General features: G+C 37.1%; 2 protein-coding genes across 7 annotated transcripts; one reads left to right on the plus strand and one right to left on the minus strand.

Moving 5' to 3' along the window:
- Positions 1 to 70,057: 70,057 nt before the first annotated feature.
- Positions 70,058 to 116,478, minus strand: KIF18A (kinesin family member 18A). Of its 3 annotated transcripts, none has more exons than XM_072865092.1 (17): positions 116,357 to 116,478; positions 115,059 to 115,454; positions 114,221 to 114,378; positions 112,989 to 113,093; positions 111,823 to 111,933; positions 106,092 to 106,289; positions 103,542 to 103,718; positions 102,549 to 102,623; positions 102,169 to 102,278; positions 96,966 to 97,128; positions 92,715 to 92,879; positions 91,430 to 91,551; positions 89,820 to 90,058; positions 76,068 to 76,551; positions 75,434 to 75,538; positions 72,727 to 72,836; positions 70,058 to 70,966 (listed from the first exon to the last, which is right to left on the minus strand). In XM_072865092.1, the coding sequence occupies exons 2-17, from the start codon at positions 115,384 to 115,386 to the stop codon at positions 70,818 to 70,820; spliced, it is 2,799 nt and encodes a 932-aa protein (XP_072721193.1). In that variant the 5' UTR covers positions 115,387 to 115,454; positions 116,357 to 116,478; the 3' UTR covers positions 70,058 to 70,817. The 3 variants fall into 3 exon arrangements, with proteins under 3 accessions (XP_072721193.1, XP_072721194.1, XP_072721195.1); XM_072865093.1 differs by lacking the exon at positions 116,357 to 116,478 and adding an exon at positions 115,745 to 116,140; XM_072865094.1 differs by lacking the exon at positions 116,357 to 116,478 and adding an exon at positions 116,018 to 116,090.
- METTL15 (methyltransferase 15, mitochondrial 12S rRNA N4-cytidine) lies at positions 116,178 to 215,709 on the plus strand. Of its 4 annotated transcripts, none has more exons than XM_072865095.1 (6): positions 116,178 to 116,480; positions 118,565 to 118,844; positions 157,232 to 157,368; positions 203,629 to 203,820; positions 205,899 to 206,077; positions 213,811 to 215,709. In XM_072865095.1, exons 2-6 carry the CDS (start codon positions 118,581 to 118,583, stop codon positions 214,254 to 214,256), a joined length of 1,218 nt encoding a protein of 405 aa, XP_072721196.1. In that variant the 5' UTR covers positions 116,178 to 116,480; positions 118,565 to 118,580; the 3' UTR covers positions 214,257 to 215,709. The 4 variants fall into 4 exon arrangements, with proteins under 4 accessions (XP_072721196.1, XP_072721199.1, XP_072721198.1 ...); XM_072865098.1 differs by lacking the exon at positions 116,178 to 116,480 and adding an exon at positions 116,492 to 116,588 and having other exon boundaries at positions 213,811 to 215,708; XM_072865097.1 differs by lacking the exon at positions 116,178 to 116,480 and adding an exon at positions 116,500 to 116,544.
- Positions 215,710 to 288,358: the final 72,649 nt, after the last annotated feature.

Consider the following 288,358-nt stretch of genomic DNA (forward strand, 5'->3'; position numbering starts at 1 on the left):
GATGAGACACCACCTTAGCACGGGTGGGAAGAAGGGCAGCATGGACCTCTGCCTGAGAACTCGCTATTCATCATAGATTAAGTCATCCCTGCTTATCAGTCACAGCCCTTTGGGTCTTAGTTGTCATTTAAACTAACATCCTTTTACACAGCCCCAGCCATATCCAGAGGTCTTCAGGTAGCTGTAAATAGAAATTATGGCTATTGTAAAACCCCTTTACTTTGCAAAAGAGATGAAATGAGGTTTACTGTGAATAAACATTCAGGTGAGAACTTTTCAAAAGGCACAGTCTTTGGGATTTTTTACAACAGATGTAATTTAAAAGTAGTGGGGTTTTTGGTTTTTGTTTTTTTTTTTTTTTAAATCACATTGTTTTCTTCTGTGCGTAAGTGGCATGCAAAACATGAGTAGGTCAGTGAATAATGGTAGATTTGGTGGTATTTGCTTCTTTGGACTGGTGCCTAAGTAGTTTAAATCATGTATACACATGCTGGCATCACTGGATATGAGATTACAGAAATGGAGAATTACATATGCCTTTTTAGTAATTAAAATTTCTATTGTACTTGGTGTCTTTATTAGGAGTCCCTGAGCCTTCTTAATTCCCAGTGTTAGAATCCCTGTTGCCTATTTTTAATATTCTTGCAATGTAAATACATTTTTCACATCGCTTTAAGGACCTTGTGCGAATAATACCCAAATAAACACAAAACAGTGAATCATATAATTTCTGGATACTTCACATGCAAGTAGTATGAATTCAGGTCATGGAGCACAGTGAATTTATGAGGATGCTATACTGCCTTGTAAGACCAATTAAACAAAAAAGTAAAGTAGATTGCTTTAGCTGTTTTGCAAAACAACTTTGAGTTTGAATATTTCATTTGCATTTTGTTTACCAGGAGCTTCCAGCGAGTTTCAGTCAGACGCGTGTTCTCACGAGCTAGTCCCTCCCATTTGCATTTTAGCACTGCCATATTGCCACGGCTCTGAAAAGCAGAAGGAAGAGGCCATTCATTTAAAAAGGGGAAAAATCAGTATTGCCAAAGAGATGGCAACGGACTGACCCTGTCACCTGGTCCGCTGCAATGCGGAACCTGCTAGCAGCGACTATCGCAACCTCTGAAGGCTGGATAAGGCCATAAGTGAAATGAGTAGTTGAAGAGGTGAATGATGTAAATACCAATGTATTTGGTATATGGTTCTTACACCCTCTTACCTTGCTAAACTGTCTATGCACCAAACTGTCCATGCAATCCGAGAGCAAGGCTGCAGTGTGGTTTTGCTCCTAATTCTCCTGTGACTGCAAGATACCCTAGGTAAGAGCCCCGATGTTCGTGGCTCAGAGGTAACTACGCTGGATGCTATATTTAACAATAATTCCGGATTTCAAACTGATATAACAAGAAAACCTCATAATGTTACTGAAAGTAGGATATTTGAATAGGCAAGAAAGGAGGAGGAACAAAAACTTTGTATATACATATCCAGCTATACTTAACATCGAGTCCAAATTAGATATCATTGTTAATTAACACAAGTGGAAGAGTTTTACTGATTTTTAGTGTTTAACATCCATTCCCCTCACATTTTGCTTGGCAGGTGTCTGAAATGCCTATCAGAATAACATCTGTCTTTTGCCCTGGACCCCTCATACACGTTACTGTGTTTTCACCAAAAAAAGACCAGTAGTTGCCGTAATAAATCAACCTGGCACTACCTCTGGGAAAGGTCAGTCCTAGTTATTAATCATTGAGCTGTTTATATTTTACAGTCCAAAACTGAGAAGTGTCATGTGAGGTGAGGTGGGGCCTGAAACCTTTTGCCCTGTGGTTTTAGGAGCAGATGCTCTGCTAGGTCTTTGCCTGCAATTTCCTACAAGATGGGGCAGGCTCAACACTTCTTCTCAGCTTCAACATATTACAAACATTTTGTCACAATGAATAGGACATATCTGCCAACAAAGATGTAACAATTTCATACTTTGTTCTTTCAGAAAGGCTCCATTCTCTATGTTCAACAATAACTCCTGAGGTCTGACATATTCCTGTGAAAGAAAAGAGTCTTCCCTGGTTTATAGATTTCTCAAAATATGCTGGATATCTGCCTCAACAAAGTACAAAACTTCAGTTACCTGAAGAACAGGTCAGAAAACTGGATGAAAACAAAGACATCGAGATTTGCTGAAGAAATGATCCTGTGATATTTTCTTGTTTTGATCAAAACCAAAGTATTTTGATGAACGGTATTTTAAATCACATGGAGATTTTAGTTAGTAACTGATTTTTTTTCCCCCGACATGCAAAACTTTTTTCTATCCCCAAACAGTTGCATTCCTTTTGGCATTGGCTTACTTTGCCAAAGAGCTAGAAGTGATACCAAACAGTGTGAGTGCACGTTGAACACATTTTTCCGGGTGCCTACAGGCACAGCATCATCTTGCAAAGAGTTTTGCTGGGGAGGTTTCAACACTGTATGTTTCTGCAACATTTTCAATGACAGCATCTGGATATGGACCACATGGCCACCTACCACACCCTCCTGAGAAAGGCTGGGTGACATTTCTGGTTAAAACTTCTATCAGTGAAAACTGCAGAGCTGTGTTGCCAAAATGCTCACAGATGACTCTCACTTTTGCCAGATTTTTCATCCAAGTTCAAAAGAAACCACTCCAGGGTCAGAGAATTTTATTTGTAGAGGCTTTAAAAAGCTCAAAGTCAAAAGGAAAAGTTTCTTGTTGACAGAAATATTTTGTCCAGTATGAAACATATGAACTTTGCAGGCCTTCAATTTTTAATCTTTTTTTGGGGGGAGCCAGCAACTCCAGAATCAACCTCCTCAAGGTAAAACTTGTCTTTTCCAAGAGGACGTGCGAGGCAGAGAAGATGTAAAGCAAGTGTTCCCAGATTGTCTAAGTGACCTAAAAGCAATATTATTTTTCTTTACTTCAGGCAAAAATACACACCAAAACACCTGCATATGTGCCTTTGCATACCATGCAAATACTTTGGGGTCAGGCGAGGGCTCTGAAGATGGACACCAAAACGTTTTCCCTAAGCACCTCTTCTCTTTGGCACAGTCTTGCTGAACCTGGAGTCCTCTTGGGCAATCTATTCTCTGATTAAATTTAGGAGATATATTGTCATGTCCCTCCAGTGTTCAAGTACAGGGGGAAAAATTAGCTTCTTATTCCGGAGATTTTCAGAAGACTGCCAAGCCTTAGTCACTCCTTGCTCATTAACGTTACAGTTCAGCATGGGAATAACAGCACAGGGGAGAAGTCCCCTCCAGCCCACGCGGCGTCTGCAGCCTGGTGCCCGTGTTCATTCCCACCTCCCAAGGTTAAGCTGCCCCAGGGTGGAGTCCCCACTTGTCACGCAGCGTCAGCAGCAGCACCAGGAAAGGCAGAGCCAGTAACAGTGCTGACACAGAGCAATCATAAAAGAAAAGAAAAGAAAAGAAAAGAAAAGAAAAGAAAAGAAAAGAAAAGAAAAGAAAAGAAAAGAAAAGAAGCCACGCTGTCCCAGGTCATTAGATGACTAGGCCATTAAGATGAAAGGAAATAAGCCTAATTTCTTACACAAATTGCTTCGCCACCTGCTTACGGAGTTCAGCAGTGGATTCCCACATTGTAACAAAGCGGGAAGTGTCAGAACTCAAAGGAGCACCTCCCAAACCATGGTGAAGGAGAAAGACATCCTGCTCTCCACTGCAGTTGCAAAGCAACAGCACATTTGCCTGCCTCCATCTCCTTTTCTCTCTTCACCTTCTGTATTTATTCCCTGGCAAATGTTGTGGAAGTGAGGCTGTGCATTAAGCAAATACACTTCTCCTTGGATGCTGTGTACACCTGACTTCCACTTCTTCGAATTTTACACCTAAGTAGTTCCATTATTTTCAGATTTTTATCCCTTACCAATCGCCATGACATCTGATAAGATAATCCATTGGGCAAACCTGATCAAAGCACAGGTTCTTCCCTTCCCCCCACACAGGGGCACGAGCACATATAACTGCGTTCCAGCTAATTTAACAACATAAAAGCGAAACATTTTACATGTAGGATCCGGAACCATCACTTTCTAATGTCAAAGGTCACATGAAATACCTCTTATGTTGTCTCAGCCTATTTCCTGGCATAGAGCTGTAATCTCCGAGAACACATAAATGTTTCAGTATTAGTACTAAGAAGCCACATGAGGGAGCATTTGGAGAATTGAAATGCTTTCCTTGTATCAGTGTAAATAAGGGAGGGAATCAAACTTGATCCCTCTGGGATATATAGAATTCAGACAAATCTAGATGTTATTATCCATTTCTCTGCTCATACAGGGATGCGGAATTTGTGATTCCCACTGAAGACAGAGTTTCTAAAAGAAAGCCCATTAGTGGTCTGAACCAGACAATTTCTTACTCTTGCCAAGGTACGCTGCGACTGGTATACCTGAAAGGGAGTGCAGATAAGTGGGTTTACATTTCAGCTAAATGAAAATATAAGATACTCTGTACAGGTTATTCCAGGCTGAGCATGGCAGCAGTGCCAGCCTTCCCAGATTATCAGCAGCCTCGGATGACAGTGGCAGGGAGTGCTAAGGTCCCAGTTCCTGCAATTTTCTGACTAGGCAAATAGGTCAGCCTACATGCTTCTAAATAACTTTTACATCTTATGCTTTTATATCTCAGGGTTTACCAAAGAAAATAAACCCCACAGGTACATAAAGTGAAACCAATCTCAATATTTTTATAAGCTGACTGACAATTTTTTGAATGTTTGAGGTTGGCAATACTGAAGCTAACCAAAATGGGAAATAAAAATATGTCAGCATGAACCGTAATGGGAAATGGGTATACATTTCTGCTCTGTACTGTTATCTCAGCAAAAAATCAGCTGCAGCTTGGGCTATCCTCATTGACAGAGTCATCTCAGTCAAAGAACAACATCAAATGACTGTACTGAAAACATTTTTGCTAGTAGTGCTAAACAGGTGTTGAATGAATAAAAAATTTACCTCCAAAAGTCAACACCCATAGTAATTGCTGTCAATCAGAGAAACTCATATTAAAGGTCATTTTGAAATCAGTAGAAAAGCACTTCACCAAGATCCCATTTTTTCCTCGTTATTTACACCTAGAATTGACTAAAGAGCAAGTAATTAATGAAGCACATGAAAATCAAGTTGCAGCTATGATGTTATGAGCACACATTGCTGCATACGCTTGACTAAGAAATTTGCAACCAATTTTAATGGGCAGAAGTTCCAGCAGCTCCTTCTTTCCTTCTGCCTAACCCACGTCACCAACTTCAGCCATGGCAGAAAGGTGGAAGGGAAAGAGAGAAAAGAAAGATAAACCCAAACTTTTAAACCGAGTACATTTGTTCGAGCTCGATGGAGGAGATCCAGGATGCTCCTCGCTGCAGTATTCGTGGAGGGAGCAATGGATGCCTGCTGAGCCACACCAGGTCCAGGGTGCCCAGTGGCCACCTCCAAGCTGCAGCTGCCTGCGGGGTGGCCCTGCAAATCACAGCATGCAATTTATCTGCATTTGAAATAATCCCTGTTTTCCTAAGGATTAAACTTAACCCAGATCACTCCAGTGAGCCGGTTTATGGCTCAGTCCCCTGCGCAGTCGTGTCACCGCAGCCGAGGGGGGGGCAAACTCTGGCACAGGAGCGCGTGTCCGAGGGCAGGACCTCCGCAAGCCTCCTCTGCCACCGAAACCAGCAACCTGGACAGACATGGCCTGATGGCGAAGGAGAGGTTGGCACTAGTCATCTCTAATTTTTCCCATTTTCACTGCTTGCTGGTTTTCTTTGCATGAAATCATCTGACCGTTTTTATTAAACCAAAGAAGGTCTGAAAGTCTGGTGTTTGCTGTTATCCTCATCTCCAGAGAACAATTCTTTGCAGCTCCAGTAAATAGGACTTAAAAGGTAAATGGTATTATAGTGTTAATTTCAAAGTGAATTATTCAAAAAGTGCTCCATATGTCAGCAAGCATCATTTTGTGGAACTATATTAATGTCTTCCTTAAATACAGTTCTCCCTTTCTAAAAGCTGTTTTATAGATCCAGGAAATATGTCTGGTATGAAGAAGTGCTTATTGTAAAGGATGTTTTAGCAGTTGTGTTCAATTAATGAGGAAGGCAGGATGTAGCCCTATATAAGAAATAGCATAATAGCAATAATTCCTTGGGGCTTGGGAATCTTCACACTTTCAGGTACTGCACAGTTATCCATTCATTCAAGATACCAGGTCAGTTTTGTTTCATATTCTGTATTTTACATCAAAAAAAGGTAATATCTCCTTGTGACAGGACTCTCTGTAAAGAATTGAGAAACTAAAAATAAAAAGAAACTCTTGCTTTTCAGCAGAGGTGCCTGAAAGTAAATAACTTGGAAAGGACCCCAAAGCTTCCAGGATCAGCTGAAACGAATAGAAAACTCCCAATGGTGACAGCAATGGCCATTTGCTAAGGAAAGGACCAGATCGCCAAATTCTGTTTTATCCCACTGACTCAACCACCAACTCCCTTTCTGCCATTTCTCAAATTCAAAGGATGGCAAGAAGATATGAGCAGCAGAAGACCTCCCTAGATTGCTCCATATTGACATGTTATTGGACACTGCTCAGCAAGCAAACGCTAGCCTTGATTCAAGAGAAAACGTGTGTGCTTTGCAACTGTACAGCAATAGGGAAGCGCTTAGGAATCCGAGTGGTAAACCTGGTTTTCTGGATTTCTCCCGTTCAGTTGAAAGGACCGAAACTCCCTGTCTTTTATGTTCCACGTCCATTTCATGAACTCTGTGGCACTGAGGATTAAAGACAAATAAATGCAAATATTAAGAGGATTTAAAATGTCTGCGAGGTGGCTGTGCCTCTGTCATCTTTCGTAAATAACGGCTGCATCTATGTTTATTTGTGTTACCAAATTGCTTAGAAGTTCAGCCAGGCTTGGGATCCTACAGCGAGGGCCAGCACAGATAGAGACACAGAGGTGACAGCAGGCAAGGATTGTTCTCATCCCTATTGTACAAGGGATAATTGCAGCGTGGGGAGATTACACCCAACCGAGCACCAGTTGTGGTTGGTACCAGTGAAAATACTAGTGCAAGGGACATGAGAGAAAGCTGGATCTGTCACCTCTGCATCTAAGCAGCATCATAGCTAGAACTGTAAAAATCAATGGCTCCCCCTCAAAAAACAGCCTGCCTGGTTTAACTTATGGTTACACTCTCTGAGCCTCTTCAGTGCGCTTCCTTGCGTCCACGAAAGAAAAGCGCTGTTTACTGGTAGCTGGGATGTCAGTGCTTTAACTCAGGCTTGCTTGGGAGGCTGGATCTAAGGTCCAGAGCTTGGTCTTGGCTCTCCATCTCTTACTATGCAGGTGAAAAGTCTAGCCAGACTTTATTTATATTTTATATATATTTATACCAAATACTCTGTGGATTATTGCATCGGATTACAGAACGAGTGCTATTATTCCAGTCTGTTTCTGGTAGTCACTTTCAAATTTTCCTCTCCTGAAGTGGTGCGCTGATCTACACTGTTCATACGTAAAATATAGAGCAGAGAACATTTGTGGTGACACATTTCGAATCAATTAGAAGCCCTGTAATATTTGGCTGTCTTGCAAACTGCACACTCCTGCAAGTCCCTGTAACCGCAAACTCCTGCAAATCGCACTAGCTGTTAGTGATGGAAAACAAAAGAATAAGATCTCTTCTATTCAGTGATTTTCAAACTTTTTTGTAATGAGTGTGACTTCTTATGCATTCGAACTGATCACAGTGTTGACTTTTCACGTTGACAGTTAATATAAATAAGATATTAGTGCAATATTGAATTATTGGTGATGACTTTTGACTTTAATTCCTCAGATTTATTAAAAAATTTAATCCCAGTCAAAAATTATGGTAAAAGCAATAAATCTTAAACTGTTCTTCTCTGTGAAAAACATCCATTAGCATATTCAACTACCTTACAAAAATCACCTGGATGGTAAGCGGCCAGAAAGAAACAAAAATTTAGGATATTTTCTTATGAACAAAAATTTAGGATATTTTCTTATCCTTGCTTTCAATCCTCTCTTATGGAGAGGATGAGAGCTCAAAATCCAAAACTCATCTAATTCTACCTGTAGCAAGTCAAACTGGCTCAGGCAAGGATTTGTACCACACATTTGCCACTAGCTTATGATAGTGTTACGGTCTCTTGGCCATATTTTAACTGCCATACTGTCAAAGCCTACATCAAAGTTGTTGTTGTTGTTGTTGTTGTTGTTGTTGTTGTTGTTATTATTATTATTATTATTATTATTACATAGCAACCCACAACCTTTCATCAGGTTCAGACACTGCTGTGGGAAGTACAGGAAGCATGAAAGGTGACCACAACTCTCTCATTCTGAACCTAGACTAGGAGAAGCACCAGGAGGAGGAGAACTTGTTAGGGGTGCATGTATTGCCAGCAGCTGGAAGGGACAACTGGAGGAGAGCCCTCCCCAGCCCTCCTGCCCGCGCTGACAGGCGCTGCCGAGAACTTTGCCACTGCTCACACACACTGCTGAGCGCAAGCAAACACTGTTTTTTTTTTCTTTTTTTCTTTTTTTTCCCCTGGGATTTACAAGTTGGCCAAGTTTCAGCAGATTTTCATGAGGATGGCTAAAAGCACATCGCCAACATCAGGCTGACAGACCTGCTTACTTCACCCAAATAACACTTAGCCAATTTTTGAATTCCTGTGCTCAAGCACAAAGACACTATAAATGAAACAAGTTTTCCTAGAACAAAAATAAAGTACTAAAACAATATATTTCCTGCTAGCTTTATTCCGCAGGTTACCCTGTGTTTCTTTCACACACATATACAAATCAGCTTGATGCAGTCTTCAGCAGGGAAAATGTCATTCCTTGTAACAAAACTCTGCCAAAGTTAAAAACCAGATAAAGATAGTCTTTACTGGGCCATGCCAGGCAGCTTTCATGGTGGTGCTCCAAGCTGAGCCAAAAATATTTGTACATTTAAACAGTTTAAGAGAGACAACTAGCAGGAGAAATGTATCAGAGACAAGTCTGGAGGTGAGAATTGAACAAGAAAGGATTGCAAAGAGCTTTGGCTCTGAAAAGTAAGGTGTGGGGTGAATGATGTTTGGTATAATCATACCTTTCTTTTCTTTTTTTTTAATCCACATATGCTTCTTCTTATGAGTTAACTTCTCTGGAATGAACACAGTTTAAAGAGTTACTCTCAGAGTCTTTTGCGATACAGGTATTTGTAAGCGGCTACCATGCCCGTGCTGCCCACCTCGTCTAACTGAAAATAGGTGGCTGCTTTGTATGCAAACTATTTCTGTAGCTAACCAAGATATGTTGAAGTGCCGTACACAGTAATTTCAGCTACTTTGTACAAAGACAGTCACAAAATTAAGGTCTGGTGGATTATTAGATAAGAAAAATACAATTTCAGAAGTCCAGTCCATGTGCTATGAATGCTTGGTTCAGGAGCAGCAGAAACCTGTGGGCTTCGATGACAGATTCAGCATCAGTACACGCACCACGGCAAAGCACAATGGCAAGAAACTTGCTCATAAAAACAAATTTCACTGAAACCCCAAACTAGGACATTTTCCTGCAGTTGAACCACAAAGGCACATCTTTCCCCCAGCTGTGCAGACCGAACGTGAGGAGAGGTTTGCTCTCATCGCAAGCTCACTCTTAAAGCCAGCAGTGATGCGCTTCCCACGCAGTCACCAGAGCGGCACCTACGTTCAGTGGTAAACGAGGCCATTTGGGGATGCTAAGAGAAGATGGCAGGGTGCAATTTGCACCCATACACTAAGGCGCTAACTCATACCCCAGAAGAGAGGGCCCGACCATACTGCCAGTCAGAGGTGGCCTCTGGCTCTTGCTGTCCCCCCAGCCGTGCCCCGGCACATCTGGGGAGGGCACCAGAAGGGATGCTAGAAGATGGGTTTACGAGCGCTAGAGCTCATCCCTGTGCCCATCTCCGTCTGGTTTGCTGGCGTAGCGGTGGTCCACACCCCACGATGACCTGCAGAAGGTTGCGTGTGGCACAGCGTGCTGGAGAACCAGCTGGTGTGGGGAGGGACTCAGCCACAGGCTTTCACAAGTGCATCCATTTCACTCGGGAGCAGGCAATTAGTCACTCTCTGTGCAACCCAACTGCATGGGCTGGCTTTGAAATTCGGGAGAGAGACTATTTGATTTTCTTCTCTCTTTATGCCTCCTTTCATGGGAGGATTAGAAAGTCTATGAGGAGAGATTTACCCAATCCTTTTCCTCAGCTTCCTTGGCCCCTCCTGCAATCAGAGATGTTTGGAGTCTGCTTTATATCTGCTGAGCGCCGTCCTTGAGGGTGTTTGCTCCCACACATGCTTTTATTCTCCTAGCTCTCCACCTATACCCCGTGGCTAGAAGCGACTGGCACAGCAGCCAAGCTGGGCTTTTTGGCAGCTCTTCCCTGAGCAGCTCTTGGCTGGTGGGCTACAGCCGCAGCCTGGCCCCGCTGCGCTGCCCGTCAAGGGTCCGCCCCAATAACCTCACTCCCCACTAAAGGCTTCAATTCCCATGAAACTTTTTCTATAAGGAAAATAGGTTTTTCGCAGGATTACTTGCAGTCTCTCCACCAAAATGGTAATACATGAGCTTAGCATCAGCCCCTGCACCATCACTAAATGAAAGCTGTACTGGCCTTGTTAATCTGTGTCAGAGGCTATATCAACTACTCCCACAACAAACTCTTTTGAATTACAGGAGAAAATGCATAGAAGCAAAGCAGAGAGAAGGAAAACATGTGCTGCAGTCTTTAGTTTCCATGATCTCTCTCTCCCTCCCTAGCGAAATAAATGAGTTGCTGTGTGGTCTGTTTGGCAGATGGGTCAGCAGAGGCACTTTCTGCCGTGGACGTTCTGCATAAAACGGGGCATGAGTTTACATTTACTGCATGTGAATCTACATTTTTAAGTGGATTCACAAACTAGTGCACTTACAGCACTAAAACTAGCAGCAGTAAGTAAACTTCTGTCAGAGCAGACTGAATACCAGTGTCAAAGCCATCACTGCGGTTGTTATATTTTCAGTTGCCAATAGCCAGCAGATTGAGAGTTTTGTAGATCCTGCAAATGTCACCCATGTACAAAGCCAAGACCAGGTCTTTTGCGATTTTCAAAGTATCACAGAGAGCTTGCTCACTGGATGGCGTGTATAACTGGAATTTGTCTAGTAGCTGCTTAAAGGATGTAACAAAGCAACCGAAGAGTACAATGGCAGCAGATCGAAAAAGTGCCAGCGGATGACATCGTTCTCCACTTTATTGCAAATATATAAGCCTGGATGGGCCGACTAGGATTAAAATCTAAAAACCCATACACCACTTTTTCACAGATAGTGTAGATGGAGCTTATTTTGTTTGCCTGTGCTCTGTTTATCTGTCAACATGTATGCTCTGGAAGGGCACATTTCTCTCATTTCATTTTTTCCTCTAGCTTTTCAGCTTCTAATTCATGGAAAGTTGGTAAGAAATTTGTGACACCTTTTTTTGTTAGTCACCTCTTCTTCTCTTCCAACCAAGATAGCCCAGTGCTGCACCAATTGCCTTTCTAAATGCATTATAAAGTATCCAGAGCTGTTGCTATGTCAGTTCTAGATGAATTTGTTTCTGTGTGAAAGTCCATCATTTTCCTCCTTCATCCCTAAATCACTTCTACCTCGTTTGTCTCCTTTCACATTTGGTGACAAGGAATAAAAATGGCACTTTCAAAAAAAGGGAATGACTAATTTCTAAAATAGAATCATATATTTATACTTTTCCCCCACATGATTTATATCCCCCGTTTTTCTCATCCCTTTTGGTTGCTATTCAATACTGAACAGAATTTCACTGAACTGAGACTACTTTGATATGTGAATTGATACTACACTGACACACAAGGCTTCCTTTGGAGTAGTGGCAACTCATTAATTAAGAAACACCTCCTGTGTACAGTGATGTGCATTTACCAACACCTTCCCAATGCCATTTTCTGCCTGTTCTTTTGTCTTGTGGAGGTACTGCATTTCCACTCCACCTTCTCTAGCCTGCTAGGGAGCCATGGGTCTGACATGAGCGCAGAGTTCCCACAGAGCCTTACGAGCAAGCTGATTACCTCTGTTTTTCTAAAATCCTATAAGGAAATGCTCCAGGAAGAACATGTGATGGTGGCCACCTGGGAAGGGGCACCTGAGTTAACGCAGAGGAAACCTAAGCACCAAACACCAACTCCTGGCACCTACAGGTAACTACAGGCCTGGATCTGAGATCAGTGCAGTAAATTTGAACGCAACTGAGCAAAAGAGGAGGTTCAGGAGTCTTGCTAACACCAGAAACCAAAGCTTATTGGGCACTCACACTGGAATTTGTTGTTTCTGTGCAAAGTCTGGCTTGGCCACGTGAGCCAAAGGCCCTTGCATGATATGGAAATAAAGCTTTTCCATGGAAACAAAGTTCTCCTTGTGAGTGTAGCTAGCTGGAAGGGTCAATGGGGAATGTAGTCTGGGAGTTGAAGACACCATGGACTTGCCCTCCCAGGAAAGCTGTGCCTGTGCTGGCTCACTGGTTTGCTCAGGAAGGCTGGACACACCCAGGGGCCCCCCAGATCTCCCCATCAATCAATCACTTCAAGGGTCATTCCACCGCTGATGCTTTGCCATGTTTAGATTTAGAGCAGCTTCTATTTTCTGGCCACTAACCTCTTTAAACTTAATAGCACTTTACCTCTCATTTCATGCTTTCTCTACTTCCTTAAAACTGTATTCATTTGTGAATACAAAAAATCAAGAGATTAAAGAGGTACATCTTTCCTTTGGAGAGAGGCTGGTTTTCCTCTTTCGGTTCATGTCCACTGCCAAACGTTTTGGACATCCACTTATAATGATTGTTTTTACAGGTTTTCCTAGAAGTAATGAACACTAACTTGTAATTCATCAGGGTCATCATTCATTTTAGAGGATGCTGAAAAACACCACTTTAATTTCCATTATAAATGTACCTACTATAGGCACTGTATCTAATACATATTGGCTACTTACATGGGAATGTTTTAAAGCTTTATACCTAAGCTGCTCTAGAGTCAAAATCCAATCCCTCAGCTTTTTCATCATCTAGCTTTGGTGTCCTTTTATCCCTCAGCTGATCTATTTCTTGCAAAATATATTAAAGCAGCACCTCAGTCCCAGACCGTGCCATCTTTGTTGCCTGAGGAAAATTGGTGCATCCCAGTAGCCTCCCCAGAGAAGACTGACAGAAGTACATCTGTGAGCTCCTCAGCAGTATTCCTTAATTATCTCTCACCTTTATTTTCTGGTAACCCACTTGTCACACTATAACATTTATTTTTCTCCTCCAGGATGCTTTAAGAGTTTCTTGTTTGTTTTCACACTTTGGCCTCCTACTTTCCACATTTGCCCTTATCAGTCAGAGTTTGGACACTTTTTTTTGACTCCACAGTCTGGCTGAAGTACCTTTGTGATTTAACCACTGCGAAGCTTTTCTTCCTTTCTTTTTTATGTGCCCAAATACATTTGAGGGTCATTTAGTGGGTAGACCTTTGTGTTGGCCACTCTGCTTTACTCTTCCACCTTCTCAGATTATTTTTCATCTTGCCCATTCTTTGTGACTCTATTTCTGACATCTTCAACTTATTCCTAGACTGGAATTCCTGGTTGACACCCCAAAATAGAAAATTTCACCTGTTTTTACCTGCCCCAATACTCTGTTTCTTCTCACACTGATTCTTCCCTTTCTGTTTTGCAAAGATACTCAACATCCAACATATACCAGATAGTTCAAACCCTTCCACATCTGCTGTCTTAGAGATTCAAGTTTCACATCTACAGATAAAAATCTTTAAAGGGAGATTAACCCCAAATAACAAACTCTGAGGAACTGACCAGTCCCAGTCTTTGCTCCCTCCCCCCTCCATAGTAATGAAATCTTTAAAGTGATGCTAACCTTACACATTAGGAGTCAGAAATGAGATAAAGATAACATTGTGTGTGGCTTGGTTGAGTGGATTTCTGAACAAAGAGTAGACATATGGGGTATATTACACAAAAATCAAAATCACTCAGGTTTTCCCATTCATCTTCAAAAAACACAAGTAAATACTAAGCTCATCCAGGGTTCCCTCAAGGTGAAGTAAAACTTTCTCTGCTTCTGAACATAAAGAGCTAATCAAGATTGATATGATTTCCAAAGAATTAGGGAGTTCTGAAAATATGTTCCAGGCATAATGGATATCCATTTCTATTCAATGTACATCATAAACAAAAGAAATCAATGTCTTGAGTTACATATAGACAGAAGTGCTGTTGGTTTCCTAAATGTTTTTACCACACAGGATTTATAGAAAGTGTTCATATTAGACCCGGTAAGAGAGGCCCCAGAATTTAAGATGTATTGCTAGGTGAAAGAGAGTCCAAAATCGGAAAGTTTGTTTTGTCATCAGGCCAACCAAAAAACAGTGGAATCGTTTTAATGCTTTGGTGGTTTTCCCTGACATAATTTGATCCATAGGAACTTTCACAGAGTAAATTGCATGGGAAGAAGAGTAAATGGTTGTGCTAATTAAGAGAGACAGGGACATGAATTATGTTGGCTGTTGTGTATATCACTGTGCCGTGCACAACACCTAAAGCACCTACAGTTACCAATAGGTGGCAGAATATTAAAAAAGAAAAAAAAAATTGAACTCACCTTTTAGCAGAGATTCAAACGTAAGCATCTTTGCCAAGTCTTTCCCACATCTGCATGGAATTAGATACAAAGAGAAAAATATTTGTGAAGGTGACGGATTACTTGCTAGGATTTCCCATATTTTTTAATAATTTCAGCTATTTCCCTAGAGCGTGTGAAAGCCCACAGTGCAAATTATTTGATCCTTGTCACTGTTTATATAATAAGCCATAAATGCCTCTGACCTATTGGAGGATTTAGTTCACTCTGGACTCTGAGGATCCTGTTCTTTTACTGTGTGCTCCCAAATACCACCCTTTCATACTTCCAGAGATGAATAAAGCCTGTAAACTGTGAGCTGTTAACTAAAGAGAATTACTCCAAAATAGGGTGATCTGATGACCGGCTGAGTTCTTGAAGAAATAGATTCCTAATGTTTCTGAAGAAGGAAAACCTACAGAATTTTAAAACTAGCAAGCTTTGAGCTGTATACCTAAAATAATACATTGGAAGCACTAACAAAAAAAGGAAGTTTCAGTCACGGTAGCCTACTATGAACTTTAAAATGCTGATTATACCATCGATTAGTACAACTTGCCAGGGGATACCTGTTTTAGCATAACAGTGTACTGGCTCTAGAGACTTCTACCTTAGGTTAGCCAAGAGATCAAGAAATTCTTTTTAAAAGGAAGAATCTGTGGTTAATCAAACTTAGATCCATCAGTATTTATGATTTATTTGTTTCAGAAAAAGTAATTACAATCACCACATTCTTCATTTCATTAGCGGTATGTCAAAGAAACCTACTGAAGCTCATATGTGGCTATTAGATTTGCGCAAAAGAAACAGAGCCAGATGTGCTGGTGAGACAGGTCTGGTTGCAGGTAAAATTGCTAATGCAACATTTTTAGCAGAAAAATGCATTTATAAATAAGTTCTTTGCACATCTCCTATCTGTTTCCATCCCAGTCAAATGGATAAATTTTAAAAGACAAAAAGACTGGGCTAATAAACATTCAAATTATCAGTAAGATTAGCATCACCTAGAAAAGTAAATGAAAAAATTTACACCCACAAATGTAGGCTACATTTTTTTTTAAGAAAACAAGACTAATCTGAAATTTCCAGTACCTTCTATTTCTGGGCAGAAATGGACTATGTATCTGCCTCAGCGAATGGAAATCAGAGTACAGATCCATAAACTAACACTGGAATGAGAATTGGTCTGGACAAAGTACTTAATACCCTATGCACTTAGTCTCCAGGATATGAACGAGACTTTATATGCACTTGGAGCTAATTTGGGGAACTTCTACACTAAGTCATGTTGGGCCAAATAGATGTTCCCAGGAGAGCCCAGACTCAAGTATTTCAAACATTTGTAATATGCATATCCAGTAACGTCTATGGAAAACTTACCATTGAAACAGTTCAGAATCCACTGTCTTCATTACAGACCCCCTGTAACATAACAGGTTGAGGAATAGCTTTGTGTTGCATCATTGTACTAAATTCTTATAATCCTTATGGATTAGCTGCGAACGGAAAAATATGACTCACCCAGCCAGCTGAGAGGAAGTAAAAGAAAAACTGCAATGTTACAGAATTTCAAATATTATTTCTTTTCATTCTCAAAATGGTGAAAGACCCTCATGGCTTTGCTAGGTGCTTCCTTTCCTGAGGAGCTGGCTATTTCTACTTCCTACCTCATTGCTTAGAAGCTGACATAGGAGACGTGATGAGTGGTAAATGAACAACCATTTTCAACCCTGCTCCTGAAGTTGTTGGGGCTCTTTGCTGGTGGGTTTTTTGGTTGGTTTGTTTGTTTTATCTTAAAAATTATTTAACATAAAGAGAGTTTTCTTGCCAGGACTGTTTTTCTAAACTCTTGCTTCTCTATTACTCACATGAAAAAGAAAATAAATAGGATAATCTATAATATCACCACGTCTATGATGAAATCATGCCAGAAGATTTTTCCTTGCCTGGCTTCATGTTCATTCAAAGTCCCAAAGCCAAGTAAATGTCAGGCAGTTAGGACTAAATAACCCCTTAGGAGCAGAGGGGATGAAAGATATGCAAACACTATCCAAAAGCCTCTAGTAAGCATGGAAAGAAGGAAGTTAAGGAGGCAAGCACTTTCCAGCTCCAAATATCTTCTCATAAGCCCAAGCACGGAGAGGCTTAGCGATTTTGAAGCAGAGCATAGTCACCCCCTGCCCAACACACAGGCACGTACACCCAGCCAGCGGCCACCCCTTCTCCTTCCCTTTCCCAACAAAGCCATGGGATGCCACAGGGATGACCTGAGCCCACGGCAGCGTGTTGGGGCTCAGACTTGCATTTATGAGGCTTGGGTATGCTGAGCCAAAAACTGGTGGTGACCCTCTGTCGGTACCCAGTATCCGGGTCCTCTTTCTCCTCTGAGCTGGTTCTGTCTGCTATGAACACCAAACAAGCTTTTACAAACAATGTGGGGCGGGGGATAAACATCTTGGGAACGGTTGGAAGTGTCAACACAGACAACACTCACAAAAATGCAGGGTAGATGATGCTCTGTTAATCAGATTCTGACATTCTTATTTCTTAAAATTTCTCTTAAGGTCAGCAGGTTAAGGTAGTATTCATTTGTGAATGAATATATCAAAATTTTACCCTAGGACCTATAGTTTTCCCACCTCTACAGTTTCCCAAGCCATTCAGAATTATTTGGCTACATTTAATTTCTTTGGATATGCTCAACTGTTTAATCAAATTTACCAGATTGGGGCATTAGGCATTTATTCTTCATTATTGTCTGGTTAGAGCGGTCTGGAGGATGCTCTCGACTGGGGGGAAACAGCAGCTGCAATCTGCTGCTCTAGTAATAGTAATATTCCCAGGGAGACACCGAGGGAAAGTGCAGATGGAAAACACAGTTCTGACAGGAATGAGAGATGAAGGATGCCACAAGTCAGCCACTAATGGCTCTCCACACGCTTACAATATTACATTTCAAGAACCAAATACTATCTTTTTGAGATGTTGTTTTGACTGACAAATCTTTAAACATAACTAAATTGGATAGAAACAACGCAGTGTAGGTTTTTAGCCGCACTAATAGGCAGTTTGATTTTAGTGCGTTATCATTTTAGAGAATAAGGTTAAAGCTGCCACAGGTGACAAGGAGAGGCTGGAAAGAGCTAATAGGTGTGCTTGATAAAACAACAGCGTACCTTGAGGAAGGACATTAATATACTGCTAGTAACTTTTTTTTCCAAGTGTCTAAAGTTCTCCCCTCAGCTCCTGATGTTCTCATCTAATTTCCAAGTCATGCTCCTGAGGCCTTAACATCCTTTTGCAAATGCCAATGTCAGATCTTCTGTCTGCAGAGGACAAAGGCACTGGAACTCCTTTTACCTACACACATATAGTTTCCTATTTCTACTTGGGAATTTGAAGGTAATGCAATACATTTGGGTGGTACCATTGAAGTATGGACTTTACTTATTGTAGAAAATGTTAATTTATGGTACCTATAGCACCAAATATCCAAGTATACGTGCAGCTTATAGTACCAAAGAGAGGTTTTGCATTTTCTCAAAGGCGAATCCCAAGGCAAAACAAGGTATGAAGGCAAGAGCTCTCAAAACAGGATTTTTTACAGTATTCATTATAATCACCATTATTATGTGGGTTTGGCGTATGGAGCCTCTTGTCTGTACAAGATAGTTCCAAGATTCTTATCCCCTCACAAATTACTGTGCCAAGAGAAGTTTCTCCCTCACATGTAGCTGCTACGTAGGATAAGACACTTGTGGCACGTAGCTAGTTACTGCAGAAAAGCAACAACGATGTGTACCCTCCTCTCTATCTAATCACAACATTAAGCATCCAAGTCTGCTCAGAGAATACTTTTCCCTATATTAGTTAAAAGCAATGAATGGTAAAAAGCATTTTATTTCTTTACAAGGCATAGGGAGCTCTCAGAGTCAGCCTCTGCGTCTATTTCTGCAAGCTTACACAACAATGTCCCAGCTAGATAATAAAAATAAACATTTTAGGGATAAATTTCTGCAGGTAAATTAATTGCCCTATAAACCAAAGAAAGGATACCCAAATGTTACCTCACTTTATAACTGACAAACAAGAAGAAGCTCTCTGCAATGCCTCCTTCCTTTTTGGCTACTCGAATTCCCAATGATGATTTTACTATGTTGCAGTGTGGGGCTCTTTTCTTGTCATCCTCCATTTCCGTCTGACTTACTGCTATTTAAATCTTAGGGGGGCAAAAAATGTAGAATGATCTAGAATTGAACACACGGGACTTTTGCCCTTGAATATAGCCTGTCTGGATTGGACAAAGAAATAGCTATAGGCTTTTTGGTTTGGTTTATTCTTTCGGTTGGGTTTTGGTTTTTATACTTACACATTGTTCTTCTTATTTCCACAATTTGCTTTCAAGTTCGGCAGTTTGATTTAAAGAGCAAAGCTGAGGAGAGGGGGCTCTTTCTCGCTGGGCTGTGCTGGTGTGGTAGTCACCCAAAGAATCAGAGAATCATTTAGGTTGGAAAAGACCTTCAAGATCATTGAGCCCAACTGTAAACCCAACACTGCCAAGTCCACCAGTAAACCATGTCCCTAAGCACCACATCTACACGTTTTTTAAATACTTCCAGGGTATTTAACTATTCCCTTTGGTGGTCACGCACCAACTGTGTTTGGGTTTCTTTTCCATTGACAGGTTAGAAGGTTGAGAGGTAAGACTAAGACATTTCATCCCTGCCTTTGGCCAGGTTGTTATGTTTTCTAAAGATTGTTTATTTTACCTGCCACTTCTAGGAAAGATGAATAGCAACACATCTACAGGAGCAATAAGCAAACCCAAACAAAGACCATAGCAGCGTTTTCAGGAAAAAACAATTTGGAATGTTTCAGTCCATTTTTTTTGATCAGCTAAATTGATAACATCCAAACCAAAATAATTTATGCTTAGCTCTTGTAAGTTCCTTGAGCAATCAAGAAAATTAGTCATGTTGTATGTTGAACTGTCAATTTAATCTGCAAGCAGGCTAAAAACAATGAACAGGAAAGTCATTAAATAATATTTTTTCATACTGTATAAATCTCCTTTCCACACAATCACAACCCCTATACAAACTTGTTTAGCAGGTATCATTTATTATTTATATTATATTACCAGCTCATTGGCTCACTTCAACCAAGCCCAACCTTCACTGTGCAGGGCACTGCACAAATATATATAAATGACATTTCCTGGAGCTACATGTGGCAGAGACCATCAGTCAAAGTGTACACATGGATGTGGAATTACAGCCCCACTGAAAGCACAGGGGCTTGTCATTGATTTCAATAGAGGTGGAATTTCACTCACATAAATTAAGCCACAAAAAATTAGTTGACTTGTTTCCTTGAGGTCAGATAGGAAGAGTCTTTCAAAGTGCAGTGTGGAGCATTTAATTTTCATTGCTTAAGTGGAATTCAATGAACCGTGGATCAGACTAAGCATTTAGTTTTATATATTCCCATTTCTTGTTCAAAGCCTGAGATTATCCATGTAGGATAATTTTCCACTCAGAAATACAGGACTGTCTTATAGCACCTAGGAAATTGAAAACATTTTGTGTGTTCACCTTTATTCCACACATATAAACAAATACAGACAAAATGTAGTTCATAAATGGAACAAATTATTTTTGATGATGAATATATTTATTATGTATGTGATGGTTGCTAATGAATATATTCATGTCGCCCCTTTGGGATAGCTTTGAAATTCCGACCATTTGTTAATTGCATGAAATATAAGTGTGTCACATGTTATACGCTGCATAGCAGTCCAATAAACCACAGTCTAATACTACATGAGACTAATAAATCATTTTTTAACATTCAGAATATAATTTGTCTCTTTTTGCTAATGTGCCTGTTTTCCAGCCCTGTAGCTTTATTTCAGTATCTCTCAATTGGAGAAAACTAGATTAAGGCAGGCCTTACAGTATTGTAGGCTTACCTTCTGCTCTGCTGGGCTGCAGCACCTAGAAGACGTGCTGTGGGGGATGTCCGTACACCCCACATATTGATTATATGAAGTTAATAAAATTATTAACGCCTGTGACAGAAAAATACAGGCTTTACAAAAAAAACCCCAAAACTGTATCTGAAAATGTTGCTTAAGCTTTCTGTTGTGGTTTAATGGTGTGAAAAGGTGAGATTCATTTTTGATTGTTTTGTTTTGTGCTGGCATTGGTTCAAAAGAAAAGTTGTTTTTCTCCTCTAGTTGCCTTTACAAAGCAAAGCCAAAATGAACAAACAAATGAAAAATAAACAAAAAGCCACTTAGACCTTCTAGTCATCTACTTTTGCAGGGAGATTGTCTTTTAAATCAGGCCTCACTGGGTGACTATAAAAATACAGCAAGCGCTCAGCACATAGCTCTCCGCACCGCCCAGAGATGCCCAGAGAAGCTCAGCCCCTATCCTCGGTGGTACGGAGGCTCGCAGGGGCTAAAGAGCTGAGGTTCGGATCTCTTCCAGGGGATGTTCCTAGACAATTAGGCCTGTGGCAGAAGGATCTTAGCATGTCACTCCGAGTCACGAAATACAGAAAGCGTACACGTAAGAGTTTGCAGCCACGCCGCTGGTTGAGTACATGTTGCATCCAGTGCTGAGATGAATAAGCCTGACAGAAGGGATATTGCCAAGGTCCCATTTCTAGAGATCACAAAAGTTCAGTCTGGGATTCACCTGTGATTGTCATAGGGGGGAAAAGTGTTACGCTATGAATATTTCATTATGAAAGTGAGAAAACGCTTTCCCCTCGAGCAGATTTTGTTAGTTAGCACTTTTCATCTCTAGCCTTCGCAGCAAAATCCCAGGCTGAATTTCATGCTCCCTGAAATATGTTGAAGGAATTCCCCTCTGCTCACCACAAAGGCACTTTCTGTGGTATAGCATGGAAGGAAGGACGGGAAAAGAAAAATCAAAGATAATTAGAAGGAGAAAAATGAATAAAATATCACTAAGAAAATTCCTGCTGTGGTGCATCAGGGAAATCAAGGAGAAAATCGGTACCTCAAAGACCTCTTTTTCAGCCTAGATTTTTCCTTATGCAGCAAATATATATCCAGTAACCCATGGACTAGAAGTAAATGACTTTTAATATAAAATGTAAATATAAAAATAATATTTATTTATCCCAAGATTCATACCTGCAGACTTCAAAACACTTTCTTACATTTTCTTTCTCTGTTCCCCTTTCACAAATGCAATATGTAATATTAAAAATGTTCATGTACCATTGCCAGCAGATTGACCGAAGAGAATATTTGGCCGGTTGTACACATGCCTGCCTATTTTAACACACAACTACCTGATCTGTATGAACATTATGAGTGCATATATATCCCAGAACATTTTACACAGTGCAGTTTGCAGAATTTTAAAGGGAGTTTCTTGAATAGACCAGACTTAAATTTTCTACACAGTTTACTCCTTAAGACAGTCTTGGATCCAGCAGATTTGCTCTAACCACTAAAGGGTACAACAATTTGCTCATTTTAGATATCTAAACCGTGAATTGCTCATATCAAACTTTGTTCCACTAGAGAGAGGCTTTTTCAATAATCATAAGCCAATAACTTTTTGAGGTTTCATTTAGCTTCTTATATGTAGACCTCAGAAAAGCTTTGTAAAGTTTGAAACATAAAGGTACTGTATCAGATGTGGAGGTGTCCTGGTTTCAGCTGAGACAGAGTTAATTTTCTTTGTAGTAGCTAGTATGGGGCTATGTTTGTTGTTACGGGGATTGATTCAGGGAACAATCCTGAAAGGATCTTCTAATTAAAAGAAACTGAAGGATCTTTTATCTAGAAGAAATATGCGCTCTGAGTTAAATCTTACAGTGCATAGGTAATGTAATCGTCTATTGTTTTGTAATTTATAGCTCAGTGTCTGCCATTTGGATTTTTTTTTAATTTAAATCCCCTTTTAACTCTTAACGTTAAACATTAACAATCAATAAGGTCAAACTGAGCAGAGAAGGTGCATTGGAAAAAACAAAAATGAGGACAGCTATTACCATGAAAGAAATTTCAAGGAAAAAAACCATCCCTAAAGAAGGTGTGGCCTCCTCTGGAAACATCCTTATTTAGCTTTCTGTATGCATCATGGAGAAATGGGAACTCAGAGCTCTTCCTCTTCTAATTTGCAGGTGATTATAAGGCTACGGGGAGCTGTCAATTGTTGGAACATCCCTAGTATAATTACATTAACCTCATCTGGTGAAATCTGAGTGTAAATTACTTCTTCACTTAATAAGAAGATTTAATTGAAGTTGTTCTCAGTCACTGTGTGACAGATTTCTTAGGGAAGGTTTAATATGATATATATTTTTAATGGTGCTTGGGTTAAAAAAAAAAATCTATTGAAAAGGAATTTTACATCTCAGTGATTTTTAAGAATGAACTTCAAAGAAAGCAGGAAAAATTGGCAGTGAAGACAAAATTCTTGTCCTCACTGCCGGCTATAAATGGCTGGGATCTTTAGCCATGGTAAATGAGAACAGGCGCATGGATTTATGCGTTAAGGTATCAGCCAGCCAATTAGCTGTAGAAATAACATCCTTCCCCTCAGGATGGAGTCATCTCTTCCCAGTTATAGCAGCTCAAATGTCAAATATGTAGTAAATGTTGTGAATGAGAAAGAATCAACACCTCTTTGCCTTATTTTAAATGAAAACAGTTAGTATTTCTTTTAGAGTATTACGTTATTTGATCACCCAGTGCAATTTCCTGCCTCCTCCATTCAACACTGACAGAGGTGGCGACAGGGGAGGGGGCCAAAGTACTTTTCAAAATGGTTAGAGAACACTATAATGACTGGCTACTAATTTTTTTCCTCCCGTCACTGAATTTTTATGTGCTTTTATATAATACTTTATTGCTGAATACATTTAGTGGTATTTATTTCCTTTAATAAACCTTGAGGTGATGAAAGACAAGAGAGACAACTATAGCAGAAGTTTCTCTAGCTCAACACTTTTAGCCTGACCGAATAGATGTCACCTTTTTGATTTATTTATTTTTGAGCTGAACAACACTGTTCATAACTTTTGTGCAGATTACTTTTCTCAAAAAACTTTATTTTTGCTAGAAGATACTTAAATGTTCTTCAGATAACATTTTCTGTCCTTGTTTTGTGAAATTTTGCAAAAAAGGAAGACTTCCAAGAAGAAGTAATATCTCTTATTAAACTGACTGATAAACAGGTACGTTGTTGGTCATAAAAACCTCTCGGCATCTCAGGGAATGCTTATGTATCTAATTTTTTATTCCCCCCCTAATCCATATCAGTTGGTCTAATAAAACATGTGAGCATACCTTGCAATCTTGTCTCCCTTATACCTTTGGAACATCAAAGCTAAAGCATTACCACTATTTTAAAAAATACAATAATTTAAAAATGCTTTAACAATGCCAAAATGCTTCCTTGCTGTAAAAAGAAACATGCTGAATGGGGAAAAAAATGTTCTGGTGAAAAGATTGGTGATGTTATCATGAAAATCTTACTGAAAAAATGAAAGCTGGTTTAATTTCAAACCCTCTAAAGTAAAAACAGCTTTTTGAAAAAACAACACAAGGATAATAAGCTATAACTGGAATCTCATGCTAGACACTTTTCAGCTAGAAATAAGATGCAAATGTTTAACAGTAAGAGTAATTAACCATTGGAGTAAGTGACATTAAGATGAAGACAGGATGTTTCCTAAGAGGTATCTTTTAGCTTAGCCATATTTATGGAACTGGAAGCAGGAATTAATTCAGGGAAGTGCATCCATTAGATGCCATGGATGAGTCAGCAACATCTCGGAGACGGCAGCATCAATCTTCCCATGAAACTATCATGTAGCACTTTGTCTATTACAAGCAGATCATTGACCACAGGCATTAATATCTACCTTGCTCTGTATTGTAAAATGTCCTGAAACTAAGCTGATAATGACCTAAGAAATTCAGCTGAGGTCTGAATCACGACACCTTCGCCATCATTTTTCCTAGCTAGGAACACTTATAAAAACAGGTTCTTGTCAGGCTTGTTAGCATCAGATGATGGCTATATTAACAAATCTCTCTTATTTAAAGGTAGTTGGCTGCTTCTCCTCCCAGAATGAGGCATGAGTAATGCCATCGCAAAAAACAAACAAGCAAGCAAAAACAAACAAAAAAGGGGAAACAGAGAAAAAACAGTCCTCACCACCCTGTGTTACGCTGTCACGTAGCCCAAATGTTTGTGCCAGTACTGTTTAATATGAAATTTTTGGGGATCATTATTGTTGGTTTGATTTACCCTTCATGTACCAGAGCGGAGGCAGAGTTATGTCTCAAGTGCAGCAACAAGAAAAGGAGTTTTCCAGGTGGTCGGTTGTGGTACGTGCCATTATTCTCCTCCTGAGCTCTCCCTATAAAATCAACCTGTCAGGTCTTTGTGGCCAACCTGAAGTACTGTGAATCTTTATTGACCCACAGTAGCAGCTAACAGATTTTGAAAAGCAACAAATACATACGGTATTGCAGATGCAACTGATAGGAGTTGAACTCAGCAAGCTGCCACCTTCAATAACAGGCACCCATCTCTATTATTCATCCTTGCTGTCACTCCTGGAGGTTTCCTATGACATACTGCACTGGCACGTTGACTGTAAAGAAATCACAAACATCTTCAAGCAGGGACGTTCAGCAAATGACATAATAAATTAGTCTGCTAGTCTCAGTCTACCCAGACTCCTTTAAAATAATACTTTAGCCAGAGTAAGATCTTCCTATCTCAGTCACAGAAACCTGGATCCGTGGATGAGCTTAAAGAAATCATTATTTTGTAAATCAGGACTAAGATGTTTTGTTAAAATGTAGTTTGTTTAAGCTACTAGTTAACAAAATCTTGCAAAGCAAGCCATTTTATTAATGGCTTTAAATTTTTTTTCCCAACATAAACTTCTACATATCTGTGCAGAAACACAGGATGAAACAAATGCCAGTCAAAACAAACAGTATAAAACAGATTATGCCCCCTTTTCCACACACCTTTGTTCAAGACCAGTGACTCCCCTCTAAAATTAGAGGTTAACATGCTGACAAAAACATGACGCAGGCTGGTATTCTCAACCCTGAATCTGAGAGTTCAGCGGAGTCAGGAGCTGCCCATTCATTTACTGTGAGTGGAAGTCATCCTGCAGTACATGCCATTGCTTTTACTGGCCATTGGCATGGAAGTCTGCAAAGCAAGGCTCCATTTTTTGGACCCAAATGAGAAGCGGTGAAACTATCAGTCTAATAAGTGTATTTTTTTTTTTTTTAATTTTTTATTTTTTAACACTATAAAAGGCATTGAGGTACAAAAAGTCTGAGGCAATACCTTCAAATTCCTTCTGTTCACTGCAGAGGAATTATTTTGATAAAGGAAGTGTACACTCCGTATACCCAGGTACATCAGCAGTGTTGTTAATTTGGGAATAAAATGACTTTCAGACTTCAGTAGCAATATTAATGCTTCCTTTCCTTTCTTGTAATCAGACAACTGAGTTCCAACTGCAGCAATATGTGCAACTAAATAAGATTATGTTTGTCATTTCTGATGTTATTGATGAGTGTCTGAGTTCCCTTTAGTATGATACTTATAACTTTTATTCGCATTATTTCATTACCTGTAATGGAGGATAATCAGAAACAGGAACAAATAGTAGATTTTAATTCTTTTTTTTTTTTTTTAAATAGACTTTATCATGACAGTCGCTTTATTCTAACATCATCTTTTGACATGAGATTATTGTGCTGAACATTACTGAGAAGTGCCTTGTGAAGGAGCAATTACCCGGACTAAATGGATTTCTAAGCAGATTCAAAGAGAAAGATAACAACAAGCAGCGAAATGTACATTAGCAAAATAAAGCTAAATCAAATAAGGATTAGAAGAAGCTGAATGATCCTCAAATAACACAGTATTCTAACTGCTTAATTAAAAAATGGTTCTCATGCCCAAGAGATTGCGTTGCACTATAGCTCAGCCATAGGAAGCACGAGGTTGGCTAATGGAGCCCCTCTATGCCCAGTTCCTCTAGGTGCTACTGTAACCCAAATAATCAAAGGAGCGGGCTGTCGTAACAGCAAGAGAAATTGAGTTACGCCCCATGTGCTATCACCCTAGGGATGTATCTGGAGAGAAGCGGGCACCCTCGTCTCACCGCAGCCCTTGGAGGGGTCTGTCTGGGCGCAGACGGGGCTTCACGCTGCCCCGATCGCAGCAAGGTTGGTTGATTGCAGCATCTGCGGGGAGCACCGGGGACCAAACCTTGGTGCACTCCAGCAAGGAAGGTCTGTGCTGGGATATAGACCTACTGAGTTTGATGCATAGGTTTTTTCTCCGGATGAAATGAAATGCCTGACATTATCAACTTCAACGTATTGTGCAAGTTTCAAAGCTTTGAAACTTGATTGCATGGATTGTAGTATTTAATGAGTATTTATTAACATGTCATACAGCTGAAGAAAGGGCTGGAAAGTTTCTTCCAGGTGGTCTAGGACCAGCCTTTTCACTGCACAAGCCATTTCACTTGTTTCCATAGAAATTTTTCTTATTACTGATGGAGAAAACCTTACTTTTGATACTATCCCATTTATCAGTATACGTATTAACAAAATATTCATTTCTTTAAAGAGGTAAAGGAAAAGAAATGCGTGGTATATAATAGGAGCTTCTAAATCCTTTTTATGCATTTTCATCAGACTAGCCCAAGGTGCATAATCCATTTATAATGATGATAAATTCAATGCCAAATCCTGCTTCTCTGCATCATCTGAGAAGCCCCACTGTCTGAAATGAGACGAACTTGGGCACTACACATACCAGCTTAGCTTGATGAGGGAATGATGCTTTTGCAGGTTAGTGGCTGAAATGCAGAGAGGATAAAATACTGATATTAAAGCTCATTAAAGGAGTCCTGTCCCTCTCTGCTTCCCTCATGCCCACCCTTCCCCAAGACAGAAAGGGAGAGATGTAGCCTCTGCTGTTTCGCAAAAGGGAGGGTTGGGTGGCTCGCCTGAGAAAGATTTACGTAGAAAGTGGGTCTTATAGCATAGTAATACTTTACAGAGCAAAGGAAGCAGAGTTTGGGACAACAGCCTGCTCTTACTCAGTTTTATAATTTCTTTGTTTGTGAGACTTCCGGCCGTCTAGCACATAAGGGGTTTAGTTGTGTTAGCCTTATACCCAGAGCAGCTAAGCCTCCTGAAACAAAACGTCTGGGTGACGAGTAGCCAGTTGTGAATTTAAGCTCCAAGACCAGGTAATGAATAGTGCTATAACTTCTCTGATCTTGTTTTGACTCACCAGCTACTGTAGAAGAGGAAGGCTACTGGCTCCCTAGCCAACTCTGTCATGAGCTTTTTTTAGGAGATTTTCTTGAAAGACTGCTGGATTTCACTGATGTTACAAGAAACTGGCAGACCACATAACGGCTGTGTGACCTTGGCCCAGGTTTAGCAAAGAAGAAAATGTCAAGAGGCCCAGCATAGCCACCGACCTCCCTGCAAGTTTGAAACCTAATTTGTTATTGGAATCGATGGGAATGAAAGTCATGCTGTATCCTGAAGGAGAGGTGAGAAATTCCCAAACCAAAGAAACTCAAGAGGTTTATGCAGCTGACTTAAACCAGGCTAGGCTTTTACACTTGCTGTTAATTTAAACAAAACAGCTGTTCTATGGTCATAATCAGGAAACATTAGGACACATTCGTAAAATTAGGCTTTGGAATACACTGCAAAACCTCAGACGCAAACACTCAAAACACTAATTATTCAATCACTATGAAATAATGTTCACTTCCAACAGAGAACATTTTGTTTGACATGCCAGCTCAAGGCTTCTGTGTACTTGGCTACGTCAATCCTTGTGAAATTACATACATTGGAGGTTTGAATAACATACAACAGATTAGCTAGGAATTGGAAAGCATTGTTTGAAAATGAATTTCTGACTACAAAAGGCTGAGCTGCGTTGGCAGGCATCCTTGAATTTGACAACTGATGCACAGAGGGCAGAAGCAAAACACTGTGGTTTTTTTTCCCAGGGGAAATTCTCTAAGGGAGTTCTCTAAGAAAGTGTTACAAAAAGTACAATAACGACAAAGAAGTAACTGCATCTCATTACCAGTGTGAAAGCCAGAAAAGAATTAATTAGAGTCTGCTCTCATTGTTTATGTTACAGTGGCTTATAGACTCCCTTATCAATGAACATCCACGATGGGCATGGCACTACACAGACACGCTTTGCGTGGCTGCGGGAAGGAAAGGAGGAAGAGAGTTTGCTCAGGACCTCCTGAGCAGCACTCCGCATCTTGCAAGATTGGCCCAAGTTATTTACCTGAAAGTGCCATACTTAAAATAGCGTGATGCTCTTTGCATATCTAAGCACTAATACCAAAATCAGGTTCTAAAATACTTTCATTTGTCTCATCAAAATGAACTTTGCATATTGAAATCTTGTTTCTACAGCTGTCATGCGTGCTAAAAGGGGGTGGGTGAGAGAGAAGGAGGAAAGGATGATGGGGAAAAGGGATTGATCTTTGTTTACTATTTTCCAGAGTTATTACAAACTTCTTCCTCTGCAAACCTTATTCCTTCACTTAACACTCCCATATTATCAGTCTAAACGACCATTCCCCTGAGACAGGAGGATGACTCATTTCCTTCTGCAACATATTTTAAGGGTTATCTTTGAAACCTACAGAACCTTTTAATGTCCAAAATTCCATGAAAGAGCACTGATCTACTGAAAGATATTTTCCTCCCTTATTGATCTTCTCAGGTTTTAGTGGGATCATAGGATGAATATGAGTTTAAACTCTATTTTAAATTTAGCAAATTGTTGAGTCTACAAAGACCGCATTCTAAATTTTTAGCTACTCAAACTCCATAACTAAACCTTTCTTTTTTTCCATCCAGTTCCAGGGGACCTTCCTAAATTAACCCCTACCTATTGCTTGACATCTCTCCATTCAACTTCTCTGGTGAAGTGTTACCTCCTAATCAAATGGCACTCACATGCATGGGCAGTAAATCATCTTCACACCGCACTCCACTACAAAATCTATTCAACCACTGTATAAGAATTCTTAAACAGATTAATTCAATGCACTGCTTCCAATAAGCCATATGAAAAGGTTTTGAAGCAGAAACCTTATCTGAAGACCAGAGGATGGAAGAAATTAATATTTTAACATTAATAATAAGGCATTGCTAGATATTTGCTATCTTGAAATATTTTACATATGTATGTACATTAGAAGAACTGGTAATCTACGCTCTTTAGTAAGCTTCGGTACCCAAGGAAAAATAGTTGCCTAGGATAATTCATTGCCCTATGCCTAACCCATACACAAAGAGTAAGTTCAGTAATAATGCCAAGGGGTGATAATTAAAATAAAAAAGAAAATATCTTGACTTGGACATCTTAGTCCTACTTAAGTATTGTTGCAGTTGCTAAACCTAAGATGACAATTCTCAAAAGTCTCACTGTATCCTGTCAATCCTTGCCCATTAAGCTTTTGTCCTTTCAACTCATTTGTGACCCACAGCTCCACTTCTGCCTTTCCCCAGACCCTCTTCTGTCTGGAGCTGAGCAGCACCAGCTGAGGAGGAGATGGGTGTGGGACCTGCCATCCTTTCCTACAAATCCCGATGCCCAGAGCAATCATTGGATGGAGCGGGATGTGTGTAGGAGATTTCAACCTATGAATTCCACCGTCTAGCCACCACGCAGTAGCCTACAGCCTCCTCCATCCTCCAGCCATTTCACTGAAGCTTTCTCTTAAATAATGAAGTTTACCTGGGAAATGAGGGGTGCAGGAACAGCATGGAGCAAAAACCTACATGGTGTTACTCCAGCCACATCAGAGGGAGGAGTTCATGGCTTTCTTTCCAAACATGGCTTTTGTCAGCCAAGGGTTGTCTACTGTGAAATGGAGGGCGGCTGCTGGGACCCTCATGTAGACCCTGGGCTCCCTGTGCCCAGGCATGCATCCACAGTTCTGAATTCTACATGTCATTTTCTCGATGCTCAGATTCTCAAGGACACCAAAATAGATCTGATGCTGGCATTTTTCATAATGCAAATCATCAGCCACAGTATTTCTTTTCAAGTATCCAGTCGCTGTCATTCCTTTTGGAAGTGGTGACTAACAGGCAGTAGCCATCAACATGAATTAACTTGATATTAAAGCAGCTCTCAAGTGGGGCTCCAGAAGTGTTCGTTACAGATACAGCAGTATTAAGACATTAAGGCAAGTCATCCATTGTTTTAAAGCAATGTGACATCCTATTCAGTCTGCTTATTACATCACCTTGTGTTGTTTCAACATATAACTCTAAATGAAATGTAAAAACAAGGAAGAAATGTTATTTTTTACACTAATTTCTCTGTGCTTCAGAATTTATCTTGGAGACCTTTCTTACATAATGAGATATTGATTCACTGCATCAAGATCACTTATGCAGTCAGACAGAAAACTTGGGACAAGATCCTTTTCTCTGAATAGATACCATTCCAGCAATTTGGACTGTAGGTATTGCATCTCCCAGGTTCTCCGTATGTTCTCATATTACACTCTGGTATATTTTAGAGTTATACTGGGATGGGTTTTATTACCTTTTTGGGTGAAGTATCATTTATTTAAGTCTTTCTAAAATGTAAATAGAACTGTTTCAGAGACATTTACATTCACATGGTATATCACAACCAAAGAATAAGGTTTTATGATGCTATGATATTTTATATCATGTAACAAACAGGGTTATGTTGTCAAGAGCACAGCATCTACAGTTAGGGTTAAATTCTCAAAATAATTCAGTTCTCCCTTTGGGTGCATAGAGTACTCTTTCTTTTTTAACCTCCCTCCTTTTTCAGACAGGTTTTAAAATCCTGGCCCTTGGTACTGGGCTTTGGGTATATATTTGGGATACTGACTACTCAAGAGCATAATGCCCAGGAACAAATACTTTTGGACCTGAGTACTGTGAAAAAGATAAAGTTGGGGCAACAGCAGAGTTGAATAAATCTGTGTTTAGCTAATTATTTGTAAGTAGGAAATAATACACATTTTAAGACTGAGGTTGAAGATGTAAAAATGGGGCAAGAGATGAAGTCTGAGACCTACAAACACAGGGGGTTTTATGACAGAGAAAATACAAAATTATAGCTGTTTGGAGAGTGGAGAAACCCAAGAGATAAGACGGAATGAGTTAAGATATGCAGAGATCAACTTTTTTTTCTAGAAAAAATGAAATTTCAAAATCAGTTATGTGTGTAAATGGCATCATTTATTTCACATGAAGTGACCAAAGGATTTTAATGAGAGTAGTCAGGAAAACTGCTTTGGAAAGATACAGCCTGCCTATTTGCATTAAAAGGTCGAAAACTTTTTGCATATCTGATAAATCAGCCTCATGGTCAAATGCAGCTTTGAGGGGGTTCCTTTTTTCCCTTTATATTTTATATTACTATAGGTTACATTTCAATGTTCAATGGATCTCTTTTCAACTCCTTTTTGTCTTGACAAATGGCCATTTGAAATCAGAGGAGCTGGAAAGAGATTGGCATCCCTTCACAGGCAGGTCCAATCTTCTAGAAATACAAAAGTTTAGAATTCAGAATAAAATACAAAATATCAGTGTTTCCCATAGGATAAGTTTCAAAGATCTTTTTAAGATAATTTAGAAATATTTCATATAGATGTCCAAACTAAAATATTAGAGATACCCATTTGTTTAATACACAAATATGTGATATTAAAATTAACATTTTAAATCATGCTTATCATAATGGAATTAATAAACAGGATTACCTTAAAGTTTGTATAAATGTAAAAAAAATTTTTTTTACACTAATTCTATGACATAATTATGAAAAATAAGTATGTTTTTTTCTCAGTGAAAAGGAAGCACTGTTAGTCAGAAGATCTGGCTCCAGCCCTGGATACGTCCTGTGATTAATTGTCCTGGATGCATTCTCTGTGTATCAAGGTTCTTTTTCTCTAAAAGGGGAATATTTACCCAACTCTGAAGAGTCTAGGTTTTGGGCAGCAGTTCAGATTCTTACTGTGTGGTAGCTGAGACAATACCTGTAGACGTTCACTGAGCATTGTTTGGGGTGCCTGGGGATAAATCTAAATTAATGCATTTTTTTAAACAGTGTGAGACAATTGTTGTTAAAATAGTTGTCTCATTCAGATTTACTCTTTAGGCCTTTTAGTATACATTAGGCGAAGGGGGTCGGGGGGAAAGAGTTTCAGTTCCCTGCAAACAGAGATGTTAATTTAATTTCCTGAACATGCCTTGCAAACACATCTATTTTACATTCAGGTCACAGTTCAGAGCACACCTTTCTGAAAGCTTTTCTTTAATAGCTTTTCATCTGGCTCAGGCCATCACTGCCTAACAGCCACCCCTGGACCTCCGCCCCCGCAGACGTACCCCAGGGTGAGCCGCCCCCTCCCCGTGGGGGGTGCAAGCATGCAGGTGGCTCCAAACCAAACCCCAGCCAGAAGTGCATTTGGCCGGAGAGAGCTATTTTGCTGGGTTTGCTTTCACACAGCTCCCTGATCCAACAGGAAGCCATTCCACCTCTTGTCCCAACACATTTTGGAAGGTGGCGCGGAGCAGGAGCGAGCACCTTTGCGTGCTGAAATACACAATACTGCCCCAAAATGCATAGCCATAGCAAATGCCATCCTTGAAACATATTCAACCACTAGAACTTATAAAGCAAAGCAGATGTAAATGCCAAAGTAAAACCTCACCCGGAGGGCTACACAGCCCGGGGCGGGTGGCGTGCAAGGAGAAGGCCCCCGTGGAAGAGCAAAAGGGCAATCAAAACTCCTTCTGAGATTTTCCTGGAGCAAAAAAGCAGTGCTGCATCTGCACGGTGTCCTGTCAGCTTTATGGGAGCACTGCATGCAGCGGGCGCTTTTCACACCTCCACACTAGTATTGCAGCCATGGGATTAGTATCACAGGGCATAGGAACATACGCATTTTATCACATCTTAAATGCTGTGGCATAAACTGATGACTTCTGGAGTAGTGTATTTCTCCTCATGTCCAATGTTGGCTGACTGGCAGTAAAGAATATAAGATCTGATATTAGCTATTATTTGAAGACAGGATTTTTGTTTTGTGGGTGTTGAATTAAGTTTCAACTGGAAATTAGAGCTTTTTGTAACTATGAGAGAGTTTGATTTAAAGTACAGGATACGTATAAAGGTCATAAGAGAAAAATGAGGCAACTGTAGATTATGTATTATTTATGGATATGGAGAGGAATAAATATTCATAATTCAAGGAAAACAGATAACATGTGGCTAAGTTATTGAGTGTTGTCTACTAAAAAAAAGAAAAAGTCCTTTTAAATGAAGAGAGATTATTCCTTCCCGTATGTGTAAAGACAAGTTAGAAAAGTGTGATTTGTTTGACTGTGACTCATCCCTTCAACATTTGACGGATATGAATCAGATGACCTTCCCCTGGGAGCATATGCTGAAAACAAACTGAAGTTTCTGATTGTTTAGAAGTCTTCAAAGATAGTTCTTGCAGTCAACAGGATCATCTTCATTCAGTGCTCATTTTTTGTAGCTTTTTCCTTTCCCTATCAACCGCAGTCAAAAAGTATTATTCCCCGATAATGACTTATCCCTCCAGTCTGGAGTGAGCAAGGTACTTAACAGATAATGTACTGGACCAGTGGATGGGAAACCAAGGAAGGAGGAGGACTCCAGCTGGGCGTGTTGATGGTTGACTTGACACCACTGTGCCATAAGAACAACATCTGGGGGTACCAAGTCTGTGCGAGAACACTTGAGCAAACCAGTAAATTGCCCTGTGAAAAGGTCTGATCTTCAATTCATGGACAAGTCACTTACTGAGAAGGTCTCCCTGGAAACCTTTTTTTCATTTTTATGAAATGTTCTCCATCCACCTAATGGATGATGCCAAAGTTGATTTGTAATCACGCCAGTTCCTCTGAGGCATTAACTGACCTTGGGACGAGGTCAAAAAGTCAGAGCAAGGAAGTTGCCAGTAATGAAAGAAATGTTCTTTTATTCCCACAGTTGCTGTTTTGTCTTTTACACTTTCTGAAAGTCAGCCTACCCTAGTCGATAAATCTGATTGCAAGTCAGCCACAGAAAATTTGGGACTCAGCTTGGGATCTCCCACAGCAGTGAAGAACGCAGCTGTGGGCCTGAAGAAGTCCATGAGAAGAACAATTTCTGTTTAATAGGTAGCCACTCCCAAGCACTTCCATATGGTTGCTCATGTCCATGTGGCTCTAGATATGTGTCTTGCACAGGAGGAACTAAATCCCAACTGTCCTAAGAACTGCAAAAGTCTTTCCAGCTCCATCAATCACATTTTATATCCTCTTGGTCATAAAAGAGAAAGTGTTCTTCTGCCTTAGTTATCTCAATTTAAAAATGAAGATCTTCAGAAACTGAAGGAGAACCTAAGTAGATTTTATGACTATGAAGGGGTCCAAATCAGTAAAGTGCTGACATTCTTCTCAGGATGATGGGGGTAAACTGGAAAACAGTAACACTGAAACAAACTGAAGAGAAACATGGAGAGCTAATAAAATGGGAGTTTACAATGGATTCATGGCTAGGGGAATGGAGAAATCGTGCTTGTACTCACCACTGCCAAGGCATGCCGCAGGGGACCACGGGCTCCATGCAGCATTTGGGCACACCACAGTTTCCGTGAAGGCTTGCTCAGCCTGTGCTCGCTGACGAGGATGCTGCACAATCTGATCTGGGCCACAGTTTGGCAAAATTACAGGTGCCAAATAAGAGTCTCTAAGTGTCTGAAAGGAGAAATACAGTGCAGGGAGAAGAATTAAGATATATACAGCCCTAGCAGTAATAGGATGCAAAGAAGAGAGGACTATTGTGGCTAATTTCACAGGGAAAAATACCTGACAGTGAGATGTCCTGGACTGTATCCTCATCTCTGAAGGATACAGAAGCACCTCTCTTACTTGAGATATTTTAAATTGAATGGAACAAAATACCAGCAAAGATGCTCTGGGAAATAGCCTTCTTTGAGCAGGAAGATGTACAAATGCTAGAGTTCTTCACTAAGATTGATGAAAACAAGAGACATACATAAGATTTAACAATGAAGGGTAAAAATGCTGGTTAATGAATTATTCTAGCAAAATTACCAGGGATTTTCCACAGCTTTTCAGAAATGAGAACACACACCATTAGTTATTCATCTCTGACAATTCTTGCTAGTACAAATCCCAGAGCATCACTTTGTTAGCCCCATCTCCCCTCCTTTTTGACGGATTACAGCAGTGCCTCAGCATGTTGCTAGAAGCTGATGAGGTCTCGCAGGAAGCCCAGAAACGGAGTACCATAAAAGATGGGGAAACATATAAATAATTGACAGCCAAAATAATATGAAGAGACTCCTTAAATTAAGATTCAGGAAATTCAAAAGCAACAATTTAAAACATAAAGATAATATATTAAATGACTGGTTTCCTTTGCCTTTCAGATCCTTGTGTCCACTTTCTACATTGTTTGCATTTATCTCCTTCCCACTGCATGGCTGAACCACAAAGCAAGACTAAAATTTTTCATAATAACAAAACATCTTTTAAAAACCTCCTAGGAGGAGCCCTTGATTTTATAGATAGCAAGATCTTCCTTGTTAAAGAGAGAACGGATGTTTACATTGGAAGATTACATTTGTCTTAATGCAAAACTAACCCAAACATTAAACATTTTTCTGCAGATACAGTGTATTTGGTTAGCATAACTGCATCTGTAACTCCATCTTCCAAATAATATGCTAACATTCTGCAACTGCACAAGAGAGATTTCCTGACATATGTTACATGGGGTAGGGCAATAGTATAAACAATTAGGTTTCTGAACCTGAAGAAACTATACAAGATATATTCAGCTTCTTCCATCTCTGCCATTTCTAACACATTAATTATTGTGGAGGCAGTACCACTTATGGAAGAGATGCCTCCCCTCCCTGACTGGGTACAGAATATTATCAAGGGCTCCTGTTACCCCATTTGTACTGGCACACACTTGCCAGAAAAAGGTTTACCTAGATGGATTGTTAAAGAAAGAAACCCAGCAGTAATGGACTTTAGCATAAAATTGACACACTGCAACAGATTCCCACTAGGAGAGTAATTACCTAATCATTCCATAATCAAAAAGGAACTTGTCACTTCAGATGAGCTTTGAAGTGTGCATTATTGATATCAGTGTTATTTTAGACTATATACTAGCAAACACAGGGCAGTCTTGGGTTTGATATTGTCAAATTGTTACCAAACCATAGCAGCTGGCAGTGTTTTGACCTAATAGAAGGTGGCACTCTTCCAGACAATGCCCAGGCAGGGGTCAGTATAGAACAGGGACTTCTACTGGTAGCTGTTAGCGCAACTGCAGCTCGGGAGCCCATTCTCCCCATTTTACCAACAGGTGACTGCTCAGTGATGCTCAACACAAAGGGATAAAACAGACATCTACATCTACGCGTACAGCTTTCTTTTACTGCCTACATGCTCAAAAGAAAACAATAGGCTTTTACGGCAACAGGCTCAAACTCTCTCTCGTGGAGAAAAGCGTAACTGTTATTGACCCATGAGGATAAGAGAGGAGAACAAGCTCCATGTTTGGTCATCTTGCTCCTGCAATTCCTCCTCTCTTGCTCACCTACACTTAGCCCAGCTCCTTCTTCCTGTAAGCACCCAGTAAGGCTTGTATTTGTATAAGAGCTCCTGGATCTAACCAACAAATTGGGTTACAAACCCACACGCTTGCTCCCAGTACCAACAACGAGGCACAGTCTTCATAAGAAACCCTTCCCAGACACATCAGCACAGATTGCCGGACTTCATCCTCTTGCAAAGTCCCATATAGGTGGCCTGGGAGTACGGAGAAATATCAGTCTCCCATTTATTGGCAAGGACGGGTAGCCTAGTCAGACCATTCAGAAGGACTGTGCTGAAGCATCTTCCAGAAAAAAAAGTGTAGTGAGAATTATTGGTCCCGTTTCTCCTTGGTGACAGACATATTATTTCTCGCCGAGGCAGAATTTGCCCCACTCCCAGTGTTAGCAGGGCACTGAAGTTCACTTCTAGTTCTGAAGTATCAGAGTTTAGCCCATTGCATACCTCTGTGTCACCTCTTAAGTAGCTCGCTCTCTGCCAGCCACCTGAAGCAGGGTGAGGGGATCAAGTTTATTTCTGCTTTATGAATAAGAAACTGATCAATCTCTCATCTTAATGGTTGTAAAACTTGGCATCTCTGCTGCAGAGCAGTGCTGGACAATCACAACAGCTTTATTGCTTACGTGCTGAATGAGGTTCAGCACACAGGCATTCCCTGCTGGTGTTAGGGTGAAATGTTCAAGAGAGTTAGTTATTAGTTCAAGAGATAAATTACCATTGTTTGCTCATGAGAACTGTCTGAACAACTAAACCAATCTCTCTTCCATAGGCTTTAGCTTACACATAGTCAATTTTCTTATTTGATTTTGAATTATAGGAGCACAAATAATTAAATATGAGCATGGCCGATGAAAACTGAAGCAAACTCAGTGAAAGAGAGAGAAAACCTACATTGTTCCTATTCAGTCCTGTTGGAAAGTGAGAAAATCCCTGCAACTCTGCTACCCCTTCGTTTGCTAACCAAGCCAAGTAAAATGGTCTGTACAGGGTCTTTCTCAAGGCAAAAGGTAGGTTTGCTGCAGAGTGGAAGGTTGCGTTCACACAGCTTCTGACAGATAGCACTATTAAGGCAGTGCAGCAGAAGGACCTGTACGATTACCGGCACTCTGGAGTGTCAAACACCGTGAGCATAATGGTGAAGTTGTTCAACAGTGCAATTTAAAAGTTATACCAATAGGCTGCAATTTCAGCCCACTTCATGAGAGGTTAGGGAGCACACGCTGAAGCCCGAGCCAGATGCGGACACAGTATCGAAGAATGGTAATGGAAATGGAATGGAATGGAATGGTAATGGAATGGAAATGGTACTGGATTAAGATTGTATTAAATTTGTTTAGAAGGAGGTTAGAGCAAGAGATGTGAAATGTATAAAAGTGGTTAATGTTTAATAAAGTAAACCTGTAACCTTTGAAGGCATGAAACAATCACAAGCAGCTTCCAGAGGTCAAGAAGTTAGTTTACAGAGCTCAAGCCTGTCTACGCTGTCTAACAAAGGTGAACTCTTAATTGGAGTTCGTTAAGTTGAGTAAATATCCTGGCAAAGACAAGACAGTCCATAGTTTCCCTGTGACTCATCGGGCTGAAGTGAAGTTTCCTATGCTGTGGGGCTTTGACTCGACCTGGTAAATCACACAAAAATTACTTCATGCTTCATTGTCAGTACATTGTCTACCTGAAGTTAAAAACCACAGCTTTTCTCAAAGTGAAGGCAATGCTCCACGTGGAAGACAAGGGAGCAGCTTCTGCAGGGATCTGTATGACTATTAATCATTCTCAGTTTTAAATTCTGGAGATTGAACCGGATATTCTTAACCAGGTGCAAGTGCCCACACAAGTACATGAGTTTTGCATAAGACTAGCTCTGCAAAAACCTAGGCTTTATTTTTGGTTTTGTTGTCAATTCAGTATGAGATCGTCAAGTCATTTACAGCTTGATTTTTCATTAGAGATTAAGGTGCCCGAACTTCTTGTAAAGCCATTTCTTCAGATGTGTGGTAGCAAAAATGCTATCTATTGGGAAACAGCCTGCATTTAGTAAGTACAGGGACAGAAGATATTCCTACTACCATCTGTAGCCATCTAGCACAGCCATGAAGATGCCAAACATTCTTTTGGGAATTTGTATCTACAATAAGTAGTATAAAGTAATGGTGAAATGCTTGGCTAGAAAGCACTGATATTGGTATGCTGAGCTGTGTAAAACTAAACACCGTGGCATTGCAACAAGGTACGTTATCAACAGAAATGCAACTAACAGGGCTATATAAACAAATATGTGCAATGTGATACAATGCTAGTCTCAAGTATTCAGAAATCTCTAATCAGACAGCAAAAGAAATGACAGAAGTCACTTAAAAATTCAAGAGTTTTATCAAGTAATAAATGCCCAGTTCCATCTAATTCACTTCTAATTTGCTGCACATTTTACTAATGTTTTTCAACTCTTACTGAAACCCTGAGTGCCAGAACTTTTTTTTTTTTTAAATCATAACTGATATCTCATGGAGTTCCCCGACACTGGCACCTCATTTGAAACTTTATCCAAAAGTATTCTGAGATGTGCCATAAAACTGACTCTTGTCAACCCAACTGGCATATGTTAACACTGTGGAGTCATGCTTTTCCAGCCTGAGACTGGAAAACAAAAAACCTAACTTGGGGAAGGAAAAAAAAAAAAGAAAAAAGAAAAAAAAAGATTAATGGTTCCCCCCTGACAAGGGAAAGACAGCCTTATTCTAACTTCTGATCTCCACATTATGTTCTAATCTCTCTAATTTCTTTTTGTATAAGACCCCTGAAATTGGAGCTTTATTCGCACAGCCAGAGCTTTTATCCAAACCCTTACCATCTTAAATATTGCAACATCCTACCCTGACAAATGCAGCCTTGTCCCACTGATCTCTACCCTGAGTGCTCTACCAAGAGAATTCTTCTCACCCGCCTGCCCATGTCACTTTACCTTTGCATTGGTTGTGCTGGTTACTCCTCTTCCCTCCAGCCATTGCATCAAACCTACACTACTCACTTCTACTTCTAAGGACCCTCTGTTTGCTTATCAGCTTTCATTCACTGAAGATGGATCTGCTGCCGTTTACCACTAGGTATATTCTTTTTCATGATGCCTACAAAAACAGAAGGTAGGCTACTGATGTGCTTAACCCCTGTCTGCTATGCTGGCCAGTACTGTCTTGTTCCTTGGTATATGTATCATGCCGTCCCACCTTGCAAGCATTTTGGGGCAGGGGCTTTCTCTCTGTTGTCTGTTTATACTGGTTTTGGGTCCCGTTCCATGTTTAAAGCTCCTAGGCACTACGATCATAGAAAATATATGTAATAACAATAAATAATTTAAGGGAGTCCACCATGAAGTAACTGGAGACTTCCAGAATACCAGCTGATGCAGTAATGTGATAATAGGTAACGCTCTGTCATTCACTGGAGGCTGGCGCAGAACGCAACTTTGATCCCATCACTCTAACCCAGGGGGAGTATAAGCAGCTTTATGCAGTAATGTTTGTAAATCTTTTAAAATCCTTGTAGAGGGTTCTGTAAGAGCACAAAATGCTTGGTGCTTATTAAGAACAGGTAGCAGTTGGAAATTATTAGTTTTATGCCTTTTCTTTTATGTCTAGAAATACCCACCCATTCAGAATGCCAGACCAGGATACATTGGGCTGCCTTCTCCCTCAGAAATGCATGCACCTGAAACATAGCCAAACTCTGCACAGCTGTAGCTTCTGTCCAGCACATACTAATTTGCCAAAATGAATAAACATAGCACTTTAAAATTTATAATGGTGCCTACAAATCCATAATGAGGTTTTGACACTAAATTATTTTCTAAAAGTATATTTAGTGCTTATCCTCTAATGCTTAAAGTATGCCTGTTGTGTCTGATACTTTTCCTCACAGGATTTTTCATAAACAATATTAAGAACAAAAAATAAAAAAGAAAAAAAAATATCTGTCACATTGGTAGAGAAGTGCATGTTTTTGTGACTAGAACAAAGCTAACAGGCACCAAAGCTTTAAATGTTTTAATTGCAGCAAAATTCTTTGGTCTTAAATTTACCTATGCTTCTAGGGGATGAAAATAAACTTATATTGCTTTAACACTTTACCCTTTTTTGATACTCTGATGCTTATAAAATTGATCCCATTACTTCAAGTGTTCATTTGAAAAAAAGAAGAAAAAACACAGAAAAATCACACCACAAAGCTACAAAAAGCAGAGGCTGAAGTTACAAAGTTCTTAAGATTCTGAGCACTCAAGCTCATCTTTAGCTTCTTAGCTTACATTTCCGTTTCAAACATTCACCATATTTTTGAGATATTTGAACTCTGGGATTACAGTCTGAGTTAAGATTCTGCTGGGTCTAGGCTGAGAACGATTTCCCTTTGAAACACATTTACCTCGGAGTGCAATTTCTCCTAGGATGGGACTTTTTGTTGAGCTGCTTTCTCCAGCCTTGCCAAATTGGAACTCGAGCAATGCTGTGATGATGATATTGAGATGATGCTTTACTTAAATCCAGTTAGGGTAAATTAAACTTGAAAGGAGAGCGCCGTAGGATGCTGAGCCAAGTAATTTGCTCAAGGTAGTGAGCAGCTAAATGAAGCACCTGTTGAAAACGGGTGCATGCTAATCTTTGATTGGTCTTCATGGATGTGCCGTCACGTCCTCCACACGCTCAGGTAAAGCAGCATGCTGTGTTGGGGGTAAGGTAAGAACACTCCAGCCTTTACTCATTTCGTGGAGCGGAATTGTCACTGCACATACTTGTCTGTATTAAACCACTTCCTCCTACTCATTAGTGCCCATGTCAGCGCGGTTTTGGGAATCTCTTTGTGGGTATAAGATGGAAGTGCTTGGAGCCGGTACCTGCTGTGCAAGGTGACAGAAACCTGAAGTACGTGGGCTTGTGGAAATCCCGGCCGCTTGAGATGGAGAGGATGCAGACATCGCAAGCGCGCTGAGCGGGGACACCCTGCAAACGAGTTACGGAGTGTGCCAGCACCTGCCTATTATGCAGCAGACAAAACACAATCCTGACTAGTGGCTTCAAGCTCCATCAGGCACATGTTAGGCAGAAAGCCAGAGTAAGACCACAGATCCTGAGAAACAGAGTCAATCATGTTTCAGACAAAGGCAGCCAATATGTAGCCACGCTCCCCTACAGCTGAGGAACAAAAATTAATCCCATGCCAGGAAATAAGCTACAGAAGTTTCTCACTAAGAAAACATGAAACTTATAAAGCATAGAATACCAGACACATAGCAGTGCATATCCACAACTCCTGTGTCTACAACTGTCATTAACTGCAAGTGTTTCTTAAATTGAATGCTCTATGCAAAACACAGCCTTAAGTAACTTATCAGAAATGGAAATAAAGACCAGCAATCATTTTAGTTCCTCATGTCTTTATTTACATTCGTCTCTTTCCCTATGTGCAGACATATGTGCACACATGCAGATACTCAGCCCCTACACCTATATGCAATTAAGTTCCCGCTCCCATCTGGTCTATAGCACCACACCTCTAAATGGCAAGATTAGGCTATTTTAATCAAATCACATCTTTTATCTCAATTTCCAGAGAGAATTTATTAGCACCGTTGAAGGCATTTGACAACTGTTTCTTTTCTCCTTTGTCATATACTCTTTCCTCCCAATAGCCTTAGTTCTGCTTGCACAGAGATCTTTTCCTCCACACACCCAAGACTTACAGAGACACTCCGTACTTTCCTAGAGTAAGTGTCAGTGCAGCCATGTTCCCTCATTTCCCATATCATGTGTTTAGGGATTCGTCAGAGGATGAAATACTTTGCAAACAAGTTATTCAGTACCTCGGGGCCCTGGGCACATGTCAAATCATGGCCCGGACCATCCAGACAGCCTGTTATGGCACTTTTGACAGCACAAATCTACTTTGAAACACATTTGCGTATGCACAATTTGCCCTAGATGATCACCTAATAATTGAGCAGTACAAGGAACCTTTTGTCTCGTACTGCTTCTTTCATGTTATATTACCTAACTTATTAAATTATTAGTTTACCAGATTGGGTTTCTCTCACTTTCATTATTTACAAAGGTTCAACCTACACGGAAAAACAACCCCATAAGGTTTGTTCGAGGAATCCAAGGCCTGAACCTGAAAGAGGGCATTAGTAGCACCTAATTTGAGGCCCACCTCATCTTAGTGGCCCTTCAGACTCATCCACAAAGGAAGTACTCTAGGAGATAGCCAGAGAGATGCTAGCAGAAAATACATAATATTTCATTACTCCTTTGATGTTCTGTAATTAAGTAAACCATGGCAAATGGTCCAACAGCAGCAGAACTGCAGCCCATTACGCTCTAGGCAGGACTTTTGCGGTAGCACAGGAAGGGGTAATGTATAGCTACGTTACTACAGCGGTATGCTGTCACAGTATCAGTCCGGCAAGGATAGCAGCAGGTGCAGTATAAACACATACCTCCTGTCCGACAGATTTATTGTCTCAGGACATGGTGCAAAGAAAAAGGATCACGGGAGCATTTGAAGCACTCCTGTCGCCGGGCTGCGCTGTGCCTGAGAGCAGCAAAAAGCATTTGCTGTTTTGAAACAGTACACCAAGAAGTAGGCATGCCTGCCATTGTACGTATCACCAGAGCCTCTTCCAATAATGGGGATCTTGGCTCACTTTCCCCATGCTGGGTGAGGGTGACATCTGAAAGCTGGTAAGCAAAGCTATCGCACAACCAAACAGGCAGCTTCCACCCACTGCCAGGGTCAACACAGCCTGGAAACACTTGTGTCCTGGTGACTCCAGGCTCCGATTACAGACACGTCTGAGCTCAGAAACAGGAGGCGGGGGGGGAGGGAAGGGGATTTTCAGAGTGTGAAGCAGACGGACAGGTTATAGGTCACCTGAAAGTATTTCATGAACTAAATGTCTCATATAAACAAGAGTCTAATGTTGAGAAATATTTCTGTCCTCTGCTTTTGTAAAGAATTGCTCTACCATCAGACTCCTACACAGTGATGCTCTGCTATTATGGATCTGTGCTGAAAGCAAAATCTTTACCATAAACTCAGGTATGTCACCATGATAACAAGACAAACACATTGTTAAAGCACATCCTTGCACAGGAGTTATTTAGCGTCAATGGCTGAAATTCCCTGATATTTCTCTCGTCTGTGCGTGGGCTCTGCCAGTCTGCAGGGGCAGGACCACATCCATGCTTCCAAGCTGCACAGAAGCCCGCGCTTCCCCCCGCCCCACACACACCGAATCAAGGCTACCCCAGTGCTGTTCTTCATGGTTTTCCTTCATGAGAATAAGGATAACTTGGACAGAGGCACTTGCTCTTCATCAAAATTGGGAACAGAGCCCTTCCCTTAGGCCACCAGGAAGACCATTTTCCTGAGGCCAACCAAGCATGCAGTAGGTACCGTCAGACACTGGTCTGACACTGGCAGAGAACCAGTCTGTCGGCACTGCAAAACTGGTCTTCACAGGCTAGGATGTCTACGCTGGGGAAGTGTAATCACCTAGTGTTTATCCGAGAGATTCAGTGCACAAACCCTGCACATTAACATTGTTTAATTATTTTGCCCATCACCTTCTAAAGATTCAATCTTGGCTCTAGTATCTTATTAAATGCTGCTGGTTAGCACACCTTCACCTTGTCTGCATTAAAATAGAAAGTAAATTTGCTGTTGAATACTAATCCTCAAAGAAATGAGATAGTGCCTCTTTAGCCACCTTCAGAGTATCAGATGCTGAGGTGTTGTAACTAGCAACCAATACCTGTCATTTGATGAGAGTGAAACTAAATCCACTAACCTGAATCTGATCAATTATTTTTCACTATGAATTAACAAAAAGCAAATTTTAAAAGGCCCGAACAGCAGCTAGACATCAACAATTGCTCTCAGAATAATGGCTTTGTAAAATAGATATATGTGCAAAGTAAGGCAAAAGCTTGGATAATTTCTGAGAGATATAAACTCCCATAGATATATATACACACTCTTCATTAGTTCTAGCAAGCTTGTACAAACAGTCCCTATCTTCAAGGAGCATGCTTTCATTATCCATGCCAGAGAGCTACAGAAGAGTGAGAAAGATAACTTAGTGTTAGAAACAAGGTTTTGTGTTTTGAACATGAAATATTCTAGTTGTATTTTGGATGTTGCCAGATCCACTTTGAGATTTTAGCCAAGGCATCTGATACTTCAGCTTCTCTAGTGCATTAGTTTTCCCATCTTTAAAAGATAAATAATACATCCCTACCTTATACATTGTTCTTGCTCATTCTTTGGGGTCCAAAGCAGGTTCAAACTGAGACACAAAAATATTTTCAATGAAAGTGAAAAAAACCTCAAAACCTACAGACACACAATTTTTCCCTTCAAAAAACCTCCCAACCCTAAAAAAACAAAGTGAGATGGGGGTTTCTGTGCAGAATAAAACCCACTAAATCTTACTTTATCTCGGACGTCCTAAAGCTGTCCCCAGAAGTCTCTGGCTATTAGGTCCTTGGTGGAAATCATTTGCCTTTCTCTTGTCAGAAAGCCATGAAGATGTGAACAGCCCTACAAGCCAGAAGTCCTGTTCACAGATGAAGTGTTAGCAAATTCACTTGCAATCACCGTAAAGCAGGTGGATTTTATTTGAGGTGTAAGTTCAGATTCATAGCTATGCAGATGTCTGCCAACTCAGCAATCAAGTTTTTTCTTTGCTCTCTTCCTTCTCTGGATAACAGCAGAATTGGTCAGCAATAAATATCCTGGCAGGGGAGGAAGGGGCAAGTCTGGCGGCCACTGAGTCACTGAAGAATGTTAGATGAAGACCAGAAAGTCTTTTTGCATATGCCGTATCACTGCCATCGTTTAGTCATGATAATAAGTCACCTAACAATACCAAGTAGTGACTTGTGGAAGGATCAGATTTCTACCTTAAGACATAATTATACTGAAAGGCCACTGAAATTGTTAATGCCTACTCAAATAATTATGGCCAGATATTCAGGTGAAAATAGTGATCTGGTGCCTCTTTCATGTAACATTAAAAATCTGAACTTGTTACGAAGTTTGAATAGTTAAACATGGCAGACATCACCCAGAGAAGCAAAGACCACCTGCACTTCTCCTGAAGCAATGAGCAATGGGTGTCCTTAGGACTTATGAAAAGTCAAATTCTAGAAAAGTAGCAGCAGTTATTTCTGCAATAGCACATGGCCAGTCTAAGAACTTCAATTACAAAATAATAACAATAGCAGTAATGATAATAAAAAATAATCTTCAGTGGTGGCTATTTACTACAGAATAACATCATCTTACACAAAGAAAGCAAGAAAGTAAATGGCTTAACAAAAGATGCCACTAATTGACAGGAATGCTAACTAGGATGGTTTGCATTGATGAAATTTTAGTAGGAATGTATTCAGTAATTGAAAGCCACAAAGGATTTATTTTACTAATCATGATGCATTTTTTTCTCTATTTGATAGACTATGTTAATTACTTGTGCATGGTTTCAATTGGCACACGTGAGTTGTTTTTTTTTTTTAATTTCTGTTGGCCATTCTGCTGGCAAGCAAAGAACTTCAAATGCTGCAACTGTCTTTCCTTTGGCTAGGACAGATAAAATGAACATCGCAGCATTTGGGAAACTCAGCCTCCAAATGAGGAAGCTGAGACATCTTCCTTCAAGTGAAGAATGAGTATTTATTTGGCTATTGAATTTAAGTTAACAGTAAACACATAATATACTGGATTAGCACTTCAGCAAGTTATTTAATTATTAATTGGGATACTGGAAATGAAGGGTCATCTGCATTAGGCTTCTACACATACTGCTTGAGACAAAGACTTGGGTTTTACACATCTCTAAGATGCATGATAAATTTGAGGGTAAGCAGGCCTGTCTTACCTGTCCTACACAGGTTAGAAAGCCTGAATTTATATCTCATGTCCAAAACCAAAGCTAAGTATACCTTTCCCAGCATTAAAAAGGCATCGTAAGGAGAAAAGAGCAAGTTTTCCTCAGCTCAGATGTTTCTCATTTTTGTCCCTGAATTGTCAACTTAAAGTTGCATTAAGTTTTACTTTTATTCTGAAAAGCAATATGGGCAATTAATACTTATGTAGGATATTGGCCTAAACAAGAAAAAAAAGAGAAAAATAAGCCTACAACAGCTAAGCAGAGTAAACTGGATTCTGAAGAGCACCAAATTGCAACAATGGCCGGTATAGTTTATTTAAAGCTAGTTCAGCTATCTGTCCACTACAGTTGGCACTATTTACAGATAAGAGATTGTTTAAAACACCAAATTTATACATTTGCTATTCTGGAATGTGTCCTAAAGTTGAGTACAAGTAAAGAGATTACGGTGGTAAAAGGCACAATAAATGCATTGTCTAGAAAGGCTTTTCCTACCACTGGGACTCATCACACCTTTTCAAATAGCAGGAATCCTTGCTGCACATTTCAGTTTCTGTCTATCCAGTATCTCTTTTCCCCTAATATATCCTATATTCCTACCTTGGCCTATAAAAGGTAATAGAAAACCCTACATATATTTGGCCATTTGTAAAGGGCTCCTTCCTACAGAGCTTTTCCTGCTGCTGGGGGACAGGTGACTGGTAGGCACTCGTGCAGGTGTCTTGCATGGGCCGTAATGCAACTGTGAGGGAACATCACGAAGGGAGTAACAGCACCTGGCAGCCATGCAGCTTCTGTCAAATGGACAAGAGATCTCTAAATAGAAATAAAAGCACCAGAAGAATAGTTCCACTTTTTTTTTTTTCCTTTTACTAAATAAATTACAAAAATGCATCGCTGGTACATTAAAGGTCCAGTCTTCTGTGGACCTTCATTAGCTTTGCCAGGCCATGTTTCACCTCCACAAATAACATGTATGTATATGTAATTTTACTTACATTAATAAAGGCTCCACATGAGGCACGCAAAAAGTTCTTATTATTTCATTTTAGAAACAAGTTTATGGAACATAATATACTTTGGGGCTTAGTTAGAACATATCAGCCTCAGAAACAGGCAGACAATGCTCTCCTCCTCTTCCTTTCAAAAACAATCAAAAAAAACCCCAACCCATAGACAGAGGGTCACTAAGGAAGGTACGGCAAAACCAAGTGATGTTATTTGTCCCCAAATAAAAGAGCCAGGAAGAGAAATCCCATCAGGCGAGTTCACAGCTGCTGCCCCATCCGCTGACCAAAGAGACCGAATCGTTCCATCATTTAAAAATTTGAAACTTAAAAAGTTGTTTCTTCGTAAGATCCAAAATAGAAACATTTGCATAACCACTGTAGTTTGCACATTATAGCCATCTGTGATACACTAACTTCCACAAAGTGAAATTACTGAGGAAGAAGTGCATGTGCTGTATCCCTCAGACGGGAAGAAGTGGTATTATCCTACATGCAACTGCATCAACTGCCCATCTCCCAGCTGTAAACAGCAGCTATTATAAAATCCCTGTTAAATTGAGTCTGGAATCCCACCCAAGTTAAATATAACTAGGGCTGACCCAATACACTGTTGAAAGTTAGCATTTATCTATAAGGATATTTATTACAGTACAGATTCAGGGAGGTGTCAATTTTATTGACACACTATCAAGCATTTATTGATGATTATCAAATATTCTGATTACAGTAGGCAAGGAATGCTATTAGACCAGAAAGAAGCAGCATACTTACACAGTATCAGCCATTTATATGCATACCAGCATGCTGTAAGGTTATCAGACTAGCATCCAAGAAGTCAAGAAATTAGCCCTTTTTTCTCTCCTAAGAGGAAACAAAAAAATCCAGTATACTAAGATGTTAAAATTCCTGATAAACTGTGTTTGTATATGGACTGAAGATTAGAAAACTGGGGCACCCTCTGAAACACCTCCCGGTACCAGGCAACACAAAGCAGAGGTTAAGCAGTCCTCATTGAAAAGATTTAACTTCATCAAAAATTAATACAAATTTAGCTGTTTTTAAAAATATTTATTCATTATGGTCAAATAGATTGCAGTACTAATGAAAAATTAGATTTTGACACTTAAGAAGAAGATTTTGAAAGAGATAGCTTTTTATTTTTTGTTTTACAATAGCTTTGCTTAATGACAATGAGAAATACTTTCATTAAAACAAATCCAGGAGGCGAACAAAACCAAGAGGGCACCATTCACATGTTGCACTTCTGAAATTTTTTCCATGTTCCCTTTAACTCTGCTCGCTGCAGCTATTCCACATGATTAAAATAATTGCCCCAGTTGAGTCTGGATATTTTCTCTAGTTAAAATAATGAGACGAATAAGGACATAGAAGTTTCTGTGGAGTAGGATGAACCATTGAGTCACAATTAAATTAATGCTATTAAATACAGTTAATTTACAAGAAGATAAGCCCACGTAGCCAATTGCAGATGTACAAATATTGTTAACACAGAGACAACCACTTTTACCATTATGGCAGCTGGGAACATCAGTTCAGCCAGAGCTGAGCTCACGTCAGTTCATTGCGCCATGGTTCCCATCTGTACCACTGTGCAGCAGTTAACATTTGTTCTTCTTCCATAGGTTATGCTTCCTGCTTAGCTTATCCTTGTCCTTCTGTTGTGCATTGCAAAGCTCGGTTCTGAATTTAAAAAGATTTAGAAGTTTTAACTTATAGACTTCTTTTGACGTTCTTTTGTTCTCCACAAAATGAACTAAATGCATTCCTGTTTTTAATAAGTGTTAATGAATTAACATTCTGCCAAGAGTGTTAGTATATAATTTTAGAGGTGTGTGATATCATCAAACTAATTACACATTGCTAAAGCCTAAATACTTATAATTCAGTTTATTATACAAGTGTACTGTAACAACGTATGTACAATTTCAGAAAAAAAGCAGACCATAAAAGCCCATAACAGTTATTCTATATGCATACCAAAGAGCAGGACAATTCAGAGTGAAGTATTAAACCGCTGTTAATACAAATACCTAAGTTTCACTACTACATTCTTCCCTAAAGCTGAATGCATGCTATTCATGCCTCCCTGTCCAAGATGAAATATTTTCTTCCCTCTAAAAGTAGCCCAAAACATAAATATTATTTCCTATGTTTTTTAGTGATATATCTTATCAGAAAATTCATGTCACTGTATGCCCTATTAATCATAGGGAATATTTCAGCAGTGTAAACAGTTCTATTGACTGAAATGCTATTAGTACAGCTGAAGATTTCAAAAAGGTTCCTGTCTTTATGCACATGCTTATGGTAAATGCAGCGGGCAATGTGCAATGCATATTCTTTTATATATGTACATTATGGGCTGATCAAAAAAACAAAAAGTAATTTCTGAAAAGCTATTTAAATTCAAAGCATCTGAAATTTTTACATTCTATTCTGTCATTGCCTTAATTTTACATTTTTTTAAAGCTATACCTATATTTGTGAACATTATAAAATATTTTCATAAACTTTGACATATTGAAAGTGTACTTTTTGGCAAATTGATTTAAAAAATGATTTTCATTTGAAAAAGAATTTTAGAAATGAATATTTGAAATCTTGACAAATTAGAATTTTACCTTCATAAAAAAGAAGGAAAAGGTGCCCATTAATCTGTACCCCCTCCTTCTGTTGTACTTTTTTGAATAGGTCCATATATTATTTAATGGGTTTTGTAGAGATACATTTACATGAGTTATAGATCACATTACAGCTGATGAATGCCCAACACACAGGTATGTTATGAAAGGTCATCAGTAACAAGGGAAAATGCATAATGTATGCTTGCTGAATACATTTGCAAGTTTTCTACGCTCATACGGAGTAGCTACTTGGGCAACACCAAGCAGTGAAGCTCTGAACATGAGCAACCTACGAACATTACTTAACTTTGCAAAGTTACTTGGAAGTCTGTTGACTTGGAGGTTGCATTCAGCACAGGCAGGGTTAGGCGCAGCGTGCATCTGGGCTCTGCTCAGGAAGACCCAATGAAAATAAACCCCAGGTACCCTGATGCTACATCCTAAAGAGACCACTATGGGAAATGCCCAAAGTTCTCCATAATTATTTTTAAAATTTCCCAACTCCTAAAGCTTTCCGGTTTTCTTAAAATATAAGGAACAAAATAACCATTTTACATATAAATGAGAATGAGGATGAAAGGCCATGACTTCTGCTGCCTCACTGCAATTCTGTTCTGCAGCAGTTTTGTCATATTCTGACTATGAGAAGCTCAAAGACAGCGGACACCTTGTAGCTCGTTTCTGACATGAGTGACGTACTCTCTCTTTAGCTGTCCAACTTTGTTAAGAACAAAAAGCAATTGCCTATGCCCATGCTCTCCCCCCTGCTAGCACTCACACGAGCATCTTCCATTCTGATTTACTATTTCAAGAAACTATTGAGACATAAGAGGATAGCCTTTGGGAGCTACAGTTACTCTCATTTTAGTTGGGAAGGATTTCCACATGCCAGGAAGCATAAAAATGTGCAAGTAAAAACGTGTTCCATCATGCATTAGAAGATTGTGGCTATGCACAATATTTAAAGACAGAAATTTAATTCTGGAAAAAACCCCTATATTTTGGAGAATTTTGGAGATTAAGTATTGTATAAGCTTCTCTCTGTTGTCTCAGTCAACATGCTTGTGCAGCCCTCCACAAAGCTGGGTCTTGAGAGTACAAGTCAGGTCAAGTGGGGCTGAGCGCGTGGGGGGAAGGTGAGGTTATAAGGCGAAACCAGCCTGACTGCCCATGCTCATCTTACCTGTGAAATTCAGCAGCCCTGGAGGGTGCAAGCTGCTCTTTTTCCAGCCTCTGTAGGCTTCAATCCCATTAGGACTGTGATAGTCTACTTCATTATCTAGACATCTATTTCATTATGAATATCTATCTAGACGTAAGAGAGATCAGAATACAACATTGCTCATGGTCCAACACACACTGCGACAACAGCGAGCAAAAAGCCGCACAGTGGCCTTAACTAACCTTTGTTAGCTCGCGTCTACGGAGAAAACCAAGTGAGCAGCAGAGCAGCTGAGGACTCCTAATTGCTTGCATGAAGAAGCTTCCTCCTGGAGACTGAAATGAAGATTTGACAGTACGCCTTTGATTTATTAAGCAAGAACAGGAACTGAAGATGTTTTCTCCCAGTGACAATTAATATGTTTTCAAACACAAAAAATTAAACTCTAATTAAAGAAGAAAGCAGATTCTGCTGCCATAATATGTCAGTCTCCTGTGAATTTCTAAAGGATAAAAAGGAAGAAGCATGGGTTAATAGCTTAGCATATGCCTGAAAGCATTAACACCTTCTCGGAGTAGTATCTGTCAATAGCAGTAACATTGTTAGCGTCAGTGTACACTGTGCGGCTGTAGGAACAGTTGTGCAGTTTATCACCTCCATTCTTCCCAGAAGCCCCATCCAACTGTTTGCGTTATTTCTTTGTTTTACCACCCATGCTTTTTAAAAATTATGTGTTAAAAAAAATTCAGTGATAGTCTGGCAGTCTTTTTTAATCTCTTGCTTCATTACCTTGCGGATATAATTGAATCAAGTAATGATATATTTACTTTTTTCCCCCCTCTGAATTTCAGAAGCAGATTGTCATTGTTCCAAGTCTACTCTTAAAGTTATACCTAAACATTTTCAGTAGTGGCTAGCTATGGATAGCCACTAATTTATTGCACATAGTTTTAAACAATACAATTTCATTCTCTGATTGTTGTCTTTTACTACCAGTTTCATTAACTTTTGTAGTGAATTTATTGGGTGTTATATTTTAGTGCTTATTTGTTACTTAATGTGACCTTAAATGAATGACATAAAGGCTATCTTAAAAATAGTCTCTGGGTAACTAAGAAATTGTCTAATGTGGAAAAAAACCACCAAAACACTTTTAGAAATAATGGTGATTATGAGAGCAAAAAGACTACTTATGTGTGAGTCTGTAGGGGCAGAGTCTAACGTGATCTAATTCTCTTTGTAAGAGTGAACAGCATCTAGAAAGCATGTTCCCTTTTCTGCCCCGGGTTCCCCTTAGTAACTAAAAAAGTTAAGAGCTTTTTTTTGGCTAGGCTTTTTGTGAGATAATTTAGTAAAAATTAACCTAAGTAAAAATTTAAGCCCCCAACGAGGAATTTAAATTAACAACTCACTTCGACTCTCAATATTACTTGTTCAATCCTATACTCGGTGGTATATATTTTGGCAGGGATGCATTATACAGCTATTATTCTTGTTGAGTGTACAATTTAAAAGAACACATACTTTGTCTTCACAAGAAAAAACTTGAATCTATGAAAAATAAATATTGCAACAACAAAAAACTTCCCTTGATTTCAAGTTTCTCCCTTTTTTTTTTTTTACACATCTCTATTACTGGAAATTGGGAGATGCAAATATCATTCTTCACAATCCTTAGTGCCTGCTTTACAGATGACAAATCCATTTGTTCTGCCCACAACATAGCATTGTCCACCCAAGATCATCTCTTCTCTCTTCTGATGGCTCCCAGTGTTCGCAAACACACAGCGGTACTTGAACCTCTCAGAATGTGCCCAGTAAATGCATATTTCCTAAATTCTCAAATCAGTTTTGAGCATCTAATTGGCTAGATCGCCTAAATGTAATAGTTCAAGAAATTAACCTTAAATTTCTGTACGAATGACTGTTTTGATATCTTAATTTCACTGCCAAATGAGTTGGTGTTTTGGTTTTTGGGGGTTTTTTTGCCTTTTTTGTGTTTTTTTGTTGGTTTGGTTTTTTTTTTTTTGAGATTATCAGTCTCTGTACTGTCTTATCCTATCTTTACCTATCTATATTCCAGAAGGTCCCCTGAAGTGCCAGTTATTGTGACATAGATTTCATCATCTGACTTTCCACTAGTAAACATACTTTCTTAACAACTGTCAGCTTGCTGCACGGTTGTTACCATTGGCTCGACTGTGCCATGCTTCCCACAGAGGGTTGTGTTCACCCACCTGCTCATCCTGCCTCTACTTTGTGCCCAGCTGAGCTCCCGTAGCATCAGCTTCAGCAGCTCTGCTCCTTCAACCAGGGAATGCACTGGCCACGTGGATCAACACCACCTGCCATTTGCCATTCATTTCAGCGTCTTCTATTCACTACTTAAATTTACACCTTTAGTTTCTGTAACCTTATTCAACATCTCCTCTGTGTAGCTTTGTTTCATCCACCTCTAGATTTCTATTAGCCTTCTGATTTCATCTTCCATTATAACAACTTTCCATTTCAGTACAGCTGTTAACTGGAGTTTCTGCTTAAACGTTTACAACTCTTAAAGCTTTGAATAGTTTGAATAATTCTGAGAAGCTTTGTTTTTTTTCTTTTTACTCGATGAAACGAAGAAGTTTGTTTTTTCCAAATCACTAAATCCCGAGATTAGCTGATTTAACAGGATCCTCAGGTTCACGATAGCAATTATAATGCATTTGCCGTGTTGTTTTCTGACTTCCTTTTTCCTCGCAATTGCTGTGCGCTGTGTAAAGCTCTCTGCCAGATACTTGAAATACAGTGTGTTAGGTTCAAAAAGCGTAGGGCTGCTCTTAAGACCATGTCAACAGGATTCTCTCAGTGGGTCATTAAACAGATAGGTCTCTATTTCCATTGCTTGACAACATGCATTAACAGCATTAACGAAATTTTATACTAAGAGAACGTTTGAAGGTCAACTCAAAATTACATTTTTAAGGCTGCCTGTGCAACATGAATTTGTCTCGGAGTGCCCATTCCCTACAGTACAGATACCTTTTCCCCACAGCTTCACCACTGTTTTCTGCACAGCTCCTGGCACGCTGAGTGCCTTGGGTGGACAGCATTCATTGAAGGGAAGACTACTGAAAAATCTTTCGATACCCTTCTTATGCAGTATATAATCTTATGCCTTATTGACTTACCATCACCCAAAGCCTACAATGAATACAGAATTATTAATTTCCTTATGGGATTTTGTATGGTGCTTTCACTACAGCATCTGAATTCTTTGAAAACATTAATGAACTGGATCCTCTCAACACCCTTTTGAAGTAAGAGGATATTTTTATCACTATTTTACACAAGGGGAATGGAATATTTAAGATAAAAGCCAAAATGTTCAGAAGTGTCAGCTAATTTTGTTTGCCAATTTTGAAAGTCTAAGGACCTGAGTTTTCCAAAAGCTAAGGTTTTTTTAAAGCTTTTTTATATGTTCAGAGCAAAGCGCCTGATTACATCAGTTGCTGCTGTGAATGCAAAGTGTGGCACATGTTCAACATTTTTCAAGATCAAGCTTCAGTTGTCTCAAATTGGGCACTCAAAAAAGTTTGTTTTGAATGACCTGCCCATTACCTTAAAGAAACTGTGAGGCTTAGATAAAACACTTACTTATCTCAGGCCAAAAATCAAAAAAGTATTCTTTCTCTTTCTTTGTGTCATTCACAAGATCACTTCCACCTTACGCATGAAACAAGATTTCCTGCAGAGCTCTATCCTCTTCACTGAATGACTCCAGGCCATGACTAAAGCAACTCCATCCTGTGCACCAAAAGGGCTAGATATTGAAGAAAACATATATATATATATATAATTTGCTTTAACTAAAGACTATATAAGATGCCTGTATGCAAAGGGTAAGAGTTACAGTGACACCTAAATTATCATGCATGAGTATTCTGATCATCACTAAAAAGTCTTAGACCAGGGACTGAGGAAAAGATACAGACAGGTCAGTGTCAGAGAGATGCTGAGAGACAGAATCAGATTTAATTGCAAACAACTGCTTTTTTTTTTTTTTACTGATTACTGATACCTCTCCCCCCCACCCCAGTTCTTTCATTATAACCACATTTGGAAAGCTATTCCACTGCAAGAGACTTCCCCGACGCCTAAATTTCAAGCTTAGCAGTTCCATTCTCTGCTGGCAAGGTCTTATGCACAGGAAATCTTACAAAGGAACTATGGCCACTCAGACATGCAAGTGTTGTTACCTACATGAGTACACTTACACAGGTGCATTAAAATAATTATAAACACCGCCATTTTTGCAATTGTCTTTTTACATATAGTATGAGAACTATATGACAAAATCTCATACATTCTCAGATGCAGAGGGAAGGAATTAAGGGGAACCTCAGAAAATCAGGCTACATTTTTCAGACAGTCTATTGCGATTCAATTGCTAAACAACATGTATTTAAAAATATTTAAAGTGAATATTTTTATTTAAAGTGAATATTCATTTATCTTTCTGCAAGCTAACTTTTTAGGTCTGGTTTCAGTTGTCATTTCAGTGTTTTGTCACCAATGCCTTTAGAGACTTCACTGGAGGAAACTAGGCTATGACGTTAAAAGGGAAAAGGAAGTAAAAAAAAAATGATGCCACACTAATGGGGCTCATGCCAATACACAGACAATATACAAACAGTGCAAAACACCTCTGCCAGGCACAAGTGAAGACACTCTTTTGGCATAGCTTCCTATAGCTGATCATAGTAATCAGCAACAGGTAATAGACACGTGCATTAAGTCATGGAAATAAAATGACCTTGTCAAAGGAAAAAGTAGTCACCTAAAAGCAGGGAGTGAAAAAACTTCAGTCCCTGAGAAATACGTAAGAGTTTTTCCAATGGCTTCAGTGGGACCTCAATTTCAGTTTAAATCAGTATTACATGTACAGTAACAATGAGAGAAAAGATGTTAAAAAAGCTGACTGCTGTAATTACATCATAGCGATTTTTTTTTTGGTGGTGTCACACATGGTTGGTTTCTCGGAATCACAGAATTTAAGATCAGGAAAGATCTGAAGATTGTTCAGTCTACCTTCCAGCGTAGAACAGGTTATTAAACTTTACCTTCTTATTATCTCATTGATACCAATAACATGTATTTGACTAATGTCTATCTTTAAAAAAACCAGTTTTTATTTGAAAACAGTAAGAGACAAAAAATTCATGATTTCCCCTCAAATGTTTGTTGTTTCCTATTCCTGCAAAGTGCATGGCCTCATCTATGATTTATATTCACCTGGTTTTGGCTTACCATTGTTAGTCCTTGCTATATATTTCTAAACTAGATTGAAATAACCTCTTTGACATCCATCCTGATGGTACCCGTAACAAGAAAACAAGAGTTCCTCATAAAATTTAGGTTTTGTTATCTAACGCAGAGAAGTCTTTTTATATCTCTTGCTGCAAGGCACTTTCCCTGTCCTAGGATGATGGGTTTTGTTCTTACAATATAATTTCCATTTGTTAACAGTTACATCCTTGGGTATTACAAACATACATAGCATTCTAGTTTTGGGCTCACCAAGGCCATGAAGAGATGTAAAATTGCTACTTTTCATCTATCATTCACCAATAAAGCTGCAGTAACCTTATTAACAGCAGCATTGCTTGCTTGGTCCTTGAGCTTTTCCAGAGCTGTTGCTTGTCTTCCCCTGTAGGAACAGTCTGCTTCCTTCTCTCTAGATGTAAAATTTTGTTATGTTTTTAGTGAGTGGGTTCAGGTTACCAAGTAGTCCATCTTTCTTCTGAACCCGTGAGAAGTTCCTTTCCTTAATTTACCATCTTGCCAGCCTCCGCAGCTTTCACAATGTTTGTCAGTAGATTTATATTTCTCTCCAGACAACAGACAGAAATTGAACCTTACTGGAAAAATCCTTATGCCATGATCACTTCCCTGTCCTGACTGCTTGGGATAGAGCTGATAGGTCAGATTTTAATACTTTAAGTTCTTGTAAGAGACTAGCTTAAAATCTGGTGGTTTTTTAACATCAGAAATAAGAAAGTCACATGCCTTATCCATGCCAAGGGTAAGTCTTCTATTTTTACTAGAGAGAAATAGCATACAGCCCTTTTGTTAACCTCTCCCTTACTAATCACATCTTCCTTTCTCATGCTAGTAACTCCGTGTTAACTGCTTGCCTGATAAGATGATTTAAGAACATACATTTGTATTCTCTTATTTCCCACTACAAGAAATGCACATCAGATATTTCTTCTCAGCCTTTGGACACAAGGTTCTAGCTAGCTAATTAGTCAAATAGGCATTCACTAATTCTAATCCTACTTCATTATCTCCTGCTCTTGATCTAAAGATTATTCTCCCCCCACTTTCTTCTTCACTGGTTTTTCTTTTTATGGAGCCATTTGCATGGAATCCACTTGCCTGAGATGTTGCATTCCCTCAAATTTCATGCAGTACTGAAGCTTGTGCATTCACTGATTTTCTCCTGCAGAGCAGCTTCCAGCTTGTCCTCCGTGCCACAAATCTCTTCTGCTCACTGGCAGAGATGGAAAGAGTCTATTCAACTACTCCTTCATTTTCCCTGTCAGCTTCCTAGAGGGAAGCTGCCCATATTCCCCTTGCTGAAAGTTCTCCCTGAAATTCTGTTCGCAACTCTGCTCAGCTGTTACACCTTCCCTTATAAACATTTTCCCCAGAGAGAAAGCCTTCTGGATTAAAGTGGCAAGAGAAAGATCTATGGTTGGGAAACTGTTAGATATTTTTAAGTATCTGTTTGATAATGGTGAAATAAAGAACCTATGAAATAATGATATGTTTTCAGACTGAAGTAACTTAAACTTTTTTTTTAAATGCAGTACAGCAAGCACTTAGCAAAACACAGTTAATTTCTCTCTGAGTACAAGACAGTGGAACATAATTTTCAGTGGTCTGAGCAGCTGGATTCCTCAAGAAATATTACAGGAGACTTCTCTGTTCAAAACATGAAGTCAGACATACACCATTCTGCCACGTCTATCAGATAAAACACAAAGGGGAGAGGCCAGAGAGTTTAGTTCTAATCTTTGGCCTGTCATCAAAATACTGAGTTGCTTTGTACGTGTTACCTCCCTTGTGTTGGCATGATTTTTCCTATCTGTAAATGGAAAGATACTCCTATTCATCCCTCCAAAGTACTGACAGTTTTACATCAGTCCAGAATACGAGTTTAAAAATATGCAGGATTCGGAAGGAATGACAAACAATTTTTTATTCATTGGCTAAACCAAAAAGTTAAAGAGCACTTACTTTTCTCAACTTGAGGCAAATGTTCTGTGTTTCTCCCCTCCTTTCCCTCCCACCCCCCAAAATGTGAAACTGGACAATTTGCTCTATCAAAGATCTTTTTTAGATATAAAAAGAAATACTCCACACTCAGTCTCTTCCTCGCTCCACCATCAAAAGTGTAAGTGGTATGTTTTGTTCAGATTTGTAATTTTTACTCTCTGTACTCTAGCTATAACTATCACCACTAAATCCAAGCCCATGATTAGTCATCTCAGCCCCAGAGTGTATTTTCCAATAAATTAAATATTGCAAAAAAATACAGAGTTCTATCTTCATCACAGTAACAAACCACATCATCAAAAAGACTCAGACTGACAGCCATGCCCCCGCCCGACACCACTGGGAAATGGAAAGGGAAGAGCTGAACGTGGTGAGGGGAGAGAAGCGAATCTGATTAGGCAGCAAAGCAGAGCGCCGATTTGCATTCTGCATAGGTGCATCATGACTGAGCACAAAGGGGCCCATAAGAACCATCTCTAAGCAATACAGCATGCATGCAAAGTGTTAATATAACAGACACAGAGGAGTTGTGCTGTGTACAGTAACAGCAATCAGATTAGATACCCCCATTATTGGACAGTTTCTGTTTTCACACAATTCTTCTTTGCAAAGAAATTCAACAGGATTTTAAACTAGTCCAGTTCCTACTACCAGAACAGAAGAGAGGAACTGGGGAATCTGAGGTCCAGTGCTGTTCAGCCAAAGATTCGGAGGGTAACTTTCACAATGACCATTTCTTTTGTCCAGCAGTTTATCTACCCAAAGTTCATTTTCTGCTTTGTATAGAGTCCTACGATCGCTATATCCAGAATGCAAAGTAACAGTGCTAAGATACAATGTTTTTAGAAGATACAAATATGGTTTTGGTTTTTTTAAAAAAAACAACACCTTTTGCTTTTTCAAAGTTATCTTAACATGAAAAATTAGAAAACCCTTTTTATCCATTTCTGCAGAGCAATCCTGGAAAGCATGGAGTCAGCATGCGCCCAGTGGAAAGGTATCACACACACATTGCAGGACAGGCTAACACACAACAGGGAAGTTAGAAGAACAAAATGGGGCTAGTCTGTATTTTATGCTAAATAGAATAGTTCAGTTGGAAAGGACCTACAACAATCACATAGTCCAACTGCATGCATGTAAATGAATGCACAGGATACAATGATGTAGAAGGCCTTTTAAAAAGCTTTTAACAAATCACCACATCATGTTATTCTGACAAACTCAGCTTGTCAAACTTCTATTGATTCTGACAAAGCATTTTGCTCATTGTAAAATTTAGTAGCAGTAGTGTATTGATTTGAAATGATAAAATCTTGCTTCCTGTGCTAATTTCTCAAGCTTCTGCAATTCCTAATGAAGAACTGAACAGGCATGGTGGTGTGGGGCTGTTAGCAGCAGAAGGACGGGGGGGTCAAGAGAAAGAAAAATTAAGGGAAGAACTAGCAGGAAAAAAAAAATAAAATAATTCATGAACTTAAACATAGCCAAGATGACTGAAACATCTTTAAATGGATCTGCAGACAAATATAAGACTTGGTAGAAATTATCCTTTTTGAGAAGGGAGAAAAAGTGTAAAGCACATGAAGTTGTGGGGAGTATTCAGATAAAATATTCCTTAACATATTTCAGACTAATTTCAAAGACAAAACTTTCCCCACTTATGAGCCAGTTTCCCCACACGTGGGAGATGGTTCATTAAGAAAGTGTTTTATCATTTCAGTATAGTTTATCATATTCACTATATTTCAGTGAATTTCCATAGCACCTCCGATTTAGGGATATACGAACTGTGTGAAGGCAATACAGCTCTTAGAGCTTTCCAGTGGAATCTTCAGTGCTTAAAAATATTTACTGTGTAATTCATTCTTAATTTCTTAATCTTTAATGTCTCAGTGAGTCTCAGATTAATTTTGTGATTGCTTTAGGATATTTAATCTCCCTGTATCTTTCAGAATGTTCAACATACATATTTACTTCTCATTTTCTCTAATATGTGAACAAGAGCAGAAGAGTGTCACAGAATGTTAGGAAGGCTAAGAAATGCATGATTTAAAGGTCAACAGGAGGGAAGAACTCCTCTGTGAACCAGATGAAAAAGCATAGCCAGACTATGCAATAAGATTATATGAAAATCACTATCTCCAAGTTTTATAGCAACATTGGGATATTTGTGGATTCTGGGTTTTTTATTTTGTTTTGGGTTTGGGGTTTTGAGGTTTGTTTGTTTGTATTTCTTCTCCCTCAACAATGGGCATTCCTAATTTACATGAAGTCATTACAGTGCTGAGATCAGAAGCTAGCTCACTTGGTGCCTACCATGGTTCCTGGACCTCTTCACCTCAACTAGGGTAGACTCTCACCTAGGACCTCAGATCTCAGAGAGACTGCCAAAAACGGGGGTAATAGATCGAAAACTTTATTTGGTTCTTCATTAGTGTGCAATCTTATAAATTTATGCAGTATCTGGAGAGTAAATATAAACTTCACTTGGGAGGAGATATCCAGAGTGCCAAACTTGAATGTACTTCAGGAACAAGACTTACCTGCCAGACGAGTGTATTGCCAAAGGAATTCAAGCCAGGTTCCCCTTCTGTATTGCCTTCTAGAAGAAAGTCTCTTTCACCCTCTCTCTCTGCTGACTACACAGGGTGTTGGGAAGACTAGCCTCTTAGCATTAAGCACCTAAGGTATTAAGGAAAATCTCAGAATACCCATACTAGAGTTAAAGTCCAGTGAGTCCAGTCTCCTTTCTAGTAGTACCCCTTAGCAGATATTAATGGAAATATCAGAAGCAAACACACTAATGACACCGAACTCGCCCTCCTGCCTCCCCATCTGCTCATCACTCTGTGCCTCTGCTGAACCAGTCTCTCTGTGTTCAATAGCTCCCCATAACCACTTCTTCCACAGGCTTGCCTAATCACTTTTGAACTCAAAGCTTTTGGCACTCATCACATTGTAAATTACAGAGCTCACTGTCATAAGATATGCTATGCAGGGAAGAACTTTCATGTGTTTTGAACCTGCCCTTTAGTTCTCGTACAGTAAGAAACAGTGAATAATTGTTGCCTAGTCCCTTTTTCCATGACTCATTATTTCATACGCCTTTATCATAACTCCTCAATCACCTGCTTTCCAGGCTGAAGTGTCCCAATCTATTTAATCACTCCTTGTATTCAGGCTGTTCAGTACTTTAATCACTCCTCTCATCCTTCTTTATACCCTTTGTAGCTCTACTATATTTATTTGAAATGTGTAGGACAACGTTGTAAGATGCAGGCATGCCAAGGATTTACACAATGATTTGTTCTCTATTCGTTTTCTTGCTATTTTGACCACAGAGCTGATGTTTTCATGGTATTTTTACAATAACTCCAAGGTCTCTTTCCTGAGTCATAATATCTATTTGAGAACCCACCGTCATGTATGTACAGTTTGGGTTGTTTTCCTTCTTGTGCATTATTTTGCATTCATTGACATTCAGTTTCATCTGTTATTTCATTGCCCAGTCACTCAGTAGCTGAGATGCTCCTGCAAGTCTTCACAGCTAGCTTTTGTTTCAACTACCTGAATAATTCAGTATCAATAATTTTGTCAGTTTACCTTAGAACCCCTTCTGGAAATAATTTGTGAATACATTAAACCCTATGGATCTAGCACACCTACCTGGACTGCACCAGTAATCTCTATTCTGGAAATCCATCATCTATTCCCACCCTTTGTTTTTGACCTTTAAAGCACTTACTAACTCTTACACAGATCTCCCCCTTTGCTCAAAGGCAAATTTGTTTCTTTAATAGGTACCATGAGGTACCTTCTGACAGCCTTTTGGAAGTTTAAGTGGGCTACGCTAAACAGTCCTATCTTAATTGTAAGCTCAGAGTCTGTAAAGTAATGTAACAGATTTGTGAGACATGACTTCCCTCTACAGAAAGATAGTAGCATTATATTTCCCCATAGGTTTATTTATCCCACAACTTGACCGTATTTCCTAACAAATTGCTTATTACATTCTTTAAATCTTTGTGTAGAACTCTAAGGCTTCTAAAAAAACCCCAACCAAACAAAAAACAAGTTTTCAGCTGGTTTATATTTGACCTTTAGAGTTTTTGGCTAGTGAGAGAGATCTTTTAGTACTCCTTTAAATACTCGTTTATAAAATACCTTCTATTGGCTCTTCAGTTTGAGACAATTCATCCCATTCCTTTGAATCGTAGGATCATTCAGGTTGGAAGAGAGCTTGGAAGGTCATCTAGTCCAGCCTTCTGCTCAAAGCAGGGTCAACACTGATTTCAGACCAAGTCACTCAGGGCTTTGTCCACTTCTTTCTTGAAACCTCCAAGGACAGAGATTTCACAGCCACACAGGCAACTTGTTCCAGCGGTTAGTTATCCTCACCATTAGAAACACCTCCAGGTCAATTTAGGACCACTGTTTCTTGTTCTTCTACCACACGCCTCAGCAGTCAGTCTTGCCCTGTCTTCTCAGCCTCCTCAGATGTATGCGAGGCTGCTATTAGGCCTTCTCTTTGCCAAGCTAAAAGCAAACCCTACTCCCTCAGCCTTTGTCTTGTACTCCAGCCCTGCACCACATTGGTTGCAAAGGTTCCTGTTGGTCATTTCCATTAGCTCCAACTAGCAGTCCTGCCCTGAAGCATGTCAGCTGCATCCCCCACAGCTTGGTGATCCCTGCAAACTTGATAAGGGTGCTTTTGATCTCTTCAACCTCAAATGACAATTTATCTATTTCTTGTCAAGAAAAAGCTCTGACAAGCAAGTCTCATTTAACATATCTCAGTAATTCCTTTAAGATCTCTACCATAGCCTTTCCTATTTGACTTTTTTTACTGAACCACTATGAGTCAGCCCTTACACAGGTTGAAAAGTATTTAACGATTAACTTTCACATTTAGCAAATTTAAAACTTTTATATTTGAAATTCTCTTTGTTTTTCCTCGTATAAACGTAGCTTCCACATTTTTACTTCCAATATTGAAAGGTACACATTTTGACTTCTGTCTGCTTTATTTGGCTTTTTAAGTATTTGTTTTCCCCCCCACCTTCCTCTCAAAGGCTGTTTTGATAGATACCTCAGGTGAACAGCTTCAGCATTTATCTGCCCCGTCCAGTTTATTTTTTAAACATTTACTTCAGTTTGAGTTTTCCCTTCCGCAGCTGAATACCCTAGTGACTATTCTGGGCTTTTTTCTCTTACAAAGGATGTCAAATGTGAGCATATTAGAGAGTGATGCATAAACTTTGAGTTATCACCTATGTGTTGCTCAGGCCTAGGTAGGGCAAGTGTTGTTTTTGGTGTCTAGAAGTGTAACCTGCATCGTAGTCCCTTCCTGACTCTTACCTACACACAGTTAAGTCTAATTACTATGGTGTTTTCTGCTCTTTACAGACTGTTTTTGCTTATGTCATTGTCCTGATGCAGGTTGGGATGAACAATAGGAATTTAGCTACTGAATTTCAAAGCAAATATGTTTCACGTTAATCATATGGTTAACTCATTCACTGGTTTTCCAGTCTCCTTCAGAATACAGAACCACTATAATACCCAAAGTCAGTTTTGCTGGATGTCTTTTATTTTTGAAGACACCTTTAAGTAAATGAACCAACTGCTTCAATGAAATGCAAAGTACAGTAGCCTCTAAGTGCATTTGCTAGCTAGCTGTGAAAATGGTGTTTTCATCATCTTGCTGTAACACTGTGTGAAATATAACTACAAGTATTCAGTTAAAAACAATGCCAGCAATGATGGTAGGCTAAAATTCAAACCACAAAATGAAAATTGTTTTAGTTAAACACTTTTAAAGCTTGATTTACTCTACTGTAGCTTCTAATAAATGTTAGATTCAATCACTCCCTTGTAGAACTTAGATGTACAATAGTCATGCTACATAAAGCCTTAGGACCTAATACATATAGCACAATTAAACTTAAAGCAATGGGGGAATCAGGAATAATTTTCCCAAGAGCACTACATAGCAGAGAAATAAAACGGGCCATTTACCATTACACATCTACTCTCTATTAAAGGCAGCTCTTGGAATTTCCTGCAGGGAAGACGACATATTTTACAGTTCTAGTGGATGAATTTTCTAAGAACATTTACTTTCTCTAGTTGTTAAAACTAATTTCCTCATGCCTATTTACAGACACACATTTTTAAAAAGCCAAAGTGAAATACGACGACTTAGGAGTCCAAATGATTTCCAAGATGGACCACTTTGCTAACTTAAATCTTTATTTTCACATTATGTTGTCAGGCTTCCACATAGTACCTGCTATCTTCTGCAGTTAAGAGCACCAAAACTTGCAGGTGCAAGAGACTCGGCTGCCTCAGCAGAGGATATGCCGAAATATTTGTCCCAATAAGCAGATGCCTCATCACCTTCAGGCTGCTATGGAAACTTCTCCCACCACCACCAATGACTTTTCCCAATAACCCAATCAAGTCCTTGTGCTTTGGCAGTTTGACAAGACAGCAGATATGATTTCTTTTTTTGGTGTGTAATCTTAGTATTCCATATAACTTAAGGTGTCTACAGGCATCTCTGGATATAAGTTTGCCTAAGTCTTTGTTTACTATCAGGGTAACAGAGGTTGTTACAATTCTGCAGAAGTCAATGGACATGATTGGCTTTCAACATGCCTAGGCACCTGGCACAAATATGCTGAAGCATAGCAGTGCAGGCCCATATGCATGATTAAAGGTAGTTACTCAAAAGGAATGACTGAAATATTTGCTACTTGTGTGCAATTAGTCATGAAAACTGTGCTTTACAAAATGGGTATATGAAGATGCAATGAATCCATTATAAATGGCTCAGTCTCTATAGCCTCACTGACAACATTGTTCTCATTCTTCTGTATATTTCTTTCTTCTGTATCCAACTCCATCCCCAGTAACAAATATTCGTAGTCTCCCAAGCCTATGCTTCAGATAGCTCCTATAAATTCACTTTCCTGCAATGACAATAAGCAAGTAAATGAGTCACAGTACAAACTATACCCTACAGCCTTTGTATGTTTTCCTAAGAATTTCCCAGTGGGACAAGATCTTTAACATCCTTTTCACACTTGCAACAAATTGCTTTTCAGAAGAATCTCTGCCCATTTCATCATGGGAAATGTCGACCTCTTGGTAAAACAGTCCGCAATGAGCTTTTCTGAAAAGCTGATAATAGCAAGCTGTCCTGAAAGCCTGGCCAGGGACCATGAAGAGGTTACTAGGGCTCCCAGCTTGTACTAACAGGGGTTCGACCAAATAAACACAGCAGCTAGACATAAAACATAGGGGTCCTTGTTGATTGCAACCACTTTCAGAAGAAAAAAATAAGACATATGACATATTCTGATGTAGACCACAGGAAAAGGAAACTTTTTTTGGCTAAGAAAGCCTGGACAACATACCTCTGGGTGTACACCAATATTTTTAGGCATTGAGGGTTTCATGACTGCTTTAGTTTGATAGAAAGAGCAATGATAATTTCAATACTGAATATTTTACAGGCAGAGTGTTCTGATACTCCCCTTAGAGCTATGCAAGGGCATTTATAACAGTAACATGAAGTCTACCATACTAAAGCCAATACTGTTCACATCCAATTACACACACACACACGGAGTATTATGGCAACAACATATATACCTCCTCTTATTATAAAAAGAGGCTTGAGATTTGTATTACAAAATATACTCAGAAATATTCTAAAGAGAAATAAACTTTTACAAAGAATTAATGTTACAAAATATTTTTCTTCTCACCCTTCTCCAAAATATACTACATACCACATCATTGCAATTTATCTGTCTACAGATTTTCTGAGAGTTTTATACTTCAATAATTTAGCATATGAACTTTTCAAAACACTAAAATAAGACATTTGTATATGAGGGACTGCTTTCCATAGTGCTGATAAGCAGCACTGAACTCATGAATGTTCTATTAATTAGACAGAGCCATGAATATTAGACCTAAATTTTTGACTCAGGTTAATATTTGTTTTAAATAAACTAGGTATCTGTATCAAATAGGAAAGCAAGATGAGCCAAGATCAGTAGTGCTATTGCCATGTATATGCCCAAACATACAAAATTTGTCATGCGTCTCACACAGCAAGTATGATTCACTCGGTACCTATGAAGTATTAGGTATCCAAGACGTCAGACTCTAGAATATTTAAGGAGCACAACATTTTCTTCAAGTGAATTTATTTTAAAACTACTTTTTTTTTTTCCCCCACACTAAACAAGATTAAATTGACCCAAATCATCGGAATTCTTGATTCAGCCTGAGTCATGTTATGTTGTGCAATATTCTGTTACATCCCATCTGGCGTGATTTAACACTGCATGGTACAACAGAGTGAAATCAATTAAATGTATACTTCAGATAAATGCTATTACTTAAATTAGTTTGTAAAGGCAGGCCAACAGGTAACAGGCAATGTAGATTGACAAGAAAATGAAATGAGTTGTATCATACCTCCTCTGCTTCCCAAATACTCTTTACTTTCTACCTAAGAAGAAACTGGCAATCTGACAAAAAACTTATTAGGCACTGAAAAGTTCTGTACCAGCACTGTGTGTGGAATGTGCTCTGAAGTACCTTCTGCTTATGAAGTCTAGATGTGTTCATAGTATGTAACAACATAAGCGTACGATTAATAGAGCAGAATATTAATCAATAGCAACCTGAAACATGAGAATCCTGCTTCAATCTGTTATGATTTCTGGAAACGTTTCATTTATGCTTGTTATAAATGGTAAATACATACCTAGCTAACAAACTTGTCATCAACATATCTGGTTAGCAGATAGGAATGGAGTCGCATCTCATCTTCGTGTGCTAATTTTGTCAACTTTTTTTTTTTTTTTTTAAAAGTCCCTGGAAGTGTTGCAAGTCAATTGAATCAATTCCACTCAGGGGGATGCAAAACACATTAAGAAAAGAAGAGATCTCATCAGTTCTATGTTTTGACTGAGTATCAAAATGTTGCATGCACAAGCTCATCTAAAAACCTTTCAAAATTGCTAGGATCATTTATGTGCAAGTCTTACGTGCCACAAGAACAATGCACATTACAGCTATATCTATAAGCAAAGCCCAACATGCCTCTTGCAGATGTGAAACAGTATGAACAAAAGGAGGCTCCCTGTGCACGTTTTATATTAAACACTGAGAATTTGAAAGAAAACCCATAAATCAAAAAATGTATGGTCTCTATGGTTTTAGCTGTACCAGGTGCCAAAATCATAAGAAGTTAAAATTAATTCCAAAATCTTGTTCTTCATCATAACAGAGAAATATTAAAATTATGCCCCCCCCCCCCAATTACTTATATCACCCAGCTGAGATGTCATCAAGTCCCAAATTCTAGTTTTTAGGCTTTCCTGATGTTTGGCACTTTGTTCATAAAAGCCTTTTCCACAGCCAGTATTTCCTCAGTCCTCATTATGCCATCAGCATGACCCCATGCTCACAACTATATCACCTATACTCCCTTTAGAATGCAAATAGGAGGATTCAATTTTTCTCATTATTTTTAACTAGCAATGCCTATTTCTCAAGGAATCATTCTTTCTTCTTTGAACTTCCCTGATGAAGTCGGCCTCTGCAATGTTGTCTGCTCCTCCCACAAGTGGTCCTGAAAGCTCATACAGGCAGTGACCATTTACTTCTTCAGAAGCCTTCTGAAAAACACCCCTCCAGTGTGTCAAGAATAACCATGTCAACATTCAATAGCTAGGGGGACGTATAACTGGCAAGAAGGTTTATATTAGTTTGTCTGAATATCAAAGACTATAGAGAACAAAAAATAAATGTATAAAACTATAAACATTTGGAATACTGAAACAATTTTAGGAACAAATTTGATAAAAGCTATTAGATCATGGAGTCCAGTTCACTGCTATCACAGGAAAGCTTGTGATAGAATAATAATAACCACCACCTGTAAAGGTCTTTTGAGCCCATTACTATTGCTGAAAGACAGAACATTCTTCTGCAGGATACTTCATGCTACTAAAGTGACTGGGTTGAAGCTCCTTGCTTCAGACAGTCATCTGACCACTGGAACTAGTTACTGGACTTCTTCCTCTAGTTCTCCTTTAGTTTGGGGAAATTTATGTATACACTAATATGTGCACAAACCAAACACATTTGAATGATGTTCCTAAGGGTGGGCAGGCTGTCAAGGCTACAATACAACTATATATAAGTACTTTGTCTCTGAATATTAAGCATTTATCCGAAGAGAAAATATGAACTATGTATACTTATATCAATACTTGTCAAAATTAATTCAGACATTTTTCATCATAGAAGGAAGAGGCAAAAAAGTAAATTTTTTCTAAAGTTCAATTCACATTATATTGCTCATTAAAATTAAAAATTTATTCAAAGTAATTAACATAATTATGCTATTTACAATTGAATTCAAGAACTGAAAAACAAAACAGAAACATCTACAGCCAAGTAACAGACTAAAAATAGAAAGGCTAAAAAAATGAGACGTAATACTTCCTTAAAAACACTTTTAATAAATATTTTCCTGTCTCCTGGCACTACATTGATAGTATCTATCCATGATAACATATCTAAGAATAAACTGGCATCCTAATGCTAAGCATGAATGCATTTTAATATTAGCATCTGTTTGACTTGCTTCCAAATCAAAAACAATTTTAACATTAGGAAGTCTCAGTGAAAACAATTTAGCAGGTCAAAACAATTTTTCTAACTTTTGTATCACAAAATTCTCAACAGAAAATTAAGACTGACTGTAGGTAAGCAATTCAAAGTAGCATCTAAAAATTAGAGCACCACTGATCCCCTTAAAGACTTGCATTGTCTGAAGTATTAATCTGTTAATCCTAAACACAGGGAAATGCTCACAAAGCTTATGGCAAAAGGTATCCTGTGCACTTCTCCATTCCCAAGCCCAAATGAAATTTCTTATTCGTTAATATACAAGAGACATTTGTAAGCTTTAACAGGAGACAAAAAATGAACTTATTTTATTTTAGAATTTAACAAAATCCTCGTATTTCCAAAAAGTGGATCTTTCTGAAACAGTGCATTACTGAGAGACATCTTTAACACAAAATAATTCACAAGGAGAAAATGGAAGTCACCCTGTTCTCATTTGCTGTCCATCAGTCCTGCTTGAAATATGGATGAACTCAGAACTAAATCCTATTTTTTTTCTTACAAACATGAAGTAACAGATTTTTTGGTGTCCTTGATTTAACACTCAATGCTACATTTCCTTCAGAAAGGCTTCTAGCTAGGTTTCTTGGCACATCCTGTTCTTGCTTCCAGCTCCTCGTTTTAATTCCTAGTGAAGAAAGAAATATTATTACAAATAGGAGACATTCATTCAATAAACATAAACAGAATTTGGCCTACCTGAATCTCCTTTTCAGAGCATGTCTAAGAATTTTTACACATATTTCTTGTCCTTATTGAAAGCCTAATTTTGATATGCAAAAATGTAATCACTCTCAGCTCAGTAATCCAGTATGCTAATTGCCTAGAAAGTCCAATGATTAGACCCTCAGTTGTCATGAGATGCTATTAAAAAGGCACAGTGGTCTACATGAAAATGTAGAAATATGTTAAAATTTTATTAATCCTTATTATTATAAAACAGTATTCAAAAAAGAACATTATGTCATTAGAGAAAGTTTTGTCTATTTAATCTGAAAGCAGCTCTTCCTCTTAGGGATTTGGTCATATTTCATTCTTCTCCTGTAATGCACGCTTTTGAAAATAAAAATCTATTTTACATTCAGTTAAACCTTGAAGAATCAAAAATCCATTCTCTGTTTCAGAATGTGGCGCTTCATTACATAGTTTCTTAATAATACCAGAGCAGTGATTGATTTCTGTAACTTCATAACCCAGTCTTTAGTCGTAGAAGTTGATACTGATGTCACTGTGTATGCACTTTGCCAAATAAGTAACTATTGGTTAGACAGTGTTTAGCTGCAGATTTACACTTTTCAGAAAGTTTATTGTAATAGAACCTCAACATTTCTCATGAATGGAGAATAATACGTATTCATATGTACTTGCTCCCTCACATCAGTTCTTACATAAATACATGTATGTGCTGTAAAACTGGCATATTGCCTATGTCACTGGGAAAAGCTACATGATTGGACTATTTCATAAGAACAGCAGACTAAAACTTTAAACAATCTTTGATGTCCTCTAAAATTCCCAAGAAGTTGCACTAAGAAAGATCGTTAAGTGTATTTCTGAAGATAGAGAGAAAAAGGAGAGAAATGGGTAGAGATAAAAGAGAAGTTGTAAGGATTTAGTGCATTAAAATCTACTGCAGGTGCCAAGCAACTTAGTGCCATGCACTAGGAAAGGCAGAGGTTTTTGGAAAGTTGTGAACAAAAGACTTTTGTGCACACCTACTGAAAAAATTATTTATAACTGATTTTGTTACCATAAAGATCTATATACCTCAGAGAGAAGCCATGTAATTGTAGCAGACTTTCACAGAATACCACCTGATAGTATTATTATCAGCAATCTGTTAGAAGCAAAATAATTCCTAAATATTGCTTTAAAGTAATTTTTCCCCAGCTATTGTGTTGGTCCAAAAGAGCCCCAAAGTTTAAGTGATAAATCTCTGAAAAAAAAAATCGTATCGGTAAAAACATATCAGTGTGGTATTATAAAGCAAAGCAAGCAGTTAAAACAGGTATGGAAATGATTAAGATTATTTTATTTCTTGATAAACCACACTTGGCAAAGATAAAATTGGTAATAAAGTTCACCAAATTTCTCAACAAGTACACAAACAATTTTTGGTGGAAGACCTTAACTCTTGGGAAAAGGTTTTCCCAAGAGGCTTGTAGTACTATTGGATTGTGGTTAGATACCATCCAGATAACTGGTTAGACATTCAGATTTTTTTTTTTTAATGAATAGATATACTATTCAAACCAATGGCTTAGAGTACTGATCACAGCAACATATGCTCTTAGATTGACAAAACCTTGAGTATCAACCTTAATTTTGGACCTCCTGTATAAACACAGTTACCAATGCAGTGTCATACATCCAAGTTTTGACACTTACCTGCCATTTTGGGTACTCGCAAGGCTCTATGGCTTAACAAGACCTCTTGTCGAACACGTTTTGCAGAAACAGGGTCTTGTAGGCTGCCTAACCCAGTGTTTGATGTAGAACTGGAAAAATAGCAAGGAAAGAGTTTGCTTTCAGTGAAGGGATTAAGCTACATTACAGTAGTTTAGGCCTTGCAATATAGAAATAATTTAAATGATATTACCTAGTATTGGTAGTTCATAACAGAATGCAAAGAATAAACTAATTTATTTATGATGTATATATATGGATATTATTCCCCTTTAAAACTTTACAAGAATGTTTCAATTGTGAAAATAAGAACTAATGTTGCCACTTAATGTTAAAATGCAGACCAATATGCTACAGTTGTTTTGGAAGCCACAGAAGCCAGTTTGATGGTCATTGCACACAAATTGTACTAAGAAATAATCTTAATGCACATATGAAATCCTTGAAATGACCAAGCTGTGTTTATTGAACAAATGGCATTTTTTATTGCTACAATAATTTTTCTACAGCCTCCAACGCAGTTGGAGGGGGTGGCTTCATACCAGACAATACTTTTTAGCTAAGCTGCAAGAAAGCTGCTATAGCTTCAAATTCATTAAGACAAAACCTTCTATATTTTATAGCCTTTTATGTGATGGACTTAAGATCTACAGTGAAAATTATGAACCTATCTGTGATCTCACCCTTTTATGCTTGCCTCGCTAACTTCCCTGGTTCTACTTTGTAAGACAGCCTCATAAACAAGCTAATTCTATTTATGTCCCAAGTTTCTATGCTTTTCCCATTCCTCTAATGATATTGTATTATTCCCACTTTATAGTCCCCTAACTTGCACTAGTTTTCTTAATAATAATTTTCTGTGTAAATGAAAATATATAACAAGCAGTAAAGACTAAGACCTGCCTTGTGCTAGTCCTAAGATCTATTCATGTGGGCCTCTTGGAAGATAACTTATGCCAATAAGAATGTAATGATATTTAGTAAAAGCAGCCTCTGTATTGTGACTAACCTGTCTCTTATTCCTTGTCCTAGCAATACGACTGTTTCAAATTATATTTCTAATGTAGAGAATATGTCTAAAATTTATATTTTTATTCTAATGTTAGGAGATGAATGACTGGAGTGAACTACTTCGAACAGGGAAAGCATGGGAGAGAAAAGGGAGAAAAAGTAAAGAAGAGAAAGGAAAGGAGGCCCTATCCGAAAAGTCAGAGCATATTCCTTTCCTCCTTCACAAATAAGAAGCTTTTATTCCTTCTCTTCATCACCAACTGCTAGATAAAGCCATAAAGAATTTTGGTTTGCAGATAGTTTACAATCTGAGGCAGAAGAAATAATCCCCCAAAAACGGAATGAAAGAATAACACTACAGGAAAATCTCACAACTAACTTGGAAATTGAGAAATACATGTTTTGAGACACAGAAGGAATGAGATAAAAGAGCAGAAAGAGCTAGTCTTTTGGGAAGAGATAAGCATGTATAAGTTGGGAAATCATTACACAGTTATTACAAAAAAAGTACTCCTAAAGTCTATCTTAGAACATTTACCTTAAGATAAATCAGGCTCTAAAAGTTCTCATGCCTCTCCCAAAACAGAATCTAGAAAACTAGCTCCGTTTCAGAGAGCAGGTGATTTATTTTGCTAAATTCATAACCAACTCTTTGAAAAATTGAAAATGCAAGATGTGCTTCTTCTTATACTACAGCAAAACAGTTTAGAACAATAATTAATAACAACTAGAACAAGAACATGAAATTGGTAAATCTGTGATCTTCTAGAAAGAGTTTTCTATCTCAAAGATGCTAATAAACCAAAAAAAAGTACTTGAAGTTTATTCCTAGCTATAGAACTTGTTCCAACAGTCTTGAAACATTCTTTAGAAGACCTATGAGCTGGCAGCTCCACTCATTGTGTAGCACCAGGTGACTCACAATATGGTTTAAAAAAAAGGTTGTATCAAATTTTGGTTTTGGAAAAAGAAAAAAAAACCACAAAAGAAAAGAGAGCTGTTTCATCAGTACTGATTTGATAGCTAATTCTTAAATACATTAACAAAACCAAATAAACAAAAAAGTACAATTGCACTTAGTGTCTATTCAGTTTCAGCTTTTCTGCTGCTCCTACTAACAAGCCTCTTTCAGGATCATAAACCAGAAGTAACGAAATGGGAGTTCTTCCTAGAGCAGACCACAAGAATGAAGTCATAACAACCGAGACTGGAAATGAATTATCAGAAAAACAAAGGTACTGGCCACATAAGTATTGTTAAGCATTTTCTCCGCTTTCTATTTTGGTAGTTTCTAATATGTTCCAGCAAAGGCATAACATTTTCAAACAAATCAGATTTTTAATTGATGATAGAATTTCTCTTTTCAGAATTATGTGTCATCTTTCTATTTCGAGTAGACAGCAGATACGGAAGACACGATATTAGTTTGTACTTCTTCTATTAAAACAACAGAAGTTCCAAAACCAAGAGTAAAAAAAGATTCTACTCTACTTGCCAGGAAAAAAAGATAATAATTGAATTGTCAAACATATTTGAGTCAGAACACCTCATATGTAGGTCCAGATGATTTGTATAAGAAGTTTTCAGGTTTGAAATATAATACCAAAACTAAAGTGAGAACATAAAAAACAAATACAAACTTATTTGTATAGAATAAGAAGAGGTAGTTTAATCTCACCTTAATACCTTTCTTTTTCTCTCAGCCGCAGAAGTCATTGCCATATATGAAGGCTTCTCCAGTACTGAAGGAGGATTTTTGTTTTTTAATGAAGAGAGACCAAGTCTGAAATCAAAGAAGTATGTTTTTGTAAAATCTATTCTGGGTAGAAGTCAAAGGAAATTGTTTTTAACTATAAATAAATATATGTAGAGTTGAAAAACAATACTGGAAATTAATTCCCATAATATTATTTAAGGCAGCTTCACAGGATTTCACACATACATGGCAGCTTTAACAATGGCATCTCTCAACATCAAAGAGGTTAAGGTATCCATTTTACAGATAGGAAAAGTAAGGCTTAGAGAAAGTAACTTGCCCGAGGCATCACAAACAATTTCAAAAGCACTGTATTTTCTTTTCGGTACATATCTTGTAAAACAGGATAAGGTTTCAACTTCATCTGTTGTCACTAACATACCACTGATTTCAAATAATGGCAGAATTGAATCTGATGCTGAATGAAATTGAGGGTTTGATTTTCAAAATGTTGGGTTTACAAATAAAATTGACATCAGTGGAAAAACCTAGCTTTGAAGATAAGCAGGATTAAAATCTTTGGGTAATATTCCTTGCCCATATAAATGGAAAATACCTTTGCAGAATACTATTGCTGCATGGCTGTGACTCCTTCATGGATGAGTCAGTAGACATTTCAGTTGTTTCACCTGTTCCTTCATAGAGAATTACTGTTGAGTCCATATCAGCTTCACCACACTCTGGGATTATGTCACATGTAGAGTCCATAATATTCACATTTTTCACTGGCTTATCTATATTACATGCATTTGCTTCCTGAAGGCCTGCAAGGTGTAAAGCTTTCTTTACCACAGTCTGCGTACAGCAGCTTTGTACTGGCTTTCTGCAAAATTCTGGTGTATACACAATAGGGTGGACCTCCTTGGTAAGAGAATCCTCCAGATGACGGAGACTGGAGTGCTTGGATGCAGCAGGACTTTGAGCTGTGACTGGAGAGTCCATTAGCTTCCGCCTAGTTCTTTTCTGTGGTGGTACTGCATATTCTACTATTTGTTGTGTATTTTCATTCATTTCTTGTGATGCTGTACCAAAACTTGTACCTGTGCAACATAGGCAACAATGGTTAGCACATTTACCTATATTTACTACTTAAATACTGCTTTTTTCCTCTTATTCCCTTGCTGACATACATTAATTAGCAGAAATTATTACAAACACTATTTCATTTACATATTAATTTGATGATATAACTGAAATTATTTCTATTGCAGCATTGTCCAGATGGTAGCATTTGTTCTGTTGCACTCAAAGTATTATAAATATGCATAGGCTGATATAGTTAATCCCAGAGATATTACAAGCAATCACAAGTAAGATGTGACACGTGACAAAAGGGAATGGAAGAGTATTGAAAATGATCACATTATCATGACACAACTCTTAACTTAATTTAAGATGGTACCATCACAGTAATCTACAGCTGCCTCCTGACCATCGCCATTTTTTCCACTGCAAGTACCATGCAGTAGAATGAGAGAGACTGTTGTAAAAGGAAGGACACAGAATCACTTAGAGGGACAAAATTCTTTGACATTGCAAACGAGAAAGTAGTGTTTTGGAAAAGAGGAAAGAAAGAAGTTACTTGGATCCTGTCATCCACTCTGGGAAAAAAGCTCTTTATTAGAAGTCCCACCCTTAAAAAACCAAAGCAAACAATGCAGCACTAATTGGCCATTCCCATTCATCCTGATTCATACTATTTTTTCTTGAAGTGTCATTTTTATTTTCAAGCAGGTGGCAATAAAGGCAATCTCCAAAGTAAGAGAGAAAAGGCCTTTCTTTTATTCAAGTTTTCAGTAAAGGAGAATAATTTAAAGACACAGACCACTGTTCAACTGGCCAGTCTAGTAGTCATTCAAGTCAACAACTAGTAGCTTATAACAAAAGAAATTAAGGATTTTTTTTTCTTTTTAAACAAATCAAGAGTAGGAGAGGAATTTCAAAACCCCAAGTGCTTCTATATTTAACTTTCATTGCAAATTTAAGAGATGAAGGCTACTATCCTTTAAAATGTCTATGGATCAACACCACTTCATCTGGTAGCCACAGTGTCATACTTCCCCTTTCTGCATTGCCTACTCCATTCCTACGAGCAACTAAACTGTAAAAAGAGCTCATGCTTCCAAATTGCTGACAGTTACTCAGGAATTAACTATGGAATTCATATAACAGTGTTGATAAATATTTCTTTCTTCTACAATTCCATTCTATTTTTGCATCAGAGTAAGAAAGTTAGTTTGAACTCCTCAGTCTGAATGCTTTAGTCCTCTCTCACACGTTACCACTTACAGCATTTTAGCCATTCCATAAAGATTCTTTGAAGAGGAGGAAAATGGACTAAAAGTATGTATTGCATTATTCTCCCCCCCAAAAGTTTCATTTCTTACAAAAAGCAAAGCTTAAATGATCGTAATCTTTTCTCTGACTGCTTACTGCTTCTCAGCCCTAGTTTAATTTTGACCTCATTGCCCAGTTGCAATCCAATTTGCCATAGGCAAGAAGAATGCCAATTCCTCAAATACCCTCAGAAATCAGATGTCTTAGGAAAAAGGCCCAAAGAGCAGCCTCATTGAAGGAAAGCCTTCAAAGGATGAAAGGATGATCTCAGCACCCTTTTTTGTACACACTTTGGAACTAGACATACCATATGACAGATTCCTCATGCCCAGCTACAAAAGATGATGCCCAATCAGAAGATACAAATTAGAGCTGTGAGGAGACAGGAAAGGATTTAAAGACTACCATGAGACCTAGACCTGTTCTGGGAAGATGGAACGGGTAGTATCAAAGTGTGTACAAGTAGCAAGTAAATTAGATGCTTATATATAGGCCACAAATCTATTCTATGTTGCCAGAACTTAATTCAATAATGAAACCATTGAAAAAAACAAAGCAAACATTTATTCCTCACTCAAGGGCTCAGTTTCAGAAAGACCAATGTTTAAAGTACTGTGGCTCAAAAAATATGCAACATCTTATCCAACAATGCATAAACAATAAAAGCAGGTTTATTTAAGCTAAACTGCTTATGGGAAAAGATGCCTAGACAATTACGTGAACAATTACAATTCTATTATGCTGTTTTCAGCTTTGAAGAAACACAAACACAGAAAACTCAGGCCTGACAGGACTACTTGACATGAAATAACTGAATTGTGAATTTGTGTGTGTGAGCCCGTGTACAGTTCACATCACTGTATCTATGTAAAGGATTTTTTTTTGTTGTTAAAATGCAAAATACATTATTTTCTCGCGCCTGATCTTAGTCTAATTCATGGTCAGCAATCACCAGGTGAAGTGCAGCAGGTTGTTGAGACACAGTAACTTGATTGTAATCTGAACATTAAGCTAATTCAGAATATTCTCCAAGAGCAATGAAATGGAAAGAGTAGTAAGACAGGCCCTATGTGTTCCCCAAATAATTTTTACCTCCACCAGAAATAATATAAGCCTACTTTGATTAAGACATTTTTCTCCAAGACTTGGTGGGATTTTGTTGGTAACAAGTGAGAAACTTATTTATGAACCATTTTCACTATGTACTGTGTGACACTATCAACAATGCTATGCTTCATTAATGTGCTTGCTCTTTAATTTTGGTTTCATGAGTACAATATTATTCCTCTATGTAAAGGACTAACATTTCTTTCTTTCAAAAAAAACCCCCCAAAACAAAACACAAAACCAACCAAACAAAAACACTTTCTAGTTATCACAACCAAAAGGCCAACATTGACCAAAAGGAGCCAAAAACTTTCTTTTAAAGATTTTTTTTTTGACAGCTTATATTCTTAAATACAAGACTAAGCTTTATCTAAGGATTCCAATCTAATGTGAAATAACTACCCATTAAACATTTCAAGACAATTTTTTAAATATTACTTTATTAGGTTTTCCTCCTGCTTATATGCATCTGAAAGTGTGTGTTTCAGGAAAAACAATGGTTAAAATCCTATTTGTCTGTTGTTACATTAGGACAGCGAGGTTCCAGTTTCAGAAAGTTTGCTTACTGTAAGACACTGAGGTTTTGCTAATGTCCTAAAGTTACTAGGAAGGAAGTCTGATGGAGAAACATTTTGCTGAGAGTGCCAAGTTTTAGAAGCTTCTCTGGGACTAAATACTGGAAGCATTTTTAAATTAACTGTAAATGCAAGCATTTAAACCATGAACTAGATAGATAGGTAGAAAACACAAAAGTATTGCCAACATTAATAATTTGTTGAATTTCATCATAATGAACAGTATTTCATACTCTAATACAAGTACATTAATAAAAAGACAGTTGCAGCAATTCTATATAGGGCAAATATAAGCCGTTAGTAAAAACCCAGACCTATTATTAAAATCTATTTATTTCTGGAATGAAACTCATTGTAAAATGAAGTTAAAACAAAACTAGCTTTTCTTGCCAGTTAAGTATTGGAAAGCATATAAAATATTCAAGAAGTGTCCCTTCCCAGTGCTGTTTGTGAAAGCATTAAGTTGCTCCTAACACAGTAAACAAGAAAGTAAACAAAAACCATCACTAGCAACATCATATTTAACTTGGTTTCACTAAATAACATAGAACAAATGTGATGTGACAAAAAACCAACCCCCACACCCCAATTTCATGTTAACTTGCTGTTATACAGTATAGATCGTAACTGTTTGGAGCTATAAAGTAAACATAAACACAGCAAGAAAAACATTTAAACCCACAAAATAAAGGAATGCCAGTGTTTTTATTTCTGTCTCAATAAGGAAGGGAGAGACTGAAGCCAGTTGCTAATTTTTTGCAGGTGCTTTTAATAGCTGCCATTGAGAAGTTTAAATAAAATGGGCTCAGACAACAGTAGTTGCTACAAAAACACTATTCTCATATACCTTAGGTGTCATGACATCAAAAGTTTTTCTCCTTAAAAAAAAATACCTTTTTTTTGCGAGAACCTATTTTCAAATACTTCAAAGACTACTCAATATTATTAAAACATTGATATTCAGAGGCATACTTTAAGATTTATATACATAAAAATTCTTATTGAAAGAGAAAATTTAGTACCACAAACTGACACAAAAGTAATATGCCAGTAAAAACTGAAACACCATACCTTGTCTTTCCTAAATACTAAATTAATACAATCTTAGCATAATTTTGTCTAAACAAGCACTGAATATTTTAGCAAACAATTTTAGCAAATGTGGTCATCTGTCACTACGTGGCATATAGTGCAATGGCACAGCTGAAACTAGGGACAACTAATTCCCCTAAATGCTATTGAAGAAGGGAAAAAGAAAAAGCTCCAGAACGAAGGACTTAAATGTTTGAAGTGGGAAATATGAACTTCCAGTACTAAAGCAACACAGAAGAGACATTCATTTCATATCAGATCGTGCCTACTAAAACCAAAGTATTTTTTTTGGCAATGTTTTCTCCCAGGATACTCAATTTTAACATGAAATTGTTGAGTGCTTGTAGGTGGGATGTATGTATATGTTACAGGTTTTAGCACATGCTTTATCTTATTGCCTAAATATTTCAATGAGTAAACACAGAAAATTGAGATAACAGTACATTCCTAGTTACGAACAACTGAGGTAATATATAATACATTAATAAAATATCACAGATGAGGTTAATAAGGAATTATTTTATTTCTTGCAGTAACGAACAGTAGATACCCCATTCATATCACATACTAATTTTAACACTAAGAGCAATACTTACCTCCCACAGAACCATTATACTGTTGAACTCACTGCAGCATGCTGTGGCAAAGCCCATAAGTATAAATGGGTTACAAAATACAGATCTGACAAACTTAGAAGATATCTACTGGCAATTATTACATGCGATTGGTTCAACGGGATTTCCCATTGCACTGGAACTGCAAGTCAGCTGACTCTAGATTTATCCTGTTATCGCTGCCTGTTTTAGGAGTGTGGTACTGGCAACTACTAAATACAGGGTACTGAAGACAACATAGTGGTGGACCAAGTATGGCTATTCATATTTTCTTAAAGAACAAATCTAAATAATTCCTGAATGGATGTCTAATGCTAATCATTAAGTGTTGTCATTACTTTTCTACTGAAAGACAGACAACACATTCCAAATCCAAAGAAAATCTCCAAACCTGTTCCATAGTAAGGCAGGGAAATTAGAATGTTTATGGTTTGTATTTTCTTCACATTTTATGGCCAGTTCAATCTTGCATCAGAATGATCATCATGATTCAGTGATATTGTTTACTTTTTATTTCATATACAAAAATGAATCACTATATACTTTACAGAAACATCCACAGTTAACCTGATGGAGTAGCTTAAAAGAAAAATTTAGAAGGTGTATTTCCTTAGCTAGTGCTTTCAGCTACAATGCTTCTCTTGAAAAATAAACATTATTCCAAGTATATTTTAGAGAATAGATCACGTATTTGCTGATCTTTAATTTCAGGCTGATGATTATAGAAAGATAATAGTCAGAATTCTTTTAGATATTATTTTTCTTAAGAGATTCACTTGGAAATTAAAAATAAAAGCCATCCTCCACTGACCAACCACCCCTCATCAAAGGGTATGAGATGGTTTTGGTCAACACTTTGTTGTATTATCTGTGCCAAAAGACTACTCGAAAGAACTGATTTATCAGGAGAGAAACATAGAAATATTAGATATTCACAGACCTGTGAGTTAATATGAAAAGCAGAATGCGGTATTTGTGAAACATGAGTCACAGCAAAAGTGAGTAGAGTTCATGACAAGATGACTCTGATGAATTGGGTTACATCTAATTGAAGTTTGGGACAAAATAATGGCCAAGACTTTTCTTCTGGAACTCATGTTAATACATGCATAAGGGGATTATTTCTGGAAACTGTGCTAAATTAAGCTTACCAGGTTGTTCTGCTAAAGTGAAATCAAATATTAATGTATTCATTGCAATAAACATTTCTGGGCTACCAATGATTGATCCAATTACAATACTAATCATATATTTTGATTCTTCTAACAACTGACTCATGGAATTCCAAATTGCAAATGAGGTCTACTGAATGCATTTCAATTACTTGATATTCATGTGACCCAAAGGCATCACTATGATGGCCAGTTTCACAACAGTTTTGCAAACAACAGCTGTGAACTGAAAAAGGCTAAAATTCAGGCGGCATTCTCGCAGGTCCCAGTGGTCAGGTGTACTATTTTACACCGCATAAGAAAAAGTCATATAGGACAGTGTGGAAAAAGCTGCTTGATATAACACAAATCTTTCCCATATACAAGACACATGCTTTTCCTACTTTTAATCAAGTATTTTATTACGTACAACTACACCCCTTTTCTTCCTGCCATGCAAAATAATAATAAATTGACTTTCCTTTCGGATGTTTGTGACAAGGGGAGGTAATGGATGCCTTTTCTTTTTTTTCCTGTAAATCAATTCCATTCTCTCAATGGTAATGTACAGTAAGGCTTCTGGAAATGGGATGCCTGAAACAATGCCAAGAACTTTCCCATTCACAGAAATACTTGCAAATACCAGTCATAGCTCTCCACCCATCAGTCCATACTCTATGAATACTGTATGGCTCTCCATTAAGCAACACCCAAGAATGGGGGCCTGAATACATTTTTAAATGATCTCATGTTGTTTTCATAGCTTCTGCTTTACGTGATACAAATAGTTGAGCTGTTCATGAGGTTGCACATTTATGGTTTCATAAAGCATACACAAGCTTAATCTCATTTTTTAACATGTCTGTAAACAAAAATGGTAGTGGAAAACCAGCATTTCCTCTACAAAACAACAATTCTAATTTATAATTAAGGTCAGAATAAATAGTTAGTATGGGTGGATGCTTAAAAATAACAGTATACATTGATGAAACAATTGTTTAAAAAATATCTTCCCTATTAATATAGAGTAGAAAGTATGGTTAAGACATGTTATGGAAACCCCATGTTAAGGCTTCATAATGAAAGTGAGCATGAGCAGAGGTTCTGAAAATAATGTTTTCAGTCATATTTTAAGAAACAAAAATTAAATCACTAAGGAAAAAAATATTTTAAAAAGTATAATGTGAATATACTCTGTGGGATAAATTAATGTTGTGTAAATCTTTTTAAATTCTTTTTACTTGAACAACTTGAATTTAAAAGATAATTCAAATGTTTCATTTTAGATTAAATTTGAGGGTATTTAATTTTATTTTAAAAATCCTGACGTGGTGGAGGAAGAAAAAACACATCAAATAAGTGCAATCAAAAATTTAAGATTCAGATACTCTGTTAAATTCTTTACAAAATACTCCTTGAATCATTACATGTAGAGTGTGTTAGCATGCACTGCAAAACAATCGTTTGTTAGAGCAAATTACTTGTCATGCATAGCTGTGTTAATATGGCACTGTCTAAACAAACCAGAAGAGCAAGGAACATTAGCTTGGGACAATTTGTGAGTTTTCCGAGAGCAATTTCTGGTACCCATGGTAGTCCTACTGTAGATAGAGATGACTAAGCAATATTACTTGGTCGGATGAGGTTGCTGATTAACACAGTGAGCTCGTAACGTACATCTCTGACTCTCAGAGCAAGACATTTTACAGAAAGTGTTTAAAGTGTTTAAAAGATTTCAAAGGTTAAAGGAAAAACAAGATAGAAAGAGGTCCATTCCTGTAGTGAAGCACTACATGTGCTTTGACAAAGCTTATGAGTTTTAGCTTTCTCTAAAAATCAGAGTTTTTAAGCACAAGAATGGACTATCTTGACAACTTGACCATAGAAACAGATGTTGAATGAATGGCCAGAGAGTATCTTGATCTTTTCCTCTCCCACTATGACTTTATATTACTTAATACATAGGAGATCCTTTCCAAGGAAGAAATCTTCATTAGAAACAAAGAGTGGAATTCAGCCAAAATTCTTTGGTATTTTGAAACTCCTGATAGAAAGGAGGATCTTATAACAAGGTAGTATCAAAACCACTTCATACAATAAACTAAGCACAGTTGGAATGTATTTTTCAAAACTTATTTCTGCAAGAGACTTTCAACAAAACCTCGAATAAGAAATCCCTATCCTTAGACCTTTGCTGTTATTCCCTTTACTCTTTTTAGATGTTTTTTCCACATCAGTTACTAGTTTGACTTCCTTCTTCAGGATCAAATAGTTGAATGTAGTTAATTCCAAAGAAAACCACGAGAAGTTAAGGCCATGCTTTCACAGCTTTTCCTGTTCTACAGAAATGATTCAGCTGCTTCAGCCTTTTGGGGACAGTACTTATAACCAGAAAAGTTATTTATAACTAAAGCATTTTAATTTTTATGTGAAAACACTCAATAACAATTCATTTGCATTTGAACAATGTCATGGCTCCCTCTAAAAGGACTGTCAGCAAAATGTTATAGTGTCATTAAAAAAGTTTCTGCAATGATTAGTGCCTCTTGTTTTATGACATGCAGAATTCAGCAGTTTCCTTTAACAGCTGTTTTTTTCTGCATCGCTACCATTCTAAACGCATAGTGACTAAACAGTAAACAGTAAAGTTAATTAATTTAAAATTTCCAAATATGGATAACACATGGATACGGCATACATCCTTAAATACTTTTGAGTTCAACAAAAGATATGTAATTATTAATTTCATAAGCTTACACTAAAGAGGAATTTATATTTTCCTCATAAATCTTACTGTTTTCCACATAAGTAGCACCTCATTTTTGCAGAGGGATTTTATCTCCAAAAAATATTATTTCAAATAAGTGTTAACATAGGTTCAAAAGCAATACATCACATTTGTTACCAGCAGACCTAGTACACTATTCTTCCTCTTGGATGCTCTAGCCTTATGTTTCATATGACAGAAATATTACATTGCCATCAAGTTTTCTACCCTCTCCCCTAGATTACTGAGAAAAGAAACTTCTAAGACACTAACACAAGGTGACATATATTTATATTAAATGGGAGATTTTTAAAAAAATTACTGCTTTCAACTTATAACATGAAAAACAAGAACCAAATCACAAGAAATTAACTGTATTGCTCTTTCCTGCTGACAAGTTGAAGTCCATGCAATTATGTTATATGTGAAATATGGATTTTTATATAAGGAATAATGACCACTGTGTAGTACGTGGCTAATGTTTTTTTTTCATCTTGGTGCAAAATACTATTTCCTTCCCAACATCTTGAACAAATTATAAATAATAAAATATCAGTACACCAAAGGTGTGAGGGGATCTGTATAAATCTTCCTTTTTATTTGTTCACTAAGTTCTTAGGTCAGCTCTTGCTAACATTTGCCAAGCATACTTCCGAGATGACTTTAGGGAGAAGGAATTGGATTCTTGAATAATTTATTTCATCTTTAAAGGAAAAAAGAAATTACTACAGCCTTCCTATTTCTGATTGGGATGTTGCCCTTGTATTACTTCACATTTTCCCATGATAATCTATTTTTTCTGATTTATGGGTTTTTTTTTCCTTAATAGTTATATACATTCTGCACAAGAGAAATGTATTTCCATAACATAATATCAGCTAATAGTTCAAAATATTTTAAATGTGAATTCAAACAAACAATTGAAGAAGAGCTATTTCATTGCATTTATTTTGTGTTCAACAGAAAAAATTTTAAAGTACTGGTAAGTGGATTACTTTTTTCCACCACACCTCTCAAGACGTATGGAAATGACTGTGTCAACACCACTAGCATTCTAGGTAAGGACACATTAATATTAAATTATGCTGTAAAAATATTCTTTGAAAAGAGTTTATTTTTTCTGAGCAGAGCTGCTACTGTTCATGTTTACTTGTTATCTCAATGTTTTAAAATTAAATAATTGAATGTCTAATTAATCATTTTTAGAACTTTATTTTAACTTCTTCCAGTATGCTAAGCCAATTCTCAATTCAATTCCAACTCGATTTCAAATTCAAATGTCTAATGTCAAGTTCTCAGTACTTTAGTACCTAGTAGCAATATGTCTTATTCTGCACAATGACTTATGTTTAGAAATTTTTGTATAACAATGGCTACCTGCTGAACAGTAAATCTTATACTAATAAGCAGTATTGAGGGGAAAAAAGCTGTTGAAGAAAACTTATTTTATGCTAGCTCACTGACTTAAGCTGCCAATGAGAGAGGAGGGAGATTCTTTGTGAAGATTAAAAATCTTCAGTAATTTGGAAAAAAAAAATCGTGGCAACATCCCCTAAAAATATCAACACATTTATACAACTAGTCAAAAGCAAATGAAAAGAGCACACAATCAGATGAAGAGCATAACAAAAAAAAATTGAGAAGTGTCTTGTTAGAAATTATCAAGACCTTTCCTGTAAAGGATACAAAATTTGGAGGACAGTTGTTTCTACCATGTTTTCTCCTGCATCTAATAAGAGGGGGAAAGGAGTGAAAGTAATGTGTCCTATTTCCTTTTCCAGAAAACAACAAGTAAACAAAAATAAAAATATTATAAGAGATTTCCATGGACATCTTCAGGCAAAGACACCACTTAGAGCTGAAAAAAGTCCATCTTAACTGAAAAATATGGTGTCCATTTACTTAGGTGAACATACAGTTCATCAACATTTAGAACAAGAGAGTAATTGGAAAACCTCTACATAAGACTTTCAAGACAACACCTCAAATTATGTCTAATGATTTTAATGGAGTGAAATGTTTGTGCCTTAAAAGTTCACATGCAATTTAATTAATAGTTATTTTAGTGTTAATTTCAGTAAAAACAGATCTGGCCTCTTACAAACACAGGACTTCAAGAAAGGTGGAACAGAAGTATATTAATCTAGAGCTCTAATGAAGCTTACTAGCATCAGGAATTAAAATTAACAACAATGATAACCCACATATGACAAGACAAAATCTCTACAATCAATATTTAGTTAGAAAGTATATTATGCAGTTTACTGGATCTGTATTTGGGTACATCTCCCTATCTATTCTGCCAGGAAAAAAAAAAAAAGTCCCTCTAAAAGAAGAAAAAGTATATCAAGAGTATGCCTGTGATATAAAATAAATACCCACTAGGAGCATGGCTTCATGTTTGTCTTGCACATATGCAATACCAATCTCCAAATGAAAACCTCATTGCACATGAGTCTTGAAGTCTTATTTTACAGGTGGTTTAGAGAAGTTTGTATTTCTTTCCTTCTTCAGTCAGACTGATACTTCCACAAATCCAATCTTAACATGTCATAAATGCCATTTTTTAGGGGTTTGCTTTTTATATAATAACAAATTTACAAATTTCAGGCAGATAATTACAGTTTAAATTATAAATGAAAATATAGGCATATATACACACACACACACGAAACATGATTCAAAATACAAATGGGGTGATTTTTGTAATCAGAACTGCTAGCACTTAAGATCCCAGGGTTCTAGCACTGAAAATAAAATGTTGCAGTACTTGAATTCTCAGATGAGTTATAACAGGAAACAACCCCCACCTCCAAACCCTTCACTAATCTGCTTTGCCATGACAGAACAGACTAGAAAAAGTTTTAAAAACTGTATTCTTTTTGTTTAAAAATAGAGATAAAACAAGAAAACCTTTCATAAAGGTTTACAGAATATATTTCCGTTATGACATGACAGTAGCATCGTGGTTCCTAACGAACGCAATCCCACAAAATGCAGATACTTATCACTACCACAATTTTCCAAAAGGTTGTCAGCCATCCAAGATCATATCCAATTTCTTTCTACATGGGAAATGAGAATGGAGCAGAGGGGAAGAATGCTGCCACCCGCTGAGGTCCACTGCCCTCACTCCAAGCAGGAAGGAGAAATGGGCAAGCCAACAACTGCTTTCAACCTTGCTGAATCCCTGACTAGCATGGGCAGAATAGGAAGTATAATCGTGCAAATCTACAAACTTACTTTTCCTTCTCTTAGAAAACATAAAACCAAACCCACACCAAAAAACCCCCTCCAAACCAAAACCAACCCAACACCAACCCCCCACCTCCCCTAATGCCCCCCCAAAAACCCCAGCCCATCCTCAACACAGTCTGACCTTTGCATTGTGGACAGTGAAATACTGGGAATCAACTATCTGGTATAATCAACAATACAGCGATACAAACATATGTCAAAAATCACATACACACAATGAGAACAGAGGTAATAAATGGTTTCGGCAGAATAATTCTCAACCCCAGAGCGAGCTGTGCAGAGGAAGAAAGCTAAAGGAAGCAGGGAACTAATTTCACAGCGCTGCAGGGGTCAATGCTCTTCCATGACTACTAGCTGTTGAGAAGCTGAAGTATTATTTATCTGCTTTTCCCTTGTTACCTATGGATGCCTTTCATTGTTATGGACTATTAGCTGTAATCAGAAAGCCCCGGTGTGTTGAGTGCTGCCTATCCAGAATACAAGATACAAGCATTGGCCCACAGCAGCTGCACTATCAGGCTGAGATTTTGCCCATCATCCCTCAGAACAGCACCTCCTGTAAGGATCCTTCATCCCTTTCTACCCAGGCTACACTCCAGAGCAACTCACTTTCCAGCTAAAGAAGAGACAGCTACATAGACTAGACTATTTCAGTTGGAAGGGACCTACAACAATCATCTAGCCCAACTGCCTGACCAATTCAGGACTGACCAAGTTAAAGCATGTTATTAAGGGCATTATCCAAGTGCCTCAAATACTGACAGGCTTGGGACATTGACCACCCCTCTAGAAAGCCTGTTCCAGTATTTGACTGGAACATAAGAGTTATGAGGAAGAAATGGGGTCATCAGGATACAGCAAAGCAGTCAATTCCGTGGTAGAAATGGTGAACCTTTTGACTCTCGGAAAAAATAAACTTATAAAATATTGTACTAAATTGATTCCAGGTCAGCCTGTAATTAACGGGAAACCTCATCCCCCTCGAGGCTATTACTTCAAACTGTGCAAAACTGTAGTAGCTGCTTAACTTTTCAAATCACTTACAGAATTATAATACTTATTGACACTATGATGCCTTTTCCATCAATGTCATGTGAAAGATTCAAATGGAATTAAGAATAACACTCATAGGATCTAGGAACCTTGATATATGGGGTATGTTACAACAAGAGAATAAGGGAGTTAACTGTTGACAGAGTGTGTCTAGCCATTGAAAAAGTAAATGTATTTCCTATATCCAATTAAGAATGGTATATAATTTCTAGAAAGTGGGTCCGAGGCTTGGTTTTACATTTGGCTTCAATATTTGCAAAAGTGTGCATCCACTGTGTTTATAGATGAGATATAGCTTTTTCAGGAGACATTTAAAAGTATATCCAACAGAGAACAGATTAATTATATACTTACGGCATGGGGTGTTTGGTCTGTTCACAAGTTGTGGGAACGCAAAAATAGCTAACAACTCTAGTTCATGGCTTTGATTTTGTTCCTTTTCTTCAGTCTGGTCAGCCCAAACTACTGATTTTTGTCTTTGAATCAGCTGCTCAACCTCCCCAAATTCAGTCTCAGTTAAATTATTTGTCAACCCAGCTTCTTTCAAAGTCAGGTATTGCTTACGAAGAACTGGAAGCAAGGTATTTAGTACTCTGTAAAACAAGAGGCAAGACAAATATGACAAAATCATAACTCATCTGATCCTTACCAGCACTGCCACTATTAGTAATACAAGGGATTTTTTGCCCTTCTTCCCCCTCCAAGTTCTGCTGTGTAATTGATTTTAGTTTATTTTCAGGGAATACCGTAACAGTGAGGAAATTTTTATGACTAAGTAGAGTGACTTTTCTCTTTTGCAAAATCTTGTATTTCACTCCAAGCATTTACTATAGTTTTGCCTCAGTGTCCAACAAGATCTTCAGTCCCTCAAACACCACAGAAATAGAGTCAGTATACCTTGATTGAGTTCTGAATTTCTAAAATTAAGTATCAGATAAAAGAAGAAGAGTATATACCAAATAATGTGGTTTAAATCAAGCACACCTTAATTAGATGTATATAAAACCTTATTAGAAGCTTAGTCCAAATAAATTTACATACTAGGATCTTTAATTAAAGAATGGAATACATTGAGATCCACGCACAACTGCAAACCAAATTAAAGTGACAAAAGTTTAAGAACTCTATCTGAACACAGGAATTCATTAACTGTGGAGTTAGCTGCAAGACTAAACAGTAGGTTCAAGCAATAGGGAAACGGATATGTGTATAAAAAAACAAAAAGCAACTTTGTAATTACTAACGACATAGCTTAAAATGGTGCTTTCAGTTTTGCAGGTTTATATATTAGGTTTTTTGTAATGTTTATGGTAACAGTCTTTTCTCCAAAGGAAGAAGAAGAGCTGGCTATTTCATTTTGGAATGATTTAATTATAAATTTAATATACTGATTTGTTGAACAGATTTGTGATTACTTCTTGTTCCTTATGTCACACTCTGAAAGCTAGTCTCCAACATTTTCAAGAGAGCGATAATAGAAAAAGAGATGATGTTTACCTGCAAATTCAGCTTTTTTCAGACTGACTAGCTATATAAGAGTTTAATAGTGACAATTTTTAATACAGGCAAATTAATTAATGTCTACAGTGCAAGGAATTAAAAGAGAACACACACACATATAAAAAAATCAATACTGCTATTCAAGGCAGAAGAGGAAAATAAGACACCACGATCTATTGAACAATTTGTAAAAACTATGCAAAGAAGAAAATTAAATAGAATTAAGAAGCACTAGAGTATCCCTGCAGTTTCTGTTAAACAATGGTGGATACAGACCAATATTTATGAAGTGATTATTATTTTACATATCTTTTTGCTTAAGAAAACACAGTTCTAACCTAGAAAAAAGTTTGAGAAAAATCTTGCTTTTGTTTCAACTAAAACTACGTTCTATACATATGTCTTCTGAAGTTACAAGTGTCAGAACAGAAGTCTTATCAGGCCTGCTATGAAACCATACTTACTTTTCTGTCTGCTTATAATGCTGATCTTGAAGGGACACCAGAGATAACATGTGCTCAATCTGGGCTTTCAGGTCCTTAACTTCCAGGTTTAAATGGCAACACTGCAGATCTTTACAGAGTTCCTTGTGAAATTAGCAAGGAAGGAAGGAAAAAAAAAAAAAAAGAAAAAATCAAACAACTGGACATCAAACTGAAAGTGAGAAACTAAAATTTAAACTAAAAATTAATATTAATTCATCCTATATTGAAAAGTAAAGATGGAGTGGATCTATATTATTATAATAAAGTTTTATGGTAGAAAAGTATGAATTGTTTGATTCTTATTTACATGCATAAATATTGCTTTGTAGATTTCCTTTGACCAATAGTGGGTGTGCTGTAATTAGCATTAAGAATCCAACAGGCACACATGTATGCTTATCTATGCATGCCCAAAAATATGCTTGCCTCTTCCTGTGCACCTGCTCCATACCTGAATTTCAGTGACATTGTCCAGGACAAGTCTTCACTGTATTCATCCTCCTGAGATGTCAATATGTTGTTTGAAATATCTTAATTTCTTTTAAGGTATCAACAAATTCTAGTCATCCCGATAAAAATACAGGTATTGAAATACATTCCATTATGCGAGTCACATAAGTGCTCATTACACTTATCATTTATGCCTCTCCAATTCCTGGCTAAAACTAAAAGGCAGGGAGGAACAACCCCCCACCTTTCTTTTCCTCTTCTCCTTCTTTCTGCACAGACCTTCATCCCTTCCCTTCTGCCAGCTCCGGTGCTTGTCTGAGGCTGCACTGAGCTGACTTTACTTGCTAAAACTTGGCAGAGAACACAACTTCCCACTTCTTTCCCCCTTCCCACTCCTCCCCTAACACCCTCCAGAAAAAAGGTTTTTTTGGCCAGGCTAAGAATTAGGTTGTCACATGGTTAGACGAGCATCAGGAGCTACTGTAAAGGCAAGACTAGAAGTGTATGGGCAGGAGCAACTCTCTGGCAGCCATCTGAACTGCTCAGCCATATCATACTTATTCCCCTGTAGCATGCATTTTTGTATGTAATTGTATACTTTCATGAACAAGGACTACTTGCACAAACAATGAAGTACTTTTAGGGCAGAAGAATGGAAACAGCTAACACTAGAATTTGAAACCATCCTGAAAGAATTAAAGCAGAAGCCATGAGTAGAAACAAGACAAAGAAGGGGGGGGGGGGGAATTCTTAACTATAGTCAGATGTTGCCTACAATGCATGAAATCTGCCCTTGAAGTGAAAGGCATTTTACCTTTGGAATACACCCATCTTGACCCAGGAGGCGCATTTCATTTTCAACACGATGCAGCCAATTGGTATTTTCCTCAAAATGTTTGACCTCTTCTTCTTTCTTCTTCTGCACGTGTACATGGTGGGTTCTAAGCATTGCAAGCCTTTGATCCCGCTTGCAAGTGGCCTAAAGACCAGCATTTAAGGGGAAAACTTTCAAATGATGTTCACAAATATCTCTATATAAAAAAATATTTTTTCCATACTTTTGTACTCAACTGGGCATAACAAACATTGTGCATATTTGACCAGTTTAATAAAGCTGAAATAGCATATTCTCCTTATGGGCGTTACTGAATTATATTTAAACATTTTCAATTTTTTTTTTTCATGGAAGCCCTGATAACAGAGAATATAGGTCATTTGATTGATTATTCCTTTAAAGAATAATACAATGGATTTGATAAATTTCTGTTCTAGGCCATAATTATCTCAAGTTGGAAAGACTGGAAAAACTACATGTACACATACAGACAAACACACTTCTAGATACAACATAACCTAATAATTTCTAGTAACTTAAGCACAAATATGAAGGAGAATTTTTTTCTGCTTTGTTTTCCTAATGCAGTATGTCCTAGAAAAAGCCCACTAAAGGATGAAGTATTTGGCAAAAGGAAAACCCTCTATCTTCAAGCATCAAAATTCCTCTGATGCTTCTCTGAAATCTGACAACAAAAAGGCACAAAACCAGCAACAGCAAGCAGGATATGAATGAGGCAGTGTCCTAACACAGCAAAGGAGACTCTTTCTATACAGAGGACAACTACAGTTTGCAGTATACTTTAAAAATCAGGTCACTAACTCAACTAGTCATAGAGAACATTAACTTTAGATAGAGCTCACAGAGTTCAGCTATGCCTAAACTTTAGTTAGTTACAAAAAACCCCAAACAAAAAACCATAAACATTTGAAGTATATTGCTACACTCAACAAAAACAAACGTACAGAACCCAGTTAGTTTTTTAAAGTTATATAACCTAAATCCCTACATCTGTACGTTCCAAAATTAACACTCTAAATGAAAACTTCATCAATTAGATTAAATCTACATATTCAGAATAGCAGGCCAAATTAGTTCTATTATAAAAAGTCATAAGAAACTCTGAATGTACCTCCCTTATGTTGCACAAAGCAGAAATTACGCTAACTGGTGCCTTTCTGAACATACTGTAGAAAACAGGAACAGTACGCAGAGAAATGCAGATTGCATTTCTTAAGCTGACTTTTCAAAATGCTTACTTCAACACATGGCATGCAGAACACAGCACCAGCATGGTAAAGACACCTGAATTACACGTGTGCTCCAGGCAACTAACCAGGTCAAAGACTAGATTCTGGCCAGAATTTCACTTTGCTTTCTGTTTAGACTGTCTTATCTGCTAAAATGACAGAAGATCCAGAGAAGACAAAGTCACTTTGTAAAGGACCAGCTCCTTAGGGAAAGTACCAGGAGGAAGAGTTAACTGTCAAGACTAAGGCTCGCAATGACCACTGGTTCCCTCTGACCAGTGAGACTAGGGGAGAGCTTTCAGGACTGCTGAAGCAGAGAAAGTCAAATGCATTGTTTTGCATACTTCAGCTTTTATACAGTGCAGGAGAGGCATTAGGATTGAAGGTGGTACTGACAATATCCCACCATTTGATGAACCCATCCCATAGGTTCCCAGGAAGAAAGGACACGTTACATCAATGTGCTACAACAGAAAAAAATATGGTTATGCATGCTAGCTGTACACAACCTCTGGAACACATGTAGTCCCAGTCAAGATACTTGGTTGCTACTCTGTTTTGTAATTGAAAAAAAAATCAGAAGAGATATAGAAGAAATATCTCTCCCAGGCTGAAGAACTGGGACATATTCATCAAGTGTTTTTGGATCCAGCATGGGCAACTGCAGTAAGCAGAAAAACTGAAACCAAAATAGACTGACTGCTTTCTAGGAATATGCTCCTTTTCCAGACAGTAAAAATAATGTTAAAGTGGCAATCAGAAATGGAGAAGTAATTTTAAATCTAATATACTTTTTTGAAAGCCTATCACAGTACCAGCAGTCTTTTGCCATAGCTTTAAAAATAAAAAGATTGTAAAACAGATTCCATGACTGATGCAGAAACCTGCAAGATAAAATAGGTCAAAACTGAGTAGACTTCTTCAAAGTCAGCAAGATAGTTAAAAATAACTATAACACAGGGGCATATATTAACTTTTTATGTTTCCATACAAAGAGGAATGCTCTATACATGTTCTCCTATTGGCACAAAGGTTTTCTGGCTGACACTGCTGTAGCTGATACCTAACATGCAATAGGAAAACAACACAGATGCAGAAATACAGGTAACCAGAGTGGAGGAACAGGCACTAGGCAGGAGGATATAAACAGGCTGTTTAAATAGGCAGCATCCAAGTTCTAAAAAAAAAAAAAAAAAAGCTGGAAACAGGGGCAGTTATGTGGAAAATGGAAGTGATTTATTACTGGTCCAGGATGGACTGAATTTCACAAGATAAACTGTGATAAAATTTTTGCAACAAGAAAGCGTTTGTAAGAACAAAGATTAAGGTAACCTAAACTTATGTGTAAGTTTTTTCCTTCTGTCTGAAATTATCATTTTGAATTAAAGTGTTCAAACTGGGGTTGTTCAAGTATAGATAAGATATCATTTGCTTCATGTTAACTTAGCTAAAATCATTATTATATCTAGTTACCGAGCACGGACAATTAAGTGTAAAATGAGAAAACACTTTTAAGTAAAACTTTTCCCTTAAAAACTAATATTTCGGAAATACCCCTGTGACCTAACAGTGTATTTTACAGAGCGAAAACCCAGAGGCATTTAGGAAAATAGCAATTGTGTAAAAATACAAGGAAGAACAGAAGCATTATAGTGCACAAGGGAAATGTGAGCAGTCACTTTGGTAATCAAATGACTGGATTCCAAATTAAAATCCCATTTGTTCCAAAGTAGTCACAGAAGGACATTTAATTTTACCATTACAGTGACTTACTCTTGTTAATAAATAAGGCATCATACTTATAGGACAGTGACCCTTGACCCTTAGTAAATTACATCTATAAGTTAACTAATGGCAAAACCAACATTTGAGTGCAGCACTGCTAACATTCAAAATAAAAGTTAAATCAGCTCATAAAAAACATTCATATGAAATAGAGTGTATGAAGGTGTAACTCTTCATTATGAATAGAGATACAGCTATGCTCCATTGTAAGCAGCATTTAAAAGTATGGCACTTGAATTTTACTTTGGAGTTTCTATGGCATAAAAGAGAATTCTAGAACACATTAGTCACTTGAAATATCTTCATTAATGACAAGCAAAAACGTGTGATATATTTTAACTTTGACATTTATCTAAGGACCAAATTTCATGTGAATCACTGGGGAAAAAAAAAATAGTCATATGGTAAACTATCATTTTCGGCCGAATACAGATTGTTACTGTGACTAAGCAAAATCAGCCCCACCCTCAACTTCGTATCTACATAAAACATATATTTCTTTAAGCTGACTTTTATCAGAAAAATTAAGATGCTATCTAACCATGCTTACTTATTTCTACTTTGATTCTTCTAAAAAGACACGAGCATTTAATGCTGTACAACAGCAACTGTTCATTCTTAGCCCCCAAATTCTTCTCTTAAAATTAGAGGCAACTAAACGTAATTATTTCAGTTCACGACTCTGTCCTTAAGCAGCTATCCAAACATTTTCCTGGTGACAGCTAAAAACATCAATGATAAGAATCCGTCTGGTTTAGCACAAGGTCCATGCTTTTCCTTATGAAACACAAAGGGATTTCTTAGCTTGATAACAGCTTCAGTGGCTGTACCATACATACATTAACATGCTTTAGTTTTGGACAAGAGCATCATGAGTCTCCTAAGTCTAGTCAGGTCTTAAATAGCCATGACAATCAAGCCTACATAAGGACAAGTTGAAAAGTTTTCACAATTATCAGCAATAAGCACATCAACAGTTTTCTATGCAGTGTGGAAGAAACATAGCACACCTGCCATTACTACTACATTTTCTGTATTAGTGACAGAAAATATTATCTGAGTGATAATCAGTGTGTCCCATTTTAATTAAATATTTAAGCATTAACTAATTATATAATTACTTAAGCAAAACTCATACATTGGTATAGCAAAATGAAGAGAGATGATACCTTGTATTACATTATAGAAAACTCACCTTTTCTACTCTTTCTTCAGAGCACATCAGTTGAATTTGTTCATGACATTGTTTCTGGTAATATGTCTTCAGTGTGTTTTCTTTCAGTTGCATTTCCAACTTGAGGTATTCTTTTCTGATTTCCTCACGGTTTGCAAACACATTTTTAAGGATTTCTTTGTATCTATTAGAACCAAAGGATAAGAATAAATAACAGATTACTTACTGAAGACTTTTTTTTATGACCATCTCCTTTACAAGGGGAACTTTCAATTCCAAGTTAATAAAATAAAAAAATTAAGAGGAAAAAAGTAAAGCCTGTTATAGACAAGCACTAAATAAAGTGTCACTACATCAGTAAAGATTTTATGTACTCAAACTGGAAATGGGATGTGAAATTTTGAAGGAGTCATTAAAAATAAACCTTGTTGTATTTATGAAGATGACACTGGGATTCAGAAGACAACTGGAATTTCTTCACATAAGTCTCATCTCTACCTCCAAAAGATACTAAATACCTATGTTCTCTACTTCTTATATCAATTTATTAAACAGATCAGACTACTGTTGCCATAGACACACAAGGTCTCCTTCAAGAAACCTGCTAGCTATCTCTCAAAAAAGGAAAACCACAAAAGAGCCTTCAGTTGCTCACTTTCTCTGAAGTTCTGTTGTACAATTTTAATCACTAATGGACAACAAGAATCAGAACATGAATCATGTTTTAACACATACTAGGCTACTAGGGGGAAAAAAACAAACTAGTGATAGAAGGTATTTAAGAGTTATTCCAAGGAGACCAATGTTTAAATGGCCTCAAAATCTGCTTATCCCTAGTCCGCAATGCAAATCAGAATAACAAGGATAAGGAGAAAGCCTGGAAGCATTACCATGTTGCAATAAGTTTCAGTGGTGGTACTTTTTCACTTCACTCCTGAATACTGAAAATGCAGTACAGAATAGCCCAAAAAGATACTGTATGTCTCAATAATGACCAACCTTATACCCAAGCCATTTCATAACATCCTATTGAGTTGTTAGAACTTTACATAAGAATAAAGGCACAGTTTAATACACAAATGTTCTAAAGACATGCAACATGAGGCCATTATACAGTGTCTAGTATAAAAGATCGTAAAATTAACTACCATAAAAATACTATAAAATGACACATAGTTCATCTAGAGAGCAAGTTGAAGAGACATTCTTGCCATGTAGTTGACTTCTTGCCACTGTCTTTCAGAAGTAGCAATTCCATTTCATAGTCTGAAGTCCAAATAACTCAGTCTTTTATTCTAGCATTTTATTACTCTCATTTTAAAACCAAACAGAATTAACAAAAGAATTCTTCTCTACAGTTTAAAAATGCAACAGTTTTACCTAAAGTGTCCAGAGAATGCTATCATATCCAGGTAAAAATGTGTACTAAAACACACACAGTATTTAGAAATAGTATTTCTTTAAAGAATAAAATAGTCAGCTGCAGAATATCAGAGTTCTTACCCTACGCTGTTTCTATCTATACAATCTGCACTACTACACTATCTACTATACAGCTGGTTGGAGAATTTTCTTCCTCCATAGTACCCACAGAAATGTGGTTCCTCCCAGCTGCCTGGGAAACACAGCAATAAGAAATGAATGTAAATCCTCTCTCTCAACTTCCCTCACAGTAAAACCCTGGGCATAATTTAAGAGAGGCTGCAGATTCTGATTCTACGTACAGTCACTGTGAGGAACTATTACCGGTAAATCAACCCTTTGTGTACTTATAATAGTCAATGTCCCAAATATAGCATCAAGTATAGACGCCTTTGCAAAGGTCCTTCCTTGAGCTGGATTCACCCTTCAGTAAGCACACTTCTATTCTTATGGAGTTATCTCTACCCTCTCTTCTTCACTTAAAAATGACAAAGTAATCCTGTAGGCACATCCAGAGTATGAACTCTGGACTACCTAGTCTCAAAGGGCTCGTGGACCTGTCGGTGGTAGTTCCAAAGCCAGTGGACACTATCTATCTCAACAAGCTCAAGACTCAAAGGGTTGGCAGACAATGCATCTCCAAGATTTAAACAACAGAGGGAGCAGGAATGACCTTTGGGTCTGAAGAAGCAAGTAGTGTAATCAGTGAACCTCTTCCAGATAACAGTGAAGTAAAAGCCATAGGTAATTGGACAGAAGCACAAGACTGTGGATAAGGCTCTCTACCTTGTCCCAAACAGAAGGGAGACGACAGCAGAATACCTTCAAAACCTGTAAATGAATGTGGAGGAAATCAACTCATCACCCACACCATCAGTAGGATGAACCTGACAGGATCCTCATGAGGAAGAAGAGAATGCAACATCTACTTTATTGCTGATCTCTAGAGGGAATGGGATAGGCTTATATGTGTCTCTACGGATATTCTAGAACATTAAAACCAAATCAAACATTCTCTGACCAACAAATCTTGGCATAGAATATGTCCAGCATTTTGAAAAGAATACGTCCAGCATTTTAGAGACCTTACCCTTGACTGATTCTTCCCATGCACATAGAATGAAATAAAGGGCAAATCACACAAAATTAAATTAACCTTAAAAAGACTTAGAGTGCAAAAATATGCAGGAAAACTGTCAGAACTATCAACATGACTTAGAAACCTACACTTCTTTCGAAAATTAAATTTAAATAACCTGAATGAGAGGTTTATTGAAACCTCTGGAATGCCAGTAAAATGAACCTCAGTTAGAGAGCATTTTGCTTTGAATGGGTTTTTAATTTTGCCTCAGAAGGTTTTCCAGGCTAAAAAAATACCACAATCAAAGGGCCAATAAAAAAAAAAGTTAACTGAATAAACCGAGGCAAATAATTCTCAGAAATATGTGATGAGATGTGCAGAGACAGATCCAGAAAGACTTTCACACCAAAACCTAACCTTCTCATGGAATAGATTGACTTCTGCAACAAATTCGTACATCATGTCTTAATTTGTTACTTTTTGTGTGCTCTCATGAGAGACTGTCACATCAAAAAAGACAGACAGGAACATCACCAAGAAGAAGAGACAAGAAATACATAAGCAATAGAAAATAAGGAACCTACAAACATAAATTAAACTCTTTGTGAAAAGAACTTCAAGGTCTTGCCTTTCTTAAACCTTGCAGGAAGGATACTAGTGAAGTAGTATTGGCCCGCAGTAGCAGCAGCTGCTGTCATTTGTGCAAACTACATTCTGTCTGCTCACAAAAATGACCTGTTAAGTAGCTTTGCTGAAAGCTAGCGTTCATGTGCTCCCTCCTGCCGCGGGTGCGTGTAATTTCCCACCCCCTGCCCCCTCCCAGATTACTAAAACAACTAAACTGGACTGTGAGAAGAAACACCACCGTTAGAACATAGGGTATACTTTTGGAATTTCTGTATAATGCACGAGACAGTCAATTTGTATTTGGTAACATGTTCCTAAAGTTATTAAAAAGAGCGTTCTAAATATTCTACTGTCCCTCTCCCCCAAACATATCACCTTGATTTTAAAAGTCTAGATCTTGACCAGTTTACTGATAACGTAACTTTAAAACTATAGTAACTTTCTCTTACTTGGAAGACATTTTTACATTTTTTGGTTTATGAAGATAAGCTTCCTTCCAGAAAAACAATTTTTTTTCCCTGTTATTAAAGGACTCTGCCTAGTTTTAAAACTCCTGTGAGATGGACTTCTATCATCCTCCAAGTAAGACTGTTTCATAGACAGATCTATCAGGAAGCTTTTGTTGCTATTACGTTCAACTTTTCCCCCCTTTAACTGTATTGTATTTCTTTATTACATAACACTTAATATAACACCACCCTATTTAGTTACATTTATGCTTCTATTTCTATCATAAGGTTATTGTTCAGCCCACATACAGACCAGTTGTTTGGCTATTTAGTTGGGTGGGTTTTTTTTTGGTTTTTTTTTGTTTTTTTTACACTCTGTATTTTTATTTGATGAATTTTTAGTTCATTGTCTGGCTGGCAGTTATTTTTCATCACTGGACTTTCACCAATTTTTCAGTGTTCTTCCTGATAACACCTTAGTGAATGACCCTGTCTCAGCCCTGTACCTCCCACAAATACAGATTTGCACCAACTATTTTTGCCACCACACCTTTCACAGTCACCATTTAATTTTGATCGGTCACTGCATGTGTGTGTGTACATATGTATGTATACATATATGTGTATACACACATGTGCACTCAGTTTTTTGAAAGATAGTGCTTTCACGTGGGGATCCTTCCAATAACACAAGAGTAACAATAGAAGTCAGATCTGAAAAGTCAGGGTGACTTAAAAATCTATTAATAGCAGTTTTGCTAAATATTGGCTCAGAATAGAATATAAATAGAAATGTATAAAATTTACATTTGATTTTAGTTTTTCTGTAAACCTACGTTACAATATGGTACTTTAAACAACCTAGATTAAAGATGGTTGTTATTTTTCTCCAAAATCTTTAGCTTTTGGTAGTAGAAAAGAACTTCTTAGCCCTACAGAGCTCTGGAGCTTCCTAGAACACTTGTCCTAAAATCTTTTGTGTTATTAATGGGAGAATTCCATCTGCATATTAATACATTGGTAGCCCTGGGACAAAAATACACAACTTTCCCATGAAATATCTTCATTACAATAATGAAGCTATTGATAAGCTTTAAAAAACCCAGCACATAAACATTTTAAAAACCACATGCGCACTGATGAAGCTCATAACTTTTAGTAAGATTCAATTCCCTATCATAAATACTTGTGATATCAGCAGTTCTAATTAAAATTTGATGGGAATAAATATAATCCACAGAATACTGGCATTGCTGCACTTCTGTCAATTTAATAAATACTTCATAAGAAAGTACCTATAGATGCAAGACCTTCACCACTGATCTGAATTGTGATGTCAGTGAGTTATGTCAGCTTCTTGAGGATCAGCGTACATGGTTATCTTGCAATGTTTTACTGCATAATTTGCCTAGAAGGTTAATATCAGGATACTTCCTCAAGTACACAATATTTGTTTTGTTTTAAATCCACCACCAGCTTGTTCTGAAAAGAAGTCATAAGTTATACAAAGCCACACCTAGTCTAAGTAAAGCAATGTTAAAAATGAGGAAGTCAATATTGAAAAGAGTAAGTTTGTTTTACAAATGCTTTTACAAGTTATGCAAACTCCAGTTCTGAAGCAAGAATCGTAATGTGATTAATCTACCTTTGTATTTCCACTTGCTGGTTGTTTGAAAGTACTGCTGCATTACGATTTTCAGGAATGCTTGCTTGCTTTTCTTCATATTCTCTTAGTTTCTCTTTCAACATTAGGATCTAAAACAAAACAGGTACCTTTTAGTTGGAATATAGTTTTTTTGGTTTTTTTTAAACCTATCATTCTGTGCTTACGTCTTGAAAAACTTTACAAATGGCAGTAGGTGATATTCTTCTTAGAATACAAAACATCTTTCTTACTTCAAAAGACTATATGGGAGAGGACAATAATTAGGACAATATTGCCTTATAGGTTCAATCCCATGAATATTTTTTTGAATTCAAAGTTATAACAATCCTTCAAACTTTTAACAATAGGTTTTGACATACCTCTTTCTTTTGTTCATTGCAAATTTTAACATACTGGCTTATGTGACTGTCCAAACTAACAACATTGCTCTTCAACTGTTAAAGAAAAGAAACAAGTTTGAATTTAAGAAGGCTCCTTCATGTTTTCCTGCATAATGAATACAGTGTAAGTACTAGATAATTACACTTGCACTATATTATGAGGAAATGGATGAATACAATTCTGACTTGCACAACAAAAATGAGACTCTCAGCTTTTGCCATAATCTGTTGCGTACCCATGGCCATGTCATTTCCCTCAACAGAACAATAAAAAAAATGATTATGTTTACATATGCAAGCACATTTTGCATTTATTCAGATTAGTTTTACTATTTAATGTATATGTTGTGCATTTTATTATAAAAACTATCTTTAAGTATACAACAAATCCAAACTATAGTCAACCCCATATTACATAAAATAAGTTAGGAGCTGCGATACAAAGGATTATGAAAAAAAAAATCATAACAACGTGGATAATAGAGAGCAGAAGACAGGACACCCCAGTAGCTTTTCATTTATCAATATAATCTCACTGAGCTTCTTGGATCCAGCTGAATTCTACCTGTAACAAACTTGGACTGGCTCTTGTACAACTACTCAGGCATTTCTTTAATATGCTTTACAGTTCTCTGAGAATGTAATAGTAAGATACTGAAACTGGCTGTGAATTCTACCAGCTGAAGATTATTTCAAAATTTGAGGCTCACAAAAAAACTCTTTCAAACTGGCAGCATAATCCCATTAATGAAGCTATGTTGCTTTTAGGCCAGAACTAGTCAGCTGTACTGTCTCTGTATCTACTACATCTATCACTCAGATGAAGAGTTGACTGTAAGAAAGAAGAGGTAATTGAACAAAATTGAGACAAAAATTAAGGAAATTATAATCTTCTAAAAGAAATAACTCTCCTACTCTTAATACTATATTATTATACTTTGACAAATGGTCAATAAATACCGACATACTCACAGAAGACTTGATATCCTTTGCTCGGTTTGCATACTTAAGAGTATTATATGTATCATCATAGAACATAGAAGATGGACTAACAGCAGCTATCATTATTGTTCGGCAATTTCCTCCAAGAGAATCTTTCAATAAACGAGTAAGCTTGCTGTTTCGATAAGGAATGTGCTGTTTCTTGCTCTAGAAAGAGAGTTATATGCATGTTTATGGATTAGTCTACTGTACTTTAAATATTCAGCTGCTTAAAAGCCTGCTTAGAATTTCAACAATGATACAAAACACAACAAACAGTCTCAGAACTTTTCTTTGACATAAGTAACTTTCCTCAAAATTACATATACATCTCAAACAGTTTTAAATCTCTTGGAACCGTTTAATACCTATATACACACATGTATTAACCAGGTTACTTTCTGATGTCTGGATACGCAACAACTATTTTTGTGATGTGGGCAACTAACAGAAAAGGTAAACTACATTAAACTACGTTCCATTCACAGAGTAATCGAGGTTGGGAAGGACATCAAGATCCATCTAGTCCAGTCCCTCTGCTCAAAGCAGGGTCAGCTAGAGCAAGCTGCCAAGGACTATGCTCAGTTCGGTTTTCAATATCTCCAAGGATGGAGACTCCACAACCTTTCCAGGCAACCCAAAGTCTGCTTTGTGAAGCTTTTTTTCAATCACATCTACAGAATCTTCATCTCACAGTACGAAGTTAGGCCATTAGAACCCCAGTCCCACACCAAATAAGTCAACATGAAGAATCTTACTTCTGTCAGTGGTACATATTCTAAATTCTGCCTCCCAGTCTAACAAGATGGTGATAAGATTGTGTGGCACCAGGAAGGGAATTAAGAGCTCTGATCATTTTCCCCTGCTATATGTGAAGGAGATCCCTAGCTGACCAGAAGGACAAAAAGGGTGTAGCTGAAGGCAATAGACTTGGCTTTGGTAAAAGTTCAGGAGGTTTTATCATTCTCCCATGTAACTGTCCCCACTCCTTCCCCTTGAGCTGGTGAGCCAGATCAGGAGACTAATTCACTACTGTGAGCAGGGGGTCAGGGGGTGGGGGAGTCTCGGGGCTGTGTGGGTGTGTGTAAGAGCACAAAAGGACAAGTTTGGATAGGTGTTGTTTTCTCCTATAAAAGCCTCCTCCCCTAAGATTAAAGGGCATAAACCTCTGGAAAAATCCATCCTTGTCAGTCTAGTTATTATTCATGCAAGCTTCTCTACATATGCTTGATTTTGAAAAAGGTGGGTAAGAAAAGCACGTACATTCATCTTTGACACTATCCTTAGGTAGCTGCACACTATTTTTGAGAACTCTTTCCCATCAGGACTGTCTTTCATTTGGCTATCACAGAGACGATGGTGGAAACCCATAAGAAAACTTTAAAGGAAAATGATGATGTGAGAAGCGTCAACAATGTAATCCCATTACTCAGTGAGAGCTTTCCTGGACTTCAGGCTTTAGCAGAGTTATATTTCAGAAGTGAATAATGTATACTCTGGAGTTACCTTAAAAGATATTAAATATTCTTTAAACAAATTGGCAAACAGGAATTTTGCTAGGCCAGATAACAAGATACTGAAGTAGCTATCTACAGCACTACAGACAGAATCTGTGGTAGGATATCGACTCCCCCTATCATCCACAGCCAGAATGCCCTTTCTCACTCTGCAGGCAGCAAGAAGAGTTTACAAGGAATATCATAGGAAGAACATTGTTTTCAATGCTGTACATGAGCTCTGGTATTATAATTTTAGTTGTAGTTGTTGCAGGAAATCAAAAAGCATCTATGTTTTATTAAATGACTGACCACAAAAAAAAATTTAACACTGAAAAAAATGGGTTTTGTTAATATGCAAGAGCATTGTAAGACCAGGAGTAGCGTACATATAACTGGAGGGCAAGAACCTTTCTAATTAAAACTATATGAATCCTAGGCTTCCTGATTGTAGGACAGAAACAAAACTTATTCACCTCTATGACTAGCCTATAATAAGACAAAACCAAAAGCAGCTAAAACTGTTTAAAGCCTTAGCATTTCTATTCTAAGTGTAAGCAACAAAAACCAAGATGTTTTCCTCCAATATTCTTATACAGACAAAAAACTCCCTGTAGTTCATTTAAATAAGTCTTTGACTTAAGGCAGTCAAAGGGATGCTGGTTCCAACATCAGTATCAGCAGAAGTGAAATACATAAGGATACCTAAAAAAAGTAGAAGTTAAATTTCAGCACTGGTGCTAATGTGGCAAAAGTGAAGTTGCAGATGATTCAGCAACTGAAAAGGTAAGGCAAACTTTTTTTTTTGCTCTCCCCAAAGTTTACAGAATTTTTTTTTTTTAAATTAGAATGACTCTATGTGTACCTTAAGTATATGTTTTTTTAATATATTCTATTAGGATATCCCAGGAATAAATTTCAAAGATACAGTAAGAGTCAAACCAGATATGACATAAAGAAGTAGTGCCATGTTTAATACTTACCATTTTAAAAAATGTTTTAACAACACTAGGAGGTGAAGATTGCATGGGAAAGCAGCACATACCTTTGGATTTGCCAAAGCATTAATGACATTTCCAAGAGCTAGCAGGGAGCGGTTAATATTTGTTCCTTCTCTAAAACGAGCCCCCTTGGCATTTGTCACGCTGGCACGTTCAGATCCTGCCAGGTCAATGAGAGACATTTTGGCGATGCGAACATTTTGATTAATACTAGCTGTTTTATCTTGCTGCCTTAGATAAATCTACAATAAAAAAAAAGAAAATAATTAAAAGTAACCACTAAGCAGTCTGTTGTTACTCTAAGCAGAAAGTTAATTTTACAGTGTAACAACTGTTTTCAGAAATTCTTACTGGAATCCTTCTCGGAATCCAAGTTAAACCTTTCAGTACATATTTAACACCAACAGGCAGTTTGGCCTAATGGAAAATACTGAATCCATTTCTGACACTTACCTCTTAAACTCACCTGCTTCAGGTATTAGTAGGGAAAAAGCAGCAGAGTGTGGTTGCACTGGCTTTGGCTGGGATGGAGTTAATTTTCTGCATAGCAGCCTGTATTGTGCTTTCAGATTTGTAACCCAAACAGTGCTGATAACACACCAGTGTTCAGCTTTTGCTGAACAACAGTTGTACAGCACCAAGGCGGTGGGCAAGAAGTTGCCATGGGACAGCTGACCTTAACTGACCAAAAGTTTCTCCAAAGTAGCCATTGCTTGAGGACTGGCTGGATATCAGTCTGCCGGTAGCAAGTGATTGCTTCCCCGCCACCCCCTTCAGTTATTAAGTGAACCACAAGGTATTTCCCTCTCACTTTTGCCCTTTTGATTCTCTCCCCCATCCTGCTGCAGAAGATTAAGCAAGCAACTGGCCTGGGGCTTACCATACTGGCAAATATTGGTGAGCTTCAAACTAATTTTATAGCTAAAATCACTCTTGATTCTTCCACACTCAAGATGTATACCACACTATTGCGCTTTAAACGGAAAAAGGTGTTCATTTTTTAAAGGCACCTTTAAGAGTATGCCATAAAGACATATGTATAGAGATAAACCAGGAAAAAGGCTGGACTTTCAGTGATTTAGACTTAACTGTAACTACCATTAATAGGAGAACAATACTTATTTACTGCTGTGAAAACACATACTACTCCAGGGTCTTTTGGAAAGCTGTGACCCCTGAGGCCACTTGTTCCCCCTCATCCCTTCTTTTCTGAAATTTTCATGGTACAGGAGATATACAAGGAACTAAATGCTTTTGCGTCCTGCTGCTATTGAAGGTATTATTTCCTCAGGTTTATGAGGAAGTAGGCAGAGCATGATTATACAGTCAATAAGAAGAATTACAGTTGTCCTCAGATGGCCTTTACTTTTTCAGGATTCTCTATAAATTTCCCCTTCTTTTGTACTGAGTGCCTTGCCATTTGTAAGGCTAATGGTTACCGACACCTTCATGAACGCACTTTTAGACAGTGAATTGGGAAAGAATTGCCATACATGAGGTGATTGACTAATAAAGACAATATCTCACCAGTTCTGTAGCTTTAACCTTTGTGCATGAGAAATGAAGTCTTCACAGCAATTTGTAACAGAAAAACAAACGGACAAGTATTGGGAGTGAATAAAATTCTTATGGCTTGCCACAAAAGGTATGTCTATAGCAAATAGACATGTTTCCATATCAAACAATACAAGTAAGTTCTGTTGTACTGTTTCTATTACAACATTAAAAAAAAAAAAAAAAACAAGAAGAAAAAAGCCACTTCCCTGTACTTACCTTGGTAAAGTAGCTATCTCAGGCTGGTAGCACTTTACCAAAACCTGGTAACTATCATTACTGAAGTAGGGAAAGGTGGACTGACAGCCAAACTATGTTGTATGACTCAAGGTTTTATAAAAATTCAAAAGATACAGGAAATGCCCCAAAGCAGAATCTTTTCTATTTCTTTGTCCGTCAGCAGAACACTTTCTTACAGAACAGTGTGGCAATTGGGATTTTACTTTCAGATGCAGTAATTGCCTGACCTAGATAGAGATTTCAAACCTAAGACAGATGGTACAGTAAGGTAAAACTTGCATCTCTAAAATCAGCTCAGAACATCCTGGGCAAAGACTTTTACTACTTTCTGAGTCAGTTCCAGAAAATGTCCTGCTCCAATAAAGTTAACAACAAAAACGAAAGCCAGCATAAAAGACAGCCAATTGCTACAAACAAGAGCAACTCTTAAAATAACAGAAAACTTAAAAATGAAGAGGAATCAAGACAGCAGTAGGGATTTCTCATCATTTATATCTGTGGAACCAAAGAGGCAGTAAAGGATAAGCAGGTAAGTAATGTTTTGCAGAATGTCACAGATTTGTAGAAATAGATGAGAAACTGACATAAGCAATTACTTGTAGTACTAATTGACTAGTTTGTAATTATTTCTTACAGATGCCAACACTGCTAATAAGTGCCTCAAGTAGATGCAGCATTTAAGAACCTACTTTAAAAAAGTGTACAGTTGTGAACTTGCTTAGCTTAAACCAGTACACATTAAACAAACTCTGTTAAACTTCCAGTTGCATTCATTGGACCAATCTAGTTAGCAACAGTAATATTCCTTTCAAGTGCCACATGCAGATGCAGTATTTATATTAAGCATTTATTTACACACACATTCCTATAAGTGACATAATCCTCCCTTCTCCCAAACATAAAGTCACTTCTGTGAAAAAGGCTTAAAACCCATTCACTCTTAAAAGTACTATTATTCAAAGATTGCACTAGTTCATCTTTGAGAACACATATTAGTAGATATTTATATAAATCACACATTCAAGATTTAATTGTCTAACAAAACAAATCATGACTTTTACCAATAATTTGTGCACTTAACAGAAAATAACACTTAAGCAAAAGCAATTAAATATCTTGATTGACAGCTAGACCATCTCAAAAGACAAATGCAACAAACATTCAGGATTATCTCATCACAACAGTTAACTGGATTAGGAATATTGCAAAGAATACACACCAGAGAAAGTTTTTGGTAACTACAGTATCCTTGAATGGAATCAGTCTGACAGTTTTTGTGAATGAACTGTGCACTGGGACCGAAGGCTGAGTACGTAGCAGAACGTGCTTTGGGCCATGGCATGGCAATGCCTAATCTTTACATTGAAAGGTCTTTTCCTTCATGAAAAGGTTCTAACATCCAGACATTTGTCCATGAATATCAAGTTCAATCAAGCATACCATTTAACTGACTGCAGCTGCATATGGAGACTGGCTAAGAGCCAGTGCATTTTACAGAAGCGAGGCTACTTTGCTGGCCATTACTGCTATTGGGCACAGAAAAACAAAGAACACAGAGAGATTAGTCCAGAAATTACTTTGGCAGTTACCTCAAGCTCAAAGACAAAAATGTTCACACTAGTTTGAGCAGTCTTAAGAATTCTATTATCGACAATAATGATCTCTGAGAAAAATCATTCAGGGCTTAATATACATGAGCTGCAAAAGCATATACATGCTTTTGTATATGTAATATACAAAATATATATACAACATATACAGATGCTTACTGTAACAATATTTTGTAAACATTCAAAGGATTGTGATTTGTACTTTCTCATGCATCACACCAGTTTACAGTGTGTATATAATATGCACACCACAAAAATTAAAAAACAAAGCTTGTTCATTTTATAACATAATATGAAAGTAGTTTACAAAACTACTGAGCATGACAGTTTTCATTCAGTGCATTGCAAACAAGCTGCATCCTAAATATATATATTTTGTATATATACACACACACACACAGAAAATACATATTTGCTGTTCCTACAATACTTAGATATGAGAGGATCTTTGTTTTCACTATGGTTTTACTTATATTGCCAGAAAGTAAACAATCCTCTCACCTGCAAGCATTCATATTTGGTTCACTTTTACTGTCTGTAAGCTGGAAATACTTTGAAAAGATGAATTTAAAAAAAAATGTGTAAATCTGATTAAGTATACTGATCCATTTTTTGTCATACGTTCAAACAAAATTGCGGTAAGATACAGGTCTACTAATTTTGTCAGTATAGTTTATTTGGTGAATATGCAACTTCTGCTAACAAGTTGCCTTATCTACAGTGAGATCAATTTGCCAGAATAAATATAGAATGTAGGCTGGAGAAGACAAACTCTCCAGCATCCCTGTTCACAGTATTGTTTGTCTTCTTGTTGAAGATACTAGGGGTCTACAACATTTACCTAATTTATTTGATTGCTTGACACTTTTAGAAATGAACTGAGAAGAATGCAAAGCCTGCCAGATTAGCCAATTCAGAGCTTTTTCCTGTTGAGTAAAGGTGAGGGAGGTAAGACACTCCAGCCCAGCAAGTAAAGAAACAGAAATCAGCAGTTAGCTCTCTGATCTCAGTCTGTGGCACTGCACTTTGTGCCTTATTAAAGGCAGCATGCATACGCGACAGTGCAGCTCTCAAACTGAACAACCTCTTAAGAAGTCTTTGCCTTAAATGTACAACCATGGGCAAGACCTCAGGGGAAATTAAAGCCTGGAAGGGCAATTTCAAACAGAAGTCTAAGGTATATAAGAAAACAGAGAAGCTTTTAGAGTGGGAAAGACTTTTGCTCCGTTACATATTTTAGAAGTATTTAACACATTTACTGTCCATTATTTACCTCTTTTCTCATTCGTAGTGACAGTAGAGCTCTGGAGAGCTAACTTTACAGCTACTTGCATTGCCATCTTCTATGTCAAAATACAAACTTTTGGCTACAGTTATTAAGCATTGCCTAAGTCTGCAGATACAGTTAAGAACTGCCTAACAGTTAAATAGTTTAGCTGTAATGCAAGGACCAGAATTCAAATTTGGTTTAATATTTTGCAACCTAGAACAGCAACATACAATAATACAAGGTAACGTGCTTTGCAGTATGCACTAGCAAACAGAAAATGAAGTTTTAGCTAACGAGACACATTTTAATTTTTTTTTTTTTTTTTTTTTTTTTAAATATCACAGGTTGTATTCAAGAGGAGTCAGAAGGTTAAGGTGGTGGTTACCAAACAGAAATAATCTTCGGAGAAGTCTTAAGTTCTAGCAGATTTGTACAACACATGCAAAACTCTCATCCATGAAAACTAAAAATAAGCATTTCATTTTGATGATGCAAGTATGCATATGGAGATATTTTCAGAGAACATATACTGCTTTAATTGTTCTAAATGTTGGTTCTAAAACTTAATATTCTAAACCCAAACTATTAAGAAATCACTTTAGTGTAAAAATCAGCATTAACCAAAATAAGCAGGATGAGAAAGTACTACTTGAGAATCTCAGTTTATAGTCAGATGTATAACTGCATTCTGTAAAATATTTTTCCTAGAAAAATGCGGAACATAATGAAACCAGAAAGCATTAAAAAAACCAAACAACCCCAAACCAACAACTTTCAGTTTATAAAATTACAATATGGAAGTATATTCAAAGCTCAAAATTACAGTTTTACAGAAAAGATATTTCTTCTACAGAGTATTAGTTCAAACTATCGGAACTAGAGAGCTTTTCATTGAATTAATTTTTTCAAATATAATCAATAGGAACCTTTACATACTTACAAGGAATGAGAAGTCAACAAGAACAGTAAACTGGAAAACTTTAATCTCCTCTCACCCAAACTAAGGTTCAACACAGTTTAAAAAAAAAAGCTTCCATTGTATTCAAATTTAAACAACAACTTCACAGTAATGATCACTGTATATCTGCTATATCGTCTTACCTGAAAGACAGCATGGGACCGGGAAGAGGAGGCATTTACATCTGTGGGATGCTGTGTTCTATTTTTATTTCCATAATCCAACATTTGAAGGATTTCCTCTGCCGATTTAGGCTTTAAGGGTAGAGCACAAGATAAATGCATTTTTTTCCCCCCTTTTTCATCAACTATAGGAGACTTTACACTGATTCTAAAATACATTAACATTCACCTTCATAAAAAAAATAAAGGAACTTAAAATTTTAGTTACCTAGAAATAAGAGAAATTTCTTGTATTGGAATTGAGGCACTTCAAACAAACACTTTCAGTTAAAAAGCAGTAAAGCACAAAAAGCAAGCACTTAACTGCAGAAATTTAAATTGGATAATTTTTTTAGTAAAGAATTTAAACAAATCTCCAAAGGTTCTCCATAGTCCAAAAAAGTCTTATTTAAGAATGACCAACTTGATTTTTCTTGTACTAATGTATTAAACAGTGATACACTAATTTTCTTCCCCCACAAGACCCAAGCTTTGGGAAGTATGGTGTTCACAGCATGAACCAAATTAATGACACTGTTACCTGTTGAATCATTATCTGATATACACAAAAACTGGAAGCTACATAGCATGTAACATACACTAAAAGTCTGCAAGAAAATAGGTCCACAAGAGTTGATTTTCAGACTGAAAACTAAGTTCTGTCACTGACTTTGCCAAAGAATTGCTATACTGGCCTGCAAAAGTCATTTAAAGTGAAACTTTTCAAACATGGTTATTTAAAAACAAAACCAACCCCGAGATGCAGAAACAAGACTTGCAAAGGTGTAGAACACTCTGAGATGGCACTGAAGGCAGCGAATTTATTTAAGAAATGCTAAGATGTATTAGCCAAAAAACAAATCTTCCAAAACCTGAAGATGAGCATCAAACAAATGGTACTCTTTTGATAATAAGGACTGGATGCTTTAATCCCTTTGTGTCTAGGAATACCAGCAGTTTTTTTTCCACAACATGCTTTTGAATAATTAATTAGGTTCACAAGTTACTAAGGTACTGGTGATTATTGCCAGAAAACAGCCCACTAGGAAATTACCAAGTTGCATACAACTTTCACAGATCAATGGGAACTTCACCATTTTCTCAAACACATTGTGAGGCTTCCTGAATTTCAATATCTATTTACATACCTGATGTAATGTTAGCCCTTGAACTACCACCCCTTTCTGGGTATCTTCACGAACAGCCAGAGGTCCCGAATTTACCAGCAGATCACGGATCTGTTCATTGTAGACCTTTGAAAGGGAATTTAAAATCTTTTAATAAAACTATCCTACCATACTTGACAGGATTAAACTTAACTAACCATCACAGTCTTTTTTAATACTTCTTTAAGACAAAGTAACAAGTTCATTCTGTAGAATTTTTGCCAAACAGCTTTCCTATACTGACCTTGAAATACTCACTCAATTCAATTTGCATGAATTTTTTTAGCCATTGAAGTGGGAGTCACACTTTCCTAGTAAATAATCTTTATTCTTTATTAAAAAAAAAAATCTAACTCTTTTTACAAAAAACTTTTGCAGCAAGCATGAATCCAAAACATTTATTGCCCCCTATTACACTTCATAATCCGTACTTCAGTGAGATTTCTTAATCCAAATGTACTTCTGTTAGAATTCTTAAATACCTTATTTCTTGGTCTGTGGAAGCACTTGAAATAGTACATGGAAAAGCAAACTTTTCCCTCCTCCTTCTCCCCGCCAAATACTAACTACTCTTCCATTAAGACTTTGAGGGGGCTAGAAGGTAACAATTTTACTACAACTGCTTGACAGCAGTGCCAAGACAGCTACTTGTAAAAACCGAACTGTGATGCAAAAAAGTTGGAGAGAGGAGAGGAGAAGGTGACAACAAAGAACAAAAAGGATATCTGTAAAGAGCTAACCATTGGCAGTGCAGCTCTAATCCAAGTAGTTTTACTGTATCTTAGACAAATAAAATAAACTGAAAACTTTAAAAAACATCATAAAAAAGGAATTGGATATCATTTTGTTGCGTGATTTCACAGTGCTCATAGGATTTTATTGTGGAGTCCTGAAATATATCCCTGAAAAGATATTTTCTTGTACATGTCAACAGATGTTCAGAGGGACGTAACTTATCAGCAAGACAGAAATCATTAGAAGGTTTAGTGAATATATTAGAAGAGATTGTCCTTTTTGGGCAGCCTTCTGTCAAATAATAACAGGTGCCTATGAATAACACCAAATTTGTGGAGCACAGTTCAGTTCCATTCCTATCAGGGACACATATTTTGTAAAATCTCAGAAAGGGCGAGGGGGAGGCAAACCTAGCTTGTCTTTATTTATTAAAATACGCCTTATTAAAAGCAACATACCAAATATGGGAACTGGCTTACCTCTAAATAAGAGACAGCAACAGTGCATATTTTATCTTCTTTCATTTGATCCATACAATTATAAAGTGCCATCATGGTTAAATACATCACTCCAGGATCTTCAGGGGAACCTAACATTGTATGAGTCTTTCCAGCTCCCGTTGCACCATACGCAAGCACTGAATTTTCACAAAAAACAACAAAGCAAAGAGATTCACTTTATACCAGTAAGCTAATCGGGAACGTAAAAGTCAAATGGACATTCACAGGCCTCTGTCATTCTGTACAGCTCTTTTCATAAACTGATCAAGTTTCTTACTTAGGCTTTACCTTTTACAGCTATGATCAGAAAGCTATTTCAAAACCACATTTATTTTTGCACTTTCAGTTCAAAATTCATTCACTGGCAATTTACATGAAAATATTATTTGCTTACTCTCATAAACCTAAGCCACCAACTTATTGCAGGTAGGTAATTAATCTCCTCACAATATTCCGTTTGCCAATTAAAAAAACAAGCTCTTAAAGAGAATTCATAAAGCAGGCTACCATGCACTCAGTGACACAACTTCTGGTTGAATAACTCTTTCCAGAGGAATCCCCTCATAAGCATGAATATTTCAGATAAAATTCTGAACTCTATTATAACCCTAACATTAACTCATTTTCAAAATAGAGTGGAGCTATCCTAACTTCCGTAGGCTAAAAAGTCAGTCTCTTATATCGCTAAATTAAAGCAAAATGCTTTAATTTATATTGCAGCCTTTTTTAAGGCCTCTGCAGCAGTTGGATACAATGGTAGAAACTTCAAGGAATTTAGTGAAGTTTTTGAGTTGAAGAAGATAAATAGCAAAGTTACCTGTGCAGTTATATCCATTTAAGAAGCCATCAATTACACTTTTGGTAGTATGCTCAAAAACTTCCAACTGGGATGAACTTTCAGCAAAAACAGCATCAAACACAAATTTGAGATCTTTCTTTTTTCTTTTATTAATATCCCTATGGGTCAGTCTTTTCCCGTGAAAGAAGCTAACTTCTTCCTCCTTTGGATCAAAGACCAATATATGCTGGTCAACAACATGAACAACTTTGCTAAAGTTGCCATCTTTTTCCTTTTGAGACTCTGGACGGACACGGACCACCACTTTCACATGATTACAGACATCATCTTCCTTTGCAGCAGACATAACAACGTCCCTTTTGTCCCCCTTGTTCACTTCCAAGGCTCTTTCAGTTGAAGCAACTGTAATCTTTTCTGCAATTGACAAAAAAAAAGTGAAAGGCCTTCTATTTCAAATAGTTCACACCTTTAATCGGGACAAATATCTTGCGCCTGTGCTGGATCTGCCCAGCCCCTGTTACTTAGCCCTTCGGACGGCTACAATGACCGCACCCTTTTGGAAAGGACTGTAACTGGCCTGAAAAGGTGACCTAGTTCAGTATAGCTTTAACAAAACTAAGCTCATAAGCTTATTTCAACAATTTGAACTACTAACTCATCTACCGGCTTTCCTTTATTTCAGATCAAGCTTGCAGATGAACTACCATGCTTCCGCAGACCAAAGCCAGTGGTTTTCTTGTCCTTCAGCAAAACGCAGAGCAGCCGCCTGTCTGTTTTCTCTAGGTTATTAGTTCTCTAAGTTATTAGTTTAGTCACATTGCACATAGGTTTAAAGAGACAGTTAAAGTGGAATTCACATTAACATAATTTGCACGGGATACGGAAACATGTCCCAGAGACGTCAAACCAGATTTCCTTTTAACGGGCCATCCTTGCTCATAACTGAGGGTTGTTCACTCCCCACAGCAGACAGCGACCTTCACGGTAAAGGCTCTCGGTGACACTTTTTCAGCTTCGGGGCAAGCTTGCCCTCTCTCAGCCGAGCCGCCCCACGGCCCCTGGCATAAGCGCGACGCGGCCATGCAGCGAGGCCGTAACGCGGAGGGAACGGCCGGAGGCGGGCAAGCGCGGGGGGGGGGGCGCGGCGCGGCCCAGCTCAGCCCTACCCAGCCCTCTCGACTCACTCCTCACCCCACCACCGGTAGACCTCCCCCAGAGCCCACCGCCAGGCTCGACCCCACGGCACAGATGAGGCTACAGCAGACGGAGCCGACCCCCGCCCGGACGCCCGACCCCCGCCCGGGGCCGCCACTCACCTCAGCGCCCCGGCTGAGCAAACGGCCGCCAACCCCGGCCGCCGAATTCAAACACAAGCGGCCCGCCCCCCCGCCTCCTCATTGGCCGCTGTCTCTGTGACGCTGCAGCGCGACGACGCCGAGGGTAAGTGCGTGGGGACGAGCAGCCGCGCGGCTCAGCCCGCGCCGGGGCCTGGCCGTCTCCGCCGGTGCGGGCGCCCCCGGGGCCGGGCCGCTGCGCCGTAGCCAGCAGGCGGGTGTCGCCCCATGGAGGCCGCAGGCGTCTGCTGCTGGGGGTGGGGGGAGCCCCCTGGGGGGTGGTCCCGGCTGGGTGTGAAGCTGAGGTGGAGGCTCCCCCATAGCTGTGCCGTGGGGCGGGTGCGGCGCTTCCCGCCTTTCTGAGCCTCTCCGGGGGAGAGTGGGAGGCCTGGGTGGAGGGGAGGCGTGCGTGTGCGTGGGGGAGCGACGCTGTCGGGAGTAGGGGCTGAGGGGCAGTGGCGGAGCCCGCGGTGAGGGGGTCTTCACTCGGGGCCTGGCGGGGCGGGCAGGCGGCCTCTCGCTGCCGGCGGCCCCTCGTGTCCCGGCCTTGCCTGGGTGGGGAGCGGGGAATAGTCCTCAGCCTCTTCCTCCCCCGTACCACTGCGGGGCCTGGCGTGGGCCGGGGTGCGGGCTGCGTCCCGCTTCTCCGGTCGCCTCTGGGAAAAAGCCTTAATGGAGCTGAGGTTTTGTTCCCTGGTTGCCTCCGTCCGCTTCAGTGCAAGTTCCGCTCTGCGGGCGGCTGCCTCAAACTCTGCCCAAATGCCACTTAAGACGTGCCGCAAGAAACTACGCTTTCTGCTCACTTCTAAGAAAAAAATCCCCAATTGCGTAGAATGAGGATGGTTGTAAGCAAAGTGTTTCGTGTCCCTGGTGTTAACAACATCTCCTGGGCTCATACCAACATAGGGCAGTGTGAGCTGGATGATGATCTTCATGAACAGAGTCTTCACTCTGTTCATACAATAATTTCTGTAGAGGCATTGTAGTTTGTTACAAAACCTCAGGGCTATGGTATATCTGTGCAAGGTTATAGAATCATACACTCTTCCAAATTTAAGGTAATGGGAAATACTGCCTATTTGAGGCTTAAATTATCAGGGGAATAACTTTCCAGAGGTGATAACTCAGCATGTTCTTATCTATGCAGACAAAAAGCCTCTGGCTAGGTAAATCCAAGCAAAGTGTATAATAAAAATCTTATAGTTAAAATAAGGTTCCCCTTCTGTTAATGGTATGAATGTAGGATGACACTTTTTTGAATGGTTTTATGTCAAAGGTTGGAACTTTCCTGCCTGGCAGGAGAGACTATGCAATACAGCATTACAGAAGGTTTCAGCTCCATAAAGAAATACAGATTATCTTACAAATAAAGCCTTATTATCTCCTATGTTAAACTTTCAATTTTTTTTTTTTTATGGAAGGTAAAAATTTGCTTAAGTCATGCAGCCTTCTACTAGTAGGTTACTGACTTAGTTTTGGAGTGTGTTGGACAGGGGGAAAAAATCATCAGTTCTCCATGTAGTTAAAAGACCAACTATGTAGCTAATCACTCTAATGTTTCCAGGGTTTAGAGTATTATTTCAGTTAGTTATACTGTGGAAAATTCTTGCCTCTGGTTGTTCTCGAAGTATTTGGTATTGCAAGATGTAATGCTTGATGAAAACCCTATATTTACTACATGTGTAACACTAAATTATAGCACCATTTTAAATACGGTTACAGTATTTTATTTGTCTGTTTCTATTTTAAGTAGAAATACGGAAAACTTGGCAACCAGAGTGCCACTATTCAGAGCAAGTGTCTCATTGTGTTTGACAAAATGGAGGGGAACAATTTGAAAGTAAAGTCACTGTTCTGGTTGTGCTCAGATTTGGTTAGTCATTTAATGTTAGCATCTCTGGGACATTGTAACTCTGTTAGAGTCCTGGCAATGAAAAGGAAGAAAGGTGTTCCTTATGAAAAGAAAACCATTGTTTCTTGAATATGATTGATTGGTAGATGACATTGAAAATTCTGAAAACAAGTTAAAGTAAGAGATTCTCACTTTTTGCTGACATGACATATCTATAAAACCACCCATCTTGGGCTGTGTAATGTTTTTCTTACAGCATTTCCACTTTGTTTTTTAAACAAACCTACTGTTTTAAATATTAGTTTCAAAGTAATTCCCAACATCTACTGTTTTTCTAGGTTGATCAACTCCAAAATGTTATCTCAGTGTCTGTGCCAAGTTTACAAATGTTTGTTTCCGCGCAACATAAAACTGAATTCGATAAATGTGGCTACTTTGGCCAGACGGATCCATTCTTCAGCAAAAAAGCTTTCTGACTGTGAGTTAAAGGAACAAACCACCCAGAAATGTGAAACTGAAGAGATTCCTCAAAGTACAGAAAACAATAATTTTGGAAGATTGCACATACCAGTGATGCTGGAGGAGGTTGTTAATTGCTTATCCCCCCAGCCAGGCCAGGTGAGTTAAATGATTAATTAATGTTTGTGATTCAGTAGCAGTCCAGCAGAAGAGTTTGTGTAGTCTAGGGTACCTCTTGTTTAGAGAAATAAAGGGATGCTCTTTAAGACTCTGTTGCACCTTTTAAAGCTTCTAAATTGTTTTGCAATTCACATTAAGGCTGTATATTTAAAATAATAAAAACCTGGTATCCATATGCCTGAATCCCCAAATAAGCAGTATTTGTTAAAACTGTAGTAAGTATTTGAATAAGCTCTTGCTTTTGTGCTTGTCTTTCTGGATTGCTCTTGTGTATTTCTAGGGTTGTGTTAATTACTAATAGTAGCAGGGAGTTCTCATGTATGGTTATGTCATCAATTTGTGAAGAGCTCTCTTCCTTTTTTATAAGAGGTAGTAAGTATGTAGGTTTTAAAAATCATGATCATATCTTGTTCTGAGATACTTATTTCCATGGTTTCATGTGGTTTGAGGCACTATATTTCCTTAGGATATACTTACAATGCATAGTGTGGTGCACTGTAGGGGTACTGTAGTTATAAAATGACTGTGTTAAACCAGAAACGGTTTAGCATCAGTAATGTGGACGTATTACAAGTAGTCTTATTTGGCTACAGTACAGTGAGTAGATTCCTTTTGGTATCTGGGTTAGCTCAGGTCTCCCTACACTACAGTGTTGATATATCTACATCGTACTGGTGTGTGCAGTGTAGGTATACTGTTACACACTCCCTTTATAAAAATGTTACACAGTGAAATAGTTTTCACCTGAGAGGTCTTAAATACAATATTAAGTTCAAAGGTTTTCTTATACAACTTAAATGCTTAAATGATTTTCACATTTCAGATGCTTTCATCTGTGATTTTAGTGCTTTTTCTGTTAGCTTCATAGGATCTTATTAGTTTAGGCTTATCAATGCATAGTTTTACTACAAAGACTGAAATGGTACATAAAGAAGTCGAAAGTTCAAAGTGTGTCTATGTGTATGTTTAGTTTTACTCAAAACCAGCATCATCCAACAGTGGTAAAGGGATATAGCGAGTTTGAGGTGGATTCAGGGATCAAAAAATTGCGGTCAAATTTTGTTGCATTGCCTTGAGAGAACTACTTTAGTTTGGAAGATAAGGTATCATTTGAAATGTTTTGAAAACCAGAGAGAATCTGAATAGTGTAATTATTGTGACATACACATTGCATGTGTCCTACTGTTGAAGATATCTAACCTAGTGAAATATGTAATGAATTAGAGTTCAGATTTCATTTAGATGTCAGAACTATTATGAGATTTTCACACATTAAATGAACATATAAATTGTGACACTATATGTAAAGTATTTTTCCAGCTGTGTAAGTTTCTACTTAAATAAGAATTAAGAAAAGGCTGGTGGGTGGACTGTTTATTAAACTGTGTTTGTTGATATCAAAAAACTTATTTGGGGACAGAACTTGCAAAATAAACTATTCCTGGTTATAAAATGTGGAGAGTAACTATTGTTGTCCCTGAAGGCTTTTTGAGAATTTAAATATTTATGAATGTAAAATAGCTTATTATTGGGGTAGGATTTTTTCAGGTCTGTGTATACACGGTTTTGCAGATTCCTAAGCTAGTGGTGAACCTCTAATAACAAACATAAGAGAGAACAAGTGTGCTATCTTGAACAGAAGCATTTATAATATGACTCACCTTTTTAGCATAACTGAAAATGAAAACAGCACTTCCATTTTTCTTTTTTTTAAAGACAGACTAAATCATATATTTGCAGCACTTTCTGAAGCCTGAAGTTTTGAAAATAAGTAGTGTGCAAGAGGATGCAATGTGTCAACTGAGTTTTGCTAGAGTAAGCATCAGTGAAATTTTAAACAAAGGCTGAGACTGTTTCTCACTGACATGAATGGTGGTACAGTTTCTGTTAAAAGGGATATAGAACTGGGACTGTTGGATCAATTTACATTTTCAAAGTTATAGTCATGACATTTTTAAGGTTATAGTCCATGAACACTATTTTGTGGGCAGGGATGGTAGTGTTCTGATCTTGGATTTTGTTTTTCTGCTTTCTTCTCTCCTTTGCCCACGAAGATTTCCTTTACTCAGCTTTAACACAGTTACATTCTTTGTTATAAAAAAGCTGATTTGGGCCTCTATTTCTTGTTGTGTCCTAAGACAAGGAGTTGCCAATATAAAGAAAATCCAATTAGAAAGACAACATTCTCCCTATGGTTTTGGTCAGTGAATGGGGTTTTCATTTTACTTGTAGGGGTTCCTAAGAAAATAAATGTTACTTAAGAGTGAGTCACAGCTGAGATAAAGATGTTAGTACCCTCCTATTGAATATTCTTGTTGACTGTCTCCTTTGTGGAATCTGTTTGTCAGGGGTTTAAGCAATAGTATTTCCACTTATCTTTGAATCTTCTTTTATTGCCTTAGAGCTTGTTTCTACAAAGTCCCTGTAGTAGTCCTGTCTTTGAAGCACATTGTACAAATTATTTTTTACCGATCTACCTCACTTCTCCTCGGTGAAAAGTCTGTTGCAGTAAATCCCCACACAAGTAATTTCCTCTTTAAGTTTACTGTATTGACTAAACTACATTTTAGTCTTCTCAGTCCACTAGTGTTCTTCACGCGTACTCGACCAGTGTTTCTGCAATTGTCTGGGCAGCTTGAGTTTTCTCTGTTCTCTTAAACTTTAAAGGTAGCGAAGAACCAAGCATATTTTCAGACTCAATGCCTTTGGACATCCAGAAGCACATTTTCCCAATTTGCACCCTACTTTTTCCTATTTTTTTCCTTTGCAATAGTCACTTGCCTTTTACCTAGAGATGTGGATCTCTTCCACATCATACAGCTATAGTGTTACCAAAAATAATTTCATTAGCAGTGAGTTCTAGTATGAATGCCAGAGGTGAAACTTTGAACTTTTAATTATTCTTATGGGGGTCTTATAACAAAGGTTCTTACAGATTGCAAAGCTCTAGGAAACTATTTTGATAATGCTCCAGCACAAACAGCACACTTCTATGAATAATATTTAAACTCCAACTGGAGCAAAAAGAAATATTATACCCTACTCAGACTTTATGGGGAAGCCTGTAATCTGGTATCTGGTTACATCTATGGTTTTGTGTTAAATATGATCTAGAATAGACTAAAATGGAGATACAGTAAGCTCTAGGAGTATTACTTGGTTTGTGATAGTTCTGGAAGTGCTTTTTTTCATATCTGTAAGTTAAATGGTAGGTGGTCAAACTTGTGGTGAGAAAGAATGAGACCATTTAGTTTTCTCCAGTGTTTAAGTGATTCATCAGAAATGGAGTTAATATCAGGTGATCTTTGTATCTCATTATGTTAATTTGTGTCTAAAAAAATAAGGCAGTTAATTTCCCCCAAACAGATCTTGTCAGACATCTTCTTGAGTTAGCTGGGACTTCTTGTGGAGGTATCCTCTTTGACTCTTCATAAAACTATTCAGATTATTTTTGCTACCCAGCTTTCATTGAAGGGGGTATCCTCTTTGTCTTGGAAATAATGTGTGATACCTAGCTTCTAGAAAGAGACAGGTATTTCTTAAAAACATCCAGCTTTGCCATGAGCTTTCCTTTCAGTCTTTCAGGTATATATTGCATTGTTCTCAGGATAGCTACTATTTTCATGCATCCAAATGTCAAATGATTCTTTTTCAGCTGAGAGAGGGTATGAGCATGGCCTTCCAAAATAACAAGAGGAAGCATAAGACATTGCTGACAGTCGAACATTGGTCTTTTGTCACTGAAGTGCTGCTTGAGCTCTGCAATTAGTTTGAAGACAGTAGCCTTTCACCTCCTGAAGTTCTGTTGCCACTGTTGGATGTTGTTGATCTGGAGTGTAGTGGTTTCCTTCCTATTCCACAGAGCTAGTTAGTCAAGTAATAGCTGACATTCAAAGGAAGCTGAGGTAGACTGTTGGTGTGCGAAAACAGAGTCCATTGTTCTGAAGCTGTTGTCTTAGTTTGTTTATATCCTTGTCCATATGTCAGTATTCCTTTTCTTTTTCTGGCTTATATTGAATGTAAGGTCTTAAGGACAAAAATAACCTTTCTCTGTACAGCACCCTACAGAGTAGACTTCTGTTTTGTGAGAAGAGTTTCCAAGTATCATGGTGTATAAATAATTATGTGGCTATGTTGGTGGCCAGTGTACTTATCGTAGTACTTCCAAAGCCATCTGCAAATAATTTATAACTGGAACAACCCATTTACACTAAAGGCTCTCAAAATTGAAGTTTTCTGCAGGGTGTCCAAGATAAACAGGAATTGAAAAGGGACCTGGAAAAATTAATTCTGAGTTCTCAAGTTGTATGAGGTATTTTGTAGGATGCAACCAAAATACCAAGTTTGGCATGGAATATTAATTACATAATGAGATAAATGCTGAAATACTTGGTTTGGAAAAGCACAGCACTCCATGGACATATAACTTTTTATCATTTTAACCTATTTTTCACTAGACTTGTAAAATGAAAGTAGGCCCAATGACATAAAGCAAGAGATTTATATAGTGTTTTGTATTGTAGAAACAACTTTTTTTTTTTGTGGGAAGCATGCTGAAAATATCTTTCCATATGCAAATTGTATGGTTAGTTTTTCTGTGGCAGCAGCACAGTGATTTATATAGTGACTGATAAACATAAGCCGTTGTTGTAAAACAGGAAGAAAGATACTGGAACTTGCAGGAGGCAATAAATTAATATAGAGAGATTCTGAAAAGATTCTGGGAATTACAGAACACACTTTTTCCATGATACTTTAGTTTTACTAGTGGGTATTGAGAGTTATTTCAGCTGATCATGTAGTTCCTGTATACCCTTTCAGTCACTCTTGTCTTGCCTGATTTCCTGGTTGTGTATATTGTGAATATACAAAAGAAACTAGCCAGTTTTCAGGTCACAGCTGTGTAAGGAGATGTGTAATAATGTGTGTAGAGTGCATACCTATGCAAAGTGTATTCATTTTCTGTGGTGTGTAATAGGAAACTTGTTAAATGGAATCTCATCAGATAGAGAGTGCTGTTGAAAGTATTTGGCTAAAATCATACTTTAAAAGGGATTTTTTTTGGTGAAGGTTAGCATTTGAAGGTAGTGCATGAAAATGTGCATAAAATATTTTGAAAATATTTTCAAAACAGTTTTGATTAAGATATGTCTTAAGATAGTCTCTCAAATATCTATTATTATTTAAAGTAATTTAAATAATTTTAAGTAAAGTAATAATATTACCTGTTTTTATGATGGTAGTGTCTACATGGGGATTTGGAAAACCAGACCCCATTTGCTTAAGTTCCTTAACTTATAACCGATTGCTCTCTGCTGTGACAAACAGTCTAAATAAAAAAGTAACAAGGTAGAAGGAATATTATTTAACAATGGGATGCCAGCAAATGTCATACAAGTTCTACAGTATCTGTGTCCGGGTGAGTTCCATCACAAGATGAGAGAGGAAAGAAGGGGACAGGGAAGAAAAAAAGACAGGAGATGGTGTTCATGAACAGCTTGTCACTTGAGGGCGTGGAGAAAGTCCAGTCATGCTCTTTAATTATCTGAAGTTACTTGCTTTGCTGTCTTCTGTAGTGGGTCCCAAAAAAATAGAAGAATCATAAATTCCCTAATGACAGACGAAGTAAAACACATACAATTTATTTGAGAGCACTGCACATCTGTTCTCTGTTTTGAAGCTGATGCTGCTGTGTAGTTAGACTGTGGTACTAGGAAATGAAAAATATTCATGTATTGGATCTGAATGATGGCAAGATACAAATGAGGCATGGTGAAGAAGTCCCTTCAGATTTTACTTTTTTTATACTTCAAGATTTTGCTCTTTGGAGAGAAAGTAACTAAAAAACTTGGGCGGGGGGAAGAATAAGTTGATGGCTACAGCTGCACAGGGAAGAATCTTTTGGTTGTAATTCTTGGACATCTGCCCGACCACCTCCTCTTCCCACCTGCAGCATGGCGCTCAGCAGGCATATCTAAATGGTATCATCAGCAACAAGACAGCTCTCACCAACTTTCTTCTGCATCTTTCTTCTACTGCAGTAGAGGAAGGGAAGTCTGCAGCTGCTATGTCCAAAGAGACCAGCAAGGGAACTTGGTCTGCCTACTGAGAACAACTCTGCAGATGCGCCAGATTTCATTTTATTGTAATACTGGGTTAGCTTGCTGTTATCACTCTATCGCATAACAAATGGTAGTGCTTCAGGAGACTATTTAAGATGCTGTGTTATAATAAAGCAAGATTCAATGCTTTCGGGTGACTCAGCTTGTAATGATGCTGTATATGCTCTCCTTTTCTGTTGTGACAGCATTAGTCTTTGCACCTCTTGGGGAAAACTAATAAAATTCACCAGAAAGTAATCTAAGCCCTTTAAATTTTAACTTGAGTGAGCCTGTGATCCCAGAAAGGGTGATAATTAATATATGTAGCTACTCATTTCCTCCCCATCTAGTACTGTGTGTCTTATTTAGTCAGCCTTTTGGCTAAGCTTTCTTATTAAATATTTGAATTCAAGTTTGCAAACAGGAACACAGGCTTTTTCTACCACACAAAATATTACTAGGGGTTTAAGATCACAGTTGGAATACAGGAAATATTTGCAGGTTTTTTCCTTACTTTCTTGCCTTTCTGTTTAAGGTAATCCTGTTCCGAGTAGTAAAACACAGGTGCGTATTCTGCATAGAGAGATAATTAAAGAGGTTAAACTACCAAATCTGATGTTTAAAATTAATGGGTATCTGAAGTCACCCAAATGTATAGTCTGATTTTTTTTTAAATTTTATTTTTCTTCTTCTTAGAGTTTCTGAGCACATCATCTTAGTTCCAGTGGTGTTTGCTGGTGCTCAGCAGCTTGGGAAAATACTTTTTTAATAATTGTGTATTAAACACTGAAATCAACTAATATTGTTTCAAGCTCCCTCTTTATCAAAAGTTGTATTATCTAATGTCAGATTGTTGTAGGCACCTGGCAGCCAAGACTTATCAGAAACGTGTACATGGTTTTTTTGGGTTGTCTAGCCATAAATATTAAAGACTGGATTAGATTTTCAGTTGAGCCTTTGTAAAATTTTAATTGCATCTTAAATACCTCCTCAGTTATAACTGAGGAAAGAAGTTTCTTCTGAGGTAGCTGAAGGAAATCGGCTCCATCTTGCTAAGTCTAGTGATTAGCTGAAGTCATTCAGACATTGAAATTTTAATTTCCTATGGAAATGTTCATAATGGCGTGCTTGAGTCATAAAGTCATTAAATCTAATTCCGGACAACATTACTCTTGGGAAAATGAGTAAAGTAAATAATGCATACTGAAGCAAGGCCTGCCAGAGCTGTCTAAAAGCAGGTGACAAAGGCAGGTGGTGGTGGTTTTTGTTTGCTTCTCTTACCCCTGATCTGAGGGGAAAAGAGGAAAGGGCTCATCTGTGTTCTGTTGCATTGAAAAAATTTGCTCCCAGTAATCTTTCTGGATGCTTCACTCAGTTACATGAAATGCAGTGTTCGGCTGGCAGGTTCCACACTAGGCAAGGAATGCCACTTGGTATAGGCTGGAGGGTCTGGGTCGTGGCTCCCTTTGTGTCTGGACGTGCGAGGATTAGAGTGGTTTACCAGCGCGTGGGCTTTTGCCAGGCTTCTGTGAAGGACCTACAATTGAGGACTGAGAAAGCCGTCATGTATTTCAAGATGAATTGTAGATATTTACAGGTGAACTATTCCAGTATGTTCTGTAGAATCAAGATTGCAAATTAAGGTATGCAGTCTTAGAAAATAAGTGAAGAAGGCAAAACAACAAGAAGAAAGAGGTAACATTCCTTTTTTTTATGTTTTAATACAGAAAATGTTTGTAAGTAAAGAAGGGAGTATCTTGCCTATAAAATTGCTGGTTCATATTTAGCTGTAATCAGAAAATTGAACCCTTGTGAAGAAAAATATATTTGAAATTAATTGTGAGGCTATTGAGTGATTATGATTGATGGGTGCTTCAGAATATCATATTCATAACAATCTTTTTTCCCTTCTGTGTGGAATGATGTAGAGATGGTTGGTAGAGAATGCAAGTTACTGAAATGCTTGAATATGCAGACCTAGTCAGGGATCTTACAGATGTATCAGCTGTATACGAGTATAATTTAGTAGCATCCTCTGTTAGTGTACCGATGAGATGAATGTGAAAAATGAGTAATAATGGTTGCATTATGTTGAATTGTTGAATAGACCAGTACTGGAAAATAATTTTATATTGCACTTAATATAATTGATTATGTGAGAAGGTTGTTTTCCTACAAAATGCCAAATATTTATTTAGCTTTCTTTTTGTAATGTAAATTGTTAGACTTGGAGTGTAAACAACTTTTTAATCATTTCATACATTCTCTCAAAGGTGCTTTTGGAAAAAATTTCAGTCCAGTTATGTTCCACCTATCAGTCCTTATTTTTTAAAACTGCATGTGATAACTTTTTACACAGCTGAAAGACATATACTGTATAGAACTGATAAGAGATATTTTTGGCTTGCAGCTAAAATTCTTTTTTGCCATGTACTTTATTTGCTTCTTTATTTTCTCTAGGAGATACCAGGAAAAAATGGTTTGTATGGTGTAGTATATTACCATTAGCAAAATTACAGAACTATAAGATTTTTTTTTTTGTCATCTTTATTTTCTGGCAGGTGATGTCATAAAGATAAGACCTTTTAATCCCTTTATAATATTTTCACTGTCAAGTTCAGGTCTTGTATACTTGAGCAACGTCTGGATGGGAATTGTGCCTCTGTGGCTTAACCTGTACAATGTAGATGCTCATACATTTCATAGCAGTGTTATCAACATCACCTTTTTGGTAGTAGGTGCAGAGTTTTGGAAAGCTTGTTTACCTTGCATATGCTTCAACATTTTGAAGTTTGCTGCAGGGAAACTTGAAATGACTGCTTTGCTCTACAGGGTAACCTCGACCACTTTTTGCCACAGATGTTTTTATTTTCCAGAAATTCCTTTTTAATTCCTTTTTCACTGTTAAATACTTTTATATTATAACATGGCAGTATTTTGTTACTGATCGAAGTTGAGATGACATTAGAACATATACTCAAATAGTAAGTCATCTTTCATTTTTGGAGTTCCTTATAGAAGTAACAACGCAAATTGCAACTCTTTCAGAATGGGAGGTAGGGCCTTCAGAGTATCTAGGTGTCTGTGTACAGTATGTGGTTCTCTAGATTTTTAATAATAATTTCCCTTCTGTGCAGCAATAATTTTGAAACAATTATTAAGAATCAAAATAGGTACTGTCTAGTTTAAAAACGGGTATGTCTGCTTTACCTTATGAAACTGAACATCTTTGCAAAATACTTTAAATTCTCATAAGAGGGAGGAAAGGTTATTAGTATGCTAAAATCTAAATAATGCTTCTTACTAAATTGCAATGGTATAAAAATATCCTGATAAAAATGTAAGAATATCTTGGACTATCTTTGACCTCTCATTTTCTTATTTCTAGGATAATTTTTCTTATTTGCATGTGAACAACAGCAAAGTGTATGTTTTAATAATTTTTTTCAGCTATGACTTTGAGTGTGTACAGTTTCTTAATTTATTTAGAGAAATATTAAAACCCTTCCAGCATTAATCTAAAAGGAGGTTTCTCTACTAAAAAAATCTGTTGCGATTCCACAAGTAACAAATTTTTATAGCATGTCTCACCGTACCAACATTTTTTTTACAATTTGTTTTATTCAGAATAATTTTAAAAGCCCTGCCTTTTGGCAGGCATATAAAACAAGTATACCTTTTAAATTTTGTATATTTAATGGGAATCAAAGACCAATTCTTAGGTATTTCTGCAAAAATAAAAGGATAATCCTTTCTCGGCACGGTTGATGTATGTATGTATTAGGGCATAATGATAAGTACAATAAACAGATTTGGGATAAATTGGGAGGATGCAGGAATCTTGTCCATCATAAGCCGCATCTTGAGTCAACTGAAGAAGCAGTGCTTAGAACTGAAAAATGTAATAATTATAGATATATGCTTTGTGCTATAGATATAATTATAGATGTATGCTTTGGAATTAATCAGGGGTAGGTAGTTAGACTTTGCTTTTTAAGATTAGTCTAAAGTCCTTGTTAAATGGCTTTGAGAAGCTGCACATCTTTCAGCTTACGTGAGGTATGTTCTTTCAACAGATGTCACCTTTTCTAGCAGAGCAGTAAGTGCACCCCCCGACAGAGGAGAAGAGGAGAAAGATTCATAGAAACTTTGTTTCCTCATGGGTAGTTCTGTTATCTGCTAGTATTTTGGTGACTGAAATGCTAACATCATGGAGAAAAATATGACCTCAAATGGATAAATCTTTTTATCAATACTTTTGCTCTAGCAAAAATAGTTCTAGAAATATGATCTGATTAAACGTTTTGTAAGTTTTGACAGATGCCATTCACTAAAACCAGCAAGATTACTATTGTGAAGTCTGAAGTGAGCATACATGGTGTATATTTTGTCTGAGTAGAGAGGATTTATCTTTTTTTAATAAAGAATTTTGTAGATGACTAATTGTTCGGCAGGACTGAATGCAGACCTCTGCTGGCCTTGAATTTATAAGCAAACAGTTATCTAGGGAAGGTATAAAAATGACAAAGTGACCTCTTTCTTATAAGTGGGAAATGGTATCCTATTGAAAAGCCCTTCTTAGTAGAACGTAAACCACTTATTTCTGAAGTAGTAAACTCTTACTTGGACACACCTAGCACTTAATTAGTTGTGTGGTTTTTTCCTTAGTATTATAGTACTTTTGTCTTCTTTAGAAGATATTTGCAGACTCATCTGGATTATGTTATCATGGTGGCATGATCTGGTTGGATTTCCTTTTTTGAAGAATTTTGCAGACTGTCAGGTAATTAAGATCTGCTGTACTTTAATTACTTCTTGGGGAGACATTAAAAAGTTTGCCTTAATTTTTGAAAATAATTTGGTTTATGAATTTCTTCAGATGTTTTGAGAATGGCTTAGAATAAATGGTTATACATTTTGATCTACTATAATAAAAATGTGAAGAAACGCTAAGTACACTGGATTTCTATAGCACAAATATTTTAACAGCTTTCTTGGCCTATAGAAAGGAAAGTAGCATGTAAGATGACTTTCTGCAGTATTTTTGGATTTCTGTAGTTGCTATACTGGGAAGCACTAATAAGAGTGATCTTTTTTTTACAGCAAATGTATAAACAATACTTTTTTTTTTTCTTTTAAACTCAAGACTGTATTTGTACAACTACCGGTCTAACCATTGGTTTATGGTTGAACAGGTATTGTTTGTACAGATGCAACTTTTTAATGTCTGTATTACACAGTGGTCTGTATTTTGTATCCAATCTTAACTCTATCAAAGGAGGTTGACTGGAGCATCATATAAGTATTAAAAAAGAGTAGACAAAATATATGAAAATGTGTCTTGGCATGACAGATATCATTTATGTCCGCTGTTTGCCAATGTGTAGGGTTTTAATAATGCAGTAGAGGATAACTGAATTGTTTAATTGTCACTTACAATTGTGGCATTGAAAGGTTTTCCAGATGGTATCAGTTGTTTCTGTATTTTGTGAGCTTCCTTTGGAAAATGCTTTTAGATTACATTTAAAAAAATACATTTTAAAATGTAATTACATTAAAAAAAATTACATTAAAAAACCCCAAACACTTTGTTTTTAGCACAATATAGGGTTCATCTGCATTAGCATTTCCGTTCTTTAGCAAATAATCTGCTTTTGAGAGAATGAATTGATTGTCCCTGCTTGAAGCAGATGGTTCACATTGCAGTGCACAAACTGGTTTTCTTCAGACTGAGCCAGGAGATGTATTCTGAGAGTGCACCTTGTGCTCCAACTGTTAATAAATATTCAGCTTAAAGAACCAAAGTAGAAATGGTCTGAAGTAAATCCCACTGGCATGTGTGTAGGGTCTCAGGCAAAATGGTTTTTCTGCCCTTTGAGAATCTTCTTCCACTGGCCTGCTAAGGTAGGCATAGTCAGAGAGTGCTGAGTGAATAAGCAGCTTTTTGTTTTGTTTTGTTCTTGTGCATGGCCACATGTCTGATTTGCTGTTCACTATTTGAACTCTGCTTTGAATTCAGATTTTTGTTTTGTATCATGAATTATGTCCCTACAACATTTGAGTTCTTCACACATTATCATTACGTTTATCTTCCTAGATAAATTAACTCATTTGTTCAAATTTGTTACACAGAATTTATCTTTACAGCTGTCCTATAATGTAGCACAGTAATACTGCTTCTACTTTCCAGAACTTAGAGGCATCAATACCAAAATTATGCTTTGGGTGCCTACGCGGAAATGCCTCTGTTCCTGCCTTTTTGAAGAGGTTAGCAGGTTGAGTTAAACATTTGGTTTAGAGCTTTGCAACACATTGAAGTGACATCCACTTGCAGTTGGTGAGGTCACAGTGTGTTTGGGAAGCAGATCTAAAGTTCCTGAGTTTTACAGCCAGAAAAATGGGAACCAATAATGTGATCTACCTGCTTGGTGTATTGACCTCCTGAGAATCACACAGGAGCTGTGTGGCAGAGGTTCCAGTGTTCATCTGTCAGCTGAGTGCGTTTTTTAATTAGTGTTGGATATTGCAGTTTCCAATGTCGCTTCGCTTTTGCAAATAACACTCAAATTGAAGCGGGTGATTCATTCTTACAAGAAGAATGATTCTTTGGCTGGAAGAGGCAGGCTGAATGGGTAAGCCAGAGACATGGCTTTCTGCGACTGAAGGGGGCAAGTCCGGCTTCCCTGCTCCCCATGCATCTCCATCTCCCTGTATGCTCCTGTCCCTCCCTGAGTGTTCTGCAAATCACTTAAGCACACTGATATGGCAGGAAATAATACAGCCTTTTCTTCTGTGTTAGTTTTCTATGCCATGTTGGTAAGTTAAATTGGCTTATGGAAGTACGTAGTAAGCACCAGTGCTGGGAGAAATGAAGAGGGAGACTTGCACATGAGAAAATAGCGCAGAACTGCTCCTTCCCCCCCCCCCGTTCTTGAAGAGTCTTTCACCTAGAAGAGTCTTTCACCTAGGATTATTGTCCAGTTACTTTTTATTTCAGAACTTGAAAATGCCAGTACTGCTTAGTACAATGGTAGAATTGTTGTTGGAATTTTAAAAACTAGGCAGACATATTTTTTTCCCTGAATGGGGAAATGGCTGAAGACTTTTTGTCACTCTTTCCCACCCCCCCCATCAGCTGAAGACCTTACTTCTGACATAGAAAAATTTCAACCTCCAATTATTAAAATCAGTCAGGACAAAGCAGCAGAAAACACGGTCTTTCAATGAAAAATGATAGATATTAATAATAAATAATGCTACTTGAGCAGGTTATAAAAAAGCAGATTTAAAATCTGTTGCTTCAGCTTCCAACTGTACAAAGCATTACTTGTATTCTGATTTTTTGAGTTGTTTATGTGAAATGGAGTTAAAACAATGCTTCTGAAATTATCTCCTTCACTAACCTATTTGAGCAGTTATGTCAGTATATACTTTTGGTCATCTGAATTTAAAACAAGGCTTTTGCTAAGAAGGTCAATGAAACTACTTTGCTTTTGATCTTGCATCTTTGTGGGTGCCTGGATAGTTCTTGTGTAAGAAAAGTTTTACTGGATGAGTCAGTGCACTGAGTCATAGGCAGCATGAAGCCTGTAGTGCTCTAGACTAACTAATTGGTAACAGTCTCAAATTTAATTAAAGCACAGTTGTCAGCTCTGTGTTACTGATTGACATCCCACTGAAGTATTTTGTTTTTAGCAACTTACATTAATTGTTCTTTGCTGTTAAAATTTGTGTGCTTTAAGATCTTGTTTCTGTTGAATAGACCTGCTTATTGCCATTACCTTTTACTATCCTCTTTATGATTTTTATAGTACTCGCTTTGAATTTTTTTTCCTCTGTTAGGTCACGTATTTGGTAATTATGCTCTTTACCATGCCTGTGGATTTAGAGATGTTTAGAGTCCTTTGAGGATTTTTTTAAAGTTTTCTTCATTAAGAACTGTCCTATTAGCACTGATGAGTGTTTTTTTAACTTTTCCTGAACTTTTGTAAGCATTATGCAAAATTTCTTAAAAAATAAACTTAAATTAATATATTTTTTGTGTTGACCTGAAGATTGCATTTTCAATTTTGCTCGTTTTCATTTCTAATGTTAATCTTGTGTGGTACCCTGTTCTATAATAACAAATCACTTTTCTTTATCCCAGCACCTGCCCATCATCCCCAGGTGATGGCAGTGGTTTCCAATATCATTGGAGCCTTTCTGCCTCCTGTTCTTCAGTTCCTTTTGTGTGTTTCTTTCCATGATGCAGCTTGAGGAGGCAAAGAGCTGTATGGGGGCAGGGGGGAACAGAACATGTCTTGAAGCTGTCTGTCTTTCATTAAGGAAAAAAAAAAACAACCTCAGGGTCTTGGGAGAAAAGCAAGGTTTTGTTTTTTTTAAAAAAATCATTTGCATGATTAAAAAAACCCACACCTTACTGGCTTTGTGTAGGACTCCTGCTTGTTCCAGCTGAGAATTGAGGAGTGAAAACTTGAATGGATGGTGGCTCTCTTTGCAACGGAGTTTCTTATTTTTAAAACCTTGGAGATAGCATTTTTGAACTTTCAGAAATGGTCTGTGCTACTTCTGTCTGTGATAGATACTGAAGCTGGGATGGTGAAGAAAAATTGCTTTCTAGAGACTTGAGGAGGTAGCAGATGCTTTAATTGCATATTAATTCTTTTTCTCTTGACCACTTTTTCCTCTCTCCTAAGCTCTTTAGATCTAAAGATCTTGCTAAATCACAAGACCATTAGTAATGCAGTACTGCTTCACATCAGAAGTGTCCCTGACCAGGTGTCCAGTCTCTGGCAGTGCCCAGCAGCAGGTGCTAACGGAAGAAGCCTAACAGAAGGCAGAAGTAGAGAATGATTATTTTTCTACCTTGCATTACCTTTAAGGCTCCAACAGTAGTTCAAGGACATCCTTGAGAGGGGGAAGGAAGGAAAAAAAAAAAGTTAAGGGTTGTATTCGTGTAACATCACTGGCACAGTCTTTTTTCAAGTTTGATTGATCTCTTTAAAAAAAAAAAAGTGTCAAGTATTATTCCTCTGCCCACAACATGATATCCATAGTTTCAATATTTGCATGAAAGGCACTTTCTTTTATTTGTTCTAACTTGATGCCTGATAATATCATCAGGTTCCCCAAGCTCTTGTATTTTGAGATAAGTGAATCATACCATCTGCTACAGCTGTATAAAAGCAATGTTAATAGTCCTCCACAGAAAATTGCTGGAGCCATTGGATGTTGTATTGGACCAGAAAGATGTGTCCTAAGGGACTCCTTTTCCACATTTCCTATCTTCTTGTCCTCAGCTAAGCCCAGTTTCATATAAAGCAGCAGTGACGGAAGGTGTTCTGTTCTCTCCTGAAACGATCATTCAGTTAGCTCTGAAATTCGTTCTTTGAATGTGATTTTCTTGTTTTTCTAGATTGTAGATTTCCCTCACATCAACTTTCTCCTAGGAATGCAAAGCTTACTGATGCAGTTCATTCTTAGCTGTCTTCCTTTCCTATAGGATTTCTTCCTTCATGCATTTTTCCTTTGTTTTCTTAACCTTGATTTTATCCAGTTCCTCTCCTTTTCTAGCAGTTCTTCCTGTTTTCCCAGTTGTACTCTTATTCTCCATCCAAGTATCTACTCATTTGGTTTTGCATATATTTAAAGTGTTTTAAAAACCTACACTTTTAAGTAGGTTTATGGCTGTAACTTTTTCATGTAGGTATTTGTTCTATTTCATCATTTGTGAAGATGCTTAGATATTTTGAACATGGTCACCAAAATATATTTATCCTAGAAACTAGCAATAAAAGTAATTCTTTAATAGAAAAATGCAGCATATTTCAAAGCATCTTATTCAATTTGAAAGAAGCAGTAAAGACTTAAAGCTTCCATCTGCCTTACAGTCATTGAGGAGACTAAACTACTGGAGGTATCCAATTTCTAGATAGAATAAAATCAAATATCTTTCATTTCAATTCAACTTTTCTTGCTCTGTGCAGATTGAGGAGAAGATTTCTGTTGTGGAGTCTTGTAGCTTGGATTTTAAACTAAGTGATTTGGGAACTGTCATATTGTGCTGTAATGGCAGTAGGAGTAGCTAGTTGTGTGACGTGATTCCTTTGTAAAATATTAATGGCTCTTCCTTGGACGAGTGCATTGTTGCTCATATAATCTTGGTTACAGAGTTAAAAGTGCTGACAGTTTCCTATTTGTTCTCATCCTGTTTCCCACACACCATTTGTACATACAAATATACGTTTTTTGGTTTTTAGCACTTCAAACTTCTTTGGGCTAGGTTATTGCTAGACAGAATCAGTCTGTTCTGAGTTGGTGTACTGAAGATGAAGAAACAAGATTTCTGACCTGTTAATAGGATTTCTGCATCTTGGTACAGAAGTCCAAACAACCCAACAGTAGTGGGATTTTCATTTGCTTGAGGTAGAGGAAATATTCAGTAACGTTTACATATACTAATGAATAAAGTCATGCACTTTTAATTGTGTGGGACACAATGCTTTCTTCGTAATACAAGCAAATAACTGATGGTGATAATATCTATTATTTTTCCTCTATAATATAATTTTCAGTTTTAAGTGAAGAATTTAGAGGCCGTCTTCTGTGTGCGTTGACATATTGCACGTTACCGACAGTGGTTTTGCCTTGCGATGGTAGATGGATTACTTTTACAGATGTTACAGAAAAGTTCTTTCTGATTAGTTAGTTCTTCCAGGCAGGTAAGGAAGAAAAAAATCATTAAGTGGGGTCAGAAACACCAGTCTTGAAGTATTTGTTAGTCTCTTGGCTGCTGGTAGAGAGAATAATTAGAGAATTAAGACTTCATTTCAGCAAATGTTATGCAAAAATTCTCTCTTGTTGACCTGACTCTGTTGAGTGGGCAAGAGTAAGTGCTCAGAACCTGATAGAGCTGGCATTTAGAAAATCCAGAAGATAAAATTTAACACCTACTGAGGCATGAAACAATTAAGGTACCAATTTTAGAATAATTTCAGAGGCTATAATAGTTAAAATAATTTAACAAACAGTCCAATAAGTACTCTTGGAAACATGCTCTTAGCCCTGTGATTTTTATGGTTTCGTAAAGAACTTTCCGAACTGGTTTAGGAATGTCTCTTTTTTTTTTTTTTCCAGCAAGTCAGATTGTTTGCATTAGGATTTTTCTATTTGAGTAATATATTAAAATATATAACTATTAAAAGCAAAAGAGTGGAATACAAGGGGCAAATTATCAAAATCAACCATGCAATTGTTTCAAGCAAGTATTGAAAGTTGTGTAAAACAGTGATTCTTACCACAATGTATATCCATACTGTTATTTTAGGAGATAGAGCTTGAAGTTACTAGTTACCATATCAAACTAAGTTTTAAAATGTTTATATGATAATTTTGATGAAATACATTTTGAGTAAAAGGATGTAAATAATTCTAAATCATGGTAATGCCAGTTTCTTTGGTCAGGCATTCTGCATTACTACTGTTCTGTGAAGCTCCTGAGGCTTGAACATCATGGCCAGCCATGCCTATCAGCAGACACTGGGAACATGCCATCCCTGAATGAATACCTATCATGCTTAAAAAATGATTTCTTCTTGAGATGTTTGTATACATGTTCATATCCCAGTTAAGGAGGTTGTAGGGTGAAAGATAACAGTAGTGAACACACTCAGTTGATTTGACAAGTTGGATTACATCTGTACGTTGACTTTCCCACTAAATAAATTTTCATCAGTTTACCTCTACTTTGATCGGTGAAACCCTTGTTTTTGAATGCAAACTGATTTCTTGTACTGTATTCTAGGAAGTTATTGATCACCTCCAATCATGGGTTCATCTTCTTCTAGTTACATCAGTGAACGTGAAAATGGAGTGGGTTTTTTTATTTTGCAAGTTTAGGAGTCTCCATGACTCCTTTGCAATACTGGTGGTGTATGTGACATTTGTGGAACATGTCCTTTTTGATTCCTTTTGGAAGCAACCGTTAAATTTCAGTTGTGAAACCTACTAGATTTTCGTGGCCATGGTTAAATTAGAACAAATGTTAGTGTTGCAAAAGCAGAAAGGCTAAAAAGAATGTTCCTTTTCAAACAAAACTTACTTGGTAAATGTATTTCTCTGTCTTTTGTTTCTTAATTTTATTGGTGACATTCAACACATTCCTCTGACAAGTTTTGGTATAAATACCCATTGCATTCAATGCTTTCAATATCTGAATTTTATTCATATTTTATTTTTGGTGGTAATTACCAGTTGTGTGGGGTTTTTGTGTTAACCTTTTTGTGAAAGGATTCTGTATGCAGTGATATTTTCGGAGTTCAACAGGCTTACATTGTTGTTATGTTTAGAGATGTCCCTTTTTGACTATTTATATTCTTAATTTAAAGAATATAAAATGTCTGTACGTCTTGACCAGAAGACTTGGAGAATGTATTTGTGCTTACGTGTTAGTTAAGGGAGTTTATTGGTCTGTCCCACGCAGGATACTTAAATTTGCAGTGTCTCTAAGTGCTCTCTCCTCATCAAAGCGGGGCACATTTTCTGTGTTACTGTAGTGTGGTGCTTGGATTGCTTGGATTTTCTAGAGGATCTTTGTAGTTTCATATCCTGCATTGTGACATGCTACTTTTTTAGCAGAAGTACAGTATCTGTTGGATAGAGTAGGGTGAAATCTTCTGTCTGTCCTGTTCTCACTGAGGGGCTTTCATGCAGGTACTTAAGAATAAAATTTCTGATCACTGATGCTGTCAAAAGTAATTTGCAGAGTTTGGGGTGATACGGGATATGGATTTTTTTGGTAGTGTGACATGACTTCTTAAGAAGAATTACCAGTAATAATTCTTTGTAGTGTAGACATACATGTGACACTGGCAAGCTGCTTCCCTTCCATGTTGTGTCCTGTAAAGAATCCTGATAGTGAGACTTGATCCAGTTTTCTTACCTGATATTCTCTAACTCATTTCACTTTAAACCTGAGGACCATTTAACATAGCAACAGGAAACAGGTCCTCTGGTCTTTATGCCACCTTTTAAATTAAATGTTATTTAATGCTTTCTGGAGAAAATCTCTACAGTGCAGGCATCATATTAAAATTAAACTTCAAACTATTTTCTGTTGCTAAATTTATACTTCAGATTTTTTTAGGAAGCAGAATGGGATTGGAGAATGGAAAAAAAAAACCTTGCTCTTTTTTGAAGTAGGTTATTTTAATGGGAATTTTAAAATCTTGCACAGTCATTTTTGCTAAATGCTTACTTATAACAGAAAATGCTGATTAACAGGGTCATCTGAAGATTCAGAAATGTAAGAGTTTGTCAAAATGGACTTAATGAAGCGTATACTTCAGACTCCTGTGGTCATAATACCATTCCTCAGTGTTTCAGAACTGGATTATTTTCCAGCATCCTTATATGAACTACTCTCAAAAAAGTATATAAAATGTTATACTGCTAGGAAAGGTGGTCTTATACATTATTTTTATAGGAAATAAGTTTCATGTATAAAGTGACGGTCATGACTGTGCTGTAGTGACAAACACAGCTTGTCGTATGCATTGCTTGTAGAAAAGCTCACAGAGCTGAGGTATTAGGAGTTTGACTTTTTTAATCAATGAACTTTTACTAAAGTTCTAATTTGCCTTTACACTTGTTCAACTGCACTTACGTGATTTTTATGATCTCCCTACCCCTCTATTCCACCAATAGTACTTGACTTTGCCATTTTTTGCATGAACTTCAGTATAATTTCTGAGATGTTGGTAATTCCAAGTTGTGCTGTCACCCTCCCCTGTAACTCTGGTGTGTTGTCATCTTATTACTCGCTGCTGAATAAGGCATACAGGATAGTGAATGATTTATCATAGACTTGGACAGAAAGGAAATAATGGGGCTAGGCTTTGCATTAAGGTATTTAACTCTTCCATATAGTGATTTTTTTTAGGGTGGTGACACACCTATGGTATTTAGAGTAGATATCACTATTCTTGAATGATTCTGCTCTTCAGAAAAAAATGGAAGTCAGATTGGCCAGCAGTGCCTCCCATGTGCTGTCATTTGTATCTTGTCTGTGTAGGCAGAGGAACTGGGTGTGTCAGCCTGGATGGGGATAGTGTGTGGCTAAACATAGCGCATATTCAAAAAAGAATCCTTCCAGTTTAAAAGAAGCTTAATAGCATAAGGAATTATGTAAGATTTCATTAAGCAACCAATCGGAAGCAAATGTACTGTACTAGTAAGATACATTTTTATGTTTACTTCTGTATTCAGTTTTAGCAATTGAATGTCTGACGTGGATTAGACCACACTGAGCGAATCGGTGCAAGTGTCATGTAAAGAAAACTTGAATGTTGATACACAATGGAGAAAACAACCAGTTATGAAGATCATCCAGTTATTTCAGTAACTGGTGTTATATCTTCACTGGTTGTTGCTGTATTCACAGCCTGAATGCTGAGCTGTGCATTTGCTGTTGGAAAAACCCCTCTCACTTAACAGTTAAGATTTCTAGAGGTTTCTGCTTCTGTCCTGCCTGCATTGTCCTGACCTATGTGGTCCATGGTGTTGGAACGGACTCCATCTTTCTAGGGTGTTGTGTTCAGATTAGGAATGTACACAAGCTTGGCGCTTTTCTGGGTGAAGAACAAATAAGTGAGGCTAAGCAGGATAGTCTCTATTAAAGGAGTCCCTTCCTTTGGCATGCTCTCCTTGTATTTATTTAGGCTTCTCCAAAGTGGTATTACCTCGCTACGTGCTATAAAGAGGGAATAAGAGTAATTGTTGCTAAGGTGGATTTTTGGGAAATGTACACAAATATTCTCTGATAATACATTAGCTGTATTGGGGCTAATACAGTGACAGGGCTACTACTGTGGTTTTCTTTAAGCAGTAGAGGGATTTGACCTTTGCATTCCCTCTGAATATATGTAGCTGGTTTAGGGGTAGGTAACGTGTATTTGGTGATGATTTTATTTATTTAACCTTATGAATCTACACTTTAGGATATGATAAGTGGAACAAAGGAAATTGACTACTTTTAAATAGTTCCAAACTGGAGCTGTTAATTGTAAACTAGTTTTCTGATGATAAATCTGATGCAATAAATTTAAAATGTCAAACCAGGTTTTCTCAGAAGAGTGAAAGGAAGAAGGGTGTGATGAAATACCTGCAGATAGATAACAGTTTGGGGAAAAACAGTCTTCAGATAATTTTACATCCCAGCATGTGCCTGGAGTGTCATGGTACCAGCAAAGTGAAGATCAGGTTGGTTGCATACAGGACAGTGCGGGTTTGCGGATGCAGGCATCAAGAAAGGGTAATTGTATGTGCAGGTCTAGAGGAGCTCAGCAGTATTGAATGTGTTGAGAGCTAGATCCAAAAAGAGGTTTTGGTGGCTCAGGTTATCCTTCTGGAAGAGAGGATTAAAAATCATAATTGCTTTTTAATTTTTCTTCTTGTACAACTAACTTTTGGATGGAAATACAGGATAAAGCTGACAACTGTGAAACTAACAGACCCATCTAGTTGTGCACATTGATTCCAAGACAGCTAAGCACTCTAGGCATGTTCATACATTAAACCCATGAATAGTCTTTTGGAGGTAAATGAAACTACATCTGAAGATAAACATGTGTTTAATTGCTTTGCTCCAAGGGAGATGACTACTAATCTGTGTAATTACATGGAATTGTTACTGTTATCTGTATGGTCTTCCCTACTGTCACACTCATTTGTTTGATCTTGTCTTAAGTTAGATAATAAGTTTGTTTGAAAAGAACTGTATTGTGTCTGTGTACAGCTCATAAAGCAAACGAGTGTTGCTAATGGTAATTCCTTTGGCCTCTAATAAATGATCATGGCATACAACCATCATTATAGCAAAACTGAGTAAAACAGTTTGTTTGCAGGCAATAAATAATAAACAAAGGGGAGCAAGAAAGTTTTCTGTATTTACACTCTTTCTTCTCATGATAAAAGCTGTCTTATTTCCTGTGTATTTGTAGGGATTTTTTTAAAAGTTTTTTACACGGACGTAGCATGCTAAGTAACATTGCTCCCGTTTGTTGTGGTTTAAACTGATGCTGTGTTAGAACTGGTTGATTCAACGACTGTGTATATCTAATATGTGTAATTGTTAGATGTAGTCACTATATGCTTCTTGTTGCAGCCAATAAGAGCTAACAGAGGTGAGCTAAATCAGTTCCTCATTTTGTAACATGCTGCCACAGGTAGTACTTTGTAAACAAAGAGTGTTGTCGGAAAGCGAAGAGTGTGGTATGCTGCCTCTTTCCAGCTTTTGGCTTATGATTCTATCTATACTGTCATGTTGAAATGCATGCAATTAGATTAACAACTTCAATGTAAAATATAATTATGTTCTTAATGGACTTGTGTATTCCTTTTGTAATCAACAGCTGAATGCCTTTTTTTAAAAATAACCACCCCCAAAAAATTTGCTTAACTTAATCATGCCATTGTATTCTGTGATTTCCAGCATTGCATGTTATATTAAAATACACAAGTAATACAATTGAGACTGTTTTTTGCCTTAAAAAGGAAGTAAAGGGACACTTGTTCAGACTACAGATTGTGGATATATGTTCTTTTTTGGTGACTGACGTTGCAGACACTTTAAACATGTTTTATTGCTATGATTACGTGTTGCTGATTAAGACTTCTTATACTACCATCAAACCAGCTGCAGAGTTGCCACAAGAGGTTGGAAGTTCCTGGTGTTCGATTGTGTGCTCTGAAGGGCAGAGTAGGTGCCTTCTGTAATCAATGAATTATATGAAAACTGTGTAGTTCTACAAGGTTTTTATGCTCATTATTTTTGCCAGTGGTGAATGACAGGATTTTTCTCAGGGTCTATATTATGTTTTGATTGCTGTATTAAAGTAATAAAGAGTATTAAAGTAAATGATAAGTCATACTGTTCTCACTAGGAGTTTGAACTCGTATTTGTGGTGTAGGAAATTAATCTGGTTTTAATTGCCTGTGAGTCTGAAGTATGTTCCTTTTTGTAAAGCTGATCTCACATAAATATAAATCAGTAACTGCCTGTTCTTTAATTATGTATTAGTGTATTGTACCTGCATACTAGATGAGAATGTGAGCGTCTCCAGTTACGGTGTATTGGAGGTCATTAAATCTTCTTTGCTCTATGAAGTTTAGTAGCACTGCATTTGTAATTACTGAAAAATGTACTATGTGTTTATTGCTTGTTTTAGAGTGGCTATGTTTAGCTACAGTAAGACAGTCCTTCACTTTATAAGTAACTCCATGGGGATTTTTTGACAATATGGAAAACAATTGCTGCAAAACATACTATAAAATTACAAAAGTATTTTAAAAAAAATCTGTCACTAAAATATCTCAAAATTATTTACAATGTAAAATAAAAAATCTTATCAATTATTTGAGAACATTTTTTAGTATTTCATAAATATATGCCAGAATTCTACCATGGTTCAAAAATATTGTATTAATTTCATGAAAAGATGACTAATGTAACCTGCATTCTCAGTAGCATTGTTTCTTCTTCCCTTGCCACTTTACACTTGACCTTTTCCCTCTTCAGGCAGATATTATTTCTGCTAAAAGTAATCTAAAATTTCTAGAAAAGATGGTGAGATATGTTGGGATGAAGTGATTTGCAGAAAATATTTTAGTGGCTTTAGGTTGTCAGTCATAAGTCTTAGGTGTACAAGAGCTTACCGCTGTTTAGCAATAACTGCAGCCATGAATTGTAAGGATAAACTTTACTAATACTGTTGTTGCCATACTGCAAATATTGCTGTGATATAAAGTAGGAATTTGAGCCAGCACAGTTACCTCTCTTTCTAAAAAGCATTGTAAACAAGGCTGATGGTCTAAACCCAGAAAGTGATTTCTGGCGATATTTTAACTTCGCTCTCTACTCATATATCCATTTATGTGACTTGTTTGGATACTAGTAAATCTTCAAATGAGTGGAACAAGGACTGGTTGATCAACACAATACAAAAATGACATAATATAATGGTATGCCAAGTCTTGTAATAAGTCACAACATTAGCGGACATTATTAGCATCCAGTGCAAGATATGGGACCTCAACCAAGGTCTGGAGATATCAGAATTCATTTGGCTCTTAGTGTATGCTAGTCTATAGCACAATGTTTTGTTGCTACAGACAGTCCCTCGACAGCGCATCCTCTGCAGTCATCTGTGCTTCTAAGCAGAACATCCCTTTTTATAACATTTAATCTACCTTCTTGCAGTATCTAAAGGACACATTATCAGCATGGTATTTGACAAGTCTGTGTTAGGTAAGTGAATGCTACTTGATAGATTAACATGACTTGGCATGATAAGTGTATAAATCCATTGCACAGTTGCTCAAACTCTGCTTGTAATGATCTATTCTACTCATCAACCCAACCACCTGCAAATAGAAAAGCATCTAAATTACAGGCTACCTTTGGCAACTGTGTGCACCATATTCCGTTCCAGCGTTGTACTGAACTGTTCATATCCTGAGCAGGAAGCAGATAGCCAGCAGGTGTGACCTTTTCAAAGAAATATCCTAGAGCTGAAGTGAAGTAGCCTGGGTTCACTAATATCGAGAGGCAAGCTGGTAGTATGTCATGTTTTACTGAACATGCCCCAAGCCCACAGTTCTTAAGCACTGCTGTGTTTGAGACAAAAGACAGATAACACAGCGGAGCTGGAGGACATTGTTGTGTATTAAGCCTGTTGAGTAAGAAATATGAATAGCCTGATTTTGCTTTACAAACATTTTTATTTTTTAAAAAGTGAAGAGAAATAGCTATAGCGTATATAATGTTTCATTTGCAAACCAGCTGAGCTTCAGTGTCCTAAAGAACAGAATTAATTCTGTTAATCACATTGATTGCCTTCTGCCCGATTCCATGGAGAGCAAGTGTGTGTGTGTGTGTGTTAAAAAAAAATCAAAACAACCCAAAGCACTTCTGTTTTGCACAATTGAAATAACTGGAAATGAAAAATGAAAGGACCAAGGTGGTAGGACAAACATCATGGTCTTTTCTGAATGCATACTGTGACAAAGACTTCAGTTACATGATAACATTGTTCAGAGTGTTTAAATGTGTATCACGTGTTTGCAGTTTTATCCAACACTGTAGTGGTGTGGATTTGTCTGGGGAGGGAGTATATGGAATATTATGGTTGGGTTTTTTGTTTTGGTTTGGTTTTTTCTTAAACCTTTCTTATGAAATGGAACTTCTGTTACATACTTCGTAGAAAACGTAGTGCTTCATGATGTTTGGGGGCTAACCTTTCCTAAGAGATCACAAATACCATGTTACTTTGGGTTTCTGCATATATAATTAAAACTTTCACCTTTGGATGGTGAGTTTCAGAAACCTATTTTTAATACGTTCAGGTGTGACTTACAAAGAATGAAATTAAGGAGTAGCTCAGAGAAGGAGAGAAGAGAATTTGTGGAGTTGGTTATTGGAAAAAATGTTATAAACTTAGTGCATGAATAATGTTAAAAACAAATGAGACATTATTGTCAGATCACTGCCTTTTTACTTCCTCTTAGAGAAGAATAATATATTTGAAATGTAGTTGAAAATGTGTAACTTTTTTGGAAATATTTATTACTTAATCAATAGGGAATATTATAAGAAATAATACTATTAAGAGAAAACTATTTAAAGAGTTCGAATGAGTAGATTTTTTTGGTGTTGAAGGTAAGTTACTCTTCTTAACAACAACTTTCATTCATAATGTAGTTGCATTGGTGGCTGCATACAATTTATGATCTTGTATTTACTCTTCATACAAAGATGAACAATAAAAATACATTGTTTTTCAAGGAGATTTTTTCTTCTGGATAATGCCATGGTTTTTGATATGGGTTGGTTGGTTGCTTGGTTGGTTTGGTGGTGTTTTTTATTTATTACTGTGGTATACTCAAAACCAAGTTGAGCATATATTTACATTACCTTATTTTCATATAATGGTACAATTAGCAGAAGGACTGTTAACAGTTATTATTATTTATAATGTTACAAAGTTATGTAATTATCTAATGATAGGAGAACATTAGTGAGATTTCTACACACAGTAGATTTTTTAAGCATGTTAGTCCGATCAGAGTTGTAAATTGAGTCCAGCCATGAACTTCAGTTGGCAGGAAAAAGACTCCATATGTCTTTCAGACGAAAAGTGATCCTACTTCCATTAGTCTCTTTTAAATAGATTGTTTGTTACCATAATAAGGTGTTCCAAAGTCAACACCGACATTTTGGATTGTTCTGTGTAACTGAGCTGGTGTAAGTGACTTTACCTGTGTGTGACTTCGCAATGGCACTGCAATTAATAGGTTTGGGTTTTTTGTTTGTAAATGTCAATTTAAATAAGTTTTTAAAGAAACGCTTTTCATTTTTATTCTTACATAAATATGTTCACAGTGACCTAAAGAAAATAGTTCAAAGTTCCTTTTGAACTATATTGTTTTCCTTTTGAACTATATTGTTTTATTTGCTGCACACAATGATCATCATAATTTGTTCAGAAGTAATTGTAAGAATAAATTAAAATGCAAAATAATACCTGAAATAAACTCTGTAGAGAGATTTGAAATTACTTCTGTTTTGTCTCTGACAAACTTATACCTTAATAGTGTCTTTTAAGTTATTACAAAATTAAATTTTAGCTTCCTGCTGGTTATTATCACTTTCTGGACTGTGTTGTTCAGAACGTGTGTTAAGAAAAGGCAGTCCTAAATTTCACTTTTCTTTTCCATTAGATTTGGTCATGAACATGATCAGTCAAAATTACTCCAACAGATGTTGACATGTGGCTTCAAAAGTGATGAGGTGCAGAACAAAGATTTTCTGCATGTACCTCAACTAACATCTTTGAGGCTCATGTTAGAAGTTTTCCTATAAATTGCAAAAGCTAATCTTAAAATTTCTTTGAGAAGGGTCACAGTCCACGTGGGAAAGAAGATTAAGTGGATTAAAGACAAGTGCTTTAAGAAGTGTGAATGTTGAATATGTGACAAATGTTTATGAGAAATGTTTTTTTCTTCTGTAATGTAAAAAACAATTACAGAATAGAAAAAGATGGTGAGCTTGCCTTTTCAATTACTGTATTCAGCATATCAAAACTATTTTAACATGATTGTCTTTTGAGAGCTGTATGGGATAATCTCTACTGCCAAAATTTGATTCAAAATTAACAGTTTGTGGAAATCTTTATACTAGGCTTGAGTTGTGCATGCTTAGGAGGCGACATGGAGAAAAAGGGTAGGAGAAATGTACTGTTTATGTCCTTCTGTTGGTGAACAATTTCAGTCGCAAATGAGGTAAGGATCAGATACTGGTATGAAAAAAAACCACCAACCCAGCACTACTTTGCTTTCTTCTAAAGTGCTTTGCTGCACAGAACAATTTTTTTTCCATTCATTCAGTTTCTTATGAGAACATCTGAATTAGAGCATAATGTAATCTCAGAATAATTATTTTTTCTGTTGATTAAAAATCATAGTCTGTAACAAGTATGTGGTTTTGGTAGCATGGGAATACTTTAAATTGCATTGGTCCCAGAAATAGCTTAACTGGTTTATATGGAACTAACTGCTTGCCATGTTAAGGCACCGGGGCAAACTTAACTTTTTTAGAGCTCCATGGTACATGGTTGTCTGGCTTCTGCTGCCTGAATTAGTTTTCATTGTACAGTGTAGAATGCATATTTGTACACAGTTTAATGTTCACGAAACAAAAGTGTTAACTTCAGTTTTTGGAGATGATTGTAAATTAATTTGGACAGAATGGATTAGTATATAATTATCCTTTATTGGCTTAGAAAGCTAGTTTTATCATTACTGTGTATTATATAAAATTATTGAATGGCATTTTTTTACTGTTCATTGGTGTGCATGTACCTGTTTCAAAGAAAGGTAATCTGTAAAGGCGCTCTGAACTTTATATATATATCTCCTGTACATTAAAAAGAGCATTAGAAAAGAAAATCATAATATTTTTGTGTTTCTAAAATTATTGTGTAGTATATTGCTGCATGTTGCAACATGGGAAGTTTATTTCAACTAGGATAGAATTTTTGTATTTTCTGAAGACATTTTTGTTTCTTGATCCACTTGGACAGTTATCTTAATTTTAAGGCACTTGAATATGCCTATAAATTCCTGGTTTTCTAAGGTGTGTGGTAATCTCATATAGTAAAGCATTTTGATGAAGTAAAAATGAAGTGGAATTGAAGAAAAACCTCAACAGTATGCCAGCACTGATACTTTTTTATTGTATCTGGAAGAATGTCAGAATAGCTGTTGAAAAGGCTTGAATGAAATGTTTGTAACTTAATTCTGGTAAGTATTCTAGATTTCAAAACAACAGAGCCTGTTCTCCCATCTTCTGTCATATTGACCAGATGTATTCTGGGATGAAAAATACTTGCTCATACACTGAAGTTGTAATTGGTCTTCTATTGAAATTCAGAAAATGAGTTGGAATAGGATGAGCCATATTCATTTGTTCTCATCAGTTACTACTATTAGCTGGGAAGAAGGACACTGCACATCAGAACAGTTCCAAGATTAATATTTTTAAGTTGTTTTGTTAAACACTAATTTTTCAAATGGTAGTTCTTCCTGCTGTTAGCAATTTGTATATGTACGCATATTTATGCGTGCACTAGCTGTATTCTTATTGATAGTCTCTGGGGGTTAAACCTGATGTGTTCACACCCAGAGGTTCCCATTCCTTCTCCACGCATACCAATCTTAACATTTGTTATAAAACTGTGTAGAGGGTGGATGTGGAGTGAGCTGTGGTTTTGGGAAGGTTGCCTTCTTAAAGCAGCGTTTGCCACTAGCTCCTAACAGAAGCCCATTTAGGATCTTGGGCATTCTCAGTCCAGCCTGTTGGCTGGAATAGGATTTAAATTCTCTTTGGCGGATCACCATCCTCTTCCGTAGTATGAGTAAGTTCTGTTTCATGTTGTAGTTTAACAGAATCCCTACTCTTAGAAGCTTGGAAGGAAATATGTTTGAATATAATTTTCCTTGGTCTTATCATCACTTTTTAGATTTTTACTTTTGATGAATTTTCTGTCTGTCTTTATTGAAACTATAGGTTCAGTGATGTTGCTATTAACAAAGGCCAGCACTGAGCGTTCATTTTCGATTTTGAGCTTTACAGAAGGGAAAGAAAAGACTAAGGAACTGAGAAGAGACTCTGCCTCTTCCCATTGTGGACCTTAAAATATGTGCCCAAACAATAGTCTATATGCTTTATTCAAGAAGCATTTACTCCAGTAATTCTTTTTAAAATGTCTGTATTAATTCATACCTTTGCAGTGATTAGTTGTGAAAAATGCGGTAATAAAAGCATACAGCAGATCAGCTATTTATTCCTTGAAAAAAAAAAATAAATCACTGCTAGAAAAAGATTCTTATAGAATTCCTTGTCACTGCTCCCCACTTCAACTGAGTTTGTTATTCTCCTTACATGTATATGAAATAGTTCAGTGTATGAAAACGGTAAGCTGTGGCAAATTCAAGATGTTTGAACAAGAGGTCAGATATATTTATACTTTAATACACTTAGAGTTGATATTTGAAAAATAAAGCAGAATGGAAAACAAGTTGTGTTGTGACAATGAACAATTTCTGTTGTGAATGACAAGGAAATTCAGACAACAAGTTTAGAGAACATGACTTATCATAGAAACACCAGGAGAATGAAGAGGCAAAAAAAGTCTTGCAGTGTGTTGATTATTTTGTTTATGATATTACTTTTCTGTTCCTGGGATTTTTTTTTTCCAAAAAGTGATTGAATAGATACAAATAAAATAAGAGTAAGTACTTAGATACCTACCAACAGCACCTGGCAATGCAGTAATAAATTAAATATTTATTGTTAGCCTTAACAAGCATCTTGGTTCAAAATACAAGCATACTAGTAGTTTGACCTTCTTTGCATTTACAAGAAAACACTAGCACTCATTTCAAATGTGGAAACTGTATTATTGTGACAAATGTTGGCTTGTCATCCCACTAAGAAAGATTGGTGAAAGCAAAGAGAAGCTCTCTGACCTAGTCGTGATTGGCTTGTAATACACTAGTAGATGGTGGCTTTAGTAGTGTACAAATATGTCATTGCTCTCATCACATAACCATTTATTTTTGTGAACTTATATTTTTTTAGAATATCCAGTATAACAATATGTCAAGAAAAATTACTGTTATTTTGATGTTTGATGTCTCAATTGCATGAAAGAGTCTTTCTCCATTTTATTTTTCTTTCCTCAAGCAGTAGATACCAGGTATTTTATTTTCTTCTAAGGAGCTGAAAAGTTAGGTAGCGTAGCTTGGATGCTGCATAGTTGTTCTTCCCTTTTTCTTTGCAAAGTTTGTTTCAAATAAATCGGTATTCTGGTATTTTTTGTTTCAAGCCTGTAAAAAGTAGAAAGAGTGCCCTGCACTTTCAAAACAAATACATTATGCAAGCACTGAAAAGATACTAATTTTTTAACTGTTACTCTTTCTAACTCCTGATTTTTCTTGTGGAAGATGGAACATGGAAGGTGAGGGACTGTTGGGACTGGGGCTGTGGTCTCAGCTGTGGCAGCAGGGATTGTGGATATATTTGCTTTCTCTACCTCCCACAGGAAAGTTCTGTGATTCCAGTTCATTGTTTGTGAAGTCCAGTTTTGGGTAGAAAGACCTCCAGTAGGCATGTATCACAGTTAAAATATTATATTCATATATAATATTGATACGGTACTGGCGAAGTGTGTATCTTTTCCAAGTTAATTTTTCTTCTGCTCATGTTTTAAACTTTGCATTCATATTGTTTTCTATTCTGAAAACAGCACTACTCTTGACTGGCTTTTTTGCACATCAGGAAGTCTGTCCTTCCTATTGGCTAAAAGAGGTGACTAATTAAGTAGGATTCTTTTCCCTTCTTTTGGATTACTAGTGAGTAACATTTTCCTCTTAAAACTACATCTGAACCATTTTTGATACATATATTGCAAATGGCAAAGTTGAGTTACTTCTACATTGTATAGAGGTCATGCATTGTAATATATGTAATATCAGTTTGTCTTTCCATGACTGGCCATGTTTGACTGACATGATAACTGTCTTCATTATCTTCCAAGTGATTCGCTTATGCTGTTTGAGCCTTATGAGCATTTAATTTCTGAGGAGGATACTCCAACAAATGTACTCTGAAGGATACTGCAAAATGTTCTGCTCAGTACATTATCCTGCTACACTTGAATGACTGCCACTTAAAGAAAAATTTCTTCAGACGAGAACGGAAAAATGTAAACATTATGATACAAGAGCATCAGAGGGGAATAATTGTATGGTTGTCCCTTCTGTGAGCATGTGTACGTCTTCAGTGAACTTGGCGTTAAGATGGTTCAGGTGATAACACTTGCTGAAGGCAGAGAGGATGGTCACTATCAATAGAGGACAGATTTTTTTTTTTTAATAGAAAAAATGCATAAACAGTTCCGGGGGTTAAAGAAAAAAATAATGCAGTGCAAGGTCATTTTTGGGGGAACAAAAGGCTCTCCAGTTTTTAGAAGAAATTCCTGTTACCTGTTGAAAAGAGCAATGGAGAATGCCTTATCTGTAACAGTTAATCATAGCATAATAATGGTGTTTAGATATCCTCTAAGTGTGAACAAGGTGAGACCCAAGTTTGTCTACACCAAAAGGTAAACAGCAGAAGTCTGTCGTGTGGTCAATGATAGAAGAGAGAGATTGCTCATGAAGAACTGATGCCCGGGATAGAATAGCGTTTGGCATAGTACTCAGGTACTGTATTCCAACTCCTGATGTCTTGGATATTTAGTACAATTTGTCAGAGTCCTTTTTGAGATTGTCAGGGTTGCAAGAGAAAGAAAAAACATTTTGTGAAAGATCAGCTGATCACCATGAAGTGCTTGAAAGAATTAAGGTCAGTAGCGGAAAATAAAGTTGTACATCTAAAGGAGCAAATGACTTTCAGAACATGACAAAGTTCTTGCTTTTAAAAAAAGAAAGCAAGCAGAGACTAGAAATTAGTGGAACTAGTGGGAAGACTTGTATTTTACATATTTTTAAGGTAAGTCTCGTGTAGTTTTAATTTATGTATGTCATGTTTGATTTTCAATTTTGTATCAGTTCTGCAATCTCATTCTGTTAGTAAAGGAAAACTAATTGCAAAGGCTGTCAGGTATTGTGGAGTAAACTTTATTAGATGCGGAACATAATAAGTGGAATTATAGATGACTTCAGTCACAGTAAAATGAAGTGCTTAAAAGGTATTTATGAGGAGATAGCTTGTCAGTGGAAAGTCTTGTATACAAAAATGAAGAAGATGAACTCTTTGTATCTCTATAACTAACTTAGAGGTAGTTGTAAAATGAAGGCTATAAAGTTTTTGTTTGTTGCTATCTGTATGTTGTGAAAGAGCCAAACGGTTTCTAAAATGTACAGTCACAAACTGATTATAAAATTCCCGAGGGGAGCTCTGATGGGGCTATCATAACTTAACAGTGGAACGGTGAGTCACTGCAGGAGGAATTCATGTAATAATCTTTTCCGGTATTTATAGGACCAGAAGGATAAAATGTCATTTAATTTTATTTGATTAAAACCCACTAGGCAAGAGAGAGGAAGAAAAAAAATGAAGCATCTTTCTTTTATTTCAGGCATGAAAGATGAATGGAATATATAGAAAGCGTATTATGAAGCAGTATAGTACAGTGATTAATTTCAAATCTGATCAATGCTCCAAAATAGTTGTGTTAATAATAAAATTATTTTGTTTGATAACTTAAGGTGATAATTTTTTTTTAGCTTCTAGATGCAAAATGTTGCTTTTCAGTGGAACAGCTACATTATGAGGCATTTGTATGAGTTCTTGCTTGCTAATTTAGGCATATGTGTCTGTGCAGTTCAAAGAATATCCATGGAAGATCTTTATTTGCCTTAAAAAGTTATGCCAAAATGTACTTAATGTAGCCTTCATTAGGTTGGCTAGGACGCCAAAAGTGCTTTAGCCTTTTCCATTAATGCTGGTGATGCAGTATTTTATCCAGCACTGTGTATTCAGTCTTGCAGTCACTTCTGCTTGAATCAGAGCTGTATCCTCTTCTATGTAGTGCTCCCAATTTAAAGATCATGTTAGTGTTGTCTGCTGTTGCTTAAAGGTTTGGTTAGTTTGTGTTGTTTTTTTCAAAAAAGGCAATATAATTTGGTGATCATGTGTTTAGTCACAGTGAACGCTTGCATGAATTCTTAACTAAAGCTACTAGGTGCTGTCACAATATTAAGAGCTTGTCGCTATGTCATGGTACAATGAACCTTATCCTCTCCTTTCTTCTCTCCTTTGCATTGCTAGTATTAATTTTTGGTTTATTTATAAGATCATCTGTGTGGTTCATTAATATTTAGCATGTATAGGGGCTTATCAAATTTAAAATTAGTGACAGCAGAGGCAGATGTGTGTGAGGAAAGGTGAGACTGTTAAGCAAAATAACAAATACAAATATTCTTGAATGAGCCACAAGATCTTCAAAAAGTCATTTGGGGAAAAAAAAAAACCCAAACAAAACAATATTAAATATTGCTTAAATTGCAAAATTGTCTGGATATATGCTTGGCCAAAAAGGTCCCTGACTCATCTTTTCACTTTCTGCTATTCAGACTTGATGAAACAAAGGACCTTCTCCATTGTATGGAAGTGTTGGTGAGAGAAAGGCAGAAAGGCTCAAATCTGTGTAACACTTTTTAGAGATCACCAAAGAAGAGTTACATCTTTAGAAAAAGAACAGATGTACAAGAAATAAGCAAATTGCTAAACCCATTGGTGAAGAAATATTTTCTGGAACTTTACTAGAGTTTTAAGTGGAATAAAATAATTGTTCTACACTTTTGTTTTCAAGTAAGTAGCTGCTTACTTCTAGCACTTCCTATGCCTTCCTTGACTCTTCCTGCCAACATTGTAGTTCTGTTTCAGGAAAGGCAATGTTGAGGTTTTCAAAAATTTTAGTGCTAGATTTCTAGCTATGATATCAAATAAGAGCATTTTTTTGTTCTTTTATTAAACAAAACAACCAAATGCAACCCAGATGATGTTACTCATGTTGATTAATCCTATTTTTTCCAAGAGGAATTATGATATAATTCAAATTGGGTTTGATTGTTTTGAGCTGCTGCAGAATAAGTGCAATACTAAATGACACTTGAGACTCTTGTGACCAAGTGTGAGTACATTCCTGAGTGGCTTAATCCTATGCAAGAAATAAAAAGGTGGTTTTAATTTTCTGTTGTTCCTTCACATTTTTCTAAAGGGATTTTTCTACAGAAATAGAAGATAAAAGTGAAAGATCTGTTTATTGCTTGAGTGCATTACTTCTGGTAAGGATTAAATGGAAATAACTTGAGTGGAAATCAAAGAATATCAGATATCTCTTAGAAATAGTAAGAGTAATTTAAGAGATTTTGTATATTTTCTAGAATTCATGTTAATTTTTGCATTTCTCTAAACTAAATGCAGAGTTAACAATTACACTTTTATATTAATTTTCATTTAAGAGAGGTAAGACATATTTTAGTAATTAGTTTAATATCCCATTCAATAGCCAGTATTGGATTTTTTACAAGGATAGTACAAGTAACAGTACAGTGGAAAAAAAACCCAACAAACCCATACTAAATGAACCCTCTATCATAAGAGAGGTTCTCTGAATCTAATCAACAGTGATAATGTGAGAACTTACAGAGAAAATAAATGTTTCCGGTAGCTTGGAGTTTTTATGTATGCAAGTATTTTCAAAACGTAGCTAAATTCTTGTGGCTAGTTGTGTTTTAAATAATACCCACACTTTTCTGACTGTTTCAGTTTTGTGCTTATCAAATTGGTTTCAGTGAATATACTTTTGTTTTTGTTATGGCAGAAGATAAATCAGAATGCTTAAATAGATTGTGGGAGCATTTATATAGTATGGATATTATATTGTCTGTAACATAACTTTATCTTATACATGCTGCTTACAAAAAAAAAAAATCCTTTTTCAGTTCTCTGTTTCTTCATACTAATTGTGCAATTTAATATTGGAAGATGAGACAACTAAATTTGTTTTTTCTCCATGAACTTTGTAAAATATTATAGGAAAGTTCTGCTTCTAGAGCATAGGCTTAGGAAGCATGATGAACAACACAAAGAAATTAAATCATGACAATCTAAATATCATAAAGGATCATAATTTTCACTTACTTTTAGCCACAGTAGAGTTGGATTATTAGTTTCATAAATATTCAGTTTTATTATTATGGGATTTCCATTTGAAAAGCCTTTATGTTTTCTAAAAACTGTATCTGGAAAAATGTTTTGGTCTTTCTTCAATCTGTTCTTCACTGCTTTTGAATTTCCATTTTTATCCAAAGGGACTTTGTGGTTGAATTTTAATTCTTTCAAGGGATAAGTTACAAAATTTCCTTTACAAGGTGCTTGGCTTTGGAGTGTATAATTTTTGTAAATAAGTTTAGTTCACATTAATTTTTATTGAATATGATTGTGCTTGATAAGTGGTCTTCAAAAACTGTTTCATATCCAAAAATAATTTGAGAAGTGAAAAATAAACCCAAAACCCAGGTATTCATATTGAAAGATATGGAGAATCTGTTCTTCTAGTTTAGTTTAGCTTGCATGGAGTCCAATTTCCTCCTAGTCAACAGAGGTCAGTTAAATCAACTGAGAGGAAAGAGTTATAGGAATTCAGAGATGCAGAAACTAGAGAAGATGATGTTCGGTTGTGTTGTGGTTTAGCCCCAGTCGGCAATTAAGTAGCACAGAGCTGCTCGCTCGCCTTCCACCCTGGTGGGATGGGGGAGAGAATCGGAAGAGCAGAAGTAAGAAGACTTGTGGGTTGTGAGAAGAACAGTTTAATAATTGGAACAACAACAAAATAATAATAATAATAAATTGTCATGAGAAGGGAAACAACAAGAGAGCGAGAGAGGAACAAAACCCAGGGAAAAAACAAGTGATACGACCGCTCAGCACCTGCCGACCGATGCCCAGCCAGTCCCTGAGCAGCGACCGCTGCCCCCCGGCCAACTCCCCCCAATTTCTATACTGAGCATGACGCCATATGGTATGGAATAGCCCTTGGGCCAGTTTGGATCAACTGTCTTGGCTGTGCCCCCTCCCAGCTTCTTGTGCACCCGGCAGGGCATGGGAAGCTGAAAAGTCCTTGACCAGTGTAAGCACTGCTTAGCAACAACTAAAACATCAGCGTGCTATCAATACTGTTCTCATACTGAAATCCAAAGCACAGCACTACACCAGCTACTAGGAAGAAAATTAACTCTATCCCAGCTGGAAACCAGGACAGGTTGCATTTCTAATTTGGTTTAAATACACTGTCATAAAACAATAAAAAAAACCCCCAAAACAGTGTTTTTTTCTAAATGCCAGTATGTTTTCCCTAGAGTATAGAAACTTTTTTAGTAATTTGAAAAGGAAATATTTCCTAAGTGGAATTGCAGTCATAGAACCTCTGCATTGCTAAGTGAAGAGCCAGTTATTTCTGTCAACAAGATAGTTCTTGATGTTTAAGCAGTTAAGTGCCAGTGTTGTCAGGCCAAAGAAGGTGTTCTGGTTTCAGCTGCGAGACCATGACAGGAGGAAGGTGCATGGGGCAGCTTCAAGACTTAAACCAGCATGAAGTTGTAGCTAATATTCTTGTGTTTCTCCTGATAGTGGAATCATAGCCCAACTTGCCTTGGTTCAAGGTGATTGACTGTGTCCCAGGTTACTGTTTCTTAGGAAAGTCTCAGGAGCAAAGCCTCCCTGTCAGCCTGTTGGTCAAATGGACTACAGAAACCTCTCTAGAATGAGTCTACAGAAACTGCAGAGCCATTAGGAGAGCAGTGTTCACCTTTCCAGAGTCTTCTCAGCTGCCCTTCTGCTTCTTCCTTCCCTTCTCGTGTTGGGACCTGCTGCACACCAGATGCTCAGTCTTCCCTCTTTGCTAGCAAACCATTTGCTCCAGACGTTCTCCTCCATGATGTCACCTTATCTCTGTGAAAGTCACCTTATGTCTGTGAAATTTGATGACCCCATCACCCTTCTCAAGTATGAGATAGAAAGTCTTTCTTGGGTTTTTTTTGTGAAGTTTTTGATGGCAGGAATGTGAAATTTCCATTTATTTTCGGGAACTTTGAGTTCTGAGAGACTTGCTAGAGGAAGAATTTCAATGCCCAATTTTACTCAACTTGTGCTGAATCTGTACCTATGTATGTTTTAGTCAGAAGGCATTCAAAGTTCCTTGAATGTGTCTTTAGTTTTACTCCAGAAGACTGGAGAGGATGGCTGTGTCTGCCTGGTATTACTAAAAATCTTCCAGTCTTAGTTTGAGTATCCAAAAAATGGACATGGTATATGTTCATGGGCAGTAAGTATTCCTCAGAAGCATGGAAATACACATTGTTTATCAAAAAGTGTAACTTAAGCCCATAGAGTATGTCACATCAGCAATTGAAATGGGATTGTTGTTAAGGTGGCTATTCCTATGCTATTCTGCATCTAATTAACACATGTAATGGTGGTAGAGAAGATACAGCAGGATTGGGCTTCATTGTATCTTGGTAACCTAAATAAATAGCTTTGTCCTTGCACAGAGAAACCAAAATCAATGGTACTGTGTCTTGAAAACTTGTATTTTCTGTGGTAGTTAGGTTAGTCCCAGTGAGGATATATATGTGCCTCTGCTGCCATCCCACTTTGATCTGTGATATAAAACTATGATACTGTCATTTTTTTAATTGATACACAAATCCAGCAGCCTTCCTTTTAGACACATTCTGACAAAGCAGGTGGTGCTGATTGCTTCCTGTAGTCCCATGTCCTATATATCTTTGTATGCCTCAAATTGAGCAAGTCCAAACAAAGCAGTCAAACAAGTGGCTTTCCTCTAAACTCAGAATTACATTCTGAGTAATGGGAAGACTATGAAGCTCCAGTTGGTTGTACCAAATGATTGTCCTTTTGTTCTGGAAGGATTGGCAGGGGAGTCACAACCCCTAAAAAGATTACGCTGACATGATTGCAATTCTGCACAAAATATTTCCAAAAATGTATTGTGACTATATTGAATGGTATGTTTTCCTCCAGCATATGACAGGGATTAGCAAACGAAGCTTTAAATCAACTGTTGGTTTATCACTTTTCTATTCTAAGGTAATGGTGTTGTCTTTCTTACTCAACAGTGTTTCCTTGATATGACGTTTGGAGCCGGAGGTCATACTAGAGCTCTGCTAGAGAAAGCCAGTGACATTACAGTATATGCCCTAGACAGAGACCCCACAGCCTATAAAATAGCTCAGCGGCTTGCAGAATCGTACCCGTAAGTTGTCTTCTCCTGTCTTAAATATGGTTGAGATAAGGTTGATACTGTGGTATTATATACACAATTTAATATACTTTTGTAGTTTTAATACATAGGTTTTAATGGCTTGTTGTAGAATAGCATTATATGCTGTATGTACCCCAATTCAATTTATTTATGAGTAATTGCATGCAAGTTCTTCTGAGGTTTTTGGAGTTAAATGCATATTTTGTACTTTGTTAATTTTGAGTATGCATCAAGTAGCCAATTTTATATTAAAAAATTGATTTTAAAAAGATTCATGTGCTCTGCCTGCTTGGAGATGATTCTGATGGCAGAGCTGTACAAAAACATACACTTTGTGGTAAATATTTCACAAAAAAGGTGGAATAAAATACTTTAATGAGGTAATTTAAATATGGCTTATGAATATTGTTAAAAAGTAAATGTAATCCAGTATTAGGTTTGCTAAATATTTTGCCACTGGCTTCAGAAATTACCAAACAATTTAAGCTACTATTTCTGTGTAAAGCTCATGCTTCAATTTTCTTTTTAAATAGAGTGCTGAATTTGCTAAATGAAGAATTGCTAAATGCAGATTTTTAGGTTTTAATTATACAAAGTTCTTGTTCCTTTATTTTATTCAAGAAACAGCCCAGTCAGAGCATGAATACATTTAATGCAAAGGTGTGCAATATGTAGAGTTGCATATGAGCTTTTCAGAAAGTGCTATTGTTTAAATTTGACCAAGAAGTAAAAATAGGTAGATACAAAATTAAATAATATGAAATAATTAATACTTAAGAGATTTAGGGAAAGTAGGAAGGAGAGGACACTTACTATCATGTTGAAAATGTCAGAGTATTTATTTCAAAAGAGCTTTTACATGAGGAGAAGCAAATCTTTCCAATAAGAAGAAAACTGAAAGAGGAGATAAAGAAACACCTGGTTGTTCAGTCATGTTTCCCTACATAAAAAGGAGTTCTAAGACAGCAGTAGTATTCGAGCAGTGCAGAAGGTATTCCTCACGTTTTCTAAAAGAAAAGGCTAAACTGTGCATTCCTTTCTTCGAGTGCCATTGTCAGAGGCCCAGTGGGAAAAATGTAAGCATGTGACAAGAAAGCATAGCTCGGTTTCTAGTCATCATGCTTTGTAAGATCACTTAAATATATTTCTCTAAATTTTCAGTTCTTTGTGGGCTGAAGTGACATGCAGTGTATACTTACAAATGTGTGGAATTCCTCTCTCAACTGTTACTTCTCCAGCGAATGCTCATTTTGACAGAATAGTATGGACAATATTGGCAAGGAAAGTTCATTTTCTTTTAAACTAAGCCTGCAAACTCCACCAGATGTCATTTGAGTTGTAAAGTCTTCTGTTCTTTGTGTCGTGAGAAAAAAATATATGTAGTCCAAATTAAAGTTAATCATATCTAATAAAAGTTTTCAGAAGCAGTCACACAACACAAGACGATGACGAATAGTCCTCTGATTCAATAGATGTTTGTCTGTAAAGTATCCTATGCAAACCTGGGCATGAAGGAAGTTTATCTTCCAGGTAGATGAAAAGATTTTACAAGTGTTGGATGTTGTTCTGCCAATGATTGACACTGTTAATTCTCTGCTTGCTTATGTTTGTGAAAAGATGAGCTTTAATCAATATAGTATTTCAGTTAATGTAACTTACTATGGCTTTATAAACAAAGGAGGTCTCCTAGTTCCTGTTTTTGTTCATAAAATCATATAAACTTGGTCGCTTGGACTCCAAACGTGGAGTTGTCCACCTTTATAGATGCAAGTTACCATCAGAGTGAAGTGGATTCTTAAATGACATAGTGTTAAGTTGTTAGAGAAAAATCTTAATCACTGAAAGATGACTGCATGCCACTTGAATATATATTGTATGATACAGAGCAGTATTCTTATTTGTTTTGGTGTTTTCCCTCATCTCCCATCTTTCCTATTGGAAAGAACAAGTGGGTCCTTTTTCAGAACATAAATATGTCTTTTCTCATAATAGTTTATGTTGTAAATTAAGGTAAAAGAATGTTCATATATGATATATGTGCTCATTATTATTCTGCTTTCTCTGGGAAGTCAGTTGCATAAAGCATTGTTAAATTGAAAGGGGGAAGGGCGAGATATAAGTATATAATTTATAAATAACAGGTAAAGCTAGGGTTTGCTTACAAATCAGTTGTAAGTATAAAGGATTTACTTACGTTATGAGATATGGAGCTTTCAGAAATGGAATTTTTTCTTTCAGTATTCATTAAAAGATAGTTGATCTAATATTATGGGGTTCTATTGTCCATTTTCTGCACTGTGTTTGAAATAAATCTTTTATCATAATTTTATCAGTTTAATTCAAATCTGTGTTGGCATCAAAAGCTCAGGGAATTCATCCAGTTGACATCTTTATCTGGTCAGGTCTACTGTCAGGTAAAATAGTTCCCCGGTTCACTGGGGAGCCACAGAAATGGTTGTGCTATCTTAAAAATGACAATGGCAGCATGCAGTTGCAAGCTGAGAGAAACGTAGGGCTGTCCCTTCTGTAAGAAGCACAGCCATAGATATAACTGACTCAAGAACTGCAGCACAGAAGTATAAACTTCTCCATTGTTTTTCTGTTCCAGGGTGTGTTTTCCATCTCTTCTGTTTAACATTGCTGTTTTGGGAGAGGTTATTTGACTTGCTGAAGTGCTTCACTTTCCTTTGGAGGTGATCGCACAAGGCGGGGAAAAAGGCTGTTCTACAGCCATCACCAGTAAAATCTGATTCCCACTGTGTCTGAAATTGTGAATGCAATGGGCAAATTGAAAGTAATACATCAAATGAACTTTCTGTTGCCATTTTGTTTCTACTTAAAACATAGTATTGTAGCTGTTTAATTGGAGATGTAGTTGATATGCTGGAATTTATTAACACGACGGGTCTCAAGTCTTGCAGTAGTATTTGCAGTAGTCCATCCTAGCATAGGAAACTTCAATTCTAAATATTCAGTGTTAATTGCTATTGCTTATCCTGGTTAGGTAACTTTAATCTTAGTAAAATCATATAGTTCCAACTGTTACTCACTATAAGGCTTCATTTTTTAAGCATGCTATATCTTAAGTCACTGAGTTACAAGATTATTAAAGCTCAAGTTGCAGAAATATGCCCAAAGATATGGTTGGAAGAGGAGATAAGTATGGCTAAATTAGGGCATTTTTCTATATTCAGAACTAATAAATTAAGTCCTCCTTCTACTTAGCCGAAAGACAGCTGGAGTAATAAGTCACTGAATGAAACACTGAGGAAAAATACATTTGATGTTTGTATTTTAAATGTGTCTCTTTGTGTCTCTTTGTGTCTCTTTGCTTCTTGGTAGTGATTTTGTCAGAACTAAAATCTGAAGAGGGTAGAGTTCCAACTGCAATTCTTGCATTCATTTAGCCTCTCTGTTTATTATTTTTATTTTTTTAAATATGTAGTGCTGCTTTAATAAGGAGAAAATGGGTCAGGGCCTGTTAGATATTCAGTGTGTGGGTGGGAATCCTTTGACGTGCTTTCTGGGGAAGCCTCTAACTTGGGAATTGCTGCTGAGAATCCAGGAGAACAAGATAAAATTCAGTTAGTAGCGATACATATTACAAGTAAACCCTTTCACACCCACTGAAAGGGAGAGGTTAGAGAGGTGGCTGAAATCTGGCAATTAACCAATATCATTGCAAGCTTTTAAGTATGAGAAACCTACGCAAAGCCTACACAGAGGAGACAATATGTTCTTTGTAATTCTCTGAGCAGAATAAGAAATTGTGCCCCAAAAGTAGGGACAAATAGTATAACATTCCTCATACAATTGAACTACCATTTTATTGTAGTTCTAAATTTTGCAGTGATGGTGCTTGTGGGTTTTGCTTTCAGGGTTACACTAAGTTTACAGAAAAAGTGGGATAGAACCATCAGCTGTGGGTTGTATGTTCTGGGGAAAATACATTGTATTTTGTTCAGTTCTAAGGAAAACAGAACTTCTTTTTTCAGTTGCAATAAGCTTATTTTAAGTGCTTGTGAATTGTAGCTGAGTGGATAATGCATTGATGCTTTTGTTGCTATATGTTATTTATATAGGCTACTATTTAACTTTTGACTGTAATGCACAAGGGATACAATTAACAGTATGCAATTGAGGCAATTTCATTATAATGATGACTATATATATGCAAAATAATTAGTTATCTATAGCTTGCTTTCTTTCTAAAGAATTCTCCATGTATGTCAACATCTGGCTGCCTCTCAAATGCTGGCAACATAGATAACTGAGTTGCCTTAAGTACGAGATGGAAAAATGCAATTGAGAGCACTAAAAAGAGCTTTAAATGCCATTATATTAAAATAGTGTTCTTCTGTCATTTATTTGGGTAACCCCAAAAGATTTATTTGGGTAACAAACGCAAATGTGTTCCTTATAAAAACCTAAGGAATAAAAGTTCTTTCTCTTGTTGCTGAAGTTCCAGCTATGCAGGTTTCAGAATGACTAGAAACCTTTGCTTGCTTTCATTTATACCATGTGATCCTCAATACATTGAGTTCCTGGTTCAAATTTGGGCCAAATTCAAAGTTACCCTGACATACAAAACACATGCAACAGTCTACTTGTAACAGTTGTTTTTCTTCCCTTTTTACCCTTTACAGTGTTTTGTAACTTGGCCTTTTAGTGCTTTCTTAAAACCTTGTCAGTTTGAGTGTCAGTCTTCTCTGACATAGCGTAATTATAGATGTTTCACTACCAACATCACATCACTTGAAACTGCAATGAATTCTTTTGTGTGTACTTAATTTTCCTTTCTTTGCAGACATGATGATTGTGTTTTAATTCATTGTATGGGCTGTAAAATCTTTACCATATACAGACTGCAGTCTAATAATTTCAAGTTCACAAAGTGTTTCTATTACATAAGTATTGCTGGGACAGATAAACTCCTTCTAAGTGGTCCTACAAGAACTCAACATAAAGTTAAGTATCACAAATCCTGTATCCAAAACTGGCCAGTGACGTTGGGATGTACCATGGCAAAAATGAAACTAAACTGGTAGAAGAAGCCAGAATAATGTAATCCCACTTTTAAAAACCAGAAATGCTAGTTTTTCCTCTTCCTATAAATATTCACTAAATTCAAATGAAGGAGGCAAACAGGTTGCCTGATTGAAAGGAAGATTTCTTGACAAAGGAAGTCCTGTTCCTTGTAAGCTTTACAAAGACAGTATCTCTTCATTTTGAGGTACACAATATCCAGTAGTAAATGGTACTGAAAAAGAAAAGTGGGGAACTCTTCTGAATTTAAACACTATAAATTTATCAAAATCACTTCAGAGCTCTAATTTTCTCTGCCTCAGTTGCAACCAAAAACTGTCCTGATCTGACTCTTACTTAACTTGTGAGATCTGTCTAGCTCATGCATTGAGTTGGGAAGGCTACAGGCCATTTCCAACATCAGCAGCTGAGTTTAAACTTCATATACTGGTTACAGAAAAGAGAAGTCCTTATTTGCACTGTTTACATCTTAAAGGAGTAAGGTGTCTTTTAAGAACATAGCTATGCCCAAATACTGCCTGTGTATATACAATGACACTAGTTTCAAGGCATGTGGTTATGCTGACATTCCCACTAAAGCTTCTATTTAGCAACAGAAACATTTGGAGAATGTTTAAATATAAATCAGTGTATCAAGACTCATTCTATTTACAAGATTCTATTAATCTTTTTAATGCTATATATAGTTATTTCTTTTATTTTGGCAAAATTATCTGATAGTTATATTAATTATTAAAATTATTTTCAATGTCATGTCATAAATTTGGGGTTTTGTCTTTGTTTTCATATATAACATCTCATGAGCCAGTGCTAGATTTAATGTAATTACCAGTCAAATGAGTCGGGACAGCCCTTTTTATATGTTACTGGTTTAGGAAAACAAATTGCTGCCATTTTGATCTAAGTAGTCTTGAGAGAAGCTGCATCATCATATTATTTTAGTAGGAAAATCTTAGAAGAGATATTGGCCATTTTGAAGCTCTGAAGGAAGGTTTGCAAGCATTAGGTTTAAAACAACTGTTTTATTTCCATGTGTTTTTCTGTTACAGTTATGGAGTCATTTTACATTTCAATATTAAGCGAAAATTAGAGTTTTGTGAATAATTGATATCTATCAATTTGGATGGTAGTTTTGGTTTAGGCAATTCCTCCCACAATATCAAAATCATTCCCATTGGAAGGGATCTTAAGATGTCATGTAGTCCGGCCTCATGCTTCAGGCAGGTTTAATAGGAACAATTTTACGCTGTAGATTGTAACCTGATGTGAATGGGTGGTCTTGCATTTTTCTAAAGTACAATAGGATTCTAAAATACCTTCACTTCATCATCTTATTGTGCTATAGTGCTGTAGCATTAAATGGTAAATTTGTGCAGCACTGTTCTCTAGCAGGCAGTAGTGAATAAACTAAAGTGGCCTCTGGAGTCATATCCCATGTGACAATGTCTTACACTGGTTTATATTGTTTACAGATTTTAAATTAAAATTGAAAGATGCATCATATGGTCATCTCCCTCAAACTTTCTGTTGAGTAGATCCTCATGCAAAGTGTACAGGAAGTAATTCTGCTTCTGTGAGTTATTCCTGCTTCCCTTTATTCCTTTCCATACTCTCTGTTCTAGATATTGCTGGATCAGGGCAGTCAGTGTGATCATCTACATGTTTATCTGAATCATCTTAGACTTCGGTCCTGGTTCGACCCCAGCTGGCAACTAAGCACCACACAGCTGCTCACTCACTCCCCCCCAGAGGGATGGGGGAGAGAATCAGAAGGGTAAAAGAGAGAAAACTTGTGGGTTGAGATAAAGACAGTTTAATAGGGAAAGCAAAAGCCGTGCACGCAAGCAAAGCAAGACGAAGAATACATTCACTCCTTCCCATCGGCAGGCAGCTATTCAGCCGCCTCCAGGAAAGCAGGGCTCCATCACGCCTAATGGTTACTTGGGAAGACAAACACCATCACTCCAAATGTCCCCCCTTCCTCCTTCTTCCCCCAGCTTTATATGCTGAGCATGACGCCATATGGTATGAAATATCCCTTTGGCCAGGTCCTGGCTATGTCCCCTCCCAGCTTTTTGTGCACCCCCAGCCTACTTGCTGGTGGGGTGGGGTGAGGAGCAGAAAAGGCCTTGACTCTGTGTAAGCACTGCTCAGCAATAACGAAAACATCCCTGTGTTATCAACACTGTTTCCAGCACAAATCCCAAACATAGCCCCATACTAGCTCCTATGAAGAAAATTAACTCTATCCCAGCCAAAACCAGCACATTCTCCACCCCTTATTCCATACCATTTGTCATGCTCAGGTCTCACACTACCCAATACAACCTCATTAACCACCACCACCCTTTCCATCCTTTGATATAATACACAGATACCATTCCCTTAGCCTGTGGGCCACCCCTGTAAAATGTCCACAAAATGTCCATTGGGTTCATTTAGTCCATGATTTTGGGCTCCCTCTGTTATGGTGGTCACTCAGGACAGGAGAGGTGGTGTGCTGCATGGAGTTACTGGGCACCAAAGCCAGCTCAGGTCAGGTCACTGCTGCACTTGCACTGCTTCTTGTCAGGCTTGTCCTCCATTGGTTCGGGTGGTTCCTATGGTAGTAATTCCTATAACATGCAACTCAAATCATGGGTTACAACAATTTAAAGGTATTTCCATTACAATCTCCACCCCTGGTCCCTTTGGACCAGGCAACAGGGTTTAACATTGCAATGAACTCCTCCCCTTGCCCCTGCTCCAGCTTGGACTTATCCACAGACTGCAGTCCCTTAGGGCTGTACCTGCTCCAAGTGGAGCCTTATCCATGAGCCACAGTCTCTCCAGGGGTATACCTGCTGCAGCATAGACTTATCCACAGCCACAGTCACTTTCAGGTGCACCTGTTCCAGCGTGGCCTTCTCCATGGGCCACAATGCCTTCAGAGATAGACCTGCTCCAGCGTGGCCTTACCCACAGCCACAGTCCCTTCAGAAGTAAACCTGCTCCAACATGGCCTTGCCTTTGGCTGCAGTCCCTCCAGGGGTGTACCTGCTCTGTTGTAGGCTTATCCATGGCCACAGATGCTTGGGGGTGTCCTGCTCCTGTGTGGACTCGTCCACAGGTTACAGTCCCTTCGACTCGAGTTCACACTGGAGTTCCAGCTGTCCCCTATAGCAGCACAGAAACAGCAGTGGTGCCCTGGCCATCTGCCAGCCCAGGCGCCTCGCCACTGCTTATCAAAATGCTCCCAGGCACAGTACAGTAAGATGATCAGCAGTACAGCAAGCAGCGAAAGCAAAAAGCAGCTACTAACGAGCACTAGACTCTAATATACAGTAGGGCAAGCAAGCCCCATGGCAAGCACAGGAGCCTGCCAATTAATAGCTAAACAGCAATAACAGCTATAAATTCAATCTAGCACATTCCAATCAAACCTGTTGTTGTCTCAAATGCTTCGAGTCATACATTGGATAGCAAAAAGGACTGTCAAGGTTTAGCCCCAGCAGGGCTCCATCATGCGTAACGGTTACTTGGGAAGACAAAAGGCCATAACTCTGAACATCCCCCCTGCCTTCCTTCTTCTACCCCCAGCTTTATATGCTGAGCACGACATCATATGGTATGGAATAGCCCTTTGGTCAGTTGGGTTCAGCTGTCCCAGCTGTGTCCCAGCTTCTTGTGCACTCCCAGCCTTCTTGTTGGTGGGGTGAGAAGCAGAAAAGGCCTTGACGCTCTGTAAGCACTCCTCAGCAATAATGAAGAGGTCCCTGTGTTATCAACACTGTTTCCAGTACAAATCCAAAGCATAGCCCCATACTAGCTCCTATGAAGAAAATTAACGCTATCCTAGCCAAAAGCAGCACAACACCTTTGACAACAGAAGTATAGGCCAAGCAGCTTAATTACTTTCCAGCCTGAGAAACTACATCTTTTAGACCACAGATAGTGATCAAGAAAGAAAAACTGTTTGGAGAAAGTGAATTCTGTTGAATGTTGTTTTTCTTCCATCACAGGTTTTCATCAGTGTTTCTAGGAATACTATAAAATGCTAACTGTTCTTACAGAATGAGAAGACCTTTATTTCTTAATTTGATGAAGAGGGATAAGAAGCTTCAGAAATAATTTAAAACAAACAAATAAAAAACCACTGTAGGTATTGGTTAAGGACATGGAGCTGAATGTGGGTGATATGAATTTCTTTTCAGTACAAATGTACGGATCCTATATATCTGCTAGCTCAACTTCACATGGAGTGTAGTGCCAAGTGTTACTTTAACCAGCAGTAGTTTCAGACATGTCCATTATATTGGTTTTTTTAATTCATCTATGTCTGTGTGCTATAAAAGTGCTCAGAACATCTTTAAAGTTTAATGTTATAGCTCTTACACACAGAGTGTTTCTAAGGACAGTTCTGTGAAGCTTAATTTGGGTCGTAGGTTTTTCTGTAAAAGGAACAAATGTCTTTTTAGTTTTTAAAGTAAATAATTATGATGCTGAAATAATCTTTGAATTTACGTGCTCCATAAAGGAGACATTGACTTTTCCTTTCAGCCAGTTTTCCATCTTCTTGGTTTTGATGAGAAAGTTTCTTATAGGTGTTTAGATGACTTAGGTACTTTTATGTTACTTTTGTAACCATTTCATTACTAAAATACATGTAAAACATTTTCTGTTTGCTAGACTTAAATTCTAATTAAAAACATTTTAAAATGTATGTGTCAAAAAGATATATTTAGAAATATCTTTTATAAACATTTAAAGCATTTTTTTTTGTAGCTGAACAGTTGAGTTCCGGGTATATTTTCATTAGAGTAACAAACCAGTTTGGTGTTTATAAAAATAGTTAGCGTTTCATAAAGGAAACTGATAGAGTACTCCTTTCAATTTTTTTTTTAATTTTTTCATAACAGCAAAACTCAAGATGCTGCTTTTTTCAGTGAGAGGGAAGAAGGGAAGAGTACACAGGTTCTAATCTGACGGTTTTTTGCACCTGGTAGCTAGTTGTCTACAGATCTTTTTGTCCTGTTGACAAGGTGGTATCTTCATATTTCTCATTAACAGTTAGTATTTTAGCTTGCTATTTGTCAAGAGCTGTATACTTAGCTTATTTTTGTTCACATTTACAGTAAGAAGCATGGAAGCACTCTGCACAAAACAAGGACATAAACTGTATGGAAATACTCCTCCTTCTATCGGACAATAAAAGCAAAAGTCTATTTCATCAGTACATAGATTATAATTTCTTAGAGTAGAAGATTCCAGCATTTTCATATGAAGGTGGAGATGATATAAATGTATGGACAAAAAGGTCCTTGTCACTTACTAAGAGGTCATTTTAGTATTTAAGCTAAATATGTCATTTATAAGAAACTGAAACAAAAAAAGCTGAGAGTCTCTGATTCATAATTTTATTTCTTCAAATTTGCTAAAAAGGAAAATAGGTAACTAAATGAAAATATTTGTCACATTTTTGTATTAGTATTGAGCTTCACACTTAGCTAAGTATGAAATACACAAATACATAAAGAAGTTATTTGGAGTTCAGATTATTTTTCTGATTGAGTCGTACTTCAAATACTATTATTCTTATCTTAGATACATTAGGATTATGTATATAAGTGCATAGACCATAAAAATGAATTACTTTTGAGTTTGACTACGTAATTCTATTTTTTCTTGTCATAATAATAAACATAATTTGCATTTTAATTTGATTTTGGCCTTTGTGACTCAGCTGTGCCAAGTGTTGTGCAGAATATTCAAAGGACTGAAAGTAAAATCAGACAGTAAATTGCTGGCTTTGTATTTGGGTGCCTGAAAAATACAGCAATTTAGCTTGATCAAGCAGCAAAGATTTGAACAGAGAGATTTCGGAGCATTTCTGTGTAAAACCTTAGTGGAGGAAACATGTAACTTTGAATGGAAGTTACCTGTGGCCTTGTAGTCTAACAGTGTAGTCTAACAGCAGCTGGTGGAAGGCCAGGGCTTATGTAAAGTTGATAAGGGGGATTCAGACTGGAAAGCGGAACGTCTAAAGAAGAATTACTGTCCTTGGGAGTAAAGCACATCCTGGAGAAAGATGTAAGCTAATTAAGAAGTTTTGGGAACCATCAGAAACAACTAGCAGAAGTGTGATAAGAAGCACCCTCACACGAACCATCCTCATTATAATACTAAAAGTCACACCCCTCGAGCTGGAGACCCCGGCCCAAGCAGAGACCCCTCACCTTTGAGCATGCGCAGAATATTAAAGTAGCACTGTAGCTTTAAGCTGAAAGAAGAGAAATGTAGACCAATAGAAAACTGCTTTGTGTAATGACTTACGCATGTGCATAACTAGACTGTATAAATACCGTACCTGTACGAGCGAAGTTTGTGCTAGCTTTGTGGAGCTACCACCTAGCACCCATCTCTGCGCAGACATGAAATAAAACACCTCTGCCCTGTGCGTATATTGGCATCTCGCATACCGGGTAGACAACCTCACACTTGTGCGATAACAGCCTTGTCACCACTGACAAGTGTTTGAGACCCGTGTTGAGTAGTAAGTGGCCTTAAGTCTTGAAGCACACAGATTGATAAGAAATAATACAAATGTAATGTCTCAACAGCAGAAACAATCTGTAATACTGGTATCATTTACTATTCAGTCTTACATTGATCAAGAGACGTTAGAGGCCGCTGAAACTTACATTTTTAAATATGTGTCAGGAAAACAGAACCAAATTATTTCTGGTAATGATATCCAGATTGGCCATTCATTTCAAGGTGATCTGTGCCACCTGCTAGGCTGGGAAGGGAAAGAGGAGAATAAGAAGCACTCTCTTCCTGCAAGCCATTGCGTCTTTATCTCTGGGAAAGTACCATTATTTTTTTTATTCCAGTGATTCCATGGGGACCTGAAAACCTACTTTGCCCCTCGAAAGGAACTAGGAACGAATTCCGGTGAAACTGGGAGAGCAGCTGTTAAAAAGCCAACTTTTCTGTTACCAGAGAAGGCTTAATACTCTTCTGCATTGTCGCTTCCCACTCTTTCTGAAGACATGTGCTGCATGTTATCATATTTTCCATCAGTTGGAGGTAGTAGTTCATCCTCCTTCATCTCATTCATGACTACTAGCTGTTCCTAATGAACAAAGTGATTTGCCGCAAAAGACAAGGCAAAAATCTCATTTAGTTGACTGAGCATCAGAATGAGTTCTGATTCCTTGCAACACAGTCTAGGTTAAGGTGGAGTGATATGTGACCATCTAAGTTTGGAGCGGAAGAGCATGCTTACCCAAATTCAACCCTTCCCACAGTCTGCCTGTGTCAAAAGAAGTAGATGTTAGCACTTGGTGAGCCCAATATTAAGATACTACCTTCTGGCATTTAGTAATATTTAATCCAAGAACTAATAATATATGAAATTTTGCTAGTACCTTTTCATCTTCTAAAAAAAAATAAACAAAAATTCTGTGTCACAACAGAATTGAATGTGCAGGTTCTTACTTTTCCAACTAGCAGGACCAAAAATGTGTGCCCACTTTGAATAATCAGTGCTGTCACTTTGTGAAACTTTATGCTGCAGGAAAGCTCATTTCACCAAGGAGGAATTTGGGGAGCATTGTGGATACTGGCTCCAAGAGTATAAAGGACAACTTCTTATTGTTGTTGCTAACAAAAAAGTTGAAGCTAACAAAAAATTCTGTATATAATGTGAAATTTTCTTCTTTTGCAGAGATTTATTGTTTCCAAGATTAATCTATTGTATGCATCAAAACCCAAAGTTAAGGAAAGACTGAGTATGAAGTTTAATGATAGTGTGGTATTCTTTATCATGATAATAAGAGGAACCCAACAAATAGGATTATTTTTACAGTATGTTTAATGTAGGATTTTTATGTTGTGGTTTATGATTTGTGTAGTATGAATGGTCTTATTTCTGCGTGTTTGGAAAGCACGCTGTGCCATGGAAAAAAATCGATTTCTGAAAACAAAACGCGTAATTAAAATATTTTTCTCTTTTGCCTTCAAAATAACCTTTTTGTCAACATTCAAATAGATTAACAATAATATTAACTAAAATGGCTGGTAATAATGAGAAATTATATGACCAGTCATGAAACTGTTGACTAGTCTTTGAGCTGGTTTTAATATTTCTTTACAGTACAAAGTAGATGAGATCTCTCACATCATTCTTGTGATAGAGAATTTCCATAATGCTGTTCCCAGGTATTTGGAATACTACAGATTTGTGGGCAATTCAGCAGAATAAGCAGCAGGTACGGAAGATGCTGGTATTCTTGGTCTCCTCTGTTCCTTTGTTTTGCATGGTCCCATACCTGATGGACAGGGCATCAAAGCTATGTCCGAAGGAAACCTTGAATTCTGTTTCTTTAGATATTTTGCAGATGACAAATGGACTGAAAAAGAAGCTGCTGTAGGCTTTTGATGTTAATTTCATGTCCTTTTTCATAGCTGTTTGCTTGAGACACTAATTTATTATAAATTCAGATATATTGCAGCAAGAAATATGAATAAAACAAAATTCTACTGAATTTTTAAAACTTTTTAAAATTCTATACTCCTTTTTCTGTACAGTGATTTCATGGCTCGAAGACCTTTATCTTACTAAGGCTAGAAACAAGAACTGAATCTCATTGTATAATCAGGGGAATTTCTTGTTTTCAAAGGGATGTGTTTCCATTTTTAATTCTCATAGCTAATAAGATACTGAACATTGAGAAATAGACGTGTGCAAAACTAAAAATGTCTTGTCCTCTCCTCTCTCTAACCATAACTACAGAAAGAAAAGTCAATATTTGGGTGCCAATCTGGAAGCTTCTCAATGAGTCAGTGTTGCAAGTTTATTAGAAATAGATTAATGTGTAATAAAATTACGGTTCACAAAAATGTGTTTATCCCTTCATTCTGCAGCCACATATGTAGTGTACACACTTGAATTACTGAACCTTACTTAAGTTTTCAACTCAAAATTACATTCCCCTGGCAGGTCTGACATGGCTTTCTCTCTGGAAGGAAGCTCTTCTCTTGTTAGACTTGCAGGTGCAAGTCACACATTGAGCCATTTTACCAATAGCCTTTGAATCCAGCTTTTTGCCCATACATTCAGGTCGTTCCTTTCATGTTGGCTACCAAGGTAACAGAGGAAAAAATCAAAAGCTGTATTAAAATCAAATTAAATCTACTGTTTACCTGTTATCCACAGAGCCAGTTACTTTGTCTTGGAAAGCAATTAGGTTGGTCAGGAGTGTTTTACCTTCAACAAATATATGTTGGCTGTTCTCATCTTGCTCTTCATGTGCTGGGGAGTAGTTTCCATGAGGACTTACTGTATAATTTCCACAGTGATGCAGGTGAGGTCTGCCAGCCTGTAGTTCTCTGGACAATCCTTCCTGACGGTTTTTTGAAGCTATCTTGGCACTGACCTTTTTCCAGTCATCAGGGACCTGATCATCACAATGTTTTAAAGCTGACAGAGCGGCTTCATGATAAGCTCAGCCGGCTCTCGTGACACTTTCAGATACGTGTCATCTGATCCCTTAGCCGTGTACATGTCCAGCTGCTGTATGTGACCACGTTGCTTGGTCCTCCTGTACTGTGGTCTTAGCAAGTTTCCCTCCTAGTCTTTGATAGTGGGTGCCTGGAGCAGGTTTTGCCAGTAAATACTTAGGCAAAGGCTTATACTACCTCAGCCTTTTCAGTGAGATTTATTACTAGGTCACCTGTGCCATTCTCCAGTCTTCCGTGTCTTCATGACATATCCCTTCCCAGTTTTAGCTTTAGAGAGATTTAGGTGTTCCCAATTCCAGCTCAGTGCAATCCAGCTCAGGATTTCTGCTTTTATACTCCCTGGTAGCTTGTCCTGCTTCTCGGCGCTTTTTTTTGGTGTTGTCAGGATTTCCCCGTTTAGCCAAGCTGGCCTCTTGCTGTGGCTACCTCTTTTTTTTTTATTTTTTAAAATTTTTTTTAGATGGGGATGGATTCCCTTGCGCTTTATGGAGATTGTTCATGGGCATTGACCCATTGTCCTGAGTTCCTTTGCATGTCAGGAGAACCTCCCAAGGCCTCCTGCTTACCCATTCCCTGAACAGGCTGAGGTCTTTCCTGAATCCTGGGATTTCTTGTCTGCTACTTGTCTTCCTCACTACCATCAGGATCATCAGCAGTTTTGCCTAAAGTCTTAGACTGCAGAATGGCACTGTCTAGCCATTGAGCTGGGATGTCAACGTTAAAAAATATTTTTAGACAGTTTTATTGCCTCCATGAAGAATCACCTGTTAATGCACCATTCACTGACATTCCTCCAAAATCTCTTTGAGGCTGTCTCAAGAGCTGAGACACCTGAAGTCAAATATTGTCGGAATGCTTGCTTCTGATACCAAAAGGTTTTTACCAATTCCATGTTTTTGTTAGTATGGGTATTGTATAGTTTACTACAAGTATTGCTCTTGGCAGTATATGAAACTGGCCCAGAACTTTCTTACTACATAAAAATACAGCCTTTGTTCAATTTTCATGTACTTCTACATTTGTTGTAGTTTTTGTGTTTTTTTTTCTTTTCTTTACAGGAAAATTTACTGTAAGAGTGCAGATTCCCAGAAAGCAGTTAAATGTGAGGATGCAGATCTTATCTTAACAAATATGTGGAAAACCATTTCTGATAAATTTTATGAAAATTTTAATTCCATTTTTCATTTACAAAATGAATGTAATTTCTAATAGTACTGAAAAGTTTAAATTGCCTTTGACAAATATGAGTTGTAATTTATATTTTTGTCTTAAAAAGCTATTGCAGAGGAGAAACACTATAACCTGCATAACGCATCAATTACTAAAATGATCTCTTAAGATTAATTTCAGTCAACTGTGTCATTGACAACTTCACTTAAACTCATCAGAGAGCATTATACTTGTTAGAAGTGAAGCTGGACTCAGCTGGATTCTTCTATTTCTTTTAAAAATATCAGCAGTATTGTGATATTAGATGCTGGCAAATTCTCAAATCATTATGACTAACTTGAAGCTGTTTTGAATATGTCCGTGTTAAAAAAAAATAAAGAAACCCCAAATCTATGCTGTAAATATTAAGGAACTTTATGATAAGTTGAAAATTATTTTTTCAAACAGCAAATTCTGCGAATTTTTTTCTTTGAGGTTTTAGGGGGATTTTTTTAAGGTACCTGTGTAAAAGTAAAATTGCAAGTGAATGACAGCTTGGTACTTTGTTTCTTTAGCACCTATGATAAGATTTGGACAAAAAGAATTGTGATTCAAGGTTCAGTGCTTCTTAGTAAGCATTGCTGTACTGGGAAGCGAAGCCCCTCTCTAAAGTAATATGTGGTCTTGGAATGTCTTCGGTGCTAACAGGGGACTGGATATTTATATTTGACTTTATTTGAGAATTACATGATTTAAAGAAAAGAGCGAAGTAAACCTTTATTGGTTTAGATCATACTCTAATTCAACAACATTCAGGATGAAGAAGACAGTTCTTAAACTAGTGAGGTTTTTTAATTTTTATAAGATATTTTGTTTGTTCTTCCCTGCTGCAATGCTCAATCCAGTCACAACCTGTTATAGGTTTAACACATCTCTAAAATGCTTTAGTCAAACTCTTTGAATATTTTAAGCTTGAATGACAATTTCAATAGAGCTTTATATGAAAAAATGTGCGCCCTTTAACTAGAACCAGAATGTTCTCTGTGTTTTGGCTTTCTGACGTCTTTCTGTCCCATAATCAACTTTAAAAGGTACTGCAGGTGGCTTGAAGGTAGAGTGAGTTAACGATTAATAAGGATTTACGCAGCTTTTTGCGTCACTTTTTATTTCCAAATCATTTGCTAACAAGTCACCTAAGGGCTTAAAATCGACCAGGACAATAAACAGCAGGAGCCTGTAGTGCAATTGATGCTGATGAACAAAGAAAATAAATTATAGAAGTCAAAATAAGTATTATTTTATTGGGTGCACTTGATAGTATAAAAATTTGTTTTATTGTAAGAAACACAAAGAACCAATTCAAATAATGATTTTTCTGTTGTAATTTTATGTAGCACCTAAACTTTCCTCTTTATATATAATGCAGCGATTACTCAATTTATCAAATGTTGCTGTATGGCTTTTTCTCAAGAACATTCACTCAATGGATATCAGTCTTAATATACCATTTTTAAGTTTTTTGTTTCTCTTTTTCTGTTATTCATAAGTCTCTCTGGAGGTTGTCATTAGAGCAGGAAGGCATTATATCTTCAAATATTGCAGGACTAGAAGGGCAACAAAACCAGCCATTTCCGTGACCATGTTGAAGGTTTCTGTGTAAAAGAGTATAGTTTCTTGTGTTGTTCATATGTTCCTTTTAAACCTCAAGATCCTTACAAATAAGATTAAATCTTTTATAAACATTTAACTAATGATAGCTAATGCCTTCTAAAGAGACAAAACTTCGTTGAATGTGAAATGATGGGATATATTTTAATTTTTTAAACCATACCCCCCTCCAGGTTAGTTGATTGCATTCACTTATACACAGGCAATTCCTGTTTTTCTGAACAAAACTTTGACAGAGATTCCCTTCTCACTCCAAAACTTTCCCCACAGATTTCATATAGTAGTACTTACATACTTTGATTACAAATATTGATTTTCTGCAATCGGTGCTGAGTTTACTCCTGTGCTTCTACAGGCTCTTATAATGCTTACGTCTTTTCTGCTGAAAGTTTAGACGGTGTGTAGATGACTTGTAAGCCTACCACCAGCCTTTTATAAGGGTGGGATTTCATGTATGTGAGCTTTGATCCACAGTGCTGCAAGCTATTTGAATTTCCTTTGCTTTGAGAGATACATGTAATAGCATGAATGTCTTAATATTCTTGAACTAAACATTGGAGAGCCTACAGGTCATAGTGACAACTATCATTATTCCTAAACTAGACTGAAGTTAATGTGATTTCCTCACACTTTTTTCTGGAAATACATAATCTATTTCTGATTGATTTTCAAGATTTTTAAAAGGTATAAAGTTATTGCGAGACTGGATGATTTAAATGCTAAACCAGTAGGTATTTTGGTTTTATTTTTAGTTAAGGAAAGAAGCTGACTCTATAGCAGTTAAATGTCCTCTGGTTACAATAATTATTTTTCTAAAATTGCTCTTGTGGCTCAAACAGAAGGTACATAAATTGTTAATGGGATGCATGTTGTGCAGTATACGAAATAAATTTAAAATGTCTATTAAAGTTTGCATGCTACAATTAGTACTTAAAAGAGTTTGGGTATGCAGTTTATATGATCATGTCACCCCATCTTCTGAATGTATTATGATGATACATGATGTGATTTTCTAGTGAAAATACATTTCAAATAATATATTTTCAATATGTTGAATAATTTGTTTTTGTATTAAGTGAATGTGTAGCAAAGTAAAGCTACACTCTCCTGGCGTTCAGCAAAAATGCTGAATATAGGTAGGAGTAAAAGGGATTTCTCTTAGCTAGATTGGTCCACCCTGTTTCTGTTTGAGAGAAGTCAACAGGAACTTTGGTTGCAAAGTTTGGTCTGTTCTTCGCTTATGCTGTGGCTCATAATGATAAAATGGATGCTTTTCAGCAGTTTGCTGTGGGAGCTTTCATTGTTGCGTTGTCTTTATCCCTCACAGATAAACTTGTGTAGTAGAGTATTCTGTTGCACTTTACGTTTATTGGAGGTTGGGAAAGGAGCATTAAACATGGGCTTATTACTGTGTATTTATGCGGTTTCAGTGGATGAATTTACACCAGAATCAGGCACTGATCTTCAGCATGAACCAAATCTTACTTTTATTAGGCTATTTTGCAGAAGAACAGTATTGTTGTCAATCATGGCTTTTGTTCGAGAGTTTTAGGAGTCTTTTAGGTTCAACAAATCAACAGCATCTTCCCCTATTTTCCTCTTCCTTACTAAGAAAGCGTTCTTTCCACAAACCCAGTGCTCACGTTGGCAGACTCAAATCACTTTCAGATCTCAAGGGCCTGAACTTGTATGGGCAGTGTGTTGCTTTGACAATAATTGCAAGACACTTAGGGTTGTCACTTAGAAATGGAACAGCTAGACTTCTTTACCTGTCTCAGAAAAGTACGTCTTAGAAAATTAGGGTATAATAGAGACTTCCAGCAACACAAGCAATTACAGAAGAAAAGCAGGATGCAGAAAACTGAATGTTATGTTAAACTTACTAATCAAGATCTTCCTTCATTGCCCGAGTACTTAATCTGTCTTTCGAGTCTGGCCACTTGATGTCTTCATCTGAATCTGAAGTTAACCTTTCTCAGTTTTCTTTAAACTTGATCTTTCAATTTGTTTTCCCAAGTTTTTTGTCCGTTCTGTATAAGCCATGAAAACAGTGCAAGGAGAGAGGGTGCTACTAAGTCTTCATTTCTTAACCAAGTTCTGATCTCCCTTCTTGTTTGCGTTATAAGAAATTGCTCATTATTCTTTGTGTCTGGGCACTGGCATTCAGAACGGTAAAGCAGAAAAAAGTATTTTTCTCTGTTTTTCCTAATGTGTCTTGATTTTAAAAACACTTTGCGTGTTGTAGATACTGTCTTTAATTTCATTCTTTTCCTCTTTAAAGTCTTCTGAAGATGCAGTGCTAAAACTTTATAAATTCTAGACTTGGAAAAGAATTACCTTATAACCATTTGATTAAGATTGTAATGTTATTTTTGCTCAGAGCGTTGCATAAAGACCAACCAAAATAAAAACTGAAACACTGAAACATGGAATAGGTTGTCTGGACAGACATAGATTTAAATTCATCGTTAATTTTAGAAGCAATCCTTTAAAACTTTTCATAGTATCTTTTTATGCCCCCTGTATCCTTAAATCTGTTTCCTCCCCAGTGAGGAAGCAAGAGATCAGTGAATTGCCCTTTATATTTGGTACTGTCTTGCCTGTATCCTATTTATAATTGGGTCAGACATCTTTCTCCCTCTCTTTGTATAGCATTAGAAGCTGTTATATAAAAGATGTAAAGAATTTTTTTTATTATGACCTTGAAAAAAAACTTAAACAAAGTGCTAGAATTGAGCATATGAACTTCCATGGGCTACTGATGGTCATAATCTATCCTGAAGTATTACAGAGATGTGGGCTATACTTCATATCTTTATGTATTGTCAGAGCTCTGATATTTGTGACTATACAATAGTGTTTTTTCCTATTTCATCCTAAAAATAGGGACTCTAAAATACATACAAAGGTTTGTACGTCTCCATTCTGTTTGACTTTTAAGATTAGAATACATTTATAATTAAATGTCTACATCGATAGAAAGAATGTGTTGATGTATTGAAAACTTGGTCAATATTTTTCTTTAAAGGGTATTTTCTTTTACCTGAAAAAATTATTAAAAGCATCAGGGGAATTCTTGATGTGGGATGTACTTTGTAAAATATAAGAACTTTTGTCTTAAAGCTAATGTGATAAAATAGTATAGTGAAATGTTGATGCCTTATTGACAAAATTAATAGGTTTTTTTCCCCTATTTAGGGAAAATTCTCTTAGATTCAAAATTAAAAAAAAAAAAGTAAAATTATTCCTTAGTATTGTAAGTGTTAAAAAATAAAGAACTTTGAAAGCAAAGTGAAGGTCTCAAAACTGATAGATGGCATTTTGGGGTTTTTTTTTTAAATCATATGATTGGAACCTGTGATGTATACTTACATTTTGAGTTCCATTAAGGAGAAAGGAAATGATAGGAGGAATGCCTCCCATCCATAAAAACAGTACTATAATTGCTAATTATAGTTAAAAGTCGTTATACATCTGGGATGACCCACTATCCTAAGTGAGAGAACTCTTATATTTGTGGTAGAAGGCTAAGCATGTATCACGTGGAAAAGTTGGAAAAGTCTGGAAGTTGTCCACAGAATCTTGTAACCCCCTGCAGACACCACTGGGAAGGTTTTCTTATTTAATATATTCAAAATAAACCTGCCTTATTTTGAAGAAGTTTATGTACTGAGCAGAAGATGGACTAGTTGCATAAGGTCTTTGCTTGAACTTGGACTGAAGTGGAGCAGCTTGGCGAGGGAATGTCTCTTAGTTCAGCATGTTGATGTTCTGTCAACTTTTATACTGTTTATTTTGGTTTATTGTCTGATTTGTAGAGTCATCTAGAGGTTTAAGATACACTTTTATTTTGGATTAAGTGTTTGCCTTGCACTAATAAATCAAGGATTGTCCCAGGTTGTTACACACTTTCTTCGGCTTTTGTTGGAAAGTACTGAGGGAGAGTTGAAAGAATTGATTGAAATTGGCAAACTCTGACGCTTGAGTCATGTGTTGTTTGCAAGACGCGACAGTTCTTTTTTTGTTCTTTTTTTCTTTTTAGCATTTGCTGCTAGTGGAGGGAAAAACCTACTGGAAAATTAGGGCTGTTTTGAAGCTGAAAAAACCCCATGCTTGCAATATATAAATAGGGTATAATTTACTATTTAAAAGGTACTTGCAGACAGTTTTTGCTTCCCGTAGCTTTCTTCCACTCAGGATCAAGTACTGAAAATGGAGTAGACAACTCAGCAATGAAAGCATTGAAGTATATGTAGTAAGCTATTTTTTGCCACACCTTGGGTACTCATGATAATCAATATGTAAGAATGTCTTTTGGCAGGTTTTTTCCCATTACTTTTTTTTCCTTCTGATTGGTGCTAACTCTCCTAATGCTTTTTCTTTTTGAAAGGAACAGGTGCTAAACACTAATATTGCTATAATTTTAATTATTATTCAGTATCACCTGAATTAGTGTGTAAATGATCACATAAAGCCGAGTCTAAAACTCAAGTTTCTTAAACTTTATAACAAAAGATTGGTACACTCTACAGGGGCTACCGACGAACTGGATTTATTTTGGCTGCGTGCTTTCTTGGAGCAACATCTTGAGCATTTTCTTTAACTGTGAACAAAAGTTTTTGTGTATATTTGCAGACATGCAGAGCATGATACAAATATTTAAATTACTTAGCTCACATTCTGATCTCTGAAATGGAAATAATGCCTGTCTTTCCAGGAATACGTAAACAGGTGCCCAAGACAGAAATCATTTGAGATGCACAAGACTTGCTGTTCAGGTGAAGCAGATGTATTAGTGACTATATGAACAGTTGACAGGCTCTGCCCAAGCTGCCTACTGAAGGGAATAGGGGGAGCACCATCTCAGGTGCCATCTCAGGACCAGCCTCTTCATACTCTCTTTGGGTGGCACCATGGACCCGCGACCTCTGTGAGGAGTAATGGCAGGAAATACCCTTTTCAATTCTAGTTCAGGGTATGCTCGGGGAGTATCAGTCCTCCTGCCTCCTCCCCTAGTTTAAGCCCATTGTAAGCCACAACTGAACCATCTATGCAATTAGGAAACGGCAGTTTTCAGAGGTTTATAACCTGACCAAAGGAGGATGACCCCGTGCAGCAATGTTTGAAAAGCACATCTCCAGAGACAAATCTCAGGGCGAGGCTTAAGGGACCTGCAGTCTCCTCCTTAGCAATATTCAGGATAATGTGCATTTTGTACCCAAGTGACCGAGTAGAGGGTTTAATTGCTGGACAGCTTTTACCTCCTTCCAAATCCTCATCATAGCTGCATCTCACACTGTCGTCACACTTCAGGTTCCAGCTCCAGAACTGTGAGCTGCTGGATGTGCTCAATTAAATGATCATAAAATCTTGGCAAAACAGCATATTTTCTTCTAACCTCACTTTTGTTTTGTCAAGTCCCTCAGCATTTCAGCTATCCTGAAATGGAAAATGTTGTCATTTATGGTTATATTTTGGCAAGATTGTACGATCAGACTTAGATTTAGAAAGGAAAAGATTAGTAATGTTTAATGCTAGCGTTTGATCAGGATGGTCTAGTGTTATCTATGTGGGATCCCAGATAACAGTTTGGAGAACCAGATCAGTCTTTCTATCTCTAGCCTTGTGTGTTACCTTAAGAGCATTGTCCATTCCCTTCCCTGTGGATGCAGCCATAGTTTGCACAGCTAAACCTACGTTTGTGCAGAGGCATAGCTGGAAGGATTCAAGCATTAAGCTCCCTACATGCACCATAGTTTTGTCCATCATCTGGGTGGCTGCATCACTGAACCTGTAAACCATTAGTTATACAAGCATGGCCCCTGATTTGCGTCTTTTACAAAATTAAATGTAAAGAGAGTATTTTGTTAAATAGTTACGCTATAGAAGGAGTTGAAAGGCAAGGGAAAGCCACTTGCTACTTAATGTGTTTATTAGAGATGGAATTAAAGATCTATTGTAATGCAGATTTTTACAACTTGAATTTTACGAGACTCTGTCTTTTGGGTAAAGGTACTATAAATGTTTCAAAAATGTCACTTTCACTTGAAATTGCTTACTCTGGTTTTGGCCATACGTTTTGAAAAATGAAAGAGAAATAATATCTGCCTTGTTTTGCCCTCTCAAATCCAACTAAGAGGATATTATGAGGTAGAAAATACTATTTTTATACCATCTATCACCTTTGTTAACATTTTATTAGACATAAATCATGTAGTTTCAGGTTGCATAGTGACAATATGGTTCACCATGTATTCTATTTTTATAACTTTATTTAAAACTTTGTAACTTGCTGTACCTGAAACCCCAAGTGAGCCAGTTATTGGAGTGTAACAAAGTTTTGACGTCAGAACTGCTATTTATTCCACTGGCAACCATTAGCGATGCATTACCCTTTGGCACTCGTGTTTTCAGAAACATGGTTAAATTTTTATGACTGGTTCTGGCCAATTAGGATTCTTTCTCAATATAGAAATAAGGGAAGAGATCTTTTTTATAACTTACTAAATGTAGCTTTCCAAAAACAACAGCATAAAAATATGAATTATTGCACTCAGAGTTCATAAAACATACTATTGAGCCACACTGCAGATTGACTGCTTGCTGTACACCTGTATTTGAGAGGCAGGGGTTAAGCTCGACTGCCTTGTCAAATGCATGAGCCTTTATTAGAATTTAATGTAATTACAGCTGAGTCATGCTCGCAGGTCAGTCTGGTAGCTTCAGTAGGATGTAGAAAGGGGCTGAAGTCTTAAGGCAGAGACAACTGGGGAGATAGAGGGGGTGTGGAGGAAAATTGGGGCAAAAACAATGTCATGTAGAGAAATTTCAGTAGAGGTTTCTCTTGCTGGCTTTTTCCCCCAAAATTTAAACTTCAGCAACACCTAGGCTTCAGAGTGTTTGCATGCACTACGTACAGAGGGTGATGGAACAGCTGCGTAAGAGGGTGCTATAGGATCTGCTGGTGTCTGCGTTCCGGCAATAAGAAATCCCATTGCGTACAAACAGAACCTACAACAGGCACCTTTTCCTTCTGTGTCATTTTGATCATCTTCTCCTGGGGGCTTGGTAATATGCACTGTGTATTCGCACATGAAGTCGTTTGTCTACAAAAGTAACAAACACTTGTTTGTACATGCTGCTTTACTGTAGGTTTATGTTGAAGGGAATGCTCTTTTATATAAGAATATATATCCTGCACTTTATTAATGAGCTTGTGTTCCTTAGATCAGTACTGGAAATATTGCCAGCTTTTGCCATAGGTTGTTTCCTGCAAAAATGCTTCTCTTGAAGACTCTGATCTTTATTATAATAGGCCAACTTTAATATATTGCATAAATGGTTGTGGTTGTAGACTAACGTTCCCTAACTCTGGCAGCCACATCCCAATTTTCCAAGTAAATGAAAGCTGCTTGATCTTAAAGTACCAAGCATCTGCATTTTTTACTCTTTATGTGTGTCATACAGTTATAAAATGGTTTTCAGGCAATTCCAGGTGAACAGCTGTCGCATGAGCAGCCATGGGGAGGGGGAAGAGTTTTGCATATTCTGCTTCTAGTTCTTGTATTGGCCACGTGTGGAGCCTTTGACAGCCCTCACTGCTATCTCCTGTAATTTGGATGTTTGTTCTGGGTGCTGGAGAATCTGACAGCAGACACAGCACGTCAGAGGCTCTGCTGTCTTTTACCAACCTCCGTTTTAGTGACCTTACTAAGTTAATGGAGACAAACATTTTCTTCTTGCAGGGTAGCAACTGGGAAAATTGTTGAAACATATGGAGTAGAAAAAAGTAGTTGTGAGGACTGACAAAGAAGGGGTTTGTTTGCCCAAGGGACTAAACAGAAACACTGCCTAAGAGGTGACAGGATTTGGAGACCATGGGAAAAAAAAAGAGAAAAGCTGTACTTGATTCTACAAGAGAAGGCAAACTGCATGAGATGTTTCCGGTTTCTTTGGGAAAGGCAAGTAGGCAATTAGAGAGGGAGAAAGGATTTTATTGCCTCAGCAACTGTATGAAGGAGACATCAAGTCTTCCAGAAAGTGAGTGTGGTTACTCCTGTGTGCACATTTTGTTTGCATCTGTCTGAATGCTCTGTACTGCCTGAACTGTGTACACGCTGCCGTGACATAAGAGAACCCACACTTTGAAGTTTGAAGCATCAAAAAACACGGTTGTTTTCCTGTATCATCCTTTCAATAGTCTTTTTAAAGAAATTTGATAAGGGACAGGTCACTTGTTTATGCTTTTGTGCTTCATGAGGAAAATCATTAACAGTCTTCTCTTTGTTGGAATGTGCACATTTTGAAGCTATTTGTTAGCTAGTTGTTTCTGTAGAGATGCCTAACTGAATGGGAGTACAAGGTTGACTACTTTTGAAAGATGGAAAACTACTTTAAATCTCAAATTTAAGAATTACACTCTAATGTTAATCCAGCTTTAAAATTACAATGAAATATTTTTCTGGCCCTTTCCTGAGTGCTAATAATTTACAGATATTTAGGTGATAATTGGAACAGTCGTTTTTGGAAATCTGAATAGTGATTGTAGACTTTCTCTTGCTACTGCACATGCAAGATTCACGGAAAAGATCGTCTGTTGGAGAACTTATTGTGAAAAATGAAATTAGAGTAACATTTTGAAAAGTTCTGAAGTAACTGTTCAAAATGAATTCATGTTTAGGCTGTTACAACTTGCAAAAATTAGATACCTGCAATGTGGATATCCCTAGTATGCAGTTTTTATTTAATCATCAGATAAGGTTCTTGAATGAAGACATTTTCAGTGCAGGAACTGCCCTTAAGTACAATACATACTGATGTAAGGCCCAAACCAGTAATTTCCTTGCTCAGACGTTGTTGTTACACAGGCAGTAGTTGCATAGTTTCACTGTAGCTGTAATTCCTTTTTTCTCAGCATTCCTTTCCCAAAAACCATCAGGTACGTTTATCATAAATGCTAGCTTTTTAGATGAAGCTGCTCAAGAATATTCATCTCCTTCAATATGCTACATTAACCTTTATAACTGAATATCTGTAATTCAGACACAGTATATTCTTCTCATTGTCACAGGAATGAACAAAGCATGTAACAGAAGAATAGTGATGGTCCACAAATTAATTTCAGATGTTTTTTATTTTCTTAACATTCACTGTTTCATCGGGAACTAGATTAAACTAGAGATGCAAAGTACACAAGTGATTATTTATTTAAAGTCCAATTGGTGAGGTGTTGTAATGGAAGTTTTTTGTGAAGAACTGAGTCATATCTACAACTCAGTGTTACAGCCCTCTAACCTCAATTTTAGTTTGGGAAAACTGTGATGTAAGTGTAATTAGCTTCAGAGGGTGATCTTAATTTGTGCAGAATTGTGAAACTTTAGTGATTTCATATCACTAAGATAGGATTTCTTTGTAATGAACATGAATATGTTTAATTTGAGCTCTATATTGATGTAGTGGAAAAGAAGCATGGCTCCTAACTATTTGGGTTATACATTGGTAAATGAGAAATAATAGCAAGAAATAAGCATCCTAAGAAAAGACAAGACTTCTTTCCCCTAGAAAATAGGAAGAGCTTTTTAAGTGGTATTTTCTGTGGTGGACACCCATTCATTGTTTAGGGAGCATGGAAATTATAATGTCTTGAGAATACCAATAGGACTGCATTGATTCTTCGTGGAGCAGCAGTGGGGAAGAATATGGAAGAGAGCAGGAAATTCAGGAACATGAGGACAATTAAAAAAATACAGTAATCGAAGGATAAAAAGCAAGTCTGGAAGACAAGAACTATATGCAAGTTTTGCTGAGAAAAATGGAGAGTCAGAAAAATACCAAAAGGCCAAGTGAGTTGAATAGTTCACGATTGAAGGGGATAGGACATTTTTAAGAGGAATAATATGAGTCAGAGGTGAAATTAATGCAAAAGATATAAATGTGGAACGTGACATGCAAAATGGCCAAGAACAGAAGTTAAATATTGATTGACTGTTCAACACCAGTAGTTAAAATTTTTGGGGAAATCAGGGACAGCCAGGAAGAAGCTTTGGAGGAGTCCTCAGGGTCTGTCTTCAGAGTATCTAGTTCTAGGTGGAAATACTGAGTGAAAGACAGATTCATTTTTTTATTTAGAGGCAAAACCTCAAAATGTTAGCATGATTGTGCATTTCTGTCTCACTTCATTTTTTGCTCTACAGCAAAAGTATATATGCCATCTCTTTACAGTTGCCATGGCAAGTACTGTGGCTTCACACCTCTCTGTCCAGTTCAGCATGAAATCGATCAGTGAAAAAGCTTCTCAACATACGCTGGTCCCTTCAGGCTCTGCTCTTCTGTGCAGTCTGGAGTCTCCCGGAAATTACCCACCTTTTTTTTTTTTTGGTAACATCTGTGTTCAGCTTTGAGCTGAGATTTTCAATTTCTTGTTTGAAATGGGCAATAGTTGCCTATGTCTGATTACATTAGAGATTTTCTTACCATTATTTTAATTTACAGGAACTTGTGTAACATCTCCTGTCATATTTGGCCAGACAAGATTTTCTGAAAAAAATCCTATGCACTTTTTGTGCACGCAGGAAGGGAAACAAGGATGATTTAAGTCCTGGGGGTAATGACTTTTGGTTCTCAGGAAGTGGTCTTGCAATATGTATTACAACACACAAAAAAAAGAAATGTGGGTTCTGTATGTTATACTCTTTTAAAAAGAAAACAAATAATAATAATCTACATGCGTCTTGTAATTTTTCTGAGGAAGTTTTTCTATATGTTTTATATAAACTGCAGTTTATTAGAGGGACCAAGGATACTTTGGCATTCATGACACTGATGGAAGGAGAGTCACAGATAACTTTTGCAGACTCAAGCAGAAAGTTTTCTATATATCCAAAATCTAGTTTATCAATGCAGAATACCAGCTTACTAATAAATAGACAGAAAAGAGTAGGCACTATGTTCTCTACCTTTCAGAAATCGTACTTGGGAGACTGTCGACTGCAGGAATAGGAGATTATAAGGGCATGAAGGGGGCTATTCTGCCTATATTTCTAGCACAAATAAATAAATCTGTGATAAAAGAACTCCCCAGTGCAGTCTTAGAAGTATCAGCAAATAAGACAGAAGAGAGAATGGGATGATATAGGCAAAAATTTGATCAATCACGTTTTCTAAGACATGAAATCAGATGTTACCAACTTTAAATTTAACTGCAGATTTCCTGAGCAAACATCGGAATGAAACAACTTCAACCCTAAATCATTTCCAAAAAGAAATTCAAAGAAAATAAATTGTGGATGTTAAAAACATCATTTTTAAACAATGTCAAGAAATTACCTGGTTGATTTTTCTTGATCTAAAGCAAAATCAAATATACTTCTGGAATTCCTAAACCGTGTTTTCCTTTCCTGTTCTTAGAAACATTCTTAAGTAACAAGAATTGCATAAATAGTCTGTCTTGGTGATTTTTGTGTGGTTTATACATAAAGAATTTCTCCTAATGTCTAGCTCAGAGCTGCTTTGATGCCACTTTAGCCAAGTACTCCTTGACTTGCTCTCGCTTGGCATGCAGAATGACTGAATATTGATGTCTCTCTAACAGCTTCTTATAGAGATAAGCATCCTGATCCCCTCCAGCCTTTTTTTATCCAGAAAGAAAAACAAAACAAAGCACAAATTTCAGTGTTTCCATATAAGTCATGTTTTCTAACCACCTTTTTTGTTGGTCCCTGGATCTCTTTCAGTGTGTTGACTTTGTTAAAACACTGTCTGTAAAACTTGGCCCAGTGCTTCAGGTGAGACTTAATTTGCTCTGTGTCACACGGAATAATCGACTCTTAATTTTGTTTATCAGACTTTTGCTAATTATACTGTGAAAATATTTGCCTTTTTTCCTAATATCATCATCTCCTAATGTAGGGTATTTTGTTGAACAATGTAATTCTCCGATTTTGGTGTGGTGGTTTTGGTTTGGGGCTTTTTTGCAGAATTATGCTCATTTTGCCATCTGTGGTTTTTCAGCTCAAAGCCATCCTGAACTTTAAAGAAGTATTACTGTTCCATCAGGATAGAAAAGAATTACTTGTACCAGACCCAGGATTGGTGCCTGAAAAAATCCGCTTGGGTTGCCGTCCAGTTTGGCTATAGACTGTTTATAATTACTGGTTTGCTGGTTTTTAAACTACAGAAATTTCCACCACAACTTCCTAGTTTGCTATAATGTTATGTGCAACAGTCAAGGTCTAGCACTAACTGTGCACTATACTCACTACCTGCAATCCATAATTTTTGTAGGGGGAAAAAAAAAGAAATTATTTCTAACGAAAATACAGGCCTCATGCGACTTTCTTGCAAAACTCCTATGTAGATTTTTTTTTTTTTTTGTCCCTATATATTGGTTCTTCAGTAGCCTCAAAAGAGGGGTGGTCGATGCCCCAAGCCTGTCAATGTTTAAGAGGCATTTCAACAATGCCCTTAATAAGATGCTTTAACTTTTGGTCAGCCCTGAAGTGGTCAGGCAGTTGGACTTAGATGATCATTGTAGGTCCCTTCCAACTGAAAATTATTCTGTTCTATTCTGGTTTTCCAATCTTCTGTTTTCAAGGTGTTTTGTAAAGCGAGCCAGCTACTGCCTGGAAACATGAGCCTATATGATGATGGAATCCTTCATCTGAATTCCCAGATCCACAGTTATAAGCCATGGCTGCATTAGCATTTAGTGTGATGCAACAAGTATGGTGGTGCTTTTGACATGACATCTATACTTTGTTTTGCAGTCTTTGCTGTTGAACACTCTTATCCATAGGACTGAATGTTCCTTAGCGCTCAGAGCACGTTAAACACTCATCTTCATGTTTAGATTCTTTGGACAGGAATTCAGATTATGTGCACTGAAGCCACTCTGATGCAAACCAAAGTGCAGTAAGTGAAGGGTGATCAGAAGGCTCACTTCTCTCCTATCTAAAATGCTGGTGTATCACTCCATACACATGTGCTTCTGACAAGGGGTCTTGGAGTATCAGCTTCATAGCTATGAGAGAAATCTGGTTCACGTCCTCAGGATCATCAGCAGAAATCTTCTTACTTCAGAAAACTGTTTTTCTATCACAAAAATTTATCAGTTAATATAGTGTGAAGAAGATACATATATATATTGAAGACATGCCAGACCCTGATTGTGCAGATTATTTGACTGTTCTGTTTTCTTCACTTTAGACAAGACCTTAGTCAGTGTGATCCACAAAGAGGTGGTATGAGATAAACAAGCAATAAAGGTAAATGGTGAGGAACATATTTTGAGAAGACCCCAAAATATTTTTTACATGATTTAAGTCATTGCCTGAATTGATTTGCTCATCAATTTGCTCAAAAGAATAAAGATGCAAAATAACTGTAATGAAATGAACATGTCTTTTATCCCCCCATCTAATAGAACCAGAACTCTGTGATCATCTTTTCAGCAGATAACATCTTCCATAACCTTTTATTCATGAATCCGTGTTTCAGATAACTCAGTGGTTTTATGGACAAAAGCAGTAGTCATACTGCTTTACATGAAGAAATCAGTCCAAATGCATGAATGTTGAGTGATCAGCCTTGCAGAGGAAGTTCTTTGGGCAATAGTTTATGGATTCTTTTGTAAGACAGAGCAATAGCTCTGGGATCACTTGAGGATTACTTTTATAAATCAAATGGAGCTATACACTTTGTAACAAATCTAATAACCATACTGTGAATATAACACAAAAGTCATTGGTATTGCAGGAGGTGTGTGGTGGGGATAGAATTTACTGCGCCAAGTTCATGGCAGTGTTTTGCGGAGTAAAACCGGAGGTATGCTTGTCCTAACATTAACGAGTTCTGCTGGATGGTTCTACTGAATTCTGTTTGATTTTATTTGCTATTTTGTTATTGGAAATGTCTTTTGAGTTTCTTTTATAGAAGTTTTTCAAATGGAGTTATACTTAGCGTTATGGTATGCCACCTTAGGGAAGAGTATACTCTAGATAATACATTATACTGCTGAAATGAAATAGTAGGGTATTTCTTTAGTATTTCCCATGGGAGATTTGAAACATTACCAGAGCACGTTGTAGGAACACCAGTGGAGCCATCTAGTGTCTTTTGAAGAATTTAACAGATTACCCATGGCTTTGCCATGGCAAAGATAAATTTATTCAAAATAAAAGGGTAATTTTTTCACTTGAAGTGCTGGTATTTGTATTTATGTTGATATCAGTAGTCCAGCTTGTGAACAGGAACACAAATATATTTGTATAGTAACAAAAATGAAACTTTCTTCCAGTGAGGATTGTTCTATTCAGTAATGAATTGTTTCTGCTAAAAGGGTGTTGTACCAAGTGGAGAGCAATGAAACTCCATTTACTGACACTTCCAAAGAGAAACCATATTGTAACTGAAAAATCAGTTATTTTGAGAATGTGCAAAAATACTGAGCTATAAACTAGCTTGTATTTACAATTTGATTCTTAAATTGTTCATGTCATCAGGTAACGATGAGCGATTATCTCATATCCTGCCAAGAATCCAACATCAAAAACTTTGAGTCTTATATTAGTACCCTGATATGGAAAATGAACCTGCTTGAAGTAAATATGTAAGTGATTCAGGACTAATTGTTTAACTTTCTGTGTGACAAAACACAACCAAGGATTAATGTTCCGGATGTGTGTCAAACTACACTTTTTGTATAATTGGACTAAAGACACAGTTGCTTTATCTTAATTTCAGGTTTATCTTTATAATTCTGGAAAAAAAATTAAAACCAGGATCACTGATCTATAGTGTTCTTGAAGGCTTAAATAATTTAAAACCTTTTACCAACTTTATGAACAATTTGCACTAAAGCTTTTCACCTGCCTGAAGGGCTGCCACATAGCTGGAGTCCTTTGGAGTCTGGGACATGAGTTAAAAGGCAGGAAATTCCAATTAGATACTAGGGGGAAAAACATTGCCATAAGGGTGGTAGTACTGGAACAGGTTGCCTGGAGAGCCTGTGGAATCTCTATCTTTGGAGATGTTCAAGGCTCAACTGGACCTGGCCTTGAGCAACCCCATCTAATTAGACCTGTGTTGAGCAGGGGGTTGGACTAGAAGACCTCCAGAGGTCTCTTTTGACAAATTATTCTCTGATTCTGTGATTCTCAGGTAAAAAGATGACACCTCAGAAAAAAGTTCTCCATAACAGTCTGGACATTTGTGTATCAAATAGATTCTTGCATAATTCCAGTGTTGGAAAACTTCAGTTTAAATAAATACCTAAGTAGACTGTACTTGTCTTATGAAGCCTATCAAGGTCATGTTACTGTGTATTTTCTAGCATCTCAAAGGGCGTTCAGCATCACATGGAAATTACCCGTAATTATTTTACTTATAAGATCTTAGCCTGTAATAAAGCAAGTAATACAAAAGAAAGTACTAGTCTAATTGGGGAGTCAGCTACGGTGCAAAAAAAGATGGAAAACTGCTCATAAACATAGAGAAATGCAGCCTATAAAGTCCCAAGCCATGGAGCAGAATGTTAAAATGTTCTTTTCAGATAAGCCAGTTCTCCTTTATTCTGGTTGGAAAGAAATATAGTTAAAATGCCGCTGGAGTAAGTTGGTTTTGGTTTTTGGATTTTTTTTTTTAGAGTATTGCAGAACTCTCCTTTTATATCACATTAAGTTAATGCCTTTAGACTATTTTATTGCTCTCTATGGAAAAATAGATACTGAACTTTTCCTTCAGTAATGATCAAAAGTTGTTGACCTTGGGATCCTAATCATCCTTTTGTAGCAGCAAAAGGATTTGGGAGTTGCTTTCTCTTCTTCTGAATTTAAAAAAGCTAAAAACCATTTTATCTGAGAGCAGTGTCTTTTTTGAGTTTGCTATCAGAAAATAGCAGTTTCCAGTTAATACCGGTGTTATATTTGCTTCAAAAATCCCCGGTAATCACTTTGGGAAAAATTAAGAGAAAGAAGCCCTTTCAGTGCCAATGTTGTATTTATGCATTCAGTTCAGGTTTTTCTAAAAATAAAATGAATCTTTTATACCTAAGGGGTACGTTATTCTTAGGTTGGAGTATGTTTATACATATGTAAAAAGTGTAATATGTGTATGTTTTGATAAGTTTAAGTAAACATTTTCGGGGTGAACTTTACAACGGAGAATTACAATAGCTGTTCAAATATAAACATGCTGTAAGAGACTTCTAGATCATTGAATCCAATTGCCTGATATTATAAGCCACTGCATAATTTAATCTCCTCTGCTATGCTCTGTCTTAAAAGTAATTAGGAGTGCTATATGCAGTGCTCCAGCTATTCTAGAGTCTAATTTTTCATTATATGAAACTTTCTTTAAATTTCCGGTTAAAGTAGTTACCTAATTCAATTTTAGTTGAATAAAATTAACTAATAGTTGATTAATATCTATTAGCTCTTTTCTCTCCCTGGTATTTAAAATACTTGGTTTAATATTAACATCTATTCTTGGCCTTCTTTTTTGTATGCAAAACAAGTTTGGGGTTTTTTTATACTTTCATCTCATAATAATAGCTCTCATTTCTTCTAGTCATCCTATTAGAGCTTCCTTATGCCAGTTCCACTTGACTTGCTCTCTTTTAGGTAAGGCTCCCGTAATGGCGTACAATAGTCCGGATGACATCTTATCACTAGTACTTTTCTATTCCTAATGAAAAGACTTCTGACTTGTACATCCTAGGATTTTGTTTCCTTTTTTATGGCTGTGTTCACACTATTGTTTACTGTTCATTTTATGGTCAAATAAAACTTCACGTTCCTTTTCCTCACGGTTGTGCCCAGATGATGAGCTTCCAGCTCGGGTAAAGTTTTTTTCTGGCACTTCAGTACGTGATTTCACATGTGATGCTGTTCAACTCATCACATTTCTCTTTGGTCATTTCTTTATGAGCTTTGTCACCCTTTACTGGGGTACTTGCAACAAATTTAACTAGATTGACGTTGCCTCTTCTAGGTTAGTAGAAACTTGATTACAAATACTTTTTGCTCATGGGTTTTTAAGGGTCATGTTTCATGATAGTTTAAATGGACTTATGCAACAGCTTCCATTCTGATAGCCTGGCAGTCACATTTGTATACTTCCACATTATTTCTTCTACATGGTATCTTTTTAACTTAAGCTGTTCATTTTGGCTGCTTGAAAAAAATCAGATTGTGTTGATTATGTAACTGTTCAGTTACCTTTTACGCTTGGTGGAGGTGACTCACTGTTTTGTTTTACCTCTGGATGTCATCTTGTTTCACAAGTGGGGCGTTTTGGTTTTTTTTTTAATGAATCTCAATTGGATATATTTTCCCAGTGGAGAGAAACAGAGCAGTAATTTAAAATTGTGTGTGTACTTTCAGGACCAAGCATTATTCAATTAAATATTCTCTCATTTCTCCAAATACTTACATCTTCAGACTTTATGTTGTCATCTACAGTGGCAAGTAACTAGACTGTGCATGTAGTCTCTGTACATTAAAAAATATAGGTGGTTGAAATTAGGGTATTTCACCAAAAACATTAATTATTCTTATTTCCTATATTTAGTTAAAAGATAATTTGCACAATTTCTGGATGTTCATTGTGTAGGAGGGAGGTCCATTTGAATGCATCATCTCATGACTTGTATGAAGTAAAAATGTCAATACACGAAACGCTGATTGTCAGAAAAGATCATCACTGGTGAAATGCAGCTAAATTTGCCAGATTTTATTACAAGATATTTCATAAATGAGATAACAGAATTAGAATTTAATATAGAATTGCCTGTAAGATTCTACGTGTCTACAGAGCAACAAGTTGTTAATGGTTCCTAAACAAACTAGTTTTATTTTTATGATTGCATTCTGATATTGAAATTTTTGAATTAGAAAAAAGGTCGAGGTTGCTGGGAAAGTGAATTGCTGCTGAATTGTGTTTTAAGACAGCATTTTAAATCAGAAGCATTCTTACAGTTGTTAATATTCTATTATTTTGTATGACTTTAGCAGTTCTTCAGAATTTAATGCTTACCATTGTAACTAAAAGTCTGTTATCTTAGGGGACATACCTTACTTTTCAGATACAGTGTTTGAAAATCCTGACTTTCTTAAGGTTTTGATATGACAAACTAGTAAAATACTCCCTTTTAAATACACATATAAACCTTATAATCTTTAGTAGGATTAAGTACATTATTTTCTTTCCAAGAATGGGTTGCAATGTTATGAGAAGTAAATATAGATTTAATTTTGATTTGAAGTGCTTTGTAATTTGGGACAAAAGAGTTTATATTTTCAGAGAGTTTGTAAATTCAGAAGTAACAAGTACGATTTAACAAGGTAAAGTAACCATTTTGTGTAAAGAATGGGTAGTAGAAGCAAAGAAGTCTTCTGGTGTAGGTTTTTCTGTCTAGCTATAAGGGTCACACTCATCTCATTTCAACGTAATGAGCTCACCAATGAAGTACCATAAGGATATGTGGGTAGGGTACACAACCTATATATTCATAAATGATCTAAATAAGACAGTGAATTGGTGGCATAATCACCGATGATGGTTGTTTAGGCTAAGTTACCTAATACAGCAAAAATGAAAGCTCATTCTGAAGAACTGCAAAACCTTACAAGGCAAGCAGGTGAAGAGACATGTAGTTAAGTATAAAGTAATATGTGGCAAAAAACATGTTAGGTTTACTTATGTAGTGATGGGCTATGAGCTGACCAGTCATTAATGGCCTTATAATATGTAGTTCTATGAAAACGTAATGCTCAGTGTTCACTGGTGGTTAGAAGAGCATGCTAAAAACTACTAGGAAAGGAATAGAGAACAGAAGAGTGAATGTTAGCGTGTCATTTAAACCCATTATGTGATTGTATTTTTAATTTTATGCACAGTTCTTGTTCCCTTGTCTCAAAAAGGATAAGACCTGGTACAAGCAAAGATATGGAAGAACAAAACTTTGTGGCTTCTGTCATTTCCAGCTGAGTGATGCTCCTACTGCAATTCTGCCATGATTTGCATTCCTCTTGTGTTCTGCTTCTCATATTTCTTCTTCCAACAATTAGGAGCATATAGCTGGGAGATGTGACGCCGTCCAAGCGATGGGCAGACAGTTTAACGCGTAAGGTGGGAGTCAATTAGGAATGTAGACATGCTCTTATATGAGATAGCTTAGGTAAGAATGACAGGAGGGAAGAAAAAGTTACTGTTTCATTTGTAATAAATTCTTGATGCCAGGTGTATTCATCCTTAGTGTTCTAAGGTTTAACTATCATGCCAAAAAAAAGAATAGTTTGTCAAAGGAAATAAAAATCCTGCAGGGCTTTATCAGGCCCCTCCAATACTGTCAGCTGCTGAAAAATTAAGAAAAGAAAAAAGCTTTGTGGCTCAGATTGTTTTTCCATTTGTTATGTCATAGTATTGCCACTGAGTCTCAAGGTCTAGACTCATATTTTGTTAACAAGGCAAAGGCTATGCAAATATATTCCAAGTATCTGTAGCAGCAGGTCTGTCAAAGTAACAATTATGCACAATCTTGAGCAAGCTCTCTCCATGAATAGAGTGCTTTACAGTGCCAGAATTTATGATGTGGAAAAGTATTGTGTAAATTTGCTTTGTTAGCTAAAGAAAATTTAACAATCGTTACATTCATTATTCAGTTCTGCATGGAGGAAAAAGAGATGCTTTTTACATGCTGTATGTCTGTGTTTTTATAACCGTGTTACAACATGTAAATCAAATTGTAATAGGAGTCATTTTAAAACAATTGAACGTGTGGGTGTAGGTAGGGTGAACTGCCTTTTGACAGTTCATCACATGTTGCTTTTTAAATCATCAGCGTACATTCTGTTACCTTCAAGTTCATGCTTAATACGCAGATAAATATGTCAGTAAATTAAACCTTTTATTCAGCTAATGAATTAATACCCTTGGAAGTTGGATAGCTATATTCTAATCTTGGAAACTGACTACGAGATTATTTTGCACTTTCTTCATAATCCTTTGTTTATGAACAGATTACTATGTATTTCTGAAATGATGAGTTTAGAGGAGAAAGCACTGGACACTATAATGATTTAACTTTCTTTGCTAGAAAAATAATTTACTTTATCTGAGATTCTGTTATGTATAAAATTTCCTTCTTCATTAATATCCATATTATGGAGAGAATCGTTAATTACTGACTTAGGTAAGGTAGAAACATATTTGGACAGCACAAAACAAAATGTTTCAGGCAGGGAAAGCAGTTAGTAGAGAAAGTACACTTTTTTTGTTCATTTAACATACAGGAGAGACAAGATCTTGTCTTTTGAAACCGTAACATTTCATATATGGTATTTTGGTCATTATATGTAGTTGATCACAACCAATCAGTAATTGATCAGTAAATCTGACTGAATGATAAATCTGTTTGTGTGCCTTGCCCCCAGTCTGGAACCCTGAATGTAATTTCAGATTCCTCTGAGAATGGCCATTGACACTGGGAAAAAGATTATGTGATCTGCTCATTCCATGCATGTTGAAAAAAATGTATCTCAATGATTGTTGCTACAGATTTTAGTATTGTTATATTCATGGGCTGAAAGATGTTTATACACAGCTGTTATGTTTCTGATGTCAATTTGTACTTTTCAAATTGCTGATGTGTATCCAGAATTTCTTTCTGTATTCTACTGGGTTTTGGCAACTGAATTAAACAGAACTTTCCTTCTTTCTAAGGCCAGTAGCAACATTTATTTTAAGTCCAATGAAGCACCATTGTGTCTTTAAAGAAAGTGTGAATTTACGTGTGGGTTGTTGGGGAATCATCATAGAATAGTTTGGGTTGGAAGGGACTTTTAGAGGTCATCTAGTCCCCCCCCGTCCCGTCCCCCCCCCCCCGTAATGAACAGCAACATCTTCAACTAGATCAGGTATAAAGATATCTTTTTAGATGCTAGTATAGAAAGAATAAGTAAATAATACATAAGATTTATCAACTCTAAGGAAAGTGGCTTTACTAGCTTTTCTTACACTGAAAAATAATCTTAGAAATAGAACTTTATGAGATTAACATAATGAGATGAACATTCACCCTTAAAAAGTGATCATGCAAACTGTCAGCAGAAATGCTACAAAACCATCAAAACTTCTTGCAGTAATTGTTAAAGTAGTATTGGTTATTAGGAGATCTGAAATAACCAGTAGATTCCTTGATGTATGTAATATATACATCCTGGATCTGATGGGGTGGTGTGGTTTCATTGGCTGTGGAGTTTACTGCGTAAGTCTGTTCTTGCTGCAGAACTATGCTGTAGCCTATCTGCTTCCGCTCGTGGCTGAATGGAGGTAGAACCACAATGGCTGTGCTTGTCAAACCAAAACCATCCTGAAGTAGAGGGGCATTCCTGCATCAGTAGAGACCATAAATCGGCTGAATATGAGCGAGCTGAATATGCTGGCTGAATATGCCGGCTGAATATGAGCCAGCAGTGTGCCCAGGTGGCCAAGAAAGCCAATGGCATCCTGGCTTGTATCAAAAATAGTGTGGCCAGCAGGACTAGGGAAGTGATCGTGCCCCTGTACTCGGCACTGGTGAGGCCGCACCTCGAATACTGTGTTCAGTTTTGGGCCCCTCACTACAAGAGAGACATTGAGGGGCTGGAGCGTGTCCAGAGAAGGGCAACGAAGCTGGTGAAGGGTCTGGAGCACAAGGCTGATGGGGAGCGGCTGAGGGACCTGGGGTTGTTTAGCCTGGAGAAAAGGAGGCTGAGGGGAGACCTTGTCGCTCTCTACAGCTACCCGAAAGGAGGTTGTAGAGAGGTGGGGGTCGGTCTCTTCTCCCAAGTAACAAGCAATAGGACAAGAGGAAATGGCCTCAAGTTGCACCAGAGGAGGTTTAGACTGGATATTAGGAAGTTTTACTTCACTGAAAGGGTTATCAAGCATTGGAACAGGCTGCCCAGGGAAGTGGTTGAGTCACCATCCCTGGAGGTATTTAAAAGACGTTTGGATGAGGTGCTTAGGGACATGGTGTAGTGGTGGTCTTGGTAGTGTTAGGTTAACGGTTGGACTTGATGATCTTAAAGGTCTTTTCCAACCTATATGGTTCTGTGAATTTGTGATTCTGTGATAAATCCTTCTGTGATTCGCCTCTTTTTTTCAGTTATTCCTCTCCTTGATTTCCGTGACCATGGAAAATGAACATTTTTGAAAGAGCATCTGGCGGTTTTGCTACCTGATTCACTGGTTTGCCCAGCAAACTGTTCTCTGCTCTGTCGTCTTTATTTGTGCTGCACTGTGCTCCCTGGAGGTTGTGTGAGAACAGGAGAGGGAATGCAAACCAGTACAAAAAGTGCCAGAGGTGTAAAGGAAGCTGGTCAGCTTTAAGGTTAAAATCAGTGTTACTAAAGCTGAGGGTCACAAAGAATGTTTGGTAGACCTGAGACAATGATACAGGTATTCAACTGTTCTTGCATTATGTCTGCTGAACCTTGTAAAACTAGACTGTCCTATTGCTGTGAATGCTAACCTAACATATACCTCAAACTAAAATCCCCAGATGGGGCAATGTAAAGTCAGAGAAATATTTATGATTCTTCTGATGGGTGGTGTCTTATCCTTTGAGCTGTCAGGTCTCATGAATGAAAAACATCATTCTAATGGCTTGGTTTTCTTGGCACATCTGAATGATGACAGCATATTACATATTTTACATATATTATGTAATAAAGGTGGCATGCATAACAATGTTATGTATTTTATAACAAAGGTTTTAACTCTGGCTAGCTGCAAATTGCATAAAATAATATAATTTGCTCTTATTACTCAGCCAAACTTTGTGTTACTTAGGAAACTTAAAAATACATTTTTGCAAATTTTGGTGAGGCATATAATTTTGAAATTTGCCTCAATAATCACTAGTCTTATTCTATCAGTCTTCCCTTTGCCAGAAAGAAATTACCTCCTTAATCTGTAATTTAGCCAGAGGGGAACATTGTTCATTAGGAACTTAAATTTTCATATTTGCTTTTGACGGGATTGAACATACCTGCTGTGAAAGATGTCTAATATGGTAAGATTTCTGATGTACTCTGTGGAAATTATATTTGATATTTGTGGTTTTTATTAAATAATTATATCTTTTCCTTTAATTGAAACAGTGTTTATAGTTCCTTCAATTTAGAACACTAGTTTTTACTGAAATTGTGTTTGTGTTAGTGGACAGAATAGTGGAATGCATACTTTATATAAAAATAAAAATGAATGTTAAAATAACGACCAATCTGTTTTGAGGCATCCTGAAATTTCTTCCAGGTATGCTTGAGAGGTTGTTAGAAACAGTTTTTGGTGCTTGGAGTCAGTGAGACACAAGGAGCAAAGGACAGCTTTGTTTTACGGAATCTGTAGCGGAGTAAGAAGGAGAGGAAGTTTTGCTGGAAGCTGCAGGAGAATAATTAAAGCAGGAAATCATAGAATCATAGATTCATTAAGGTTGGAAAAGACCTCTAGGATCATCTAGTCCAACTGTCAACCCAACACCTCCATGCCTATTAAACCATGTCCTGAAGTGCCACATCTACATGTTTTTTGAACTCCTCCAGGGATGGTGACTCCACCACCTCTCTCGGCAGCCTGTTCCAATGCTTGACAACCCTTTCAGTAAAGAAATTTTTCCTAACATCCAATCTGAACCTCTCCTGACACAACTTGAGGCCATTTCCTCTTGTCCTATCACTTGTTACCTGGGAGAAGAGACCGACCCCCACCTCACTACAACCTCCTTTCAGGTAGTTTCAAATAACTAGTTTCATAAGGGTTTGTATAGGAGAGAGAGAAAACAGGCAATTGACAAGAGGAGACAGAAAAAGGCAAGCATTTTCATGTTTGGGACAGTAGTTCTGACAGTATAGGATGTTCAGTGTTCTACAGTTTAATACAAAAAGGGTTTTTGTTGGGGTTCCTTTGGTGTGATGTCTTCAAGTTATATGGAAAGAAGTATTTAACTTTTAGAATGTATGCATACTTTTAGAATGTATGCATTTTAAGTGTTCCCTACTCAAGTGGGAGTACATGGTACATAAAAGTTTACCAACTCATAAATACTTACAATGACATTTCTGTGATCTTGACACACAGAATAAAACTATTATTATAGCCCTCAAATTTGAAAATATGAACTTACTTGGTTCTGTGGAAATTGCTTTTCACATATGCTTCTTCCTGTTTTCAGGTCTTTGTTAATCAGTGGCTGAAATTTGATTTTGTAGCACAAAAACCAGCTTAGACTGAACTGTCAGTTCTCAAATAGATATATGGGCTTTTTCCAGAGCTATAATTAATTTTTTATAAAGCTAGGAATGTAATGACAAGGTTCGTTTATAAGTTGATAGATGTTATAATATTTTTTTTTTTTGCAAACATGAAAACCATGCCAACTTCCCATTTGTCAAAGGTAATTTAAAATTTTTTACAGAATATTCAGATACATTTTTTGAGAGGGGCATTGCACTGAGGCAGAGTAACGCTCATAGGTAGGATGCTGAAAGTTTCAGGAGTTTATGACTGGACTACTTTGTGGTTTGCTTGTAGGTGTGCCTGGCCCACCGGAGCCGTGAGTGAAAGTCATAGCTCTCTGAGAGCTGCTAGGTGACCTAGGTGAAGTGAGTCAATGACATCAAACCAGGTCTGTACCAATATCCTCATTATAGCTGGTGCGACTTGGCACCCCTGTTGGCAGTCTCAGTGGAGTTACTGAATCAAACAAAGCACCAGATTGGTCTCCTCATTTGATGTGCATTGGCAAGAGTTAGCTGAAAAACTTTTTTTTTCCAATTCTCTCAAAGAAACCATTTATTCTGGTTGAGTAGAAGGTAGTTTTCACTGTTGACAAGGGATCATCACTTCCCGACTTTCTATGTATTCATACATAGAATTTGTAAGGGGAGCAATAGTGAAAGATCAAGAGCAAGTATTGTTATATACACATAAAAAATGCTGAAACACCTTGAAAGCATAATTGTACTTTTCTGTGAAATTACTTGAATGATTGATGTCACAGCATCCTCTGTGACAACAGAGAGAAACTAGATAAGGGAAAAGATTTTTTCTATTTATTTTGTAGAAGCTATATTCGTGCTTTATTTTTTTCTGTGCACATCCCTCTCAGCTGAGTAAAATAAAAAAGAAATATTTTCATAAAGCGTTGTAGAATACCAGAGGTTAACTGAAAGCAGAAGAGCCTGAAATACATTAGGAAACTTCAAATTCTTTCTCATTCTGCTCTTTCATATAATTGAGAAGTGTGGATCCAATACTGTCTATCGGAATTGCTATGCTATGTGTCGTAGTATAATATAATAAAATACTATTGTTATGACCTGAACAAAGGGTCCTGAACCCAAGGTTCTGTGGTATTTTCCGACTGTAGCAAACAGTACAAGAATTCTGCAAGCTCTTGAGGTTGTTGCGCAATAAAATCTATTAAGGCTTCAGCAACGTACGTAGCAGCTGAAATAACTTTTTATTATTTTTAGAATTGGCTAGGTTGTCCATGTTCCCAGTGTTCTTTTAAAATCTTGAATACTTTTTTCTTGGAGAATGTCAAAATTAATAAAGAGGGAGTGAGCATGTTGAATATTTTGAGAAGTTAGAGGTTGCTGGGACTGTAGCACTTGGGAATTTATCAGAAATTACCATGCTATTACTGCACACACACACTCAGAAGCCAAATAAGAGCTAAACATATGACAGATATTGTCTGCTTTTTAGCAGACATAAAATGCTCTCTGTGTGACCCTTTGTAGTCTTAACAGGTTTTGATGGTATCCTCAAGACCCACCTAAAAACCCCATTCAATCTTGGTCTGTCATGTTTTGATATGCTCTCTCTTCTCAGGATTTTTTTAACTATAAGCTTGGCTTCTTTATTTGGTATTTAGGGATGTTCCCTGTTTTACCTTTCCTGCTTTTTCCACTATGTGCTGTTTTTGCAATATAATAAGACAGGATCATAGACAGATTTTCACACTAGATAAGTATGGTCATGGAACATAAAACTTCTAATGCCCAAAGAAAACACTGGAACACTGAAAAAGAAAGCGAAAAGAATTTCTGCATACCTGGGGAGAGCAGAAGGCATGTGACTGTAGGACATAAACATGTTCAGCATAGGGTACACGGCTTTTGTTATTTATTTGAGGTTATTCTGGAAACAGGATTTACAGATGATATAAACAAAAATCTGAAGGCAGAAGGCTAAATTAAGCATTTTTAGTGAAAATCATGTGTGTAACTGGCAGTTATTATTTGAACTTAAGCATAAAGAATGGTAGACAAGGGAAGAGTTTTATTATGTTCTAATAAATGTTTCTGAATGCTTGGTAAAATATTTTTCTTTAAATAAATGTGTCATGCTTATAATCTAATAGATTAGTCCTTGTCATCACTATCATCATTGTTACTGTCCTGTCAAAAAAAGAGTTGATATATGTATTTCCTTTCATAAAGTAATAAATGTTTCATAGCTGTGTACTTGGTTTGATTAATTGAAATGTATGAGATACCCAAGATGCTTAAAATTGTTTCTTCTAGTCCACGAAGAAACAGGAATTCAGAGAACTGGCCTGAACATTTTAATATAGTTGTCATAATCTCATGAAATGCCTCTATTTTTAGTAAAGATTGATGTTCACCAAGACACCTATATCCACTATTGATACACGAAATGCAATGTATAATAAACAGGTTGTATACAGAGGCTATAATTTCACACAGTTGAAAGGCTGACATCAAAATGTCAATCTAATTCTTTTTCAATCTTTTTTATTTGCAAACTCCAAAACATTTTCCAGCTGAAGCATCTCTCTACCAAAGAGTAAATTACAACTTCAAATATACTTCTTTTTTAATTACCTTTTCCTAATCACAAAGGGTTGGCAGACCAGAAGTCAAAGACCACTGTCCCAAACATCTTAGCCATCCGTATGCTTATGACTTGCTTAAAGAAATGTGATCAAATTTCTAGCAAGTTATAAATATAGTTCAAAATACTTTTTCAGATTGGTTGGTAGCACAGCACTAGTACAGCACTAGTTCATAGCATGGATTACTGTCTGCTGGAGGAACTAGACAATGGCAATTTATAATTTTTTCCAGATCTCATTTATTTTCATCTCCCAGATACAGAATTTTAAAGTTAATTAGTTTGCACAAGTTGAAACACTGCCCAGCTGGACAAAGTGGTACAGATTTTCAAGAAAATTCCTCTCGTTATATTGAGGGGAAATAGAATCTCAAAGCTATAACTACATAGCTTAAATTGGTTTAAATATGTTAAGTGGATCATTGTGCTTTTCAGGAACTGTCAGTTCTTATTAAGCTGAATAGTTGTATTTAATTATGTGCTGGGCAGTAATCAATTCAGAAATGTGTATGTGTGATCATGATATCCCTTATGAAATCTGTTCATTCAAGGTATTTCCCGGTTTTTGTGCTATGTTAAATAGGTTGCTCTAATGAGGATACCATTGTGTAGCTAAATGTTCTTCCATATGGCTGCGTTCATACCTTCTTCCTTTTAACAGAGCTTTTTCTCTTCTCCCCACCCCGGTACATTTTCTCACTCCAATTGGATGGGTGCAGAAAAGGTTCTGATTCCCTGTTCATACACTATTTTAAAACTGTAGCCACTGGAGTTGGCTAAATTATGTCATAGTGCCAGTCGTCTTGATGTTAAACTGACCTGAAAGAAGGACTAGACTTAAGCTGATATTTTGAAAAAGTTTGGGTTTTTGGTTTTTTGGGGTTTTTTTCAGAATTACTATAATGCTGAAGTGTCAAAAGGTGTATGGGCAGCTGCCCTTTTGTAGCTGAAACAGTTAAGGGAGTTGCTCTCTCCATCCGTTCACTGCTGCCCATGTAACTTAGACAAAATTATATGACTTAACCTAGTGGACCTTGTAATAATTTGAATGCTAATCAATGGGACTAAAGAGCAGTTATCCAAAACGTAATCAAAACTCAGATGTGGAGGCAGTGGCTTCTTGTTAGGGGCAGGAATATATATTGTTTTGCAGGTACTGCTTAAAAGTGCAGCAACGTGTTGGTTAATCTTTTTGAATCTGTGAAATTCATTGAGATTTTGAGAGAGAGATCAACCTCAGAGATGTGTCGTCTTCTCCCTTGCAGTGCCACTTTCCCTTCCCAGTACGGGAATATTAAGCAAGAACGACCTTAAAGTTAAGAAAGCAGAATGCTAAGCACAAAAATGCATGTAAAACTCTGCTCTCCCCAGTCATTAAGTGCCTGAATCGAAACTACACTGAAGTATTTTATCTACTTATGATCCAGTGTGCCTTATTTGCCCAATTATTTTTGAAACAACAAATGCCACTAAAAAGAAAGGTGTTTGTCCCATGGCAGGAACCCAGGATTTTTTTCCTGGCAGGTAAGTGTTAACCACAAGGCTGTGCAGTCGTGTTCTATCTTGTCTGCTTCTCCTCTAGGTCCAAGAGCCGTTCATTCTTTCCTGCACTTTGGCCTCACTTGACTAAGGGTTCTGCTCAGCACAGCAGGTACCCTGGTGGTCAGGGCATTCCTGTTGAATGTGAAAGGTGTCCTTTTGAGTTCCTGCATGTTGAAAAAATGAAATTTTAGTTAGGTTTCCATTTCTTTGAAATCAAGCAGGAAGGGAGTAAAGAGTTAAAGAAGCTTAAGTAGCCGCTGATGGGTGGGTTGGACCAGCTTTCAATGTTGACATATGAAAACTACTTAAACTATTGCTTTGGGAATAGCCCTAGTGCTTCTGAGACAAGTGAGCGCTACTATGTAATTCCTGCTATACAAGGGGAAGACACTGCACTGTTATAACTAAAATTGAGGCTATTTATTTGTGATTTTCTTACAGGAAACAGATTCGAGCTCTTCTAGGACAGTTCAGCCAGTCAGAGGCTTTGTTAATCTCCTCTGGAGTTGAGCCAGGGACTCTAGATGGAGTTCTCTTGGATGCTGGCTGTTCTTCTATGCAATTTGATACACCTGAAAGAGGTTTTTCCCTGCAGAAGGACGGACCTTTGGACATGAGGATGGATAATGACAGGTACCTGTTAATAAAATATTTCTCCTTGAAACTCAAAAACTGTGTGCTCAGCAACCCCCATGCATTTCATTTCCCCTTAAATTGAAGAATTCTCATCATCAAACCACATCTAATTTTGCATGAGTATACTGTCTTTCTTTTGCCACAAAGCTTTTTTCGATCTTAATACTTAGAATCCTGGTTATCATCTTTTCCTTCTTCGAAATAAGAGGAAAGTTCCAGTGATGAGTAATGAAACCAGTAACATTTTTGTTAACTATACCATTAAAATTGTACATTTTTGGAGTGTATGGTATACAGTCACAGGGGCGTCTCACTCTGAGGCCTGTCTTCTCCCTGTTATTTCCACCGTTTCTCAGACTGTACTTGATGTGCGAGCTCATAACCCCTTACTGCAGTCCCTTTCCTTTTCTGCCACACACTATTGTGGAATCTTCGCTTGAGCATGTTCAGTTGCTCCCTCAGGAAAGGAGCAACCTCCCTCTCTTCTGCAATGGCCATCTGACCCAGTTACTTCTCTCTGAAAGGACCGTAATATAAAATAAATAAATACAATCTCATCCATGATATCTGCCAATTGAAATCAGATAGCAACATTGCTTTTAACACACCAGTATAATGTTGTCTTCCATGCCTGTAGATTTATTATAAGCTTCTTTTCACATTGTGTAGGAGACACATCAGTCTTACTTAATTGTCAAATTAACAATTACTAAATAAATCACCTCTATTTAAATTATTAGAATTGGTGTTTAGTACATTCAAGAGCATGCAAATCAATGGTGGAATGATAATTTCTACTTATGCAGCAGTTTTCATCTTCAGACAACCTAGTATATTTCTGTAGCATTGTGCTTTTCACAGGAACAACCAAAGATCTCTGTTGTATAGATGATGGCAGTAATTGCATAATGCATTACTGGGAGACCAAAAATTTTTGCTTTGTGTTTTGATGAACCTGCAGTCTTAAGAAATGCCATTTGATCTTTCATCGCTCGCATAGAGCCGATGGGAAGCCTCAGTTTCTAAGGAATTCTCTTAACACATTAATGTTAAGTCTTAACACAGCAAATTTCATGATACTCGCTTTTTCCAGTTTTGTGTAAAAAGCTCATGTGATCCTCCTGGGATTCAGCCCTCAGATTTCAAGAATCTGAACTCCAGGCTCATATTTGCATCATGAGAATACATACATGGAACAGGAGCATAAGAACAAAGGATACCTGTGGCATAACAAAAGCCTTACACTACGGTTGTTGCTATGATACTACTTGTCTCTGATTTCTAAGTTTTGTTATCTTTTGTAAGATACTGCAGGAGAGTAATAAATGCCTGAAAAATATTCTGCACATTCATGTCTTTGCAAAAGAGAATTTATTAAGTAGGTTGTATGTTTTCTCCGATTAGTAAACCCATATATGATGTTCATAAAATACCTTGAACTATTTCAATAGCAAAGTGACATTTATTTAAAAAAATAAATGCATGGCTTATACTGTTTATATTGTAATAATTCCTGTCATTTGTAATATTAGGTCATTTCTGTTCTCTCAAAACAGTATTTGGATATAAATTCTTATGCCTTTTAGTGAAAAGTAAAGCTAAATTGTTTTCATGAGCGACTGTTTTCATAGCAGGGGATGTGAAAGAAAAGATCCTTGAAATCAGTTCTGACTAGAAGATAACATATAATGCAAGGTGATTAAAATGAACTCATAAGGGGCAAGTTTATATTCTAAAGCTGGCTAAATAAAAAGTCACACAGCATTTCCATTTCAGCATGATACTGAAATGTATTTATCCTTGTCAACTCATTAAGCATAGTTTATGATAATACTTGGAATTTTCAGCTGTTCTAATTGATGTTAAGGAACAAACTCCATTTAAAGTAGCAAGAAAAAAGATGTAAAAGGTGCAAGCTATATCTGTTTTCATAGGGTTGCTGTCTCTTATTTGAAAACCTCAAAGGCACTTGTATGCAGTGTGTGAGTTTGACTTTATGTCTCAATGCTATGAAGCTTCACCTCTTGTCAATGAAAACTGACGTCAGTGAACTAATTGGCTCTTCTTGTGCGTAGGTACCCTGACATGCCCACTGCTGCTGATGTTGTGAATGCTTTAGATCAACAGGCGCTTGCGTCCATCCTGAGAACATACGGGGAAGAGAGGCACGCCAAGAAAATCGCTTCAGCCATCGTTCAGGCACGCAGCATATACCCCATCACCAGAACTCAGCAGCTTGCAAGCATTGTTGCAGGTACCCTCATTAATTCTTCACAGTGGCTGAGGAGAAAAAAAATTAATCCCCAAAGTCCCAGAGGGATCTATTTGTACTTGAAATCATGCAGGATCTAATCCTGCCTATTCTGCTCTGATGTCAGCTCTCTTTTTTCCCCTCTCTTTTTTTTTTTTTTAAGCTCCCACTTTTTGTATTGTAGTTTGACGATTAGTTTAATAATAGATTTTACATGAAGTGATTTATCATTTTGCCAACCAAGTTGAAACACAGAATGACAGCAGCCTAGGGAATTCTTTATCCCAGCTATTGATAAGCCTTCAAATATCAGATACGTCCTATACCCCTCTTAGTTTTAAATTTCTACATTTTAATATTTTGAGGGGAAGTACCATGGCAGTTTCCAATTATGGATGAAATCAGATCATTTCTGTCTGCTTAAAGAACCAGGAAGCAAAAAGTAAAGCAATACATAGCTTGCTTCACCTTGTGAATGCCAACTAGATCAGCCTGAAGCGACTATTGAAACATTTCATCTTACTTGCTCTTCACTGTAAACAACTTGAACAAAATGTAGTTAGGCAGGAACTGTGCTCACATCAAGAATCTTCATGTTTGTGTTCTCAAGTGAAAATTTTCAAGGAAAAATGTAAGACACAAATCCTATTCATTAACATTATAATATGTATGTTGGGATTTTTATTTTTTTTACCCAAGAAATGAAAATTACTGGGTCTTGTCACAAATAAATCTAAACTGCTGACTCCTTTGAATATAGACCTTTAAAATAGCTATCCAAATTTAACATTTGCTAAAGAATAGTGTTAAATGTTGTGTCAGTATCCTGAAGACTTTTAAAAAATATATTGTATTGATAAAAATTTGTATTACTTAAACTGGAAGTTCAAGTGGCTTACTTTTAATGACTGACAAACAAATTAAAAGGTTTGGATTTGTATAAGTCAGGATACTTGAGCAAAATGTCCAGTCAGCTGACACCCAAAGTTTAGCTTATAATGATTAAAGGACCTGAAGACACTACTTGCTGTTGTAAGCCCCTGCTGTAAATACAGTGAATGTGAGGAACAAACAGTCTTAAAAAACCAAAGAGAGAAAACACTATGAGTCTTTTATAAAACTTGAGGAGTTACATTTTTAATGTAGTCATTGTCATCAACATCATGAACTAATAATTTAGGTTTTTGTCACATGTATCTCATGCATTTTGAAAAACTGTTGATTAAAACAGTGTATCATTATTGAGACTGAAGCAACCATATTGCTATGCTAAACATGTAGTGTGTTATAGGCTGTAAACAAGCAACTCTGTAACTTCTGAAACAATTTTGTGCACTAGCTTGAACTAAGAAAATAAAAATACTAGTGCATAGAAGACAGTGACTGAAGATCCCTTCATGTTTAATGTGTTGCATGTGAGTCATCACTTAATGGTCACTTTCTGTGACAATGAGAAGGATTTTTTTGTTCTCCCTTTAAACTCTCTGCTATATTTGAAGAGCAGCTTGATACATGAATCAGGTATGCATCAGATAGTATACATGCCAAAAACAATGAATCCAGCACATATCTGCCAAGACAGTAAATATGTATATTTTTGGTGCTTTTTTTTTAAGTATACAAGTAGTTAAAACAATTTTAGGACTGTTACACTGATCCCTGTTTGGGTAGAATTTCTTGCAATTTTAATTTGATTCCTCCAGTAAAGGAGAACAGTGGTGGATGCTACTAGTTTTTGAACTGATTATACTTTAAGAAAATTTCTGGTAACTATAATATATTTTGTTTAATTTATCATCGATCATCAATATATATTCTTATGCAAAATGATATCCATGAAGTTATTGAGGTAAGCCAGAGCTAAAGTGCCGAAGACCACAGCTGCAGGATCCTCTTGGGGGCACAGCAAAGAAAACCCCTGACTAATTCAGGACTTTACCAGAGTAAAATCTATGACCTATTAGTTAAATGTCAACTCCTTTAAAAAATAAAATATTAATTAGAATAATAAAATCTTGCTTTTTAGATTTTGCAGACTCTATACAAGCATGATTATCTCTCCAGAAGAGGATCAGGTTTTTTGCCTAGTATAGGAGCCAGACAACAAAGCAAAAAACCTAGCCAATGAGGCTGGGTATTTATTTCCCTTTCTCTGCTGGTGTCAGTAGCTGAGAATTCATGCACAGTCCATATTTCTTTCACATGTTATAGTTTACTATGGCTTCAGATTTTCTAGAACTCCAAAGTTTTGTGTTAAGGACCAGCTGATAACCGGAATCCCTGTGCATCTAGATTTGGACTAGCCTGAAACTGGAAAATTCCATTTCTGTTTATAGAATGCTAGACTTCTGGTCTTCCCTACCAACCCCCAGAAGGTTAGAACGTGTGTTGCTGTTGCTAATTGATTGGGAGATAAGAGTGAAGGATGTAATTAAAAAACCACCAAACAAACAAAACGGCACCACAACAGTTACAGAACAATCAGACGTTTCTAAAGTTTGTATTAGCAAGAGTTATAATTTTAAAGTATAGCTGGAAAAAAATATAAATAGATTTGTAGGTCAAGATTGCCTACAACAGCTTGGGGCTAACTCAGGTAGCAAAGTGATTTCTTGCTTTCCTGGTTTCCAGTTCAAGAAAATAATTCCTTCTATTTCTTGACATAGAGCCTGAAATTTATCTCTCTACATACTGTGCCAATGAATTCTGATCCCTTTAAATAAGGAGATCTCTGTGAGCTATGGAGTCAGCAGTTTACATGGGAAAAAGGAGGAGTTTTCTGTTCAGTCATGTGAACATCATCTCCTCTTGCAGCACAATCGAACTCCGCTCACTGTTTATCACTTTCACACAGCTATCTGCAGTGACGAACGCTCTGTAAATACTAAAGATCAGTAGTTCTCAGCTGAAGGTTTGTGAATAGATGTGTGGAAGTCGATTCAGAAGCTCTTCCTGATGGCTTTTGCTGTAGCTCATTGAGTTGTTTGGAAACAATAGGTTTAATTCAATGTGCAGGAAAACTGGTTAAAAATAGTGAAATTTTTAGAATGTAATTTTAATATGTTTTTTCCATACAACTTATGATCTATTTTTTTTCTTTTCAGTGGGTAATATATCTTGTTATCTATTAGTTTTTGTTCAAAATTTAATTTTTCTCAGTGTTATTTAGAAATGTAATCTATTAACAGATCATTTTGAGATCGTGTAATCATTTGGACTTAACTTGAAAGGAATTGATGATGAGATATTAAAGAAATTTGAAAAGTTTAAAAAGAACTTTTATGGGTAAAGCCAGTCTCATTCAGATTGGTTCACATTTATAGACTTTAATTATCAGTTTGGAATTTGTAATATTGCCTGAATTTCAGATGGGTGAGAATTAACGCTGTACTGAGGGAGCCTAGACAAAAGGACATTAGTTGCGTCACAGAAACTTATTAAATGCAATGCTAATTCAACAGACGGATTCCTGCAAACAGGTGCACGATCTGAATTAATTTTTAAACTCTCCCACTCTCATACACTCTGGGGACTTTAATGGTTCATATTGACAGGCACAGCACGTTGCTAATTTCATTCACAAGCTTTAAAATTTCAATACATTTCAACATGTGAATCTATTAGATTTTTAAAAGTGTAAGTAGCATCAGGGCATCCCAAAACCAAAAATGATAATTTCTCTCACTGGGATTTCAGACCAGTCATCTAGCCAGAAGCGTGGTGTTTTTTATGAATGAAATTCATTTTACAAGCTTCCCATACAGATTTTTTTTATTTTTGTACATTGTACAGCCTGTTACCAGGAAGGATTTTCTTTTAGTGTCTTGGTAATTGGAGGGGGCTGGGTGAGAGATTTTGTGCCTTAGCAGAAAGCACAAATGGGTTTTTATTTAACTATACCAGAGGACTAAGAGTGGGGTAGGAAAATTTTTCACCCCTAGACCACAGATCAAACTCTACTGCCTTTACTAAAAAGATGAAGGCCAGTGTGACAGAAATCACTACCACAGATTACATTTATTAGTTAATCCGAGTCCCTGAAGACAGACCACTTAAGTCTTTGAACTTGGAAATGGTTTGATTTTGGTTTTAGTTTGGGGGGTTTTGGTTGCATAAAGCTGCAAAGTGGCTGCATTTCTTTAACAGTTTCGTGAATATAGTATTCTGTACTGTTATATATGACCTGCAGTGCTGTTTGTGCATGTTCAACTGAGGCATGTAAGGTTGTATTATACTTACAGAATATATCTGGGTTTTAAATTATTTTTCTTCAGTGTGTGACAAATTAATTCACAGTAATAAATTAATGTCACAGTTAAAGAGGATTATTGTAGGAAGACACCGCACTCAACAACCATGGCAGGACAAATGGAAGAACCTTCCAAAGACCTGTTAGTGTCCTAGTCAGGCTGGTAGCTTGAGTATCTCGTTTCTTTTGCTTGTCTATTCAGTATTGCAATTGCAAAATAGCAGTGTTCATGATCAGACTACTAAAAATCTGGCCAGATATCAGCATGTCATGTCTATTTAGATTTTTACGAAACCCGTTTTCAAGTAGATCTTTATATCATCCTTTTTTTTTTCAGATAAGTAAAAGATATTTTGGTGACATAGGACATAAAACTTCCAGTATTTTACTGGAAAATTCCAGTAAAATTCCACTACTAAAATTCCAGTGAGACTGGCTGTGGAAATTTACACAAAGGATCTCATTCTAGGCTTCTGTTTCTATGGGTAGGTCCCAACCAAGAAGCACAGTCAGTTTTGTACCTAAATTACATGCTGTACTCTTGTGGGTTGGCTTCATTTTTCTGTGATACTTTTGGAAGCTGAAATACTCTTAGAATATCAGAAATGGATCATCCCCAGAAAACCAGCAGTATTTTTAGAAAATACTTAGACTGCTAAAATATGATAGTTAAAAATTCTGGATCTGCTTTGAGAGGTGAACACTAGCTCCATGTAGTAACAGCCCAAAATTGAAAGTATAAAACTGATGCTCTTCAAGTCACAGCTCTAAGTTGTTCAGCAAGGAGCAGAACAACACAGGTAGAACCAAAAAAATACACCCTGTTTTCTAACCCACTAGCTTGTTTATAGCTAATATTTTGTAAGGGAACAATGTTTTTCGTGCCCGTTACAACTGTTTTTGTAGATTGAACATGGCAGCAGTGGGCTTGGTTTTGGAAGGGGGGAGGGGAAGAGTGAGGTATGTTTTCAATGGTTTTAAAAGTAGGCTTAGAAAAAGAGATAGATTTGTTGTGTGAGATCTTTTCCAAAACCAGTATTTTCTTATTCAAGAGATCATGGCTTCTGTAATTGAATTCAAAAGATACCCTGGTATCTGATGTTTCAACTTCAAATTGCATTGAAGAAAAATGCTATTATGGGTGAAAGCTAAGACAGGTCTTATGGAGAATACGAAGCTATGCACATCTAGTCACTCAGTGCATGCTATGGAAATGTGCATGTTCTGTGGTGGTTTTGGATACATTACATGCTGATTTTAAACCCTGCTGTTTCATTTAATAACTATTCAAGAGTGCTGAGCATACTACTAGTGTTTGTAACTGTTAGTTGACGGTTTAAAGAAAATTGTTTATTTTGCTCAGCACCGCATTCCTTTATGTTACACATTAAGAGACAGTTTTCTTCATACACAAATGCCAGTCAATGGCTGTTTTAAGGATTCCATTTTCAAAGAATCTATTTTTAGGCATGTAAAGAAATATGGAAACAGATACTGTGCCAGGTAGTACAAGCTTGGTGTCACTTGGTTTCTTGGGACACCTTACCTTCTGCGACTTTTAGTTCTTCTTTTAGTTCAGCTCTTTCACCAAAACAGGCATTGTGACTCCTACAAGGAGGGTATCTATTGTTTTTATGATTTATAGAAAGTATAGAATGTAGTGTTCTCAAAGACAGAAAAGATATCAGCTAGCTAGTGTAACTTTTTCTAGAGTTTGTAAGTGATGGAGGAGCCTAGTTCCTGCAGGTTAAATCTATTTACTCTGTTTTGTGAAACAGAGTTTAAAGCCACAAATTCCTGTGCAGTGCTTTGTGTTGGGAGAAGCTGATCCTGTTGCCACTTTCTGTCTCGAAGGACTCGAACTATAGGAATAGGAAACAGCCACAGCTACGATGGGTCTCTTCAGTTAATTCAGGAACTGTTAGCATTAGAGTCGGAGGAGGTAAGGAATGTATTTGGGAAAATGGAGTATGCAGTAACGCATCTTAGGTACATCACATACATGATAATAACAACTTTGTTAATAATGATTGAATTTTAAAATCCCATTATTGGCCTCCCCCTTTGCTGAACACTGATGATCGCTTGTGTGTTTGTGATGCCAAACACTTACATTTTCTGACATAAGTAAAATCTTACCTTTAAAACTCTCAAGAATTCCACTAATAAATTATTTTGTGCCAATGTACTGGATTATCATACCTCTGTTTTTCAATCACCTGTGTAAATGTGAATTTAGTCAACTTGTTTCAGAGGTACCATGTTCCCTTCTTTTACTCCACTACGTAGAATATCAATTACTTGATTATGAACTGCATTTACTTCAAACCCATTGCTTTATTATGTTGTAGTTTAGCACTGGCATGGAATTAAGGCATTTTAATACATACATACCAGCTGTATTGCCTTAACTCTAATGGGCCCTCTTGTTTAGAAAAATAATTCTTTCCAGTTATGTGCTAGCATTATTTATTCAATTTATCTGTACCAGACTCCTGTGCTCACTTACATAATAGATTATAAGTTCACTCAGGTTTCACAGATCTTGTAAGACTCTTGCACTTTAGTCCCTTTGATCCATCAAATCTGGCTTCTCTGGCTTTTTGCTCTATACTCAGATAATGAAGATTCAAGCCTAAAATACATTAAATAATGATATATTAAAGTTTCTATCAAAATTTCAGTCTCTACAGGGACTTGTATAACTCATAAGAAATTTGGAGAAAGAAAGAGGGAGCTTTGTGCATCCGGTAAAAATTATTTAATCTGGTGATTTTTTGTCCAATAAACTCTTACCTCGACACGTTCTGCTGTATAGGCATGTGAAAAAGCAACAGTATCAGCTGTATTTTCTAAATTTCTCAAGGTATTTTTGTGAACATTTGAAGAAACACAGGTGTAGTGGTCAACAATTTTTATCCCCAAACAAGGATGCACCTTTTAAGCTTTAAGTAATTCATTGAAAGATACTTATCACCAGGTAGACATTGTCTTCATCTTATCTCTGCCTGTGAAGAAATGCATACTTATCTAGAAGGCAACAGATAAAATTGCATCCATCATATATTAATTTTTTTTTTGCCTTAAAAGCATAAAACAAACCACCACAAATACTGAACTGACATTCACTACACTGAGCTGTAAAGTGAAACTTATCTAGCCCATCTTCATTTTTTCCCTATCTTGGTTTCAACCATCATTTTGTATTTTAACTTTGTGAAGCATTTGGGGCAGGAATTTCTATGAAAGATTCTAGGAGAAAAACCAACATTCAACTGCAAGCCAGCTCAGTTTAATAGGGTTTGCTTTCAGAAATGTGAATTCAAAGCAGAAAATAAAGATAGATTATAAAGAAGGAAGCTCTCCACTCAGGGTTCAGTTGTAAGTATGATTTCCGTTAAAGTCATCATGCATGAGTGGATTAATGTCAGGATAACAATGTAGAAATAATAAGATATTAACATATACCTTTTAAAATTCATGACAGGTGCTTTTCCAGCATCAGCGCTGTATGCACGAAAAGACTTGCTTCAGAGACCTACGCATGTTGCTACCAAAACTTTTCAAGGCCTGCGAATATTTGTAAATGATGAGCTCCGTGAACTCTTTCTAGGGCTGAAGACAGCTGAGAAGTTTCTAAAACCTGGAGGTCGCCTTGTAGCCCTCTCCTTTCATTCACTCGAAGATCGTATTATCAAACGTTTTCTTCACGGAATAGACATGACAGAAAAGCACAATCTTGGCTCAAGGCAGAAGATAAGACAGGCTCTGAAAAATTGCTCCAGAGAAGAAGATACACAAGAATTTCCCCATGGAAAATCCAACTCAAAGTGGATTTTTATACAGAAAAAAGTTCTCACACCCCAGGCCAAGGATATTCAAAGAAACCCAAGAGGAAGGTCGGCCAAGCTAAGAGCTGCTATTAAACTCTAAAACAAAATATATGATTATATAATTGTATAATTTCCTGAAATTCTGTTTTCCAGAAAGCTAACTGGATAGATAGTATCAAACTGAAAAAATAAAATGAAGGCTGTTAGAAAACATTTCTTTCTTATTTTTGTGCTTCTTTTTAATTAGGATGTAGTGTAGACCAGCAAAAGGTAAAATAAATGTAGATTCGTGGATGTTACTAATTCTACAAAAACAACATGTTTTTAAAAAGAGCATGAAAACCAAAGTTTATTAAAATTACAGGTTTGATGTATTTGCAGTATTTCCTTTAGATTAAATTCAAAACTCTGACATTAACAGTCTAAATTCATTAGCTGATTGAGACAGACACATTTTTATGGGGCTGGATTTCACACACCTAAGTCAGATGGCTGGTTTAGTGTAGAGTAAGTTTAAACTAACTTAAGAATTCATGTTATATAAGTCTCTGTATCTCAATTGGCTTCTTGCACGAATGCCTGTGGGACAAGAGCTAGTTCTTAAATAAATTGATATCAGTATGTAATGTTCTATCCAGGAATTTGTAAATGGGCTCTTACCTTTTTTTAAAATAAGTAAATATTTACTTCTGAGTGATCACCTGGTTATTTAATGTTTATGGATTCTAAATAATAAATGTATCTTGGGGAAAAAAGATACTTAAAAAGACCACTGTTTGCACTTGGATGCTACAGGCAAGCAGTCAGATTTGTACTTGATCATTTGAATTTCTTCCTGCGACCCTAACTTCTGTGCATAGCTCCAGTACAACTTTTAGCTGTTGATGGAATTATAATTAACCCATCAAAAAAAGGGTATTGTGGGTCTTATGAAGTATTCTCCTTTGCTGGTGATCATTTATTAAGCGGTGCTACTTAGGTAAGTATTGAATTATTTTGTAAAAGGCCCACTGTAACACCAGTTTGCTATTTGGATGCTATACTAGGTAATAGAACATGTAACATAACTTATTTTTTAGTAAGTTAATATAAATTGGATTTAGCTTTGAGTTTATATTTTATATTAAAGACCATTGTTTTGCTGTCTTTGTATGTTAAAAATGATCAGAAAATAGTGTAAGTTTCGACTTCTTTGACCTCTGACTAATCTCTTCAGGAAAAAAAGTCCTTATTTGGATAATCAAATCGGTAGCAGGATTTCATTTGTGATAAACCTGAAACTTGGCTGGTAGAATAAAAAATGCAATTTCTGACTGAGCTAAATTATTACTACACTAGCTTCTGAAACAGAACCGACTGGAACATTCTGGACTTGATTTTCATCAAGCATCCTCTTTATGTTGATGTAAATGATTACTTCATGGGAGGTTTTGGGGTCATATTGACAAAAACAAGTTGAAACTTAGGTTCACTGTCTGTAATATACAATATGTTGAAATATCTGAATATTGTTTAATTCCTTAGTAAAGCCAAGTCATGTAATGTATTCTTAGGTATACACATGATAACATCTGTCACTAATCTGAATGATGATGGGTATTTCGTACTTTTCTGAAATTTCAATATTTTTCCACTAGTTTCATTATATGTGCTATTAAATATTAAATAAAACATTCCACTTCAAATAATATTACTTACTGTTGACATCTTACAGACAACAGGCTGTACCTTAAATAGACATTTTTTCATCCAAACATTAAATATAAATAGCTAATGTTATTTTTAGCTAAGATTTCCTATTGAAATGTACTCCAACTGTAGGCTGGAAAAATTGTATCTCCAACATAGGCTTAGAAGAGTTGTAGTGCCATGCTGCACGGCGTACAGGAACACACTTCAGGAAAAGACCAGCCAGTTGCAGCAGAAGTTAAGTATCTGTATCCCAGAAATTCTATGAAAGCATTAAAATTCCTTATGCTTAAAATGATGTTTAAAATCCACTCTTCTCACATCTGATTTCAAAGGCACTGTTTCTTATGGTAGTTGAACTACTGCGTATGAGTTTTTGTAAATACACTCGCTCAGTAAGGGAAAGTAGGAGACTTTACCATTATCTTTAGGTTGGAGTTGCACAGCCATGGCAGTGCATCTGTCGTTGAGCTCTTCTCTGGAGAGGACCTGTTTCTCTCCTCTCAGGGTCTCCTCACTTTCAGCTTTAAACCTGTAGTATGGAGAGTCCTGGAATTTTAACCTCTGCTTGCCTGAAAACAGAATTTTCTGGGTTTCCCAGAAAAAACTCTGGTTATATTTAGTCAAAGTATTCTTGGATATTTAAGCATTTCATTTTCATGTAGTAGGTGAAGTTCTATTATGTGAAGGGTATTAGGTCTTTATGTTCTTTACAGGACACATATCTACATAGCATATTTTAAATTTTCCTGTCATGGTATATGTGACACGTTAGTAAAACTAAACGTTTTTTTACCATAATCAAAAATGGTGTTTATGAAGGAGACAGTATCTGGTGGAAAATGAGTCTCACTGAAAACCAAATCATGCTGTCAAGATACAAATTGTATATAATTTCTAAAATCTTGTTATTCAACCTGAGCAATGCATATTTCCATACAGCCAAATACAAGATTGTCTATCAACAACAAAGAAAAAAGATTGTAGACCATGTTTACAAGGAATATGGCAATACCGTGGTACTGTACATGATGGGAAGAGTAGAAGCATCCAATACGTGGAATATTTCTAGAGAATATCAAGTGGTAGTTGTGGAGAGATGACAGTGTTGCCAAACAATATGTGCATACAGAGCATATTGCTAAAGTGTATATCTTTTAATGTTAGTACTTCAGAAGGGTGTAGAAAAATTTTTAAAAATATAAAAACCAGCTATGAGACTATTCGTACGCATTGTCAACATACTTTCTATTGAAATTATTAGAAAATGTGATTTAATTGGTTAATCCAAGTGAACGTAAAGAGTTGCTATGCTGTCGAAAGTACCTACATGGTGAAGAGATTTGCATGGAATAATTATTTGAAAACTAGACACAGTTATCCTGTGAATAAGGTTTTTATAGTAAAAATATAATACTTTTAAAAAATAATTAGCTGCATGTATAGTCCATGAGGGCCTACCAACAATTATTACTTCCCTATTGCGTCCTAAAGAAAAAGAATCAGTTTCATTGTTTCAGAATGCAAAGGCTTAATCATACTGTTTTCAAGTAATATAAGGAATTAATATCTCTTTCTTCGGGGTTTTTTTTTAAACTTACAGTTGAGTAATTTCTCAGTAGTCTTTTACAGTCACATCTGCTGAGATTGCCACTTGGCTTGGAAAAATCACAGTCTGAAATGTCAGCTTTTGTACAGGTCTATTGAGGTATTTGATAGAAGGAAGTTGGAAGGAGAGGATTCCTAATGTAGTACGAATGGGGAAAATACCGACTTCAATAAATAGAATTAGCAAGTGGCTCTCTTCTAGTAGCAAGTATGGTATCAGACTTTTTGCATGCTGCTTTCTAGAACAGCATTTCTATGATTATTAATGATTCATATAATTGCTTTAATATTACTTTTGGTATTGGAGAAGACATGGTATTAATTGGAGAGTTTATGCTCCTAAATAGTGTAACAGCGCAATGAGGGAGGAAGCATGAGGAACTGTGCCCTGAGGAAAGGTGACATGCAGGGGTGGGATGACTGCAGTAAGCAGTCTTAGGCACAGACTGTTGGTGATTTTATTTAATTTAAATTTTAAAATAAGGTAGATACCAGTCTTGACTCATTGTTTGGAGTATCACTGTACAAAAGTACTGGTGAAAAATGAGAGGAACTTGAATAAACAGAGAAGTAATGAAGTCATGAGCCAATTTGTTGCTGCCCATCTTACTGAACATCTGTACCTCTAGCAAGGGTAATAAAGACCTGCTTTTCTTGTGCCCCGAAATCTCTCCAGGAAGGGCCCTTCAGTAGGATTAGGGCCATTTACACCAGGATTACAAACACTGTTCAGTGGAGTATGGGAATCTGTCTTTATATCCATACTTTTTTTTTTTTTTCATATAGCAGTTGCTTAAAACGGATCTGTAACTTAAGAATAATATGCAGTCATATTTATAAGTCCTTCAGAAGTATAATCAAATGTAGAGGCCTTTTTACACCTGAGTATACTGGAATTAAAGCAGGATTTTGTGGATTAATTAAGACTGCAGTGCTACAGTGAATCTTGCAAATAATTTAAATGAATGTAGAAGACCTTCTTCCCTTCCCCTTCTCCCAGCCCCTGTAGAAGATAGAAGAGAAAAATATGTTTAATTAAAAAGTAAGAAATAAGCAGTAAAGCTGACTACCTTAGAAAAAAATGTAATTTATGAGGTTGATATCCATTTTTAACAAAACTTCATACATGCAGTATTCTGTTACTTCTTCTATTCATTGCCTAATTTTCCCTGTTTTGGGATAAGCAGTAGCAGTCAGATAGCTCAATCTCTGTACATGGATGCAGAGCGTGGTTTCTAGTGCATAAACAAAGGTAATAGTGGGAAGGAATATATGCTTCTAAATCCAGCTCTGTATATTTTTCCTTCTGTCTCCTTTGCAGTTAGAATTGCATTTACCTTTCTGAATCCTCTGTAAGCTTATCCCAGCATGAATGAGAGGGAAGGGCTTTTCTTTTTCCGAAAACTGTAATACCTGTCCATCCAACTTTATTAAAATTAATGCTATTTAATACTTTTCTTTTTGACATATTTTACTGATGACATGCCATGTTTTTCAATATTGCTCTTACGTCACTAAGATAAGAAAAGGGGCAAATATTTGTTCATGGGAAATCTAAGCTAAAGAAACAGAGCAAGTGATCGGTTGCCTGAATGTCTTACCATACTGATATATGTTTATAAAAAATAAAACTTTTTCATTTTACCTCGCTCTTTAGGCAAATTCTATTTTTCCTGATGCTTTTAAAGCCTAATTTGATTGGTTGTAATAGCCAAAAACAAGCTGGAGTTTTAAAAAATTTTTTATGTTTGCAAATTTAAACTTGACACCTTGTTTACAGCTGTCTCTTTAAAGAGTAAAACTGGAGATACAGCTCCCTCTATCTGTCCTGGGAATACCTGTGCTTTGTTCTTTTGGAGTGCACCTGCAAATGATTATAGTAACAGCATGTTTATTGTCAACATGAAGATACAAGATAAAAACGTGTGGATAACTTCTTTTACAGGTCAGTAGTTGTTTTAAATTATGCTAACTGGAATTTTAAAAGAACAAAGGGTGAGGCATTTTCTTATCTGAAAATACTTCTATCAAGATACCGAATTCAAAAGACAGAAAACCAAACTTGCACAGTAAGGTTCTCAAACGTATGATTTATTATTAGAATAAAATATATATGTATAAAACTTCTAGCTATTCTTTAGTGCCCATACGATTTTTACAGACATAACAGTGGCAAATCTACTTCATGTTTTTGTTGACATTCATTAAAGAAAACATCTTCTGTGCTGGTGGAAAAATCTGCATAAACAGTAAAACATTAGGGGATATGACAGATACTGGAATGAAAATAAATGATGCTATATAAATCACATCTTAGAATTCATACATGCTAGAATACCTGAGTAAAAACTTAGGTTTCAGTGTACTCCATTGTTGTTCGTTCACATGCCACATTAGTTTGAGTCTGTGGATGTGATTCTGCCAAAGAAAATGTAATCTGCCTTTCAGTTTTAGGTTGTCTGTGGTTTATATTTGCACTGAATGTATACTAGAGCTCAGAATAAGTGAGGTTTATGAGTCTGCTAGGCTTATGATGTTATTAGCATTTTACATTAGCTGTAATTATACTAATAACATTAACATACCAACATAACATTAACAAGGTTATATCACAAGTTAGTAACTAAAAACATCTTGAAGCATCGTGATATAACTTGTACACTAAAATGTGTGGAAGCTTAGTGATAACTTAGTCATCAACAATTCAGGCTAGAAAATCTTCTATTTTATTTCAAACTGTATTTTAAGCTCATTTCTACACGCCTTTCCTGTAAATTATATATTTTTCTCTTTTTAATTAGAAGTAGTTTTGTGCTTAAGAACATCTCATAGGCTTTGCAAAGAACTGAAATAAGAAGTATTGACAGTCCTGGGTGATAAGCATCTGAAAATGAAGATATCATAAAAACTGTTTTGTAATCTAGTGCAAAACTTACATTCTCAAGAGTAATGACGCATGCATGCCTGTTAATACATGCACAATCTGAGAGCCTAATCTTGCAACCTTTACTTACGGGCACAGCTTTGTTATACTTGGTTTCTAAAATGTCCTGTTTCTCAAAGTTGTGATCGAAATCGGAGTTGAAGTCTTGGTAGGCAATGAGAGCTGACGCAGAATGCGGAGGTAAGCCCAGTAGGCTGGTAGGTGGGTCTCTGTGGAAGCAGAAAGGACTTGACACTCTGCAAAACAGGGTCCACTGAGTATGGGGCAGTCCAGGCTAACTGCCTGGGCTCATACGATAGTAATTAAATACGATAATGCTGAAGTAACAAAGTTCTTGATGCGGAGGCAGGTCCACGGGTGGGTATTACACTGCATTTCACAATGGCTTAACAATGGTGGCAGTGGGTCTCAGAAGACTGAAGTTAGGAAAATAATAAAAAAAACCCCTGTGGAGTTGAAGCTGGTATACAATTTTTTACTGCCTCTCTTGGGGAGGGCAGGAGGGTGACAGAAAAATTATTCGAGAGGAAAGGGCTTTTAGTCTCTACTGTTGCTGCCCCTATTAAAGGTAATAAAAAGCTTCCACTGGTTTAAAAAACATAGGCTCAAGACCTAAACTGCACACATACTGTAGTTATCGCTATTAATCAGTCTATTAAAAACTAGCACGTGATGCGAAATTATAAAACAGTAGATTAATTGAGCTTGGCAAATACCCTGCCGTATAGTTGTACTGCACTTAATAGTATTCTAAAACTAAAGTAATTAAGGGATGATCAGGGATGTGTCACGGTAGCCTTCACACCAGGACCCTGCCCGTTTTTCTTGTGTATGCCTTAAGTAAAGGCAGCAGCGTTGGGCTGCAGCCCGCACACCTGGGCAGGAGCACTGCTGTGGCTGATAGTGTGATGACTGACACATAGATTAAAATCTGAGCCTCCCCTGAAAATGTTACAATATCTTACGTTTTAGAGCACTGACTTATTAGCTAATGCTTTATTAGTAGAGCTCTAGTTATTTGGAAAACAGCTGCAAGCTGAGCGTAGGGGGTATTTTCTGGTTGCTGCTTGAATTCCATAACTTTTTTTTTTTTTTCTCAGGGCAAGCTAGCTATTCTTTTAAAATTAAGTGAGACTTTCCTGGAACCAGCAGCAGTCAACATTTTTCTTTGAGACAAAAAATAATGAATGAAATTAATTGCAGTGACCATTAGATCCAATTATATCCCAATGGGAGCACAGTCCTCCATAAATACCACATTTCCCAATAGTTCAGTAATTCAGCAGCATATTGAAAATATTATTTTGCAGTTTACCCACCTCCGTAGTTACAGCTGGCAAATATTTTACTGAGCCTATCCAAGTCGTAGCTTAGTTTTCAGGATTCTGCTTCATTTGAGCAGGCTTTTTGTAAAAAAAAGTTATAAAGTACTTAGTTTTCCTGAGAAAGGCAATTGATTCCTTTCTTTAAATACAGGCTTGTGCTAAGAGAACAGTGCTTTATTTTTTGCCTTTTTTTTTTTTTTTTAGTTTTTAACTTTGATGAGAAAATACAGATCTAATCACTTCTGCCATCATTTCTTTGAATTCATTGTTCATATTAGGAGTACAGAATTAATGTTGGCTACTGAATAGAGCTATTGGCTATCATGTTCCCTCTTACACAGCGTGTCACATGAACTGGCCTAACTCCCAATCCCTTCCTAGAGCCTGCAGAACAACAGGCACTCCTCAGCATGCATTCACCTTTTGTTCCTCTTAATTTAATAACAAGGCTATAAAATACTTTTGCTTAAGTTAGGTTTTCTTTTCTCTAACTGAAATCCACACTTGTAGTTTTACCTATTTTTGCATATAAAAATCATTAAACGTTCCATGGTCAAGCCAGCGCATCAGATTCAGTGTTGACAACACTCATTACCTTTGTAATTAATGATGTTCCAAATTTTCCCATGGGCATGAGAGTCTCAGCTTTCCTGAAACATTAAACTCGATTTCCAGCCTTCATGGCTGCAGAGGCATGCGAATTGGAGGCCCTTATCTTTTCCATAAGTATGTATGATAATCAAATGTCTTTTTTTTTTTCTTCTTTTTTTAGGATAGCCATGTCATTTTTGGAGCCTTACTTCTGATTTTTTTAACATTTTAAGCCCTTTCCCTTCTCGTCCTGTCCTCCGTTTGCTACTCTAGAAGGTGCGTGCATACAGGACTGGCTCTGCACTTGTCACCTTGCTTGCATGCCATCGTTCTTTCGAGGTACCAACATCTACCATTTCAATTACTGTAGGACACCGTTGAGTATCAGTTTATGGATTTGTTATGGAACCATGTAATTAAGTTAGTGCATAGAACACATGTGGGTATGCCATTACACACCTCGTTGCTGTGCAAATGTGTGTTCCCTGCATAGATTACTGCCTCTAGTCCATTTGAGTTGTTCTTGGTTTTTCATTTATTCGGACAATTATCTGGCTTTTGTTGAGCACTGCCTGCTGCAAAGCTACAATTCTAGTTACTGTCTTAGGAGTACAATAGACAGGGATCAGGTATCTTTGTTTTTAAATTAATGCATAGAATTTGAGAACTTAATATAATATTTAGGGCTTCTCCTAAATGTCTTCCAAACTGGAATCTGAGCCAAATAGTTTACATTAATTGTTATATATCTTTAGTATCTATGAATTGCAGTCATGACACAGGTAAGAGCGTGCGATGGCGCTGGTTTGAAGTGGAAGAAAAGGAGGTTTGTTGCCGCTTCCTGCTTATGTGTGATTTATCAGCTAGTGAGGTCATCTTCAACACACAAATTTTTACACTCTCTGAAGCATAAAAGCCTCTCTTAAATTTGAACTTTTAGAAATGGATCCTTAAAAGTATTTCTGACGCTTTATATCCCAGTAAGGTGACAGACTGTTGAATTAAATTCATGAATGAAAATATTTATAAATACAGCTTTGTAAACACAGTCTTTCCCAATGAGCAATTTCCTTAGTCTTGATAGCCAGAGTCAATAGATTTCCAGAAGAGCTTCCTGAGCAATGGGAGGCACCTTGCCGGAGCAAGACTGCCAGTGCTTTGGGGAGCTGAAGATTTGGGGTCCATAGGTTGCTAGCTGCTCATCCTGTCCCTAAAGCAATCCTGTGTGACAAAGCGGTAGGATGTTTGAATGTGGCTGGGTCTGGCTGCGGACTAAAGTCTGCAAGGGTTGTTTGGTGATATTAAGAGACTGAGGAATACCTCTAGCAGTACACAGTATAATTGGTGATTGGGTAATTTAAAGTTGCCTTGGGTAAGATAAAGATTGAGGGTTATTATTGGAGAAGGAGAATCATTTTATCATTCTCAAAAAGAATACTGCACGTGACTTTTCTTGGGCAGGTTAAATTGGAGGGGTATATCTCCTGCAATGGGGAGAAGTGTTTAATTTGAAAGATAGTTCTTTGGGAATATCACTTTCAGTGATTAAAGTCGAGATATAATTCAAATTGCCTGAGTCCTGCTTCCATTTTTTCCCCAAATTATTCTACACTGGTGGGCAGTTAGCAATTATATGGAGTCTGACCCAATGTTAAATCCAGCAGCTTGAAATGCTCTAAGGCTTTAAAGTGTCGGTGTGAGAAAACTTGAGAAATGTTAGAATGTGTGACTAGTACCCAGTTGCTGCCTTTAATAATTATTATTAGCTCTATTTGCATTCACTGCAGCCACTGCTTCCTTTCCAAAATCCAAGAAGAGAGTTGTAGCTGACTGTTTGCCTTGGCAGTGCGTGCTGTAACAGCTTTTTATGGCAAGAAGGGGCAACGACATAAAAATGTCATTTTCCTTATCTCAGCAAACTGCTTAGGTAAGGTGTATGCAGGCATGAAGAGTTGTTAGATGCCTGAATGTTGCATGAAAACCACATGATTTGCATCAAAAAGGAATCGGGACTTTGCTGTGATTGCACTTAAAGTAAAGAGTTGGCTGAAATGCACACGATCTGTAATTACTTGATATGAATTTGTTTTAATAACTGATTTAGTAAAACCTGTGCAGATGACATGTTAGTCCTGGAAATGAAAGCAGTTTAGTTAAACCAGAGCTATTAATCCTTGCTGAGCAAAATTTATCAGCTTGACAGTATGTTAAAATGACTATGTTGCATTTGGGACAGAGTCTAGTCTATCGTACTATCCTTTTCCCGAACATGCTAACCTGAGTCCGTAGCAGCTTGGGTTTTTATCCATGATATTCTACTTAATAGCATGTCAGCTGACTTCCAAGCATGTTAAACTGTCATTAAATGCCCGTTCATGCTATATCTTTAACTGTTTTCTTTGCAATGTCTGCAATTATCTTTTTATAGCAATTCTTTTATTCTAGCCTTCTTTCTAGAATTATTTAAAGTAGTATGTGATGAGCAGCAGTGGGGCACACCAGTAAAGCAATATTTAATTCAGAAAAAAGTTGAGAAGTACAATTTTGGCAAATAGTGTAGTTTGGGTTTTCTTTTTGTCCAACAAGCTTCAAGACTGTTAGAAGCCTGTACTCTTTCCTGAGAAATGGCAACGTAGCCAATCTGCAGCAGCATGCCAACAACTATTTGTCATTTCTTCTGAGTTTAGTCTACTGGAGGATTCATCATATGTGGCAGATGTCTGTAAATACACAAATCTATTGATCTAGGGCTCATTTTCTGCAGAAATGTAGCTGGCAAGGATGTTTATTTCTCCTCCATGCTGAATGTAAAACATGTTGCCTTATCTGTCTAGAGAGAGAAGAAATGAAAGTTAAGGGGGTTTTGGTGCATTATTGAATAGCAGAGGTTAATAGGCTGGGAACGTATGCTTTCCTTGCTTCTTTCCTTTCCTATCATCTACACTCATCAATAAATAAATAAGTTAATTAAAAAGCTGTTTCTAAGGGACAAAGTACAGATCCTTAAGATCTATCAAAATCTCAGTAAAAGAATTAGCCTCTGGCTTAAAAAAATACTTAGGGTTATGGATGGATGAAAGCCCTCCGCTTTGATGGTTTTTATCATTATAATGAGCTGCATACGTTGCAATAATAAATGAATGGTACAGCTCCCCGCCCGAAGTTGTTCAGCCAGTGGGCCATGGCAAGGCCCACTATGCAGAAAAGGTAAGATGAAAATCCTATTTACAAAAATGTCCAAAATTTCATATATATGTTTAATCATAATCCTAATATTTTGGAAATGTTCCAAATCATCAGGATGTGTATGAAAAAATATTCAGAATCTAATTAAATGCACATAGGAAATTCTTTCTGATGTTCAACCAGGAGTTTATGAAGTGTGAGTAAGTGTGTGTCCGCATGCAGAAATGAGCGTATTATTTAATGTTTTAATAAATTATTTAATGTATTTTACCACGCACAGTTTTATCTTTATGACCTCTCTTTTCTGCATTGCAGCCTGCCTGTGAGTGCACTGCTCACCCAGGCGTCCTCTCGCTCTTCTCATCTTCACCACCGACGTCCTTCGCTGGCATAGCTGTTGGGGGAGCTGCTATTCCGAGCTTTCTGCGACGGTTCACGTTCCTGTGCCAACAGGTGTATTGGTGCTGAGTGCTCCTTTCGTGAGGCTGCTGTGGATTCTCTTCTGTCTTTGGAGAGTAAGTGGTCAGAGACTGAATGTGAATGCAGAAGGTGAGTTGTGCTTTAAGCTCAGAAATCTCTGGCACTTGCAGCTCTCCAGAGCCCGTAGCAGCAGAGGGCTCTGCAAGGCAAGCCCAAGTGAGCAGGCGACACGGGGCACCAGACCTCTGCTGTGTCCTCGCCTAAGAGAGAACATGGAGAGCTTCGCTCGGTGAAGGGGCGGCTTTGCATTCCTTGAGAACAAACCAGCGTTCTTCTAGAAGTAACTAATTCTGCTCTTTTGCTTGCAAAACGCAAGTAAAACTCTGGTGGATATTTTGTTCGTGGTTGTTCCTTATTTGAGTTATCTGCAGGGAAACAAAGAGAAAACCTTGTCGCAATCAACATAGGTCTTTGAAAGGGACTTGTGAAAATGTCCTCATTTTTCCCTATCTCAGCACAAATTAATAAATGAAATTAAATATTTTACTGATATCTCTAGGTGCATTTTTATTATATTCAGTGCTGTTTACATCTAGAGGGGTAGATAAGTAGGTATTCATATTCAAGTACAGCCCAACACTGTGGGTAGCTTTAATGAAATAAACTTTGCTGTCTGTATGTAGCTGGCTACAGCGATTCTCGCAAACCACAAAAATGCATTTTGTGAACAATAAATTAGAAAAGGGAAGAATGTTTATTTCTTAGCAAGCTTCACTCACCTAAGAATTAAAAATGCTCGAAAGCTTAAACTTATTTAAAATATTTTCAGATTAAATGTTTTCATTGGACATTCAGTTGGTCATTCAGGATGTTTAAGCCTATGCAATAAATTAAAAATAGGTAATGTGAACAGCTGTGGAGAAGTCGTCACTACTCTTTTGACAAGTCTCAACACATACTCATTAATAGAAGAGTTTAATTTTGCCTGCTTAGTTTCTTTAAAAAAAAAAAGAAGCAGTAGCAGCCACAGAAGACAAAGAGTGGGTGATTGGTTCCTATTATTTTTCTTTTTAATATGAACATGAGCCCTACAGCTTTGTGATTCAGTTTCGTAATTTCCTTCCATTTAACCTAAGTAGCTGTTTTGGGAAAGATTCCTTTCCTTGAAGATTAGTTCATGAGTGGGTTTAATATGTTCTTGCAGAAATATATTATTGTTTTCCTTTATAATCTTGGCAGAGAGCAAAACACAATGTTTCCTTAATTACATCTTATTTTCTTTATTTAAGCTTTTCTAAGACTTAAAAATAACAGTGTTATCACCTGTTTCAACAGTCTGCTTTCTGTATAGTTCCAGGTAACCTTGTTAAAATGAATTAAGTCTGCATTTAAAAATAGAGTTGTGGTTCCCCTGCCTATATAAACATATCCTTGTCTTCCCATTAATAACAATCCATCTGCTGTAGATATTTCCAGTATACTGTAATGAGGCTCTTCCTCTTATCAAAAGGGAAGTGCAGTTCTCAAGTTGAGGAAAAACCTATAGAAAGGCAAGCCATTGCTAAAAGTGGTACAGTTTATTCCATAGAGCTGAAGTTAGCAGAAAAGTTATGTAAATTGTCGTGCTATGCGGTTCACTGGTTACTTGACATTACAAAAGACCTAAATTGGGAATACAGTATTGTAGAATATCAGGAAATTGCTATTAACTTGTGTATTGATTAATATGAAAGCAAGTTTATTGCTAACCAGACTGCAGTGGTAGAGAGGGTAGGACGACAACTGGGCAGGGCTCTGGATTCTGTTCCCAGCTCAGTGCCTGCCCCCCTGGCTGGCCAGCGGCACGTCAGTTAGACTGGGATGTTCTGGTATGAATGCTAAGTTAGGTGCCTCAATCCATATTTCATAAGTTGCTTGGCTTTGAGGAAATGCTGCACACCAAGGCTTCAACTAATCTGAGATAGCAAATACAGTATTTTTGAATTCCCTCACCTTCTAGTGTTTGTTAGGGGGAAGAGGAGGCTTCTGCTTCACTTAATCTTCTTAATTAAATGATAGTCATAGTTTTTAGTCATTTCTGACCAGGAAAAAGTGCCTTGTAAATATGTATAGATTTACATATTTATGTAGCTATTTATAAATATGTAAATACTTAACGTCATCTGAATGGCATGATGATATAGAGAACTGACTGACAGCAAAGCTTTTATTAGTATAATTACAATATAGCTCCTGCTGCAAAATTGTCATTGCACCTCAAAATGGGATCATAGTTCTAACTCAGTCTTTATTAGCATGCTACTTTGTCTATAAAATAAAAAATTCACCACATTTCTAATAAAATTCTGTTTTATGTCAGTATTAAATACCTTCTGTTGAGTGAAGTATCAATTAAGCAATGAATTGCTAACTCATGTAATTTGTTTGAAATGGTGCTAATTACAACTGTTAATGTCTTTATTGATGCTAAAGTCTTTAGATGTAGACTGAAGGGATAAACACCTCCTGTTACACAGATCAGCTTTCACATGGTAGTATCTTTCAGTTGCTGCTTACTGAGAGCCAAAGTATTTCTTCTCAAATTCTGTCTTTCCCCTGTGTAAATCCTATCCCTCTCTTCTCTTCATGCTACTGAAATAATGTACAGCCTGTTGGAAACTACCTCACTCCTAGTGAGAATATCGCACCTCTTCAAAATGATGACCGTTGGAAAATGCAAAGCATTTTTAGTCAAAATGCTGCAGGAAATAGTATAGCTTGTGCAGCTGAAAACAAGCATATCTTTTTCAGCTTTTTAGTAGAAGCAAAGAAAATTCTGCTTTTCTTTCTTTACCCCAAAAGTTTTATTTTTCTTTAAACTTTGGACCAGCTTTGCTGCAATTTAGATTAAATTTCCATTTTTCAGAGGTATTAACGACAGTACAAACAGCACTACAACGGCAAATGACTCCTGAAGGCTATGAATTTGTTTGCATCAAAGGTCTCATACTGTAGGATTCTGCATCAGTTCTACACTTACTTGTTTAGCTCAGCACAAAGTTTATATAGCTGCACTGTTTTAACGAAATTAATTGTATGCATGCAGGTGTATATGTAGGTATGCATACATACGTATACATATGTGTATATATACGCACACACATAAAGAAACCATGCTTCACTAATTAGCATGGCCATCCTTAGAGTATTTGAGAAAATAAGGCCTGTTACTTCAAGAGGAAGAAGGCAGGATAATGAAGGGAAGTTCATACGTAGATAAGTTCAGTAGCTGGTGAACAGATCATACATTTTCTACATATGTCATCAAGATGCGAGTGTACATACAACGCAGTCTTATCCCTACCATTTATCACACATTTTCCAGTTACGTTTTCTTGTTCTGTACCTCACCAAAATCCCGTCTTTGTATCCTACTGCCTTAGGCTACTAAACTATACAAAGTTCTCAGTTGAAAGCATGACCCGAAAGAGGGTCAAAAAACACACCTGAAAAAGCTAGTACAAAGCTGAAGTATATTGGTGTAAGAGCCACTTCTGTGGGTTCAGTCACCAGATGCCAGGTTGTAAACTCTCAAATGTGAACAACAATAATGGACTGCACTTGCTAGTCCAGTTATTGCAGTACTGTCTTGCATCTGTATGCATCGGACAACTAAGTGTTTGGCTTACAAGTGACCGTTGCAAAGAATTGTGATATTTGAATATAAATACTTGGAACATGGAAAGAGCAAGAGGGAGGAGAATTTAGGGTGGTTTGAAGGGAAAAAAAATGGAATAAATAGATTTTAAAATAAGGGTGAATTTAATGGAAAACTTTATGTTAATGCACAGATTTTTCCAAAGAAAATGTGGAGGTGGCTTTGCCAGGATATTTAAAATCAGACTTGATGAAGAAATGACAACTATCATGTAAGGAATTATTCTGTACTGGCAGGGGAATGAACTGAAAGAAGTCCATTTCTCATTTTAGGCCACTTGACTATGTGGGTGCTACTTAATGGAGCTCTGGTACTTATGTTTGATATATGAGTAGTCGGAGATAGAAAATGTTGGTAGAGTCACCTACTTTTTTCCTGCTCTGTTCTGTTTTTCCCTGGCAATTTCGATAACCGCCATACCCATTTTCTTCCCAGAAAGCCAAGGAGTATTTCCCATCTATGTTAATGTTAAATTAAAACCAACATTAGTTAATGTCAGTATTTCTATTGCTGTGTGACATGGCCATTGTTTGCAAGAGTCATGTATGAACAGGGATGTAGAGAAACAGATGGACTTCTGCAATTAAAATGGCAATTGAGATGGCAAATGACATTACTGAACTCCAGTTTCTTCATCTGTGATGCTTCAAATGTGTTTCTTTTATCTTTGTGAGGGTGTTTTGGTTTATATAGTGCTATTTTTGTAGTATATATAGCATAGCAGAAGTAACAAGGAGGCCCTAGTTGTTTTTGAATTCTCTCCTATAATGCATAACTCATATTTACATGTGAGTGATGCTGCAGAGAGACATTCTGGGCTGTAGCAAATTGCCAAAGAAAAGTTCCACATTCTCCTCTCGAAAGACCCCACTTCTTTTGGACCTGCAGAGAGCTGTTTGTCTGTAATGCTGCTGCCGAAGAGCGCATTGAGTCACACATCGCAAGTGCAGGCTTTGTCCTCTCTTGGCTGACTAGGCTCGTATCAATTATTCTTTCCTCCTGTATCACTTCATGATACACCAACTCTTTCCACAAAGTGTGCATGACTCAAGCCTTCACCGTGCTGTTACCCCTGAACTATTCTTCTCTTTCTGAATCACAGCTTGGAGGCTTGGGAGGGATTTATTAGGGGAGATGTTTGGGAAGACCAAATTGCATGGTACTTGTAATATCAGGTTCAATTCTTAAAATGGCAGTTTCGTTTAAACAGCTTTGTTATTAATACATTGAAAGTTTAATCTGGAATGTTTTAGGGATTCAGCTTAAAAAACACACCAAAGTTCAAAGTTTCTGTTGAACCTCTTGGAACCCCAAAATAAGTTTGAGAATTATATGAGACATTTTCCTCTTTAGTTAATTTGAATGAGTCCAGAAACACTATGTATTAAGCCTTCCATTCATGATTTTGCAGCATTTCTAATTAGAACCAATAAGTTTAAGTGAAATAAAGGAAGAGCTGGATTTTTGAAGTGTTGGGGGTTCTTTTTATTTACAGAAGTTGAAAAAAAATAGTGGGAATTAAACGCCCTGAAAATCCCCACATGCTCTTCTCTTCATTTTCAGGTGTTTGAATAGCAGACTCTTTTCTGGAGTTTTGTTAGCTTTCGTTTTTATTTTATCAACAAATAAATTTAGAAAGTAATTTAATGTGAATCACCAAGACTTTTAAATAAGAGATATGAAACTTGTATCAGCCTACATTGCTCATATGTTACAAACTATTTTCCTGCAGGTTATTGTTGTCTTGTCCTAGAAAGATAGTTTTAATGGCTTAACATAAATGGAGGGGGGGAGACAAAGGAAAGACAAACAGCAGTATTGGGGATTACTGTCACTTTAGATGCTGAACCCTTTAACAAAGGGGTTTACAAAGAGGATACTGATCAGGTTTTTTTATTTTATCCAGTTAGGAGACTGTTAGGAGACTGTTTGCTGTTAGGAGACTCAAAGCTTCAGGGTCTAAAAACAACATTAATGTTGCAGCTTTAGTAATAAAATGCACACAGCCTCATTTTTCTATGTCTTTTTTTTATTTTTCCAAATGATAACACACACTTGTAATAAGGATTTGTTATGATCATTCAAATCATAAGAGCCTCCTGCATCTTTGCAAGGAACTGATAGAGTTAGCTCTATACTGTATTTAAAGTAGACTTTAAAAGCCAAATTTTCGAGGTTTCCAAGTTTTGCCACCTGGCTTACTGTCAAGACCATCTCTGTAGCAACTCAGCTTTGACATTTCAGGGTCAAACACATGAGCAGACTATATTTTGGAAGCGAGAGTATGTCTATGATGAGGCTGTACATCACCGGCTTTGTAACCTGCCTGTTGTGGCTCCACAGACAAGATGGCCCGCAGTCCTTCCTAGACACTACAGGCAGTTTGAAGTTGGAGTTGTCTATGAGAGCAATGCGGCCACAGAGACATAAACCATCCTAGGTGTCCTCCAGACTACTGCCAGAACTCGTCAGCTGTAGTCTGGTGGTGATAAATGTATATAAATAGAGCATCCACCTGGGGAATAATGATGTATGTGGAACCCCTGGAGATGATCCTCTGTTGGCAGTATCGAGGGGAATTGTGTTTTAGCTGTGTTTTCTATGGCTGTGTTTCAGGGGGATTCCCTGTGTGTCTGGTTAAATCGTTTCACAGGTTAACTCAGCTGAAGGTGGCATCAACCTGTATAATAATCTAATATCACCTGTCAGAGGAATATATCTGGGGTCGCTAGGGATCTTAGTCTAATCTGTTGCAGGCAGGTGCATAAGGCTGAAAGCTGAAGAGGTGAAGAAAATAGATGCACCTAACTGCAAAATGTGTGCACTGTATGTTAAAAAAGCAAGACTGAAGTAGTCAAGTATGTAGTGACTAAAATCCTCTAGATGATGGAGAAAATGAAGTCTGATTATGACATGGATATTGAGAACAAATTGGTCAAAAAGGAGAACAGGAGGAGAAAGATATGAAAAGGCTAGCAATAATCTGCACTGCTTGTACTTAACTTTTGTGTGAACAGTTACTTCGTGCATTGCTTTGGCCGATATTCCATGGGATAACCCATCCCTCCTGGGATGCGAAAATATCAAGCCAGCAGTAACTTTAAATCTGTATGTACCCAGAAGGCTGAGAACACTTGGTTGATTTGTGTTGCTCATATTCAGTAGAGTAAATTGGTACTCTATGATGGTATTTTGAAATCTTGGATCCTGTCAGATTTTTGGGACTTTGAATTTCCTTAAATAACTGGGACACAGGCATTCCTGGGACTCCAGAGACTAACCAGCCAAGGAGTAAAAATTAGTTCAGATACATATCTAAGCTTCATTTAATTTTAATCTAAGCTTCTATGGAATTATTTAGTTATTTTTGGAACGTAAAACTTCTGTGTTTAAAAAAAAAAAAAAGAGTTGGACAAAAATTAATTTGGCAAAATTTGAAACTCTCCAGTTTTGAGGGGTAAAAATAAAATGCCTGGGTTTCTTTATGTCAATTACATTTCTAGTGTTTTTATTAACTTTTCTACTACTTTAAAAATTTTACTCTCTGCTATATGTAAGTTAAGGAAAAGAGGCCAAAAATCTCACTATGGTTTCTGACAGATCCTGTCAATCACAGTAAATGCCCAGAGTAGAGAAGCTCTTTCACAGGAGGCCTTATTCACACATGGAGGGATGACTAAGTGTACAGCAAGATGCATAGACATGTAATATTACACTAAAAGAGAATATTCCATTTTTAATTCACCCCTTCAGTCAGATCTAGAGGTATGCAGTCACTCTGCTGTAGTGCATAAGAAAATTGAACCAACCATTCAGGAACTCTCCAGCCCTAGGCAAGACTGAATCCAGGTAATGTCTTCACCAACACATGCCTCGTATGCCCAAAGAGGCTGGAAAAATGATAGCTGTTTTTTAAAAAGCTGAAGTTACCTGTTTCTGGGTACACTGGCAAGGGGCGGTGTCAGCATGGATTGAGGGCTGCTCAGCGTTATGGTCTTGCTGGCTGTACTAGAGCCTTGTAAGGAAAACTCTGAAGATAAAAAGGATATTCACAGCCTTCTGTGATGCTTTTAAAGATGGCATCAACTAATTGTATTACACTAAGGACTCAGCACCACAGATGTTTGTGTAATCCTGCACCAATGGCTTGCCCAATTTTTTATCGTCCCCTGTCTCCGCTTAGGACCCACTCCTGTCGCAGAGTAGGAGCCTTGCTCATCAGAAATCTCTTGCATGTGTTTTGCTCATTACATCGCTTCAGTGTTTGGTGTTTTCTTATGTGATGTTGTTCTGTAGATAACAGGCACATGCTGTCCTCTGAGTGGTTTATACCTTTAGTTTGCTGCTATACTCCTGAGAGCCTAGCTTCTTCTACGCTCTCCAGTGCAATGTACAGGACAAACACTGCAGCCTGGATCTTTCTCTGAACGCTTTGCAGTTCTCCTCTTCAGATGCTTTGGGGGACTAAACTGATCAGGTTCTTTTATTCATTTTTTCATTTTTAGTTTTTAAAATGAATGTCTTAAAGTGTTTGCTGATTTCTTTCCTATTATGTCACGTTAGTCACATTTCATATAAATGAAATAATATTGAATTAATTAATATGTCATGAAGCTGTTAACCTCTTTACAGGATTTGGAGCTCCTGAGGGGAGAGGTGTTATGCAAAGGCATAAGTGCCAGTAAATATGGAATTTCACATCACGTCAGTATTTTTTTCATTAATTTAATGTTAGCCCAAAATAGAGAGAATCTCTCAAAAGAGGATAAAATATGTAGTCTACTGTTGGTCTGATGTGGGTAGGTATCTCACGACTGGCTACTGAATTAAGCACTTTTCCTTTATGCAAGCCTGAAAACCCAAAATATGAAATTCTCACAAAAAGAGATGTAAGCAGTGTGAAAACATTATCCTAAGTCTAAACATACTGAAGGTTAAGTTGTTTCCAGGAATTTGTTCCAGGTGTGCAAAAGGTACCTTCTTATAGACAATCTGTGAAACTGTGCACACTTTACCATGGGGCTTCCTTCCCTGTTTGCTTTTGGTTATTAATCGTAGAACAAGCTGTGCTTAGGTGTTTGGTCTCCTTGCAAAAATTTACCTTATCCAAAGTGGCATTTCATTTATACAGGTATTGGCAAGCAAACATGTACCATTCTGAAAGAATTCATTAAATAGGGACATGTTAGTTTACAGGTTTAATCCATATGATATTTATTGGCTGTCATACAGGCAATGACAGGCAGCCAACACACTATTCAGTGGACTTTTCCACCCATCTGTTTATCCATCTGTTACTTGAAAAATAGATCGCTTTTTTTCCAAAAAAAGCATTGTTCTAGCAGGCCAGTGAGATAAAGATATGTTGATGTATAGAACTCTTTGTAACAAGACCATCTGAAACATCCAGCGGTAGCATCTTGGTATGAAATAATGCTAGTAACTGGTGTGCCTCTGATCCCCACACCAATATACTAGAATAAACTCATAATGGACAAGTTGAATTTACTGTTTTGTCCCAGAGAAAAGGAAGAAGGTGGCTTTTTGACCATCTTCTCAAGGAATATATTGCTCAGCACACCCTGGGTTGCTAAGATCTGAATGCTCTGAAAAAAAAAAATTCTGATTTTTAATCAGAACGGTGATATTAATTTGTGCACTATGTTGACACACCTCCAAAAGACAATCAAGTTATTAAATTTTGGTCAGGTGCTTAAAAACTTCATTAATGTTATGTAAGTTGGTTTTATACTACAGATTTCTGAAGCCTACAGTTTTAAATATTGCTAGCTAATTGTTTAAAAATGTGTTATTCTTCAGTAACAAAAAATTGGGAATATGCTTTTGAGGGAAAAAGTGAAAAAAACTAAACTTGATAACTTCACATAGATACCAGCTATACAAACAGACGCACACCAGTGATATCACTAGAAGCACAAATTTCAGGCATCTATTGTGTCGGTGCAATTGTGCGTTGTCACAGAGTTATTATGTCCCTCATTTCTGGTGAGCCCTAGGAAGCGTGCGTTAGAGTATATTCTTTACAGCCCATGGACTGCTGCGATGGGACAAGGGGTAATGGTTTTAAACTAAAAGAGGGTAGATTTAGACTAGATATAAGGACGAAATTTTGTACGATGAGGGTGGTGAGGCACTGGAACAGGTTGCCCAGAGAGGTGGTAGATGCCCCATCCCTGGAAACATTCAAGGTCAGGCTGGACGGGGCTCTGAGCAACCTGATCGAGTTGAAGATGTCCCTGCTCATTGCGGGGGGGTTGGACTAGATGACCTTTAAAGGTCCCTTCCAACCCAAACTATTCTATGACTGACGTGATTCACAGCATTCACACTGAAAATGCCTTAATAGCAGATTCAATATGATTTATTTTGACAACAAAATATGGAATCAAGGACAATATCTGGCAAAAATTTCTATGGGGAGATCTGGCTTCATTTTGGTAATGTTTTTAGCCTAAGAAATGTATAAATTGAGAAATGTATTGATAAATAATTTCCAAAATATTAAGTGCTAGGGCTTAAAAATACAAAGCCCAAGAAACTCCCACAGGCAGTTCAGCTGATTCAAAGAAAGTTACAAACGAACTGTGTGAGAATGCTGGAACATGTAAGACGGTCCCTTCTTCAGCACAGTTATTGTTCTATCCCTCTGTAGAAGGAGGGAAAGGAACCTGCTGTTCCTTCAATTTATGGATGTTTATCCAGTATATGCAATGATGGAGAACAATAAGGCAAAGCAGAGAAGAATCAAAGAACTATGGGGCAGGCTAATTCTTTTTCTTCTGATTTTTCAGCATGTCTTTCTATTTAGAGTGGAGAGGTTTCAGCAACTGAAAAATGAAGATGACAACAAAATAAGGTTGTTGTTGTTGTTATTACTTGCCCATCAGGCAAGCAATGTACAAGTATGACTGTTTTCTTTAATTTAATTTAGTTGAAAGCATTAATAGTAATTTACCAAAGTGGATCAATTTTTAATATTTCCTAAGGGAGTTTATTCACAGATTTCACAATAATAAATAATCTAGTTAGGAGACAAAGGTACTGTAGGATTTCCCCCCACACACTTTCTCTCCTGGGATAGCAGTAAGATTGTGTGTAGATCAATTCTGTGAAGAGAGAACCCAAAAACCAGTTTTTAATCTGGAAAATATATCCTATTTTCTACAGCACAGAAGGAATGCTATGAAAGAAAAATAGGAAGCAAGGAGAGAAAGAAATAGACAGGTTTTGTGTTCTAGTATTTGTCTGAGGTAGGTACGCTACTGAAAAAAACCATGGAACATCATTTACTAAAGGGCTGTGGTGAAGATAGTGTTCATTTTCCTAGAAGGTAATCAGTAAATACAAAATTTTAAGGTGTTGCAACCCTAGTCTTTACAAACATGCTCCACGGGCATTCCAAATGGACATCGTGGTATGAATATGATGAAATAAACAAATTTGGAAAGTTTCTGGCAAACTCTAAAAAAGACTTTCCCAGCGTAAGTTTACATTTGTAAGCAAGTTTAAGTGATGTAAGGGAATAATTTGTATGTTTTATCGCTGAGAAATAAAATTCCAAGGAATAACAATATGTATGCATGAACATGAAGTAAAATCACATGGCAGCTTACTGGAATTTTGTATGCTAATTCCCCATGCTGATATGCTTGATGTGCAACACATGCAAGGTAACTTAACCCACGTGGCATAGGCTATTTCTGTCTCATTTGGGCAATAAGGCCTGAAAGTTTCAAAATTCTCATGCTTACTCTGAGCCAAGAGTGTCTAAAGAATAATTCATATGGCCATGCTCTGTAAATTGTTATTCTAATTTCTTACACAATAACAAGTTGTCAAAATTTCCACACTTCTGAGGATTTCTTGATCCTCAGAAATTACAAAGAAGGTTGTGAGCAGGGAGGCATAATGCACTAGATGGCCCTTAAGTATTCTGCGAAATGTGAAAGAATTTATTTCATTTGCTTCAGAGCAGAGCGAACCCCAGATGTGTTTGCACTCATTAAGGGCTCCTTCAGAAATATGGAAGGAACTCACTATCACGCTTCTTTGCCTGCAGTTGCAATTTGCCCTTAAAGAATAAGTACATGTGTGTACCACTTCATGCAGGAATAGCCTTTCTAAACAAGCTATTCCAAGGCTTAGTAAGCTCTAGTAAATATTCTTTAGTGGGTCTTGGCCAGCTTACTTCATGTCTATTAATTGCCTTTAGGGTATGTTATGTAATTGTACTTCCTTGGATGTCCTCTACAGTAATTTCTAGGGGTAACTCAAAAAGTGGAGCCAAACTTTAATGTTAATTCTTCTATGAATATAGCAATTTGATGATTATTAGCCCAGAGAGAGAGCTGGATAGTAAGAAAGTGACTACTGCAAGCAGAAAGGGAAAGCTAGAAGACATTTAAAGAGGAAGAAAATAAGTATAAAAGCCAAAAGAAATATAAAGGGGAAAGAAAGATGAGAGCTTTCAAATATTTTGTGTGGAATCTGAATTCTTTTACCTATTATGTAGTAGTTACCCAAGTAATTTACCCATGTATCAACACTGAGTACTTTCAAAAATTTTCTCCTTTTTTCTCTGCGTATCCCTAGTACAGGTCAAAGCATAGCTTGTAGTCTGAAAGAGATTAAAAAGTCAGCAGTTAGGTGAAAAATAACAGATACTTAAAGGAAATCTTGTTACAAGTCTCTGACCCGTAGAATAAGTAGATTCCGATATACTTTCTCATGAGTTTGCTCCTCCCCCGGGTACAGTGGAAATAATGGAAAACAAGATGCTTATTTGTGGGGTAAGGTACTACTCAACACATGAAAAGATGGCCCTAGGTCTGTATTACGTCTTTACATACCTCTGCTCATGTATTCTTATTCCCTCTTAGTATATTTTTGTATTTGAATTTTAGATGATACTTTCTCTCAGCTTCATTTTCAACCTCTTATTTTTAACACAGTCTGTCAAATACCACTTAACACTATTTTGGTTTATATTTAATGCTTTCTCGGGGTCCTGACTTTGCTTAACTCTTTGTTATCCTTTCCTTTCCTTTTACTGGTGGTAGGAAACTTTGAATTTAACAGTCTCCCTGTATCTGAATTCTCTCCCACCTTCACCATTGTGGTCTGTGACCACAGAAGTGAATTACTGTATCAGTGTGTACTAGTATTCATATTTTAATATCTCTCTCCTGGAAATGTGTGTGTCTGTATATACGCTGTTATACAAAATGTTCCTTCAGATCTAAAAGCACTGTACTGATTTTAGTGTATCTGGATCTGCTAGTACTAGAATGAAGAGCTTCCAATGCTTTCCTGCAGAAAATATAAAAATCTGAATCCTAGTAAGTGCACAATTCTGATTTAACTTACTCCTCAAACTTTCAGAGCACCTGCAAACTAAGTGAGAACTGTGTAGAGGAGAAAGCAATTTTCTTAGTCATATTTTTTAAAAAATCAGCAAGACATAGAGATTTAGACATTCACTTGGGAAGTAAATAACAAAATGTTAAATTTAAGCTTTGCTCAGGTATAATTCAGAGTCCTAGAGAAACACTACTGTCTCTGAAAAAAACACTTACCATTATCCTGATACAAAGTTCAGACACTTTCACTGAACTCTTCGTGCTCTGGACTGGGAAAGGTGGCAGACCAGAGAATGGGATATTCTCAACTAACAGCCTCTTCCACTGCCCAGGAAGGATTATGGAGAGCTCAGCAAAGTGCACTGTCTGGGAGGGTTCACTCTTCCAGGTGTCCTGCAGGATCTGCTTCTTTGCCTGGGTTGTCTGCTTAGTTACGGGCATTACGATTGCTCTTCGTTGTCTCCTCATTGGTATTTTGCATCTGTACCCATTGATTTTACTGGTGTATATATTGCAATAATTTTAAACAGCAGTTTTTAAACTGGAGTAGTCTTAAAAATGTCTGTAATTACTCATTGTGCACCGGGTCAGAGAGGTCGCATAGCATTGCATAGCAGCTGGGGCATTGCTCCTTATGAGGATTTGCTTCTATCGTGCTACCCAATGCTAACATCCGCATTCATTTATAGGACCCTACCACATCAGATCCATGAAGTTCCATGGGTTGAAATTTGGGTAAATTGAGAGATATGTCTCACAGTCAGTAAGGTACATAACTTAACCCTGGGATCATACTGTTAACTTCCATTGAAAAAGTATAAAATAAAATGTAATGAGATCCAAAAGCAAATGTCAGAGAAGTTCAAGCATGAAGGCTTTTAAAAGTCCAGGAAACAATCTTTCAGCTTGTCTTATGGTTGCTTTTCATCAGCCAACACCTGGATCTCCCTTAGCCCTAAACCTCTATGATATTAATAGTTGGCCTTTGCTCTCTGGTTGTTCATTTATTCCACCTGCTGTCTAAGAAAAATGCATACAAACCTTTATCTTATGTACTAGTCTTAAGGGAATTTCAGAAGGGTGTTGGTAAAATTCAAGGAATCCACAAGAATTGTGTTATGAAACCAATTATATTGTCACTGAGAGGTGAGTAGTTTTTCAGTTGCCAAATGAATTACTGTTTAGGATTTAAACATGACTGTTTCTGCTTCCCTTTAATGATGGTAGTTTTGAGTACAATGGACTAAGGAGAGATACAAAACTAGCTCCTTACTGCACAGACCTGCTTTATCTTAGAGATACATTTACAAAGCTATTTTTCTCCTAGTAGTGACATACCAGGAGAAATCTTTGCATGTAGAATACCACTGTGTGAAATCTTGTGAGACAGATCTGATCTGCAAGGTAACGTGGATGCTAATTAATCATACAAATCAGTTCAGTCACTGCATGTATCTCTGATTTCTCACACATTCCAGGAGGGTGGAACAGCAGCAAAAGTAGGTCTACGGCCTGCTCTGGGACTAGGTCTTTTTTTTTTTTTTTTCTTTCAGAAAAGAAATTACCTTGGCTTTTGCTACTGGCATGAGATTTGACAATGTTATATCTAATTGTCTTAATTTTAAAAAATTGGTAAATTCTATTTCTCTTCTGGAATTATCCTTCAGATGAATACGGTACTTGGAATTCTTTCTTTATTTGACTCTGGTCGTACTACTGATAGCTGAAGTAAGAGGGGAGAAGAAAAACCAATTGTATTCGTTTTTGTCAGTTGGCTTGTTGGGTGGTTGTTACGTGAAGAGAGGAAAGAAAGGTGCTATGGAACAGAGATTTCAACTTTATTGTTGCAGAACTACATCCACTTAAAGTCATGATGATTCATTGTTTGTAAAAGATCTATTTTTAGTTGGCCTGAATTATATGGAGATTAAAGAGAATCATTAGCATAAAATTCCCCTTGAAGCTTCTGCAGTTGGTATAATACAAAAGACTTTGATAAGATTTCTTCAGCCTAGATAACTTTGGAGAATCCCTAAGTGTGCACAAAAGGCAGACTGGTAACCATACAAAAGCTTTTGTGGGTCAGTGATCTATTCTTCTGAGCACAATGCAACTTTTCATACAGAATGCACTCCAAAACAATGCTTTTTAGAAATAGCAGCGTCAGAAGAAAGAAACTGAGAGATAAAGAGGGGGAGTGATACATTTATAGCTGTAGAGAGAACACATATCTTTCGGAAAAGCATTGGTGTTGGGTTTTGCTGTTTGCTCTGCTCTCTCAATGCAGAATGAACTCTTCTTTCACTTCATTTCATCTATCTAGACTGTTGTTTCTTGGCACATAAAAATGCACGCAGCTAGTGTGATTGCTACATGGTGTATGCAGATTGTAGTGGAGAGGAAGATGACCGGCTACATTCAGTCACAGGTTGTGTGAGCATCTCTCTTCATTTATCAGTGTGCTGTAGCAACAAAATTCTGAAGACTTTTGTTAAAGTACTTAAGTTGCAACAAGTATGAAATTTGATGAACATGGCAGAATATGTAATTGTTACAAAGCACTTTTAACAAGTGCAACTTGTACATCATGATATATTGCATTCGTGTAAGGATCAGTATTTGCCATCCTAGGCAAAAATGTCTTTGGTGGGGAAATCCAAAAGGTGCTAACATTGTGTTTAGTTTTGAGGAAGAAAAGCTTAACAGCAAACTTTAGAAATCATGTATAAAAACATAAATAAATGACCTCCATACTTAGCTGGACAACAAACCTGCAAACTGGTATTATATACATGCCTTTAATATAGTGAAATCTCATGTCTCAATATATGTCATTGTATCTCAACTTGGCCTGCTAGCATACCAGTTAATTGTTAAATGAAAATTAAATCATGGTAACAACAGTTACTCCACAAAAATAATCTCTGAAACGCCTCTATTCTTTTGTCCTGAAAAGACACGCACTTCCTTCTCAGGTTGTTAAATAACATACATTTGCTATTAGAGGACAGGAATAAAAATAAAAGTGAAATCAAACACCAATCAGGAAGTATATGAGGGCATAAGTCTGAGTTTTCATTACAAAAGAGCTGATATTCATTGGAAATTTATGTATCTGGAAAAAATACTTAAGCAAAGAATAAATCCATTGCAGTAATTCTCACTGTTACTGGAGAGACTGTTAATATGTCTTTTCACCTTATGCAAAACCAGGAAACAAAAATAAGGGTCACAGCTTTAAGAAGAGTTGCTTGTAGTATCTGTTAGACTGAGCAAAATGTCACAATATGTAGTCTTCCAGAAGAAGCAAACAGACCATTAAATCTTGGATGAATAAAGCATGTTTTCAAACTGCTACAGATTTTTGTCTTTTTGGAATCATTACAGCAGTGCTTGGGGTTGTGGCTATGATTATGTGAAGACAATTGGACAGTAAGTTTTAGTGGGACTAAAATTTGCCCCATGGTGCCAGAATGAAGGTCTGGTTTGAAAACTGCTTTATGCAAAGAAAGAGACCCAGCAGCTGCAAAACAGGTGGTAACCCACCGGGGGCAGGCACGTTATGAAATCATGGCTCTTTATTTGGATTACAGTGAAAGGAAAAATGAAAGGATAAAAGGTAGAACAGCTGATTCAGAGGAGCAGCCTCCTGACTTTTTATTAGGGCTTTCATAAATGAAATTGTGGTTAGGCTATATGCTGGAATAATGGAGATCCCAAATGTTGAACATGTAATGTGGGCCTCACAACCAGATGTATGCCTGCTTAATGCGTTAAAAAAATCTCATTGGTGCTAAGATATGGCTTTGCATGATGTATTCATATCTTTTATATTTGTATATCTTTTATTTCTTTAGTGAAAGGAACTTACACTGTTACTACACTGAAGGAGCTGGTAGAGTTGCCATTCAGTTCCCAGTGGCTCCATCGTGAATCCCAATGTTGTTGGTCTTTTTGGAGAACTTGGAACTGAAGGAGGAGCTGGAACAACCTGCCCTGCTGTATCATCTCAGAGAATAACATAAGGCTGCCAACAGCACAACCGCAGTTGTTTCAGATCTTTTATGAGTTCTAGACTCAAGCGAAAAGTCAATTTTAAAAGAAGGTAATAATATTTTTCCTGCATATTTGTTTATTGCCATGTTAATGAATGGAGAGAGCATTACATGTAGCCTTTTTAAAAGAGCTTTTATCTGGGCCTCAAATATTTAGTGTATAGTTAGCATTGCACAAAGTAGGGTTTTATGGTTTATAGGCAGTGCCAAAATGTAATTCCTGTCCAACAGTAACAGGGAATATTTCCCAGCACTGAAACTTGATTGCCTGTGCTGTTTCTTGTTAGAATAGTCCTTGCCTCTTTTGTTTGGCCTGGTCAGACAGTGTTTTCCCCGATAGTTTCTTGGACACAAAGTAGCTGGCATGGGCCAGGGATCACTCCCAACTGACAGCTGGAAGCAATCCATTTTTTAGAAAAAGATAATTTAATCTTATAAAAGCAGAAAGACTTTTTCAGTGGCCATGGGGACAGAGAACAAACCCTGATAATATTTAGTTTAATTACGGCAAATTCTTGTACAAGTCCCCTTTTTAAGTTGAGTTAAATGCTCTCAGCACTTCCTAGGATTGGACTATTTTGTCAAATAGAGAATGCAAGTGTACTAGAATTGGTACCATTTACAAAGTGCAGAGTTGCAAAGTTTTCCTGACTATACCACAGAAAAGATACTAAAATAAATTTTAAAAATTAATATACTGAAGTATAGTTGTATCAAATAGGGAGGGAGCATAAGTGATAGGAAGAAAGAAATGAGAAAATCAGTCCTCCTAGCTTGGAGAGAAAAACAAAGCTTTTCAAGATGCTGAGGTTTCAACATGTGGCATTAGCTTGAGCATTCTGGGAGCCTCTGAACAAAGCTTTTCAAGATGCTGAGGTTTCAACATGTGGCATTAGCTTGAGCATTCTGGGAGCCTCTGAACAAAGCAGAGGAAAAAGGACTGAAAATTCTTTGTTCCTTTGTAATTTGGATAACCAGATCGCAGCCACAGCCTGATGATTTTTTAGGGGTCAGCTTTTTAAGGTCAAAAGATGTGAGATTAAGAAAGGATTTATGTGAGGTTGTGTCTACATGGTGCAAGAAAGCAAGAACCGTTCCTACTTGGTAGACTGATGTGTGGAAGGTTTCACCAGGGCACCACTGACACGGGCTGCCTATGGCAGAAGATTAAAATGTGAACTCAATTCCTTATTTAAGTAGTTGGTTAAATAAGTATGAGATGGTATATGTGATTAGCTTCACAGAATCTCCCAGGATAGTTCAAGTGAGCTGTAAATACGTAATGTGCATTAGTGATCTCCCAAGTGAACATCAAGCTGTCATTGTTGAACAATAGAAGATTTTCACTGTACTGAGACAGATTTTACTACAAACTTGTGGTAGAATTTTTCTTGCAAGTAAGAGTGGGTGCTGCTTCTGAAGTTGTTTGGACAGGCATTTTAGAATGTCATTAGTAACATTGCTAATATATGAGTCATCATATTTCTTTTATTCCCAAGATTTTAATACGCTTTTACAGAATTTTCAGGGTTGCTGATCTCTCTAATGTTCTGTACTTTCAACGTGATATATTGTTAACTGCTTCTTTGCAACACCATGTGGGCTCCCTTCCTAGTTTGTGTTACTTTATTCCAAAATCCTCAGATTTCTTTTGTTATGACTTAAAACACTTTCCATAGCTATGTTTTTAAAATGGAAGTAACATCTGGGTGTTGTGTTTAAAATCTGTCTGTAGCAGATAATGTAAAAATGACCTTGGACCTGAATTTAAAAGGAGGGGTGGGAAGCTGGCTGAACAGTATGCTAATAAGAACACAGCTCGTTCTCTGTGTAAAGGGTGAAAAAACCAACTTCTCAATGAACAACTTTGAGGCTAGAGTTATTTGAATAATTTTTCTGAATGACGCAAGACTGAGCTCATGAGAGTCAGATCAAATCCAGCTGAAGAGCAGAAACAAGAGTCCAGCTGGGAATCGTGCTATTCACTGACTCACAATAAAGACGTTGATAAAATATGAACCTTCTGAAGTCCAGGTACTCCAGGGAAAGTAAAAACAATTTAAAATGAGGCAATGAATAAAAGAAGTATTTCCAATATTAAAGCCTGTTGCTGATAACAACAAAAGTTTGGTAATAGAATTTGTTGTAAATTTATATTTCATTGCTTTCATCACACATTTGAACGGGAAGCTACTTATTTCTTGCATCTCACTGTCAGTGTGATTCATTTTGTTATATCTTACTGTTTTATTAAAAATTAACAAGCAGTCACTAGCTGGGAACAAAGTCATGAAGTTGCAAAGAACTTATCGGTGCCAACTGAAATCCGAGGACAAGTTGTTGCTGACTTCAGTAGACACTGAATCTTAAGATGGTAAGGGCGATGCTGACTGTTTGTATCTCTGTTTTGCTTAAAAGTCATTCTTTCTTAGTGCTTCAGCTGTAAATTACTAAAACAATATTCTACTGTTATTTTGAAATCTGTATTTATCACTTCAGGTCTGTCCTATTTGCACATGGCTGAGCTGCATCATTTTATTCAGTCTGATTTTAAAACTTGGAGAGAATAATTGTGGTAAATTCAAACAGTTGGAACTACATTGGTTATATTAATTTGTCAGTTGATTCACTAGGCCTTTACAGCAACATATAATTTTGCACACAAAGTTTAGTTCTAAGGTGTAGTATAAGACGGTCTTTTAATAATCCTCTAGAAGGGTATAGTTGCCCTTCTTTTTTCATGACAAAAGCCCTGTTCAGAAGAAACCTTGCAAAACAGACAGTTTTAACTTTACAAATGCTAGATCCAATAGTGCACTTGTCCAATGCACTGGATAACACAGATTCATAGGCAGCTGGGTGCAAAAGCCATAAAACTAGGACATTGCATATGCAGAAAAGAAAGGCAGTACAGGACATTAAGCCTGAGACTTATATTTAAAATGAGAAGAAATTTTTGTTACTTCCTGGTATTCTTGCTGAAAACAAGCAGCAATAAATCTTTTCTGACGCACAATTATAACAACTTTCCAGCCCCTCCATGTCCCCCTGCACTGCACCACATCAACATTACAGTTTGAGAAGTGTCCTGAACTCTGGTACTTAAGGTGCAGGATTAACGGCGCTAGCTGAAAGAAAGTGAAGGCTATGAATAGGAATGTACTGCTCTAATCTTATAGTGTGTTCAAGGCAAGATTTGGAGAATGGAGACTTGCCTTTCCGTTTGTCCTTCCTCCTTCACAAGGGAACACAGAGCAATCCTGTGCTATGTGGTCTTCTTCGAGGCCACCATGACCAACCTCGTGGGTCCAGTGAGTGAGACTGCAGTTCTCTTTTCTTCTTCCCAGGTGTTTCTAAGAGCATTCTTACTGCCTTGATGTTACCTTGATGTGGCAAAGATGCATTGCCTGTGTACGTTATTGTGGCTTTTTGGAGAAATGAATGACAGGAGTACATCTGTACATACAGGGACTGAAGGGGGATTGCCAATCCTCTATTTTTAAATTAATTATCACAGAATAAGAAAGGTATGCTGTTAATTTGAAGTGGTTTTATGGGTGAAATGGCTTGTTTTTTTGAAATGACTTTTGCTTTTCTTTTTCTTTTTCCATGGAAAGCTCTGTGTCCTCTAGATGCACACATACAGAGCATACAGATACATTTCACTCTATTTTTTGTACAGATACATTGTACAAAATGTACAGATACATTTCACTCTATTTTTCTGCTTTCCAGTGAAATTGGAAAATACTTTGTTATTTCAGCTCTTAACTCTATAGCTAATACACAATCTAAGCGTAAACAATGCTAACAGTATTTAATTTATGACTGAATTTTATACCAGGCTGATAGGGCAGAGCTAAAGTTGTGTATCAAGAGCTCATTGTGTCCATATAGAGAGTATTTTTTGTTGAATTACCAGAAGGCCTGCAAGCACTCTACAAAATTTTACTTTTCATAGGTCAGCCTTCAAACCAAGGTAGTCACAAAGGTCATTTAGGAAATCCCTTCATAGTGAAGCAACCAGCAGTGCTCTTATCCAGAGAGCATAACTGCTATGAGTCAATTCTGTATTTTCATGCTGAGGGGGAGAGGCAAGCAAGCTGCATTTGCTGCACAGAAGCATGCACAGCGATGGCAGACCTTACCAACGTGGGCCAGTGTCTTAGCATCTATAAATTTTAAATCTGAAGTGGTTGCAACTTTTGTTGGTTGTATGATCAAATCCAAGGATTAGCTCCCACAGGACAGCATGCACTGCTGCCAAGCAGAGGCTTAGGGGGAAGAATGGCAGTCCTTAGTTCTCCATCTTGCGTTTTCCATCAGCGTGACTTTGTTGATTGATTTATTTTTAATTTTTTTTTCCAATCTAAGAACTGATTTATCTAGTGATAACTGACATAAGTAAAGCTTATTTACACAAAGATATGGCATAAAGACGTGAGTACAAGCTATGTATATGATATAATGTTTCTATATGGTGTATATAGTGTATAAAAACAATACATAGGTAATTTTATTAATGTAATTCTCAGAAGGAAACCTCTAGCTTTTAATTTTAGAGCAAAAATTCTATAACAATATGATTGATTAAGGTCAGATTATGATTATTAAGGTAGCTGGCACTGCAGGTATGTCTAGCATAACACTAGACACTGAAGAGAAGTTTCTTTCATAGCAGTTTTATTTTACTAGCTAATGTTGCTTATGAGTGTCATAGAATTTGCAATTAATTATGCTTAATGAAGAATGGCTCCAGACTGCCTAACTGATTCCTTGATAATTTGCCCAGAAGATTACTGAAGATTTTTTCATGCATTTCCATTTATCAGCTTTTGGGAATGGATGGTTGTGTTGTCATTCATTTACATATAATTTGTGGTACTATGACAATATTGAGAGATCTGTACTGTTGTCTATGCAAATTTTAGGAATAGAAATGTACTTTGATGTAGTTGATTCATATTTTTCCTCATTTGATAAAGGTCTGCCCTTTTTCTATAACAGCGAATTAGTATTTCTAGTGCACTTACTGTCCACAAAACTTTTGTTTTGAAGGGAAAGACAAGTAGCAAGCTCAAAAAGTTATATTGAAATGTTTATGTGTTATTTTTAGAAAAGCTGTAGAAGTAAAGCAAATTTATAGACCACATTGCTGCTTGTAAAAGATTTATGGTATGTATCTCTATCAAATCCTAAACCCTTTGAATCCTATTTTATGACAGTAATAAATAAATCGTGTGATGAGTAACAGAATGTTGCTTCCTGGTTGCACAGAAGAAGTGGCAGCCTCTTGAAAGGCTCTCAGATGGTGGCTAGAAGTTCATTCCTTTCCCTTGTCCTGCAGAGCTTTTCTGTGTAGTCTGTATGTGTTACTTTAAGGAACACATGGAGGGAGACACTATATCATTTCTCTGCACTTCAGATGCTGTGAAATATTTGGAAATTTAACACAATTCTTTACTCACTACTGACTCTAAAACAGCCGTGTGTGTGTGTTATTTTACTTAACAAAAATGAATCAACAAACTTTGCATTCTGAAGCAAAATAATGACTGGTTCCTTTTGTGGCAGGTCACTTCAAACCGTCATCAAATAAACACTGGTTATTTGATGTTTTCTGTAATTTGGTAGTTAGCCCAGGTTTTCTTGCCCTATGAGTTATTATTTCTTCAGCTACTGCAGTTACCTTTCCATCAGGGAGTAGGGAATGCCTGTTTTCACCTTCACTGTAGTATATTATTTGGATACTTATTGTAGACCTTTCATGGGTGAATTCTTGGTATGCAAACCATTAAAGGCAGTTAATGGCCACTGGCTATTATCTGTGCATATAGCAAGTCATGCTGTGCTGTGGTTCCAATTTCTAATTTGGTTATACAGCTTGAAGTCTATTAGGGATAGAAATGGTACCATCAAGTAACTAATATATTCATTTCAAACTGTGTAATTAATTGCACTTTAATTCTGTTTTATTATTGGACAACACTGTGTATCTGGAAGCCATTAAACTCTCTATATGACAAGGTATACAAGTTTCTTTCTGAATGTGTTCTGAGGACAGATCTATTAAGTTTTTCTGCCTACTCACATTCTGGCTTTGCAAATTTCTATTTTTCAAGCCAGAAACAAACCTACAGCTTGTATATAATAAACTTTTGCAGATATAAATGCTACATTTTTAATGGGCCCAAAAGTGCATACACACTTTTTTGGCCATCTCTTTTTTTTGTTCAGGGTTAAGCAAAAAATGCTGTCTTTGTCAGGTTTACATTCCACTTTCGTACTTTCTCAACAAATCTCACCCTACTCAAGTTTAGTTCTGTGTACACCTGTTACGACTAGTCCTTTTGCAGTCCAACAATTGCAGCCAAGAATACAGATCAAGATGAAATCTCATCTACTGTATTTTACAAAAGTATATACTAAAATGATAGTGTGTGTCTGAAGTCCAAGATCTCAGAAGAATTGTTTGAGAAAGCAGTGAAGACAGACCACTGAAGCATGATGATATTAAAAAAAAATAAACAACAACAAAAACACCCCCAAACCCCAAATATTTAAGCAAGAGAGGAATAGTTTCTCTGGAACTTGAGGAAGAATAAAGTAGGTCAGGATTTTTATTCTGGTTTGGTTTGAATTTCCTCCCTTGTATTTGCAGGGCAAGGGGATGGGGGTTATAGGCAAAGAGAAGAGAGGAAAATTGCAATAGATATTTCCTCCCAGGAGGGGGACAACCGTGGTCAACCAACCACCAACAGCCTCTGCAGTTTGCCACCTGCCTGATCATCATTAGCTGACAGGACTGGCTTCAAAGTGGGACTTAGTGTTGAAGAGGGACTTGAAAGAGGCCTAGGAGGTTGTTTACTGCAGGGAGCGAGGATGTTCCTACTGCAAGGTGAGGAAGAAAGTACACAGGTGCTTGAGGGAAAGCAGATAAGCAGTTAACAGAAGCTGGTATCACTGGGAAAATAGAGGTGAACCGCCTTGGGAAGACCAGAGAAGAGCAAGTGAAGGGTTGGTGACAAAGCTGTTCATTCCTGTGGCTTTGCAAAATATCTTACGGGCTGGATTGTGAAATATTGCTTTACTTTCCCTGGTCTGGCTGAATCTACAAACCCAATTAACTAATGTGTGTAACTAACTAACTGTGTCCACTTCACATCTAAGAATAATTTTTGGAAGGTAGTGCAAATATGGGAATTAGATTTATTTCGATGTTCAGAGTTGTAACTACTGTTCAGAGATGTAACTGTTGTTTAGTAGTACAACTAATAGCCGCACACCTATATATACAGCCATGGATAGATGTAGAGGAGACTCAGTTGTTCTCTTCCCTGTCTCCTGTCCAAATGACTTGGTTCTGGATGTTCACCACAGTTCCCATTCTTCTCTACACTCCTACTCCATCAGTTGAGAGGTTTAAAAAGTGCTACCACCACTTCATCTTTCTCTGCCCTATCACCTGAGTTTCACTGGATGCTGCAATAGCCCATCTATGTGCAGGTATTCTCTTTTGTTTATTTTCCTTCACTTGTATTACCATATCTATTATGCTAGCATATAGGCATATTTATTTATAGAAGTGGAGTACTGGCAGTAAAGACTTTTAGATTCCTCAAAAGAGATGTTTTCACTCTATAAAAGTAGTCTTTAGAAACAGTAAAATGGTCAGAGATGGGAAAAGCCAAACATGTTACGTGCTTAACTTAAGAAAAAGTATGGGCATGATTTTCGTTTGTCATGCTGGGTCCTCTTTTTTGTGCTGCATTAAAGAGACTGTAGGCAATCTCTGCCAAAAGATTCTTGATTAAGGACTTGTCTGTGCCTAGAGGTAAGACTTTGGAGCACTATGATGTATATGGCAGAGAGGAATACTTGAGAGGAAGGCCTTATTTAAGCTGGTTTTTTTTTCTGATCTGACATTTAGCCTTTTTTCCCACACGCTAAATGAAAAGTTACAGATGAATTGCAGCAGCAGCTAAACTTCAGAGATGGAAGCATGCTCAGTGTCGAAAGAACATTGGAATTTCTTAGAAGTATTTTGTGCGTCCAAGTGAGCATGTGCAGGAGGCAAATGAGGAAAGTAGGAGACAGCTCCCAGATCTCAGTCCCTCAAAGCAAGCGTCAGCTTCAAAGCATACTGACTTCTCAAAACAGATGAAAAATTTCACCCTAGATTTACAGTGTGCACATATTTTCCTTTCTTTATGATCTGATTCCTGGAAATCAAGAGTCACTTTTGCTTTCTGTTTGTTTGCGTGTTAATTGTCTGAAGAAGCATGTACTGAAGAGCTTAGAGTCCAGGCTGAAGTTAAGTTGTATTTGGAAGAATGATTATAGTGAAAAAACTTAGTACAAGCTGTGGTATTGAACTTAAACAGCTTAAACTACTGCGAGTTTAAGTCAGTCTTTATAGTGTTGGCAGGCATAGTTCTAAAAATAATTCTATTCTCACATCTGGATCTCTAATGCTGAAATTACAAAAGCTACAGAAAATGTATTTCTCAGTTCCAAAGTTTAGTGTCTATTCAGGATTAAATACTGCATTTTTTTTTTTCTTCCCAGAAAAATTTGGTGGATAGTGTGTTACCCTGATGGCCCTTAAGTGTCTAGGATGCTCTAAAGGGGAAGTGCTAAGATAAAAACCATTAAAATGTGATTTTTATCCATGTTGACATTAGTTTTTTACCCTGTAAACAGCTCTATCAGTTCCAGAGATTAAACACTCTGACAATGGCTATAAGAAAGATGGTCAGATTAATTTCTTATCAAACTGAGTTGATTCAGCGTAAGGAATGGAAACCATCTGATGTATTTTACAGATCAAAGCTAATTCTCCATTGACACACATGCTCTTGAGTAGGCGCATCTGTGTGACAGCTAAATTATAGGAGTGCTTTACACACACATTATCTTGTCACAACATAAGAACATCCTACTGTGCTAAAATACCTCTTCCAGAAGAAACATGTAATTTCCCTATATTGTTGGGGAGGATGCTAAACAGCTTCTTTCTTTTTACGTATCTTTTATTTTCACCTTCTACAGGCATGAGATGAGCAAAGTTCTTTTTAAAAATCGAAAAGTATTCCTTTGATTTTATCTGTCTCTTTATCCTCTTCACCTTCTGCCTAATGAAATGTATTGGTAGCTGTGTCTATGGCTAGATGGAAAACGCTGAAGGAAAACAGAGTTTTCATTTTAGAGTTTAGTTGCTAATTTAAAGGGAATGATTATAAGGATTTTTTCCCTTTTATGTATTAGGGAAAGTGAATACTTTTGGTTTGTGCCACCAGAATGAAAATTGCGTTTGTATGTTTGGGAAAACTTCATGAATATTTGGCAACAGCTTTGTGGCACAGCTTTCACACTCCCTAACAGTTGATACTGTCCAGTTTGAGACTAGGGTTAGGTCGACCCAGGCTTTTGAAAACTTAATCTTTATTAGACCAAGGTGCTATAAATTGATCTCAACTTCTCCCAGCTTCTTGTAAGACAGTTCAATATATTGGGCCTAGACTTGTAACAGGGCACTGTTAGCAACTGAACTGAGACTGGAGCTGTTTGTGTCAGGGCTTTTTTCATTTTCAGTCCATTACAAAGAAAAAGGACAATTGCAAAAGTATAGTAATTCAGTTCAACATTTAGTTCTTCAGTTTCCCTGTTTTGTGGTGCTTATCCCACACTTCTGGTTCTGAAGAAAAAAAAAATCGTTAATATTTGTTTTCAACAGCTGCATGCTCCTACAGGTAAATACGCTCTTTACTGATAACAGAACTTAAAAAAACCCAAACCATTTTGCTCATTTTTTAATGCATATATTCTTCTTAAACAGCACCCTTTTGTTCTTCCATCTCCTTCTGATTTGAAGTCCTTGACACAGGTATTGCCACCTAAAAAATGCTGCTAACTGCTCATTGAAAGTCTTTTGCCGAGTGTGACACATACTGACCCATGGGCTGGTTTGCTGAGGTGCTGTCCCCCTCCTCGCGCGGGTGTGTGTCAGGATCTTGCCCTCTCTATGTTTCTCTTGCTACTAAAACCAAGGCAACGGAATTGTAAACAGTCGTTTAACTTTTGAAATTATTTTAGTTTCGCCTTGTTTGCTTACTTATGCTCGTTTGCTGTAATTCTGGGGAATACTCCATCCCAAACACAGTGGTTGTAGAGCACGCGACGTGGGGTGAAGGTGAGTGACTGCCCGTGTGTTAGCCTCCCCGCTGCAGACCCGACCCAGAGTTAGGCCTAGTTAGGCAAGGGGATCAAAAGAGGCAGCCCGCTGCCCTGAACAAAACCGGGCAGGCTGGGCGCTGCAGAACAGCTGACCGTGCCTGGGGGCACAGCAGGGAGTGCTGGTGCCACTGGGCCCGTTGCTTGAGCAGGGCCCAGCACTGAGGGGTGGCTGGCTGGGCGCCATCTTTGTGTGGCCTCACCGCCCGGCACTGGCAGCACACGAGGAAGTTCGTTGCCACTGCCGCTGAAGTGGGTTTGCCCTGAGGAACTGCTACAGCACTTTGGTGGTAACATTGTAAGAGTAACTCAAGGTACTATTTTTTTAAAAATTACTATTATTTTTATTTTTTCATTATTTTTTTTCCTTGGAAAGTCTTATCGCTGTGTGGAGCAGTGATCGTGCACCATGGCAGGCGTGTTAAGGATAAATTAATTTCTCTAGATATTTAACAGTTTAGCACCCACCTTTCTATTTATTGAATATTAATATCATCATTTTATATGTCTGTCTCATCAGTGGTACTGATTTAGAAGCTTTCCTCCAGGTTTATTTTGTTTGTAGTATTACTGCTGTTTCCAGAAGAGCTCCCTTGCGCTCGAGATGTTGTCGGTGCTGCCCAGGGTTTGCCCTGGGCTTCTAGTGTTTACACGCCCAGGCGGGCCCCAGATAAACAAAAGTGACTGAAGGAGAAGCGTAGGTTTCAGAAGTAGCTGGAATACCCCAATTTTCCCTGTTTTCGGTGTGTCCTGTGAGAGGCGGGTGGGCGTCGTGCACCAGCCAGGGCTCTGTGCACTGAGAGACTGCTGTGCTTGCTGAAGGTGGCTTCACCTGAAAATGCCCGTGAGACTTCCACGTGTATGAAGTGGTTTTACAGGGGGCCTGATTTTTAATGATGACTAAAATGACACCACACAAAAGTATATGAGATGTCAAGTTTCTTTATATTCTTTATATAAACTGGGCAATATTTTCGGTTTTCTTGTATCATGCCTTCACATATCATTACGTGAATAATGAACATGAGAGAAGTATCTTTTATTTCTCAGTTTACCAAAGCTGCTCTTTTACAGAATTTCATGGTAATTTTCAGTTAGAAGACTAGACAGATCTATACCATCCTCTCTGTCTCAACACCGCTAACATTTTCTGTGCCTATTCACCTGTCATTAAGCTCACACATCCTGAGTGTCTCACTTGGTTGCCATGGAAAGAATTGTGATCCCATAAATTAATATATTCTGTGTAAGAAAAACTTGAACATAGATCTGATACTATTCCAATAGTGTGGAGAAAAACGTGAAGGAATGGAAGCGAATAATGTAAAAATGAATGTGTATTTCCTATTTAATATTCACATATATTCAGGATGTTTGTATTGTAACATTAGATCATGTCTTGTGCATACTCTGAAATATTGATTATCCAGTCTGAAACAGTAAAACATAACTGCACTTTTGCTAAGAATTTTGAATTACTAATTCATTAAATAGAGCTAGGGTAGTACAGTGTCAACAAATGGAGCCTTTTTTTTTTTTTAATCTATTGTAATCTTGTGTATATGCAGTACAAAAATAATTACACATGCTTTCTTCCAACAGAGTGTCTTTTGGTTTTAGTATGAATTAATCATTGGCATCCGTTGTGCTATGAAGAAATGTATTTTCTTTTTCATAAGGCTGGACACACCGATACTATTAAAGGAAACTGTTATGTAATAGAATAGTACACGAATGTGCTGAGTTATGAATCAGAAAACTGTGACACAATTTTGAATTTTTTATGGCCTGATGTTTTCACCATTTTCTCATAAGAAAGGTAATTAACTTGTTACTATATATCAAATTTGTAATAGAATGAGAAAAAGTAATTTGCTTTATCTGTCGTATTAGTGTCATAATTGATTCATGTGAAGGCTGATGTTTGGGAAATACTTTCCTCAGGACCTCTGTAAAAAATCCTTTTTTTTTCTTAAGTAGACTGTCAATGTTCAGCTGAATACATTTAATGATGCTGTGCTCCAAGTCCGTATTTGTGTCCCTATATAAATATGTTTATAGTTTGCCACATGGCATGTGCTCAGTGGTTACGTTCCTGGAATCCTGCTGTGAAATGACAGTTCACGGACGGCCGCCATGAAGTGGCAGGCTGAACTTCAAAGGAAAGCTGTCTTTACTGTTTGCATACCAAGCTAGTGGACACTCAGGAACCTGAATAAAGACAAGGTTTTTGCTTTCCTTTTCTCTGTTTTTTTTTTCCTCTTTGGTCTCTTTCTCAATACAGTACTTTCTGTGGTTCAGCTCTTTTAGCATTGTTGTTTACAACCACAGCATCACTGTGTCTTTCACAGGAAACTGGTGGACAAGATGGAGACTCCTGGGGCCTTATCCTTGGCATCTAATGAAAGTTCTGCCTTTCTGTCTGGAAATTTAGAGAGCTGGGAGAAGTGAACATTGAGATTAAGGGAGAAAGAATGTGTTTATGGTAGAGTACTGTAGGTGGCTTTGTTCCAGTACTGGTGTCAAACCTTAAATGAATACAAAATAAACCTGTGGTGCTATTATCTTGGCTGTGATTTGACTATTGGATCAAGATTAAAGAATGTTCACACGTTGCTGAGCTGTTAAGTTCGGTATTGCTATTTAAGTAACTCTTCAGTTTACTCCCACGCAAGCTTATAGTCAAAGGTCTCTGCAAAACATTTGATGGTAGAATTGGGAAATCATGAATGTTCTCATCTGTTTGTATCTTTGCAAGAGGAATACCAGGAAACAAACAAATATTGTGACTGTGAAGTCCTTAAAATTAAGCATTTTAAATTTGACTCTTCTGGATATAAAGCAATCCTAATGTCCCAGTGCCATTCCTGTACTTTATCTATTGTTAAAGATATATTCTGTTGTGGTTCATTTTGGCTTTGAGCTTTGAGAAGTAAGAACCATGCATCAATAATTAAAGGCACCATCACAGCTGAAGCTTCAGTTAGTTATCTTTATTTCCATCTTGGCATCCCATGAGTCAAGAAAAGCAATGACAACAGTAAGCAGGAGAATATTTTTAGAAATGTCTCAAGCAGAATGCACAAATGTTAAAATATAGATTGAATTTCTTTACTACTACAAAGTCTATTTCTGTCATTTCAGTATTATCATTATTAGTCACTCTTATCCTGTGACATAAGTGCCCCTTGCTAGAATTCTGTGTTAGGGAAGCACTGAGTCTTGGTTTTGGTGAGTTTGGCTAAGGCTGTTCTTCACATGATCAGAATCAGTGCTGCCTACAATAGAGTAGTGAATGCTACCCAAAAAACTCCCAAGTGTGTACCCAAGTTTGCCAGTGACACATGGAGTGACCTTATAAAGGAGATGATATTCCCTTTCCTTATCTTGTTTTTCCATCTGTGACATGAGAATAAGAATTCTGACCTACTGAAGAAAAGCTCATTAAAGCCATATATGCATTAGTGATTGAGGTTTGAACCTCACTTTGGTGCTGTGTAACGCAATATGCCTAGTGAATGTTGTTGACATACTTTCTTTAAGACTATTAGTTCAGTATGAATACAGGGAGAAGAAGGCTTTGAACAGAAGACAGTTCCTTCTTTGAAGTGAACGTGCATACACTACGTGCTGAGACAGGGACGTATTGTTGTATTTTACACGAGTTACTCAGGCTCTGCATCTAGGGTTACATAGGAGAGTAAGACAGAACCAAAGACCTAACTAAACATTCGATGGCTTATCAAGAAAACAATCTTCTATATCTGGCTTCTGTTTGTACTCATTTGGGCACAGCCTGCATATCTAGTGATAAGAACTATTTGAATTAAGATAAAGAAGAAGAGTGAAACTCTTGGCAAAGACCCCACTGGGCAATACATTTCATAGTTTTTCAGGACAGGTATACTTCACTGGCTAAGCAACATCTCTCCTGACACGTATCTGAAAAGCTAAATCTTAAAATTATGAGGGATCTAGACTCATTTCTAGATATACATTCTACCTCAGCATATTGCACAAAAATGTTATGGGAACATGTAGATTAATAGACTGGAGACAGTCCTTGCTCTGCTGGGTTTGTGACAGAACTGTTAGTGAAGCAACAGTAATTAGATATGTGATTCTGATATAGGCCCTAACATAGCAAACTATTTAAGTGCAGACACCTTTTGGAATTGCAAACAGGCCTGCTGAAATACACTATGCTTCAAAAATACTTCCCCTATCTCTCATTAACTTTTATGTTGAAAGTATTTCTAAGACTTAAGAGTGACCAAAAGAATCGAGGTGACCAGGGGATTAATAGTCAGGCCGCGCACCGTTTATACAGAGCAAAAGTAAAGCAGGTAGTTACAATCCAAACCTCCTGTGCAACATCCAGTTTCAGCTGGTGATTCCCACAAATGGAAAGAATTTGAAATCTCCTAGAAACCTCATAGTGCTTCACGTTGAGTTGTAGAGAATAACTTTTGCAAAGGGTTTTGTCCAAGATTTAGTCTTGGACCTAACATGACTTCCCTTAAGCCACCTTCCATTTATCTTCTTTAAGTAGCTATTACACTAAGCTTTCATAGAATGAAATTACCTGTTGCATTTTTTCTGATACACGTTTATGCTAGAGTGTCATTGTTAAAATAATTACCTAAGCATTGAGTTATCCGTTTTGATGGCACTGCACGTTTCAGTCCATCTGAATGTGTTTGCATATTTCTTCTATGGTAATTCATAGTAAATAAGTCAGTTTTATCATATGTTAAGTATTCATCCTGTAGATAGATAATTGTTCATTTCTCTATGAGCTTTCTGACCAATATGTATGTAAATACATACAGAAAATGAAGCAAAGCACTTTCTTATAATAAGTTAGCATGCAATGAGTTTGCCTAAGCAAGAGTTTCTCCAGTAAGAGATATTTTTCAGTATAAAAGTAATAAATATTCATTTAAAAAGTTTGATTTCTTCCAAAAAGTTCTCTATGTCTTCAAGTACACATAAAATAAGTTCACCAAACAACAACCCAAACCTTGTGGAAGTTGATGAGAAATAAATACATTGAGGACTCCAGGGACCTGATCCTAAATAATTATGCACATGAATAACATTATGTTTGAAAAGATTGCAGTTGATTTTAAATGCATGTGTTAGGGTAAGGCTAAAAACATAAATGTGATGCAAATGTGTAGAGATCATGATATGTCATGGTAAGAACATGACTTGTTTAAGTATGCTCTCCAGCTGATGAACCTGCTTGTGGAACATGAACAAGAGTGAAGTCCCAGATTAGAACAACCAAAACCTTGGAAACTTTCTATAACATGTCCAGCAAAGTCAGATAATTAGCTTTCCAAAGGAAATTTTAGTAGACTTAGTGCCAATTCTATCAACAATATCTCTGAAACTGGTAAAGATGAGCAGTCACGTGCTGGCATGTGGCACCCCCTGTGTAAGACATGCACCATATAATGTTTTTTTAATGTATTTGTGGTTAATAAGAGAAACTTCTGTTAATCCTTTGACTTATTTATAACCTTTTTGCTGACCTTTTACAGTGTGTTAAACACCATTTATGGTGTGTACAATGCATACCATAACATGATTTTGTGGCAACTGGGGCCTTGGATTATACTGTGACACTACTAGTCAGTGATACCAGTAAGTGTTTGTACATAATACTTTGTTACTAGAAAACGTCCTAAAGGACAATATTGGAACCATCCGTAATTTTGGTTCTAGAAACAGCAAACCAGAGAAAAAGCAAAGAAATGAAAGTGGGAGTACGTCAAGTTTATATGTAAAGTAGTGAGCCAAAATAAGATAAATGCTTTTACCTGAAGTTAATGGAAATGAAGTAACTGACTTAGGGACACTCAAAAGTTTTGTGGCATACCTGGGAAATGACTGAAGGCCTCCAGAATCTTCATTCAGTAGTTTCACTTTGAGGTAATACTTACTCTCCGTTGTATGCTTTCCTAAGCTTATTAGCAAGAGGGGTAGAGAAGCGCAGAAAAAGTGTGTTGAGAGTTTTAACCTTATGTTTCTACCCTAATTATCCAGAATTCATTTTTTAAAAGTGCGTTTTGGTGACTGAAATAATTTGCCATATCCTTTCTCGGATTTGTGGCACAGTCGCAGAAGCTCAGTGTACCCACTGGTCTTCTCAGTGTCTGGTCTTGGACTATGTGAAGATGCACAGTGCTTCCAAAATGGATACAACCTTTCTTAACATATGCTTTCAATGGAAGCGATGGCTTCCTCCTAATCAATGCCGACTGAACCTGTTTTTATGATGCGACGTAATAGAAACTACCTAATTTTCTTGATTTACCAAATGACCGAAGAAAGTGTCTGCCCGCTGCTTTTGTAAGGAAAACTAGTTGCTCCTAAACATATACATTTGAACTATAGTTTCTCTTCCTAAACACATATTATAATGATATATTATCATTATAATATAAGGTCTCATTTAACCACTATTATTTGAAAAACAGATGAGATCCACTGAAAACAGTGTTAGGCCTTTCTCCTTTGTATTTAGATGGGTGATTTAGACATCAGATTTTAATCTTAGAAGGCTTCATTTTACATTTTTTAATTGTTCTTTTTTAACTTTTTTTTTTGTCACTTAAAAATCTGTTCTGCCACTGGCTAGCTTCATTTTTATCTTTTTTGGACTTCCCGTTGGAGAACATTTGCATTTGAAAGTTTTTTCTGGGTCTTGCTCTGGAGATTGTTGTGAGGAAGTGTGGGTGTGGGGGAGGTTTTACTAATTATGAATTCCTCTCTCCTGTTGCAGCTCAGAATACTGCAGAGCTTTCAAAGAGCACTGTGAAGTAACTTGATGAAAGTTCAGTGTGGTGAAGACCATGGGAACATCAAATTTCATAGTCTTCATCTGACACTAATATAATATTTAAACATTTTCCTTAAAAATGTGGCAGCTGTCATCAAGCCTCATATATAATTACACAGTATATGCTATATTTTATATATGTCTAGGTTAAAATAAACATAAAAGTTGATTTAGTAAGAATAAGAGATTTGGTCCTTTTGTCACTTATCCCTGCACCGCTTTAATGTTTTATTTATATAGGTCCATTGATCTCAGTGAATTTACTCTAGAGCTTAGTGCTCCATACTATAATCAATGTCGCAGAGACCTGGAGTAGAGAAGCTGGAGCATTCATGTTGCACAAATCCACAGGTATAATATCTAGAGTGAGCTGAATTTTGGAGATGTCCTTTGTATCCCACCAACACAAAGACTTTCCTATCAGGCAAAAAGGATCTTCTCATGGAAAAAAGGGGGGAAAAAAAAAAAAGGGCTCTGCAGAGTGGTTATTTTTTGCTGTCTGTATAATCTCTTCTCTTTTCTGGAATTATAATTTTCTGTGCTAGAGAAACAAAATCTCTTAGTTCACTTAGGCAGTACAAATTTGGAAGAACTGAGGTAGTCAGTAGTAGTCTTTTTCCCTTGAAGTCATGATCTTTTGAGACTAAGATTCTGTCATGCTGTAGGCTGAATGTGGATTGGGAGTAGGCTGTATTTCCTTATCGTTGCTCATACTGTACGAAACCTAGCCTAGAGACCATTCCAGGTGACTGCAGTGACCACATTTAAGACATAGGGGTAAAACCACAGATCATGGGAAAAATATCCATGTTACACATCTTAATTCAAATTCTAAATATTGCATTTTGACCCCAGCATGTTGATTACAGTGCGTTTTCTGGGTATAAAAAGTCTAAACAGCTATATGCCTGTGAACATGTGAAAAAAGGTGGAGGAGACTGGATCTATTTGATGTGTAGTAGGATCTGTTTCATTGTATGTGTTTGAAGAAATTGAAGTAGAAAGAAGTAACTACTGGCAAAATGGCATAGTTGCGTTTTACTGATGCGTGATTATTTTTAATGTAGGCTAAGAAAAAAATTATGTGCTTACATCACAAGATTGAAAACAAAATGTGAAATGAATGGGAGGTAGGAAATCAATATGAGTACTATTTTTATGAAGCTAGGTATTTTACCTAATTTAAGAAGCAAGTTATCCCTATCAGAAGGGGATGAACTGAGGAGGCTTTACAAATAATCCTTCAGGTGATCATAGGAAGAGCGTTCAATTCATTGAGCAGACATCTTTGCAACCCAACTTTTGTCTGCTCTGAGGTACAGAAGGAAATGAAAAAAGTTGGAAAATGAAGAGGTTTTTGTGAACCTTTCTGCGGTTTTTATTAGGTCAAAATAAACCACCTGAGGGCCAGGAAAAATGAATGTAATGTGTATCAGTATGGACCTGAGACAGACTCAGGAATGACAGACTACACGGGCTGAAGTCTACTGTGTGTAATACCTTAGAAGTTGATTTAAGGGACAGACAAGGCAACATCTGAAATGTGAAGTTCAGCTGAGGTTTCTTAAACCGAAAAAAGGCAGATCTGACAAAGATTCTTAAAAAGTGGGCCTGGTGATTACTAATAAAGTAGATTTTAAGGTAAAGAAATCTGAATTGCTTCTGAGTTTGTTAATTGAATATGTGTGAGGGGAGGGCTGTATTTTATTTATTTAGGAATAAGGATGACTTTCTACTTTGGAAGTATTTATGTTCATACTGTGTTCACTACTAGCCTAAGCCATAAAGTGCTGTTATTCTCTTCATTAGTATAAGCTGAACGCCTGACAATTTAGCTGACATGGTAGATATTGAAAAGAGAAATTTCAGATTCACTTTTTGCAAATCGTACTTTTGTGAAGCAGCCCTGTCTGAGTGAATGCAACTGAATCAAATTCATGCAGCAAAACCTTTTCAAAAACGTCTTTATTCTTTGCTAAGTTCACATTTTATCCTTAGTCCATGAAGGGCCTCTGTACATCTGGAAGCTATACTGTCCCTAGATTCACCTTGCAGTGAACTGCATGTTATGTCAGTAAAGAGGACTACAGCATGAACGAACACAGAGACAGATCCTGTCCCACAGTAAGAACAAATAACTCCAGAGCACTTTGCTGGCTGTGTTGAGAAGCCAGTGCTGCTGTTTCTACTATACCAGCTTAGAAAGCCTGCTTTTTTATATTGTTTGTTCACATGCCAGGAGTCACTTTAATTTTAATTTGTATTTTTTTATTGGTTATAGTCTTGTTAATTACTTTTTAGCTGTTTTAGGTATGGACTAAGTTATGTATAATATAGAATCCATATTATAAATGCAAATCTCCAGGGAAACAACTAATAGGACCTTAAAAAGTACATTTCAGTAATCCAGTTCACCAAGGTTAATATTTGTCAAATACTTCCCTGAGACTTTTTTGCTTTGCTGCCTAACATGACAATCTGCCCCTCTTGTCTCATACTGTTATGGCATTTAAAAACTATCACAAATGTTGGCAGTAGTCTCCTTTTCTGTGGCTTTCTAAATTCCTCACTGACCAGCTTGCAGGTGCAACTATGTGCAATAGTTTATGTGAAAACTAGATGAGAATACTGTAATATAGGGAGAGCAATGAGTCAAGAGTGAGGACAGGAGTGAGTTTGGAAAATGCTGGTAGGTCGAATTCAATTCTTTCTTTGTCCTTCCATCCCAAATATTTGAGTCTGGAGTGCCCCATAAGACCTTAGAGTTAGCTGAAGGAGATGAGAATAATTGACATGAAATGAAAAGTTTTTCTTTGACCTATCTGCTTTTGTGAAGTTTTGTCCTGGTTATTAATTGGCAGCAGCTTTTTCTTTACAGAGGGTAAGCTCCCCCAACCAGACAAAGCAAAAAGCCTCAAACTTCTCCCAAGTGCAGACTAAAACTACAGAGCCAGAAATTAACTCATTTTGTTTGTTTTCACACCACTTGTACTTCAGCACTGGAACAGAACAAGGATATGTAGAGATGTACGCCACCGAGAGGAAAAAAGTTGACATTCAGACAGTTTCATGTTGCAATCTGTTTGAGGCTCACAGAAAATGTGAGCTGATTCGTATTTCCCTGATAGTTAATTAGGTTTATTGTGGGAACAGGACCGTTCTAGTGGAGAAATAGAAGTTGGAAAATATCTGTATTTGCTTAACCGGTAAAATAACTGTGGTTGTCCTCTTCCTTTTCTTTAGATGTGTGGCAGACTCTTCATGTCTGGCTTCTTGGTGTGCTGCATGAAGTTTGATGTCACTAACATGCTTTGATTCTATCCTCTGCCTAATTATGAGTCCCCAAAAGACAAATGGATATTCCCTCTTCTCTTTCAGAGACGTTGGTTGTTGTTCTTTCTTTTATAGAGAGGAAGGAAAAAAAACATCTTTGTCAAAATAATACTAGAGGCTAACCTTATGGAAAATAAACAAGGTATGGAAATTAATCCTACCTTGGAATATTTAAATTGCTATGAAAACATTTGTGGCCTAGATTCATGTAGAGCATAAAATCCTCAAACTGTAAATCCTAACTATGTTTCTTATATTTTCTCCATTAAAGACACACAGAAAAACTTGCATATCTCTTAGTGATATCCTGACTATGTTCTCATATGAGAGACTCTCTCCTAAATTAAAAAAATAGCCTGGAATAGCATTAAAATAATGGGAAAGAGAATATACAGATATTGTTTGAATTAAGGGCAAATGTGGACATTCCCTTTGTTCTCTGCCAAAGTTTATTTGAGAACACTCAAACTATTAAAGATAGAACTAGGATTTTTAAAAAAGTATTTAATAAAAGCCCTTGTTTACAGACATGTTCATGTTTGAATTATTTTCCAGTGAAAATTACTGAAAAATACTTTTTTACTTTCCATAGAAAAGAGCTATCCTTAATTTATTTTTGATGCAATAACAAACCCCACATTTTTCAAGAAAGTATTCTATTTGTGATTCAGTCCTTTGGCATTTGTTGTTGTTATATCTTTTAAGAATGTGTATCAAGAACAGGATGTATTCTATTCTAGTTTTTTGAATAAAAGGCTAGGAATTATCATTGAAACAGATCTTTCGAGTTTTCAATTTTCAAGGCTGGTCTCAAAATAGACTTGAAATTAAAATAACCCTTTTAGTTTCATGTTTGTATGTTTAATGCAGCTGCACCTTTTATATTTCAACCACTTTGCTAAAAATAAAAAAAATAATTCTCACAATAAACCTTTAAGTTTGGTACTGTTATTTGAATACTAGCATTGGTAGTGGTTGCTAGCCTCCAAATGAAATTAGTGATTGTAAATTATTCAGTTTAGTAAATGGAAAAAGATGTTTGTTTTTGAGAAAGTGGTGGTTTCCTACATCTTAATAGGAAGTTTTGTTTAGGATGCCCCAAGTGGAATGCCCACAATCACAAATACTTTTTTGTTTTATGTCCATCTCTGCAGGTGGCAGAGGAGACCCAAGAGGAAGAGTCCAACTTTCTCAGCTTTGCCGAAGAGATCTGGGAGTAGAGGCTTGATATTGCACATGGTACAGAATGGCATGTCTCTAGAACAGGAAGGTAAGGGCTTAACATGTGGGGTTTTTTCCAACTAATTTGTTCTTTATATCTTAAATGTAATTGCCAATTCTTCGGCAATTTTGACCTTAGTAAACATCAGGTTGCATTTTGCTATGCAAAACGATCAAGAGCCAGTACTTTGCAGTGCAGATCTACACTGTAAATTTGTTATTACTGTTGGTCAAACTTTGAGCACTGTGTTAGATTTGGAAAATGTTTTAGAGTAAATATGGTGTTTGTAGAGATAGCAATGGTTAAGGTCATGAGGTAAAACATTAAAGGAATGTTTTAAACATTTTTACATGGCTCTTTTGGCTATGTGAAGGCTTTTGAATCACGTATAGACAGTTTACATCTTTGTAACACCCATGACACGACTTCTATGTTCTGAGTCAGCAGTTACCTAAATTCAGCAAGCATTTTTACTTGCACAAGATCATAAGCTGACATTTAATGCTAAATGTGCTGAGGATTAGGGAGTCGTGAGACTGCTCAAGTAGTTGGATTTGAATTGGGAACTCTGAGGGGGCATAAAAGGCTGTGGTGGTGGTTGTTTTAAGCAGCTGTGTCCCAGAGAAAATGAGGAATATCATGGCAGCCTCAGAGGATGAGTTGAGCTGCTTCTTTGCTGCTGTGTAGCTGTAGAAAAAGGTCCAGTGAGCTAACACAAATGCATTAATTAAATAATCAGGATTTTTGCAAGATCATGTCTTGTAATGGAGATCTCACACATACACAAATTGCAAAGTTCAGGTTCCAAAGTAGACTACTGTAGTATTGTTCCTTTCCTTAGAAAAGACTGTTTCTTTTGCCAGCTCATGTTGTGGTTTGCTGGTGTCATTAAAAGCTCATTAATAGTGAAACCAAGCCTTGCAAATGTTTTCCACATTTGGACTGGGATTCAAGCCTCTGGACAATATAAAGACAGAGGTGGTGCTTTCTCTCTAATGTCGCTGCAGTGGAAAAGTTTGTGTCAGACGTCATGAAGTGACTTAACTGACTTAAATATGGAGAAGTAAGCTCTGTATTCAAGTGATCTATTATTAATAAAATATTCCTTATCAAGAGTACTGGTCACCTGTTTCATTGCTTTCCCATGATAAAGTAGCTTTCTCATTGGAAATAATGTCACAGATTGGCGCAAATCAAATATTCTTGATGTCTTACGTTCTTCTTACTGCGTGCAAACTGAACACAGATGTGAACTGTAGGAAAGTGGCCAGTTTTTCTGTCAATTTGGCAGGCAGTTTATGGAAAGCCTTACAGTAGCTGGCAATTTTGGGGACTGCAAAAAGGTCAGACATACTTTTATTACATAAATGTGTATAGCATTACCCTTAATAAGATTTTTCTCTTTTCTTTTTCCTCCTCAACTGCTGTTTTAATTTGCAGTGAGGAGCGAGTGGAGACTTCTATTATTTTAGTCTTTGTTTTTTTCTTTTTTTTTTAAAATGTATGCATCACTTTTATTAAGCTACAAATGGCATTTTACATTGTAGTAAAACAAAGGCAAATCTAATTTTATACAGTTTACTGAGAAGACACATGAACAGAATTGAAATGTAAATTAGCACACAACACTGAGAAATATGCTGAGGAATTTAATGGCATTTATATCACAATAAAACCAAGTAGTATGCATAGATTTGCAATGTAGCAAAACATTCTGCACAAATAAGATGCATTCAATACCATCTGCATGGAGTTATATATCTGCAAGCCTTTAATAATTTTTTTAATTTAGTAATTATAATAGTATGAATTTGGAGGTGGTACACTTTTCTTCAGGGAAATTATTGGGGGTAAAATGGATTGTGGGTGAACATGCCAAGTGGTACGTGCAGAAAGGAGTGGTCTTTCAAAATCAATAAACACCACTTAGTTCAAACCACTAATGATCTACATACATGTTTCAGGAATTACAATTTTGTTATGTTTTAGTGAGATATCGGAACAACTTGTGGCTAAGTCTGTCAGCACAGTAGACCACAGTCTTGTTATTTTTCTGTTTTTCAAAGTAGAGCATACACCAATATATAAATGTTTAAATAACATTGAAACAGATCTGTACAGAAAACAATACCTCTCAGATTTTTTTTCTTTTTAAATAATCCCTGTTGAAAACTCTAATAATGATTGAAAGGGCCATGAAAGGGAGCACTTACAGGCAAATATCCAAAATACACTGATCTAAAGGAGGCACATTTGCACTTTTGTTCTGGACACATATGCAATTGGTTAGGTTGCATAGGGAAACATTGACAGTGAAGCATAAGCAATGCTTGAGATAGCAGATAAAATTTTGAAGTTTTCACCTCAAACAGTCCATGAAATACTTTCTTTCATGAAAAAAATCCCAAACCCTCCCTACTGAATTTTGTCCTTGAATCAGTTTCTTGATGCTTCACAGTTATTATATCCAGCTTATATCATCCTTAACTCCAGGGCCCTTCAAGTGTGTGTGTATTTGTGTGTGGATGTGTATGGATAAACGAACAAGACTCAACTATTTCAAAGAGGTAAGCATTAAGATGGGAGCGGGATTGTTTGTCAAGATGTGTAGACCTATAAGTAATGAGATGAAAACAGAAACAAAAAAGAGAAGACTGAGTACCAGAAAATGTCTCAAAAAATTTTTAGCTATGGAGTTTGGACGACATGGGAACTGAAAAAAGCCTCACAGTTCGAGACATTTAGAACTCAACACGCCTAAAGATTAGAAAATGGTCTTCAGAAAACAGTTCAACCATGGAGGAGGACACATTTTGGTGGTGTAATTTACTTCTCATGTGTTTCCAGCATCTTTCACAGCTCTCTGGAGCATCCTTCTTTGGGCTGCACTGGAGCAGGTCTTCATTGCCTGCAGACACAGCAACTGATGCTTTCTGTCTTCAGACCAAGGTCATTTTCTGTCTTCATACTGCTCTTTTGGTAATTATTCCATTTTGATGGTAAGAAGCTCAAGAGTATTCTAAGCCTTCAAAGAACTCCGTTACTACTACTGCAGTTTATACATGATAGAGCTTGATGGGGAATCTGAGATTTGTTCTAGGAACATTAGCATTTGTATATTGTTATTATGTATAGAGCTGGGATGAATTTTGCAGCCCTCATTTATCATGGTAGAGATCTGCCATCCCATAAATGGTCCCACTGAAACTATGGAGTTACTCATAGAAGAGTAGCAGGCATAAATCTTAAATCTTTTTACTATCAAAAACATAGTTAAAAATGTGGCATTTTATTTTGTTGAACAAAATCTGGAACAATTCTGGTTCCATTGAAAAAGTCTTTAATTAAGATTGATTTGAATTCAGACTTGCATCTGTACTTATCTTGCTTATTAAAATATATCTGATGACCTTTCTCATTTCTGTATCAAATGGGTTTAAAGCAAATTATCTTGTGTGCCTCCGCACATTGCTGTTGCACATATCGGAACAATATGAGCTCCCTCTTGTGGTCGAAAACCACTTCTCAGTCCCCAAACTGAATCGAGCGTACGTTTAACAAATCCGCTAAAATATTTCAAAAGTTTCTTGTGTAATTCCTGGACTTCATTAAAGGATAACTCCCTGATGTCCCTCAGTATTAGTGAGAGAAGAGATTTAAAAGTGTGGCACAAAAAAGGATAGGACCGGGGGTCATTCTAACCAGAAAGTAAAACTGCTCTAAATGCATCTTGTTTAAAATCCTGAATAACCATGCCAGATATGCAAGTAGAGAGTTTTTAGTGTAACAGAACATATTTTTTAGCCATTAACATCAAGATAAGAAGCATGTTTTCATTAAGATGGAAAGAATAATTAACTTCTGGGCTGACAGACACTGCAAAATAGGCTACTCATTGTAGGCACTTAAAGACTGAAAATTCTTAGAAAACTGTGGAGAAAAACAGTCTTCCCACACAAAAATAATAGTCAGGAAGTGACAACTTCATCAGTAGTACTATTTTACAGGTTTGCAGCCCAGAGTCGGCTTATAATTGTTGCTTGTTTACCAAGATTACTTTTGCTGCTGTTAATAAATCAGATAGAAAACAGTATAATGACACTGAAATTGTGGCTTATTTAGTCTATACGTGATGCTCTTTCTTGAGGGAGTTAATGTCACGTGGTTCTTGCCCTATGTTTACAAAACAGTAGGAAACTAGAAACTTAGACTTACTTGAATTAAAATAGCATACAAAGTCATAGACTCATATTCTGTGTCAAATAGATACTTTGTTTTCTAATCTGTGATTTTTATTTTTAAATAGCTAAGTTGTTTATTTTTAGAAAAATGTTTGTCAGCTGGGGGAACAATGGTGAGTCGTTGTTCTGTTTTGACTGGTGCAATGATTATGGACACCTAATGGTAGTTATAATGACATCTTAAATGTTTGATTTGGGAAGGTCCTTTTAACTATTTTAGATCACAATGAGAAATACCGAACATCAGCTTTTGCATCATATGATCAAGATGTTGCAAAGGATCTCTCCTACTCTCCTTGAGGAGTTAAGAGATAGCAATTCTGTTGTCATCTGTGTGATAGTTTTAGTTTATCTGGGAAGTAATCCAAGAAAAACAAGGTCAGAAGGTATTTCCCTGAAAGGAGGTGTATGTAGACAAGGTGACAATACACCTCCTTAGTGTTGAATGAGAGATGGATTGGGATTGTTCATTAATCTTTTTCCAAATGTCATTCCTTTGGCAGAAGACAAAAGTTGCCCAAGAAAGTTAGAAAGAACTGAAGATTAATCTGAGTGCAGGAAGGGAATTGGAAGACTTTATTTAGAAAGTGTAACTTATGCCATTTGTAATTAGGTTGCAAGCATGCTGATATGATACCTTTGTTCTAGAGTAGATGCTCTTGCATGTGAACATGGGTTTGATTATATCCAGGAACAATTCAAGCCATACTTTCAAAAGTTATCTGCTGGGTTTCTTTGGTGGGAAGACTTCTAACAGCACTGGCTGCATGGAGATTAAATGAGCAGTAGTGAATATTTCTATTAAAAAAGAAGAAAACATGGGAGTGTCTTATCATAGAGGCAAACCTGTTATGATCATCTGAGAATTAACCTTACAAAGAGAAAAGATGGAGACAAATGAACACCTCTGCTTTCTCGAGTGCAAATAACTTGTCAAGCTGTCAAAGAGAACATTTTTACCATTTATCAGATTGTTCTGTTCTTTGAAAGACTTAAACCTTCTGTCAATCACTTTTGAGCCCACTTGTTTAGTTTTCAAACATTCTCTAGCCTACCTGCAGGAGAAGAGCTTTAACAAATGGTGATTTCCTTTAAAGCATAGTTTACTTTAAGAAGCATTTTCCAATCTATATGTGGTTATACACTTTAAAAGAAAATAGGGTGATGAAAGTTTAGCTGGAGAAATCCATTGGTAAACATATTGATTTTTATGACTTCTTAATTAGAAAATTATAGTGTTGTGACTTTCCTAGAATAGCAGTTTTGATATACTACAATTACTTTATTAATTCACACTTATTTTTCCTGCTTTTCCATTTTGTTCTTTTGCTTTCTTTCTTACACTCTTCAGTTCATTTGGTTGTTTTTGTCTTTCTTGCTTGCTCTTACTTCCTTAACTACCACACCATATGAAGCCAGAGAAAACCTCACTAGCTCATAGCGTTGCTTAGCAATGTCATGCATCTCTTGTCTGTTGTGAAGCCATGGTATCCTGGTCTTTCAACAAAGATTGCTACATCACTGCTTTGCTATAGGTCCAATTTTTTTTCTGAGATTTCTGATAAGAGATGATGTGTCTAGACAGCATACATAAGAGATTACCTTCTATCCATTATAGTATAATTAGACCAAGCCATACCAAAGCTCACCAAGATTTTATGTTTAAAAGGTCAACAGCTTTTATTCCATATTTCAAAGATAAGCACCTTACATTGTGCTTAATATGTAGAGTGCTGTGCCTGAAAGAAAAGGAACTTCAAAAGATTTCTCCTTCTATTATATCATTCAAAATAGACATTTGATACTGTAATACGTCCATTTTAACTTCTGTGATTCATGGAGCTAGAGATAAAAATAGGTCAGCTATGCCCCTACTGGTACAGGATTATTCCCTGAAATACATTTTCTATTTCTAAGTCCAGAGTAGATTTAACTATCTCAAGTGAGGATTTACATTTATTAAACTGGAGGGCTGTTCTTTGGTGGTCTTAATACATTATCATTTATTATTTGTATTATCGCAGCAATTGGAGAGCTCAACTGAAATTAGGATCCCACTGTGCAAGGTACTCTATGAACACATAGCATGAAGTAATTTTTCCCCTGAAGGGTTTACAGTTTAAATAGATAAAACAAAGATTGAGAAAGTGGCCATACCAATATCCACGTTTTAGTAAAGCACAACTGAAGCAAAGAAAGATGAGCTGCTCCTGGGCTTGCTGATAATACATATAACAAACCTGATAAGTGACTCCAGAGCTGCTGCATTCTAGCCTTGTGCATTACCTAGAAACAGGTTTTTGTGATTGAAGTCAGCTGTCCTTGGAGGATTTGACTACTAGATTTTTTTTTTCTTCTCTAATCTCTTGCCTCTTTTGGGATTTATATAGTTCACCAGATTACTCTGAATTATGCAATTTCCAATGTTAAATAGTCCTGCTCATTAACTATACCACTCAAACATCTGAAGAAACCTATCAGATAACGCACTTTTTTAGATCTCCCCAACTGTTCACCAAACGACTTGTTGAGTTTTTTAATTTTATTTTTCCCCCTTTCTCTGCCAGCTCCTTTCTTACTCTTCTTTGAGTTCATTATATCTTTCTTTAGCCTTCTAATTCAAAATTCCCAGAACTGAATGCAGAATCACTGAACAGTTTTGCCAAAGTTCTACAAAACAGAGAAGTTGGCTTTAGTTTTTCCAAGTAATCACTGCCTGGCATATTCTATAACTGGAAATATTTCTCCTTGCAAATATTTCTCTGCCTTGGAAAGATCAGTAAGGCAAATCTAAGCTAAAACAATACAGCATGGTTCTAAACAGCTTAGTGCTATAAAGCTAGCATGTCAGGTTTGCAGACTTTTAAAACCAAACAGTCATGGTTTAACCCCGGATGGCAACTAAGCATCACACAGCTGCTTGCTTACTCCCCCTCCCCCCTAGTGGGATGGGGGAGAGAATCGGAAGGGTAAAAGAGAGAAAACTCGTGGGTTGAGATAACGACAGTTTAATAGGTAAAGCAAAAGCTGCGCATGGAAGCAAAGCAAAACAAGGAATTCATTCACTCCTTCCCATCAGCAGGCAGGTGTTCACCCATCTCTGGGAAAGCAGGGCTCCATCACGCCTAATGGTTACTTGGGAAGACAAACGCCGTCACTCTGAATGTCCTCCCCTTCCTTCTTCTTCCCCCAGCTTTATATGCTGAGCATGATGTCCTACGGTGTGGAATGTCCCTTTGGTCAGCTGGGGTCAGCTGTCCCAGCTGTGCCCCCTCCCATCTTCTTGTGCGCCCCCAGCCCACTTGCTGGTGGGTCGGGTGAGAAGCAGAAAAGGCCTTGACTCTGTGTAAGCACTGCTCAGCAGTAACTAAAACATCGCTGTATTATCAACACTGTTTTCAGCACTTGTCCAAAACCTAGCCCCATACTAGCTACTATGAAGAAAATTAACTCTGTCCCAGCCAAAACAAGCACACAAACTTACTTCTTTTAGGCCAACATAGTTGAGAGCATCTCTTCAGTACTACAGACAAGTCTTATTTTGCTGACATATTTTGTTTATTAGGCTTTTCCAGCAGGATGATGATGTATTCTGGGACATAGTGATCTGTATCATTGCTTGTCTGACAGTGGATTTTGAGACACACCTAAAAAGTTCCTCCTTAAACACATTTGAGAATATCATTTCAATAACAAGAAGGCAGTGTTATGCATGCCCTTTCTGTGGTAACTGATGGAGAGGTAAGGGCTTACCAATCTCAAGCTCTGTATTCTATCTGGAAAAGCAGGATAAAAATTGAATTGGGAATATATACTGAGAGCCCAGTTTGTATGCTGAATGTTCTCAGACCTGAAATAAGAAAAAGTTGAGGAATGTCCATTGAGATTTGGCTGTTTTACAGTGATTTCGTGGTTGTTTTATGTTTTGATTGATCCCTTCAGTTGACCAGCGTGTGAAGTTGTTGAACATGCTTTTCATCACAGACACATAGCTTGCCACTTACAGACCTAATGTGGTAGCAGCCGAACAGGACAGGGTGTTACTGCTAGTAGGCTGTGGGTAGTTGTCACAGAATTAACCATTTCAGAAGTCACGTTGGGAGGACTAAACCAGATGTTTCATTGGTGATTGTTCTTTTTACTTGGAAAAGTGTAATTAGTAGATGAAATAATTTTTTCTCCTCCTAAACAATGATTTATGGAAATATTTTCAACATTATAATAAAAAGGCTTTAATATATACTAGCCAGCTGTTTTTAGCTTCAAGTCATCTATACTTCCTCTTACCTTTCTTTCAAAGTATTTTGCAAATCCTTTCTTCAGAGATCCTAAGCCTTCAGAATAAAATCAAGTACTTATCATTATTAGATCTGATATGCAAATTACAGTTGTCATATTTTGCTTTTTCACATTTACCAAGTCTCAATAAACAGAATCAATTTCTAGAAAATATACTTTTCTTAAGTATTTTCATAAATAAAAATGGGAGGAGGAAATCAGAATTATTTGGAAAGAAAGTCAAAATATTTCTTTAGGATACTTCCAAGTGAAATCTTTGCCATATCAAAATTTTGGAATACAGGCTTTCAATTTCCAAGTAGCTTTAGTGGTAACAAAATAAACTAACAAAACATGGAACAGAACATCCCTTCTGAGGTATTCCTAACCCTATTATATGCACTTTCCATGCACTATCCTCTTTTCCTCATCAGTTGCTGAAAATACTTCCAGCAACCTCTCCCCCAGTATAATATTCCTTGGGTGGTGGCAAAGCCATGAAAGGGAGTCTATTCATGTCTCTATTAATTTTTTTTCTTTTCTCAGTTTGGACTAATACATCTACCCCCTCTCACCCAACCAATAATGTATTTTCTGATTTAACATTGAGACAATAGGAGAGAAAATGGCAGCAGATTTCAATATGTTAGTAGCAGAAAGAATGTTAACAGCCCACTATTTTGGGGAAAAATAGAAACCAGTGTCTTCAGGCTAAGACATCTGTTTCATACAATTTGCCAAGAAATGCCATAGCTGTGAGCTCTAGTATCATTAATTAACATGATATAGCTAGTATTGAAGTGATTGTTTTAAAGGTTTAAAGAAAATACATGTTGTATGTATATTTTGCATTCTTTCTCATACTCTGCTAAGTTTTCATTATTCTTCATCACAATTGCCACTACTAACTTATTTAATAATTTGTTTGTTTTGCTCAGAACTGACGATGTTATAATGATGCTATGCTGTGCATCCTCTTCATCTATTACAAACTACTGAAAGGCAATTAGTGCTGTCAGGCACACTTACCAGCCACTGATGCAAACTTTTGTTCTACAGCATACTTGTTTGTTGTTCAGTCAGCTTAATCCAAGACCATGATGCCCTCCAGCCAACAATGAATCAGTAACTAATGCAACACAACTGTTGTACCAACTGTGCAAGTTAAGCAAGGAAGTGATTGCTTTTGACTGTATTTTAGTTCCCTATACTCTTTACTCTGCCTATAGTAGAGGCTTTACAATTTAGCATGGTCCTAGAGTAGCTGCTGTGTGCAACTCAGCCATTGAAGAGGAAAAAGGTGCAGAGTCAAAAATGAACATACAATATTTATTACTTGTATGGGTTGGCTTTTATTCTTAGAGTGCCTTGTTTTCCCGCTCTTCTCATTCCTGGAGTAGTGCCTCAGATGCAAAACAAGAAAGCTGCAGTTGAGATATGCACAGTCGAGTCTAGTGTAGGAAGGCTTACTCTTGCCACGTTGCATTCCACGTCTTCCTCTTCTACCCTTCGTATGTGGGTGTATGTATAATCTGCTTAGTTCAATCGGTCCATATATCTATCATATGTTGCTCCCCATAATCCTGCCTGCTTCGTGGGTTAGTCGGATTTTAAGGGCTAGTTAGAAATTCAGTGTTAACTGACTTCAGTTCTTTTTATTTTCCTAAGCGGATTGCTGGTGCATAAAGGCCCTAATGAAGAAATAAAACTGAATCTGCACTGAGGCCTTGAAGAATTGACTAGCCTGTGTTTATTAAAAATAATGTCAAAATGTTTTATTTCTTTTTTTAATCATGTATTTTGTAGCCTAATTTTTTAAAATTTTAACATGAAAAAATTATCTAATCACAACAGTTATTTTCAGTAGGCAGCAGATCCTGCAGCAACAGTGAAACCCTAGTTGATAATCTTACTGGACAGGTTTTTTTCCTTGCAGTAACCTGTCATTACTTATTAGTTATTTACTATTTTTCAAATATAGCTCGGTCCTTATGTTACTGTTTTATCTTACACAGGATATAGGAAATTACAAATATTGTAACATGGCTTTAAATCAGATCAAAGGGAGGTATATCTTTTTTTTGTCAATGGGATTTCAGAATGTGCATGATCTGTCATACCTATCTCAGAAGTTACACCATATAAAAATGTTAATTTAAACATCAGCTTTAGAAAAGCACCCTGCTTATTTGAGGACTTTATTTTTATTTTCATAAAACCTAGATCATTAATTTTAAGCTGATTATGGAAGTTTACTGGTGCAACTTCCTGTGTAGACATACTGAAGGTTACAGCTGCATGTTACAGCTGAGCTAATATAAAATCATGCTGTTATCAAATGGTGATTGGGTTCAGCTGGCTGCTGCTTGATCAGGTGTAAGGAAAACAGACAGAAGTGTATAGTGTGAGCTGGGCTGGAGCAGAACATCCTTCCTTGACCATGGTGAGCTTTACATTAGTTGAGCTGTAGCTTGGAACTTTCTTCTTATTCTGACATGGGGGTGCTGTTTTCATTTTGGTTTTGTTATTCAAAAATTTTTCTGTGTGGCACAGAAAAAAGAAATTCTATGGAAAGAATTATAGTTTATAGCTGATTTTATGCCTCTGTTGGTGAGAATAGTGATTCTTCCTCAGGTGGTTAAGGCCTACTATTACTTATAACTTGTTACTAACAGAACTAAAGAATTTGTACCACGTACTAGCAGATGTGGTAATAAGGGTTCTTGTAACCACCAAAATGAGAGAGAAAGAATGATCCAAAGACAAGGGGTTTGGAAGATCCTGACTCAGTGTTGGCTATATAGATAATATACATACCTATATAGCTATATAGGCCGTGCTACAGATTTTCTGTGTTGCTCTGGACAAACATGCTGTATTTTTCTGTCTTTCTGTGTTACTGATGGGTTTGTAAAACATCACATAATGGGACCCTCACCTATTAGCATCTCAGCAGGTGAGATGATAATAATCAAATGAAACAGAAAGTTGTCTAGATTGTTTTTCTGAATTGTTAGAAAGATAACCTAACAATTATAGATTTAAATATGTGTCTATATAAGGTGTCTGTGTATATCCTTCTCTTTGACTACAAATAGTGATGATGTGTGAAACGTATTGGAAAAAAACCATAGGCTATGATAGCTATATTAATAGACTGGAAAGAAAGAAATAAAATAGGGACACAGTATCTATTTTTTTCAAGAAGAATTGAAAGCTATAGTTCATTTTGTACATAATAGTTCTGGTGGAAATATCAGCCAGGCTACTTTCTTCATGTCTTAGTGGTCGAGTTATAAATCATTAGATGGAATTTTCCATTCTCACTAATATAATTAAGTTGTATTTGAACATCTTATTACATGAAGACATGCAACTGAGTGGGATTCATCAAGACTCTTTGCAGTTAGCTCACATAAAGAAGTTCTTTCTCTTTTGGCCCATCATCAGGCCTGAGTATAGTGTCAGACATCTGATTAACACAGAAAATCATAGGCTTGCTGAATCATTTGATATTTCTTGGAGAATAAAGGGGACTATAAAATAGAACATGAATAATTCATATACAGGACTATCCAAAGTCATTTTCTGATGATGTGATTTCTCCCCCCTTTCAGAACTGAACTTTTCTTTTAAAAGCCAGCGTGATAAAAGTGCATTTCTGTAGTGCGGAGACGTCTTCCTTTTCAAATGTTTATCTTATAAAGTAGAAGTGTCACAAATGTTGAAAATAGGAAGAAGAGAGACAAAAATAAATTGGAATTTCTTTACCACAGAGAACTGTAGGGTGTGAAAATAAACTGACTTGTTATTTCAGGAGATTTAGTCATGACAGCAGAAAACTATACTTTCAGTGGAGGGTACAACTAATTTTTAAGAGCATCACCCTGTCACAAAATGTAAACTGAGAACTTGGCGTGGTATTTTCCTTCCGCAGAGTGCTTGGGAGGAGATGAAAAATAGAATCCTCCCCAGTCTGCTTCATTGCCACAGCTACATTTAATGGGCTGTGCTGGGGTGCTAAGAAATACAATCTGGAAAATTTTGCTCTAGTGTTTTAACATGTTAAAGTCCCGAGTGTTTTTTCTGCTGACTGTCTCATCTCTAGGTTACCATCTCCATTTCAGTGTTAGCAGACAAAAAGGCTTAAGCAGATTAAGTCTGTTACTATCCTTATCCTTCCTATTTTCCAGGCTCTCCCTGATTTTTGAGTCTGTATAGCCTCATTCCAACCCTTTTTACAGTTCTCACGTGAAGTGCTTATGCACAATAGAGGCTTAAGCCTCCTGAAACAAAGGTTCCTGGCAAGTAGTGGAAATTGTTATCTCTGGAGAAAAATAATAATCTTGGTTTGTGATATCAGTTGTGATGGAATAGGCTTTCGTGATGAATTAGCTGAGCAATCTGGGAATACCAGAGGGTGATGAATCTGCTGCTTCACTTCTGTTTAAGAGGGCTGTAGGCGGAAAAAGGTGCCATCTTGACTGTTGGAATATTGCAACATCTGGTGAGGATTACAGATGAAAAACTGGCACCTGGATAAAAGCAATAGAAGGAAAATAAGTAAAATGGGGAGAAGGCTATATAGGGACAACTACACATGAGGTTGTGAGGAAAATTATGTGTAAAAGCCCTGTGAATGGGTTACACTCATGCACCTGCGATGTGTTTGCTTGTATGTGCTGAAGCCAGTTTGATCCTTGTTGTGTTCATTGAAGACATAGGATCTGAGTCCTTCACTTTTGTCATCCTTTATAAAATAATCTTCTCTTATTGAGTTTTTTTTCTGGACACAAATATTATACTACTTTGCTGTGCAGATTCTAATTGTGCTCCTTACATTCCCATAGTATTGTTGCAGTTATCTTAGTATAAATACAGTTTTTGTAGTACAGATTATTTCCACGTGGAAAGGGGAAAAAAAAATCCCACTGCGGTCGGTCAAAGGCACCATTAAAGCAATACACTAGTATCTGTACTGGGGCTGTACTATGTTGTGCCTGTCTCGTTTGGGGATGTAATGCCTTAACCTAACAGTTACACTGAAAATGATGACTAACTCATGGAATGCAATTTAAAAAATCAACAACAGTATAGCACTTGAGTGAGTGATAATAGCGACTTGGAAGGGGCTTGAGTCAAAGACGTTGCACTGGCAGTGCCTGCAGCACTTCCTACTAAAGTGATGGTATAAAAAGCATGTGAGAGAGCATCACAGCACACTGTAAAACGTAATTAGAAACAGGTGTATAAGTAAATCGTTAGGTTGACTTGTGGCTCATTTGTTTCTAGCAGTAACAAAAGGTTTCTCTAGTAATTATCCTGAAGCTGTATTCTCATATAAAACTTGGGAGCTTTATATATATGTATGTATTTCATCTTGCATTATTAGTCAGAAGCCTCTGGAAAGAGTCAGAAACCATAAAACAACTTCTGCTGTGATCAGGGGAATTTTTAACCCTTTGGGGAAAACAGCACAAAACAGAACGGTGAGTCCTGATTTTGGGGGGGTAGAGTGGGGGAGGTAGAAACAGGAGAGCAGAAGGTACTCAAGTTTTTGTTGTTATTTATTTCGTTTTTTCATTGGGTCTATTGATAAAAAGCTCAAAGGCTGCTTGGCAGTGACCTCAGTCCTGTTCATATGACCAGGGGAATGCAGGCGGGAAGCTAAAGCTTGCGTTTAGTCAGTGATCTGTGAATAACCCTCAGTCCCTTAATGACGTGAGAGGAGCCTCCAAAGGGAGACAGTGAGTCAGAGAGAAGGAGGCACAGAGATTGCTTGAACAACCATTAGCGCGTCATTGGTAATCCCAGCGACACCTTTCACATCCCTGGCATTTGTCTCAATGCGCTCTACTGAAGGCTGGTACTATGTTTTATTTAAGGCTTTCTCACTGCCTTCTGGAGATGTGTGTGTTACTGTAGCCTGACTGATTGGTTGTCTGTTATGTTTACTAACACTCCGAGATCCTGCAAGAGAGGGGAATCTGTGGAATTTCTGCCACGGCTGAATACCCCTGGAATGAATCTGCGTTTTATATTAGACACAAGGAGCCGAAAGGGTATCCAAATAAACACGGAAATAAAAGCAAATCTTTTATAGAACATTTAAGTTGCCACACTGCAGAACAAAAAGTTACCTTGATGTAGTATTACCCAGCTATGCTTCTGCCTGCTTGTTGCCATCTAGTAAGAATCTTGTGATAATATGTATGCGTATACTGATCAGGAATGCTAATCTTGTGTGTATTGCATCTCTGCTGAGCATTTGTGTTCATCTAAATAGCTGCCTAGAAGTTGGACAAAGGAAAGATCAAGCCAAAAGCTTTTCAGAGGAATAAGGGCAGAGACCCTTTTGGGATAATGCTTCTTCCTCATTCAGAAGAAAGATTGGGGGAGGTGGGAAGTGACAGCACAGCAACAAAAGTTGCCACAGTGAGCAGAGTTAAGTTGGCTGTTTCAAGAGGCAAAGTTTATGATGTGGTTTCATAGCTGTTAAGGTCGATCAGAATTGCAGCTTGTACAGTCCTCTGTCTCCTCAACCTTCTGTCCCTCACCAATGCTTCTGACTGCGTGGTTCAGCTTTCCATTTCAATGGTTGACCCTGAACAAGTACTCTCCCTAATGACTCAGTTTCTTCTTTTGTCAAATGCCATGCTAGTAGTCACGGTAATAACATGACCACTGTTCACCTGGATCTTAAAATACTAAAGCTATTTTCACCTCTTAGCTTTCTACAGAAAGTTTCAGACTTCCATCTGTGATTTTTAGTTTTCTTTTCAAAAAAAAAAAAAAAAAAAAAAGAATACCCACAGCATTTCAGCCAAATACGTTAGTTGTGGCCACTTCTAATTTTTAGGTGAGTCTTCTGCTGTAGTGCTTCCAAGGAGACAAGTTTGCTGCCCTTAGCTAAGTTTTCTTTGGACTACAATTCCTATGATCCCTGGCAGGTGAACATTCTCCTCATACACTGGTCTTCTAATGTTTAAGAGTGGCTGTGTTGCATAAGAGGAGAGTACATCTGAGCTGGGAAGCATAAGGCACTGTAGTAGCATTAGCAAATAAAATACACAAATTTAAGCAACAAAAATCTGAGTTTTTAGTAGGAAGATATTCCATCTTCCAGTCACTCTATTTTCTCCAAAGAACATAAATATAACCATGATACTTTCTCTAAGAGAAACAACTAAGCATTTCCTCCCCAAAGGGAGTGAATACCAGAATTTCTGCTAATAAAAGCTGCAGAAGTTTGGAGAAAGTATGGAAGCCTTCGTAAGGAATAACATTAAGCAGGTCTGCTCTTTCCCTAAGGGACTATTCTGACGGTTGGATATCAACTCATGTGTTTCCTTTCTACAGCTTCAGTACTCAGAATATTGGCTGAGGAGAGGATGATATAGGAACAACTGTAGCAGCTCTACACTACCGAAGGATTCCTCTGTGCTGAACAACAGAAAAGCTTTAGTAATAACACTGGTAGTACAAAACTAGAAAAAGTACCTTGCTTGCTATATTAAGGAAGCACCTCTTCCTGTAAGTGTTTATCACTCTTTCTTGACACACGTTTTTCCTCTTATAGTTGAAATAGATTCTAAAAATCTTCTTTTCTTTCTCTTTTTATCATGAGTCAAAATTGCTAATTTAATGTGTATGAAGAACTTGGATTATCCAGCGTGTGCTAAACATAGCTACTGAACATTTGCCACATGTCAGAACTTTGCAAATGTTGTTTGTGGAATTATTTATATTGACTACATTGGAAACATGGGTGATTAGCAACGATTACCACAGTAGTTTGCGAAGACTTACAGATGGAACTCCCACTATCCTTTATGGACAGAACTTCTTGATATGTATAAGCTTGGCATTCAGTGTGTCTTTTAAAGGATGGCAACCGAGTAATGCAAAAGTGGGCATAGTGTGGAGTTCAGAAGAGAAGGTACAAAGAAGAAGTGAGAGAGACTGCAAATTTGTAGTCAGTTGGTACCCATAGGCTTCCATTAATTTCCAGTGACTGAATTCTGAGGACGAGTCTGGCACCTTTGTTTCTTGCAAAGTAAAGTGGTGATTATGGTTCTCTTCCTGAGCTAGGGGAATTAGTTAACGTTAACATCGACTGTTGAAAAAAACCTCAAGGATTATGTATGTTCCTATAGTAGTCTGGTACACTGTATTCTACAATATTCTGTAATAACTTTAGGGAAAGGGCCACTATGCAATGCAATCAGCATTTCTGGTCATTTGCTATGATCGTTTCTAAGCAGTAGAAATATTCTGGGACATATGAGAACTTTGTGGTGCCAAGATAAAGTGCAAAATGCTGTAAAGAGAAAATTGCATGTTTTGCAGTGTGGCAAAAGTAAGACTCCCCTTTAACAGAATGGCTTCCTTGGTTTTGTCTTCACCTATAATTTGTGAAACCTACCTTTTCTGCCTTTGAGAATTATAGCCAGTGAAATATGTAAAGTTGTTTAAATTCAAGTGAACACTTTGCCTAAAACTGAAAAAACATTTTTTGCCTAAAAATGAACACACTGTCATTATTTACTATTCACATTGCAATAATTCCTTTGTTTGGAGAAACTACTTCTTTTAATTTTTAAGAGACATCTTGATCCTTTGATGCAGAAATACAGTTCAAACAAATGTCCGGGTTAACTAAATCCTGCTTCTAACCTATTGAGGATAATGCAACTGCGTATCAATTGCACTTAATTAATTAGTTTAACTTTACAGCAGTTTACAAATAATCCCCATGAGCTTTGTTGCTGCCTACTTGCTTGTCTGTACTTATTATTATGCTCACTGAAAAGCATAAACATAATTAAAATGCTTTCCTAGACTTTTGTGCCTCCTACGTCGGAATGTGTACTTTGTTTTCATGCCACTTCATAAGACAATCTGTGTTAAGATTCAGGCTCAGATCTTCAGAAAATACATTGGTTTTATCAGGTCTGGTATCCTGTAGGCCTGTACTTGGACCCCTACACATGGAAGCTAATTAGTTGAGCTCTAAGGAGAAGCAGGGAAGAAGATTAAAATAAGGACCTGAATGGATATTTTTTCTTCTTTTACTGGAGATAGTTATGGTATTTTTGGAGTCACATTATATTTTTGTTTGCTTTCTTGGTGATTTCTGATACCTGGAAGCTTGACACCTAAACATCCCAATGAAATAAAAACTTTATTAGAGACTTTCTGGTTGGAAACAAGTTTTTGGTGAGTAATAGGATAACACAACTAATTGGTCCTTTTAAAATCTAGCTGTCTAATATTCAGCTGAACACTATTGCTGACTCTTCAGGGGTGGAGACATACTGGTATAACCCCAGTCTTGTTCTCGGTAAACATTTAGGTATTTTAAAGTTGTTAGGTATAGAGTGTTAAAAGTTTAGGTATACTTTTCTTTTGCTTGCCAAGAGAAGTTGTTTTTGTAAGGAGTCATTCCTGCCTAGAATATGCTGTATGTCACATCATAAGCTGCTAGTAAGACTGCTGCAGAGGAATGGCCACAGGAGGAAGAAGTCTTCCCTGCCCCCACCAAAACCCAAAAAGTACCACTTAGCAGGTATACATAAACATCTAATTCTCTGAAGATTTCAGTCCAGAGCTTAAATTTTGATCCTCCAGAAATATTCTGGGTACTCCTCATGTACTGTGGGGATACCAAAAAGGTATTCTAGACTTGAGTGAGAGTGAGACCATCTCTTGATCATAGTGTTCATGTGACAGTCAGTCAGGCAAGTAGCAATTGCCATTCCATCGATCATAGGGAGTTCGTTAAACTCCTTATAAACAACACAGTTTTGCACCAAGTAAATCTATGTAATACAGAAATGTTGTAGCCCACATGCATTTGCAAACTTTTCTAAGAGGATCTCAAGTCTAACTTGCACTGAGAGTTTTATAAACTTTTTAATATTTGCAGCTATACCCCACAAACCATGAGCATCTTTTAAATCCGCAAGAATAGGAGTGCTTAACTCTTTGAATTGAAGGAATACCCTAGACCTCAATGCATTAAGCCCTAATTCAACCCACTAGAGACAAGTTAGAGACTAAGGCAATTGACTGACCATGAAAAGAAATTGCTATGTATAACTTGGCCAAATAAAAAATATGGAGCAAAAAGGTTGTGATATTTGTTAACATGCACTTGAAAAGGGCAAATACCAAGATAGGGGAATTTTTATTTTAGAATGGTTGGATGAAATTAAGCAATGAAAATCAGCTTGAATCATGAAATACTCTTTGCAGTGAGATCAAACACTACACAATTGAAGAGCCTCACAAGAAAAGCAAGAGAGAACTGAAAATTTGCATCGTGTGAAAATCATTCTATGGGAGATTTGGAATGTATCTGCACTGTACTAGGAATGGATAGGTGGCATAGTAACACTAGGAATTCCTAACCATGATTGCGTTTAGCTACTGATACAAAATGTGTAGAATAGCAGTAATGAAAAGACTGTCTTTCCACAGTAGAATATAGTTCCTCTGAGAAATCTACCTCTATACAATAAAACATAATTGTGTTCACTTTTTTGTAAGAGCTATTGGTAATTCAGAATTATCAAGATTTAATTATTGTGCTAGAAAAAATACTTTTGCCTACATTAACACGGCTGGTTGTGGGGTTTTTTTGTCTTAGGGGTATATACTTTTTCAAACTAGATTAATTGCAAAGACATACATGTATATGTAAATGTAGCACATGATACAGTGTAAAAAAATGAGAGCATCACAGTGACTCTAAAATGCATTGTAACTCTTGCAAAAAAGATGTTATCTTTACTTTGCAGAAGGGTTTTATCATGCTCATAAATATATATAGCTGTGAGTATGTCGAAAGCAGCTAGCACAGGATCGCTTAGCTGAGTGGGAGGTGATGCAGGACTGTGCTATTAGTGAGCAGGAGGTGGGAGGTGACTGGGGCTGATGGGCAGGTGGGATACAGTATTTATATACATATGTTTACACGTATTTTTAGATGAGATATAAATATGCAAATGTTAATTCAATGAGATAGCTTGCCTCAAGGGTAGATAGAATGATGTAATAACTCAGAATGAGGCAGCATAGTAGAGTGGACTGAGCATGGCAACTGTGAGACAAGAACACATATTTTTTTAATCCTGATTTCTACACAGTAGTACCTTCTCAGTATTTGCTCTTCCCCATGTATTCTATAATAGCTTTGGCTGGACATACATGTTCAGATGGGGGGTATGTAGTAGATGTCATATATACTTGTAGCTTACTGTGGCACGGTTAAGAAAAAAATTATGACATCTGTAGTGATTAGTGACGTAGGGAGGGGGACAGTAGCAGTGGAGGAAAAAAACCTCTGTATAAGGATTTTATGCGATTTGCCTTATCTTAGCTTTTTTCCTATTTTCTTGGTCAAGTTGATGTTCCGCGTATTTAATTTCTGTTATTGGGTACACACAATTCTTCAGAGATTCTCTCTCCTGTTGTTTCTCACTTGCTGTTTATTAATGAAACTAGACCTATGAATCTTTTCATCATAAGATTTTTTCATTTTCTTTTTAAGATATGCACAGGTTTTTCTCCAAGCTGACCTGCCCAAGTATTGTCAATATGTCTCCAAATCATCTGTCTGTCTATTAGTTGTGGTGCAGTTTCGATAGGCCAGATGACGTATTACTGACAATGAACAGTAATTTACACAGCTAGTTCCCCTTCCCTGTCTAGCCTCCCTAATACCTATTCCCTGCTTTTCTGCTTCTGTCCCTGCTGTTGGATCCTCTCATAGACTCTGTATATCTAGGCTGGATATGCCTAACTGGTTCTTTAGCATCCACCTAATATCCCTGACGCCGCTTTCTTGCCTGTCCCTATTTCAGCTGTTCAGGAACAGTTCTAATGTAATCTACCTGGTGAACTGATCAGACTCACTAACTTTCCCTTCTCTTCACTTTCAGTTTGATAACCAAAGACCAGGATGAATGTAGGGGTATCTGCAGTTTTCCTGATATTAATAATGGTAATTGAGAATGTATCTGGAATTTGTGGGAGGACTCATGCTGCTCTGAGTTTGACTGGAAATACAGATGCTCCTGGTAGGACTTAAGCATGATGCAGACATGTCCTGTGAGAGAGACGCAGCAAAACTGAACTAGATCAAAGGACACAAAGCTATTAATGATATGAGGATAAACTGTGTACATCTGTGACAGAGGCTGAAGAGATGGCTGGGAAGCTGTGCACTGTAATTCTTAATGCCTGCCAAATTGAGATACATGGTGGATTCTGAAGTTATGGTAAATTAAATGGGAAAAAGATCAGTCATTTAAGCTCAGTTTAGGCTGCTGAACTAGGGTAAAAGTCCAGTTGATATGTATCTATTTCTATCATATACATAGTGTTTGGTAACTGTTGCCTTATTGTAGGAACACCTTGGTACCACTCTTGGATTTTATCTCTAAAAAACTCCTGAGAAGGAGAACAATGCTGTTATCCTCGGGTACAGATTGATTCAGGTAGTGCCCTGGATAGACTGAATTTCTTCCCAAGGCTATATGGCAGCCCACAAATCTAGCTGAGGTTTCCCAAGTACCATCCATCATGTCCAGACAAACATTTGGTTTGACAAATTTTCATTGACCTGTTTACTTGTTTCTTACCACTAATCGGGACAGAATGCTTGGGCTCTGTACTGAATGCTAGGTCAGAAAATAGAGTCTCTAGAAGTTCTAGCAGCTCAACTTCAACCCTCAGGCAGCCCCTAAGTCTTTTTTTCAAAAGTGGAACTTCCAAATGAGCTCTAGCAACTTGCCTAACTCTGAAGGTGCAAAGGCTAAAAAAACTTATATGAAACATGTACACTTTGCTTCTTCCTGATACTTGCATCATCCTTACAAGGGACCTGTCTTACTAAAGACTTCTTAATCAAAGAAACTAGCTGTCCAACATCAGGCTATGCCCCAAATGTTTCCCATCCCATGGTGAAGCAGGTTTTATAGTCCCTGTACAATTGCATCGCTCAAGCTTAAACTCAGACTCTACACCTGTAGAACATGAGGGAAGAGAAGTGTATTGGAGATACAGAGTGCATCCAATGAAGGCCACTGCAGATTTTGACTCCTAGTCAATATTCAGAATAGGAATGTATATACCTAATTATTTCAGATTTATCGTATGCCTTTTGCCATGTATATATTGCAAAAACACTTCAGAATGTGTTCAAAACCCCTTTCGATCTTCCCCCAACCAATTCCTATTAAAATCTAGTTCCTTTGGCTTGAAATAATGATTGACATTGTGTAGTGTCTCATATGTCATCTTAAATGGAGATTCTTTTAAAAATAAATGTGGCAATTAAATCCCTAGGCTGCTTCAGTTTGTGCACAGCTTGTTTTTGAGTAACTGGTAAAGAATATGCAAAGTTTTCAATGAGGCTGCCAGTCCCTCTTTAGTGTCCTCCATGCAATGCAGGAGGACACTTTCTTCCTTTATTTGCATTGTCTTTGTCACAGAGACATAGTTTACTCGTGCCAGTAGAATGGGATTGTTTTCATGTGATCCATGACAATTAGTTTTCAGATAACTTGTTAGTATTTGTGCTTAGGAAAGAAATGTTTTTCACCTCATCTGTGACACCCTATAATTGCTAAAAGTATAAGTGCGAGAGCTAAGACTTCATGCTTCCTTGGCACAATATGATCTACCATTTGTATGGTACATCTTTACTAAGCAGTACTAATTTGTGAGGAGATGGAGGAGGAGGAGGTGGAACCAGCTTGAGCTGAAGTGGCAGCTGCAAACCAGCCCTCGGTAGTAATAGGTGGTTTTAGGCATGTTTACTGAGAGACTGGTTGTGATCAGTGCTATGCTAGGGAAGTAGTCCATGGAGACTGTCGTTGATTTTCCCAGGGCATGAGACCTGCTGGAAAATAGCTCAAGTCTAAGTACTAATAAAAGCAATCCTAACTTTGCCTTAACTTGTACGTGGGTCACTGAGTCCCTCTGCTGCATGGTTACAGAGGCCAGGCAATACCTTCTCCCCACTGTGTTCAATGTGGTGGATGTGTCCTACTCAAATTACACATGTAAATGTTTGCGTACTGAATCCCACAAGGCTGTTAGCCATACAGCTGCGTTTCAGCCTTCCCTAATCATGTCTTCCTGTTACCCTGTCTCCCCTTGTACTTTTGTGCCAGGAACTATGGGAGGACTGAGGATGCAGATCTGGGCAACCAGCTGTTATCAGCTGCTTTATATTGCTGGAACATCAGAAAAAGGTCTGAAAAGCACTAGTCTGTAGTCCAGCAATGTGGCCTGTTTTCGCAGATGATTGGGCACAAATGAAATAAATGTCCTCTTGCAAGTCAGTTTGTGAGGAAACAGGTGGTACATGTTTGTTACAATGCACAGAGAAGAACTCTTGGAATACAACTGGAAATAATTCAAAAGACAACAGTGAGTCCATTGTAAATAAAAAACAGGGTATGATGTAACTGGCTTGTGATAAGCAGGGGTAACCAGTGGGCAGCCAAGGACATAATGTTTTGTTCTTGTGTATAATCACTGAGTAATGATGAGGAAGCAAATGGCAGCAGCTTGGGTGAAAGATTCCATGTCACTACTATGCTGCTTTCCAGCAAGCCTTCTGTCCCTGGCCTGTGAGGGGGAGCATCCAATTGTATTTGCTGGAAGAGATCAATGAGCCTCCTTGTAAATATTAGGGAAGGTCAGTGACAGTCCAACTAACAGGACGCAATAGATCTGAACACAAGTGTTTTCCTGCTATTAATAGATGACACCTCCTCCTTCTCAGCCATATGAAAAAAAAAATGTAGGTATAAGCCTGAAATGACAGAAGTAAGCACTGGTCTTCCTGATATTTTTAGATATTATCAGCTGACAGGGCAGATTGTGAAGGACTGAAAAATGACGAACATAACTCCATGACTCTCTTCCTCCCTGCCTCCCCCCTCCAAAAAAAGGAAAGTGGGGGGTGGGGGGAGAGAGAAGAAAGAAGGCTCTGCTGGCAGCCTCAGGATAGTTAGTTTAAAAAGCAGGTGTGGGGGGAAAATATGAGAAACAATCTTGTGGGATTCAGTGAGGAAACACTTCAAAAATATAATTTGATTAGGACACAGCCTGTATGATTCAACGAGGGGGAGG

The sequence above is a fragment of the Ciconia boyciana genome, chromosome 6 (genome assembly GCF_034638445.1).
Source record: "Ciconia boyciana chromosome 6, ASM3463844v1, whole genome shotgun sequence".
Lineage (NCBI taxonomy): Eukaryota > Metazoa > Chordata > Aves > Ciconiiformes > Ciconiidae > Ciconia > Ciconia boyciana.

Excerpts from the sequence above, each read along its gene's own strand:
- METTL15 (XM_072865095.1), top strand. The coding sequence starts at position 118,581 with ATGTTATCTCAGTGTCTGTGCCAAGTTTACAAATGTTTGTTTCCGCGC. Across the intron at positions 157,369-203,628 it reads CGGCTTGCAGAATCGTACCC|GAAACAGATTCGAGCTCTTC; the intron begins GTAAGTTGTCTT and ends ATTTTCTTACAG. Across the intron at positions 206,078-213,810 it reads GCTTGCAAGCATTGTTGCAG|GTGCTTTTCCAGCATCAGCG; the intron begins GTACCCTCATTA and ends AATTCATGACAG.
- KIF18A (XM_072865092.1), bottom strand. The coding sequence starts at position 115,386 with ATGTCTGCTGCAAAGGAAGATGATGTCTGTAATCATGTGAAAGTGGTG. Across the intron at positions 113,094-114,220 it reads TTGCTGTCTCTTATTTAGAG|GTCTACAATGAACAGATCCG; the intron begins GTAAGCCAGTTC and ends TCCCTTTCAAAG. Across the intron at positions 103,719-106,091 it reads ATGCTTTGGCAAATCCAAAG|AGCAAGAAACAGCACATTCC; the intron begins GTATGTGCTGCT and ends CTCTCTTTCTAG.